Here is a 288,358-nt window from a genome sequence, read left to right as displayed (position 1 = left end):
TATACCAAAAAAAAAAAAAAAAAGACACATTACTTGTGTTATTTAGGACTTGAATAAACTGGAGATAATTTTCTATTGGTTAGGAAGTAAAATAATGCAAGAAAAGTACAAGTCAAAATCAAAAGACAATGCCAGGCATACATAGCACTGGTACAGGACAAGGGGATGAGACCCTTTCTCATTCAGCCTTATACTCTGAGTCAAAGTCTCCCAGATGGTGCCACTGTATCAGTTATTTTTTTTCTCTTTAAAATAGTCATCAAGCCTATCCCACGTGCACCCAACATGTTCACATGTCCATTGTAGCTCATAGATGAACAGGTTTATCAGTATACAATTTCTGAAGACTTTGAAAATGTGAACTGACTGTTTACCAAGACATAAGTGGTGTGCCAAGAGCCTGAAGCATCAGCTCTGAAAGTACAGGCTGCTTCAGTGATCGCATGCAGAGTCCCAGATGTTGTGTCTATGTTACGACGTAGAGCAGCCCTCAGGGTAGCCTCAAGGCCAGCAGGGATGCCCATCTACCTTGTTTGCTTTTTGAATTACCCCAAAGGCTAACTCTGGGGAAAATCTGCTGATATTCCTGGATGGTGATGGGAATTTGCAATATACTGTTGAAGAGGCTGTCAACATAAACAGAACAAATACTTAAAATTTATTTTAAGTAGAATCAATTGGCACTCCAGCAGTCAGGAATAAACAACAGATTCAAATGTCCAGAGAGGGAAGACTATTACTGCACAACCAACTCAAGAAATTCCTAGGATTCAATGACAATACAAAATGTGCAATCACTCACCTAAGAAGTGAGGACTCTCAACCTCAAGGAGTTTCCTTAGGAAGTGTCATTACCCAAGGGGAGAGTCCCCAAACCCAGCTGTGCTGCTCCAGAGGGGACTAGCTCAAAATGGCTCCCCCAGGGGACTCCATTTATAACTGAGACAAATCTGAATTGTGGTCAATATCAGCTCTTATTGGCTGAGGGCCCCAATTACTGTAAAGTCCTGAGAAGAAGGGCGTAAAAATGAATCAGCAGACACTATGTCTCAACAGCCAGGAAGCCCCATCTTCATCGCGTGGGTGCACCTGCCATGTATACGCAATCCATAGGCAACAACATTTGTATGGACCCTTCAGCTATTCTATTTGTCATTTCAGTGACATCAAGTAGGCAAAAAAGAAAATAGTATGGAGATTATTCCTTGAAGGTGCCCTCAGGTCCTCCTGAGGACTCAGAACGTTTACTGTCTTAAGTGCAGTCTTAGCTTAAGTTGCAGACAAAAGATACAGTGGTTGCCAAATGTATACAACATCCTCGCATTCACAGCAAATCTGAAGTCTTCGTATTAGGTACAGTATACAGTTATCCACATAGTAGATGCTACTGCAGTAATTAAATATTTCACTACTGTATAAAAATGTTATATTTTTTAAAAGCCTGGTCACATGATCCAAAGATAGAATTGTTCTCACTCTATTGATCAAGCATGTATTTCTCGCCTGATAAACTATAGTGCATAAGTTAACTTCAACCTTTAACAACTTATGAAACATGATGAGGGTAACCTAAGCTAAACATTTTACTTCACAGGTAGGATAAGATAGGAGCATGCATGGATGACTACTGCAGCTCATGCAGTTCATTAAAGTGTTGTAAATTGTTTGAATAGCTTGCTCACACATGAAGATACCACAGCAAGAAACACACTTGCTGCAGCAGGGCATTCTGCTTTTGGTTTTGCCTCTCTCTACCCTGAAGTGATATGACTGTAGTCACTTTTCTCCCTGTGATAGACAGTAAACTGTTAGTTCATCAAATTCCATTGAAGATACTGGGAGCTCGTGACATGTTATTCCATAAACTATGTTGGCCTAAGCTTAATCTTAACTATTACACTGTGTAACGACTAACTGACTGTAAGTGCTTATCTAAGTTGAAATGCTGAAGCAAGGACTCCTACTAGGCAAAAGACTGAAAAGAGGGAGAAAGGGAAGAAGGACAAAGGGGAGAAAGACAAAGGGGAGAAGAAGAAGAAAAAAAAGGGGGTAGTGTCTATATTCTGTAAGATATAAACAAAGACTTTGTGAGCCACTCTCAGGAAAGTAGGAAATACGAGAAGCTGGTGACGTGAGGAAGACCCGGATGGAGCGACCCCCTAGCTGCAAAGTGCGCAGACGCAGGATACACCTCTCAGAGAGACCCGATAACGGAAGGCGGAGGATATAAAAAAGACGGACCCTCGGGAAGTGAGTGCGCGCCGTTGGTGGAGCAGGGACTCCCCGGCCGCCCAGCGCTGTTTTGCTTATTGCCGCTTGCTAAAATAAATAATTGAAATTTAATTTGTCCTAACTTGCATCATTTTGGCAAGATAGTCTATAACATCCCAGTCTTCCCCTGTATCTTCTCTCACAAGAGAAAAACAACTGAATTACAGTACATTGTTTCCTCTGGAAAGTAGGCATGGGTCAAAAATGCACATGAACTTGAAACAAGAAAACAGGGAGCTGGAAGTGCAGTCTGTGTAGTTATCCTTCATCAGGCAACAGTTTATTTGAAAAACCATGAAGTTGATCACCATACTGGTTCCCTTTTTCCCTCCCCTGTCCTACTTCTCTTTATGCGTCATGGCAGAAGAGGGCTCTGAATTCAAACAAGACATAATTCCAAGAGATAGTCCTTATGTTGAGCCTTTTGGAAAACAAGACTAAAAAATCCAGAGTTCAAAACCAATCATTCATAACACTTCAGAATAAGAAGAAAACTTGTTCTTTCATGAAAGATGATTTTGGAGCACAGGTCTCCATGAATGAGAACATTCCGTAGTGAGTTTGCAGTGTGAGACAGTAAAAAGCTAGTTTGTTTTTTATCTGAGTTCATCACATCTGGAATCCATACTGTTCCACATTAATTCATGTTTGATTATCAACACCACTGGATTTTTCAAGCTTTTTTCCAGATGTAAATCATAGAGGATCAAATAATAAAGACATAGCATTTTAGAAAATATTGAACTTTTTCTTCCTAGACCACAGAAGCCTGTCACAAAGTACTGCACCTTGAAAAAAAGAGTGTGAGGGAACAAGCCCATTAAAATAATTCTAAAATTTAGTGATCCCAGAAAATGTACTCCCAAAAGTCCTAAAATCTTTAACTTGGAAATTATTCAAACAATTTCTATTACTTTTAATGAATCCTGAAAAAATGGAGAATTTCAAAGGATTAGGGCACTAGTAAGATTTTCCAGTGCTGAAAAAATATTGGAAACAACATGAATTAAAGAATGAGGATACCCTAATGTCAAACCCAAGGAATTCCATAGTGTGATTAATTTGGGACTCTGACAAAAAAAATATTTAGAGACTAAAATTACCATTTACTGTACCAATTCTCAAGAGTTTAAATATAATCTAAGGTATTTGCTGTCTATTTTCTAAGCAATATAGGTCTTGTTAATAAAGGCTACTATTGTGGTATAGATTATTTCAGCATCTTTAGGGTATCTGACCTAGCATAAAATGGCACTTGATTTAAATTTACGGTATTTGAAATTAAGAGGCTGTAAATAATATATCTTTAAAATGACTTATTAAAAGATCTAAAGCTGTAGGTATTACAAAGGAGTTATTCATAAGTACTTCCAGTTAAGTGCCCTCTACTATATTCAGTAAATCTTTTTTATAAATAATCTAGACAGTGATACTGAAATCATTATCGTCAAATGCATAGATAACAGATTACAGGTTCAATAAATAATGAGGTGCAACACAGCTACAAAAGTGCTTAAAGCTCTTGAAGAAATTGTTACTCCCCTTTCTATTAAAAAGTGCCCTGTTAGGTTTTATCTGGGAGAAAAAAAAAAAAAAGAGTCTATATTTACACAACTGGATGTTTAGCCTTGAAAAGGAGTGAATCAAAGAAGGATTTAGTGATTATGCTTGGATGATTTTATCATTACGTAACCTTAGTGCAATGATTAACAAAATTTGCCACAGAAAATCCTACAAAAGTGAAATTATCTTCCTCCACCAGTGTCAGTAAGTCTTTTGGTGGAATACCATATACTCTTATGGTATCCACTCCTCAACAAATCATTAGCAAAACTTTAAAGGAGTTTTAAAATGATCCAGAGAGCTGAGAGAAAGCTTAATAAGTAAACACAGTAATTTTTGAGAAAAAAATTTTGAAGAAGTTGGCTGGATCAAAAACTGTGGGTGCTTAAATATGGAGCAAAAGTTGAAATGGAGAGGAAGACTTTCAACATTACTGAGAAAGGAATAAAAATTACTAGTAGTGATGATAATTAATGCTGATATAGCTTAACAGTGAAGATTGTAGCTTCAATATTGCTTGGAAACTCTAAAACAAAACTTGTGTATATTGTTAACGAGATCCTCTGACCAAGGTTTGAGAGGCATTTTTCAGCCCACAAGAGATGACAAAAGCAGAAGCAGTGCTCATTTTAGCTCAAAAGGGCTGCAAATATGAGCATTAATTAATCCTTTTCTGCCTCAGTTGATTTCCATTCTGAGTGACCTGTCCAAGTACATTTAATACTTCTATCACCATACATAAGGCAAATGGCTTTAATCAAATCTCTTGCTTTATGTCTTCCCTGGTTGCGTAATTTGGCTTATGATTTTATGAAGGGTTTTATTTGGGTGGGTTTTAATATTGTTGAGGTGTCTTGATCATAAATGACCAGTCAAGTCTCTATTTGGCTCATTGAATTGCCTCTTTGATGGCCTCACTAATCACACCTAACTACTTTCACAAGCAGTGGTTATGTCCAAGAAGCAACTATTTAATTTATATCTGTGTAATTTCTTTGTCATCATCATATCACTGACATACCAACTGCACAGCTGGTGTTAGCTGGATCTGTTCTGGTCACCTTTCTGCCTTATTTATCTCTGAGCCTAGACACAGGCAAACGGCTTGAGGATTTCATGTCCCTTTCTGGGACGGAAGGTGTTCCATCCCCAATGTTTTATACTGCTGGTTCGTCTACTCCCATATTCAGATTTAAAATCCCATTCACTTTGAACTCAAGGACAGAAATTTATTTCTTCATTTGACCTCATGCAAGTAAAATTCAGAAATATTCTATTAAGCTGTATAACTAGAAGACATGTATCATGTAAGAAAAACCACATTAGAACTTCAGACATTTTAACTAGACATATTTGCAGATGCACTTGCATTTGCAATTGTCCTGACACTTTGCTTATAGTTACCACTCAGACATGGTTTCCCTCAAGGTTTGGAGACTACCAGGGCTTAATTTCAAACCAAAGTATATATGTGGCCCTGATACACAGTATTAATAAAGTGATTATTTTGCTCTGAATGAAACGTATACAGTAGGCAAAGTCCTTTAGCAGCTCCTTAGCTTACTATTTCATTAATATATAATGTGACAAGACCAGTATTCAAATATAAACAAATTAATTATGTATGTAAATTAACTTCTAATTTAGTTATCCTGAAATACAGCAAGGTTAACAGAATTATGCTGAAGCTATTACAACTGAAATGAAAAGATGCATTTTCATGCTGTTGGTTTAGAGACTTAGTATGAACAGTATTCAAATGGCTTTCCAACTTGATTCATTTGCAGACAATATGTTCAAAGTAATACCATAAAATGTGCTTGCTCTCTCTCTAGGCTTCATACATCTGCTTTATGGTTTGCTTTAATAGCAAACATTTTTATTGTTGAGATGTGTAATAAATATGATGGACCACATCCTGCAGCCTGCAAGGTACGAAGAACAGGCTCTGAATGAGCACAGGAGATAGCCTGTATAAGACTAGAACACTGGGGCTCATTTGTCTTCAAATATGGCTTGTTTCCCTGTGGCAATCAATAGATAATTTGCCCTACGGGTGAGTATTCCTTTATGAACAATGTCCAAGCTTGTATCATAGGACTCATCTCACTTGATTCAACATTCCTTTGCCAGTGCCAACAAAATTCTATTACTTTGGTAAGATCAGATAAATTTGTGACCTACATTATGTCAAAAGCTGAATTTCTGCTACAAAGGCATTAGAGGAAGGTGTAAGTTAGGCTAAATATATGACCCATACTATGACAATTATTATTATTATTTTCTTAACTGTAGTGTTTTTGATCTTTAATACAAGCAGGCACCCACTTCTACATAGGGACCTGAATAAACAGAATTTGTTGGGTTTATGTGGCAAGGCTTGGTTAGCAGGACAGGTTGCAGGGGTGGCTTCTGTGAGAAGACACCAGAGCTGCCCCCATGTCAGACAGAGCCAATTCCAGTTGAGCCCATCAGCAAAATTGGGAGTGCCTTTGTGGTAACATATCTAAGAAAGGGTAAGAAATCCTGCACAGCAGCTGGGATAGAGGAATGAGACTATATGAGAGAAACAACTCTGCAGACACCAAGATCAGTGAAGAAGGATGGAGAGGAGGTGCTCCAGGCACCAGAGCAGAGATTCCCCTGCAGCCTGTGGTGAAGACTATGGTGACACATTGTCCCCCTGCAGCCTATGAAAGGCCATGGCAGAGCAGATATCCACACTTCAGACTGTGGAAGACCCCACACCAGAGTAGGTGGACAAGCCCTGAAAAAAGCTGTGATCCCGTGAAGAGCCCATGCTGGAGCATGCTCCTGGCAGGACCAGTGGCCCATGGAGAGGAGCCTACACAGGAGCAGGTTTTCTGACAGGACTTGTGACCCTGTGGGAGGCTCACACTGGAGCAGTCTGTTCCTGAAGGACTGCACCCTGTGGAAGGGATCCATGCTGGAGCAGTTCTTGAAGAAGGATCGATGTTGGAGCAGTTCATGAAGGGCTGTATCCCATGGGAGACATCTCACACCAGAGCAGGGGAAGAGTGTGCAGAGGGAGAAGCAACAGAGACAAAATGTTATGAACTGACTGCAAGTCCCATTCCATACCCTGCTGAACTACTCAAGGGGACAAGGTAGAAGAGTGGGGAATGAAGTTGACCCTGGGAAGAAAGGTGGGGTAGGGGTAAGGTGTTTTCAGTTTTGTTCTAATTTCTCACTATCTTATTCTGTTTACAAGTAATTGGCAATAAATTAAATTAATTTTCCCAAGTCAAGTCGGTTTGGCCCATCTGTTTTGCTCATGACAGTAATTGGCAATCAATTTCCCTGTTCTTATTGCAACCCATGAGCTTTTCATTGTATTTTCTCCCCTTGTCGTGTTGATGGAGAGGGAGTGATAGTGACTTGGTGGACACGTGATGGTCAGCCAAGTTCAACCCACCACACAGAGAAAAGCTCTCTCATGTTCCTTCAGAAAGCCCTAGCGCTTGCATTTCTAGTTAGATGAACTGAATACCCACCTATTTTATCAGTTTACTCTTACAATGGGGCCCCAGAACAGATTTTGGGATTTGCTAAGAGCTGAAACACAAAAGGGAATATACCTCTATAACTCTATAACTGAAGAACTGAACTAGTTTCTGTCTGCAGCATCTTACCTAAAGACATTTGGAGATTAGAACTTAGAGCCCTTTTTCCAAGCTGAAGGCTATATTCCTTGAACTGTTTCAAAAAACACCATTTTGAGGTTCATTTGAGAGATATTTTATCTTTTCTACAGGGAACTTACAGTCTTAGGTTCTGTTCCAGAATACAAGACAGACACTCATCAAATCAGTTGAGCAGAATTTAGGAGTCCTAGTTCAAAGCTGATTTGAGAAAATACCAGCTAACATGCCCTGGAGTCTGAGATACTTTGGATGCCTGAAATGGGATTTAATTGCCTGTATATTTGTATTTAGTGCCATTTTGGATATGCTGGAGTGTCCCAATTGGTTTCTGTTTGCCCTTCTATAAGTGTGCTTCTCCCTTGTAGCTGATATTGCCAGCCCTATGAGAACGTGTTGGACTATAGGACATCTAAAAATGGGAGATGAAAATTTGTCTGGGAAACTAAATCCTACTTTTAGGGCTTGAGAGACAAACTTCTCTGTGTACATTAAGTTGTATTAGTAGGACTCTAAAATCATGTCCTGATCTTTGCTAAGCGATTAATCATTTAGATCACAGTTATCCAAGGATTTAAGCCTCCAAGAACAGATTTACTCAAATCATGCCTACCTCATTGAGACTTAAATAACAGAATGCAAACTTTCAGCAGGCCCTAGGTAAGCCACTAAGTCGTCTTCTTCTTCGAATATTTATCTTTTTATTCTCCTTCAGCAAGTTTGAAAGTCCAGTGTAGGACCACAAAGATAACTAAGGGACTGGAGCACCTTTGATACAAGGGGAGTCTGAAAGAGCTGTGACAGTTCAGCTTGGAGAAGGTTCAAGGGTCTGACAGTGTGAGTGCAGATCTTAGCAATGTAGAAATATCTAATGCAAGGGAATGAAAAAGAGGGAGACAGACTCTTTTCAGTAATGCCCACTGACAGGACAAGAGGCAATGGACACAAATTGCAAACTGGAAAATTTCATATGAATATAAGAGTAAACTGGTCAAACACTGGAAGCCCAGAAAAGTTGTGGAGTTTGCATCTCTGGAGATATTCAAAACCTGACAGGACACAAATCCGGGAAACTTGCTCCAGCTGACCCTGCTCTGAGCAAGGGAGTTGAACTCCATAGTGTTCAGAGGCCCCTTCCAATCTGATCTATTTTGCAATTCTGTGATCTTGTGATTTAGGCACTTAACAGTGGATTTTTAGAACGGAGCCTAACAAAGTCTTAATGGAGAATTAACATTTTCGTATTGCTGGTTGAACGTCACTTGATTCAGGAATGGAGTTTACCTTGCTGTTGATCAAGCATCTATGTTTTAGAACTGTTTCTATGGGAATTAAGAAAATCTTTCAAGAACTTAAGTCATTTAAGTTGGACAGGAAAAAATACACAATTTCCTGTAGAGAACAATCTTTCATTGACAGAATTGGACTTTGTGACCTATGAAATAATTTCTAAGCTTAATTTATTATTGTATCAGCAATGAAATAACATTTGTTCTAGTAATTTGTTATACCATGGAGTGAGTCTCTCTCTTTTTAATACTGAAACATTTTATAAGTAATGAATTTAGCATCTTGCATTAGTACTAAATTTGCATTTATAGTACAATTTCTGTTACTGCTCTTATGTTTTATATTCTAGTTCCCTGTGAAAGTTGGGAGGTGTTAATCAACTGAAGAATGCTAGTTTAGCAGACATGAGATAATAAAAGGACAGAGTGATAACAATCATTAGTTTAGAACTAATAAAATCTATTGTGTGTAATTTACCTATAACACTTAAGGTTCACAGTAATTGGTCTGTCATTTTTTATCACTGCAAATATATGCTCCTATTCTCATTATAAGAGCTGTTGTTACAAGGCAGTTTGTAGGTGCCTTAGCTTGTTTCATTGAATTCTAGTAAAATTATAGGTGTCATCTTCAGGAGAAGAAAAACAGAATGGGCCAAATATGTTCTTTATACAAGTTATTAGTAGAGAGGATATCAGCCCAAAGTTTCTTAGCTGTGAAATAGTTTCAGGTAATTTCATTGCATATAATTAAAGACTGAGTTGAATTGTTAATATCTAAAAGCTTACAAGCTAATTCTTGAGGAACATGTGACAGATGGATATGGTAGGATGAGGGTAATGATGTGAAATATGTCCTTTGACAGATCTTGCATTGTCTTTCATGGCTAACAGATATTACCATTTAGTCTATTTAGTTTTGATTTTTCTCACTTCTGCCTGTGATTTTTGGAAACTAGACTCTTCCTTTATTTCAGTGGCATACTGAATAAAAGAACATGCTTCCAGAAGGATGAAGCGAACGCAAACTATGTGATGGAGGCAGAGTGCCTCCATCAACTAATTAGACGAAATAATGCAAGGTCTACTGCTAATAAAATATTTCTGAGATCAAGACTCACTATTCAATTGGATTACAGATGCACCATGCTCTGATCAGTTAAAGGTATAGTAGTTAAGAAAGCAAGTCACTGTTGCATTAAGATGAAAACACAAGGAAGGAAGTAAAAGAAATTGACCTTGGGTTCAGAAAAGTGATAGAAGGAAATAGGAAAAAAAATGTAACAAGTATTGCAAATGTATTTTTTTATATCCTGAGGTTATTAAACTCCAGCACTGACTGTTTGTGGCACTTCAGTAGCCATCTGAAGGGTTACAGCAATTACAAAAGAGATTTAAATATTCCTACGCACCTATACAAAAATGGCTGAAAGATCAAGAAAGTAACTAGCTGCATGGGTTGGACACTAGATCTCTTATTTTAAAAGCAGAAAAATAAACAATTATCTAGTGCTTGTGCTTTTAATTCAGTCAATGCAAGATATGTTGGTAACTTTTGAAAAGAAACTAAGCATATTTTATATGACTGTTACTATCATCACAGAAAACTGATTATGAAAACTTACTACTTTTGCCTCATTTCTCTTGTTGCTATCATGGGGTAAAGGCATATTCAGGGCATCACTAAATTAATTTCATTCTGAATTATCCTGGCATATCTATAAAATAGTTTCTGGTAGCTTGTAAAATACAACTACCAAAACTGTAGAGCAGTGCAAAGATGTTTTCACTGTGAATAGCATGTCGAATCAATTTTTAGTTTGCAAGTTGTTTGTGTGAATATTGTTGGGGTTTCAATACATTTATTACATATTAATCATAGACTACTGAGAGAAGAGTTCTTATTCAATGCTTTTAACCAGGGTCATTGAAAAGATTCAGTGTCTGTTCTTTTTAGCTGGCATGAAGATCTGATGACACATTTCAGTCCCTGGAACCAATGCTGAGAACTCATAACCACTTTTTGTACAAATGTGTAGTTAACTAATATGCTGTTTCTCTGTATGTGCATGTAGACGTCAAACTATTAACTTACCATCTGCTCACAGAAACGCAAAGTGATTTTAAAAGGTCCTGAAAGGTGCTTCTGAAGACACTTCCATGACAGAATCCTATCATAGCATGTTATATTATCTTGGTTAAACTAAACCTATAGTACCAACTGCTACTAATCCTTATCTGTTGTACCTAAAAAATATGTTAATGACATACTGGTTTTTGTCAACAGAAATGGAAGAGCAGCTTTAAGGTTTGCTTTGCTCTCTTCATATAATTGACTGCAATCTGTAGGAGGACTTAATCATCTGAGAAAGAATTAATAATCACATGTAAAAGAGCATTCAACATTTCTGGATAAGAAATGTGTTTCTTCAAAGAAACCTCAAGTCAATGATGCACATAATAAGGTTATTAGCTCAATGGGCCTTTATCATTAACTTTACTTATGAAGATCATCATGAAGAAAATTATATTTGCTGTTTTCAACCTGACATCCTCAATAAACATTAAAGAAGCAGCGTCACTTTAACTTCAAGCACAGATAGTCACATGCTTGCTATTAAGACCTCAGAATAATGGAAACTGAAAAAGAGTATTATGCATCAATACTTCAAGTAGAGCGGAATTGTGCAATATGAAATTGAACTAAAATTGAGGAGAACAGTCATGCACAAAACAGTACAAGAAAACTTCACATTCACTATTAAATCTTGTGCTTATATGCAGTTGTAAAGATCTTTTAATAAACAAGTAAAATTTCCTATTAAATAATGAGTAGATATTTTAAGAGTCTAGAAAGAAAAATCAAAGCCAAAATGCATTTAATATCTCATCCAAAAACTATAGTAGAAAGTAGAAAATAGTTTATATTGTGAAGCCAAGCACAAAAACATTAAGATTACCTAGAATTAAGACTGTAAAATTCATTCAATTCCTCATATATATGTAATTTGACAGTGATTTTCAATATATGATCAAATATTCTAGTTTCATGTCTGTTATTTCCTAACTTCTCCACACCTGACTTGACAACTATACTAGTGTTTCTATAATAAAATACTTGCATAAAATGCCTGGATTTTTTTTTTTTCCCCTTTGGATCCACAATTAGCAAAGACCCTGCTAGCCCAGAAAAAAAGCTCTGTCTCCTCTGGTATTTTTCTTCCAAATATAGTTAGTTGCATGCCAGGGGTAAGGGCATTGGGAAAAGGTAATGTATAAGATAATTTTACTTCCAAGTTTTTGGTAGCCACCACTTTAGGGATTGCTTTGAGGTTGCACCTGGACAAAACAAATTCTAATATACATTTGTGGTCTGTGGTGGTGCAATTCTCACCCCTCTCTGCCCCTCCTTGCTGGGTTGCTTGGTGCTAGGTGTGATTCCACCCACATCCCCCGAGCTATACACCAATCTGTGGAGATAAGGACTGCTAACGTTAAGACGACCCCTTAATGAGCCTGTCTCCTGCCCCTCCCGATTTCTTAGAAACGTTAAAACAGCCCATCATCTCCTAAGGGCCTGTCACACCTGTGCCTGGGATGTGGTCAAATGGGAACAATAACAGAGTTGCACATTTATCAAGTTCTTGTGCAACTGCTGGAAGGCACCAGAAGGTATCTGACAAAAGTCAATTATCTTGGACCCTATAAATGACAACCACAAGGGAGACCCTTTGAGCTCTCCTGTATTACAGCGGGCCTGTGACCAGCATCTCCCCTGAGTTGGGATGCCTCTCAGGTACCAAAACCCTTAAGGTGTTGTCTGTTGCCAGAGCTGACGGAAGGCCAGGGCGAAGTCCACCTGCTCAAGTCTCAATTATCACCCATTGAGGAATGCCAAGGCATTGTAAGTATTTGCTCTAAACTTGAGAGGGAAAATTTTCTTTGAGCTAGCTTCTCTTTCACCTGTTCTTTCTCTGTTTATTGGTGTGTGGGTACATACTTCATTCTGCTGGATCCAGATACTTTTGTTTCTGTGTGTGTGTTTGTATGTTTTGTGTTCATTCTACTGGATCCAAATACTTTTGTCTCTGTGTGTGTGTTTGTACGTTTTGTGTATGCGCATGTACATATGTATAAATTAAGGTACCGTTAAGTCTGTTAGTGTGAATCTTGTCATTCTAGAATCTGTAAATAAGTCGCTTTTCTTTCCTGCAACATTTCTGAATAATTTTGTAATGATAAATTGCTGTTAGTTATTAATAAATATAGATTTCCTGCTAAACCATCACCGTGTTAATACTTTCATCCGTGACATGGTCCTAATTTGTCTCAACTCTTTTTAATTTTATAAATGTGTTTGAGGTATCTTTCTCAGTAAAGAAATTCTACAGTTTAATTATGAGCTATGAGAAAGCAATTCCTTTTCAGCAAATTAAACCTTTTCTTGATGTTTATATATTACTAGGTTCTTGTGTTCTACAAAATGGTAATTCCCTTCTGTATTCCATTCATGTTATTACGTCTCCGTTGTTCCCCTTTTCCAGTTTTATCCTCTTCAGGCTGAAAACACCAATCCATCTTGTCCCTTTCTAATTGTACTTCATCCTTTTTGAGGTGGTCAGATGAGAACCACATGTGTTTCTCAGAATTCAGGAAAAACATAATATTTATACAGATTTATGCAGTTATAACTATTGTTCTATATTTTGTCTGGGATAAAACACTGACTGGATGGCCAGCCCAAAGAGCTGTGGTGAACAGAGTTAAATCCAGTTGGTGGCTGGTCCAAGTGGTGTTCCTCAGGGCTCAGTATTTGGGCCAGTTCTGTTTAACATCTTTATCAACAGTCTGATAGAGGGGATCGAGTGCACCCTCAGTAATTTTGCAGATAACACCAAGTTGACCAGGAGTATTGAACTGCTTGAGGGAAGGAAGGCTCTATAGAGGGATCTGGACAGGCTGGATCAATGGGCTGAGGCCAACTGTATGAGGTTCAAGAAGGCTAAGTGCTGGGTCTTGCATTTAGACCATAACAAACCTATGCAAAACTATGGACTTGGGGAAATGTGGCTGGAAAGTTGCCCGGTGAAAAAAGGACTTGGGGGTGTTGATCAACAGCTAGCTGAATATGAGCCAGCAGTGTGCCCAAGTGGCCAAGAAGGCCAATAGCATCCTGGCTTGTATTAGAAAAGCTGTGGCTGGCAGGACTAGGGAAGTGACTGTCCCCCTGTACTCATCACTGATGAGGCTGCACCTCGAATACTGTGTTCAGTTTTGGGCCCCTTACTACAAGAAAGACATTGATGTGCTGGAGTGTGTCCAAAGAAGAGCAAGAAAGCTGGTGAAGTGTCTGGAGCACAAGTCTTATGAGGAGCAGCTGAGGGAACTGGGGTTGTTTAGCTTGGAGAAAAGGAGGCTCAGGGGAGACCTTAACGCTCTCTACAACAACCTGAAATGAAGTTGTAGCGAGGCAGGTGTCAATCTCTTTTCCCGAGCAATAAGTGATAGAATGAGAGGAAATGGCCTCAAGTCATGCAAGGGGAGGTTTAGACTGGATATTAGGAAAAATCTCTTCACCAATAGGGGTTTCAAACACTGAAACAGGCTGTCCTGGAAAGCGGTTGAGTCCCCATCCCAGGAGGTACTTAAAAGACATGTAGATCTGACACTTAAGGACATGGTTTAGTGGTGAATTTGGTAGTGTTAGGTTTACAGTTGGACTCAGTGATCTCAGGGGTCTTTTCCAACCTAAATGATTCTATGATTCTGTGATTTACAGTAACACCAAACAGTTTTCCTGCCTTATTGGCTGCTCTCAGGGACTAGGAATATTTTTTTCTCCCATTAAACAATCCCCAACATCATCAAAACATTTCCTACATCAGTTACAGTGAAATTAAATTCTGTCATCATGTATGTACAGCTATGAGCATTTTCTTTTCCACCCTTTCTGCTAAGTCCATGTACAGATTTTCATTTTTGGATTCCCCTAGGATGACTCCATTTCTTTATGGACCTTTGATGGCAAATCTTATTAAAACCCTGGAAATGCGTGTACATTCCAGTGATTGGATCTTTATTATCCTCAAACTCTAAGGATGCATTAATATCAATACATTTAAGGTGCCTACAACTGTTCTCTGGCACTTGAGCTCACTAGCAGGGACCAGTTTATGTTCCTTATTCTCCAAAACATGGCGGCTGCATTTTGAGAATGGTTTGCGGATTGCATTAGCTCCTAAATTATAAGGAGGATAGTGATAGTTGGCATGAGTCAAAAGCCTGCCATAGAGTATTCTAAGAGTTTATTGGTAAATAGAATCAAGTTCCACTGTCTGGGAACATTTCCAAAGTAGCCATTGACTTTTTCACAGTACTGTATTGATTTTGGATGGAAAGTCTGCTCTCTGTAGAAGCTGCATTGATTCTTCCTCCTTTCCCATCTCTCTCTCTGTCTTACCTCCCTACCCTGCCAGTTCCAATCTTTACAGTTTGCCTGAAGTTAATCAGATTTAATAGTTCATTTTCTAGTTCTCTCCTGGACTATTTTTAAAATAGATGTCTCATTTGATCCTTTCCATCCTTCTGATTTTAGTTAGTAGTTAGCAATTTCATATTTGATTACCTTTAGAGTTCCTGGCTGAATATCATAGAATCAGAGAATGGTTTGAGTTGGAAGGGATCTTAAAGATCATGTAGTTCCAACCCCCCTGCCATGGGCAGGGACACCTTCCACTACATCAGGTTGCTCATAGCCCCATCCAACCTGGCCTTGAACACTTCCAGGGAGGGGGCATCCACAGCCTCTCTGGGCAACCTGTTCCAGTGTCTCACCACCCTCACAGTAGAGAATTTCTTCCTTCTATCTAATTGGAATCTACCCTTTTTTATTTTAAAGCCATTACATGCCCTTGTCAAAAGTCCATCTCCATCTTTCTTCTAGGCCCCCTTTAGGTATTGGAAGGCTGTTTATAAAGTGTCCCTGAAGCCTTCTTTTCTTCAGGCTGAACAATCCCAACTCTCTCAGTCTGTCTTCATAGGAGAGGTGCTCATCTCTTCATGTCAATTTCTTATTAATCTCTTTATTGGTTTACCTTAATAGCCATTTACTGACACTTCAATTTGAGACAGTTCCTCAGAATGATCCCTCATAAAAAATATGGCCACCATTACAGAGATACATTAGGAGAACACAAATGCAATACATTTTAAGCTGTTCTATTATGGTCATTTCTTCATTAAGTGTTTCTTTAGCACCCGCATCATCTTTGGACGCTCATCAATTCTTTGGCAGCCTTCCTAACTTCACTGTGTTTAAAAAAGCTCTATTAGAATTTTTAATGTTGTTAGTAAGTCACTCCTAAACACTTTTTCAAACCTGCAATGTTTAACCCCTATATCTCATATAACTCAATGTTTAACAGCTACCCTTTTTTCTCCTACTTTCTTTATTTGGACCCAACTTTTATCTTTGAGTCACTTTTTTTTTTAAAAAAATATAATAATTGCCTATACTCAGCTATTTATTAGCTTGTTTTAACCTTTTAGATAGGTATTATACAAAGACTTTCCCTCACATATAGTTTTTAATTTTCTATACTGCCTGAGAGAATTTAGACATATTAACTCTCTTCAATTTCTTTCAAACTTTCATTGTAAGTATTTTATTAATATATATGTAGTTTTTCTTTGTGAAGTTAAATAATATTGTGGTAGATTTATGTAGCTCTGTTTAGCATGAAAAGTTGTTTAATTCTAATATTTTTCAAAAGTGATCTATTTAGGTGCTTTGCTGGGCGTTTAGCGCTAAGGTGCTGCAACACCTCAGTCTAAGGAACCCAGCAGGTACTTTAGACAGGAATCTAGACTCAGGGTTGAGAATCTGGACTTCCCCCACAATGGATAAAGAACTAAGCATCTCAGAAAACAAGTGTTAAAACTCCCATGATCATAAAAGGTAATTAAAAATAAAACAAAATATGGTGATCAGTCTTCCAGTTTTCTTCCTGCCTGCAGCAGAAACGTGAGGGAGATCTATCAATCAAAGTTCCTCTCAGTTATGTCCTGAAGGCAAGGAAGGACTAATATTCATGGATGGACCTGAGCAGCACCAAACCCTTTGTGGTGAAAATGATGATAAAAACAATGATGTTTTCTATTATTTATAAAGGAACTTGATATTCAGACAGACTTCCGGTCTTGGCCTTCTTTATTTTGTGGGATTTTAAACTTGTATGTCTCCCAAGCCAGCAGAATATCTTCATCATAAAGTTATCATAGTACATTCTACTCTATGTCTCAGAGAGAAGCATTTACAAAACTACTGGGGCTAGACAAGCAAGCAAAAGTATGTGTGTCTGTAGTGAAGACAGTTCACTGGGAGTCAGGGTTCCTGCTTCTTGTTCTATTTATACATTTAGATGATGCAAGGGTTAGGACCCTATCAGGCACTCTTTTTATAGACAAAAATTCTCCCTGCTTCTGACCTATTGCAGGGATTTCTTTCTGAACTACAGAAACAGGTGACAGCAGTAACTGGTTAGCATCTCCTTTTGAAGCAGAAGCATGAGGAAAGGAGGTGCTTTGAAACTAACTGTTGGCAGAAGTAAAAGATCTAGAAAAGAAGCCATAGTGATGAGCATTTGTTTCTATCCTCCACATCCCTACTCCCAGCCCAGTCCTTTCTGGCCTACCCAGCTGAACTATTGTCTCAGTTCTTACTTTCATGCTCATTTCCTCCATAGGAACCTGGCTCTTTACAGATTTATTACAGGACAGTCTTCTGGTAAATATCATCTTGTTCAGTTTCTGATTGTACATTATGTTAGTACAATAATTTCATTATCTATATGCTTGACATAACCCCCTAGATGTCTGTAAAATCAGTGTTTATAAGTAGCAATCAAAATACTTTTTTAAAAGCAAAAACCTTCTGTTTAAGGGAATTTGATTGTACTTGTTAGTTGTTAGTGTTCTCAAGAAGAAGACAATGTAAAATGATTACTCTTACCTTTTCTTGCTTAAACTTCAAGGTTACTTTAGAGTATGAACAAATAAATAAATGTACATGTTTAAATTTAACAACAGTTATTACTTTAGTAACTGTCAAATTTAGATGTAGTCATCAAGCCATTGTTTCAAAAAGTTTTGTGGTAAGGGCATAAGCTCCCTACACAGCTCAGCTTGTTACTACAGCAGTTCAAGACATCTGGCTGTAGAATAGAATCATAGAATCATAGAATTATTTAGGTTGGAAAAGATCTTTAAGATCACTGAGAGGAGAGCGGGCAGCAGAGCTGCCATCCTTGACTTCCCAAAGGCTGACTTGGTCTTGTTTAGGCACCTGCTTGGCAGAATCCCTTGGGAGACGGTCTTGAAGGGGATAGGGGCCCAGGAAGGCTGGACACTCTTTAAGAAGAAAGTCTTAATGGCACAGGAACAGGCTGTCCCCAGGTGCTGTAAGAGAAGCTGGGGGCAGAGAAGACCACCCTGGCTGCAGCTCAGGGAGAAAAGGAGAGTTTACAGCCTTTGGAAGAAGGGGCTAACGATTCACAATGATTACAAAGATGCTGTGAGGCTATGCAGGGTGGAAATCAGGAGGTCTAAAGCCCAGCCCAGAGGGAAGGGCTGTGGATGTTGTCTACCTTAACTTTAGTAAGGCCTTTGACACCGTCTCCCATAGCACACTGCTGGTGAAACTGGCTGCTCGTAGCTTGGATGGGCATACGTTGGGATCCAAACTCGTAGCTTGGATGGGGCCCTCACTACAAAAAGGGCATTGAATTACTCAAAAAAGGGCAATGAAGCTGGTGAAGGGTCTGGAGGACATGTCTTATGAGCAGCGGCTGAGGGAACTGGGGTTGTTTATTCTACAGAAGAGAAGGCTGAGGGGACACCTTATTGCCCTCTACAACTACCTGAAAGAAGGGTGCAGAAAGGTGAGCTGAGTCTCTTTAACCAAGTAACAAGCGATAGGAAAAGAGGGAATGGCCTCAAGTTGCGCCAGGGAAGGTTTAGACTGGATATTAGGAAGTATTTTTTTACAGAACGGGTTGTTAGGTGTTGGAATGGGCTGCCCAGGGAGGTGGTGGAGTCCCCATCCCTGGAGGTGTTTAAGAGTCACATTGACATAGCGCTGAGGGATATGGTGTAGTCGGGAACTGTCAGTGCTAGGTTAACGGTTGGACTAGATGATCTTCAAGGTCTTTTCCAACCTAGATGATTCTGTGATTCTGTGATTGAGTCCAGCCATTAACCTAACACTGCCAAGTCCACCACTAAACCATGTCCCTAAACACCACATCTACATGTCTTTTAAACAGCAACAGGGATGGTGACTCAATCACTTCCCTGGGCAGCCTGTTCCAATGTTTGAAATCCCTATTGGTGAAGAAATTTTTCCTAATATCCAGTCTAAACCTCCCCTTGCGGAACTTGAGGCCATTTCCTCTCATCCTAACACTTGTTACCAGGGAAAAGAGATTGACACCCACCTTGCTACAACCTCCTCTCAGGTAGTTGTAGAGAGCGCTAAGGTCTCCCCTGAGCCACCTTTTCTCCAAGCTAAACAACCCCAGTTCCCTCAGCCACTCTTCATAAGACTTCTGCTCTAGACCCTTCACCAGCTTCGTTGCTCTTCTTTGGACATACTCCAGCACCTCAATGTCTTTCTAAAACCCAGCATTTAGACTGAACAAAGGAATCTCTGTTCTTTTTCAAAACTCTAACTAAAAAGTTAATAAAAACTGAACTTATCATGCCATCATGAAAGATGAAACAGAACTCTTTATTAGATGAGGGGAGAGAAGATCAAGTCTATGATGTCTGCTTGGAGCCTTGTTATATCAATTAGTCTAAATGATGCAATACGTTTTTATATATGAACAATTTTTATGAGCCTTGAGAAACAACAAAGGTTGGGCTCAAAGTACACTAATCATCTCTTAAAATAAAGAGTAAAGCTACAATATATAACATGTTCAGTGTGTTCTTTAAGTGATCATTTCTTGATGATAGCATTCTGAAGCACAGATTGTCTTATTTTTTGTTGCCTCCAAATGCTATTAGGACAAATACTTTTTATTGATGTTTAGGAATAGAAACTGACATTTCAAAATAAAACCTAAGTCTTTAGATTGTTCCTTATTAGATTTCTACATGACTGAAGGCACAACAAAATGTCCTGTAATGAAAGTATTTTTATAGTGGTTGAATGTCAATGTGCAGTATGTTAAAGTTCATTATAATGCTGAGTGTACTAGGATATGTGTCAATTTGTAATGCTTATGGCTGATAATGCCATCAGAATAGGTTCTGGTTTATTGCCACATATACAGCAAGAGGAAGATGACACTTCTAAATAAAATTAAAGTGTTTTCACATTTCTCTTTACTGCTTTTCTGCATGGCAGAAACAAACACTTAAAGTTATGAAGGCTGAACATTAAAATTTAGTGCAATGTTCATGTAAATACTGTAATTCACAGCATATCTGTAATCTAATACAACCTGTGCAGTATGAGTATCTGGAGAATTTCACCTTATTTGCTTTTGTTCGCTCACATATATTTCTGATTGTACTCTATTCCAATGCCTTTATTTGGGACAATAGCATGGCTGTATTTTGAGAATAACTGAGAGAACTTTAAGATCTAAGATGTTCAAAACAGGTATCCCTACTGGGTAGCTACTCAGGAAAACATTATACAATTGACAACGTGCTGGAGTGCAGGAAGTTACTATAATTGATATGTGGGAAAGGAGACAACAAACAACTCTAGCAACAGAAAAAGAGACTCAGCTGCTGACAGAAGAAGCCAAAATCATAGGTCAATGCTATGTTACTTCTGTGGCAGATAGACATAGTTTCTTTTCCAGAGGAGAAAGGAATGTCTTTGTCACCCTTTACTCAAAGGAAACTCAAGCATATCCAGGGTACCTCTTTGCATTTCTTATCACAGAAAAAAACATCTTTGATAGTTTAAGAGTTTTCCAATTGCTATCATAACCAAGCTGCATTTTTAAAAGTAGTTTCAGTGGGTTTCAAGGGCTTTGTTTCTATATCCAAGTTCAAAACCATGGTCCATACTTTGGGACCACATATAGATGATCCTAGGATATAGACCATCCTAAAGTTATGATTCCCATATGAGTCCTTTCTTCCCTGTTCTCAGGTAACAAAAGACAAGAATGATTTGTTAAAACCAAAGTTACTGGGATGTACTTTCTGTGTTACAAAAAGCTTTACAGATCAAAATAGCTAGGCTTGAGATCATGAAAACAGCATTAGTTTTAAAGAATTCTGTAAAGAGGACATCCTTAAATAAGATCATGCCCAAACTACCAGCTTAGGTTTGAGTTTTGTGTCAAGATTCCTGACTGTCATTACCCATTTCAGTTTAGTCAATTCTTTCAGGGTAGTTTATAAAGTTTCTGCTTATGTGCAGAGATGACCTAGCCAGAACAAGTAAGAGCTTATTTCACAGCTCCTACTGTTGCAATTTAAAGTCAGGTTCATATATACTTAACAGAAGAGTCTCCTCTAAGGTACTTGGCATGCAGAAGTTATATAGAGTGTCCACCATTCAGGTACTCCCAGTGTCACTTCTCTAGTGAGAAAGCTGAAGATACCTGTTCTACCTATTACCTGTTTTACTTTCTCAGCTCACCTTACTAAAGAACATAAAGGGAGATGTAGTCATAACCATAAATTTACCAGTGTCACAAAGAGGTGTTTTGAGTGGTTCTATATCTCATAGTGACATATCACAATACAGCCACATGCAGGAATGCTCCCAGGATGCCCTGCTATGCACTGGATAGCTTTGAATCACGGCATACCTTGATCAAAGGACCTCACACAGAAGTACAAGGAGTAAAACAGAGTTTCCAATGATAAGGTTGAGAATTGTGCAAAAGCCCTAATATTGTAGCTGCAGGTCCTGGAGGGTTTTGTTACCTGTTCACAATACTGGGGCAGAGTTGATTTCAGCTCTCTGAAGCTAGAGAAATCACCTCTCTCAGTGCCAGAGTTCCTGTGCTTCCCATTGTATTACAAAGACAGAATGAAAGGATCAAGGTAAATGCTAAAGATTTTTACTGCAGGCTTTTTTTTTCTTTTTTTTTTTTTTCTTTTTTCGGAAGGCAAGACATAGGAAGAAATAGGAACTGGTTCATATGTTAGTGATTAATAACAATTACTGATTTTAATTCTTAAAATGAAGAAAAATCTAAGAAAACACTTCTCTGCAAAACAATACTCCATCAACACATCATGGGATATAGGCTTCTCCATCATCAGGGTCAGAAATGTAATCTGAAAGAATTGGTGAGTTGTTCCTGCCAAAGGAGATGATTTCTGCAGATTTGAAGACTTGGGATATACTTTGTGACATACTGCACATCCTTAAATCCCTGCTAGAGCTAGTACAGGGTCTTTGTGCTGCAGAGAGATACAGGTAACGAGTCCTGAATGATGGGTGTGATGTATACCACTTAAAGGAATAAAGTGAGAAAGAAAATTAATGAAGGATGTAAAGTGCATTTGTCTCTCTGAAGACTAAAAGATAGAAGAGATTCCTCTTCAGGTGAAGTCCTCAGACACTGAAAAACCAACTGCTTGGTGGACAGTGTGTACTATACCTGTTTTATTTACACTCCTTATCAATTTCTTAAGAAACAAGTATTAATGAGAGCTAAAGGGGACAGCTGGCTGCTCCCAAGTCCTCTGAGGCCAGAGAGAAGGCAGATGTTCACTTTTCAGGCTGCAGAAGTGGTACAGGATTGTCTGGTGTGGGTAACAGCTGTCCAAGGGGAGAGGAAGAAGCCTGCATGAGAACCTCTGGTCTACCGGCTCAGGTTGCTTGCCAATACATCTGTGTCCTGGATTACTTGATGGCATATAGTGCTTTGGGGAGAGCTGATCAGTGAAATCTCATGAAATCTGAAATAACCTTGTTCAAAATAAGTATTTTTTGGAAAATCTGTAAAAAAGAAGTCAGAATATGCCTATAACCTCCTTCCTGCCCTGTATTTTAATCTGCTTCAGGTGTCCTACATCACCAGTCCTTCCTCTCAGATCTCATGAGAAGAGATTCGTTGCTGTCTGTGCCTGAGGCAGGGGAGATGTATATACTTTGCTTTTGGCACAGTGTGCTCCTATGCACACAGCAAATATCCCTCAGTGTGTGTTTTGACTAGGATTGGCACTACAAGGCTATCAGTGTTATCCAGAATTTTGTTTTCCTAGCTGAGAAATGTGGGAGCAAGGCAATGTGATTAACCCATCTGCTCAGAGCAAAGGCAATTATTTCCTCTCCAGCTCAGTCCTTCATGGCTGTGAAAATCTATTAAAGTGAACTCTATCTTTGCCCATTGCCACCTGCCCTTCTCCCACAGGAACCCTGTCTTCCTCTGTTTCTCTCTTCAGTATCAGGGAATTATAATATGTTTAGCCACTTGCAGCTGTCTCAAGAAAAGAGGAAAAACATCCCACAAAGACCAGGTGAGGAAGAGGAGGGATTGGATCAGAAAAAGCCAGAAGATTTGCCCAGAAGACCCACTGTTCCCACTCTGTGGTATTTTTGTCAGGACACATCAGCAGCTGTGCAGTTTTGCAATTTCATTTCAGCAACAGTCACGGTTTAAAGCATTGTCAACCATGTCTGGTGAACACATGTGCTCTGGCAAAATTCAACCATCACAATAGCTTCAGCTGTGCACCTTTCCTAGCAAACTGTCCTGTAAATCAAAGTTATTCCTGTGAACAGGAGAAATATTAATTGACTTGAAGGCATCTGCTCAGAGAACTGTGATGGTTATTCTGAGGGCTGTGTCTAATTGTGGTCCATTAACAGCAATGGGAATAGCAGAATTACTACAGAGCTACACAATGTTGACCCTTCTATGGGAATAAATGTCTCTCACAAAGTGTTGGACTTTACAGCAAATACTGGCAGCTGTTGATTCCAGTATCTTAATGTAATTTAATCAGAACTATGCAAAAATTATCACACAAAACTTCATTCTCATAGCTTATTTCAAAACAGTATGTCATGGAAGTTGCTTTTAAGAGAAATCATTTTAATTGTTCTAGACTAGTGACTGTATTAGTTTCTAGTTTTCCCAGCAAAGTCAAGTAATAGAGTTGTGAGGCTTAGTTGGTTAATGTTTTTGCAAAGCAGTTTTGTTTCATGCCACTAACAGGCTCAGCTAAAGGCTGTACACTGTTTATAATACCATAGCCATCAAGCTTCTTTTCTTTTGATGAAGTGTGCTAGTTTAAAATACATCCTCTGCTGAGCTAATTAGGAAGGTGTATTAATCCCTAATAATTCCATGTTGAGCTCACTTCTTCTTAGCTAAAGGGCCTGAATTCCCATTGTTTTTAATCTTTTGAGCTAGTTTAGAATAAAATGGTGAAAATACTAGTAAAAAATTACACTAAAAGTTGCTGTGATTACTAACACAGGTCAATCTATAGAGCTTGACACTTCCTCAAAATCCTCAGTATATGGACCCATATATGATAATGAGTATGTATTAAGTATGTATACACATACATATGGGATGGCTGGGGCAGTGAAGCTCCTGAACAATTCCCTGTGGAAAGCCAAATCACAAATTACTTAGTTTGGATCAGCAATATGTAGTTTATGAGACCTTGAATAAACAATTGCTTCTACATTCACAGGCAACACTGAAGAAATTCTCTCTAGGATAAAGGAAAACTAGAGCACTTCAGTAATATAACCCTTATAAGATATTTCTGTTATATTAGAATACCTCTGTAGTGCGAATAAAAAAAACAATCCGACGCCAGTGTCTACTGTGTGTTCTACTTAACATAGATTTTTTATTAACAGACACCGATATCTTCTCCCAAGGCAGACTGAGAAATAAGGAAGGGGGAAACTTCCTACAAATGCATAATGCCTGAATGTTCTGTCAGTGTGAGAGACTGAAATGTCAAATGACTGCCTCAAATCTTGCTTGTGTCTGTGCAGACCTCAAGGACAAGCTGTGGCCTTTGGATTAGTCTAAGGAATGTCACCCAAGGAAGCGGGAGTGTATCAAAGGATGCCCATTCCCTTGCAGTTGCATTGTCAGACTCCTTAGATAAGCTTCAAAGGGGGAGACATGGATTGAGCTAAACCAAATGTTTATCAGTGGCTCCATCGTGTAGCCATTTGTGACTCTATTGTGTACACCAGCCACCATGCATGCATTGCTAATGAACTGATAAGAGGCGAGCATTTCTGCCCCAGAAGCCAGATGCAGGAAAAACCTGTGGGACCAGAGGAAAAAAAAAATTAAAGGTGGGCAGATATGCTAATCAGCTGATATGATGAACTTAAAAGGCAACAGAAAACTTTGCTTCACCCACCACTGAAGAACTGAAGAGTGAGGACCAACAGGACACTGCTGGATCCATGGTTGTGACTATTCTTACGACTCTATTCCGCATGCTTGCTTGATTTCTGTCCTTTCCTTCCATTCTGTCCTATCACTACCCCTCTTCACTTTTAATAATAAAAACTGTTCTGGGTGTATGGTATTTGACCTCATTTGTGTCTTAATCTCACTCTTGGGATCATATCGTAACTTCCCCTGACATTGGATCGGGACAGTCAGGTAATGTTTGTTTAAATATGAAATGCTAAAGTATTTCCTCATACATCAATTTCCCAGAGAGCCTAACAAGATACAAAACAGCAGCAGGAGTTAAATGCTAAGTTGCATGAAAAAATCTTTATTTCTCCCTCTCCTCAGTGAAGAACCCTGATTTTCATATCAAATTAGAGATGGTTTTCCAACCTCCTGAGGCTAAATAAAACATAGTTCTAACCAAATCAAGCTTTAAAAAGTAATTTTCCAATGTTGTTGAAGTGATTGCTATTAATTACTTCCCTCAGAAAAGCAACTTACTATGTGGAAAGATGACTCTTCTGAAAGCTCCCCACCAGGCTCAGGGCCCTTCTGATTGACCTAGGAGTAGTCTACCACACATGGCTCTGAAAGAAGCAGAGACTCCTGTGTTCGGTATTCCAGCTAATCAAGTCAGATTACTCACAGGGAGAGCCAGTGGCATACACATTTACTGTAGCTCATTCACATGAATTTGTCATCAGCTCAAGTCCCAACAGCTGGTGCCCTCATGGAAGACAGTCCCTTTTTTCATAGGCAGGCTTATGTCAGACACCCCCACTGCCCAACCTTCCAAGAATTCTAAGTACCCAGAATAAAACTACTAATTTAGGACTAAAAAACTACCTTGACCTATCCAACTCTCATTGAATATTCTGAGACTAATATCACCCTCAAAAAACCAGCATGAAGCCAATATATACCAGAAAGTTTACTTGAGCAGAAGCCATAACAAAATATTTTGATGAGTATCTCTGTACTATATTGAGGTCTACAAAGTCAAGGGGACTGTAGAAGAGTGAACAAAGTGCAAAAAAGTAAGGGCATCAAATGATGTTATCAGAAATAATTAAAACATTACAATACAAATTACAATATGCAGTAATGATTTAGAGTGCTTTGCCACTCCAGAAAGACATGAGTTTAAATTAGTTCAAGGATGGACTAGATGTGTTTAAGGAAGAGAACTCCAATGATAAACAGAAGTGACATATAGCTCAGAAAACCTCAAAGAAACAAATGGTTGTGGATTGACTATGCATAAAAACTACAGTACATGCTGAATCTAGTCTCCTGTCTTTGTAATTTTTTAGCTGCTAATACAGACAAGGTACTTGTATCTTTGACCTAAACTAATATAGGTGGTTTTACATGCTCTGTGGCGCTCTCTGCCATTTCTTTTAGTGCTTCTGAAGACTTTCAGAAAAGCCTACAACCTCTTCATCTGCTGTCACCATTCTGTTTGTGCTGCAGCTTTTCAGAACAGATGTTTGCAACTGGGAGATGTCACAGCTAGAAGTGAAGATCCATCTCTAGGCTGGTGCAGTGGAGGACAAATTACGCTAAAATTGCTTTGATTCTACTTTTTTGAAGTTCACACCCTACAATACAGACATTGACAATGATTCCATCAGTTATTGGCAATTATGTGGTTCAAGTACAAGAATCTGTCTAGGATGAAAATAAAATAAGCCAGTTAAAGAACATGCTGGTTTAAACTGATCAGAACACAAACAATATTTTCACTTCAGCAGAATGGGGCTTTGGACTCACGGTCCTATATAGCCCATTTCTTTGTAGAGGGCTATTTCATTAAGCTCTTTTTATTGTAATGTAAAACTGATCATTTCATCCAACACTAGTTAATTTCTCTAATCAGATATTTTAGTGGAAACAAAATATATGCTAACCCATGAATACACAGCTTATTGATAGCATGACTTTTTAATTAGCATGATTTTTTAATAAAATAAGCTCTTTGTAAAATGAGGAATGATTGTATATCTTTTCAGTGTCAGCTGCCCTAAGATGGTATTATTTCTTCCTGTCAAAATAATACATCTAAAAAGAATAAAAATGCAAATAACATAAAACCTATTTGACTGTGGTTGTTTTTCAATGATGTAGTAGAAGGAAAAGGATCTGGAGGTAGCAGTGCATGAAAATATCAGAGATCACTGGTCAAAATTCACTAAAAAAATCAGTTTATGAGAAAAACTGAAATTACAATGTCTTCTGAGTATACATGGTCAGTAGGTACAGCACATAGTAAAATAGTGGGGGAGTGGTATGGCTCTACAAAGTCTTGTTCAGAGAAGAGCCCATGACCTGTTAAAGCTGCCTCCCTTGGAGGAGAAATCAGTACAGCTTGTTCCACATATGACTGTGGAACAGAGTTTGTCATAAGTAGAAATCTGAGCCAGGTGTAGAGCTTCCAGGAAGAAGCTCTGCTTCAAGATTCAAAGACCTGTTGCTGCTTGCAATTTCCCTTCCATGCTCTGATTAGTAGACAAAACTCTTGAACTAAAAATCTCCTCAGCCCTAAAAAAGGTCAGACAATGCCCAAATGCATCAACTAGTGATCCTGCCATGATTCATACCTTTGAAGAGAGATGAAAAATATCTGCATGTGTTTTCATAATGATGTGAAAGTTGGTGTTTTGAAAGAAACACTTAACATTTGCAATACTAGCTGCTTTCACAATAACAATACATATTGTTATGCATGTAAGCAGCTGAAAGACCTGAAGAATTGAACCATTTCAATCTCCAGAACCATATTTCTTGTTCTATCTAGCTGCTGGATCTATGTCAGTAAGCCCACATTACTGCAAGGGCAAGATGAATTACAGATAGTATGTTTAAAATAATGTAAAATTATATTTTAAAACAAACCATTAGAAAATAAGAAATAAAACATACACCTTTTTTTTTTTTTTTTTTTTTTTTTAATATAGAACCGTTTCTTTACTTGTAAGTCATATAAAGTTTTCCGAATATATATTTCATCAAGTGGTGAGACCTGATCATGGTCCTGACTGGTATTTTATATGACTCAAGGATTTTAACTGAACAGATACCTTTGCAACATCATGGTCCTTGTTATTTACAAAAAGGAATAGTGCTAAAATGAGCTGCTTTGTATATTTTTTTCTTCAGCAATTTCTAGAACTGCTTATTCTTTGGCTTTGTAGTGTGTATTCATTTTAAAAATCATAACAAGTCAGGTAAGGTATATGCACATAGTTACAATATCAAAAAATTGTAAAATAGTAATTATCTTCATATTCAAACATTTCCTTATTTTATTGTCTTTGCATGTAAGATTTATAAAACCTGTCATCCTCAATCCCATCCTAAATAAAGGGTGCATTTTTTAAATAACTGAGGAGTACAAATGTGGTCCTTGATCAGACTAAAACAGAACTGAAACACTGTAATTTCATGAGCTGTCTTTTTAAACAAGATTCCAGCCTCTTGATAATGAATGCAGTTCATTCATATTAAAATCAAATGTAATTTTATCACTGCTGATATGACTTGCAAAATGCTCATCAAGATAATGTCAAATATTTTTGAAAGGCATTCTAGCTTCAAAAGAAGTTACTTTCAAAATTCTGTGTTGTCCCTGTCACCATTTTTCCTTTTCTCAGATTTTAATTTTCCACTCCTTAAACTGATGCTTACTTCTTTTTTGTTTTTTCTTCTTTTTCCAAATGGATGCTGTTGAGGAAATCACATCAGAGCTGAGAGAAGCATGTATGGGAGCAGAAGAAGAGGGAGAAGAAAGGACTTGAACTGAAATCAAGGACATTTTTTGTTTCAGGTTGAGTTGAACTGACTGTTTTGGGGTTTTTTGCTTTATTTTTGTTTTTACTCAGGTTATTATACATGATTGGTGAACAATATTTTATTTTACCTGAAATAATTATTTTGCTTTTTCAGAAAAAATTTTATGTGTAAATAGGCCATGCATGTAAATAATCAGGGTTTTGAGCGATGAATAAAATCTGAGAATGCATAGTGCTATTAAACATTGCCAGTTCCATTTCTGGTTGCAACATTTTATTATTATTTGTGTGTTTACAAAATTTGGAGTCACTGAAATCGAAACAGGAAAATGTATTTCTTTAATGTTTTCAATGTTGTTTGTGTCTGCAAAAGTTAAAGGAGCTTTCCTTTCCAAAATACACGCTATGATCATTTGTATTTAACTCAGAAGTTCTAGGCCTCATTTTAAATATCTGTGTTTTCTAGAAATCATATGTAGGTAACAATAACCAGTGAAGTAAATGGCTTTTTATTTAATCTCATTCACTGATCTTGTAACAGTAACAAATATAACAACTACATCCAAGAAAACAATTTTTTTTTTTTTAACAGTCTACCTTACAGGAGTTAACCCATTATTTTTAGGACACTGTCCCCCTTTCCCTTCAGCCCTCATAAATCAGTAATTTGTTCCAGTTTTAATGCTCTTTGCAAATAGGCCTGGCTCCATTTTGAAGACTCAGTCTGCATTTTTTTTAATATATTTGTCTTCTCACTACACTAATCATCACAGATGTGAGTGCTGAAAAGCAGTTAAGATTACTTATTCAAACTGCTACTTGTTATGGTTAAATCTTTCTTATTTTATGCATACACTTTCCTATCATGGAATGACATTTACTCACAGTGCTGCCTATCTTGAGACTTCTAGGAACAAAAAACAGTTCTCAAATGAAGATTCAAAGTTCAAATTGCCAAAATTTTGATCAGATAGGCATGATCATAAGGTAGGGGTTGTCAGATTAAGGTGTGCTTAAGAGGTTATAGCTCTTTTACTAGAAGCTTCAGCCCTTAGCTGAGTGTAAGGAACTGTGTTAAACTTTGTTTGTCTCAACATTGCTGTTGCACCACCACCATTTCCTGGCCTCGGCACTCTGTTGCCATGGAGGAGTACGTTCTAAAGGAGACGAAGGGTCCCAGACAAAACCACAACATCCGCCCGAAGCTAAATCGGGGTGTGGAAGACACGCGGGCCGGCATGACCAGCGCCTGGGCATCGGCGCATGTTGGACCATGGGACCAGGAGCCCCATGATCAGGGTGAGACGTGCAGGCTGGCACGAAATGGGCGGATGCTTTTGGAAAAGGTCGAGGGGACTGGGACAATAAAAGGACTGCGTACTCCTCCCTCGGTGGCACCTTGACACTTGTTACTTGGAGCTGGGACCTCGGTGGAGCTTGGAGCTTGGAGTCACCATCATCTGCACCGAACCTGAGCCAACGGAACATCGCTGGATCCCTGGTGGTAGTGGTAATTAGCTGCATATCTACCGTTTTCTTGCTTAGGGATTCTGACTTTCCCCTTCTTTTCCTCTCTGTCCTATTGTTATTACTAATTGTTACAGTAAATAAAGTAAACAAGGTTGTACGGCATCTGACCTCGTTTGTGTCTTAATTTCACTCCTGGGATCGTTTAAGAACCCTTCCCGATATCGGATTGGGACACTGAGCTGTGTTAAGAGACCTTATATTTGCACCTTCATATATGAATTGAAACAATTGGGTTTTAAACAACTACATTTTGCTTTACGTTTTCAGCAAGCTAAGATTGCTGAGGAGTTGCTGAGGAAAGGGTCTCCAAAGAGGAGGATAGCGGTGGATGACCCCTTCTGAGAGCATTAAAAAACCCATGGCATAACCACAAGCCGAGAAGGCAGAAGCCCAGGGAAGAGGGAGAGCCTCAAATCACCTCCCCCCGAGCGGGAAGAGTGAGCTTCGAATGAGGGCAGCGGGGACTCAGGGTGGGCGGAGACTGGAGTGAGGACACCCAACACCCCTCACATACAAGAGCAGCCCCCAGGGAGCACAAGAGACCAGGAGCGCGGTGCAGCAGTTGGCGCAGGCAGGGGAAGCGGACAGGGCTCAGGCTCTCTCCTGGGTCTAGAGCTCATCTGAGCTAGTTGTCATCTTATCGTCCTCCCTGAGTAGATGGAACTACGGTCTCCACTCACGTCAGAACCACCACCAGGAAGAATGTGGTGACCCAGACAGAGCTGCCATGCAAACATGCAGCAGTCCAGGTCCCAGGCTGCAGGGAGTGCCTGAGCCTGTCAATCCTGTCAGAGGGCAGCAGTGACAACACCTGTGTGCGCCGTGATCAGCTGGATGACCTGCTCAGCCTGGTGGCAGAACTCAAAGAAGAGTTTGAAAGATTAAGAAGTATTAGGGAGTGTGAAAGGGAAATTGATTGGTGGAGCAGCACCTTAGCACCCCAGAAGCAAAAGAAGCAAATGGAGGCTCCAAAAGAGGCAGGTGATCCCTCACCCTCCTGCTACCAGGCAGAAGGAGGGGACCTAAGAGATGGGGGAGACTGGAAACAGGTTCCTGCCCAGGGAGGCAGGAAAATCCTCTCCTAACCGCCCTCACCTACCATGGTGCCCCTTCACAATAAGTATGGGGCCCTGGAACTTTTGAATGAAGTAGAAAAGGATGAAGAGAATGAGACAAACATGGAGGAAGATCAAGGTCTACCAAGGCCCGGTCGCTCTAGAGCAGATATTAAAAACAATTCTAAAAACAACCCCAGAAGAGTCATTGTAGTGGGTAACACCATTCTGAGGGGTGTCGAAGGCCCAATATGCAGATGGGACCCACTTCATAGGGAAGTCTGCTGCCTTCCTGGGGCCGGGGTAAAGGACCTCACGGCTAAACTCCCTGCTCTAGTGAGACCCAAGGACTACTACCCTCTCTTGGTCTTTCAGGTAGGTACCAACGATATTACCAGGAGAAGGCCTAAATCGATGAAGAGAGATTTCAAGGCCTTGGGGAAACTGGTTAAAGGGTCAGGGGTACAAACTGTGTTCTCCGCCATCCCTTCAGTTGTGAGGATGGATGAAGAAGATTACAGGAGAACCCAACAGATGAACTTGTGGCTCCAAGACTGGTGTTACCGTCAGGGCTTCAGATTTTTCAATCATGGGTTAGTATACATGACGCCAGACCTTTTGGCATGTCCCAGAGGGGGAAAAGGATCTTGGGGCAGGAATTAGCTGGGCTCATTGAGAGAGCTTTAAACTAGATTTAAAGGGAACTGGAACTCCCAGACATAAGCCCCATGGTAGGTCACCAGAGTTTGTAGCCTGTTGTGCCAGCGACGACCCTCTCCCTGTTATCCCAGTGGAGGCAAGGGATGGAGACGTGCAGCACAACAAAAATGCAAAGGATACTGATGGATCAGTAACTGTGGTAACACCTGCGAAAGGTCAGGCTGGACTTAGGACCTCTAAATGCAATAAGGTGCTGGGGACATCAGCCCACCTGAAGTGCATGTATACCAATGCACACAGCATGGGTATCGAACAGGAGGAGCTTGAAGCCACGATACAGCAGGAAAATTATGATGTAGTGGCTATTACAGAAACATGGTGGGATGCCATGACTGGAGTGCACCAAGTGAACTCTTTAAGAGGGACAGACAAGGAAGGAGAGGCAGTGGGGTGGCGCTGTATGTTAGGAACTGTTATGATTGCTTTGAGTACAAGTGTAGTGAAGATAGGGTAGAGTGTCTTTGTGTTAGAATCAGGGGGAAGGCCAACAGAGCAGATGCTGTAGTAGGAGTCTACTATAGCCCACCCAACCAGGGCAGAGAGGTGGATGGAATATTCTATAGGCATTTAGGAGATATCTCACGATCGCTTGCCCTTGTTCTTGTGGGAGACTTTAACTTCCCAGACATCCGCTGGGAATACAACACAGCAGAGCGGGACCAGTCCCAGAAATTCCTGGAATGTGTGGGAGATAATTTTCTAACACAGCTGGTGAGTGAAACAACCAGAGAAGGTGCCCTGCTGGACCTCCATTATGTGAACAGAGAAGGACTGGTGGATGATGTGGCGGTTGGAAGCCGACTAGGGCACAGCAGTCACAAAATAATAGAGTTCTCTATTTTTAGAGAGGCCAGGAGAGGGGCAGCAGAACTGACATCCTGGACTTCCGAAGTGCTGACTTTCTCTTGTTTAGGCACCTGCTTGACAGAATCCCTTGGGAGACGGTCCTGAAGGGTATAGGGGTCCAGGAAGGCTGGACACTCTTTAAGAAGAAAATCTTCATGGCACAGGAGCAGGACCACCCTGGCTAAACAGGGAGCTTTGGCTGGAACTCAGGGAGAAAAAGAGAGTTTACGGCCTTTGGAAGAAGGGACTAGCCACTCACAGTGATTACAAAGATGCTGTGAGGCTATGCAGGGAGGAAATCAGGAGGTCTAAAGCCCAGCTGGAAATTAATCTGGCTTCAGCAGTCAAGGGCAACAAGAAATGTTTCTATAAGTATGTCAACAGTAAAAGAAAGACCAGGGACAGCCTCCATCCCCTGCTAGATGCAGAAGGAAACATGGTAAGTGATGAGGAAAAGGCTGAGGTCCTTAATGCCTTCTTTGCCTCAGTCTTTATTAACAAGACTCGTTGTACTGAGGGAATCCAGCCTCCTCAGCCAGAAGACAGAGACTGGGAGAACGACCCCCCCCATATTCCAGGAGGAGATAGTCAGTGGCCTACTGCATCACATAGACACACACAAGTCTATGGGACTGGATGGGATACACCTGAGGGTGCTGAAGGAGCTGGCTGGGGTGTTCGCCAAGCGATGATTCTGTGATTCTGTGAAGACATGCACAAGAGGAGTTACTGCAGCTCAGATGACAGACAGCAATTTTCATGTGTGAGATGGTGACTTCCTGAAGTTTTATGAATATTCCTCTGATCTCTTACATTCTTTTTAACTTTTGTTCTCTGTGATATGTCTAGGCTCCAGTTACATCAAATCAATGTTGTTTTATAAGCATTTTTCTAAGAAGTATGGGACTATGTCCAGTGTATGCACACGAGAGATACAATTCCCAGGTGTGACTGTCCATTTCTACATTAAAAAAAAAATAAGACACCTACTCCAAAGACGCCCATATATTTGAGTGAAGAATACTGGCTCACCACCAAACTACTATTAGTCACCAGACTGGAGATTGAGAGCCACTTCACGTACCTTTTATTACTTCATATAAATACTGTTAAATATTTAAACTTCAGTTTGAGACTTGGATTCCCACTTCAAAGCTCACATTCTTTAATCTTGTTCTTTGAGATAAACAATTTTCTTCATTCGTTAAACCAGCTGATCCCCAAGCTGCCACATCTTCAGACTGGTTGGTAACAGCTTAACATCATCTTCTCTATTAGCAGCAAAACAGCCCTAGGATTGCTTTTTTTCTGTAGTTATATTTTTAGTTTTATCCTTTCCAGATTACTTTTGGCAAGACTCTAACAGTAGCCATTTGAAAATTAAAGGTTTCAGCTTCCTGAGAAATTATTGTTGATTTGTCCTTTAATCACAGTTTTCTACAGAGACTGCAATCTTTCAAGCATTTTGGCATAGCAATCAACGAATGGAAAATGTTTGGAAACAGCCAGCACCATTTATTTTTTCCTTTTCCAGAGTCAGTATTTCAGTAGTTCGTGAAAATCCTCATGGAATTTAAGAAGTCTCATTAACCAAAAGCCAAAGCTGACCTGTGTGAATGAAGTGCCATAAATGTGAGGAAACTGGTATCATCCAAGACCGGTAGAGATTAACTGGACCTGCACTGCCAGTACAGTCCCCAGTGACAACAGAGCACAACAACATAGGGCTTCTTATGATGAGAAAAAAATTAATAGAAATAGTGAGCAAAAAAGGTGCTAGAGAAATAAATGTCACTGTAAAAGCCATTATCTGTTTTGTACAGAGGAAAAATAGCTGCTACTGAAATGGTGACTATACCGAAGCTCTACTTACATTTCATGGCCTGCAGGAAAAGTTTTCTTTTGTATTTTTTTTTGTTTCTGTTTCAGCCTATAACCTTACCTGCTTATACTGAACATCCCAGCATGCTGCCTGGTTACCTGGAAACTACAGTTTTATACGTTTCAGAAGCTGTTAAAAAGCAACAACTTTTTAACTAAAACATCTAGATTTTGCCACATTGCCTGCTGATGGTTACTAAATTGAAATGAGTGGAATAGCTTCTCTCTGCTGAATTTGAAAAAGCTTGTAAAATGTAGAAGAGGAAAAAATTATCAACTCCCACCAAAACTTTCTAAACTGAACATGACAATCTTTGTGAAAGACTCGTTAACTGAGGGGCAAGAATGTCGAAGTTTAGGTTATTTCATTTCATACTGCTACAGATTTTATAATACAAGTTTTAATCTTTAGGTAAAAACTAATCATAAAGTTGAGAAAAAAACCACTCTTCATGTTGTCCTAAAGCTGTTCTACATATCATATCTGAAATACAAACCACAGATGCAGCTTTGTGGTTGAGAGTTTGTTAAAATCCGATATAGTACCAGACCTCTCATTTTGTACTGTAATGCTAGATAAGAAAGTAGAATATAGAATATAGTAATTATCATAGTAATCTCCAGCTGGAAAGGTACATTAATGTGAATAATAAAATCTTGGCCTTTATGAACACTAATATGTTTTATTGAAAACACTTGTTAAATCCATCTGTAGGGTTGGACTTTAAATAATAGTATCTCATAAGCTTCTTCAGACACGGGGTGGAAAGGACTTACTACAGCTCTCTAGAACTATTCATCCAGATGCAACAACACATATATGCATGAGAGATGCGCTTCTCACAGACTTCAATTATACTGTGCAACAGGTGCATTTTGTACTCTTATGAGTACAGCAATGTGATGAGAATGTCAAAAGAGATCATAAATGAATAAAACCTTAAATTCCCCCCAAACTTATCAAATCATACACTGAGACTTCTGCATGAAAATGTGTTAGTCAAGCGAAGAGCTGGGAATGACTGAGACAGAAACTGCAAATCCTCTCATGCAAATCTGTGATCTCTTTGCTGAAGGCTCTTTTTTTCCACTTACCAGATTCTTGATCAGGTCCCTCACACTCAATTTCAAGAAAAATCTTTTAAAAATAAAAATATATAAATGACATGTATCAAATATCTCTAAAATTTCACACAGGAAAAAAATTAGCCATTATTGAAATAAACATACAACTGTGAAATATATTTCCAGAACAGCTGCAATTTGTCTTAAAGCATTTGAGCTAAGTTCATTTTTATGATCACTTATTCAATATTCAGAGATTAATTTTACAGTGTACTAATGAGATACCAGAAAAGATACAGTGACTATAGCCTTTCAATACAATAAACACAGGATGGGAAGCAGAAAATGGATCTGGATCAAGGGTTGCATATAATATCATTTGTGTGCTTCTAGTTAGATGATTGCATCCCACATAGACTGTGCCCTTGACAGTGACTGTGATGGTAGTGTTGCTAAAGGAGGAGGAACTTCCTAGAATAAATAGGGAAATTATTTTACATGGCTCAGTAAAGATAGAAATAAGTATCATAAGCTGTAGTTTATGAAGTAGAAGTTTCTCAGCTACTTATAATGTACTGTCAGATGTAAGACAGCATGTGAATGGATAGGATGATTAAAATAATTCTAGCATAGCTTCTGAGAACAAAATTAATAAAACATTTTGTATTTCCAAGAAATTACCAAAATACAAAAAAAAAGAAAAAGGCAAACTGGTCCCAGAAAAAGGAGGAACAGTGTACTGCAATGTCACCCACAGACTTTCACATGGATCACTTAACAGTGATTTTATGTTCCAAGATTTGCCTGTTGCTGAAATGATACATCTTGACAGGACCGGACTATCCTGTATTACCAACACTGTATAATCTCTTAGCTGAAATGGTCATCTTTTAGACTGAGACTTAGATGAAAAGGACATAATTTTCTCTGTAGTCACTGATGCCTTAAATACGTACAAATATCAAAATGTTTCCAGGTTACTTAATCACCACCCACTTGGAAGTGTAATAGTCCATTCTTTGCTTGATGATTTTCAAGGCAGTAATGAAGCAGCACTGGAACTCTGAAAATATAGAAAGTGTACTACTGTCAAATGATTTAAACATTGACAAAGTGTTATTATTTGTGGATGATAACTCTACTGCTAAATTTAGGAGACATAATTCTACTCACAAATTAATGGGAAATGAGAATAAATACATTTCCAGTTAATTATCTATCTCATATACTGCATAATACTGAGAAGTACGCTTTAGGTGAGCCATAATTTAATCTTGCAGACACAAGTCACTGATCATTATTATTCATTTGCCAAAAAAGTTTTAGAATTATAGGAGATATTTCTTTTGTCAGATGTGAATATATGGAAATGGTCAGGCATGCTTCCATAAGATAACTACCTAGATATTCTCCAGTTGCAAGAATCTTAAAATATTATTTAGCTATAGAAATTACTTTTAGTTACATTAATAGGTATTGCATAATTGTGGTTTTTATGATAAATAGTATGATGAAGTTAGGAACGTTGGAGTCATCCTCATACTTGCGAAATACTAATACTTTTTCACAAAGTGCAAATAGGTTTTCAGGATATAGTCTTTGGTTTACAGCTATCTGATTTTGCATGTGGTGATGTTTGTGACATGGTGCATTAGTGCAGGTTGATATACAAAGAAAGAATTTGCTACAATTCTTGATCATAAAATTGCATCATATCAAGTAGAAGAAGAAAAATGGAATTTTATTCTGTGAAATGCATTAGCTTTCAAATGCCTGAGTTTATATTATAATGTCAGCTAACTGAAAAAACTTAACTTATTGAGTTAGGTTGTCCAAAAAAGGGAAATGGCAACCATTTCCGAAAATAAAAACAGAGGATGTATAAATTCTTAATTGAAACATTGTATACTCAAAGATTTAACAGAATGTACACACGCACTTCAGGAGGCTTGTATTAGGTCTAAAAATATATCTTGAAATCCTAGTTGTCTAAATTTCTTAAAAGTTGTAGAATTTATAATGCTTGTTCAGATCCCAGAAGCAGCAGATATAATATTTTTTTGTGTGTAAACAGATTTGGACAGATTAGAGAAACCTGATACTTACTGATATCAAGTATAATCTTCAAATTAAATTAATTTCAATTTTATATTTAAAAAAATCATAATTGATTTTAAAAATACTGAAATTTATTAGAAATTATTACCCTTTTGAGCAATACATTAAATTTTATGACATCAAAATTTTATATTTGAAGGAAGTGAAATTGCAGACCTGAGAGATGTCTATGTGGTCTATCAAAAGAGATAGCATTATCCTAAAAATGTCCATGATCTAAAAGTCATAACTGAGCAGGCAAAGTTCACATTCTTGCTTTGTAAGAATATGTTCGTCTTTATGATCAGTGAGGAATGAGACAGAACAAAGCTACAGATTCTGTATGGAGAATTCTGCTGAGCAGTTGCCAGTTTATTCAGGAATAAAGTCTAAAGCCTTCATGCAGCTGGTTATTCCATAGAGGTAGACTTGTGTCCTAAGAAGTAGTCTTTGGCTTCACTGAAGCAGGATAGTCTCCCTTTGTTGAGTAACCTGCAATACCAGCAGAATAAAACGCTGATAACAGAATAGCTCTTAACCAACCTTGCAAAATGTGTTAAGCTCTGTTCTGCAAAATAAGCTCACTGTGTCCATGAAGGACTGTATCCCATGTCAGAATCCTCTGTACTGAGTTATTTAGAAATGCCATCTGGGATAGAAATTGTTTACGCTTGAATTTTATATTGGCTGTAAATCTGTTCACATCTTCTATGTGTCTGAAGATATCATTTAGGAAAGAATTTCCATCATCTGGGTAACACTACACAACCAGAACAGGAGGCACTAGTCTACCCCTTATTGTATTCACAGCACTTTGAAAATGTTAGGTGAGAGAACCTTGTTGTACATTACAGAAGACAGAGCAAAACATTAGAGATGGTAAAATGGACATAACCACAAAACCCCACGGTTCATTTCACTGGTATTCTCAGTGAGCCTGGAGCAAGCGGGATGAAGTTTATGTAGTAGAAGCTAAAAATGAAAATGAAAGACAGAAGGAGGATTTGGCTAAAGACTTTTTTCTAGGGACAGGTTCTATTTTATTTTATTTTTTTAAAGAAAGTGCACAAAGTGCCATTGGAACTCTTTGGCTTTTCTGAGTAAGTTTGGTTAGTGAAGCAAATATGAGATTTTTAAAATATTTTAGTTAGCCATGTCTGTTCGTATCTAAAAGCTGATTGATTAGCTGCTCATCATTGAACAGCTGGATTCATTACTGTAGTTTATTTTGTGCACTTGTTTAAAAGATCTAAAACATCAGGATGAAATCCTGTCTGCACCAAATTCAGTAACAAGCTTCTATTGGCTTCACATATCATTTCATCATATTTTCTTACCCTGCACAAACCTACTAAGAATTGCACAAAGTACTCAAGGTGAGGCCACACCAACGCTGAATACAGCGGGATAATCACCTCTCTTGAGGTTATACTGTGTTTGATGCACCCAGGATGCTGTTTCCTCTCTTGGGTAAAAGCAAGAGGGCACGCTGCGGACTCATACAAAGCCTGCTGTTGAACAGCAGCCCCAGATCCCTTTCTGCAGGGCTGCTCTCCAGCCACTCACCTCCCAATTTATACTTGTGCCCAGCATTACTTTGTCCTAGGTGCAGAATCTGGCATTATGACTTGTTAAATTTCATCCCAGTAAACATTGCCCAAATTATGTGTGGTTCTCAACAGAGGCATGATAACAAAGCACAGAATCTGGGCTTAGTATCCCTTGCAGTAAGTACAACAGATATACAATCAACCCTATATTCTTCCTTGTCAACTACCTGCTCTATCAGAATCATGTGAGTCATGAAAGTGAGGGAGCATCATGTCTTACAATTCACTCCTGAGTAAAGTACTGGCTTTCCTGCTCTGTAAACTAGAAATTTGGTCCAAAGCACCTGATTTCAATTACACTGGCTTAGTCATCCTTCAGAGAGTACAGGCAGGCAGGCTGTCAGCATGCATCCTCCAGTCATGTCCACTTGGTAATCTCACACTTCTGCAATGTCTCCGCATTATGGTCCAGCCATAAACCAGCTACTTTCTGCATAAAGCTAAGTCTACCAAACCATTCATGTTTGCAGATTTGATTTCTCAAAGACAAAAAACTGTAGAGCATATGTATTCCTTCTACATGATTCATACCTTATTGAGAAAAAGCTTGGAACTTGCAAAATGCAGAGGACTTTTCAATAGTTTAACTAAGAACTGTGATTTTTCTCTTGGGACTCACTTATGTTTGTTTTCTGCTCTCAGAACATTAAATACTATGTTGTGCAAAAGTTGTACTGGTTTTCAGTGAATTATAATGTCTTTGATGAATACATATCCCCCACAAACAAAAAAAAAAAAAGTAACCCTATGTTTGCCAGCTCACAGAAAATGTCAAGTATAAGCTTCAGAACATGGAGCCTGTGGCCTCTGTTCATTCTGCTTGGTCATACTTCTCTTGTTTATCAACCTAGTGTATAGCTGATTTATTTCATATTCGGTTATATGTAAAGTGCAATCATTTGCAGTGAAGCCAAGTGAATTTTTTCCATTGACAACAACAAGCCAGGATTGATCTTTCTCATGTTAGCTTATTAATTTACAAGACAAGTTAAAAAATATAGCCACTTGTATTGAATATGTAGAATATGAAAAGTTATTTTTTACATATGTCAACTGAAATCTATTGAAAGCTTTCATATGTGGATGACAGCATACATCACATTGCACACTGATTTTGGATATTGCTTTCCATTGTCCTGCTATCATTTAACAGTAGCCTGGAACAATTTGGGGTTGTTATTTTTCAGACAAATGCAATGCAGTGCAGTGCACAGTGCAGTAGAATTACTGCAGCATGAAACTCCTACTGTAAGATAGAATAAAAATCTCATCACCTATCTTTTTTCACACTATGTTATCTACAATATTCATTCTAGCACAAGTACCCATCCATTTCACCAGTTGTCCAGCATGTCAGTTAACCAGACAATTATGATCACATGTTTGTCACTAGTGTTGTGTGCCAAATTATCAAGATGAGATTCAATTCTGCAGGTCTACTGGATGCCTTGGTTCTGCAGCTCATTATAGTACACACATTTTTGGACAGAAGTGAATCATTATATCAGCGGTCAATGTTTTAGAAAGAATAGTTTCTATGGTCTTCAAACATATGCACATAAAAATAGACATCTGTTTAGGGTAATAGTGGTAAAATTAATGATGACATAGACTGCAAAGTTATCTCATACAAGGGAACAAATGCCTTTATTTTCTAAGTAGCTGACCTTTGAGTATTCCATCTGTATTGTACAGAGTTAAAAGAAGTCAGTTGTGGAAAACTTTATCTAACATCTGTGGTGATAACAGAACATCTATATTTCAGCAACTAGGCTGGCAAATTCTATGGCTTCTTTTCATCTTTTTAACTATAAAACTGAATCTCCTCTTCACTGTTTTAGATGAGGGAAGGGAAGGGAAGGGAAGGGAAGGGAAGGGAAGGGAAGGGAAGGGAAGGGAAGGGAAGGGAAGGGAAGGGAAGGGAAGGGAAGGGAAGGGAAGGGAAGGGAAGGGAAGGGAAGGGAAGGGAAGGGAAGGGAAGGGAAGGGAAGGGAAGGGAAGGGAAGGGAAGGGAAGGGAAGGGAAGGGAAGGGAAGGGAAGGGAAGGGAAGGGAAGGGAAGTTGTGATTTTTGGCCATGCCTCCATGTGTGAACCTGGTAAGCAAATAGCTTATTCTTAAAGTCTCTAAATGTATGTGGGTATATCAAGAAATGGTGAGAATATCAGATCTGAATAAACATGTTGTATGCAACTTCTGACCATTATTGTGCCTAGCACTGTTAGGAACATATAAAAGTCTGTCTGATGTGCAACAAGGAATAATCTCTTTGGGTCTTTTTAATAGCTTTTGAGTTTATTATCACTTGATAACAGAGAACTGTAACAATAAAGCATGATCATCATGGTATGAACAATAGTTAGCTATACAGAGAAGTTTGTTTGAAGCTCAACTTTGATAGCAATTGCTTCCTTTGGATACTGCTTCTTTTAATCAGAGCTAATACTATTTAATCTGAAAAACGAGCCCTGATGGCTGTCATCTGATGTACAGCCACACAGAGCAGTACAGAGCTGAATATTTTACATGGAGAACAAAGCTTGAATGTAAGTACTAAGCAGTAATTCTTTAAATCTCTGTGGGAGGAAGTTTAGGGTATATGCATCTGAGAATTCCCTAGAGACTGGTGTGACATTGGTGTCTGCTATGATGTAGAGTCAGAGAAGCTCAGAAAAACCTTTTTGATGGGCTAAAGCTCTTTAATACAGCAAAATTCTCAAAACTATTAACTAAAGAGAGCATAATTAAAGATGCATTCTGTTAATCTAAAATATAACCAGATTTTTTTAGATGCTACAATATGTCAGAGTGTGAACAAGCATATTTTAAAATGACACATTAAAAAAATAACATTCAACTATTGGCCTTATATATTCCAAGCTGAACTGTTGGATTCAACCATTTAAATTCCTTTTGCTACATCATTACCACATTTTAAAATGTAGTTTTCTTTATTTTTCCCACAGAGTTTTCCCTTCAACTCCTCTACTTGAACCACAGGGTTTTATTTGCAAGACCAAAAGGAGTGAGTCTGATCATCTCCTGTTGCTAAGAATAAAGAATACCTTTATTAAAAACAAATGTAAACATAGTCTACATTAGAGGACAAGACAGTACAACATATTATCTCTATCATGATATAGAAATTATCAAGGAGGGCTTTAAATGGAGTACACAGCTTACTGATCACTGTTATTTTGATGGCAAAATACAGAGACTTTTGGAAGAGAAACTGTGTAACCTAGGAGTTAGTTTTCTCCATAATAAAAGGTTTGAATTTCTACTCTTGCATTGAGGATGAACACTTTCCCCAGAGTAAAAGCAGCATGAGAATGGTGGAGGGAGGGGGATTCTTCACCTCTACAATTTAAGCTGTTGTATCATTAGGAAAAAAACCCCACAAACATAAAACGTTGTAATAGGACACTCAGTTAAGAGTGCTAAGGAGAGAAAAAGGCCTTGGTAAGTGGTACCCTCCAGGCATCCCCTTGTTGGTGTTAGGAAGAGATGTCCTGATATTCCCTCACTGATGATAGGGAAAATCACCCCGTGTCCTTCCTGATCATAGAGCTAAGCCAGACATGAGTAGAGTGGAAAGAGCAGTTCCAGTGTCCTGCTCCAAAGAGTAGTGATCAAGCATTGGGCTGGGTGAAATGTATTCCTGATCAGCTCCAATCACATGATTTACTACCCCTTTTACAGGTCTTTTCACAGTCCCATTTCTTCATCTTTACCACCATCATCCCCTCCAAAATAAGCCAGCTAGTACTACTTACTCTTTCCCCAGGGGTTTTAGTTTTGCTGACTTTTTACACTTATTTGTTATTCATGATGTCGTTGCCCTGGAAAATTCCACCTTGATCAGCAGTTCTGTAAGGTAATGCATCTCTTTATACATAGTCTTTCATTTCTGCCATTTCTCATGTTGCTGTTGTCTTAGTTTAGCCACTAGTCAGGGTTGGCCAGCTGAATTTACATTACTACCCCTTTGCTATCTGTAACACCTGTATTTTCTCTTGCTGTTCCCTTCTCAGTGTAGTTCAGGGTGGACCTTCTATCTGAATACTCCAAAACAAGGAGCAGCCCATAAAACACTGCTTGTTTATCTGACCTTTAATCTGCCCTAGATAATATAGGAGGGGGGACCAGAACATACAACATTCTTGTCACAAAAAATGCTACCTACTGGCTTTTGAAAAAGTTTTACAAGAAAAAAAAGTAATTGAAACCAGGAATCTGCAGATGAGGATTTTTGCACTAGCTTCTGATCAGCTTAGTATCTTTCCCTGAGGGTATGAACTTCTTTTGTTACTATACCTAGCCTAAAAAGTCTCAGCGTGTACTGCTCCTAGAGCCACCTCTGAACCCTGGATTTGAATAGCCTTAGAAATCCCAGGTTCTCCTTCAGACCTTGTGTACAGCTCTTTTCCCTTAGGGTGCCACTCTGCTAAAGTGTCAGCATTTTTTACATGGACTACCACATCCTGCAAGGAAAACCCTACCCTCACTTTAGTTTGTAACTTGATCACAGGTTCTCCAGAACAAATTGCTATTCAGTTAGGATCTGGAAACATGCTATTTTCCCTATTTTCACCAGAGAGATGTAGAAAGATGAAAAGAAACTTTTCTAACCTTTATGGTGGGAGAGGTGTTTGTGTTGCAAACTGAAAGGATGAAAAACATCAGTGACCCTAAGAGACAATGTCTTTTATTGATGGGGACAGCTCTGAACTGCCATCCCGTAGCGATAGCGTCTTTTTTTCCTTTTATTTTTAGTCTTTCTAGTTTTTAAGAAAGGGGATGACATTATGCATTGGCATAATGTGGAATGAAGGAGACTGCTGACAGAGCAGAATTGACATAGTCTGTGAGCAAATGGTATCAAGCAATTAGTTTATATTTCTACTTTAAGTGACTGCTAGAGTTTACAAATAAGATAATATTACAAGGCTGGTAGAAAATATATAAGCCTTTCATTTACATCCACTGACGGTCATCAGTGAAAAGGAATAAACAGACGCTCTTTTTTCATGCAGTACTTTCATTAATATCCAAGGCCTTCAATAAAACAGACAGGGCCAAATTCATCTCTGTCTGCTAGTTCTTGACACTCTACTTCTAGATGTTGGACAGAGCTTCAGATAGCTTAAACATGGATTGTTCCTTTGGTTTCAGTAGAAACATAATGATTTATAACCACTGGAATCCAGCATCATGTGTTTGCAAAGGGGATAAATCAGAGCAGAGGCTGATCCATTGATTTTCCTCCCACTTCCTTGTCCATCCATGCCTTTGCAGTCCTTTCCATTCTCTCATCGGTTCTTACAGATATTGTCTGCAGCAATTTTAGTCACTCCTCTTTCAAGGTATAATAATTTCCTTCCAAACAAGTTTATTGTTAAACAATTTATTTCATATTTTCTTTCTAATCAAAGTAAATAATAAATTTTAATCATAAAGAGTCAAAAATTCTGATATGAGCTCATTGTATAAGTTACCTCTATTTTGACTATTACATTTTAGACAGTAATGCTGTAATTTAAATATGTGTAGAAGACATACCATAATCTAAAATGACTTTGATGTTCTAAATAATGATTATGGATTTTATGAGCCCTTGACTGGACTCAGTTTTTATTTCTAATTTGTATGAATGACCTACCATCTCTATATATCAGATGATTAGTGGAGATTTATACAGATAATATGGTGATTTATTATGGTTCTCTAAGATCTCTATAGATGTAGTTTATTCCCTGATTTCAAGCATGAATGGTGTCAATGATTTGCTCGAACTAAATAATTTATCAGTAGAAACAAAACCAAAGATTGACAAACTGGGTGCTGTACTGTGAATAAATTAATTTGCTAGTGGTAGATCAGAAAAAGTGTCTATGAAAAATTCTTTCTACAATAAAAAATGCATTAAGTTCAAAAAGTAATATGGAAGGTGCTACTCAATATACATGAAAATGAATCATGGTTATCAGCAAACTAGTGTTGAGCATGGTTTGTGTATTGTTAATTTAATATTACTAGTAAATCCATAAAATAGTTGATCTGCACTTAAGATTGGATAGATTAATTTCTTCAGTCAGTGCACAGTCATATCTTCAGTGATTTAAGCTTGCATCAGTGTTTAACATCTCTTTAACTTCTCTTTGCATGAAACAGTCAATGAAATGCAGTCCAATCCTATGTTACTTAATCAAACACAATTTCTATGAACATCAAATATTTACACTGTCTGGAAAACGGCTGGAGGTTTGATTCACTGATTTATAAAGAGATTTTATAAGTGCCTTTTTAATGTTGTAAAACCGGTCACTTGCCTCAAGAGGAGAAATTTTGCATATTTATACCTTTGTAGAAATAGCCTTAGTACTGAATGTTTTACAGTAATGCGTTCTTTTAATTACCTCTGAAGAATTTAATTGCTTAAATGTATATATTGCTAATTTAACTTTCAATTTCAGATTAAAAATGCAATGCTCTACAATTCTTGGTCATCCTGTAAATAAGACAAACATTGCACAAATCTGTTTTCTTTTTGTACAAATATTTTTGTAGTTGTTTGATGCCTCCTGTAGTTTGGCACACCTTTCACATAGTGTCACAAAGAGTAAATGCAGTGAAGATGCAGCATCACAGGCTTCACTTTTTATCATAATTAGAGAAAGTACTCATGGTTCTGTGTTGCTTTAATTTGCTGAATTCTTTGATGTCATGTCCTGAGCTACTGTAGCTGCTAGTTAAAGCACCTTGGAGTATGCACTTCCAGGTGCTACACCCGTACCTTCCCTGTAATATACAGAGAGACTGACAGAGCCAAAGCATCCTCAGATGAATATATCACATTTTGGATAAATAATGACCCTGTTCCTGTTCAGGCTTAAATTCCTTTCTTAAGAGTATGAACAAAGGTTGGTATGATTCTAATTCTGAGAGATTAGTTTTGTCAATGCATAATTTTTCATAGCTCTAGGAAAAAACCTGATATCATTTGACAGGTTTGACAATGCTATGTAAATTTAGTCCATATGTAGAGGGCCTGCCCAATGGCTTAGTATTACTTACATCCAAAATAAGCACCATTTTGACTAGGGCAAGTGACATCATTAAATGAAATATCAGATTTTAAAACACTAGTACTGGAAAATCTATCATTCTTTCCTAACTTCCCAGAGCAGTATTTTCCTTGGCCTAATTTTCAATTTATCCTTACACTTATAGATTTTTCTACTATTTAAAGCACTGCTACTTTGTACTCAACCATTTCATGACTGCTGAATGGAATGGTATTAAAGCATAAGTCATCCTGCATAGCTGTCAGTAAGGAACATTTTAAGATAGTGTTGGATACCTTTCCTTTCTATTTCTAGTTGTTTATTTAATCAAGCTAACTACTATAAAAAAAAAAAAGTATAAGGTACAATGGGACACATTATAATCTCACTGTGCTTAAAACAGCTGTATGTTATTTCATTGCAATAAAAGTACATGCTTTGTAATCTCTACATTCTTAACACCCACTGTATAATGGCTAGCATAATGAATAAAGAATACATCGTTTCCTAATAATATCTAAATTTATTTGCAATCCACGTTTGAATAACTATAATGCATATATTGCCTTATCTGCTTTTTATACTAATACCTACATGTGGAAAACATTAGTAATGCAAAAAGAAATGTTTCATTTTAATATTTAATTTTCTGTTGTGTTACTAGTTGTAGCTTTGTTAATAACATTCAAGGTACTTAAGACAATTGTTTTATTATTTTACCAATAAGGTAAAAATCATACATGTGTATGTAATCAGTAATAGAAAAATTCCCTTTGCCTACATTTAACTGCTGAATGTGCAGAATTGTGTACTTCACAAGCCCAGCTCCTGCCTCAGCATCCATGTAAGGTTTCATTTCAATTAAATCTCTTTGAAAAGATGCAGAGCAAAAGCTCAGAACTCTCCCTTGAGTGTTTCAGATGAATCAGGACTGTTATGATATAGTACACACCCACCCACGCACATGCTTCTTAGCTACCTTCACAGGATAGTAGGAATTAAATTAAAAACTCACTTGGGCACCTTACACAATGGGAATACAAGAAAGTTTGGCATTCTCACACTTACTTCCAGAGTGAATTTCACTCTTACACCTTCTCAGTGCTCAAAATATTTTACTAGAGGTTTCTTGCGAAAACTCAACATGATCCTATGAAAAGTGAAATGAAGATCACACTATATTTGCTCCAACATCAGTATAAATTTTCTCTAGAAGTAAAGAAATCTGCTGCAAAACATTTCTTCCTGGGGAATAAAGACTAAAGTTTCCAATTCATGGTTACACTTTTGGGGCAGGTTGGACTTGGCTGGCTACTAGACCCTCATTCAGCCACTCTCTCACTCCCCCTTCTCGATATGTTGGGTGAGAAAATAAGATGGAAAAGCACAAGGGTCAAGATCAAGACAGGGAGATTACTTATCAGTTACTGTCATGGGCAAAACAGACTCATCTCGGGGAAAATTAATTTATTGCCAATTAGAAATAGAGTAGGATGGTGAGCAACCTAAAACTTGAAGAAAACAAAACAATACAAAACCATACAAAACAAAAATGTTTCCCCCACCTCCCCCTTCTTCCCAGGCTCAATTTCACTCCTTTGTTCATGACTTCTTCACCTTCTCCCGTCCCGAGCAGTGTAGGGGGATGGGGAATCGGGGTTGCTGTCAGTTCATTGCCCTTTGACTCTGCCACTCCTTCCTCTTCATGCTGTTGCCCTGGTCCAGTGTGGAGTCCCTTCCATGGCATGCAGTCCTTCAGGAGCAGACTGCTCCAGTGTGGATCCCCCACAGGCCACAGCTGCTGCCAGGATCCTGCTCCTGCATGGTCCTTCATGGGCTGCAGAGGGACAACTGGCTTCACCATGGTCTTCAGCACAGGCTGCAGGGGAGTCTCTGCTCTTGCACCTGGAGCACCTCCTCCCCCTCCACTGACCTGGGTGTCTGCAGGGCTTTCTCACTCCTTTTTGTCCCCCGCTCCTCTCTCTGTCAGGCACTTTTGCCTTTTCTTAAGTCTGCTTTCCCTGAGGCGACACCGTCTTGGCCGAGGGGCTCAGCCGTGCGCTGCGGTGGGTCAGTTGGAGCCGGCTGGAACCGGCCGTGTCCGGCACCGGGCAGCCCCGGCCTCTCCTCTCAGAGGACGCCCTGCAGCTGCCACTGCCAGCACCTCTCCATATAAACCCAATAAAACTTTATAAAAACATGTATCTTTCTGTGAAAATATGTAATGATATAAAGATGTACCAGACACTTTCTTTTAGTTCTTAACTTCCCCATTTTTTTCTGAAATGTGGTCAAAAGAAATAAAATATTTGCATGCTTTTAGTAATGTTTTTGTTCTTAATTTTTTTGTAAATCTTAAGGAAAGTTTTTTTTAGGATGAATAGCCACATTTAATCCACCTTTTAAAACAAATAAGCAAATATTCCAGTCAGGCAAATCATCTGTTTGACTTTAAAGCAAGTACTATTCAAACAAAACTAAACATTTTAGTCTTTGCAAAGTCAGTTTTACAGAAGATTAACTATGAAGTAGAAACCCTTGGGCAATGATGGTTAATATTCAGTAAACTAAATATGTTTAGTCTAAAATCTAAGTAAAATCTAAATAGCACCAATTTTAAGTAGCTAAGTGTTATGAGAAGTCATAACAGAATTGTAAAGTTGCTACTCATACAACACCCTGACCAAAATCTGGACTGAATTAATAATTCAGTCATTTCCTCAGTTCAAGACATTTTTCTTCTCTTTTTCTCTTAGACATGGTTTCAGTATTGCTGAGGTAGAAATACTCATTTTTAATCCATAATTAGCCACATATGCATTGCATATTAATAAACTCAATGAAAAATATAATCTGAAAGTGTCTTCTGAAGATCTTTTGAGGTGGAAGCTGGTTCAGTAGTTTGTTATTTATTGCTGCAACTAACTCAGGGTCATACATTTCAAGTGAGCACAAAATGTTTATGAAAGTTTAAATAAGTTTTGACAGGATTTGTAGGTGTTTACAGTATCTTTATTAACATTTTAGAGGAGATTTATGATTTTGTATTTGATGATCTTTTGTAAATCTGAAAGAGGTACATTGCTATTACAATAGTCCATCCAATTTTTGAGGAAAAAATCCTAAACTGTAGTTTAACAGATGAGTGTTAGTTGATTAACGTGTTCTAGCAATTTTTTACTAGGAACTACAAGTGTTGTTTGTGAAGAATTTCATGAACTACAGTGCCGCACCATAAAATTGATGTTACCCAACAGCCGTATAGGTCTGAGAAAAAATTTGTCCTTTGCCTTCTTAATGTTTAATTCATTGTATCATGATGCATTCAATTCTTCCTGTATTGATGACTATTAAACTATCCATGAGGTAAAGGATTTTGAAGGGATACTGACATGTAGGGTCTATTTTTTTAATGTCAGTCTATTCAAGTTAAAATCACTGTAGAAATTCAAGAAGAGTATGTGTAATAACTTTTCCAATTGAATTAGACCTCAGCTTTCCAGATTATGAGAGACTGGATATATTTTTAAACTCAAATAGGACAAAGTGCTTTAATTTCTTCTGATGTGATTTCAGTTTGTCACCACAACACAGCCTGAACTGTCCTTACTGACCAACTCCTTACTGTTTCTCTATGATTGTGGAAGGACCTTGATCTCCAGTTGATGAAAGTAATTGAACATAAGAATACTATAAGGAACATAGTGGGTCAAATCAAAGGTCAACCTATTCCAACATTTGCTAGTAACAAATACTTAGAAAAGCAAATATGAACAATGCAATACTATAGTCATATGTCCCCAAAACACTCACTTCACTTCCCGTGATTTAATGTGCAGCAGCTCTTTGGGCCGCAGAGGACTTGGTGGTATTTAATCACTGTCAGTAGGGATCTTCTAACATGAATTTACACGGTTCTTTTTGAACTCATGTAATCATTTGGCCTCTGCAGCATCCTGTGGCAAAGAAATTCCAACTTAGCAACACAGAAGGAAGTTTGTGTTTTGTCTGTAACTTGCTAGTTTTGCTGGTGCTCCTTATTCTGTACTGCACAAGACAGCAAACAGTTGAAGCTGATTGCCCCAAATGCCTTCTGTTTCTAAAATCTGCTACCAATGGTCATCTATATTTTCTCTTCTGCAGACTGAAGACTGTTCAGCCCTAATTACAGTTGTCCTTCCTGCTCTTCTCTGTACTTTTTCTATTTCTACTATGCCCTTTTTGTTTTAGACAGAGGGTTCAAGGTACAATCCCTCAATTTATACAGTGACATAGTCATTGTTTTGTCTCATTTCCTTAATCTTTTTCTAGTCATTCCTAGCATTTCACTTGCCCATCATTGTGTACATAACAGTAAAGTTATTTTTTTTTTTTACATATATCACATCTATGTATATTGGAATGTAGCTTAATATTGCTTTTTTATTGTAGCTCATTTTATTGCTTGCGAAACCTTCCCATAACTGTTTACAGTGACTCCTCAGTTATACTATACTGAATATCTTAGTATCATCAGCAGATGCTGTTAGCTCACATTTTAATTGTTTTATAGGTCAGCTATAAATATCTTGGTGAGGGAGGAGTTAGGATTATTTGGGCAGTTTCTTTATGGCACAGGCTGTGTTGTAACACAATAGTTAACATGTTTCAGGAGCTATACTTTCTCTCTCTTCCTGTGAATTGTTTTGTGGTGTCAGAAGCAAAAACTCAATCCTCCATCTTAATTTCAATATCAAAGTCCTTATGACTGAGCAAGGTGCAAATAAGAATCTAGTCATTCAGTTGGCCTGGATGTCAGCTGCACTAAGCATCATGCCTGGGCACAATAAAGACTTCTGCTCACAGAAAACAGAGTGTCTTTGCAGAATTACCCTGCTCATCCTGTAGGGCCTAAGAGATGATCTTTGGGAAGGTTTCCTACACACCATTGCACCTGGGTGGCACAGATCCAAATTAACTATCAGTAAAAAGGTGAGCAAATGATGAGCAATCACTCACCATTTTCCCCTTTGTCAGGAAAGCATTCCTGGTTGCAAGGGAAATGCAGATTTCCTAATATTTTTTAATGTCTCTTAAAGACATCATATAAGGCACATGATGCTATAGATCAGCTGTGGGAAAATAGTATCACCTGGAATGCAAATGTAAAACTTAGACCCTATCTTTTATTGACATATAACCAATCAGCAAGTGTGAAATACAGAGAAGTCATACATCTTATCTCCTCTCTTTATCATATTTCTCAATTTATTTCTTATTGTCAGTTTCTCAAAACTTTCTTTCCATATTTTATATATGTCATTGTTTTCTTTCTCTTTTTTTTTGATTACACCTTTTATTTTCTCTCCTGAAAATGCCTTGCTTCATAATGGTATTGTCATTACATGTCCTACAAACATTTTTATGCCTCAAATAAATGACTGTACATGGTTAAGTAATAAAAAAATCCATTCTATTTCTATGTGTTTACGATATTTCTTCTCACTGATAATCTGTCTTGTCAATTAAAATTAAGTATTTGAACAACACATAGCAATTTTATCTACTCATTTGAGTAGTTGGTAGCACAGTGGCAAAGAGATACTTCTGAATCTCAGAGAAAAAGTGTTGACAGATTAATAATATCCAGCAGTTTTCTTTTTAGCTAACATATACAAAACTCTAATATGCCCTATGAGGCTACAACACACCTACAAGACCTCTGTACATAAAAAATTGCTGGGCTGAGAAGGAACTTAAAGGGGATTGAAATATTTCTGTCCTACCTAGCCAAGAGTCTGCAATCACAGAAAGTCTGTAGCTGTACTGGTAATTACCCAATGACAGTTATATCTTTCACCATTTTCATAGCCTCAAGATAGAGCAGTCCCTCATCTCAAAATAATCACTCAGTCTAGAGGTTTGTGATTATATCTCTGCCTGAGAGACAGTTTGAGAAGAAAATTTGCAAATACTTGAGTTGAATACCACTGGCTGAAATTCTGGCTTAACTGAATCAGTAGTTTCTTGACCAAGACCAGAAATTCACCTGCAGTTACCAACTCAAATCATCTTAGCAAGATTGTTCATTTTTGTTCAACCATTGTTCTCCCACTCCATCAAAGGTCATTTTGCTTTCTCTGCACCTATAGCAACCAATCTTTAATGTACTATAGAGGACACTGTATCTCTTCAGCCTTCACAGCATCATGCCTTTTTTCCTCAAAATCCTTTTTTACTACATTTTGCAAATAAAGTCAATTCTTCAACTTATTTCTTAATATTTTCCTGCTTTACCTGCAATGTAAACAAAATGAGTCGGAAACACTTTCCTGTGTAAAAGTGTTAGATGTCCTCACTGTGGAAGAAAAGGGGAGAGTATGACTTGTCCTAGGTTGTTTTCATAGACAGCATTGACAACATTTCCTTCTGTAGACTAATACCTCATTCTGTATGCAGTTTGTCATTGACGCTTCTTTTATTTCCAGTTACAGATTCAAAATATTGTTTTAAATCTAGAAATAGCTGAGAAATAAAACCAGTATAATATCTGTTTAGCCAACTGTAGTTGATTCTACATCACTAAGGTCAATAGGAATGTGATTTTTACTTTTACTCTAATAGAATTTGCCCTTAGAACTCATGTCTCACCTCTGTTCACTTTTATTTTATGAAAACATATATTCAAAATCTAATCAGTACCCTGTATTTCTTTTTTAAACAAGATCATTTAAAATTAGTTTTGTTGGAATAACAAAGATTAAGACAAAGGATTATGTGACAAAATAGGAGAGAGATATAAAACAATACAAACCAAATTTTTAATTTAAAATTTAGGCCTCAACTTCTCTTTGCACATTTTCATCAAGTTTTTGTGTAGAGACAGTCAGCTTAGTTGCTTCTTCACAGATACTTCAAGAAGTGCATCATCTGGTATTTCTAATCTCTGTGGTATTACAAATTTTCCTTTGGGTAGCAAGAAATTTTTAATTTCTGTTTTACAAACAAGAAATTAATTTTATTCAGAAGAGAACTGCCACCCCTCCCCATTTTGTACAGCCATTTATTTTTTTGTACCCTATTCACTAAGTTACCTGCTCAATATTTCAGGGTCCTTAAAAAAATGTAAAGCATATTTTTTTACAATAAATATGAATAATAAGAACGCTAAGATCTGACATCTTTTTTTAAATGTCAGTGTGCATATTCTTCTTTTAGCTAGCAGGAGTGAATAACAGAAACTCCTAGAAACAAGGAAAAATACTAAGCATGTATCTCAACTGCATAAAGTTTGTGATCTGAATGTCATAAACTCATGCATTTATCCCTATGAAAAGCATTTCATTCACTGCTTTGGCTTCTCTCTAATGCTTGTCGTGGGAATGTCTCTCTTCTATGTCATTACCTAGTTGTCACTTCATAAACTCACCTGTGCAATGCATTGTGGGAAGACTCCATGACTTCTTGGGCATGTAGAACCATGAATTGTTTCTATATTCTGGTTTTCAGAGTAATGATGTCTTCCAGTTTCCACTCAACCACCATGAAGGTTTAAAGGAAGAAAGAACTTTGTTACTGCAGACCCAATATTAACAGCATAGTTAGTAGGCCTAGTGACAAGCAGCTATTTTAAAGTTAATTTTCTCTACAAGGTTTCTCCTTCTACATGCAGAGCTAATATGCAATCAAGGTCCTTGTATATCCTGATGGTTGAAATCCAGTCCTTATGGCAAAACCTTGCACTAAGCATAGCTTTCACTGATGAAAATCTTGTTGTGAAAATAAGGACAATTTTACACAATCATACACAGTTCTCTTAGTACATGACTGCAGTCTTGACACATGTCCCAGAGTGTGTTGTGCAGAATGTAGAAATGGGGAAGGCTCCATCATGATTGGCTGACTTAGTGAATCAACACTTAGATTTTGTAGGGTATTCTGCCATTGTACTCTAATTCTCAAGCTCCCTGATTCTATTTTCCAAATAAAAGTCATATCATAATACAAAGACAAGCTTTGAAATAAACTATATGCGAACTGTTTTGGAAGGTTTCCTTGTAATAATAGCAATTTTGGCAAACTGAGATAAAAATTAAAAGTAGAGGTGTTACAGAACTGTGTGAAATGAAACAGCAATCATTTTCTTGAGATTTTCTTGCCAAAAGGAAAATTGGAAGCTCTATTCTAACCTCAGCCATATGAGCCTAATTACTTAGTTTGCCTCTCTTAAATATTGTATTTCATCATAATATAACGCTAGGATGTTTCCCATCTAATGGACCCTTTGTCCGTAATCCCAGAGGTATTTCAGAAATAGCTTCTCTTGTACTCCCACATACCAGATCGCCACCATAAGTATTTTTCTCACATCTAGAAGCACACTATTTTATCCAGCCCTGTTCATTCCTGCAGTCTTCCTGCTTAATCTTCCCAGGCAGCATTCAGAATGTATTTGCTGCCTTGCTATCATGTTCACTTTATCTGCTTCAAATTCTAATGTATAATTCCAATTTTGAATGCTATATCAGACTATTATCACACTGACATGGCACATGGCACTTGAAGACATTTAACAAGAATATATTTTTATTTACATATGTTCATAATTCTGTAGATGTTGCATCTACATGTTTGAATACAGACAGGACTTCTATTCAAATACAAAATAAAAAGGAAAAAAAATGGTGATGGAAACTAGGACAGGATCCAGGAAACCTAAATCTAATTTAACTTTGTCAGCCCCATCAAAAAGTGTGCTAGCTCTCCAGGATTGCCTGCCTCTGCAGGTACCTATCTTTGCTAGTTAGAGTTCTGGGTCTGCCAGAACTTAAATTTCCCATATATTTTCAGAATGGGGGAGACAGTTTTCCTTCTGATGACAACTTCTTCCCATGAGTGTTGCAATTCAGGTGTAGACAGAAAATCCTAGCTTTTCCCAAGTCCCCAGAGAATTGCTTCCAAAATTATCCATGGTCAGGACTGTATTTATAACATGTATTGTTTGTCTCTATTAACTATATACAGAAACCTCAGTGGTTATTTTGCACAAACCAGACTGTTCCAATGCCCAGCTTTAGCATTTAACCTTTAAAAAGGCATAAAGATTAAGCTTTAAAATGTCAATTTTTAATTCACAACTAAAATCCATTTTGCCTAAATGAACATTACTGTTAATATGGATGCTGCACTCTAAAATGTTTATCATGTCCTTTAGTAGCAGCTATCTAATTTTTTCTAAAACTGAACAGTATAATAAATATTATATGTTCTTATGATAGTCAATGAAATGGTTCACCCTTGTTCATTGCTTCTGTACTGAAAATGTGCTTTACAGTACACATATCACCAGGCACACATGGCCAAAATCTGATCTTCGTACATTCACGTCATTTTAATAACCTTTTAATTAAGTGTATATGTAGAAAATCCTAGTTGAGGAAAAGAAACTAGAAGGTAAGAAGTATATTTAATTCTTGCAAAGAATAAACAAGTAGAAACAGGTAATGGACAGCAGAGAAATAACTGCCAGTGATATCCAGTTGTCCCTCACCTTCATGGTTATCCTCTCCTGTACAGATATCTTTTCACACAAAGACAATATCTTCTTGTTAAGTGGCATTTTCAGAGAAAATTTGCCTATTATTCCTTTGCCTCCTTCTGTGACATGACAATCATCCAAGAAAACATTAAAATAACGATTCAAGAGAAGCCCCTTAAAAACCAGGACCTCCATGCATCCTTGAATGTATGTAACATATGTATATTTTTAAAAGCACAGCTAAGTCTGACAATTTTATAGTGCTACTGGTTTAACAACCTTGACATTCAAACATTCCATTCAGTCAGAAGGTGGATCTGCCAAAAATCACAGTAGTGGAAACATGGACAATAATCAATCTTTGGCTAATATCTTGCAGTTTATGACAGTATAATATATATTCATGGACCTGTTCAGAATAATGTAAATATGCATGTACACTTACAGGACCTTGCATATCATTTGAGCTTTCAGGCTCTATTTTTATATGATATTAAAATGACACTAAAATAGGGAATTTAAACATGCAAAACAAGTCCACAAATTCAGAAAGTTCTGCAGTTCATTGCTAACAGCAACATTAGCTATGACTGGAGAGTTTATTCATTGCTAAACAAATACTCAAGGATAGGACCATATTCCTGTACAGTTTACATTAAGGGATGGGCAGCCACTTCCAGCAGCTCTGGGGCCAGGGGCTACTCCTGACCAGATCCTGGAGCCCAGCCTGGGGCACCCAGAGAGCCAGTATTGCTGCTCAGGCTGAGGCATGTGGCTGCTGTTTTCCAATTTGCAGGTTGAACCCGTAGTGAGGCTGAGCACATATCCCAGACACACACACACAGAGGGAAATACTGGTGCCAGCTACACAGATGGCCACAGATACAGTGCTGCCTTCAACAGTACCTACATACAGGACTCACATCAAACAAACATAGACACAGAGCTGCTTTCAACATCACCTATTTACAGGACTCACATAAATCATAAATACAGACAGACAGGTTCCGTCTTCCTCCTCGGCTGATCAGGACTAGTGAAGGCATACACACAACACTCTCTAGGTTCACATGTGCATGCACATTTGTGGCTTTCCCAAGTAACAGCACATCCCCTCTGTTGGTCTGACACTACCACATGGATCCTGAGCCCTCTCACCTGCATCACAGTTCACCTACTCAGCAGCTAGTCCAGCTTAAATTTTGGTGGTGAATGACACACATACACATGCCCATGCACACATGGTTTGGGGAAGACACAGATACTTGCTCTCTTACATCTGGCAACAGGCACATGGGCTGTGACCTGCGGTCCCACTCCAGCCACTGGTGCTGAGTCCCTCATTCACCTCACTTACGCAATGTGGTTTTTGGGACACACACCAGTCCTGTCTCAGTGTCTGAAGCCAAGAACCTCACATGCTCCAGTAGCTGACACCACAGGCCAGGGGTGCCCACACCCCTCATCTGACTTCAGTTACTGGCATGCAGTTCACTCACATCCATCAACCCCAGTTGCTGGCACCTAGTCCTTGCAGCACTCACACATGGGATAGAGAGTGAGATTACTCAGAGAGTTAAAAGATTTAATAAAATAGGACAGTCAGCAGTGATCAGGAGCAGGGCTCAGTGAGACAAACATACTGACTGGTCCCAACCTGCATGCAGTGGGCCTTTCTATCTATTCCTCCTTTGTTCATCATCCCCAATTACCTTCCCCTGCACATTCCTTCACCAGTTTGCATAGTCCCACTGAACACCACCTTCCAAGCTCCAATATCCCGGACACTCAAGTTTGCAACCTTATTGGTCACAAATCCTCAGTTTGCCTGTGGTTTCTTGATAGACCATCAAGATAGACCATCAATTAGTGTGACTGATGAGGTTTTGATCTTGTCCTTGACTCAGTTATGCTTATCTGTCAGGTCTATATGTCTGTGTGTTTTGTTTGTTGCTTCCCCCCTTTAATTATTATCTGGTTTTGCATTGAAAATGTCATTGATGAGATAACCTTAGCTAAGCAGACACTCTCACCTTCTACATCTGCTTAAAGATCCTGCATACCCTTACAGATCCTACTGGGGAAATCATCAGAGCTGAAAGCATATGACTCTCTGGTGTAAAACCTGAGATAACTTTGATTTAGACAGAAGTGCTTGATCTGGTATTGTTTGATTATGGGTATGGTCTTCAATAAGTAATGCAGTAACAATAAAATAAAACATACTGCAATTATCCAAGGTAACACAGAGATTTGCTTTGTTTTTTTCTTAATACAACTCTGTATAAGTCGGTGAACTGGCCTATCTTTACAGCGATTTAGAAACAGCTAGTACTACCACCAAGGCTTCTGTAACCTACAAAAGCACAAAATTCAACACGTGGGGACTGTAACACCCTCTTATTCCCCCTAAGGCAAACTCTGTCAAAGTTGTTGATCTAAGATATGGGGCAGTTAACAAGCTTGTATCTGAAGATTGCAGAGTAAAATGGGGTTCAGAAGGAATCAATATTTCTTCTAGATAACAAGAGTCAAGGCCAAGTCATACATTAAACCAAACAATTCAAGTATAAATATCAATGTGCTGCCTGACAGGATGCCAATATATGTGCTCTAAAAGCAAAGGTATACAGCTTGGTCATATAATTAGGAATAAAGTACCAATAAACTAAAGGTACTTCTTAAAAGCACTGAAACTGTCTAAAAGCAGTAATTGATAAAAACACTTGGGAGAAACAGCAGTACAGGCAGAACTCCCTCAACTCCAGCTGAAGATCAGACTTTGCAGGATGCCTTCAGAATCTCACAGGATTGGATGCAAAAGCCTTATTATCTCCAGGACAGAAATTGATCAATAGTAGTAACATTTGCAAGATTGAAACAGGTCGCACTTTGGAAAGGAGATGGTATCATTTTAATGAGGAAAGAAAAGATCGCAACCAGGATCCTTAAGAAGGAGGTAGTGAAAAGTCATTCTCAGAGCAACAGATTTAATGGTTTTCTCCTAATGAATGCTTTCAGTTTAAGACAGAGGTTTGGTTTTCCCTGCAACTAAAAGAATATGTGTTTTTTTAGACATTCAGGTTTTCTCTGAGAAGAGACAAAAGAGAAAGATCCAGTGAATTCTAGCAGGTTTTTTTGCTACTATATCTGTATTAAATGAAAACCATATAGGTACAGTTACCAGGGCAGAAGCAGCACAAAACCCTACTACAACTGATTGTCCATCCACTGAATGACATGACTTTGTAGGTCTGATTCACTTTTATCATGTGTCTTTTCTTACTGACGAATCAAGGGAAGAAGTAAGCCCTAGTACAGAGTAAGTCAAGATAGAACAGCCTTCTGCCAGGGTGGGGCAAAAAAGACAGATGACTCATCTGAGACAAATGTATCCACCACTGCTCATTCACAGTGTACCCTGCAGCAGTGCTGGAATTTCTTCTAAGATATAAGGAAAATTCTATGAATCAATGAGTAAAACAAATTATTTTCAAAGCAAAAGGGTTTTTTTCAAAGCTCAAAGGCCTTTAAAAAGAAAAGCAAGCCTGTTTCATTCCTTTGGCTTGGGTTAATGTTTAATTACTTTGATGATGTAAATGCAATTGTTTCTGGTTTATCTTAGCTGTGAGGGAGAGTCAGGACCAGTATTGGTAATGAGAGGGATTCAGATTAATATGGTAATGCTAACAGATTTAGTTGCACAGGGATTTACGTGATTAGTACTCACATCCACTAGGGTGATCATATGACAGGTTTTGATAAAGACTTATTTTTCAATAAATTTCACTGAACTGTCAAATTACAAGTAGGCCCATTCATCATAAAGTTGAAGTCTAAGCAGCAGCAAAAGGGTTAAATTGACTTTTCAGACAGAAGTTGTATTTTAGAATTCTCTTGTTTACCTCTAAGTAAAACATAGTTCAAAATGAATGTACAAATGCTAAGTAGTGTTATAGACATGTGCTCTCAGCAGGTATCTGAGGATCAATAACAGTTCCAAGAAGTTCTAGCAGCTCCCCACCTCCTCCTTGGAGTTTACAAAGTATGGTGAAAAATTCATGAAAATCTCTTTGGATTAGAACTGAAGATACTAAAAGCCCATTTGTCTCTTAAAAAAATTTCAGCTACCACAGGGTAAGAACAAGCTGTGTTGCTGGTAAAACCAATCAATTGTGGCACATCTGAGCCAGTTGGATACTCATCTACCTTTTCATAGAACCATGCTGTTCAGGGGAGTCTTGAGCCCGTGCTTCACTGTCTTTTGCATAATGTCTTCATTGCCCCTGCATTCTGGATCCGGCCGCTTTTTCCACTCTTCAAAGTGGAAGGATTAATATTACTGCTTATAATTGTTTCCTTTTTAGGGAATTAGGATTAAAACAAGGTCATGGCACCATAATATTTTAGTACTTTTCCTCACTGTGCAAAAATTGCTGTGCATATTTGGACTTAGCTCCTCGACTCTAAGATAGAAATAAACACATTTAACATTCTTTGTCAATTGTTAATTGCTGTACAGCAGGAAAGACTGCAATAGTTATAGCTGAAACAGCACAACTCTTTCTGCTTTAAATTAATTTAGCGGTTATAGCACATTCCGAGTTTCATCATTAAAGACCTTGTCTCTGACAAAAATTATTTATTTGCTTTTGAAAATTAATTTAACATAAGCTTAAAAATGGACCATTCTGAAAAAATAATCTGTTTGACAGATTTTAAGCATATAGTATATGCAAGAAATTTCTTGCAGAAAGGTAATGAAAAACATTTTTCCATATTTTAGACAGAAGTGGAGAGAAAAAGAAGAAATTGATATGTAGAAAAATAAATATTTAAAACAAACAAAGCTTTCTTGCTTTCTTGCATTTATTTTTTACATAGAAAGATAATATCTCTCAAAAATGTCCAGAATGCTCTGTTTAAATATCTAGAATACATGTGCTTGTATGAGTTAAATTTGTGGTGAAGATTTCTCTCCACTGGAGAATTGTACAAATGCTTGGAGCCAATGTACTACACTGCAAAAGAATGGGACTTGTATGTGCGTGACTTATCTCAAGTATATTCCAATGAAGGAAATTGGCCCAAGATACCTTTTTTTTAACTTTTTTTTTCCACAGGTATAGTAAATGCATAATGAACAGTATGGTTACATGAGACTACAATTATATGAGGCAATCACAGGGAAGGCTACAGTATACAGTGTGTGGTCTCTGAGCTTTGTAGTGAAACATATAATATGAATTCTCTACTCTACAAAGGCTTTGGGAGAGTTACCATCACACTTTGTTAGGAACTTCAAAGAACGGATCCCTCCTGAGGATCATTCCTCTTAAGGAGCTGCAAAAGCTAGAGAAGCTTCAGACCCTGTGGAGTACAGATCCATCTTTTTATGTTTGGTCTTCTTTTTTTCTATCTTTCAAAAAAACACAGAAAATCCTATGCAACATTTATGGTAAGATAGATGTTAACTTCATGTTAAGCTCTCAAACTTCAGATAGTGCCAGAGATAACAGTTTCTTACTTATTCTTACCTACACTGTTAGGAAGAAAAATGGTCTTATGTTTAGAAACATTTTTATGCCTGTGGGACAGAGCTCAATTTCAGACTTTCTTTATGGCCAAGCACAAATCACCTATGGGTTTGAGTTATGTCACTTAACTTTAGCTTGTCTAAAAGTTAGACATCCCATACAAACTAGAGGGAGCATCCTGGTTTTGCGCACTGTTCAAGAGATGGATAGATGAATGTAAAGCATGATTCATACCTTCTTAAAATAGTCACTTTTCACTGACTTGATGAACATGAAAGTCAGTTCTAACATTACAAATTAAATTTAAAATAAGTATAGTTCAGCGAGCTTGTTGCAGGCTGTAATCTCTCTCTCATTTACTTTACAAAATCAAGTCTGAAGCATTGCCTATCCCTATGCAGAATGCAACTGCTTCAAGTGGATTTTGTTTGAAAGGTTATCTTTAGATCCAACAATGTTCATTCAAGGATTTGAATTTCCAATTTGAAGCTTTTAGTTTGATAGTTAAAAAGCCTTACAGGAAAAAAAAAATCTCTAGAAAGGAAAACAATATTGATACCAATTCCACACTGAGTGAACTCAGTTTATTCTCACTCTTATATTGAATTACAGCTTTTGGAGTTTATGAGTTTCTAAAATTCAGTTTATTTCTAACCATTGAATTCACTGTTGAAAAAGTTTGGACACTTTTGATGGGAACATTTTCAAGGTATTACATTGAACATTTCTTTCAGAGCATTACCAGTGACTTATTCAAATACAAGAGGTAACAAGCTGAGTGATTAATATTATAGGAAAGCTGTCAGTCATAAGGTGCAAAATCCAGTCAGTACCTAGGCTCACTTCTGCTTTATTTTTCTCAGTATCAGGCATTTGGCTGCATGGCTTGAACGTTCTTTGTTATACTATGTCAACAATTCAAAGAAAGCATGGAGTATTTTCCTTCCTATTTTCCCTTCATTTTTAGAGTACCCAAAGAAAATGCTACTGACATTTTTACTGTCAATTTCTGCATAGTTATGAAGTTTAATAGCTGATGTATTGAAGAGCTTTTTCTCATCAGGCATAAGAGAGAGAGCCAGAGAGAGACTGAGTGCAGGAGTGTGAAAGTACACATTGTACAAACATGCTCTTAATTTGTCTGTATCACCCACAGTATGCCTTGTAATAGTGCTGCAGCTGTAATGAGAAAAATAGATGTTCTCAAATTTTATTCTTTTTAGCTTCTGCCCTTTGAAAGGTCGCAATATATAGAGAGTGAAAGACTTGCTCAACACAAAATATAGTTTATTCTGGAGCACCTTTAAATTTCTGGAAACTCAGTCACTTTGTAGCCTGTTTCTAGCACAAAAGCTGCAAAAATTCTTTACTTAGTTCTTTTGTCTTCTTCCTACTGAGCAGAATGTGCCTTTGAGTTGTAATCCTATCTATTCTGGTTCTCAAAGCTGTGAAGATTTGCAGCTTCTTCAGTTACCTTCATACAGCAGAATTACTAATCAGCATCTCAACATGCCCCATCAACATATGTCCCCTTCACTCAGGACACTTCACAGGAATAAATTTTCAATGAACAATTATGTGAAAGCCCCAAATTCTCTACATTACACACTTTCTGTTAGCTGAGGGTCAGTCTCTCAGAAGATAAAAATTATTGATGACACCATTCTGCATTAACTGAGCTCATATGCTTAGTTATCATTTTCCATTAGTTATGAATATTGAGGTTTTAACTCTATTCAGCAAAATGGCAATGTCACAGAGATGGTGCTATAGCTAGTGTAATTTGTAAAGCTACATTCATTTCAATGTCCACTTTGCACCAGCTAAGGATTTAGTCCTTTGGGGTTTAGCATATAGTGATGACAAGAAGAATAATCTAAATAGTACTGAGTGTGAGATTAAATGTGTTTAAAGCCATCTGCTTTCAGCACTGCTAAGGACCTGTGATGGATTGCCCCCCTCACCCCACAACCTGACCTTTATTTCCCACAACCCTGCCCAAGTGATAACCACCAGTGGCAGTGGTAATGGATGCGTCTGGTTGTGACGGCTGCATCTGGCTCAAAGTGGATTCAGGGGAGACAGATAACAACACAATAGCTAAGGGCTAAATTGAGCATGCGCCACCTGAAATACAGCTCGTGTGCAAATATGACTATAAGTCAATCATCTTACTCCATAAATAATGGACAGCCTGTTGAGCTCTCCAGCATGGCAGTGGGCTGAACACCAGGATCTCCCCTGGAGTAGGGACGCCTCTCAAGGTTACTCCTTGAGGTTGAGACAATCCTTGTTGTGTCAGATACTCATTAAGTGAATTGGGAATAAGCGCACTGAAACTTTGAAATCTTAGCTAAGTGATATATAGGATTGATTGTACATATATAATCCTTTAGACATAAACTCTTGACCAAGTCTGGGACTAAATCTGGATCCAGCCACACCTAAATTCCCCTCTGTGAAGGAGTTTAGAACACAATGGGGTCCTTCCTGAACCTCATGACTCAACAAAATGGTGTCCCTGACAGTCTGATCTTGTTCTCTTTGCAGTAAATAAAGTGTACCTTGCACTGAATCTTGTTAAACCACTGACACATTTATTATCAAACTTTGTTAATTTCCTATTTTATATCAATAAACATATTGCTGCTTCTCTCTTGCGAGTGAAGTGCATCGCTCCATCCAGGACAGCACCTCTGGAATAGTGTATGGAGTGACAGCCTCTCACAGTGAAAAGGTAATGATAAAATAGACAAGCAGAAAGAAAAGGAACAAACACAGAGATGAAAGCTGTGAAAAGATTAGAGTTATCTAACAAGTTCATGTACAAAAAGGAAACATTCAGAATCTGAAATTTATCCTTTTGGGAAAAAATTTTAAAAATAATAGTTATATTTAAGAGCAACCAAACATGGGCAAGGGGTTTAGGGCTGAACTAGAGAAAGGCAAAACTAAATTGAAGAGGAGGCTGCTGAAAGCAAAGCAATAAGACAACAAGAAAGCTGCTGTTGAGGTTACATGAGCAGAACAGTTTATGAAAAATTCAGGCAAGTATTTTGAAGCTGAAGTATCTTGCTATGAAGCTATAGATTTTATTAGAAGAGCAAATGAAGAATATAAAGTAACTTTTTATATTCTTGCAAAGTCTGTGTCTTAAAGTATGGAGTACTATTAAAATGTTGAGTTTTGTCAGATCTTGGACTTCAGAAATGCAAATAGAAACCTATCTAATGCAATAGTTCTTATATTTTATTCCTTTCAAAATCTTTTTTAATTCTGCATCATGTCTTGTGGGAAAACCCTCTCTTTTTTTCTCCCCATATGTGCTGGTTTTAGCTGGGATAGAGTTAGTTTTCTTCATAGTAGCTAGCATGGGGCTGTGCTTTGGATTTGTGCCAAGAAGTGTTGATAATACAGGGATGTTTTTGTTATTGCTGAACAATGCTTACACAGAGTCAAGGCCGTTTCTGCATCTCATTCCTCCCCACCAGCGAGTAGGCTGGGGATGTGCAAGGAGTTGGGAAGGGACACAACTGGAACAGCTGACCCCAACTGACCATATGGTATCATATTCAGCAATATAAAACTGGGGGAAGAAGGAAGGGGGGAAGTTTGGAGTGATGGTGTGTGTCTTCCCAAGTAACTGTCATGTATGATGCAGCCCTGCTTTTCCTGGAGATGGCTGAACACCTGCCTGCTGATGGGAAGTGGTGAATTAATTGCTTATTTGCTTTGCTTGTGCGCACAGCTTTTGCTTTCCCTATTAAATTGTTTCTATCTCAACCCATGAGTTTTCTCATGTTACCCTGGAAGTTACCCTTTCAATTCTCTCCCCATTCCATTAATGGGGGAGTGAGCAAGCAGCTGTTGTGGTGCTTAGTTGCTGGCTAGGGTTAAACCACGACACCATACTAGATGAAACTGGAAATTACAGTTGATTGAAATAGGAACATTTCTTGGAAAACTGCTGGTGGTATTGATAGATTCTTTCATCAGGTTTCTGAAGTCAAAGATGAGAGTTCTGGTCAAGAACAAAATCTACTGAAAATAGCTTTTTGATAAGTGCTTTACAGAAAATGCAGGTTTAGATCTCTGTTCCGTATCAGAGAATGCTGCCAGTCAGCAAGACAAGTGATTCCCCAGCTGTGAAGTTATTAGTTACTCTGAGACAGACTTGATCCACCTTCCCATGAAAAATTTAAAAAACTCCAGAAGTCTTTTACTCCAGTGTAAAATGAAAACAAATTCTGAAACCTCATTTTTTTCTATGAACTGCATCTGTTTTGCTTGAGCCCTGCTATGAACATAGAGTCAGTAAGATGTGAAAAAGAAAAAGATTAACAGCTAAGACACCATGACCAGTGGCAGATATGGAGACAAAAACAAGACAAGGGAATTGGTTCAGGCCTGGCTTCCAGCTGGATTCCACAATATCTTTGTTTAGACATAGCTTTTCTAACTGAATTTAACATTTGTAAACAGCTGCAGATCAATAGCCCAGAACAACAAAATTCATTCCTTGGACCAAATCCAAATCCAATTAAAACCAATGAAAAACTTCCATGTGTTCTGATGAGCTCTTTTATCCTTGAACTAGACGAAGTTTTGCCCTGAATGGTATATGAGTACCACGCTTCAATTCCTGAGACTTAATTCAAAGACTTCAATTGTTTCTGAGGAGATAATATAAATTCACTGAGGAGCTTGAGTTTGTTCTTTTGTGCATCTGTGGCTTTTTTCATCTTTGGTTGTATAACTTAGTGATAGTAGCATTAACAATACTTACAAAGTGGCTGTGCTCAAACTCATACCTGATTTGCTTTAGGGCTTGCTAATACATGCTTAGATTGAACTAAGGAAACCCAGATGTTTCCATATCTGAAACAGTCTATATGTATGGGTCATTCAACAGCCTGAGATTGCTGTTCCTTAGAAGTTTTTGTTCTGAATGTTTTTCAAATCCTATTGTTCTGTGGGACAAAGAAGGTTCCTCTCATCTCTGTTTGCTAGAGGTATGGATGCACACACCAAAAGTATAGAAAAGGCAGTCTCCCTGCCTCACTTCACATAATGCTATTGTCACAGGTAGTAACATACTTGACTAATATCCCACAGAACTGCCTCCCTGGGTACACAAGCCCCTGCTGCCTCAGCAGACTCAAATTCTGAATAAGCAACCAATTTGCTAAAGTAGTTTTACACTCATAAATGTAAAACTGTGGGACTGTTTCCTAAGAGACAGTATTAAGATTTTCAGTGTAATAGCAGGCAGAATTTGAAGTGCTATACAGGTTTAATTTTTTCTTCTGTCTTTGTATGTATTTAATATTGTGTGTTTAGCTTAATGGTGTAAAATATTTTTATTCAGGATTTTGGTAGGGCAATGTGGGTGGCTCTGATCATTCTACATAATGAACACAGGCTATTTGGGTCTGACTACATTGTGTTTCACCTGAGCCACTGTGCAAAAGGAGTTTTAAATAAAGTGAGGATAAAGCAATACTTTACTTTAAGTGTGTTATTTGGTGCTTATTTTTCTGACTTTAGATCCTACAGAGTAATCAAGATAATATAAAATTATATTTAGACTCACAGTGTGCTCATTTGTAAACAGTATTAGGCCAGAGCTATGCTAATTTTCTCTTAAAAAAAATTGTAGAGACTATGATACATAGGCTTTTATACAGGTACACCTAGACATACCCAGACATTGGCACTAATCAATTAAGCACTGGGAGAGAATACCACTACCAATTCCGAGGTCAGTTTTCTGCTTTACTGGGGGTTTGATTTGTATTGTTTCCATGCAAGTGTAGACTGTTTCATGGGAAAGAAAACTGTGTGAGAATGCATACTGCAGGTTAATGACTGTCCCTGTCTGCTTGGTATAAATTAAATAGCAGCATTGAAAGCTGCATTTTTTTAAAATGTCAATGTACATTGTTAAAATGCTAATATGATGGAGCAGAAAGTGACAGAGGTATGGAAGGTGGAAGACTGAGGGTTGCAAATACTTCCAAACACAGATGGGAGTTCAAATGTGTGGTGTTCTAAGATGTCCTTTTAAAGCACATAATTTTTCTCTTTACAGAAAAAGAAGTAGACAGAGGCTTAATGTCTCCTATTCTTTTATAAATGCAAACTAAGAAAAAATCTGTCCATCACTGGCACAAAAAGTCTTAACGTAATTGACTTCCATATTGGCTTTTCCAAGGCAAATATGGCCATTCAACCATAAAAAGTCCTTTGAGAGTAAGGATTTTGGTAGCAGTGATGATGGAATGGGATTTGTTTGTCTCCTGAGTTGTGTGGTGGTAACTGAGAGAGCAGCAGGGCACTTCCTGAACATATTCCTGTTCTCCAGCTTAACTTGCCATCTTTTTTCCCATCTATGGCAGGCTGAGATAGTGCAAGCTTGTGTGGCAAAGCACTACAGCTGTATTGTCATAGCCATTTTTCACATACTTCCTTTGGTTTCCCATCCCATATCACCTTCCACTCACCACAACCCTTTCTACATTGTATCCTTATACTTCCTTCTTATTGCCTAACTTGATTGTTTTCCTTTCCATGTTGGACTGTTTCCAGCTTTGCTTTCTTCCTTTCCCAGGTCTATCCTGTTTCTCCCCACCCCATGCACACACATTTACATTTCTATAAACAAGTCTGATATCCTTTTCATACTTCTGATGACATCTGTCACAACTGTGATGCTCCCTTCTTTCCCCATCCTGTGTATCATCCACACACATCTTATTACTTTCTCTCTCCCACCACTCAGAACCTCATCCTCATGTCTCTCCTTCCTCTACTTCTTTCTTGATGTCTCTAAAATGGCCATTACATGCCCAACACCACCAGATTCTGTTTTGCTCCTTCACATCGTGTGGCATCTAAATATTTTGGTACTTTTGCTTGCCTCTTCAGCTGCTGTTGTTTACTGAGTCTGCTCTTTTTCTCATGCTCTATTTCTGGATCATAATTTTGAGTGTAGGTTTTATGATATTTGTCTCCTGTTTCTGCTGTTTTTTTCTGCTTTTAATTTCTGCCCACATATTCCATCTCTGCTGAACAACACTGTGCACAGTTGTTTCTTCTCCCATTTTCTATTACAATCCTCTGTCTCCCGTACAGCTCCTCCCTCTTCCTCTACTGTCTTTCATATTAATCTCCAATGAACTTGACTTCTCTGCATGCTTAGCCAGAAACCACATTATTTCTTTCCCCTTGTCTGTAGCCCTGACTCAATTTTCTTGTTCCTCCAAACCGTTTTTTTCACTAGTTTAGCACAGTTTCATCTTCAAGGCTTTTGCTATGAAGTTCAGCATCTTTTATTTGCAGTCAGAACACCAATGAAGGAAGACAGAACTGATATTATTTAGGCAGGATCAACTGCTCCATTCAGGGAAAAAAAAAAAAAAAAAGGAGTACCTCAAAGGTTATTTTCATGACATTGAATGCTTAATTCTGTAAAGCTTTGGCTCTCAGCAAAAGAACATGATAAAGCATCTGGCTCTCCCTTGTATACTCCACATATTAAGAATTGGAAAGCTGGCTGCTGATTGTGTAATGCCTCTTGTTCAAAGAGATTACTTTGGACAGAGTTATGTTAATCCTTTCTGCCATTTTGGTCTCTTACGTTATATTTTTGTATGATCATGGATGTTTCCACCTCAGATCTCATGAATTCACGTTGCCTGATGTTAAGTCTCAATGCGATTAACTTAGTGAGGGTTTTATTTGCAGAAGTCATCTTCAAACTTCCATCTGTTTCTCTGAACAATAGCTACTGATATTAGCTCTACTGAAGGAAACATGCCAAGAAAGTCTATCGATCCAGTTATCAGTATCTAACACTTTATCAGAAAAAAACAAGTCCCTGTATCACGGACTAAAAGCTTCCATGCTCTTGGTACCCAGACAACTTTCTTTGAGAGGACCATAAATGAACCAAAGCTTTGAGGTGGATATACCTGCCGCTTCTCATTAAAGTGAACACACTAACAAAATCTTGTTCTCAATATCTAAACTTATGCTTTACTAGAACACAAACACAAAAGAAAAAGTAAGTTTTTTAATCCAGAACAATCAGTTCTGTTGAGGAGACAGATTAAAATAAAAGAAAACAAATCTTTCTTGCTAATGACTCTACCGGATCTGGGTACATTTTTTCCTCTGGTGCTGCTATCCAGTGCCTATTCAGCTTGTACCGAAGTGATCACACCCTAGGGAGGTGCAATTTTTCCTTCCTCCTGAGGACTCCAGATTGCAGCAGGCAAAACAAAGCAAATAGGCAGCCTTCCTGTCTGGTGCTCAGTCACAAACTATTTAATACTGCATGATATACAATAGTACAGTTAGTACATGGAAAACAAACATATTCAACAGTTCTTCCATCCACTATGCAGAACAGTGCTGGTTCAGTGCATCTATAGGTCCGTAAATTACTGGGACTTGTTATCTGCAGATATTGTTCTATAATGTACATTCATGTGAAAGCTGTGAGGTGTTCTTGCAGCTACGCTTTCTTCCAAAAGAGATTCAAAGCGAGTCTGTGGTTGTCACAGATCTGTCTATGCAGGGCTGAGATCCATTTCTCCTGCTGGTTTATTCCACCACCAACCAAAACTCCAGATGGAGGGGAGGCTTCACACCTCAAAAGCACAGTTTTGTTTTCTTGATCAAATATGACAGGTATCATGTTCATTTAAAATTGAAGGACATGTTTCAAAAACTAAGTAACTGTGAAAGCATCTTTCCTCTACTTTCTACACATAACCCCAATAAAGCAAAAAGGACAGGGAAGGACATGTCTCCAGTAGGGTGTTCTGGAAGAAAAAAACCCAAACCTCCCTAGCATGCATTAGCTTGTTTATGAGTCTGTCATTATGAGTCATTAGCTGTCTGCCACATGCTCTATCTGCCATTCTGTTGTGTATGAAGCTTGCTTCTGAGGAATAAACAAAAACAGAGCTGAAAATCAAGCAGAGAGTAATTTTCTCATGGACAGAGTGTTCATGGACACTGTGGGGAGAGTCAGTAGAACCTTGCAAATTACTTTTCTGAAATATGGAGGCAGATGAATTAAAAAAACAGGAGTAGTTAATCAAAATCCCAGCTATAGTAGCACATCTGTTAAGAAAAGTCTCTGGTTGTTGGATTTAAAATTTTAATATTGTTATTTTAGTAACCATTTCTTTTTGTTCTTTGTGTTTCATAGAAAAAAATCTGTCCAAAAAAACCCCTAACCCAACCCAAAACCCAAAAAAAAACCCAAAAACATACAGCTTCCCTGAGGTAATAAGAGAATTACAGTATCCAGTGTCAGGATTAGGGGAACGAAAATATAAGTATGGGAAAGACAAAAAGTTTATTTCCAATTTATATTTGAAAAGGAAAGGGAAAATTAAGCTAAAAGGAGTAGAAGGTTCTTCCAGTTCACCAGAGAAGGTGACCCACCTACCAGCAGTGAAACGTTTAGTTGCAATAAGAAAATGAGTAACAAATGAGGATTCTGGAGAGAGAAACTGTTGATTATATAGGATTCATACATGGATATTACTATATTACCAGTTTATCCACAGAAACTGTACAGGATTAAATGAAATTGCAGAAACAAAGAACAGTCTGCTTTTCTCTAATGAAAGAGGTGTTTGTGAAAAACAGTGTCTCATAACCTCTTTTAGTGTAGTATAAGGTGCTAATAAACAAATTTAAATAAAACCTCTGAAATAAAATAAAATGAAGTACTGCAAAACAAACTTAACCAAAGACATATATCCAAAAATCACACTGTGTACAGATTCCGTGCGAAATGATACAGTGACATTAGTCTAACAACCTTCTCTAAGATGAAAAAAATTAATCAATGTATAAAATATTTCCTTCATATTTGCTATTTACTGTTAACACTCATACTTTATTTTATTATACCCAGAGCTATCCTTTTATTCTGTAACTACTTCAAGCACAGGCATAACCACACTGTTACTAAAATGTCTCCCTTTCCACAAAACTGTGGCTTCTTCTCCAGATTCCCCCATCTGTCATGATGTGCTGTGGAACACAAGAGACCTTACAGTGTCCTGCTGGAAACTCATCACTTCTCAGTGTTGTGATGATGGAGCTGGAGTCAGGAGCCCCACACTATGGGGGTAAAGAATGCCTGGGAAATCTATAACTGAGCAAGTGGGGAAGAAATTATAATTATGTGCAAGTCTGCTTTACCTAGTTAAAAAAACAAAATTGGTTTGCTTATAGCTTTGCCAAATGTGCAATTTCGTCTTCAATTTTCCTCTGAAAATTATCTCCATCTGAAAGTTTCAGCTGAAAAAACTATTCCAAAGAATGAGACTTAGCAAAATCTGTTGATTTATTCTTACTGCAATATGGTGGTGATTTTTCTGTGGTCTTCCAGTGTTGTTATTATTTGAAGCAAAGTGGCACTGATTTGCTTTGCTCAAATAACAAAAAATAAACTCTGTTATTAAGTGGAAATCAGGACAGAGGGGACAAGACCATACCTGAAGGACAGAGAGGCAATGACAAAATGGCAGTTGGAAAAGACATGTAAGAAGACCAGAGGTATGCTATAAAAGTACTTGGAGATGGTGCAAATGGCTATGTAGGAAAGAGACTGGGTAAGGAAGTGGAAACTGAGGCTTTGTGACCCCAAGGACCTTATACACAATAAGGTAAATGGGGAATGTGAACATCAGTTGGAGCAGTGACTGACAATAATCAGGTGGGAGTGATGAGAACTGAACAAGATTCGAGAATGAACCCGAATGCAGTAGAGCAGGGGAAAATATAGACATGCAAAGACAGCTCTGAAGACAAATCAGATTGTAGGGGTAGAATGAGCCTGACAGAAAATAAACTGGAATAGACAACCAAGAGAAAAGGAGATAACAAAATGAAGACACCAATAGAACTGAAAGTAAAAGGACCGGGGAGAAAAATGGAAATATATGGGAAAGATGGGTATGTAATACTGGAAAAGAAGCTAGGGAAACAATCAAGGAGTCCTGATATAGGAAAGACCTGGTGATATCTAGACAAGTAAAAGACACGCACAACAAAAGGATCAAGCTTGAAGAGAATATGTAGAAGGCTCTTTGTCCGCAAAATCACATTCATTCAAGAGTCTGGAACAAAACCAATGATTTCTGTCTGTCTTTACTTCCTCCACTAGTAACAACCACCTGTAGAGCCCAAGGAAAGCCTGACTGGTGTAGCAGGTGACATCTTCCTGTTGCTGTTATTACTCATTTAATTGAAGTGGCAGGCATCTGGCAAGGGATCTTCTGCTAACCCCATGTGGATATTTTGCTGCCACTCAAACGTTACAGGGTGTTGTTTCACAGTGTATTTTTTTCACTGATTAACCACAACCAGCCAAACTAAGTTAAAAATACTAGTGAGGATACAGCATGTACAAAATACCAGAATTAATGTTATGTATATAATCTTAATCCCCACCTTCCCTTCATAGCTTCCTTGTTATACTCTATATGAATGTTATGTATAGAATTCATTACTTAATTGTTCTACTATGCCCAGCAATCACCTAATTTATCCTGAGGCTGAATCAGGATTGCAAAGGGAAGGAATCTGTTGGACTCATGTTTCATTTGGAGCAGAAAAATAGACATATATGAGTAAATGGAAAAGAACTGCAGGAACAAAAGGGATGGTTTCTTAGTTAATGCACTCATATGCCATCCTGAGAAAACAGACTGCATTAATATCAGCAAAGACTATTAAATCACTTAAATATTTTTTTTTTTTTTTGTTCCTTCTCCCCACCCTCCCCCAACCCCTCAGGTAACTTCTGGTTATGTGTCATACAATGCTCTCTTCTGCTGTAGCACAATTGGTTAAGATAGTACATGGTAGCATTAGATACCCTGTTCATGTCAACACATACATGATAAATATGGGTATCTTAATCTGAAACTGAATCTCATTCTTCATGTTTTAGCTGCACTTAACTGTTCTTTATTTTCTCTTTGCATTATGCATTTAAAGTGATAAGTAAAATTATTTTTCTCTGTAACTGTGAAAGTCTTGTTAATTTAAGTTCTTTGAACCTTTTGTTTGAGAGCCTGTAACGGCAGTCAATAGGAGATACTTTACAACAGGGACATTATCTTCCCTGACTGCCCGGGAATGGCACCCACCAAGTATATCCACACCTTGAAGTAAAGGGGTCAAGCATCTTCCAGCCAAGTAAGGAAGTCAAAGATGGTTAAGAAAGCAGAAACAGTAGGATATTATATGACAAATCACAATCAAGATAGTGGCAATTTTCAAGATCACACACCCAAAAAGTATTTCCCCAGACATTTGTAAATTATCCTTACATAGACTAAAAAGTCATGTACCATTTTCTTTGGAAACTTAAGTAAAATAGGTTGCCCTTTACATCCAGTTGTGCCAAATACTAGGCTCTGTGAACCAAGAGAATATATGGAAAAATCACTAGCTTCTGACAATAGCTTAAAATAACATCATAAATAAGGAAAAGCAGATTCTTAAGAAACAAAAATGTCACTTTTTTATTTCCAGTCAATGTATTCATATGAACAGTGTGTCCAAAACTAATCATATGGCAAATGATAACTTTTTGGATAGAAGGTAAAATGCAGGAGATGAGATAAAATAATTTGAAGTACTGTTGAAAGTGTATGGTAACAAGATGCACAAAAAGCGCAGTGCAAAGCAGAGGCTGAAAAAGCCATGCTAATCAATATAGTGTATAGAAGGATCAAGGAGGATAAAGTCTGAACAGAATCTGTTCTGGAAAAAGTCTTATTCAAACACATACAGCTGCAAAAATAGAATGGTCTACAGAGAATTATTGGCAACCCCAAATCAATTTGTTGAAAAGTTCCCATTTATTTTAAGGCTGACTCAGTATGGAAACCATTTTAATCCCAGTTCTCCATTCATGGCCATGAAGTGTCACACAAGCAAGATCTATAATATTGCTTTATTTTAACCAAGAGTTTTCTTGAAACTGCTTAAATTCCAAAAAGGTCAGCAAGGTTCCAGTGACCTAGTGTAAACTACCGAATCCTTGCTCTTTACCAAATTGTTTGTATTGATTTATGAGAATGGGATAGGAATTTTCTACAGTTCCTAGTCATTCTTGCCCTTTCCAAATGCAACTGAACTGGTAGAAGTATAATTTAACTAAGCCAGGACAAGTAAAAGTAGGCATTATATAAATAGACCAGCCTCTTGAAATTTCAAGTTTCATGACTTCTCAGGGTCAGAGTCTCTGAGACACTAGGGGTAAAAAATTCTCCTTTTTCTTGGTCAAGGAATCATCTGCATTGGCACAAAAAACAACTGCTAGCTTGTACTGACTATCTTCTGTTCAGCTGATTACTATAAAAATATTGAAAATACTCTTCCTGTTTTAAGGCTATATTCTTTATTTTGTCTCTACTGGTCCGGGGGCTTATTTTAGCTGCCTTCAAAACTGGGAGCTGAAAAGCTATGTTAAATCCAATGAGGTAGCGTAGGCTTCTGCAGTCATCCAGCCATACACAAGTTTGTGGCGTTAGTCAGTGTCTTCTCACAGTACTGTACGTCATTTCTGTGTACCAAACTGTTACGCTCTTATTCATGAATCTAATCTCCATATTCCAATTTGCTATGTCAATCACAGAATCACAGAATGATTCAGGTTGGAAAAGACCCTTGGGATCATCGAATGCAACCATCAGCCCTACTCTTTAAACTTCTCCCCTACACCATATCCCCCAACATCACATCCAAATGACCCTTAAACACATCCAGGGATGGTGACTCCACCACCTCCCTGGGCAGCCTATTCCACTGTCTGACCACTCTTTCTGTGAAAAATTTTTCCCTAATGTCCAGTCTAAACCTCCCCTGTTGCAGTTTAAAACCATTCCCTCTTGTTCTATCGCAAATCACCTGTGAGAAGAGACCAGCACCAACCTCTCTACAATGTCCTTTCAGGTAGTTGTAGAGAGTGATGAGGTCTCCCCTTAGCCTTCTCCTCCTCAAAATAAACAGTCCCAGATCCTTCAATCGCTCCTCATAGGATTTGTTCTCCAGGCCCTTCACCAGCTTCGCTGCCCTCCTCTGCACCCGCTCCAGCACCTCGATATCTCTCTTGTATTGAGGTGCCCAAAACTGGACACAATACTCCAGGTGTGGCCTCACCAGTGCAGAGTACAGGGGGACTATCACCTCCCTACTTCTGCTGGTCACACTATTTCTAATACAAGCCAGGATGCTGTTGGCTTTCTTGGCCACCCGGGCACACTGCCGGCTCACGTTCAGCTGCTTGTCAATTAGAACCCCCAGATCCTTCTCTTCCAGACAGCTCTCCAGCCACACCTCCCCAAGCCTGTAGCGATGCATGGGGTTGTTGTGGCCCAAGTGCAGGACCTGGCACTTGGCCAATTGGCCTTGTTGAAGCTCGTCCCGTTAACATTGGCCCACCGATCCAATCTATCCAAGTCTCTCTGTAGAGCCTCTCTATCTTCATGCAGATCGACACTCCCGCTTAACTTGGTGTCATCTGTGAACTTACTGATGATACACTCTATGTCCTTATCAAGATCACCAATAAAGTTGTTAAACAGAAATGGTCCCGACACCAAGCGCTGAGGAACACCACTTGTGACTGGCCACCAGCTGGATTTACCTCCATTGAGCACCACTGTCTGGGACCGTCCATCCAGCCAGTGCTTGACCCAGCAGACCGTTCGCTCATCCAGGCCATGGGCAGTCAGTTTTTCTATGAGAATCCTATGGGGAACTGTGTCAAATGCTTTTTGAAAATCCAGGTAGACAATATCGACAGCTTTTCCCTCATCCAATAGTCGGGTCATCTTGTCATAGAGGGAGATCAGGTTTGTCAGGCAGGACCTGCCTTTCATAAACCCATGCTGACTGGGCCTGATCCTCTGGTTGTCCATTATATGACTTTTAATGGCACTCAAGATGACCTGATCCATGACCTTCCCTGGCACCGAGGTCAGACTGACAGGTCTATAGTTTCCTGGATACTCCTTCCTGCCTCTCTTGTAGATGGGTGTCACATTTGCCACCCTCCAGTCCAATGGGACCTCCCCAGTTAGCCATGACTTCAGGTAAATCATGGGAAGCGTCTTGGCGAGCGCATCTGCCAACTCCCTCAGCATCCTTGGGTGTAACCCATCCGGTCCCACAGACTTGTGTGCATCCAAGTGGTGTAGCAGGTCTCTGACCACTTCTTCTTTAATTGTGATGACCTCAATCTGCTTTCGCTCCCCATCTCCTAGCTCATGATGCTGGGCATCCAGTGAAGAGCTAGTTTCACTGCTAAAGACTGAGGCAAAGTAGGCATTGAGCACCTCAGCCTTTTCCTTATCCTTAGTTACCATGTTTCCCTCTGCATCCAATAAAGGAGGGAGATTTTCCCTAATCTTCTTTTTGTTGTTAATGAATTTATAGAAACATTTTTTATTATCTTTAACAGTTGTAGCCAGGTTGAGCTCTAACTCAATGTATAACATTGTCTGTTATATTAAATGAGGCCAAGAGATAGACAAAGGCGATACGCAAATCATACTATCCTCAGTAAATGAAAGTGTTCCTTTAACAAAACCCTGTTCTTATGTTGCTTGGGAAATTATGTGCAGAGGTCCATATATATGAATTCAGCCCTGGTCTGTGTGTTGAAGTGCATACAGACAGCAAGAGAAACTAAGGGAAAGTGTGGATATTGCTATTCCTAAGATGTGGCAGCCTGCACCACTCTCAGCCTGCTGAGCTGATCATACTGGATGTAAGCTTAAGTGCTATGCATAGATAATGCAACTTCAGCATTTTATTGACCAGAGACAGACTATAAATAGCCTTTGGATTAGTGTACAATAGTGACTGGAGGAAACCACCTTAAGCATCCAGTTTGAGAAGGCAGCTTTGCTCAATTAAAAATGACAAAATATGTTGTTCTTTTGCTGCTTTTAAATCAGAACTTCCAACTGTTGCAGTTTTCATTAGTCTGGTGACACCTGGCGTTGTATTTATGACCTACGGATTTGTGATCATAATGATGTTTTAACTTTGTTTTCATTTACAAATACCTTTTCAGATTTCAGAGTTTTAGAGGCTGAAGAAAGAAAAGGCAAGCAAGAAAAGCAAAATTATTCCTGCACTATATCTCAAGGGAGCCTCACACTTTTTGGGGGTCTGATATGCTTATGAGCACAAAGCACGTATTTCAGAACTATATTGAAACTAAATCTGTTTCTGAAACAAAGATTACAAGCTGTTGGCCACATAGTATCTGTTTCCTCCTGTGAGGACAAAGTGAGACAAACTGACATAAACTAAAATACTTGTATTGCTTTTCTCCTGGGGAAGAAAACTCTGCTACTGCAATGAAAAGAATGAAGAGACGGAAAAAAATCCCATTTAAATATGTTCTATAGTACTTTATTTGCTATATGTTTGCTTTTTAGCCTTCTAGTTGCCTGTATTTTTGATGATTATTCAGAAAATAATTTCCTCTTAACTTGCTTGAAGGTTATGCCTTCATCTACTTCAAATTTTTTACATTTACTTTATTGTATGTGTGCTCTGTCAATCAGTGAACTGACTTTATGTTGCTTCAAAATACTATCCTCCTGTCAGCAGCTAGTACAATTAAAGTTTTTCAGTACTGTGGAAGTTAAATCTTCCAGTTTTACTTACTTTATACAGACAAAACGTCTTTGCAGGGATTGAAAAATGTCTCACAAGCAAGAATTAAAAAGTTGGTATAGTTTAGTCTGCAGTTTCTTTTTTGTTACTTAAAAGAGCAAAACTGGCAAAAAGACCCTAGTGAACCACAATAAGCTGCTTATCCATGCTTTTCAGTTAAGAAGTATGGAGATAATACTGGAAATTTTTTGCATAGAAAGACTTCTTGTCCAAACTGATATTTTCATGGGAAACTGCTACTAGGAATAAAAACTAATCTCAAAGTCAAAATACTAAATCAACCGAATATGTTCTTTCTATTAAAAATAAACAAAAATTAATACTATATGTCAACATATAATACACATTATTATTTTTATTTGGTCTAATGCCTTCAGAAAGAAAACAGAAAAAATCATCTTCAAAAAACTGCAAAAAAAATTTCAGAAAAATGGTGGATATTTTACTTTAATTAAAAATCTTTGAGTATTCTCATGAACATTGATTTTATTTCATATCTGTGTGGGTTGTATTGTGTCGGTGCAGACTGAGCTGGAAGATACTTTAGGGATAAGTATAAATTAGATTTTGCACTGCAAAGCTAGGGATCCCACTTTTACTAATACTAATTTTTACTAAAATACTAATTTTCAGATCAAGTTGAATTATTTTAACTGAATTTTTACTTGCTTTTTACAAAAAAGCATCATAAAGCCTTATGCAAAGAGTGGAATTTTGACCATTGTATATTTTTTTATTCTTTTCTGTTGTGAATAAAAAAATATTTACATAAAATATTCCTGGTCTGCTTTGTTTATCTGTAAAACTTCTTAAATATAATTACCACTGTTCCTGGAACAGAGCTAAACCCAATGTATTACAATGGAGAATTCAGGTCAGTTTGCAGTTTAGCTCATGGAGCAGACAGGTAACCTCAAGTAGGCTCTGAACTTGGGGATAGATCTGTAGGATCAGATTTGGCAGATGATCTGAAATCAGAGGAATATAATTAAAAGAATCCTATTGAATTTATTTAGACCTTAGGCTAACAATTCTATTTTGCAGCAAAAATAGATACTAAAGAAACACTTGTTAGAATAATTTTTAATAAGATTTCCTTTATCATTTAATACTTCACAAGTTAAGTAGAATATTTTAATTACAAAATTCCTAAAGCAATTAATTTTCATTCTCTTTACTAAAAATCCAGAATGCAAAATTATCAGTGAAACACTGAAAGATATAATTACATAAGTGTTTGGATGATATTCTTAACTAGTTTAAATAGGAGGAGCAAAGAGAGTGTTGAAACTTCCCAGGATAGTCTTGCTAACCCCAGTTAAGAATGAGGTTAATTACTAGAACAGCTGAAGTTCTGGTAAGGAAATTAAATTATTCAAGTTGTTCATGATACATAAACAGAAATACACGCAATTTTTGTTAAAGAGCTATAGCTTTAGGAGCATGTTGCATCAGTATGTACATGACTGCCTGTTTTCCTTCTTTTCAGAGTAAATTTGCAAAATGTATAAGGGGCCAATCTTTCTCAGTACTAAGCCTTACCTGTATCGACCCTTCAGTTCCTCTAGAGCTATCCTGGCTGGCCAACAATTAAAAATAGCTTTGATGGTTTGGGGTATGTAGCCGTGGAAGAAAGTATATAGCTGCGGTGTTGGTATAGATGGCTTCCACCAGCACCTCCTTTCAAGTTAAATGAAAGTTTCACTTTGTACTTCCTTAAAATGAGGGTTAGTACATCTAACAGGAAGTAAAAGAAAACTAATTTTTCTTCTCAGCACACATAGGACCATAATTCTTCTTCATCCAGCTTTCCTACCAAACTGATAGGAAAACAATGGAAAGGGAGGAAATCAGTGAAATACACCCAGACATTATGTTGAAGGGAAAATCTGTCCTAATTTTCTGCCTTCCCTTTTATCCTGTACAAATACACATAAATAAGATGATCTCATTTAGAAAAGAGAAAGCCAGCCCACTTGTTACTTTCTGCCCCAGTTTTCAAGCCAACAGACTGTGTATCCAACCCACAGAATAAACGAAGAGTATGTGTGCGCTGCGGCCCCTGGGTCAGGAGTCTCAACATAGCCGGCAGTGGCAGCAGCGTTGCAACAAAGCTGCTGCGCTGGGAAGGAGGCAGCCCTGATGAATACCAAGTAAAAGGAGAGGTCCTGGCGGAGGCATGGTTCCACAGTAAGGGCAATGTGTATTCCCACAGATGTTTAGTCCTGCACTGCCTGGATTATAGATGTCATGCACTGTGCCCGCTATCCTCTCCCCTCCCCTGAGCAGAATGAACAATGTCCCAGTGAGGCACATCTCAAAAGCAGTCTGATTTGGGGGTGAATTTTCTCATTTTTAGACTTTTTTTCAGAAGAAGAAATACAGACCATGGGAATGCTATTTGTTGAACTCATATTACCAGATAGGTCTCTTGCTTTCACAAAAAACACTCACTGCACAAGGAGTTGACTCTTGCAAGCAGATTACTTAGAAAGATCATGAGATAATGAATAATTGCACTGGTGACTTAAATTAAAAAAATAGTCTATATAAAATTACTTTATCTCCTGCTCTACACTCTAGTCATTAAGAATGTGCAATTTTTCAGAATTTTCCTCACCAAGGACATTGACAGTATGAAACATAAATATTGTTGTAGTGTTTCATGCAATGAAACCTATGTCCCACATCTAAGTGCCACAAAACCACAAAAGGTGCTGATGGGCAATGATTACTGATCCTTTAATACATGCAACATAAGCTAAATAATTTATCAAAAGGAAAAAGGATATGGTTATGTATTCCTGAAATGCACTTTATCTTCATCCAAATAGTAAATGGAATTAAAGACAAGGCTAACAGCACGCATAGCAGCATATATGAATACATTAGTAAACACAGAGGGAGAAGCTATAGAGTACATTCATGTATATAAAATTACAAGTTGACTGATGTGACTGTCAATAATCACATTTATTCTGTGTTAAAATCTTGCTAAACAGAGTGTAGTTAGAGAGATTTTGAAAAGACCACAACGTAGTAGAAAAGGCATTTTGAGATATAAATGTTAAAAAACATAGATCATATTTATATCTGTGCACCATGCATATATATTTCTCATTGAGTATAAGCAATTTTTGAGTACATAAAAGTGAAGAAAATTCTTATCCTTAACAAGATTTCTTCAATTACCCAAAAAGAGTGGGAAGACTTTAATATGTATTTTAGCCTTTTCTCTTTAAATTACTTATTGTTCTTTGTTCTTTACATTAAATTACCATTGGCCTGTCTGTCAGACACCCAGTCCCAAGCTAGTATTTTTCATAAACAATTTGGTCAACAATCTATTTAATATGCTATACTACATGAAAGAAAAATCTAGCACAAGCAACTATCAATCTAAAGAAAAACAAAGCAGGTTTTCTAGTAAAGGCTCTGAAGAGCAAATGTAAATTATTGCAACACCTTTTTCAGAAAATTTTGAAGTGTAAGTGACAATTATTATTTTCTTAATATAACAACATGCTAATGGGACTGTTAGATTTGTCAGATCATGTTTTCAGGACATGAGTAATAATTATATACAATAATAAGTAGACATTTGACCATTAAAACCACAGCCATGATTATCTTCCCAGATACCACCAGAACTGTCCTTAATGTTGCTGTGATTGCAATGCTTGAAAGATAAACGTATGTCTGTATAAATATATATACACTTATTTTTGTGTACAGCTACAAATACATGTATATACACATCTACATATGCATACTTACATACGTACATGTGTATATATGAAAGGTGAGTTTAGAGTGTAAGTTTTACTTATGGATGACTGCAGAATCATTAAGTCTTTCAACTTCAAATCTATCTCCAAAACTTCTGCAGATAAAGTTGCAGCTCTTTAATGAAACAGCTGACCCAAAGTTCAATGTAAGATACATCACAGGCTTTGTTTGAAGAGCCTAGGCAGCCCTTTAACGTGAAATATAAGGAAGCTCCAGGGACAGTTTGCCTACATGACCTACCCTCACTCAATTGACTATTGACACTTTGGCTTATGTTGTTTGTGTATGTGCAAACCCCAGTGTGATTCCTTGTTCAGTCTTGACCAATGGTGTAAGATGAAAGCTTGCAATGTCAGCATTGCTCTTGTAGGCAGTTGGTCTGAAATGACTGAGACTGAATTCAGAAGCAAATTCAGTATTTTGGAAGAAAAATGTCAGAGGGTCAACAGCAGTCTTGAACAATTATTTACCACAGATAAAAGTGAAAAGAATAAGTGATTGGTACAACAATGAAATGCCAGCTATACAGAGATACTCTGCTTATGATGTACAGCTGAGATACCCTTTGAAGCAATGAACAAAGATGATAGTTCTTTTACAGTGAAATTTATAGGGGCTATCTTGGTAAAAGAAGTAGCTTGAAATATTGTAAAAAGAAACTAATTTTTGTCACAAGCTATGCAAAACAACTAAAGGGTTTTGGTGGCAGAAGAAGTTGTTACTGGGATTTTGGGCACCTTTTTCTGATTTTTATTCACCTGCTTTTCAGTAGATGAGGTAGTGAGGGGTAAATGGGGATATTTTTTCCTGATGGTGTTCAGCAGTTTCTTTGTGGTTTATAAAAGTATTTACTTATGTGGTGTGGGTTTTCTATTTGTTTGTTTTTCTGCAGCTTTTCTCCCCACCTCACCCTGAAGTTTCTGTGGAACTCGCTCACTTATTTGTCTGATTTTTTTTTTTCTAGTTTTTGCCTTTATTAAAAACATGAGCTTTCAGTTACTTTTACAGTTTCTAGGGACTGCCACAACTAACAGTCCTTGTTAGCTCTTTCCTCATGGGCAGGTCCTTGTTTAAGAAAGGTCTGCATTCTTGGTCTTTCACTGACAGCTAGTTAGGGAGTAGCAGTCTCCAAACTGTCTGCAATGTCTGGACACCTCTTTTTAGCTGATAAGTGGGAGCATGGCCAGCAAAGGCAATTAATAGACAGAGGGGCTATTTGCTCAGCTGAGGACATGAAAGGGATACAGAAATTGTGCTCCAGGCAGTGAAGTGAATAATTCAGGAAAAACTGGGGCTCTACCCTCAATCTTCTGTATACCAAATCATTGCCTTACAGCCTTGCTTAATTGCTGGGAAATAAGAGTATAACTAGAAAGTACAACTTGCTTGTGAAAACCAAGGTGCAAAAGGGGTCATATATTTGAGCTTTTTCCCTATTGTCTTTTGTTGGAATCATAGAACCATAGAATGGTTTGGGTTGGAAGGGACCTTAAAGATCATCTAGTTTCAACCCCCCTGCCATGGGCAGGGACACCTTCCACTAGACCAGGTTGCTCAGAGCCCCGTCCAACCTGGCCTTGAACACTTCCAGGGAGGGGGCACCCACAACCTCTCTGGGCAACCTGTTCCAGTGTCTCACCAACCTCACAGTAAAGAATTTCTTCCTTATATCGAATCTAAATCTACCCTCTTTCAGTTTAAAACTCTTACCCCTCATCTTATCAGTACACTCCCTGATAAAGAGTCCCTCCCCATCTTTCCTGTAGGCCCCCTTTAAGTACTAGAAGGCCACTATAAGGTCTCCCTGAAGCCTTCTCTTCTCTAGGCTGTATGACTCCTACTTTCTCAGCCTGTCCTCATGAGGGAGATGCTCCAGCTCCCTGATCATCTTTGTGGCCCTCCTCTGGACCAGATTGAGCAGGTCTATGTCCTTCTGAACATAGTACTCCAGGTGGGGTCTCATAAGAGTAGAGTAGAGAGGGACAATCACCTCCTTGACCTGCTAGCCACACTTCTCTTGATGCAGCCCAGGGTACAGTTGGCTTTCTGGGCTGCAAGCACATATTGCTGGCTCAAATTCAGTTTTCCATCCACTATTAACCCCAAGTCCTTCTCTGCAGGGCTACTCTCAATCTACTCATCTCCCAGACTGTATTTGTGCATGGGATTCCCTCAACCCATGTGCAGGACCTTTCACTTGGCCTTGTTGAAGTTCATGAGGTTTGCATGAGCCCACCTCTCAAGCCTGTCAAGGTCCCTCTGGATGGTATCCCTTCCCTCCAGCGTGTTGACTGCACCACACAGCTTGGTGTCATCAGCAAACTTGCTGAGGGTGCACTCAATCCCACTGTCCATGTCACCAACAAAGATATTAAACAGCACCGGTCCCAATACTGACCCCTGAGGAACACCACTCATCATTGCTCTCCACTTGGACATCAATCTGTTGACTGAAGCTCTTTGAGAGCAACCATCCAGCCAATTCCTTATCCACCTAGTGGTCCATCCATCAAATCCTCATCTCTTCAATTTAGGAACAAGGATGTCATTCAGGACAGTGTCAAATGCTTTACACAAGTCCAGGTACATGATATCAGTTGTTTTTCCCTTATCCACCAGTGCTGTAACCCTGTCATAGAAGGTCACCAAATCCATTAGGCACAATTTGCCCTTAGTGAAGCCATGTTGGCTGTCACCAATCACCCCCTTATTTTTCATATCCCCTAGCATACTTTCCAGGAGGACATGCTTCATGATTTTGCCAGGCACAGAGCTGACTCTGACAGGCCTGTAGATCCATGGATCTTCCTTTTTTCCCTTTTTAAAAATGGGGATTATGTTTCCCCTTTTCCAGTCAGCAGGAACTCCATCGGACTGCCACGACTTCTCAAATATGATTGATAGTGGCTCGGCCACTTAATCACAGAATCATCTAGGTTGGAAAAGATCTTGAAGATCATCTAGTCCAACCATTAACCTAACACCGACTGTTCTCAACTACACCATATCTTTCAGCGCTATGTCAACCCGACTCTTAAACACCTCCAGAGACGGGGACTCCACCACTGTCCTGGGCAGCCCATTCCAATGCCTAACAACTCCTGTTAAGAAATGTTTCCTAATATCCAGTCTAAACCTTCCCTGGTGCAACTTGAGGCCATTCCCTCTTGTCCTATCGTTTGTTACTTGGTTAAGGAGACTCATCCCCAGCTCTCTGCAACCTCTTTTCAGGTAGTTGTAGAGGGCGATGAGGTCTCCCCTCAGCATCCTCTTCTCCCGACTAAACAACCCCAGTTCCCTCAGCCACTCCTCATAAGACATGTGCTCCAGACCTTTCACCAGCTTCGTTGCCCTTCTTTGGACACGCTCAAGTAATTCAATGTCCTTTTTGTAGTGAGGGGCCCAAAACTGAACACAGTAATCGAGGTGCAGCCCCACCAGTGCTGAGTACAGGGGTAAGATCACTTCCCTGTCCCTGCTGGCCATACTATTTTTGATGCAAGCCAGGATGCCATTGGCCTTCTTGGCTACCTGGGCACACTGCTGGCTCCTGTTCAGCTGGCTGTCAATCAACACCCTTAGGTCCCTCTCTGACTGGCAGCTCTCCAGCCACTCCTCCCCAAACTTGTAACGTTGCTGGGGGTTGTTGTGGCCGAAGTGCAGCACCCGGCATTTGGTCTTATTGAAACTCCTACAGTTGGCCTTAGCCCATCGCTCCAGCCTGTCCAGGTCTCTCTGCAGAGCCTCCCTACTCTCGAGCAGATCAACCCTTCCACCCAACTTGGTGTCATCTGCAAACTTACTGAGGGTGTACTCGATCCCCTCGTCTAGATCATCAATAAAGATGTTAAACAGGAGTGGTGCCAAAATCAAGCCCTGGGGGACACCACTCGTGACTGGCCTCCAACTGGATTTAACTCCGTTCACCACAACTCTTTGGGCCCGGCCATTCAGCCAGTTTTTTACCCAGTGAAACATATGCCCATCCAAGCCACGAGCAGCCAGTTTTGCCAGGAGAATTCTGCGGGAAATGGCGTCAAAGACCTTACTGAAGTCAAGGTAAACAACATCCACGGCCTTTCCCTCATCCAATAAGCAGGTCGCCCTGTCGTAGAAGGAGATCAGGTTTGTCAAGCAAGACCTGCCTTTCATAAGCTCATGCTGACTGGGCCTGATCATCTGGTGGTCCCGCATGTGTTGTGTGATCCTCCAGTTCTCTCAGGACCCATGGATACATCTCATCAGGTCCCATGGATTTGTGCACCTTCCGGTTCTTTAGATGGTCTTAAACCTGGTATTTTCCTACACTGGGTGGTTATTCCTTCTCCCAATTCCTGCCTTTTCTTCTGCACTTGGGTGGTGTGGCTGGAGCACTTGCCAGTGAGTACCTCAGCTTTCTCCATATCCCGCATAACCAGGTCTCCTGTTTCCTTCCAGAGAGGACATACATCCTCCCTAGTCTTCCTTTTATCACCGACATATCTATACAAACTTTTCCTGTTGCCCTTGACGTCCCTGGGCCTATTTAATTCTATCAGAGCTTTGGCTTTCCTAACCTGATCCCTGGCTGCTTGGACAGTTTTTCTGTATTCCTCCCAGGCTATCTGTGCTTGCTTCCACACTCTGTACACTTCCTTTCTTCTGTTTGGGCTTGTCCAAGAGGTTCATCCATGCAGGCCTCCTGGCAGTTTTACCTGACTACCTCTTTGTCAGGATGTATTGCTCCTGAGCTTGGAGGAGGTGATCCTTGAATATTAACCAGCTTTCTTGGGCTTCTCTTCCCTCCAGAACTTTATCCCATGCTGCTCTACCAAGAAGGCCAAAGTCTACTCTCCTGAAGTCCAGTGTAGCAAGCTTGCTCTGCGCCCTCCTCGCTGCCCTAAGGATCTTGGAAATCCACCATTTCATGGTCACTGCAGCGAAGGCTGCCCTTGAGCTTCACACTCCCCACCAGCCCCTCCTTGCCGGTGAGAAAAAGGTCCAGCATAGCACTTCCCCTTGTGGGCACCTCTATCATTTGTAGAATGAAGTTATCATCAGCACATTCCAGGAACCTCATGGGTTGCCTCTGTCTTACTGTGTTGTCCCTCCCTGAGGACCAGGGCTTGTGAACGTGAGGCTGCTCCTATCTGTCTATATAGGGCCTCATCCGCTTGATCTTTCTGGTTGGGTGGCCTGTAGCAGACCCCCACTATAACATCATCTATCCCTGTCTTCACTTTAATCCTGATCCATAAGCTCTTGGTTGGTTCCTTATCCATCCCCAAGTGAAGCTCCATGCACTCCAGCTGGTCACTGACATAGAGGGTGACACCCCCTCCTTTTCTGCACTGCCTGTCCTTCCTAAAGAGGTTGTATCCTTCCATTGCAACACTCCAGTCATAGGAAACATCCCACCACATCTCTGTGATGCCTATAAGATCGTAGCCCTGCAGGTGTGCACACATCTTTAACTCCTCTTGTTTGTTCCCCATGCTATGTGCATTTGCATAAAGGAATTTAAGTTGGGCCCTGATGAAGCTGACTTACTGGCTGGAACTCCTTTGTGCTGTTCTTCAGGTGCTCTCCTGCTGACCTGTGATCCCTATCCAGGCTCTGGACATCTATTGCTGGCACTGGCATCAAACTGATAGGAGTGGGATGGATTGAGGTTCCCCTTCTTTGGCAACTTTAGTTTAAAGCCCCCTTCACCAGCTTGGAAAGCCTATGACTGAAGATGCTCTTCCCCTTCTCTGACACATGGACCCCATCAGCCCCCAGTAGACCATGTTTCTCAAAGCGAGTCCCATGGTCTAGAGTAGCCAAACAGGGGTTCAGCTGTAGCACCAGTCCGGTAATCAATAGTTGATTTGCCAGATTTGACTGGCCCTTTCAAACCCCTTCCCTTTGACCGAGAGGACTGATGAAAAAACTACCCATACTTCAGAGTCCCTTACTGCCACTCCCAGGGCTCTGTAATCCTTCTTGATACTCCTCAGACTGCTCCTGGCTGTATCATTGGTGCCCACATGAAACAACAACAGCAGATAATAGTCAGTGGACTGTACGAGACTCATCAGTCTCTCAGTGGCATCCCTGATATGAGCTCCTGGTAAGCAGCACAGTTCTCTAGAGTGCATCAGGTCAGCAGATGGGTGCCTCCATACCTCTCAGAAGAGTTGACTACTGCTATCACCTGTTGCCTTTTCTTAGTTGTGCTGGTTGTTATATGGGGAGAGATCAGGCTGCCTTTCTCAGCTCCAGCTTCTCACCTGATGTGATGGTTCTTTCCTCTTCAGTCTGCAGAGCAGTGAAGCGGTTCTGCAAGGGCATCTCAGACTCCCAAGGAAGTATCTTCCTGCTGCAGGTCCTTGTTGTTGCAAGCTTCCATTCTTTTGCATTATTGGCCTTCATTTCTTCCATGTGTGTCGCTAGGGGAGTTTTTGGCTGTTTGGCCATGGGCTGTGGGTCCCCTGCAGACTGTGCTTGGAACCAGTCATCTAACTCATTCTCAGCCTCCCTGATGCTACCAGCCTTCTCACCGCCTCCTGCAGCTCAGCCACCTGCTGCAGGAGGCCCTCCACCTGGGCATACCTTTTGCAGGCAGATCTGCTGCCCGTCCCTGCCCCAGGAGAAAGGTCCAGGCCCTTTCTGCAGCCTCTCCCTTCAGCAGCTCCATCTGGGTGGAGGGATCGGCCACCACTAGGGTAGATGGTGTGGACCCCCCAAACAGATCTGCAGATTTGCTCTCAGATGAGTGCCTGACATTCTACCTTACATTGTCTCCTTTTCCTGGACTACTTTTTGCAACTAACGTATGTGTAGTATCTCTTCTTTTTACCCTTCTTGTCCTTCAAACATCTTAGCTTCAACTGAATTTTGTAGTGATTCTGTCCCTAAATACCGAAGCAATACTTTTATGCTCCTTCCCCTTCTTTAGCTGTTCCTGATTCTACCTTTTGTATGCTCTTTTTTGTTGCAGAGGCTCTCAAAATAAACAGGATAAATACTTAAAAATAAAATTTCTGTACAATCGACACTCCAGAAATCATTAATAAATGTCAATTTGAATGTCCATGAGAGGAAAACTGTTACTGCACAGTCAATTCAAGGAATTCCTAGGATTTAACAACAATCCAAAATGCACACTCACCTAAAAGTGAGGGCTCTCAATGTCCAGGAGTTTTCCTTGGGTGGTGTTACAATCCAAGGGGAGAGTCCTCGACCCCAGCTGTGCTACTCCAAAGAGGACTGGCTCAAAATGGCTCCCCCAGGAGTTTCCTTTTATAGCTGAGCCAAATCTGATCTGTCAATATCAGCTCTTATTGGCTGAGGGCCCCAATTACTGTAAAGACCTGAGAACAAGGGTGCAAAAAAAGAATCAGTAGCCGCTATGTCTCATTAGCTAGGAAGCCCCATCTCCATCAGGGTGGGTGCACCTGCCACACCTTTTTGTGATTCACTTCATCAAGAAAGACCTTCTTTAGTCAACCAGGCTATCTACTGAACTTCCTGGTCTTTTTGTACAATGAAGTGGTTCATTCCTGATACCTCAATATAATTTATTTAAAAACGATCTATGGAAACCTTATGTAACATATGAAGATATAAAATCCTAATGGAAAAAAGAAACAGGGAGGATATTCAGCCTAGCTGGAAATCATTGTGTCAAGCCATCACTGTCAAGAAAGCTGGTGGAAAATGGCAACACAGCAACACTGTGGATCTGTCTGAGGAAGCAGTGGAGGCTCTTCTGTCTAATGGCTGGCTGGCCAGCAAAGACCCTTCAGGTGCTTTAGCAGAAGTGATAAACACACTAATGCTTAGGCTAATAGCTTCTTAAATTTTAGATCTATGTTTTCTGTGACAGCCAGTAAATAATTGTTTTATATTTTCTATGCCATTTAGCAGATGTTTCAAGTCCCTGGGGAATCTCAAATAGCCCTAGATACCCCTATTTAGGAAACTGAACAGAGCCTTTAGAGGTTATTTTGATGGGTTTTATGGTATTAATTTTAAAGATCAGGTTAAGCAATTCCAGCTCAAAACATCACTTTGCTCAGAGGTCTTTCACATATGGCTAGGCTGACTGAAGAGATCCAAGAGGGCAAAATGGTAGTGTTGTAGTAGTTAAGAAAGAACTTGAACTTCTGTTTTTCTTGGTGCCCTAATAATTTGTTTATAAGATCTCTGTGGTCTGAGGGTAATTTAAGATTTTTGCAAATGAAAGTGTCAGTGAGACAGAGAGACATTTACAGTAGCAACTTAATGAAGAAGACCACATCTGATAATATGTCAGGGAAAATTGGTTTGCCTCTCTTGTATTTCCAATGGATACCCCATTATCCATTTTTCTCGAACAGAAGGGGATCCTGGATCCAAAAGTCAATTCCTTTAGTGAAGTTTCGACAAAATAAGTTTCTTTACCCTTCAAAATACAAAAAGATTCCTAAGAATCTTTCCCATTGTAAAAATGTTATATAAAAACTAAAATATAAACTACTATATAAATATGTTACCAACTCTATCATGCATCTGTATACTAAACCATGTGTTAAGGAGAAAAAGAGGAATAAAGGCCCTAGCTCCCTTCCCCTTTGTATATTTGTGCTGTGAATTCAGTGAAATTTAAACGAATTACAGTAAACGTTTTCTTTCAAGTGTGTAATCACCTAAATCATATCCAATAGAATACATGCATCTCTAGAGTAATTCCAGTGATTTTAAAAGGGTTATTTTAAGGTTTAATTTGCCCCAATACATGCAACAGCTCATAACCCTTTATGAAGATTATGCTCACAAGTTTAAACAGTAGAGTGCCCTGAATTTCTTGGGAGGCTACAAACGGTCCCTTAGTGCTCATTAGCAGACAATGGTTCCCCCTAGCATGGGTTTCTGAAGGAAGAGCATTATAGTTTAATTTGCACATAAGCTGCTGAGCTGTATCAGGGTAAACTAATATTCAGCATTAATTTATATATTCAGTAAGATGCGAGGAAGAAATTTTGCAAGACAAGGAAAATAAAAAGGTAATAAACCAGTTTTTGTGTAAACAAAGAAAAAAAATGCCATCACAATACAGAAGTGCTCCCCAAATTGGCAGAAATAGCTGCAACCCTCACTGTCTGAGAAAGTACAAGGCTGAGAGAATGGCAATACTGATGCTGTCAGTTCTGTGATACTGATTAGTCTGAAGTTTATTGTAAGAAATTGTTAAGGTGTGACACTCTCCTGGCTGTTAATGACTTAAAATATGAGCTGTTCATCTGAGACCTAAGTTACAAGAAGAATTAAAAGGTTGAGCATCCTGTCAGTGAGCAAGTGATGAGAGTTTAAAGAAAATGAGGCAGAAACTTTGTGACTTATTTAAGAAAATGATAAAATTGGTTGGAGATGACATTAGAGGGATTTCCAGAACAGGGCCACATTATATGCAGAGTCATACTGTGGTGAGCACACTTGACCTGACCCATCAGAGATGAGCTCAGGAGAGAGCTCTGCTCAGTGGCTCTGTCAACTTGTGCAACAGGTATCTCATGGCAGTTGCACAATGAGAATGCAGTTTTTCACAATGCTTTCCTATTCATACTTCTTACCGAGTGACTCTTTTCATCTATTGTATTTCTTTTAGTATTATCAGAGCCAGCACTATGAAATCTAGTTTCCTGAGAACAAAATGACTGTAATATAGAAGTACATCACAAGACGATCCCTTTAAAGGCAGCTAAACTGAATTCTAGTTGAGAAATCTAGGATTTAGCTATTGTACCACTCTTTGAGGGCCAGGCTGTAAGCGTTAAAATTGCACGGAGACTGCTCACAGAAATAACTGCTTCCTGACATGAATATGACATAAGATCACTATATGGCCCTTAAAGAAAAGAGGGGCATGTCTCTATGGGGTGCTATTATTGGATCCTTTAAATAGCAGATGAGATCTGAGAAAATATTTATGATAATAACATGTTTAAATTTTATGATAGTAAAAATTATGTATATTTCAGTATAATGTTTCTACTACCTTGGACCTGATGTAGAAAGCAGATCAGTAAGTTAGGTCCCTAGTCTTTCTATTTGGCAAACAGAAAGAGTTTAGCAGTTCAGAAAAGTCTTTAAAAACATATGTTGAGCAGACAATCCAGATGGAAATGTTACATAGAAGGGTGTGCCTGAAGTTCTTCCCTCAATCTTAGTCACCTGATTATTTCAACTGCACTTTGAAATGGGAGCTCAGAGATCTGGACTATTTGTCAGAGACCTGAGAATGGCTTAGTGCTTTTCCTTTGAAATATAACTGATGGATGTGTTAGTTGCCTTTCCCACAGTTACTAACAGAGGAGCTGTAACACTGTTTTAGCATCATAGTTAACTATTTGGGTTTTCATCCTCTGTGACCTTTGCAGAAAATCTCAGCTTTGTTTGCTGTGATCAATGTATTTGTGCCTTCATCTTCACAGTGAGCTTCTTTTGCTAAGGTGTGCTAAAAAAACTTTAAGATGACCCAGAAATGCAGACTTCCATTGCAGAATCATAGTGGAACTTTTAATGAACTCGTGTTGAAAAAATGCATGTGTAATAGAACCTCCAGGGAATTCTTAAAAATTTTTGGTTTTTACTGTTCTCATAAAGTTCATTATTTACATTTTCTTCCAGTAAAGGTCTGATATATAGAATGTTCCTGACAGATTATAGTCTACATCAATGCATCACCAAAATGCACACAATTGTCCTTTAGGTACACAAACTATATTTGAAATGTAAAATAATATTGTATGAAGTACTCCATCAGGAAGAAGCAATAAGAACAGAAATAATATGACTATTTTGAATGAGATAGCAAAATGGAATATTCCACTAAAAGAAACAAAACAAAACAAATCAGACAGTATGTTTTAGAAGGAAGTTAAAAGAAGGAAGAAAAATTAATAGTGTAAACTGGTGGTGGTTAGTCGGGTACTTAAATGTAGACCATTTTGTAAATATCAAATATATGAAAGACTCAAAGTATATTAATAAATAATATGGACACAATACCAGCACAAAAGTAGTGTTGCAATATTGTGGTCCTTTGTGTGGCTAGAAAAATCATGCTTAATAAAGTAACTTTGATTAGGAGTGAAAATAATGTATCTCTGGAGGAAGCAAAAACTGTTTGATTTACTGATTGATTTACTGCATATAATAATTTTATATTTTTCTTTGAAACACTGATTCTTATAATTGTATCACTACATAGTTATTTTTTCTTTTATGTATTGGCTGTGAAATTCAGTCAATAAATGAACAGAAAGTTATTTTACTTAGACTATTCGTTATAATGTTTAATTCATGGAATCAGAAAGGTTGGGGTTGAAAGGGACCTCTGGAGGTCATCTGGTCCAAATCCTCTGCTCAAGGAAGGTCACCTAAAGACAGTTGCTCATGATCATGTCTTTAAGAAATGTATAGTTCAGTGTAACACGTTATTTTATAGCATACTGTATTTAATGAATATTTTGGTGGTTTTGTCACTAAAACTAGTCAATAATACATGAAGAAAATAATATTATAATGGACAGCATTATATATCAAATAACTTATACTACAAGTATTTATTATGGGTATTAAACTTTTCTAATTAAGAATGGTTTCCCAGAAGCTATGGTATATACTGGGAAATGGACTCACTGTATAAAAGTGTAGGGTACACCGTAAGCACAGCAGGAGATGAAGAAGACGCTTAGGGAATCGAAAGGCAGGGACTCTATGATATTAATACTGTTGAACTCCTCAGTGAATATATATCTTCAAGATGAACAGCAAACAATATTTCAGACAGGCATCCATTTGTATTAATTTCAGAAATCCTCAGTTTAATAATGTAAAGCATGGCCATTAGGCCAGCCTTATCAGTGCCACAGCCAGGTTACCAGTTTGAGGACTCCCATGCATGCAGGGGTGAAGCCTCTTCCCCCACATCAATTGTCCTCCAGTTGGACAAATGTGATGGCAAACCTTTGACCTGATGGCAAATTTCATCTGAGGTGAAATTAGCTTGAAAGCCTGTTAAGCCCAGTGCTTAATATTATTTTGATAATATTTGTTGTAGTGCTTTTCTTATCTATAGAGGTACATAGATGGCTTACAGCAATGAGGGACAGAAAAAGGAGACACAAAGTGTATTGCGAAGCCCAGGAGCATACTCTAATTTTAGCTCTTTCTCGATAACTGCTGGAGTACTGACTTTCTTTGAAATGTTGGCCAGCTTATCCTACAGCATAGATAACAAGTGTTAAGCTAATCAGAGTTGTAACGTCAACTTCAGATGGTAAATCTGGAGTTACCAGAGAACGACAGCTCTTATCTACCATAAAAAGTCACTAATCCAGATGGCAAATGTTCTAATGTTTACTTTTTTAAGTGAATGCTGCAGCTGTTATGAAATAATTCCACATTTTTTATTAGAGGGAAACACAGAAGTTAAATATAGCCACGTAATTTTTCTTGTTAGAAGATGGCCGGTTTCATATTTAACCACTAAAACAACATCAATAATTTGGTTCCCATAATTGGTGGCACTGAGGTTTTTTTTTAATATGGATGTACTGCATAAAGATATTTCCTTGTAGCTCTGTGTATGTAACAAAAAAAGAAACATATTTGAAGGTTAAGAACAAATATTTCATTTGCAAAGACACTTCCAACTTCATTACAGCCCTACTTTCTTAAAGTTTTTATGAAATGTAAATATGATTTTATTTTTAAATTTAAGAAAAATTCTTACAAGTAAAAATAAAATGTTTATTTTCTTAATATGTTTATGTAAATGACTCTACTCTGTATTTTCATCAGTTCTAACTTTCTTTTTTACATAATCTTATAGTAGCATGTGTTGTGCTATTTTTCTTAAGGTCATTAAGGATGAAATCCTTAGAATTATCATGATAAAAAAAAATTTCCTTTCATATTGCATAATTTTAATAAAATATTTACTGACCACCATATGCAATGGTCAGATTTTCTTCTTTCCATTTTCTTTTGTCCAACAGAATATTCCTCAAGTGTTTAGTAGAACAGCCTGGTATATCCCATATTTGTCTTGCTGATGCCCTGTTGAATCTCAGCCAGAAGCAAAAAGATGTTTTGTATAGAAATAGTGTTAAACACTTGATAAAAACCACAGGTAAGCAATAAGACTTAGGAAATCCAGCTATATTAGAATGTCTCAGAAACTTCTAGCTGTTTTGTGAACTGTTTAGAAGTTTAATAAGAAAAGCCATGGTTTTAGGAGAAAATCATCTGTTATCATCCCTCCCTCTTCTTTTTCGAAAACGCAGTTAAAGGTTGATTTATTATGAAAATACAACTGTCTTATGAAAACAAAACACAACAATAAAACACATGAAGAAATAAATATGAGATAGATTATGCTTTTCTAGGATGGTTCTTGTAACTTTTTTTGAAGTTTTCTGTTCATGGAAAGGGAAAGGTATTCCTCCTATATGCATGACTAAATTTTAGCTTGCATTAACATTAGCATTTCATTAGCTTAATAATACTTTTTAAAAGAATTTTTTAATGTAAGAATATTTTGTTTTATTTATACATCCAGATATATTTTATTAATGTACAAAGATTATAAAACACGAACCTTAACACAAAATTGAGGGGAAGAAATATTAAGATATAGAACAAGTAGAGGAGAACACGATCTAGAATCCACGTAGACCTAGCTGTTCCCCAAGCACCAATCTTTCCCATTCTGTGGAATGTTCCCATCATCTTCAGTCAGCCACCTTACCCTATATCACTTAGTCGTAAAATACAGAATACCCTTAAACTTTGGAGACCATGCCAATACAAGAGAACTGAGGGTGTAAGATTCCCTGTCTACAAGCTATGTCTGTCAAACAAAGGATTAATGTAAGAGTTGGTAGTGGCCCTTCACTGCCTTAATTTTCACTGGTACTGGGCAGAGGAATTCATCATGGGGACAAGCCACTCTTTGCAAGGCCTGTCCTATACTTGGAGGCAATAAATGCTTGTGAGAAGAGGAATTATTCAGTTTAGTAAAGTGTGATACAACTAAATGAAACTGAAGCCACACAGAAGAGCTAAAATTTAGGTTGAATGTCAAGAAACACTTCTAAAAAGTGAGCTTTATTAAGCTGAGGGATTTGCTGTCCTAGCTGTCACAGTTTCTTCACATCACAAGCTCAGTTTCTCTCTGCATTATTTTTCACTTTTCATATAAAGATTAATTTATACAAGGTCTATTTATTAGTTCCAACTATTTGCCAAGATTATTAGAATAACTTTTTGTTTCACATTTGACTTAGTCCTAAGCTCTTCACTGAAACACTTTGCTGGTTTTAGTTATGTGATATTCATAGTTTCACTAGCCTGATCCAACTGGCCAATGTTTTGAAAACATTATGATTAATATCAAGAATAATAAATAGTAATAATCATAAATGATAAGAATGCAAAACATAAAGGAAGCCAACCAAGCTCCACACCCATTACCACTGTATGACATCACTGACACAAGTAAATAGCTAATTCAAATGAAGAGGTCTGATAATGGAAGGCAAATTTTTAATCCCAATTATTAATCAAAGGCTGTCCTTTCAAGACATCTCTGGTATGTCAGTAGAAACAGATACACCAGTTGACCACAGCAACAGTGAGGAGTCACTAAAGATACTTATGTTGTACATCATATTCAACAGCAGAAAACTTTACAATGAAGGATGGCAAAAGCACTTTCAAGAAAATAAAAATCTTGCTAGCATCAAGCGTAAGTGTATTCCAATGTTTTTAGTTTGCATATTTTCCATGTTAGTGCCTAGCAAAACATTTTCAGACAGTTTTACAAAGAGAACTTACTGCTGCTTATGCACAGAAGAACAGAAGAGCGGATGCACACTCAACTTGTTATTAATTTGTCAACATACTACAAGTGTCCGAAGGATATGGAAACAGCTTGCTTCAGCCAGATGAGATCTATGACCAACAATGCATGGATATTTGATGGGCTGGGGAAAAAAAAAAAAAAAAAATCCTATGACTGATTGGCAAGTTTATTGTGTCAATTATTCATTCCTGGGGAGAAAAAAAAAAAAAAAAAAAAAAAAGAAGAGTTTATAACAATGTGCATAAACTACAAGATGACCTATGACCTGATTCTATTTTCATATTGATATAGAGGGAATAAGGAACAACAAGGAATTGCAAGGCAAATTATTTTATAAACACCTCTGTGACTATGTGGAAGAGAGATCCCAGTATTCAGATATAATTTTTCAAGCCAGTGTACTGTTTTTAACTATCAAGGAATGTTCCAAGAGAGCTCTTTTTCATGTCCCCTTTTAATCATTTGTGACTCAGCATTAGTTATCCTTTGAGGAAAAAAAAGTCTCAGCTTCACTGTGCGAACTGTTTTTTTGAGATATCTCCATCTAGATGATTTTAAACTGTATGGAGACTTAACTGAGACCCTGACAAAAAGAGTTAAGAACTTTTCAAATGATATCTGCATGCAGTTTGAGCAAGACATATGAGCTTCTGTACCCATCAGTGAGGACCAGACTGAGAGTGAAAGTTCTGTATTTAACACAAGAAAAAGTCACTGAACTCTTCACTTTTAAGAAAACGTTATTACCTTACAACTTTAGCTCAGTAAGAAATAGAGAAATGAAAAAAAAGTATATTCAGAAAATTTAAAAGTGTCCTTCAACTTCTGATTTCTAGTCAGTGCATGTAAACTCTTCTAAACACACCCTTCCTGTCATGTGTCACCTGTAGCTAATATCAGACTGCAATTTGAAAGAACTGAAACACTTTCCCAAGTTGACCAGCAAAAAATTCACCTGACATTGGACTTTACACCCAGAAACAGAGGTTGACAGATTGAGTGTACTTTGGCAAAAAGAAGGAAGACTACTGAAGAACAATGAAGACCTGTTTAAGGTCTACATAATTTTAGGAACACAGTACACTTTTTATGTATCTCAGGGGAAATATTAAATCAAATTTAAAAACAATAGTAGAAAAGACAATGGCAGAAAAAAGTCATGAAGGACATCCAAATCTTATATGAAGACCAAGGCAAAATACCTATGTGTAAAAAGAATGATATTTCTTAACAGTTTTGGTAAAGTCCCTCACTCTTTTGCTGTGGACTGCATGACTGAAAAATGCAGTTGAATGTTGAAGAGACAGTTCCAGAAAATCTACAGGCAGCAGCTCTTTCATCCTTAGCAACTAGACTAATTTTCAAGGACAGTATATATTGTTATTCACTAATTTAGGAAATGGAAATTAATTTATGTGGCTTTGCTGAAGGAATAGTTGTTCTTGTACTTTAACTTTGTTCTTAAAACTAGTAAGCAAATAACTGAATGTAAGAAATGGATTAATTTATCTCCTGTTCCTTGCCCTGAACTTATCACTGAGAGCAAGCATTCCATCTTCTCTTACAGCTGCTTTTCTCACCACAAGAAGCTGATTCCTGCTTGTAACAAAGAATAGGTGGTTAGGTGGCATGGTATTCCTGTGCACACAAGACTAAGGACGTAAGGACAAAGGTAAGATTAGAACTGAAGTAGAGGAGGCTGCAAATAGAGATATGAGTAGTGGGAGTCCCATCCTCAAAGGATGAGTCCCATTTAGTGCATATACAGGACAGGATTTCTATTAGAAAGGAAGAATTGATGGTGTGGCCTGAAATCAAATGAGAGTTGGTGAACAGGAAATCAAACTGTAATGACAACTGTAGTAAAACACAAGTGCTAAAAACCAGGCAAAGAGTTCAATATTTTAATTGGATACAAATAAATAAGGAATATATTTTCACTTCTCTTAGGATACTGAGATCTGACAGCTTTTTCTTTCTGAAGACAGATATGATATTGAGAGTTTCATTTCAACACTGCGTTGCAGACTGAGGTTGGGATTACCCTTGATACTGATATTCCACATTCAAGAATAAATTGATGGAAAACAACTATACTGTAGCTTCCATATTCATTCAAGCTTTGTAAGGTAAATGTTACCTTTAGTACCAGTGTACTTTGTTACTAAACAATATAATAAAAAAACAACAAGACAAAGTGGACTTCAGAGACACAAATTTTTAGATGGATGTTGTATTTGAACTACCAAGGGTAGGGTAGACTTATCCCAAATATTCTGCCTTTGTTGCATGGCAGTTGGACAGAACTGGTTACTTAGACTCCATTGTTGACCTGTATACTGGTATCCTCAAAAGTACTTGCTTATTCTTATACTGTATTGTTTTGTATCATATCCTTAATGGCTTTATTTAGAAAATTTATTAGTCATGTTCTACAATGTCACAAAATCCAAGAAGTTAAATTATCACTTTTAACTCATATTTCTCAGTAACAAATTATCACTGTATTCATCAGAGAGATTAACACAGAATTAAGAAAAATACTTCTCTAAATTAATTTCACCAAAACAGTGATAAAATATTTTATATTTGACTGGAAGTCTGCCAGAGGCAATCCTAATACAGAACAGGCTTCTGCAGCTGTCATCATTCTTTATATTTGTTGCAACTTGTTTTCTTTCAATTTACTGACTAGGAAGTTGTGAGAAATCAGCACTTTTCCTAAAGAATGACTGGGATCAGATTTTGAATGCATTTTTATGCATTCACAGCTGAGCAGATACATTTGCTTGGATATCATTTATACATACAACTTATGCAGCACAAATAAGATGCCTTAATGACCACATATACTGATTTGTGCTTGTATATTCTCTCTTTAAAATATTCAGGCTTTACTTAAAAAAGCTTTAAGGAACAACAACATGAAGCAAAGGGGACCAAACGATCCTTACTTACAGTGTTGAGGAGACACATTATTTTTATTATCATTAGAAAACCTTAAGATACTCTAAAGGGCCTGCCAGTTTCCCACAGTTTGGTACTCAGCACTTTCTGGGTGCAGTTTCTTTAAGACAATTTGAAAAATGACACACTAAGTATTTTGTTTGGGATTTGGCCCAATGTGTGTATTATATATGCAATTGTCCTCACAAAACCATTATTATATTCTCAAAGAAAGTTAATTTATGGAGACACAATTTTGGTGGATACATTAATTTAATGGAATTAATCAAGTAAAGACCGACTCTGTGGCATAACTGATTGACACAACTTTGTGAATGATTGACACAAGAGCTATTCTCAGTTAATCTACAGTATTTATTACAGTCTTAACAGTTAAGGCAGTTTATAATGAAAGTTGTAATTGTACATGTTGTACATGATAATTAAGTCCAAAGGTAGCATATATCATAAAACTGTTTTAAAAACACTTTATACCCTGGAGTAGCATTTTAATGACTGAGTGAAACATACTGGTTCTTTTCCTAAAAAGGATTTCATTCTTAAGCATTTAAACTACACTCAAACATTTGGAACAATAACAAAAAAAAATATTTTTCTAAAGGAAGCATGTAATGTGAGATTTTTCATAGAATTTTACCTAGAACCAGGAGTGTATATTAGATTTTATCAGTCAGTGGTGATGTCAATAAATTTTTTACCTTGGCTATATATCAAATATGTCTACTGCAAAAACATTTTTCTCGTGTTGTAATTTTAAAGATTTACAAAGAGGTGTATTATTTATTTACTTTTTAAACCAAAGAGGTTGTAGTGTATGTTAGTGCTTGGAGAAGTGAAGGCTTGATATAATAAAATAGAGCTAAGCATACTATGGATAGGTAAAGAATAAACATTTTTGCATTTCTGGGCATTTATTCTTTTTTCTCAAGGTATTATAGTCTGTAATGGTTTAGAAGAAAATCTCAGTTTTGCCTGTCTGAGACTCTTATGTCCTTAAGAAACATTATATAAAGCCCATAGTAAACCTCTTTTGGCCTGTATTCTAAATACAAATTTGAATTAATCTGCAGAAACAGAAAAGCAAATTGGTCAGGATAGTCCTTACAATGTGGGGGATTTTTATTATTTTAGGAGTACTAATCAGCATAGCTGCTATACAATTATGGACTGTTAATAAACAGTTGGTGTCATGCATTCATGGTAATTAAATTTTAATACACTGATGAGCGACAATTTAACTTTTACCTCCAACTAACCTGCCCTTTCACCTATTAAATGTAATTACACTTTTACTTATAGGTTGAGCATAAACTGCATTGTATTTTATAATCTTGTTAGTATTCGTGCTTTGTTAATGGAATTTGATCAGCATATTAAAGATGCTGAGTTTTTGTAGTTAGCTCACATCTGTTGTCAGGAATAATTATATCAGGTGGCAATTGACAGCGCCTTTCCTGACAGATGCTTTAACATTGTGAGTAAGAATGCCCTAAGAGTCCTTCTGAATAATGCTAAGCTTTTCAGACGTTTATTTGCCTTGAAGTTTCAAAGTGGAACTTTTGGAACAGTCTGACATAGTCCCAGACAGGAGTCTGTGTGACTTTCACTTACAATGTTTCAGGAAAAGAGAAACTCCTTTCAAGATGAAATTCAATAAACTTTTGTCTTAGAAATAATGTTATCAAACTATCCCACTATGGATTCCTTTTAGCATATATACACATATTCCTGTTAAAACACAAAAGGCATTACATTACGCATTTAAGCATATCTCAGACAATAAATTACACTTCACTCTAATGATTCCATTATTCAAATAAATGTGGTGACAAATTGAGAAAGAGATTATTTTATGCAGGGTTTTCATCAAACAGCCATGAAATAATGCTGGCTTTTTGGAAATCATGACATTTGCTACATATGCTCTCATTCCTCAGCTTGTGATTCAGAGAACACAATTTTTAGTGAACCTATTGCTTATGTAAGCACTGTAAAATGCACTATAAAAGTATCTGTCATCATTTCTCCACAATGTAGGTAGCACACAGTTAACAGCAGTACCTGCTTTCCAGGTCTGTTTTGGAAAGACACATTCACGCTGCCTGGTCCATATGGTTGTCATACAGCAAGAATTGTAGGAATGCCTTCAAACAATTCTCTGCTGTTTTATGCCTACAAACTATAGTGGAATCATGAGTATTCACCAGATTGACAGTTCCTGCCCATGTGTCATCTAACTACTTGGAAGTAGGGTTCAAATAACATGCTGACAGCCAGCAGGGAGGATTCCCTCTGTCACTAGCACCCAATGCAAAGATGTGAATTTACGCAGGACTTTTAGTGGTAGGAAGAAAGATTGTGCATGCTCAGAGAGAAAGACCAAAGAGTGGTCTTTGTCATGTCTCTGTCAGGTAAATGGCAATGAATGTTTACCTTCTATTTTTTGCCAGACATCTGTCAGAGTACTCTCTGGGTGCATACAGTTAAAAATTACCCTATTAAATTTGATAAAACAAAAAGAAACCTCGTTTAATTATTGTAATTAAACCCTTAATAATCTTATTGATGAGTAGAATGAAAAAGCACCTACATGCATTCATATATCTCCTTCTGACTAAGAAGATATTTCTTACAACTCCTAACTCATCTAGAAAATTTCTCGGCACTCCGGTTTTTTTCATGCTAACATGATTATTGTTTATCTGTTACAGATAATTATCTCTTTACCTTTGAAATTTAGAATGCCACAGTTATGCTCTGGTAACACACTCTGCAGTCAAGAGTGACTATTACACCCATTTGAAAGATGAGTAACTGAGGCATAAAGACACAGTGTAGTTTCTTCACATTAAGGCAGCTGAAATGGAACAACTGAAACTGAGACACATATTCTCAGCAGATTATCTAGGTTTTCTCTATGCTAAGCAGAGGGAAAGGACGTACTTCCAGAGGTTAGAAGTGTGATAAGCACTATAAGCATGTGTCTCTTTCTCCTGAAAGTAGGAGGGATTAAGACAGACCCATTGTTTAGGTAAAATGAAGTCCATCCCATGCAACTTCCTTAAAATTCCACAGGATGTCTTCAGTGGATCACGACTCCAAGGCTTTTGGGTCCAGACTTCTGGATCGGTTCCACCTTCTTTGTGCTTAATTATAACTATTTACGGGAATATGCAAAACAGCAGTCATACAATTTTGGTTCATTTCCTTCTAAGCTGGAAGATTCTGATCAATATAATGTGTAGAAAGAGTCGTATCATATGGAATCATAAAGATGAGAATAACAATCTGAGGATGATACTTACGTGACACCATTCTTCTCTGACTTATTTATCCTCATGTAAGACAGGAATAAACATGAGACTGGGCACTTTTGCAGGTCACAAGCGTCCTCCATGAATGGATATTCACAGTGACAAAAATTTCCTGGTCTGGAAATGGGAGTAATTCTAGTTGCCCTTTAGCATTGCATTATGTCACATTTGGTTACACATATATGATAACACACCCCAACATGACACCTCAGTGCAGCATATTGACTTAATGTGAGGAGATAAAGCATAAATGGAAAGTGACTGGTTGGAAAGTGATGTATCATGCCCCAAAGCAGAACCTGCAAAGAAGAAAAAAGGACAGGATTCAAACCTTATCAGAACAGGCAGAAAGATGGCCAAAACATTTATAGATGCAATTTTGAATGTAAGAAATTAGTAGAAGGAATGTCATTGCTAATTTCCAGCAGCATACAGGAGCACAAACATAGTGCAATAGAGTGTTGTTTATGCATATATGACGGTCTGATGAAACCACAGTTAATGTCTCAACCATCTGGTAAAGAACTTTGGCAAAGGAACCTGTTTCTATGGAAACGCCAGGGCTGTGCAGGTAATCGCAGGGAGGCACGGCAAGAGGAGGGGGGCCTGCGGAGGTGGGCCCATACTTTGTGAAGGCTGAACTTCCCTATCTTGAGTGGCTCTATGAAGAGCCAATAGAGAAACCGTTTTCACGAAAGGTCAACCAATGGTCACACCTTCAGGGAGCGGGGAGTAACTCACCAACGACCCTCAAGCCCACCAACGCATTTCCAGAAGAATCTGAAAGTACAGACTGCACATGTACCAAAAGCAAGGAGAGTTCTAGAAGCATAAACTGTGCATGATGCCTAGTTAGCCCAACGAGTCCAAGTGCCCACCTGAAGGAGAGGCAAGGAATTATAAAAGGACACAAGTCAAATACCCTGGTGGCTGTGCTCCACCAGAACTGGACCCCTAGCCTCTCTGGACCAACGATGGAACCAGGACTGGTAAAATTTTCCTTTTTGTCTTTCTCTCTCTCTTCTCTTTTCCCTTTTCTCTCCCATTCTTATTCTGTATGCCCACACATAGGGCAAAGCTTGTTTGGGCATGCTTAAGGCTTAGTGGGGTATGTTTTAAGATCTGCCACTAGTCGGTGTAAGCTTAACGCCTGTTGCAGGGGATGCAAAGATTACTGACAAAGTTTCATGCCAATTATCTGTTGTGAGCGAACAAAAATTGAGTTGTGTGAATTGGAAGAATCCTTGGTGTCGTTTCACCTTAACTCTGACCTGGGAATTGGAGAACCTGAGTCACTGTCCCGAGAAATTGGGACGTGACAGCATAGATCACTAAAAACATGAGGATATCAGTCCATTGTATTCCACACATCATTCGCCTAATAAGGCCAAAGGGAGAGGAAAGAAGTTCAGTACAGTGTGTGCCTGCAGGGGTCACAGGATCAATCTGTGCTTAAGTATGCTAGGTCCTGTGACAGACTATGTGTTAGGATACTAAACTGCTGGCAGGGAATATGCTGTCTAGCTTCTCCTTAGAATGCAGAGTTTCATGTTGAATTCTCAGTGACATGCCCAGTGCCACTGATGAGCAACACTGCAACCCCTCCATAGCTAAGGATTTATACCAAGAAGAACTAGCCTGATGTACAAGAGACACAGTAGAACTGCCTAAAGAAGATAAAAAATACAGAGCAAATAGACAAGTGTGTGATTTTCCTACTTGCAGCACAAGTGAGAGATCAGGGTACATGCTTCTCCAAAAGCTGCCAATACTTTGTTAGGGAGAGCAATAGTCAAGTCCTGATTACACCAGGAGTATGATCATATTATTATATTTGTAGTGACTGAAAAAACAGTGCAAAAGTTGTGTCATACCAAGTGACAGATCCTTATGCAGACAAAAATCAAAATTTATTACCTCATCTCTGCATTTCTCTTTTGTTATTATTTTGTGGACTAGTTAGTAAGGATCCATGTTTGAAAATATTATCAGAAACTATTTCAGTCTTTTTCTCCAGACTTGCAATACTGGAAGGTTGAAATCTTGGTTTATGGTGACTGAATGATCCTCACAAAGACTTATTGATCTGGGTGTATGAACTTTGTGCGGTTGCTAATCATTTTTCTATAATCAAACACTGCAGTTACTTGATCAGTTTGAAAAGCTTAGAATTTAAAAAAAAAAAAGGTAAACAGAAAGAATCATTCTGGGTATTTCAACCCATATTCAGTTCATATTCTTGCTTATTGAAACAAATAATTTTTCAAAATCTTTTCTATTGCTGTAGTTCTAGCCTTTATTTGGCTTATTGGGGTTATAGCCACTTTCTCTTGCACAGAGCCAATCTTGACCCATAGCCCACATGCTCTTCCTTTTCTTACCATAAATATGCATTATTATAGTAGAATAATGGGATCCGTAAGTTGAAAAATCCTTATTTTATATTATTTACCTTCTAAAAAGTATTCTGTAGGATATTCTCTTCACTGTTGCTCTGTAAAATCTTACTCTCCCATATGCTGTCATTTTTACTCATGAAAAAAGCCACTCCATTTTTTTTTCTTGTTTCAGAAGCATAGCAGAAATCCAGTATACTTCAGGATTATTTTTTTCCAAAGAAGACTAAGTCATTCATTTACTAACTCTTGAATTCAGACAAGTTGTGCAGAAGTACTTTATGCAGTCAGTATGATAAATTTCAGGCTGTACTGGTAGAGGAATATGAATAATGGAAGATTTATTCACGAATATATAATCCCAAAACTATAAAGAAACCATACATATTAAGTTCTCTTAGACACTCCAGAAAAGGAATAAATAATAAATAAATATTTCAGGAGTAATTCAGTCAAATAATTTATTTTAAAATTATCTATGCCCTGATCCAAAGTCTATTGAAATAATTGATCTCACTTCTGCCTTCTCAGCTCCATAATGAAATACACAAGAAGTCCCACTATTTTGTAATCATGCTTTCTTCACTTCTGCCAACTCTTAACCCAGTTTAAAGAGCTCCTGAGGCACTGAATATTCCCTTTCATTTTCAGCTTTCCCATACCTCAGTTTTCCTCCCCTAAATTTGTTACAATTTTAAAAGTGTATAATTACAAATACATGTGACACAACTACTTTTTTAATTATTCTGATGATACTTTATACTTTTTATTTAGCTGAATTGCTAGGCAATTAGAACACAATTGTCTACTTTGTGGCTAGTTTAGTAATTGATTTATGTTGAACATAAATAAGTGAAAGTTTGTCTACTTTGATTTTCCATAACTTTAGAATTAAACTGTCATCATTTAAAAAAAAAAAAAAAAAGTGGGTTGATTTTTTTAAAGTATACAGAGATTCAAATAAGAAATGAAATAGATCTTCAACAGAGCACAACAGCAAAAGGTAGTAAAGTCCCATATAACCCAAAACCTGAGTAGATAAATCTTCATGTAGGATGTGGGAACCTGGATATCCTCTCTGAAAGGAACTGGAGAATGTCTGCCATCTGGTTCGTCACTCTTTAGATCCAGCTGGGTTAGGATACTCTCATTTCCTACACGTAGTTCCATTTTACTTGTAGGTCTATAAAGGGAAGAGAGACATCATATCACTAAGTTCTGCAGCACCTAACTTTTACAACAGCTAGATTAGGCAGTAGCTTCTTTATGAAATACACAAAGAGTTTTGGGAATGGAAGCTGCAAAAGCCATTATATTGCTCAGTACTTTAAGCTAGGGACTAAGAAAAATAGTGTGGTTTTGCACCCCTTTTAGTGTCTTTTTGTCAGGTTTAAATTATTCCTTTTTTATTCAAAATCAAAGAAGGGCTCATTTTTTAGGGAGGAGAAAGTTTAAGTAACTGGCACCTCAAGGACTAGGACATTGATTTAGGATGTAAGGCACCTCCTTTCAGTTCCTTACTCCACCTGAAGCAATTTAAGCATATTCTTTTAGACAAACCAGGATAGTGTATGTATATTTATTCAACAAGCCAAAGAATGAGCATGCATTGTTTTAGCCTAGTTAACAGAGCACTTGCCTAAGAGAGATAAATCAGATTCCCATTCCTGATTCCAAAGGCCTGTATTTTTATCTGAAGTATTTAATGGAGCAGGGGCCAGATGTAGAACCAGAGTATTCCCAAATGATTTCCTTAAATGTAGTCTAAAGTCATGTTCATATTCTCTGGTCCAATGAATGTTGGACTATTGCATGCAATGTGTAGCTATCTTCAGGAAGGTATTCAGAATACCTTAAAGTCCAGTAATAAAAGTATTCACAAAAGAGATGTGATTTCAAATCTTTGCAGTCAGAAGAGGCAGTTATCCTCATTCCTCCTCTCTCTCCTTGCCTTGCCCCTTAACATGAATCTGCTGAAATACACAATTAAAGAAAGGAGAGAGTTTGGATATTTTATCTTGATTAGAGACAACTGTTTCTCCTCAATCTGTCTTAACTTATTGGCAGGGCAGCTCTACTTTACATGTGAAGACATAACTCCATGATGTACTCAGGGCATGTAATTAAGTGAGACTGTTCTGAGCATGCCATGCAACTGAGCAGTACACTGCAGTAAGTCTAGTGCATTGACCTATAGTGCTGCTGAAAAATCTCCTTTTAACTGAGAACTTCATCTCTCTCTTCTTCGCTTCAGGGCTTGGTTTTGGGACCACTCTTGTTTAACATCTTTATTGATGATCTAGACGAGGGGATCGAATGCACCCTCAGTAAGTTTGCAGATGACACCAAGTTGGGTGGGAATGTTGATCTTCTCGAGGGTAGGGAGGCTCTGCAGAGAGACGTGGACAGGCTGGAGCGATGGGCTCAGGCCAACTGTACGAGGTTCAATAAGACCAAATGCCGGGTGCTGCACCTGGGTCACAACAACCCCCAGCAGTGCTACAGGCTTGGGGAGGAGTGGCTGGAGAGCTGCCAGTCAGAGAGGGACCTAAGGGTGTTGATTGACAGCCGGCTGCACAGGAGCCAGCAGTGTGCCCAGGTAGCCAAGAAGGCCAATGGCATCCTGGCTTGTATCAGAAACAGCGTGGCCAGCAGGGACAGGGAAGTGATCTTACCCCTGTACTCAGCACTGGTGAGACCACACGTCGATTCCTGTGTTCAGTTTTGGGCCCCTCACTACAAAAAGGACATTGAATTACTCGAGCGTGTCCAGAGAAGGGCAACGAAGCTGGTGAAGGGTCTGGAGCACATGTCGTACGAGGAGCGGCTGAGGGAACTGGGGTTGTTTAGTCTGGAGAAGAGGAGGCTGAGGGGAGACCTCATCACCCTCTACAGCTACCTGAAAGGAGGTTGCAGAGAGCTGGGGATGAGTCTCTTTAACCAAGTAACAAGCGATAGGACAAGAGGGAATGGCCTCAAGTTGCGCCAGGGAAGGTTTAGACTGGATGTTAGGAAGTATTTCTTTACAGAACGGGTTGTTAGGCAGTGGAATGGATTGCCCAGGGAGGTGGTGGAGTCCCCATCCCTGGAGGTGTTTAAGAGTAGGGTCGACATAGCGCTGAGAGATATGGTGTAGATGGGAACTGGCAGTGTTAGGTTAATGGTTGACGTAGATGATCTTCAAGGTCCTTTCCAACCTAGTTGATTCTGTGATTCTGTGATTCAAGATGGTGTTTCCTTCTCTGCTTTGTAGAGTGAGTCATTTACATCCACAAGAGTGTCAGAGGCTGAGCCAGAGTCCTCCACTTGGCATTTGTTATAATCTGTGTTAGTGGCTATTCATTCAATACTATGTTTGCTGTTAGTTCCTTTATGTGGCTGTCCCCAAATGTTTTATAAAGTGCTCTGTATCTAGCTTAAATACTTGCTGCTTTGCTAAGCACCATGACACTTCTATCCTTCTGTAGCTTTAGCCCCAGGTGTTCCAGTCAATTAAATATTTGATGTAATTTTCAACACACACAAAAATCCATGACTAATTTAAACTTCTCAAATTCTTATTTCATCAAAGATGTAAATCAAATTTCATATGAAATACAATTATGCTGCTTATTTCAGACTACTTTCATTATTGGTTTTTTTCCACTTTAACAAGCTTGGTCTCAAGAGTACTGGTGGAAGAGGTTGCTTAACACATTCAGACCTTAATCGGTGTAAACTCCCTGGAAGAAAGCATGTACCCTACAAGTATTGTTCAAGTTACAAAGAGCCCCGGTCTAGAAACAAAAATGGCAGGATGAATATGTCCAAAGATCCGGCATCCATTCCTTTATTTCTGCTTCAGAAGGTTTTCTAGATTTAATGGCAATTTTAGTTCGGAAAATAGGGCAGGATTCATGGAAGCTTTTTTTTTTTTTTTTTGATTGAACAAAACGGATATTTGTGTGGAAGTATGTTCACATATACATATAAAAGTATACAGACAGATACATAAATCTATGAATAAGTTTTCAGGCCAGAATTTCATCAAAAGTGGGCAAGGCAATGGTGTGATATTCCTCCAGAATGCAAAAGAGCAAAGAACAAGTTTTGTACTCTCTAATTCAGAATCTCCATATTCCACAATCTGAGTGAGCTTCTCATACTATTAGTTATTCCACTGGTGGTGTTTCTCCACATCAAACTCTTCTTTATATACATAAAAATTGATTAGAAAAGGTTTCTGAATCCTGGTTGCTTATCTCTCAGGTGAGCTAAAACTTATGAGGTGGGAATTTTTCCTGTACTTCTGTTCAAATGTTTAAGGGTTTTGCATGATGCCAAAGTACCTCTGCACAGCATGTCCACAAAAAGATTGATCACCCTTAAAAATCAGGCCCTAAATACTTATTTTATAAACTTATACTTGAAATGATGTGCAATACATTTATAAGCAGAAATGTAAGTGCCTTTTATCCGATAAGTACCTCATCTCATTTTTGGTTTCACCTTGGAACCGTTCAGTTTTGCAGTTCTCTCAGATAAGTTGCTCTCTCGATGACATTCTTTTTCAGATAAGAAGGTCTACATAAAAATTATTTAAAAGATTATTATGATAATTCCATTGCCAGATAATTTTTTTTTCATTTCTCTGGGATCCAGTAAAATATAATTTAACATGTTACATGATATGACATGAAGCACAATACTGTGGGTGAGAAAAGTGTCATGGTAATTTTTCACCAAATTGCAATTTGTAAATATTTACAGTTAAGTTAAAATAGAAAAAAAAAATCACCTTTCTCTTACTGAAATAATCAATTAGCATTTAATAACAGTTGTGATTATTTATTCTGTACAGTCAAATAAACTTCCATCATTGTTTTTTCCCTTATACTAAAATTTACTGATTTTCATGGTATGGTTTAGGAAAAAGAAATAGATCATTAAGGTGAGATTCTTGGTTGGATACAGGTTGTACTGGGTCTGGCTGAGTCAGAATTGGTTTTCCCCTGTAGCAGCCCTCATGGTGCTGTGTTTTATGTTGGGAGCTGGCAGGGTGTTGATAGCACCCTGGTGTTGTGGCTACCGCTGAGTAGTGCTTACACAGCACCAAGGCTCTTTCTGACATTTCCCCGCCCCCCCAGTGGGATGGGGTGGGCAAGATCTTGGGAGGGGACACAACCAGGACAGCTGACCCGAACTGACCAAAGGGATATTCCATACCATATGACGTCTGCTCAAGTATAAAGCTGGGAAAAAGGAGGAAGGGGGTGGGGTCACCCCTGGTCCTCCGAGGCAACCAGTACGCATATTGGAGCCCTGCTTCCTGAGAAGGCCCGACATCGCCTGTTAATGGGAATTAGAGAATAAATCTGTTTTCTTTTTTTTGCTTCTGTGCGCGGACCTTTGCTTTGCTTTGCTTATATTAAAACTGCTTTTGTTTTACCCACAAGGGTTGTTTCTTTTTCCTGTCTTATTTTCTTTCCCCTCTTTGCCCTGTTGAGAAAAAAAAGGGGAAGGGGGGGGAAGTGATAGAGCAACTTGGTGGGTACCTGGCATTTAGCCAAGGTCAAACCACCACACAGGTTTTTTAGACTTGTAGCTGAAACATTTTAATTTATAATTTTTTGGGGGGGTACCGAAAGTATTTGTCATGGTGTAGAACATTTCAGTTGCGTTATCAACCCTCACATTCAGAATAAATCTTAGTTTCTCAACACTTTGTTCTTTGGAGATGGTATAAATCAAAATACGTCCATTAAGTACAGTATAATTAAACCAATTATATTAGTTGAAGTTCTGACTACTATGCTGTAAACAAGGAGTTTCATTTAAGTTTTCAGACATCCTCATCATAAATTTTCCCTAAGATTCCCTCTGTGTTTCACAGTTAAAAATCTAGAAGTAGGATTATAGCCCAACATCTATGAGAGGACCTTTTAGATCATGTTTCATGTGTAATAGGTTTTGTAGGCCAAGTCATTCAGTTGTCCAGATGTAGATGTAGATGTCCTATCTGATAGGTGTCAATGGAAAGAAAGTGAAAGTGTAATTACAGCAAAAACAACACTGTTCCAGGTTGGTTGAGGACAGAATTTCATAACAATTTTCCCTACTAAAATTGTGCTAGCTGTCACAAACTGTTCATAAACAAGAAACTGTTTGTAAAGAGGATGTCTCAAACAACTTGAGTGGGACACCCTGTGGGGGTAAAGTGGAGCAAACTCTGCAGAGGTGGGGCGGTGGGGCATTTCTCTCCCCTTCCCCCCTGTTATTGCCCAGAGACAGAACTTGCCTAACTGCACAGGTACAAGCCAGAGAAAATGAGAACCTTCTGGAACAACCTACTTCACATGCATAAGAAAGACTATATGAAGGCAATACCCCATGTGTGCCTTTGTCGACCTACCACCTATGGACCACGCTGGCTACTCTGTGACAATGTGGGATCCATGGGTGGTGATTTCCCCTTTTCCTATCCCCTCCTCCTCTCTTTTTGTTTTCCTCTTTCTGCTCGCTCTCTCTCTCTCTTACATATATGCATGTGTATAAGTTTTGTAGGAACTGAATTGTGATCAGTTGATTATTGATGGGTTATTAGGAAAACAGTCTCATCACCAAAGTGCTTTTATTCATTCTCCGGATGGTTACCAGTTGATTGTTGCCAAATTGTCTCCATTCACTTACTGAAGTGGTCACTTAAAATCATGAGCGTGATTATTCCTCTGAGTCATTGTGGTGACTTGGCCCGCCCTGCAGCTCTGCTGAGGAGAGACTGACTCTTTCACCAGCATGAAGGCTCTCAGGGAATTCAGAAGATTCACCACCCTCGTAACCCACCTCACGGGACTGAGACGCTAGCCCACACATTGATGTTGAGTCCTTTGCATCCAGTAAGGATGGTATCATCTGAAAGAAGGTATAATTGAGTTCACTTAGAGAATTTTTCCATACAGAACTAGCAAATGAATTATCATATGTTAATTTTTCATCTACAGCTTTTAAACTTCCTTAAACCTGAGCATAATTTTCTATGCTACAAAGATATGATACAATATTTCCTTTCAGAAAAGAAGCATCAGGTTAGTAGTTGGATTCTATATCTCCCTCAGCACCTTAAAAATTCTTCTCAGATACAGAGACCTTTGACATGTTTAAATTATAGTATCACAGACGTATGTTTTCATAACCTTAGTTCATGGTTTAGTATTTCTACAATCAATAATTTCTCATTAAAAGTGGTTCTTCAGAACATTTTCCTGAAGAGGCGACAATAACTGTGTCTCAACCGAATGAAAACTCGGATGTGCACAGTGGTGGGATATGAAAGTACGTACAAACTAAATATCCTCTGCTGACTCCATCTCCTCATTCCTCCATGAGGAAAATGACAAGGGAACCAAACACAGTTTTAGAAAAATGTGACGAGCACCTGTTTCATCCTCACAACTTTTGAGTGTAAGATACTAAATTTATGATGCTCTTTTTTGGGAAATGTTACGCATTTTGAGGCAGTAGTTTACAGGTTCAATTATACAGTAATGAAAAATGCGGTGTCCAAAATCTACTTCTGTATGAAGCCTTTTTAAAGCTGAAGTCTATTACACAGTGTGATCTCAGTCCAATTAACATTGAAAAGTGACTCCATTTTAATCAACAGCTTCCATCTGTTGGTCAGAAATTGTAAAATTTTATCTATCAAGCAGATTCATACACTTTGCACCTGCTTTTGTTAAAAAATGCAGTCACAAAATATTACACATTTCATAATAAAGCCAGAACATGGAGAAGAGCCAGAAAGACTGTCAAATAAGACAAAGCTCATTATTTGTGTCAGAACCCAGATGTGACCTCATTTTAATGTTGATTCAGATCCTTCAGTACATACAAAATACACATTAGCACTCTCTCTCCAACCTTCATTTGAAAATAACTTATTTACAAGAAATGAATTAATTCTAAAACATAGAAAACCAAACTGCAGAGCCCAAATAGCCAAACTCATGTTGGCTGGGATTTACTGTATGCCTAATGGTTGCCCTGGGGGCACAGATCAGAGTCAAATATCCATCACATACAAACAAACCACATGAAAAGGCATTACTCTCAACCCTGAGAGGTGTGTAAAAATATACTCCAATTTCAGGCACCACAAATTGTCTTTATTTTCTGTGCTTACTCAGCCTAGTTCATGTTTATTCAACAGAATTAATGGTTTAGGGTCCCTACAGGTAACTGGGGGAAAATGCTGATAAAATGTACCAATTATTTTAAAAATAGTTTTTTCCTGGTGAAAAGAGTCCCCTTTCCATTTGTGACTCTATACCCGGGACAGAGTCTTGTAAGAATCAACATGACTTCAGACTTCCATCAAGTAAGAGACTATTGTAAAGTCAGAAGCAAGTCATAAGAGACATTTTCCAGCATCCCCACAATTGATGCTGAAGTAGAACAAGTTAATTTCAGCATAGGCAGCCTATCAGATGTCTTAATTTTAATAACATGTGAAATACACAGGTTATCATATGAGGAAGCCAATGCTAGCAATGTCTGCTGCAGCAGCAGCAGCACTTGCTGAGAAGAGTCCAAGCTTGTGAGGTCACCAGGGAGCATCTGAGGCAGTTTCTGGCCCCCCATCACCCTTGGGGTGTGTGAATGGAGGGACCAGACAGCAGGCAACAGGTCTGAAAGGGATGGGTGACAGCTGGGTGGTGCCAGAGTTTCCCGTGGCCAGTTACTATGGGAAGCTGCCTATAACCCGTTCCTAGGGAGTGCTGTGACTAGAACTAACAGAGAGCAGAGGCTGAGGGGAACAGCACGACAGTTTGTGCAGGAAGGCGTGAGAAGGGCAGTGCTCTCCACCAGTTGTCGCCCTGCTGCCTGCTCTGTTCACTCACAGGCTTAGGCTGCTGCCCCAGCGGTCACCTCAGCTAGCTGTTGGCTGTGCAAGCCTACCCAGCAGCTTGAGGTCTCTAGGGAATTAAAAGGACTTATTAGGCAGTGCTTTGAGATCGTCAGAAGCACGTGGCAGAGACCAGGTAAGGACTGCGCTCTGCAGCAGCTGGGAACCATCTACCTAGCTAGCCTAGCTTGGGACAAGTGGAGGTGACCACTCAGAGGTGGTCAAAGGTGACCACCTTTCCTATGAGGGAAGCTGCTGTCTTGGTGGAGGGCTTGGTTGTGCCCCACACTTCTGGGTGGAGGAAGGTAGAAGCTCCACCTGAGCAAGGTGTGCTCTGGTGAAGTCACTCAGGCAGTGGGTGGAGGAGAGGAGGAGCTGCAGGAGGAAGTCAGCAAGTTACCCTGTATTAGGGACAGGTAACAGGAACTAGGGTATTATTTGAGGCATTGCAAGAAGAAATATTAGGGCCCTGTGGCACTGACCTCCAAGGACTACCAGACAAAGAGTGTCAACAGCAAACAGACAGCACCTTGGAGAATGAGGCACCATGGTTACCAGTAACTCATGGGAACATGATATTCTTCACCCCATTATGTACTAACCAGCAACAGATACAAAATCTTGACAGTGGATGAAGCCAACGAGCAAGACTCACAGGGAGAAACCAAAGGTGCAAAAGGAAGCACCGAGTGCTACTAGTGAGAGACTCTCGGCTTAGAGGCACCAAGGCACTCTTCTGCCAGCCTGATATACAGTCAAGGGAAGTTTGCTGCTTGCCAGGAGCCAAGATCCAGGATGTCACATAGACACTGCCACAACAGTTAAGAAGCACAGACTATTATCCCCTACTTCTTCTCCATGTGGGCACCAGTGGCATGGTACAGCATAACCTGGCAAGATCAAGCAGGGCTCAGCATCCTGGGGGCACAAGTAAAGGGGACAGGGATCCAAGTGATCTTCTGTCTTGCCAGTCAGAGCCAGGGGTGTGGGCAGAAGTCAATACATCATGCAGATCCACACCTGGCTTCATGGCTGGTGTCATTGCCAGGACTTTGGCTTCTATGGTCATGGGATGTTCTTCGATGAATACAGATTATTGGGAAGAGATGGGATCCACCTGTCTAGAAGAGGAAAGAGAATCTTCTCTGGCAGATTGGATGACTTAGTGACAAGGGATCTGCTGACAGCTGATATGGAGAAGGCTGAGGTACTCAACAAATTTTCGTTTTCACTGGCAATTGCTCTTTCTACATCTCTCAAGTCCCAAGGCAGGAACTGGGGGGAATGAAGTCCCAACCATCATAGGATAAGATCAAGTTTGAGACCATCTGAGGAACTTGAAGATACACAAGTCCATGGCACGTGATGAGATGCATCCCAGGGTCCTGAGGGAACTGGCAGGTGTAGTTGCTAAGCCACTGTCTGTCATATTTAAAAGTCATGGCAGTCAGGCAAAATCCCCAGTGACTGAAAAAAGGGAAACATCACACTTTTTTTCAAATAGGGTAAAAAGGAGGACCCTGGGACTTACCAACAGCCTCCCCTGTTTGTCCAGCAAAATTGTGGAACAGATCCTCCTGGAAGCTATGTCAAGGCATATGGATGACAGGGAGGTGATTAGAGACAGCCAACATGACTTCACTAAGGGCAAATCTTGCTTGACTAATTTGGCGGCCTTCTATGATGGATCGACTTCATTAGTGGATAAGGGAATAGCAACTGATGTCATCTACCTTGACTTCTGTAAGGCCTTTGACACGGTCCCCCACAACATTCTTGTCTCTAAATTGGAGAGATATAGATTGGATGGATGGACTATTCAATGGATAAGGAACTGGCTGGATGGCCACATCCAGAGAGATGCAGTCAATGGCTCTGTGTCCAAGTGGAGATCAGTAAGATGTGGTGTCCCTCAGGTGTCTGTATTGGGATCAGTACTGTTCAATATCTTTATTAATGACATAGACACTGCACTCTCAGCAATTTTGTGGATGACACCGAGCTCAGTGGTGCAGTTGGTTCACAAGAGGGAAGGGATGCCATCTAGAGGGACTTTGACAGGCTTGAGGAGTGGGAACCTCACAAAGTTCAACAAGGCCAAGTGCAAGGTCATGCATTTGGACAATCACCAGTATCAGTACAGACTGCATGATGAGCGGATTGAGAGCAGCCCTGCAGAGAATGACTTGGGGGTATTGTTAGATGAAAAATTAGATAAGAGCTGGCAATCTGCTCTTGCAACCCAGAAAGCCAATCATATCCTGGGCTACATCAAAAACTACAGACAGCTGTGGGGCCCCCAGCACAAGAAAGACATGGACCTGTTAGAGCAGGTCCAGAGGAGACCCACAAAAGTAATCAGAGGGATGGAACACCTCTCCTGTAGAGAGAGGCTGAGAGAGTTGGGGTTGTTCAGCCTAGAGAAGAGAAGAGAAGGCTCTGGGAAGGCCTTATTGTGGCCTTCAATACTTAAAGGGGGCTTATAAGAAAGATGGAGATAACCTTCTTACCAGGGCCTGTAATGGTAGGACAAGGGGTGATGGTTTTAAACTGAAAGAGGGTAGATTTAGGTTAGATATAAGGAAGAAATTTTTTACAATGAGGGTGGTGAGACACTGGAACAGGTTGCTCAGAGTGCCCTCCGTGGAAGTGTTCAAGGCCAGGTTGGATGGGCAACTTGATCTAGTGGAAGTATTGCTGCCCACAGCAGTGGGGTTGGAACTAGACGATCTTTAAGAGTCCCTTCCAACTCAAACCATTCTATGATTCTGTGAAATAACAGAGACATGGAAATATAATAAAAGGTTGAGAGAAAATGAAAGGTGCCATAAAACTGTCTTTTTATTCTCCACAACCCCTCATTGTCTGACATTCATTTACACTCTTCTGACGTAAACTCATTTAAGCTTTAGATTGACAAAAATAGAAAAAGACAAATTTCTCCCCACCCAGAGTCAACGTAATCATTACAGAAAAGAGTACTAATGCACTTTTATATGAATCGATATTAATTCAGATTGAGACAATATTTATTTTCCTGTATAACTTTGCAGTGTTAACATGAAAATTGTACTATCTTGAAATTAATTATAACATTTTTCTTTACTTTGATAATGTTTCTTTTAGTGTTTTCAGTCAGTAAGTGAAGTTGCCTGTTAGAAATAAAGAAAGCAAAGAAAGAATTAACAGAAAATAGTGAAGATTCAGGCTATTTATAGAGTGCTTTAATAAGCTTTGAAAATTGCTCAAATTTCTTCTTGAATTTTTTTCTAAGCAAGATACTCATCATATACATAGCAGCCATATAAACATTCAGAAAAAGTCCATTATTTATCCCATTATATAATTTGATGGTTTACTCATTAATCTATGAATAATTCAAATATGCATAACCTATTTATGTGTCTGAGAAAAAATGAGAAGAAAAATAAAACCTTATCTTTCCTTCTAGATGTGGATTCATGGATCATTGCTGTCAGTACATTTATTTCCACTGCCTTCCATTCATTTACAATGCGAACCTAAAAATAATTATGATGTTTCTAAGCCTTCTCAAGTCAAATATACTGAAACTTGATTATGACACCTGAATACAAGATACATCTCTATTGTACTCCATTACTAAGAAACAAAAGAATGGAATTAAGACTTGGTGGACTTCCGAAGGAAAAACTGAATCCATGAAAATTACTGGTTTTATTCCCAGAACTATTTACAAATTTAGGGTGAATTCACTGTATACCTTTGACAAGGGGAATAACCAGTATAATATTGAAAAGAACCATTGGCAGAACAGGTCATCCATGCTATCTGATACTATGGATGGCATTGCATTATTAAAGGGTCTGTACCTGAAAAGACAATGCAGTCTCGTACTTTCAGGAAATAAGTCTAAAATGTCTGTTATGATGAGAGTGACACTAATTCTTCCATTTTGGGAATGAATGTTCTAACCACTGTGGGACATCAGTAGTTGAGTAAATCAGAGCTTTTATTTAGGTCTTTTTGGTCCACCCTCCCTTAGAGCCTTCCCTGAGACTTTTCCCACTACTGCCCTAGTCCTGGAACCCATTTCAACTCAGTCTGGGGCCATCAGTCCCCATCTGCCCCATGACCAGCTCCTGCATTTCCCAGGACCCAGCCCATGGGGATCCACCAGCCCTCCCTCCACCCTGATACACATTGCCAGTATTTGAGAGACCTGTCTTGCCAGCTTAGGAATTCAAGTGGAAAAAGGTTGCTGTGAATAACATGAAATTAATTAAACCTTGGTCTGGCAGGTTATCTGAAAAACTGGGACAGATATTCTGTTATTTGTTCAGACTGTATTTAGGCTTCTACAATAACAATAAATAGATTTTAAGAGATTATACGGACATGCCAGTTGGAAAATAAGGAGTTTAGAAAGCAAGGGCATTTAGCTTAACGATAGTGAATTTAACTCATAGAAGTATAGACTGCATCGTTTGGAGATATCACTACTACAGAAATAGCAATGCTGTAGATATAGTTAATAATTTTCTGAGGGGAATAATTTCTTTCTTAGAAAGGAAATGGAATAAGAAGTGGGATGAAATCACATTCTCTAGTTTCAAGATTCTGAACACCAGCTGTACACCCCAATTGTTTTTAATTTTACTCTCAACATCTTCCTGTTGTCATCTAGCATTACTTTAAACCAGTTTGAAGTATGTTGGTAAAGATGAATTGCTAATAATGGATTTTTATTTGCATTAAACTTGTTTGATATTATGCAATCCAGGACCAGTAGCACTGAGGTTAGCATTGTTTGAAGAAAGAAAAAATTAGCATAAAAGTTATATAGTCCATCTCATGAAAATATCTTGTGGACAACAATCAGAGGAGGAAAAAGTAAGTGTTATCTCTCATAGTTTGCTAAATCATCTTTGAAAATATCTCACTGCAGTGTCTTAGGCTGATATAAATCAGGTGGTGACTTGATCTGCCTAACATGAACATATTCAGGTGTTTGAGAGAATCTATTCCAAAAAACCAAATCTATTTGGTTTTTATGAAGTCTCAGGAACTATGAAATTATGTTTTTCACTTCCTTGAAGCACCTAAAAAGTACTACAGAGTAAACTTTCAATTACTTAGTCCCGTGACTTTGTAAAGAGAGGCCTTCACATCTCCGTTTTTAAATCATAGCAGCTGAAACCTAATAAAGAGTGTAAGTGACCAATAATATGTGTAGAGTTGACAGCTGACATGTTAATCAGATGTGTAGATGTCACCTGCATATGTCTGTAGATGAACATGCATAAATATATAGTGTACTTCTTTGTTCAAAGAAGCAGAGGCGGAAAGGCTGCATAGCCACAGTTAGGTGGTCTGGACATAAAGAAGACATTTCTAAAGCTTCTGACACTGAAATGCCTATCCATTGTCATCAAGTATAGGAGCACATACAGAAGTATGCTCATGTCTTGGGATGGAATGAACTCAAAACTTCTCAATTATTAAGCAGAGGATGATTTAAATAGCCACTTTCTTTTGGTCTAATCCAGTAGATGTCTTTCTTTTGACTTTGAGTCTGACATGCCAAGTACTGTAGAAAGGCAGGCTTTCTCAGTGACTCTGAAAAACTAGAGCTAGAATTACAGATGGAGAAATAGTTAGACATGCAAATATGACCAGGTTAATCAGCACTAATTTTTAGGGAGTAGCACAGTGATGTGTGCTTTATTGAAAGCTGCATATTGTAATGAGCAAGAGATCTTACTTAAGAGATCTTTGGAGGCTATGTGCGTATGAATCAAATTTTAAAAAGGCAGTATCAGATGAAAACCAGAAAAGTCATCATGAGGTGAAGATGGAAAATATCATAGAAGTCTCGTGAGAAAATACAGTGAAAATGTCAGTAGTATGGACATTTAGACTAAGAGAAAAACTTACCCTGACTATACTGACAGAATAAATGCATAGCCTAGAAAAACAAAATAAATATCTTCTTTCTTTGCCTTATTTTTTAAGAACTATGCTCTACCACATTTTGGGGAACACCTTGTAATCCCAAAATCACAGAAAAGGAAGTCTGAAATGTGTTTGAATAACAAATCAGTTCTTTCAGGAACATCATAAATTTACTCAGAATTGCCAGCCTAATAGATTACAGTGGCACATCAAGCAGCACAGAAGAAAATTTACCTAACACAAAGGCAAATGTTTGTTACAACAGAGTTATTTGTTATGAAAAAGTCTTCTCTACTGACAGATATGAAGTTACACTGTCTCCTAAATCCTAGAAGAAAATATCTTTTTGGTATTGTATTATCATTATTCTTTCTGCTATTACTGTTTGTTTATTATTTATCATAGCACCTATGGACCTTCTTCATAATTAGGTCTTGCAGAGCACTATGCAAGCACAAAACATCCAAAGCTAATGTTCCATAGAACTAGTAGTTTTTCTAACTCATCTAGGCAGAAAGGGAGAAGTTCGCATCCTCTTTGGACAGTAAGACAGGACATGGAAAGATGGCTCCACTTGTTTAGTTGCATAAAAAACTTCCATCCAAAACTGCTGAGCTTCAGCCCCACTTTCCAGCCAAACCCCAGCTCATCCCACTTGCTGCAGTCCAGATTCATGTCTTCCACACCAGGAATCTCATAACCTCGCTGATACAAAGCATTCATAAACTGTAATGAACATGGGTTTTTTGTTATTTAAATATCTCTGTGCCTTTCATTTCTTCATATCTATTACAAACATGCTTGCCATCTTCATGACATGGCTGTTTTCTTTTCAAAAAGACATATATCTAGTATCTAAAATCTTCCTGTATTTTTTACGTACCACTGATAACTGTTATTCTCATCCAGAGACACAATTCACTGGATGGCAGTTAACCAACAAAGCACTTGGCCACATTGTCTGCCACGTCTAGGACCCACAGCTTCTAGGGGCATATTTCAAAGTCAGAAATGCCTGTGATTTTTAGGGTATGCCATCTTTGACAGAGTAGTCACAAAATGCCTGATAGAAGTAGTAGCTAGCTAATTCAATGTGTCGTTATTGTAACAGAATCAGATTGTCTATGAATATAAGCTTTAGACATGTGTATTCGTGTCTTCTAAAGATCATATATGCCTGTGCAAACTTGTGTATGGCAGTTTTGTTCTGCCCTATATCTCTTCCATCCATTTTAGTACATCTCCTCCTCCACTCCTTGACTTTCATATGTCTCCTTTCCACTCATAATATTCATACAAGGAAATTCACTCAGGATATTTTGCTGAATTAAAATTTACTTAACATTTATGTGAATAAAGCTTAAATTAATCATTCATCCTGCAGTATTTACTGACTTACAGCTAACAATCTTGCATTACAACTAACAGGTGAAGGTCAGTTTGCATGATTCACTGTTAATTTGTTTTCATTTAAACTAATTTACTTAGAATTTGTACAGCACTGGTTCCCTAAGGGAATACAGCAACAACTATGACCTGATGACAAGCAGAACCATTAAATTATAACAGAATTATTAATAAAAGAGTCTTTCTGCAATTTGTTAAAAATCTTGGGAGATATTAGCAACTTATTTATGTAAGATATGGAAAGTACATCTGTAATATAATTGCATATAAATTAAAAATTTGCCTAGGGAGACTGTACAGTGGTCATAGTTTTAAAATGATTGACAGCTACATTAACATTGCTTGCCCCAGGAGAAAGACAATTAATTCCATGTTTTGCCTTTTTTTCCCATTTCCAAGGACAATGTTAGTGTGTTCATTTGTTTCAGACGCCTAACATTGTCATAACTAGTTGACTACAAAATGCAGTCACTTACAATACTTGTCATGTTAACAGTTAATTCGGTTATTTTGACTTCCCTGTAGTTTAGGAGACACAGAGCTAGGAAAAAGAAAGGGTAACAGTCTCAAGAAACAGAACAAAATTTGTTTCAAGAATATGCAGAAAACATATTTTAAGTTTCATTCGATCTTTTATTAGTGTTGAGGTTTGAACTCAGCCGGCAGCCAGAAGCCACGTGGCCAGCCTTTCACCTCCCCCTCCCCCCTCTGGTGAAATAGGGGAGGGACAAAAAGAAGAGAATTCGTAGGTTGAATAAAAAGAAAGAATTTACTAAATATAACAAGAGAACAACAGTAACAATAGTGAGTCCAAAAGAACCAGGTAAAATGCAGCAGTGGCTTACCGAGCACAGCGACCGCCCCCACAGCAACAACACAACTCGACGAGCAAACGGCGTGAGCCCAAGCCCGAGCGAGAGCCCGCCCGAGAGAGCCCGCCCACCTAAATCCCTGGGCATGACACCACATGGTATGAAATACTCCAATGAAAGTTAACTCCATCCTGGTTGAAACCAGGACAGTCTCCACCCCTTATTCCATACCATTGACGTCATGCTCAGGTTCCACATACATCCTAAGGAATCACCACCCCTTTTTCCCAGGTCTCACAGATATAATTCCCTTAGCCTATGGACCCTCCTACCACAATGCTGAGTTCATTTAGTCCATAACTTCGAGTTCCATCTGTCATGACAGTCTATAAGGCTGGAGGAATGAGGTGGAGTTGGCTCAGTCGGTGGAGCAGGAGGCTTTGGATGTGGCACGGGAATGTTGCAAGGCACCAATTGCCATAACAGGGTTATTTGACAGTCCGGTTCATTGGCTATTCTCACCTAAAATCAAATATACCTGAGGCACGCATCGGACTTCTCCATCCTTCTGCATTACCCACCAAGTGCACCCAGGTCCTTGGGCAAAAGTAATCCCATGCATGGGATTACCTTTACCCAATGCAGGAGTAACCCAGATGGCCTTCCCCAACATATTCCTAATGAGCACTACGGGGGCTTTATACCCATCCACAGTATGTAGGAGGTTTGATTGAGCAGGGCCAGCTTGCTTGGCAGATCCTCTGGTATTGACTAACCAGGCGACTTTTGCTAAATGCATGTCCCAGTGTTTGAAAGTTCCACCACCCATTGCTCTCAGTGTAGTTTTCAGCAATCCATTGTATCGCTCAATTTTCCCAGAGGCTGGTGCATGGTAGGGAATGTGATATATCCACTCAATGCTATGTCCTTTGGCCCAGGCATCTATGAGGTTGTTTTGGAAATGTGTCCCATTATCTGACTCAATTCTTTCTGGTGTGCCATGCCGCCATAAGACTTTCTCCTCAAGGCCTAAAATGGTGTTCCAGGCAGTGGCATGGGACACGGCATGAGTTTCCAACCAACCAGTGGTTACTTCCACCATTGTAAGCACATAGTGTTTGCCATGCTGAGTTTGTGGGAGCGTGATATAATCAATCTGTCAGGCCTCCCCATATTTATATTTTGACCATCATCCTCCATACCAAATGGGCTTTAACCGTTTGGCTTGCTTGATCGTAGCACTTGTCTCACATTCATGGATTACCTGTGAAATAGCATCCATGGTTAAGTCTACCCCTCGGTCACGAGCCCATCTATATGTTCCATCTCTTCCCTGATGGCCTGAGGAGCCGTGGGCCCAGCGAGCCATGAATTGTTCACCCTTATGTTGCCAGTCCAGATCTACTTGAGCCACCTTGATCTTGGCAGCCTGATCCACCTGTTGGTTGTTCTGATGTTCTTCAGTGGCCCGGCTCTTGGGTACATGAGCATCTACATGGCATATTTTCACAACCAGATTCTCTACTCGAGCAGCAATATCTTGCCATAATTCAGCAACCCAGACAGGTTTGCCTCTGCGCTGGCAGTTGCTCCATTTCCACTGATGTAACCACCCCCACAGCGCATTTGCCACCATCCATGTGTCAGTATAGAGGTAGAGCACTGGCCACTTTTCTCGCTCAGCGATATCCAGGGCCAGCTGGATGGCTTTCACCTCTGCAAACTGACTGGATTCAACTTCTTCAGCAGCTTCAGTGACCTGTTGTGTGGGGCTCCATACAGCTGCTATCCACCTTCGATGTTTTCCCACAATGCAACAGGACCCGTCAGTAAACAGGGCACATCGCTTCTCGTTATCCAGTAGTTTAGTATATGGTGGGGCCTCTTCAGCACGTGCTACCTCTTCCTCTGGCGCCATTCCAAAATCTTTGCCCTCTGGCCAATTTGTGATCACTTCCAATATACCCGGATGGCTGGGGCTCCCTAATCGAGCCTGTTGTGTGATTAATGCAACCCATTTACTCCACGTGGCATCAGTTGCATGGTGTGTAGAGGGGATACTCCCTTTGAACATCCAGCCCAGCACTGGCAGGCAGGGTGCCAGGAGGAGCTGTGCTTCAGTCCCGATCACCTCTGAAGCAGCTCGGTCCCCTTTATATGCTGCCAGTATCTCCTTTTTGGTTGGAGAATAGCGCTCTTCCAATCCTTTTTATCCCCGACTCCAAAACCCCAGGGGTCGACCCCGAGTCTCCCCTGGTGCTCTCTGCCAGAGACTCAAGGTAGGACCATTCTTCCCGGCTGCAGTGTAGAGAACATTTGCCACAGAATCACAGAATTGTCTAGGTTGGAAAAGACCTTGAAGATCATCCAGTCCAACCATCAACCCAACATTAACAGTTCCCAACTACACCATATCCCTCAGCGCTATGTCAAGCCGACTCTTAAACACCTCCAGGAATGGGGACTCCACCACCTCCCTGGGCAGCCCATTCCAATGCCTAACAACCTGTTCTGTAAAGAAATACTTCCTAATATCTAGTCTAAACCTTTCCTGGTGCAACTTGAGGCCATTACCTCTTGTCTTATCGCTTATTACTTGGTTAAAGAGATTCATCCCCAGTTCTCTGAAACCTCCTTTCAGGCAGTTGTAGAGGGTGATGAGGTCTCCCCTCAGCCTCCTCTTCTCCCAACTAAACAACCCCAGTTCCCTCAGCTGCTCCTCATACGACATGTGCTCCAGACCCTTCACCAGCTTCGTTGCCCTTTTCTGGACACGCTCTAGTCATTCAGTGTCCTTTTTGTAGTGACATCTTGTCCTGTCCAAACTAGCCCGAGGGCTACTGCATGAACTATTTCCTGTTTAATTTGTTCAAAAGCTTGTCGTTGCTCCAGGCCCCATAAAAAATCATTCTTTTACCAGGTCATTTGATAGAGAGGGCTTACAATCTGACTGTAATTTGGAATGTCCAGTCTCCAGAGACCCACAACGACTAAGAAAGCTTGCATTTCCTTTCTGTTAGTTGGTGGGGACATAGCTGTTATTTTATTAATCACCTCCATTGGAATCTGACAACGTCCATCTTGCCATTTTACTCCTAAAAACTGGGTCTCTTGTGAAGGTCCCTTGACCTTACTGCACTTTATGGCAAAACCGTCTCTCAGAAGGATTTGGATTATTTTCTCCCTTTTCTCAAAAACTTCTTCTGCTGTATTACCCCATATAATGATGTCATCAGTGTACTGTAAATGTTCTGGGGCTTCACCTTGTTCCAGTGCAGTCTGGATCAGTCCATGGCAAATGGTGGGGCTGTGTTTCCACCCCGGGGGCAGTCGACTCCAGGTGTATTGGACACCTCTCCAGGTAAAAGTAAACTGTGGCCTGCATTCTGCTGCCAGAGGGATGGAGAAAAATGCGTTGGCAATATCAATCGTGGCGTACCACTTGGCCACCTTTGACTCTAGTTCATATTGAAGTTCTAACATGTCTGGCATGGCAGCGCTCAGCGGTGGCGTGACTTCATTCCAGCCACGATAGTCTACTGTCAATCTCCACTCTCCATTAGACTTTTGCACTGGCCATATGGGGCTGTTAAAGGGGGAGCGCATCTTGCTGATGACTTCTTGGCTCTCTAGTTGATGAATCAGTTTATGGATAGGCATTACAGAGTCTCAGTTGGTACAATATTGCTGTCGGTGCACTGTTGTATTGGCAGCTGGCACCCGTTTTTCTTCAACCCTCAGCAATCCCACAACAGAAGGATCCTCTGATAGACCAGGTAACACAGACAGCTGTTTAATTCCTTCTGTTTCCAAGGCAGCTATACCAAAAGCCCACCGATACCCTTTTGGGTCCTTAAAATACCCTCTCGTGAGATAATCTATGCCAAGAATACATGGAGCATCTGGGCCAGTCCCAATGGGGTGTTTTTCCCACTCTTTTCCACTTAGGCTCACCTTGGCCTCCAATACAGTCAGCTGTTGAGACCCGTCTGTCACTCCTGAAATACAAATGGGTTCTGGTCCTTTAAAATTTGATGGTATTAGGGTGCATTGCGCACCAGTGTCCACTAGAGCCTTATACTGCTGAGGTCAGATGTGCCAGGCCGTCAAATCCACACAGTCCAGTAAACTCGGTTGTCCCTGTCCTCCGCCTCGCTGGAGGCAGGGCCCCTCTAATGTTGGTCATAATACCCGCTAATGACAAATGGGTTAGTGTGGTGTGCACCGGTTTCAGCCTCATCTTGATTACTCACTTCTTGTGAATACAAGACAGAAGTTCTTCTCACAGGATCATGAGCAAAGTCAACCTTTCTGCTCCGTTTGTGCACTTGATTACTGGAAACCGTAGCAGCATTTCTCCTGAAAGGACCACGTTCTGTACTTGTTTTTCCTTCCAGCTCACATACCTGCTTTTCTAGAAGGTAGGTAGGTTTTCCATCCCATTTCTTCATGTCTTCTCCACAGTCATGCAGGTAATGCCACAGCTTCCCCCGTGGTGTGTACGGGTTCTCTCGAGTAGAGAAACGATTGCTCCTAATAGCCGAGATTCTGGTCTGTGCAGGTGGGGAGTAGGACATTTTCTCTTTAAGTTGCTGGATATCTTGAGATAATTTGTTCACAGCCGCGATGATGGGGGAAGAGACACTTTCTTCATATTGTCGTAGTCGGTGAGCCAGTTCATTCACTGTTGGTCCCTCTTCGTCTGTCCAGTCCATTAGTGCTAATGCACTGGCATACGATGAGGGTGTGCTCCGTACAAAAGTCCTCCACATGAGCCAGGTGCATCGGACTTCATCTGGATCTGTGGGTAGCTGTGCATTATCTGGGTCATAGTAAACTGTCTCCTGCACAGCTAGCTCCCTCAAGTATTGAATGCCTCTCTCCATAGTGGTCCACTTACTTGGTCGACATGTCAAGTCGTCCTTGAAGGGATACCTCTCTCTCACACTTGACAGAAGTCGCCTCCAGAGACTGAGATTTTGTGTCTCCTTTCCAATGGCTTTGTCAATGCCCCCTTCCCTAGACAGGGATCCCAGCTACCTTGCCTCCCTGCCCTCTAGTTCCATGCCACTGGCCCCGTTATCCCAGCACTGGAGCAGCCAGGTGACAAGTTGCTCATCTGGATGGAGGCTGAAATCTTTTCTTATGTCTCGCAACTCACTCAAGGAAAAGGACTGGGTGACTATCACTGGCTCTGCCTCCTCCTCCTGTTCTTGTGATGGGCCTGGTTCATCATCACCCTGTACACTGAATGGGGATTTTCTTGTGTATTTCTTCTTCTGTATGGGAGCAACTGACACTGTCATGGGTTGGTTCTCTGGTTCATCTGCAGTGCCTGTCCTCGGGCTTGTCGTGACTGCAGTTTCTGTTACTTGGTTACCAGGTGCAGAGCCCTTCTCTTCCTCTTGAGGATACTGAACAGTGTTTAATAGCACTCGGTAAACTGGGCTATGCCCCAGCATGTTGCAGTGAGCTGTGCCTCTCTGGAATTACCCAGGTGACAGAATACTTTTTCCAAATATTCCACTAGTTCTTCAGGATTCTGCACCTGTGCAAGAGTGAAGTTCCAATACACTGGAGGTGCTCACTGTTCTAGGTACTTTCCCATTCTACTCCACACCTCCAGCCACTCATAATTCCCCAACCTTGGGGTAGGTTTCCAAGTGATACTCTTAAATAGTTGCTTAACCATAAACAAAACCAGAATCACATTCAGGAACACACTAGCTCCTAACAGCACAGCAACCATGTTTATGTCAACATTCCAAAGATATTTGAACTCCCCAAATTTCTCAAACACAACTGTAAATAGCCCCAGGGCTGATGACTGCATGCTATTATAGATGAACATCACACAGTACAACAGGAACAAAATCTTAACCCAACTCTCAAGGAAGGTGAGTAACAGCATGGGAAACACATATCGCAAATGAGGTGACAAGGTCTTAAGGAGCCAAGCAATCCACATTTTACCCGTTTTGTCGTTATCTCAAAAAAAAAATCACCTCAGTGCCCCATGTTGGGCACCAAGAACTGTGGAGGTTTGAATTCAGCCGGCAGCCAGACGCCACGTGGCCAGCCGCTCACCTCCCCCCTCCCCAGTGAAATAGGGGAGGGACAAAAAGAAGAGAATCCCTAGGTTTAATAAAAAGAAAGAATTTACTAATTATAACAAGAGAACAACAGTAACTCACTCACAATAGTGAGGCCCAAAAGAAACGGGTAAAATGCAGCAGTGGCTTACCGAGCGCAGTAACCACCCCCACAGCAACAACACTACTCGACGAGCAAACGGTGTGAGCCCAAGCCCGAGTGAGAGCCCGCCCGAGAGAGCCCGCCCACCTAAATCCCTGGGCATGACATCACCTGGTATGAAATAGTCCAATGAAAGTTAACTCCATCCTGGTTGAAACCAGGACAATTAGGATGAAGCGTCTTTGCTTGTGGACTGGAAAACCAGAGACATTCTTTAATATGCTTTTAAATTAGATGTCCCTGTTCTTTGGTCTATTTATTGCAACATGAGCAGGTGGCCAAAAGTAGCCAGAAGTGGTAGCCCAAAACACTCTTATTTTCCATTAACCGAAACTGACATGTTTCCACTCTACTCACCCACTGGTCTATACAGATATTGACTTTGCTATGTTAAAATATATTATTTTTTTGTTAATAAATAGGCATATTAATAGATGTCACATCATATGACAGTGACAGGTTATTTTTATCTCTACTGAAAAATGTATTTAGTGATTAACACTGTTCATAGTAACACAAAACAGTATTCCCTGCAGTATAGTGGAAAGAGCAGGAAACTAACAGTTAGGAGATCAGGCATCTAATTTCTTGGAACTGACACACCTTCAAATATTGCCTAAATCACTTTTTCTTTTTCCTTTTCTGAAAAGTTATCTTAATTCCATCAATAGAACAATACCGTACATAGTAAGTTTATAATAAATTGCTAAAATTTCTCAGAAATGTCAAAGAAGTCAAAAATCATGTACTTGATTTCCTATTTTATCACATGCTTATAGAAACCAGCATGAACTTGTTTTCCAAAGTTCTGATCCAAAGTGTACTGCAAGCAATGAGAAATCTTTAATTCTAGCTTAATAGTCCTTAGACATGCATACCTTGCCCACTTTGTCATATAAACCCATTAGTGATAGATACTAAATTTAATTCTAAAACAACTTAATAGCCAAAGTAATCTACTAACCATTAGAATAATAGCTTGTCAAATCTAAATATTGGTAACATCCCATAAAAGATGGATTATCTAATAAACAGCTAATTAAACATTAGTGGCTGTGAGACCTGGCTGGATGTGTGTCTATTCTTGTCTCATAATGTTAATGGACTTTATGAACCAAATTGTGTTAAATATTAATAATTTTTTATGGAATTTAATTGGTGGAGTGACCTAGCAATACTTTTCAGATACAAGAGAGTTGTTAGCATATTTCAGGTTTTCTCTCTCTAATATAACATACACCAGGAAATTTTATGGTTTTATTTCTCTCTGCAATCATGAAAGGAAGAAGCACTTTTTGTGTGTGTGTGAGTGTACAGAGCTCAGCAATACAAACCTCTTCCCCAGCACACATTCCTATCGCTGGAAAAGCCTGTGAGAACAACTACATGAGTTGAGATCTGGTGGAATTCCACTCTAGATCACTAGCGTCATCTGGGAGTGTGTCATTTTGCAGAACTCTTCAACACCTTAGTTTATTAATTTCAAATTTAAACCACCTTCAATTAATTATTTTGTGCTGGATTACCTACTCTTTGTTTAATTCAATATCTTGTCTCCTTCAAGGGGCAATAGAAAATGTTCAGAAAAACATCCTCCCCCATCATCACCCAAAACCAGTAGGGTACTATGGCAAAATATTTCCCCATGAATTTTTGTCCTAATCCAATTTTGGTTTAATTTAAAGTCTGAAACAGGCATGATATTCTGTGTTATAACTCTGGAAAGTCTCAGTATCATTATAAGCTTTTAATATCCCTTTTAATTTTTCTCACTTTGTGTCTCCCAACACCATCCTGGACAATGAACTCCACAGTCTTAATATATTCATATATAAATTTATATTCTCTTGCTTTTATGTTACTAGATATACAGAGATTCCTGTTTGACTATTTTCAATGTCATTGAGGAGTGACTTTTCCAGAGAGGGAACTTTTTAAAGATGGTAAATAAACAACAAAATTAAACAAGTAGCTTTTCTATGGAGCTACAACGAAGATATTAATTTTCTGTCCAGTGCACAGCTATCTAAAACAGGTAGCTTTATGTCTACAGTAGAGGCCTACAATATACAGTATTTATACTATAAATACTTCAAATTCAGTACTGTAAATTCTGCTTCCTTTGCTATGTTTCAAATGTCTTTGTTATGTATCACCTAACTAGTGATGCATATTTAAAGAAGAAAAAAAAGGTTATGTTTCTCTAAAATTGTTCAAAAAATAGAGACTATATAAGTTCATTTCATAGTTTGTGTTTACAGGACAGTCTTTTTTCATAGTTTTGGGTATCAAACTATTACAGCAATTTCTACTATGTTGCACTCTTCAAATGAATCACTGAAGAGGCATAAATCTTGATCAAAGTAAAAAGAGGGGATGGGGCAAAAGCTATTCAACAGAGGTCAAAACAGAACAGTTTCTGTCATTTTTTTGCACACTGTTAAGAAAACACGTCACCATTGAGAAGCATTTCTTTCCTTGGATTTGTGTGCTTATTTTTAGTCTTACTCTTTCTGTTGATGACTGATGACACTTCCAGCTGTTATAACCCAAAGAGGCTTTTAAGGCAAGACATTCCATCTTTAAGATGTATCTGCCTTAAATGATTCATCTTTCCTTTCATATCTCTGTGTTTTATTCCAAAAAGTGAATAAGTTTTATTTAGAGATGCCTTACAAATCTTATCCTGCTTCACATGTCCTGCTAAAGAAAGTGCAGCCTCGATTCTCGATTTGAGTCTTCTTTACAACAGGACTTCGGAGAACGGACAATACTCCCTTAGGAGTATTGCCATCATAAATATCACAGATAGCTGTCATTTTCTGCACAGTTTCTGGTAAACTGGTAAGGTACACTTAGGTAGGTCAGGTGAGATTGACAAGTGGTTAGACTTGTGGAACTACATAAGTAAAATGAGAAGAGACCTTAACCTCTAATACAGTAATTTTGAGCCATTAGAGTGAATGACAGACAGCTGTCCAGCATTGATCTCATTGACCCAGCTAGGTCCTCAGCTTGCTCATGTGTCATGGACATATGTTACCATCACTCTTTCCAGGAAGTTCTTCTGCATCTCTGTATTTCAGAATTCAGATACTCTCTTTGTTTTTCTTTTTTTTTTAAGCCCGTACAATTACAGACACTTTCATGTTTTAAATCCCTATCTACTTCCAGAATGCTACCACCTTTGATACACGTACCGAATTTGGTAAAGTGAAAGGCATTTGTAAGGGAACCTGGAAGCATAAATGAAATTTAAAAAACAGGCTAAATGAATATAAAGGCTGACAACTTAGCATTTGGTAAGAGCAAGTTTCTTTTAGAGCCCAGGACTTTGACAAAGGTTTTGAGGAGGAAGGGACAAAAACAGTTAGGAAGGGATTTATCAAAGGAAGGCCAAAGAGATATAGGTGAGCTAATTAAGTATTTCAGCTGAACCTAAATTGATTTTCTCATTTACTCTAATGCAATTACTATAAGCTACCACCTAGAATTTGCAGAGTACCAAGTGAATACAGAGGTGAATTTTTACTATACCACCCTGTCTTCACCATTCCTGTTCATAAAATACAGTCCACATATTGTAAGCTTTATTTAGAAAAGCATTATTAATCATTCATTAAATATTTCAGGTTTTTATCAATTAAGCCTCAAGCAGAAAATAATTATAGAAAATTTCTTGTTTGGAGGCAATTTTCAATTTAGAGTTCTATAGGACATTAAAAACCATCGGTAGAGATTTTCAAAGGCTGTGAAGTGAAATCAACTATTATCCCTGTGGAGGTTTGAACTCAGCCGGCAGCCAGATGCCACGTGGCCGGCCGTTCACCTCCCCCTCCCCCCTCTGGTGAACTAGGGGAGGGACAAAAAGACAAGAATTTATAGGTTGAATAAAAAGAAAGAATTTACTAAATATAACAACAAGAGAGCAACAGTAACAATAGTGAGTCCAAAAAGAAAACGGGTAAAATGAGCAGTGGCCTACCCAGCGCGGCGACCACCGCCCCCCAGCAACAACACAACTCGACGAGCAGACTGCGCAAGCCTTGGGTGAAAAGCCAAGAGAGAGCGAGAGAGCCCACCCACCTCAATCCCTGGGCATGACAGCACATGGTATCAAATACTCCAATGAAAATTAACTCCATCCTGGTCAAAACCAGGATAGTCCCTCCATTCACACAACAGCAATGGTGGTGATCTGGCCAAATCCTTCAACTGATTCTGTGAAGTTCAACAAGAAGTCTTTGCTTCTTTAAAAAGTGAAACATACAATACACAAAACATATCTACCTCAGGAATCCTATGGCAAATATAGTGGAGCCTGGAAGAGTATTTAGGGGAAGTATCATATACCTTGATCCTATTCACATTCTTCCCTTGACATTTGCTTACACCACAGACAGAATATCAGGCAGACAGATCTTTGTTGTCGTACTGTTTGATGGTTTTATGATCCTATCATGGGATAAGCTTTTTCTGTCCGCACTTCTTGATCTGTATTGAAGTGTCATATTGTTAAACTGTATTTCTGCAAAGTTCTTTGTAAAGAATTATTATGGTAATATACAATAAACTAGAGTTTATGTTGATGTGGAGATCGTGACTGAAATCAGGTTAAAATGGAAAGAATAATGGAAGAATGACTTCACTTATCTTCATAAGCTTCTACTTAAACAGTGTTGGTTGTTATGGTATGTGGTTTTACTTTTGAATTTGTGGAATTTAAAAATTATTTTGTCCCATCAACTTTCAACATGACTTAGATGCACAGTTCAAAATAGGACAGGAGAGATTCAGAGTATCAGTTTTCATAAATAAACCATATAATGGAAAGTTTAGTTATCTAATTCTGAAATAAATGAAGTAGAATGGCTATAAACTACTAGTGAACTAACTCCAAAGAAATCAGGTTGCTGCAGTAAGTTACAGTACATTCCCACAGATTCCTGTATCAACGCAAAAAACAGTACAAGGACAAAACCATCCAGAGATGGGCAAGATTTTCTGAATGAAATGCATATTTCAATCAGTGAAGATTATATTAAAGCATCTACCTATGCAATATATTTTCAAGGCATACACAGAGGTATTCTATATCTCTATAGTACTTACGAGCTTCAGTAAAAAAAGTATCATCAGAACTTTCTGTCTTGTTTTTTATAGAGTACTTTTTATAAATTATCAAAACAATCCCTTTAGGAGTTGGTGTTTAGGAATGTAATATCATTAGTAGCTATATTTAAGTAAAATAATACTAAAAACCAAAATATGTATCCTTTAGCACACACCAATACCAAGATTCCTCACCTCATGAAAAAGGATGAAGGCTAATGCAATGCTAAGGAAGTCTGTGACACTAATTATAATTGGAGCTGACACCAGACCTCCTGAGTTCTGTTCATTGTTTCATACACAGTATTATGATTGTCATTTGTATTTTCCTGTAGCAAGAAGCTTATGTGACAACTTTGAAAAACTGAATTGCATTCCTGAGTGAGGCTGAAGTTTAAAAAGTGAAGGTATGGCCACAGTGAAGGGTGAGCAGCAGCTCTGCAAAGCGAGGCACCAGGCAGTGCTCACAGAATAGGTCATAGGCTACAATGCTACTGGTTAGAGGGAAAGATCTCTCACCAAAAAAAAATGGGTTGATGGTGTTTTTTGTTCATATTTATTTTTAGCAATGTGTTTACTGTTCTGGATATGCACTAGTTATTATTGTGTCTAATTCTGTAGCAAACAGCCTATAAAATGTAAGGCTTGTTACATAGTCAATTCGTGGATTTTTAAGAATATGATTTTTTAAAGTTCTGCTGTAGCTAAAACCAGAGTCAACTTAATTTTTAAAATTAAAAATTAAAAAAAATATTTGAATATTACCTAAACAAAAAATTAAGACTGCACAAAAACAATCAGAAAGCTGAGAAATCCATTGACACTGGTGAATGGTGCTTGAAAGTTGATCCAAGAGTTAGGAACACCTATCAGCATTGACAAAGTACCCTGGAAAAAACTGTTTAGAACTTTATTATAGCATTTTTAGAGGATCCATAAATGTATTTCCAAATACCTTCCACCATATGCTTGCTTCATGTTAGCTATAAAGCTGAAGTAATTTATAAGTCTGCCACTTTTCTGTAAATTGATGTTATGAGTGGCTTAAATTTGTCTGATGCTGTGGGAAAAAGCCATTGAATTTTATGTTATCTATTTTCTGGATGACCACATCTGACAAAATAGGTTGCTCCAATGAGTTAATAAAGCTTTCAGATAACTGAGGGTTGCCATAGAACACTTTTAATTTTGAGATGGACTTCATTCAAAAATCAAGGCTACTGAAGAGGATATGGGTTAAGTAATTTAAATGTTACTCTGCATACTTCTACATTCTCTGATAAGCATTTTTAAAGTAGTCTATTAAGGGAGAAAAATTGAACACAGCCAAGTGTGTAAAATAAAAATAGAAACAAAAATAATCCTATGTAATTCCACTGAAATCAGGTGGCTCGTGGGCTATGAACTACTCACCAATGTCCAATTAACCGGTCATGAAAAGAGTGCAACATTGGGAGCTGAGTTAAACCAGTTTTGGAGGTAATAGAGAACAAAAAACAAGTATACATCATGTGTAAAACATTATAGGTAGTGAATATAGATGTGTAGTTGGATGTACTGTGGACTTACAATCCAATAAATAAAGTGTAAAGCATGTCAGCAAAAATGATGCAAGGCAGATCCTGGAGTGGGGAGAAAGAAACCATCAATACAACATCACCCACATCCTCATGAAGGACCTGGGATGCCAAAAGTTTGCCATAGCCCTCCCTCCTAGACTGAAGCCATTGATGTTAAGTGCCAGAGGTGCAGTGGAAGGATGACCACAATAGCAGGCTGAGGTTTAGAAATCTTGAGAAGATACATCACCTTACGTGTATAAAATATAAGTCTTAGCATAATGATAACTTGTCTAACAACAATTACTTGATTAGTTTATTAAGACTTAGACTAACAATAAATTCCTCCTTTGCATGTATGATGTACTCCTTTTGGTCATAACAAGAGTCAGACTGTAACAGACTGGTTGGAATTGAGGCAACCCATTCTGTAACTTGGATTCAGCAAATTAAAAATGCATTATTACAATTATTACTTTGAACTAGAAAAAGAACACAATAATAGTTACTTTGTGTCTGTGCACCGAATAATAATTATCTTGTGTGTCAGCCATAAAGCACCATGTGAGAGCTAGAGAAGACCTGAAATAGGTGCCTTGTATTATTAATGTACCACTCCACTTGAGGCAGAGGTAGCGCCAAGCAGTGTGGGCCCAGGCCACGCTACATGACCTGGCCTGTGGGCCAGGACTCATTTCCTGGATGAGTGTTGGGGCAGTGTACTACATTTAGAGATGTTCATGCCATCTAAGATGCCTATATTTGTGTGGTAAGCAAACCTACTTTATTTTCAGATTCACGACTTTGTGAATGAATCCACTCTCTCTTTGTCCTGTCTTTTGACTATTCCAATTTTAAGTTCTTGTGAGAATAGGCTGTACTGCAGTACCTTGGCACTGCAGGATTTTGATGTGGGTTGAGACCTCTGAACACTGCTGACTTGTAAACAAATAATGACAATAAAAATATGACAGTTTGACTGAGCCTTTCCTCTAAAGTGCCACATCATTCCTATTGTTATCCCTTTTCTGTTGCTTCCTTTCTTCTGTTTTTAAAGGGTGCTGCTGAGAGTTTAGCAAATCTTGTGAAGAGAAAATGTCACTTATGAAATCAAAGCAAGCAGGTAACAGTACAAATACCATGGCCACATATGAAAACACAGAAACTGCAGTTCAAATATATTTTTTGAACACAGTATTTTTATTGTAAATCAATAAAGTTATAAGGACACTCATATGGAATATGTGGGAAAAAAAACAAAAACAAAACCAAAACCAAAACCAAACAAAACCAGAAATAAGAGACTTCCATGTTCTCATTCTGCTTGTCAACACCTATGAAATTTTTGTCATAGGAGTGACATGGATTCCACTTTTTTTAAACTCTGACTTTTCAAAGGCTTTAAGGAGTAATTTCTGCAAAACCCAGGGACTTTGTCGGTGTTACTATTTTTTCATGGTATTTTCATATCTTTTTTTTTAATTTGCTGTTTAAAAAATCTTGTAAATCTAAACCTGTCGCTTCCCTCCTTGTGCATTCTGCATCCTATGCATTTTCATTTTATGTTATATCCATTACTGACTGGTTCTTGCTATTTTATGCATCTGAATAATTACCTATACATATAGAGAGTTAACTGTATTACATAGAGTAATTCACTTTCCATTTACATGAGATCCACCTAATGTTAATTTCCATTAACAGTTATGTTATTCCCATTAATTTATAGATAAAATTATAAATTTGTTGTAAGTAAAAGTTATAGGGAATATTTTCTCAAAAACAACTGTTGTCTAGTTAGTTATCATACAGGACAAGTAACAATTTTCACCTTCTTTCAACTTTCTAAGCTTTTTTTGTTTTGTCAGTTGCTTGAAAGAGAGAATTACATTGCTATTACTACCCTGTTGTAATTGGTCCAACTCATCCTCACATGTGGTCAGACCTTGAAGGGAGGAAATCATTATAGATTCTTCTTCAGTGAATTTCTCCATCATTGTTGTTTAGCAGGGAGCTGGATTTACTTCCGCATCTCCTCCATATACTTAATGGATCTGCACTGCAAAAAACTCTATTTTACACAATTTCTATAAGGATCCTAGAGGAAAAAGAAAGAGGAGGGGGGGGGGGGGGGAAAGATAATACAGTTGACTGGAGTAGTTCATGTTTTCTAAAAACTCTGAGATATTTGCAAATATTTGTCAATGAAGAGACCCACTATATACCTTCCCAATCAATGGTTAAAAAGTTAGGAGGAGAACCAGGAAAATATAATTTCATGGAAATTAAGGCAAGCTCTTGGGAGGAAGAGAATAATCATTCATGCTTAAGGTAGAATGGGAGCCCAAAATGGAAGGACTTAATGGAGGGAGGAAAGATTATGAGGGGAAAAGGAGTAATGTTGCTAAAGTATACAAAAGAGCATCTTATTGTATATTGTAGGAATGAAAGGATGAGAAACTTCAGAAGTGATAAGATGAAATATCCAAGACTCAAAACAATTAAAATGTCCCGGAATTGTATACAAAGTATTAAGCTGAGAATTAGTTTTAAAGCTAGAGAACCGTGATATCTTTTGCTGCTGGAAAGCAAAAAATAGAATAAAGATCCTGCTAGTGTTTAGTGATGAGGGCTGCTTCCTCCAGCAGCTCTGGGCTTCTCCTGCCTAGCCACTGAAACCTAGCCTGGGGCACCTGGGGCACCTGGGATCTCCATCCCAGGCCAAGGGATATGTCAGCTGCTTTCCTGTTTAAAGGTTCAACTAGTAGTGAGGCTGAGAGCATATCTCAGACACAAACACACACAGAGGACACTGATGGTGCCAGCTACACATCCAGCCACAGTGTGCTGCCTTAAAGCACTCACACACAGGAATGACGTAAAACATAAGCACAGACAGCCCCTCCTCCTCTTCGGTTTGTCCAGACTGAAGGTCACCAGTGAAGGCACACATATGACACTCTGTAGATTCACAGGTACTTTCATGGATCATCCAAGTACTGGCCTGGCCCTTCTGCCTGTCTTAACATACCTGCCTGGATCCTGGGTCTCTTACCTGCCCCATGGATCCCCTACTCACTGGCTGGTCCAGCTTGATGCTTGCTAGCAAACATGCACACACTCACACACTCATCTCATAGGCAGCCCATAATCACAGGTCTCCCTCAAATACCAGTACAGAGCTCTGCCTGCCCGATACCCCTGCTAGACCCAGGGCATCCTGCTTGTCCTTGGTCCAGCTTGAGGTATTTGAGTGGACTGAACACACACGGATGCACACCAGGTTTGGGGAAGATACAGACAGTTTGCATCCTCACCAGCGTCCGGCACACAGGCTGTGACCCATGGTCCCTCTCCAGCCACCAGCACAGAGCCTCTCACTCCTGTCATCCACCCAGTTCCTCCCAGCAGCTGACACTTGGGACATACCCCATTCCCACCCCAGTGGCTGGGCCAAGGTGCCCACCTGCACCCCACTGCCTCCAACTGTTGATGCCACTGGCCCAGGGAGTCCACACCTTGAATATCCCAAATCCTCACCTTCTTCCTGTTTCCCCCTTCTTATCAGTTACAAAGTCCAGGTCAACCTTCTCCAGAGCTGTGTGTGGAGTTTCCTAGTGGTTCCTCAACTAGTGACTGTGGACATTTGGTCTTTAGCATTGTCTCCGTTATCTTTTAACTATTAGGTTTGTTTCTGTCTGTGTGTTTTGAGGTTTTTTTGTTTCCTCCTTTAATTATTATCCCCTTTGCAGTGAAAAGGTCCTTCCTTGGAAAACCTTAATGAAGCATCTTCCTCTGAGCTTCCAAACAGTCTTACAATTAGTTTTAAAAGGTGACTGGAAATACATAGTTTGTCAAAATTGCATATAAAACATTATGTATATACCACATATAACTGTTATACATGGTAGCTGAAAAAATCATATGTAAAGGAACGTGACAAGTCTTGTTAATAACTTCTTTCCATGTAGGTCTTGGGGCCCTCTGAGCTACTTGCAGAAGGGGGAGGAAAATCTGCAACTTTCTTATCCTTTAAATACCACGGACTGTTAAAACCTATTCAGCTATTACAAATTATCTTCACAAGAGAAAATATTGTTCACAATTTCCTTTTTCTCTGTGCTGTAAGTTAGACAGCAAGAAAGGAGTTAACAATCTTAATAGTGATGCTACTTATAAGGTATCTGAGCCTCTTGCTTCCACAAATGTCATCTGAAATGGAAAGAAAATGACACACAACTTCAGCAACATGCTAAGGGTGAAATACCTTTTATTAAGCTGTCTTCAGAATGAAGCATCAGTGAAATGTTTGACAAGGAAGAATATGTGTTAAGCAATGTCGTCTCACTGATTTTTAAGGAAAAATGGAAATTATGTTTCCAAAAACAGCTGATGGGAAAATGTTCTCATAAACAAAGATCAGGCCATGCCATTTTATTTGTCCTCCTTTTCCTCCTCCACTTCTTTCCATATAGTACAATTATCTTTCTAGAGAGGAATTCTTCAGATTCAGCTTTGTTCTAATTTAAAAGAAATGCTTGCAAAGTAATATATACTGGCAGGACATCTACAGTAAGAGTAGTACAAAGATAACTACTTAGGAGAAAACAGAACATAATTAGACCATGAGATGACAAGATGTAACTAGTCTGTGAAGATGCAAATCGTATACCTAAAATTGCACCCCACATGAAAAAAAATCTCATTCTTCTGATGATGCATCTACTTTTAGCCTCTTTTCTAACAAGCACATTTTTCAATGTTCAGAAAAAGTGATGATGCTTTAATTAACTTATAGTCAAGTTTTAGAATTTGTCATGGTGTAAGGACTTCACTAACATCTTCTTTTAATAATTTATGTCACTCATTTGATTCTGGTGTATTTTCTGTTATTAATCTTTTTGGGTTTTTTGGCTGCAGCCCTCCTGTCAGCCATGGAGAGCAGAATGGCTAGCAAATGTTGAGGAAAATTGTCAAGAACTGCTGCATCCTAGCATAGATATTTCTCTACAACATTGTGGTGTGACCTTTGGAAAGTGACTTCTGAGTGAACCAGCTTCTGTTAGGATGTGCTTTGAGGTTTGCTCCACAATAACATTCATGCAGCTGGATGGGCAGTATGAGCAAATGAATGTAAAGAGGTCAGAGGACATAAAAGAGCTGAAACAATGCAGTGGATACTGTACCTTAGATAAAATATGATATAGTTGCAGCTGCATTGACCCTCTTTTTCTGCACCCTGATTTATGATGCAGCCATTCCTACAACTAATATATGAAGGTTTTCTTTTTTCCTGCTTTAGTCTCCAACCTTGTAGTTACATCAAATTGTGTTCATTTTCCTTGAATCTTTGAAAGTAGTTGTCTCTAAAATCAATGTTCAACCATACTGAATGATTGTGTGAAGGTCAGTATCTGTGAACACTAAGCCCTGATACAGTCAAAGAAATTTTAACAGGATTCCACTTAACAAAGGAGTCCATTTAACTCTTCCAGTCTATTGTTATCTAGTCCATAGGCAATTTTATTCATGCTTTGCCATAGGGTTGTTATCCCAAAGACACTGCGTGGTAATACAAACTATGTGAAAACAAATGCCCTGATGAAAATCAAGAGGAATTACCCATGACCCACAGATGGAAAAGCTCAGTGCATTTCTGTTTGTCATTAGATATACACACAGAAGTCACCAACACTCCAATGTAAGAGCATTAGCCAGAGTTTTTACTTTATTAGAATCTATTCTCAAGTTGCAAAACCATAGGAAACACATCTTCATTTATTTTGCTACTCACAGGGCTATTTTTTACTCTTTCAACAATTTTTAAGATGTAGCTATTTTTAAGTAATTTAATCTTTTGAATATGAAGTAAAAGTTTTACATGTTTTCTTCAGTGTCTAAAACTACTTCCAGTGTCAATAAAGGTGTTATAGAAATAATGGTAAAGAGATGGAGATAATTGGATGGCAGCTAGGAGAAATAAGTACAAGTCATTCATGCTTTTGAGACTCCTTATTAGTCTGTTCCACAAGTCTCACATATTTCTGTGTCCTCACCAGGATACCAAAGAGATTCAGATATTAACAGAAGTTGCAGGTAAGTATTGTGGAAAACAAACTGTGAATAAGTACAAGGATGATGTTATTCTCCTGCCTTCCACTGCTTCTTTTTTTTTGTTGTTGTTTTTGCACCTTGTTTCTTATATAAGTGAAATCCTTAAATGTGTAATTAAACATAAAAATAGGAGATTTTCTGAATGAGGCTTTTGATGGTTAGCATTTGTCTCACCTAACCTATTCTTCTAAAAAGCAAGTGTCTAATCAAAACTATACATTGCAAGGTTACGGGAAGGACATCTCCATGTGACATCTGCCTTATGATGGTATGGATAATTGCCTAAAGATTCACATCTCTTTTTGATGACTATAGAAAGGATCTGTGTGTGTAACTTAAAATCGTCAGAATTTTATTTGGCTGAAGTAAACTCAAATGAATCTAGAAGAAAGCTTTTATTAGCTAATGTAAATTATACTCTCCATTTTAATCTGGGAAGAGACGCATACATTTTATGATTGTTCTTCGTGTCAAGATGAGACCTACACTACTTAAGTAGGGTCTGGGCATGCATTTTCTTTATAGAATAAAACACAGAGAGTACAAAATCTTAGCATATTACAATCATACACAACAGCTTTATTGATTCCCCCTGTTTTGTCTAGACTTTAAATGGGAATGACAGTCATAGATGTCCAATAATAACAATTAAAATATTTGTTATTCCATATACAAAAACTGAGGGAAATTTTCTGGTTTTCTCTTGTTTTTTCTGTTCCATCCTTTTCATTTGTACCAGATAATCATCTTTCAATATCCAGTGAAACTTTATATGGTTGGTGTCATTTTAACATGCAAAAATGCAAAAAATACAGAAAAATAATTATTAAACACATATTATATTGGATTATAGAGCACAGAATTAAAATAGTTTTCAAGTATTTCTCTACTTTGATGAAACGTAGGTGTATATATGACCTTTAAAGCTCTGTTCCATCTTCAAAAACATGATATCTTGCTATCAAACAATAAAGAAAAATAGAGAAAAACAGTAATAGTAACAGTCATGTTTTTTGTATCTGTGTTAGAGATCAATATGATATTGATATTGCAGGTAAGGTCTTCTGTTCAAATTTACTAGGAGCTTGTTCTACCAATAGTTTCTCTGATTAAAATGAATAATAAGGAAGCCAAAACTGAGCTTTTCCTCTTTTCTGGAATTTATCAAGTTAGAAGATGTAAAGACATATCAGTAGTTCATAACAGACTGCAATATTACTGCAATATTATTAGAAATTAAATAGTCTGGCAGTATTATAGCATGAAAAGAATGCTAAGATTCGTACACAGTATCTGAAATTTTTTTCAAATTTGAGGTTATATGTACTAATCTCTATATCTCATATTCGTTAGTAGCTCGTTCAACACTACGTGTTTTGGGGTTTTTTTCTAACTTTCTTTGCAAACTTCTAAGATATTTTCACAGTTAGTGTGCCTATTTTTCTGTTCTCTCAAATAACTTATTCACTTATCTATTCATAAGGCCACACAGGGCAGAAGAAGAAAAATAAATTATTACAAAGTTCTGGAAAAGGACCTGAGAAGGAAAGACTTGTAACCAAATGTATCTGAAACTCTACACATTCTGTTTGCATCTATTTTATGATATGAAATTTTAATGTGGAAGTTCAAGGTGAGTGTTACTTTTAATTCTTATGCTTAACACTGAGAACAGAAATAGAATTCTAAATTGAATTTTATTGAGCTGGGAAATAAATACTGGACCTGCAGATTATGTTAACCTTTTGTATTGCAAAGATCCCTTTCATCTTGTCCATCTATCTGATTTGCAAGTTACACAGTTGCTGTTTATGTTCTGTGATCCTTAGTGCAGCAATATTTGGAGCGAAGAAAAGTTGTTGTGGTTTTAGGTTATGTCAGGTCAGGACAAGGCACGACTAAGTTACAGGTGTGTGATCCTTCCGACCCTGATTATCATCTTTCCAGTTGCCATCTCTGCTTATTGTAAAAAAAAGGTTTTAAGAAATTCTGCTGATGATCTTTCAAAATAATATTACTAATAGAACATTAGTCCACACAATAAGAAATGGAGTTTGATTTAGAGCCTTGGTTCTTTTCATTCATTTTTTGAAGGCAGAATTGGCCATGTTTTTGCTTTTAATATATCTATATTCAGTATCAGTCTTTCATCTTTATTCTTTTAGGTACCCTTTTGAAGTCAGTCTGTTGAGGATTCTTTATTTAGGTGGTTTGTTTCAATATTGCTGGCCAGTAAATGACATGAAGGCCAAAATGAAGTCAGTATTTCTCCAAGAGCAAGGAAACAGGATCAGCTAGATTCTATCCACATTCACAATAAAGAAGAAAAAATATTATTTTTACCAGAACAATATAGAGAAAGGGAAAGGTGACTTCTCTGATACAGCTGCAGTAACTGATAGAAAGTAGGTCAGAAGAGGACAGAAATATATGCTTCCTGATTAAAAATAAAATTAAAGGAAACCTAACTAGTATGTCAGTGTACTGTGGGCTATATATATTGGCATTTAGCCAAAGGCTTGAGTGAAGTATATCATCAAAGAAGGAGAAAAATATAGCTCAGAATCACAATTCTTTTTTGTTCCCACATTGTGAGGATAGAAAAGTACCAGTGAAGTCAAAAGAAAAACAATTTTTTCATGGTAGCTCTGCATTTGATACAGAAAGTTTTCCACCTCAGCCTGAAAAGTAACACCGGTGTCCAATATGAGGAAGACACAAATGGAAAACATTGACTCTGATCTGCTCATCTTGATGACGACATGAAAATAATTATGCTAACACTGGGAATACCCTGTGCAAAGGGCTACATGGTAGCATTTCAAAGGAGAGTAATAAAGAGGGTGAAGAAATTGAATTTACATAGCATATACATTGTTATGCAATGTAACATCATTCCAACAGGGATTATAACTGAGAAATTTTTAAAAGATATCACTGTAAATATATTTATGAGTATAGAAGTAAATGTCCTCTCCCCAGCCTTAAATGCCACTACTACCTCATTCCCTGATTATGGAAAAGAAAGAAACCCAAAGCACATCATCTTGTTACAAGACTTTATTCCTAATTCACAGCAGTATCATCATTTAGAAAAATCACAGCAGTCTAACATTTATAAGCACTAACTTTCCTAGTGACAAAAGTCAGTTGAGGCTTGAGAAGATGTGTTTTAATTTCCCTCATGTTGCATTACTTGCTTCATTCACAAATAACTGTCACGGACAAGTGCATTTGCAAGCCTTTGGGGGCTGATATGATGCAAGACTGCATCAATAGACTCAAACTAGCTTTGATCGTATTTGCTCTAAAATGGGAGAGCCATATTACTTATTGAACTCGTAAACAAGTAGGATAAATAAGCCACAGTAGAACACTTCAAAAAGTGGTTTTGCCATTTCACTCATTTAGCAGGGTACCTTCATTCAAAGCTAACTCTACACAAACCTGTATTTTGCTTTTTAGAAATACCTTGCTTCCTCTCATATTGGTTGGAAAAACTTTCATTCATTTTTCCTGATGTGTTGGGTAAGCTTCTAGACTTCTGCAAAGTCTGTATAAACAAGACATGAGTGAAAGCGTGATACGCTCAAGACAATGTCAACATATTGTCATGGTTTAACCCCAGCCGGCAACTAAACACCACACAGCCACTCACTCACTCTTCCCCCAGTGTTGAGGGAGACAATCAGAAGGGTAAAAGTGAGAAAACTCATGGGTTGAGATAAAAGCAGTTTAATAGGTAAAGCAAAAGCTGCACACATAAGCAAAGCAAAACAAAGAATTCATTCAACACTTCACATCAGCAGGCAGGTGTTCAGCCATCTCCAGGAATACAGGGCTCCATCACATGTAACGGTTACTTGGGAAGACAAACACCATCATTCCAAACTTTCCCCCCTTCCTTCTTCTTCCCCCAGCTTTATATGCTGAGCACGATGCCATACGGTATGGAATGTCCCTTTGGTCAGTTGGGGTCAGCTGTCCCGGCTGTGTCCCCTCCCAACTCCTTGTGCACCCCCAGCCTACTCGCTGGTGAGGTGGGGTGAGAGGCAGAAAAGGCTTTGACTCTGTATAAGTACTACTCAGCAATAGCTAAAACATGTGTTATCTACATGGTTTTGGTCACAAATAAAATCTATAGCCCCATACAGGCTACTGTGAAGTAAATTAACTGCATTCATCCCAAACCAGTACACATATGTAAGTGCTTTAATATGACCGCTTGGAGATTGACGTATTTCCAGAATCACTGTCCAGAGGCTTTCCTACGTGTGCTAGGATCAGTATTTGGTCTCACAGATTAATTACTGTCAGCAAGAACATGGTAAAAAAGTGGCCAGATCCTCAGCCCATGTAAACTGGCATAGTATCATAGAAGTTCGTTACAGTTATACTGGCATTGATAAGCAGATAGCGTAAGCATTAACTATCACCCTTTACTCTAGACAAACAATGTGAAATACACAATAAACTTCATTTTATATGCTAGAAAATAAAAGAAATAAAATCAGGTGAAATCAAGTAATGTAAATCATTCTATTCCAAGTAAAAGGTTTTTTGTTAGTGAAAACAAAATACATAAATCAGACACAATACAAAGGGAACAATTCAAATACAAAATCATATTAATACAAGAAAATACGTGTCAAGAATCCTGATTCAGTTTTCACACTATATTTGTGAGGTAAGGTCCTCAGAGTTAATAAAAGGAATACCACAGCTCTGAGGAAACCTTTCAGGTCTTACACTTTCTCATTGGATCTGAACAAAACAGCTACCTGCTAATGGGAGCATTCCCTTTCTAGTCATGTTATTAGCCGCAGAAAGGCCTCTCCAGCTCTGAGGACTCCCACTTTCTGTTGAATGTTTAGCTCAGAGAGAGACATACTCCTTTATAGGAATTCATCATTGCCTGAGAAATTGTTTTCTTAAAGAAATGCAGACAACCTGTAACAACATTTAGTTCCTAAAAAAAACTCCAGGTTAAAAATAATCTGACATTTTTATGCTCAAAATAGAAGTTTAGGAAAGGGAAAGAGATTTTTTTAAAAAATAAATAATTATGCACCTTATAGCTACACCTACTCTCCCTTGAATTGAAGGTAATCAGTTTCATTCTGGTAGCAAAATCAGCTAATTCCCAGGATGACTGACATAACCTGCAGTCTCAATTCCAGGTCTTCAGACAAGAGCCATTCTTTAACTTGGTTTTCCATAAACAGAATCATAACTTACCTGCCCTTCTCTCAATTTCTGTCATGGAAAAGTACCCCCTTAGGAGCTTTCTGCTACTTTCCAACCTGAGAAATAATTCTGTGCATCCAACTCAATTCAGAACTTCTGTGCTGTTTGCCACAGCTTTGATGTCTATTATATACAGCTGTTTTCGAAACACCCCTAGCTGCTGTGTGGACTCAGCTAGGACTAACATCTACTTGACTACAGACAAATCACTTGTTGAATAGGATTGAAACATGCTAACAGACTCAATATTTGACTGGAGATGGAAAAAAACATTTACCTGCAATGAATAAAGTTCTCTTTGCTTACTAGGAAGACAGTATCTGTTTTCTTCAGTGACAAAAGTGATATGTTATACACTGAAATTCATATCTTCTGCAATCACAGAACAATATCTTCCTCTATGCAAACATACAACAATGCAAATGAGGCAGAACTAGCCTTCAGTAGAAACTAGGTGTTACAACAGTTTGGACTAAGAGTTATTCAGAGTGCATGAATAAAAGCTAGCTGAAATTTGGGGACTCTGAAGCATAAACTTCTCAGCAGGTGAGACACAGGTACACAGTTCTTAACAAAGTTCAGAAAGCTGCTCCCCACCTGGTTTCATATATCTCTAATGATAGCACCTAAATTTTTCACCATGCCTAGTGTCATCAGCCTTGCTACAGCGAATTCCCAGGGGTGATGCCTTCAGATGTTCAGAGAAAACAAAACAAAGCAAAACAAAACAAAACAAAACCAAACCAAACCCAAAAAACCCAGTATGGTGAGATAGTGGGAAGAGGAGGCTCCAGAGGCTCCTGTTAGTGATTGCCTTACGATGATATGAATGTAGATGACACAAATGATCTCTTGACCAGGACCTACCTCCTGGGCCAGGTCTACAAACACTAGGTTATTATGCAAAATCTGGTTACTACTCTTCACTGATGTCCTCAACCACAGGATTTAATTTGGTATCAAAGTCTGAGAAGAAACTAGACTGTGAAGCTGTTTCATGTAGGTTTTAGTTAAGAAGTGACTACATTGATGAGAAAGGCAAGATTTCAGATAATGCCAATGTGGGAGTTTGGCTCAGACATCCTCCTTCCCCTCATTCCTTAATACACTCATGTGATCTCCTTTTTCACTATATAGAGAACTTGCATGCCTACTTCCATTTAGAGACTCTGGGTTAAAAGCTTTTGTCTTGCTGATTTCGGTCAAATGTTTTAGAAGACAGATGTCAGATTAATCTGAAATAACCTTGGTGTAAACGGACATTGCATATTATTCCATTGCCATTCTGGCTATGTGGTAAACCTTCTTTAAGTATGAAACTTGCATTCATTTCATTATACCATAGCCCTGTAAAAAGTTTTCTGGAGGAGAACCCCAGCAAGTCTCACTGAGTTCCAAAAGAGACAGTATCTCCTACACTAGACAAATTATACAACCAAGGCAGCTGTTTACCATTCAGTTCAGAGACATGAATAAACAGCCTTCAGTCCCTCCCTTATATTGCACAAAATGTGTAATTGCTGACACTTACAACTGATTGTCTCCAGTGTACCTTTTAGAGCAGGAGAGTAGTCATCATAGAAATGACATATCATAAGTATGTCATATCATTATACCTAAAAGATGTAGAGAAAGGACAGTACTGTTCTAACATAGACACAGTAACAGTAATTACCAAGTAAATTCCTTTATTAGCTATCCAGGGATTCTTCAATGTAATTATTGTCTCTCTTCTTTTTTTGAAGAATACTGTAATGCAATTCTCTGGTGGTCAGCTCATTAGGCTGTAGCTATTATTTCTCAGAATACAAAGGGTTACACTACACTAATTTAATTATTTATACCAAAATATGTATATAGATGACAATGTGGAACAAGAAATACCAGTTAAGAAATCCTGAGTCCCTCACTTCTTATTCCAAAAGTAATATTTTCCAGAATGTATCATAGGAAATGGAAGGGGAGGTGGTGGAGTGGCCATGTATGTTAGAGAATACTATGAGAGCTCAGAAGTCAAATATAGTGATAACAAGGTTGAGAGTGTTTAGATTAGGTTAAGGACCAATAAAGCAGATCTTGCTGTGGGAGTCTGCTATAGACCTCCCAACCAAAGCAGTGAGGTGGATGAAGCTTTCTATAAACAGTTGAGAGAAATCTTGTGGTCACTTGCCATTGTTCTTGTGGGGGACTTTAACCTCCCGGGTATCTGCTGGGATCACAACACAGCAGAGAGGGAACAATCCAGGAGGTTCCACAGCTGGTGAGTGAGCCGACCAGGGAAGGTGCCCTCCTGGACCTGCTTCTTGTGAACAGGGAAGAGCTTGTGGGGGAAGTGAAGGTTGGAGGCCGTCTAGAGTGCAGTGATCATGAGATGATTGAGTTTTCGATCCTTGGAGAAACAAAGAGAGGGGTTATTAAAACTGCCACCTTAGAGTTCCAGGGGGCAAACTTTGTCCTGTTCAAAAGACTGATTAACAAAATCCCTTGGCAGGCTTCCCTGAAGGATATGGGAGTCCAGGAAGGCTGGACACACTTCAAGAGAGAAGTCTTAAAGGCACAGGAGCAGGCTGTTCCTGTGTGCCAAAAAACAAGCAGGTGGGGAAGGAGACCGGCCTGGCTAAACAGGGACCTTTGGCTGGATCTCAAGAACAAAAGGAGAATCTGTGACCTGTGGAAGAGGGGCCAGGTCTCTCATGAAGACTATAAAGATGTAGTGAAGATATGCAGGGAGAACATTAGGAGAGCCAAAGCTCAGGTAGAGCTCAACCTGGCTACAGCTGTTAAAGATAATAAAAAATGTTTCTATAAATTCATTAACAACAAAAGGAGGATTAAGGGAAATCACCTTCCTTTATTGGATGCAGAAGGAAACTTAGTAACAAAGGATGAGGAAAAGGCTGAGGTGCTCAATGCCTACTTTGCCTCAGTCTTTAGCAGTGGAACTGGCTGTTCCCTGGACACCCAGCCTCATGAGCTGGGAGATGGGGAGGGGAAGCAGATTGAGGTCAGTACAGTTGAAGAGGAAGTGGTCAGAGACCTGCTACACCACTTGGATGCACACAAGTCTGTGGGACTGGATGGGTTACACCCAAGGGTGCTGAGGGAGTTGGCAGATGTGCTCGCCAAGACGCTTCCCATGATTTACCTGAAGTCATGGCTAACTGGGGAGGTCCCGTTGGACTGGAGGGTGGCAAATGTGACACCCATCTACAAGAGAGGCAGGAAGGAGGATCCAGGAAACTATAGACCTGTCAGTCTGACCTCGGTGCCAGGGAAGGTCATGGATCAGGTCATTTGAGTGCCATTAAAAGTCATATAATGGACAACCAGGGGATCAGGCCTAGTCAGCATGAGTTTATGAAAGGCAGGTCCTGCCTGACAAACCTGATCTCCCTCTATGACAAAAAACCCGCTTATTGGATGAGGGAAAAGCTGTCGATATTGTCTACCTGGATTTTCGAAAAGCATTTGACACAGTTCCCCATAGGATTCTCATAGAAAAACTGGCTGCCCATGGCCTGGATGAGCGAACGGCCTGCTGGATCAAGCACTGGCTGGATGGACGGTCCCAGACAGTGGTGGTCATTGGAGCTAAATCCAGCTGGTGGCCGGTCACAAGTGGTGTTCCTCAGGGCTCGGTGTTGGGACCATTTCTGTTTAACAACTTTATTGGTGATCTTGATAAGGACATAGAGTGTATCATCAGTAAGTTCGCAGATTGCACCAAGTTAAGCGGGAGTGTCGATCTGCATGAAGATAGAGAGGCTCTACAGAGAGACTTGGATAGATTGGATTGGTGGGCCAACGTTAACAGGACGAGCTTCAACAAGGCCAAGTGGCCAAGTGGCAGGTCCTGCACTTGGGCCACAACAACCCCATGCATCGCTACAGGCTTGGGGAGGTGTGGCTGGAGAGCTGTCTGGAAGAGAAGGATCTGGGGGTTCTAATTGACAAGCAGCTGAACATGAGCCGGCAGTTTGCCCAAGTGGCCAAGAAAGCCAACGGCATCCTGGCTTGTATTAGAATAGTGTGACCAGCAGAAGTAGGGAGGTGATAGTCCCCCTGTACTCTGCACTGGTGAGGCCACACCTGGAGTATTGTGTCCAGTTTTGGGCACCTCAATACGAGAGAGATATCGAGGTGCTGGAGCGAGTGCAGAGGAGGGCAACGAAGCTGGTGAAGAGCCTGGAGAACTAATCCTATGAGGAGCGATTGAAGGATCTGGGACTGTTTATTTTGAGGAGGAGAAGGCTAAGGGGAGACCTCATCACTCTCTACAACTGCCTGAAAGGACATTGTAGAAAGGTTGGTGCTGGTCTCTTCTCAGAGGTAATTAGTGACAGAACAAGAGGGAATGGCTTTAAACTCCAACAGGGGAGGTTTAGACTGGACATTAGGAAAAAAAAATTCACAGAAAGAGTGGTCAGACAGTGGAATAGGCTGCCCAGGGAGGTGGTGGAGTCACCATCCCTGGATGTGTTTAAGGGTCGTTTAGATGAGATGTTGGGGGATATGTTGTAGGGTAGAAATTTCTAGAGTAGGGCTGATGGTTGGACTCGATGATCCCGAGGGTCTTTTCCAATCTGAATGATTTTGTGATTCTGTGATTCTGTATTTTTCCCCAGTAGTACCTAGAAGCTGTGCTGTGGTTTTTGTCTTTGTGTCAGAAGCAGGAGGACCCAAGAGGGGCAGTTTTGTCAGAGTTAACCTATTGCCTGTTGCAGCAGCAGAGTTCACATCTCTCCCTGTTCCATATATAAGACCACTTACTTACTGTATGGCTAAGGAGATGTCACAGGGTTGCATATGTTATATCTTCAAAGACCTGGTTTGTATTAGTCTCCAAATAAAAAAAACTTAAAAAAAAAAAAAAACTAAAAAAAGTATTCCAAAAGGAGCATTGCACTTCTGCAGTTTTGTGTGCTCCATGTGAATTTGCCACAGCAATGTAGTGAATTTTCAGGAAAGTTAATCCTACAGCACCTTATCAAAATGAACAGAGTATCAAATAAGTTTAAAAGATCTTTATCTGCTTAACAAGAAGTAGACAGCAGTCTGAAAATGCAATCCAGCTTTCTGAAGTAGGGATCATGACAGGAGAAGTGCTGCTGAATTACATTCATAGTGAAAATTTTCTGTAAACTACAGTGCATTGCTTACATCCTCTTCCCACCCACAGAAGAGGGAAATCTTAACGAAGCAATAAGGAAGAAAATGAGATTTCTAGGGCTAAACCCAGTTCTGCTATCTATTAATTTCTGCAGGGGAGGGTTATAACAAATGCTGTCCTATCTTCTATCAGACCTGAAACAAGTAATGTTTCTGATCAGTGTAATTTAAAGACTTTCTATGACAACTTTTGCCAAGCAGTGAGGTAGTTCCCAGTATCTAAAATGAGGAACATTGTAAGAAATATGTGACATCCTTTAAGCTTACACAGACTTTAGAAGGAAATCAGTAGATGATATTGTGCTCTGGTCCCAGGTCCAGCAGTGGCTATTGTTGGACCATAATGGAAAATCTCAGTTTTCTCCTTTATTTGACCCAGTGTATCACTAGTTTCCTTCAGATCTTAATGAAACAGTCCAGGCAACAGTGTAAGAATGGAAGGGTGAATGTTCAGGAAGAATATTATTAAGAAACCTTGTGGAGATAAATGGTGTCCCAAAGAATAACCCTTATAAGTCTACTTGTAAGGAGGCAGGGAGCAAAGGGTAAGGAGTGATCCCATTGTGTGAATTTCTTCTATTCAGTAATAGTCACAGATGCATGGTGTCAAACTCTGTTTTTAGCTATTTTAATACCAAATCCAAATCCCTAAATAGGGAATTGAAAGGCAGCCTTCTTTGCACAGGAATGTACTGAAAAATCATGCTTGCCATAGAATAGTAATGTTAATGTGAGTTCAGCCAAATTTGAATAGATATTTCCTCTCCAAGGATCTAGGGAATTTTTATCACTAACTGAGCACATAGACTTTCAAAAATAGGATTAGTATCACAGCGAATATTAGCATCAAAAATGACCACAACTTTATTATGTAAATCATTTTTAGAGCTACAAAGCTAAAACTGAAAGAAATACCATGTGTGATGTTGGTATTACTTTTTAGCATTTTAACAGTGCCATTCAGTCAACTTCTACAAGTGCTTAAGATGAAAATGACTTCTCATTGGTTTCTCAGATAAATGCATGCAAATTTCATAGCTCATCCTAGAATGTTAATCAATATATATTCTAAATATTCAGATTTATTATTTCCAGAACACAGGAATAAACATTATTGACTCATTTCCTCCATGTTAAGGTCCTTAGGTAATGTTGAGAATTGTTGGTTTTTTCCTTTTTCCCCATCTTGCACAAGAGCTGTGCTTTTTGCTTCATAAAATCTTTGGGATTAGATTATAGTAAGAAAACAACATACCTCTTAGTGTGCTGTGTAGTTTTAGTATACTAACTACAATAGAAATTGAATAATATGTATTAATTTTAAAAATGCACATCAAAATAATCTATTCAAATCATTAATTTATGTGTTCATCTAAAGCTGAAGTATAATAGAAAATGGGGGAAAAAATGGGAAATTGTAAAGATGTGTTTTTCATCTGAGATTAACATTCAGAGGGTGAAATAATTGACAAAGATTCAAGTTGAGCACTGAGGAAAGGGTTTATAGATAGGGACGATACAGTATTTTGTGATTCCACAAAAGCTCCCATCTGAAAGAAATTAATATTTTTTCTTAAATTTACATATTCATTGAGTGTTTCAATACACTGAATAAGTATTTCAAGTAATTCGAGTTTAGCACAAAGGTGTTGATAAATGGTATTTTTCATTTTCATTATAAAAGCCCATTTCTCTGTATTTCCTTCAGTCTCTCGAAGAAATTATTAATGTCGTTGTGGTTAAAAACATGTTAAAAAACTTAACATGATGTGAAGTATACCTTTAGTCCAATATCAGTTTTAATAGAAACCCTCTGTAATTTATAACCTTGAAAAACATCTAATAGCTATTACTTGGTTTTCATCTCATTTATTTAGTAGTGCTTTAATTGAATGTTTTCTTGGTCTACAATGAAATTAACATTATTCTGAGATACCAAATGTCTTGGCAAAGAAAATATAGTATCCTTTTACTATCATTTAGTTGGAGTTGCTTTCTCTAAGGATTCAATAACAAGGTGTTTTAAAAAGTGATTTTTTTTACTGAAATTGCATTGCGGGAAAGGTCACATTGCCATTTTGAAATGCTTAGGATGTAAAAATCAGATATTATTTTTCATTAAAGCACAGGTGTGAAATTGTCTGAATTCCAGCATACATGTAGGAGAGAGATTTAGACTGGTACGTTGCATAACAGTGTTATATTGAAATAAATACAATCATTAAAATATGCCAATCCTATTTCTACTATATATAAACCTGCTCACAATGGAAATCTCTGTTACATAGAAATACAGACTTACGAATAAAGCCTACTTAAAATATTTTTAATTGCCCTTCCACAATTTTCTTTAGGTGAAATTTTCTTAGAAGAAACAACACACTTGATGATTAAGGAGATAATGCTACGTATCTTCTACAAAAGCAATGTTTTACATAAGAAGACTTCTAAAAGTCTTATATAGGTTGGATGAAGGAATTCGCACCTGCTTTGTGGACATCCAACAATCATTACTGATGCTGCCACAGCCTATGAACTGCTGTAGCTCTATTTGTCCTCTATATAACCATACATACAGTAAGTTAATGTTGCAGACTTACTTTGCAGAGGAAGTGGGTATTATAGAGGAAACAGTGCATGGGCAATGATCAACTGTGATGAAAAGCTGAAATGGTGAAAAATGCTTATGGACTTCATGCTGTTTATTGCAGTGGGCAGAGTTATCCTGCTGCATGGACAGCCTTATGATTTGTATGGCAGCATTGTCATTCAGTTAGATTTTAAGGTTTAGAAAGATCCTTATTAAGTGTTTAAACCAAGCCTATGAATATGTTAGCCTTATTCATAAAGGAGCTGCAAATTTCCAGTATGCTGTATTATCCAGGGGAGAAAGAGGAAGGAGAAGCAAGGAGACCCCATTGGAGAAAATGCCAGAGAACTGAGAAACATGCATGGAGGAGGTTAGGCAGATAGACTAATCAAGTTTAAGTGCAACCTCCAGCAGTAGGTATTGCACAAATGATGCACATCTTCCCTATTGTGCCCCAAAATCTCAGTCCAGTCTCACTTTCCTCTGATATAATGAAAAGTTAACTGTGAAGCCTGCATGAGAGCAAAAGGATTTTCATTTAAAAATTTTTTTCTTTGAGCCTTCCTTATATCAGAATCAAAATTAGAAGTAACTGCATGATTCTTTTTTTTCATTACACTCCTTTTAAAATTTCCCACTCATTTTAAAATGTCTCATTATTAATTATTTCTTTAAGAAATTGAAAGTCCCTTGATTTTCAAAAAACATTTAGTGTAATGTGTATGGTGTGTGTTTATGTGTTAACAGAGAGAGCCTGGTAGCAAAGACGCCCACTGTCAATACCTCTTGTCCTGACTCTACTTTCCCTTACCACTTTCAAGATTATGAGACTCAGAAAGATCTGCTGCTAAAACAGCATCAGTCTGTTTTCCTACCTGCCCAACAGCAGGTCAAATCCTGCTTCTCAAAATCACCCTGGCTGGAACTTTGCAACACTCAAGAGTCTCATTCATTTCTGTAGGCTGCTCATAGTGGTGCATTCTCCATCTCTGTATGGAGAAAACAGAGCTCATACACAATTCATCTTCAGGAACTTGTTCCCAAACTACTTTTCAGTACTCAAGGAATTAAATAATTCATTGATATTTGGAGATTCCCCTCATACTTACTAATATACCAATCCTCATATCAATAATAAAACCAAGAACAATGATAATAATGGGTTACTGTGGCTTTCTATATTATTAGTAGATTGTGCAACATGAGAAATTAAGCATATTGGTGGTTTCAATTTTAGTGGTATGTTTTCAGTTAAACATAAAGTCTGGTCGATATCTGAAGATAAATATCAGAACACACCAAGGGTACAAACAACCTTGCTGAAAGCTGTGTGCTAGACCTTAATGACCTTTTGTTCTGCGTCTGTTTCTGATATTGATAACTAATTATGTATGAAGTCTGAATATATTTTGGTTGGTAACTTCAAAACAAACTAACAAACAAAAAATGTCAAGATAATACAAGTTTTCTAGAGAAAGCATCTGCAGATTACAGAGAAGCATGCAATCAATTATCTGGATTGTCAGGATTTTAACTTGTACCTTTGCTGAAATATTATCCATGTTTAGGTGTTTAGATTTGTAAGTCAGCTTCTTCTCACTCTTTTTTCACTAGAGGTTTGTTACAACTATTTTCACAGTTAATGTTATTCTTCTTGTAAATAAAATTGTAAATGTTCTGTCTACTTAGCATATGTCAATAAAAATAGAAAACTGAGGCATGAGTCTGGATTTTAGGGCATCAAACATCATACATGTGTGTAGTTAATTCTAACTATTGAGCAACTTTTCAGGAATGTTATATCAAGGCAGAAATTAAAGAAGTTATTCTAAAATGAAAACCAGCCAAAGACTAAGTAAGGTTCAAGTATGGTAAAGTGTGTTTTGCAGAGGATTTCACAATTAAAGACAGGACCTACATCTGTACAAGTGAGTTAAAAAGGGCCAGGGCCCAGGACCAGGGCCTACAGCTCAACTGACCAGCTTGTTATATTGTTGATTAAGTACTATGTCCTGGGTTTGGCCTGGGCCAAGGAGTGTTTTCACAAAAAATGTTGAGGCGTCATCTGGGGCTTAGCATGAACTGGTGACTATTCCCCAATAGACTAGCCTGTTCCAGGGAATGAGGGTATTTAATAGGATAGCCTTGACATGGCTATGACAGCTGGCTTTGGGATAAAAGAATGGACCCTGGCACTCCTTAATTTACAGGCATATATGTAGTCACAGGGTTACAGCTGCCCCTGGACTGCATTTGCTTCTCTTCTGGTGTCATAAATCTCCCCTAGACTTGGGAGGAGAAAGTCGGTTGACTTAAAAATGATCAAATGTAATTGAAACCTGTGTATATACCTTTATATTTTGCATCTACTACTTCCTATCTGTCTCTCACTAATGTAACTTCTTTATGTTTATTTATCCAAAGTAATCTCTTATTACTTCTTCATCATATGCTATTTTACCTTTCCTATTTATTTTCCTATTTCTTTTCTTTCTCCTTTTAACAGAATCACAGAATCATCTAGGTTGAAAAAGACCTTGAAGATCATCCAGTCCAACCATTAACCTAACACTGACAGTTCTCAACTCCACCATATCCCTCAGCGCTATGTCAACCCGCCTCTTAAACACCTCCAGGGATGGGGACTCCACCACCTCCCTGGGCAGCCCATTCCACTGCCTAACAACCCGTTCTGTAAAGAAATACTTCCTAATATCCAGTCTAAACCTTCCCTGGCGCAACTTGAGGCCATTACCTCTTGTTCTATCGCTTGTTACTTGGTTAAAGAGACTCATCCCCAGCTCTCTGCAACCTCCTTTCAGGTAGCTGTAGAGGGCGATGAGGTCTCCCCTCAGCCTCCTCTTCTCTAGAATAAACAACCTCAGTTCCCTCAGCCGCTCCTCGTATGACATGTGCTCCAGACCCTTCACCAGCTTCATTGCCCTTCTGTAGTAAGTAATTCAATGTCCTTTTTGTAGCGAGGGGCCCAAAACTGAACACAGTAATCGAGGTTCGGCCTCACCAGTGCCGAGTACAGGGGTAAGATCACTTCCCTGTCCCTGCTGGCCACGCTATTTCTGATACAAGCCAGGATGCCATTGGCCTTCTTGGCCACCTGGGCACACTGCTGGCACATGTTCATCCAGCTGTCAATCAACACCCCCAGGTCTCTCTCTGACTGGCAGCTCTCCAGCCACTCCTCCCCAAGCCTGTAGGACTGCTGGGGGTTGTTGTGGCCCAAGTGCAGCACCCGGCATTTGACCTTATTGAAACTCCTACAGTTGGCCTGAGCCCATCGCTCCAGCCTGTCCAGGTCTCTCTGCAGAGCCTCCCTACCCTCGAGCACATCAACACTCCCACCCAAGCAGGTGCCTAAACAAGAGAAAGTCAGCCCTCTGGAAGTCCAGGATGTTAGTTCTGCTGCTCCCTCTCCTGGCCTCTATAAGAATAGAGAACTCTATTATTTTGTGATTGCTGTGCCAAAATCGGCTTCCAGCCACCACATCATCCACCAGTCCTTCTCTGTTCACAAAGAGGAGGTCCAGCAGGACATCTTCTCTCGTCAGTTCGCTTACCAGCTGCATCAGGAAGTTGTCTCCCACACATTCCAGGAATCTCCAGGACTGGTCCCACTCTGCTGTGTTGTATTCCCAGCAGATGTCTGGGAAGTTAAAGTCTCCCACAAGAACAAGGGCAAGCGATGGTGAGATTTCTCTTAAGTGCCTATAGAATATTTCATCCACCTCTCTGTCCTGGTTGGGTGGCCTATCATAGACTCCTACTACAATATCTGCCCTGTTGGCCTTCCTCCTGATTCTAACACAGAGACACTCCACCCTGTCTTCATTACACTTGTACTCAAAGCAATCATAAGAGTCCCTAACATACAGCGCCACCCCACCACCTCTCCTTCCTTGTCTATCCCTCCTAAAGAGCTTGTAGCCATCACTTGGCACACTCCAGTCATGGGAGACATCCCACCATGTTTCTGTAATAGCCACTACATGGTAATTTCCTGTTGTATCATGGCTTCAAGCTCCTGTTTTTTACCCATGCTGTGTGCATTGGTATACATGCAGTTCAGATGGGCTGATGTTTTGCCCCCTTCCTCCTTCAAATCTAGTTTAACGCTCTCTCAGTGAGTCCAGCTAACTCCTGCCCCAATATCCTTTTCCCCTCTGGAACAGGTGCGTCCCATCTGTTGCCAAAAGTTCTGGCATCCTGTATACTAACCCATGATTGAAAAATCTGAAGCCCTGACGGTAACGCCAGTCTTGGAGCCACAGGTTCATCTGCTGAGTTCTCCTGTAATCTTCTTCATCCGTCCCTGCAACTGAAGGGATGGAGGAGAACACAGCTTGTGCCCCCAACCCCTTAACCAGTTTCCCCAAGGCCCTGAAATCTCTCTTCGTCGATTTAGGACTTCTCCTGGTAATATCATCAGTACTTACCTGAAAAACCAAGAGAGGGTAGTAGTCCTTGGGTCTCACTAGAGCAGGGAGTTTTGCCGTGAGGTCCTTGACCCGGGCATCAGGGAGGCAGCAGACTTCCCTATGAAGCAGTTCTGGTCTGCATATTGGGCCTTCGACACCCCTCAGAATGGTGTCACCCACTACAATGACTGTGCTGGGGTTCTTTTTAGAACTGCTTTTAATACATGGTCTAGAGCAACCTTTATTCCTTTATTAGTTTCTCATTATACTTTATAATACTATTGGAGGATACATACTGCATCATTGAAGCATATCAAAACACTAACTCTAAAAAGACTGGCTAACATACTGGTAAACTGAAATTTTTACAGTGCCAAAACTATAATGTGCTTTACACACCTGGTATTCCAAATATATTCTGTGAAATTAGCCAGTTTTGGAGACTGAATGGTCAGTTGATTTTTTATTATCAAGTCCTTGAGAACATTTTCCATTCTTCCCACATACACACATTCTTTACTTTTATAATTATATGCATACATCATCAAGTACCCAACATTCAGAATTCATATCATTAATAGTTGTATATCACTGGAATTTGGATTAAAATATACACCACTTATACTGAATCCAGCAGTTCACTTTCTATACCCAGTTTTTAATATATGTTATCTATGGTTTCTAGAGTAAAAAATTAAATTTGTCAATTGGATATATTTAGTTCAAGAACTAACTGAAGAGTCAGAGTAGAATGCTTTTAAGTACTGCATTTACACTTTGATATTTAATACATAGAAAAGATAGGATTACAGGTTTGCCTAGGAAAGCAATTAACACATTGCTGGATATCTTTGAAGGAATACTTCAGAAGGCATATAACTACTCATACTCTGTATGACTTTTCCACCCTATATTGTAGCTTTCTGAGAATCTTGATTTTACAAAGTCTGGGGCCTAGTATAAGGATCCAGATTTCTCTCCCAGTCACAGTGACTGTTATTCTGCTATTCTCGGAGGAGACCCTCCAAATGTACATGTTTGAAACTAAGAAGACAAGCTAGACTTACAAGTTATAATTCCTTGGAACATCACAGTTTCCTTGATTTATTTCAGTATTCTGAGATTATTTCTTCCATTAGGATGAAAATTTCTGTCCCACATTACTGAAAGCCAATGCAATAAATACCCTACCTTGTCAGTGCTCACTTTACCATTGGCTACTCCAATACTAGGCAGTCTAGGTAGTCAGTTTCCACTATCTGCTGGCACATCTCCCTGCTCTATATGTTTCTGCCACTGGAGAAAGAGCAGAGATAGCTGACATCTATCACACGTACTGCTACTCTTCATTGTTAATGCTGTAAGTAACATTTCTCTAGATTTCTTACTCGACTTACTTAGAAAAGAAGGTAACTGGAAGCTTAGTCTTTTGTTTTTAATTACTCTTCCTCTATCTTGCCAATTCGCTTCCACATGGACTTGTTTTCGCATACATTGGACAGTATTTCTAATACTACATGGCTTGGTGATTTTACAGCACCACAACATTGTACACTGCAACTGATTTCACCCACTATAACCAAACCTATATGACATTTTTGTGCTGGTGTGGCTCAGATGTTTGTATTTGGTGGGCTGGTCAAAGCTGCTAAAACCTATAGAGGGCAGTGAACATTGCAAAGTTGCAGCTTGAGCAGAGCATCCAGTTTACAAGGTATGGAAGGGATCATGAAAATGGCTGTAGAGAGAGTAAGTCAAAGGATTGGAAGTGACTTACAAGAAGAAGGGCAAAATAAAATTAAATACTAGAGTATGAACAAAATTCGGTGGTCTGTAGTCCTATAACAAAATTCAATGCCATAAATATTTTCATTTCAAATTTATGCTTGAATATAAACTTGAAGAATTCCTTTTAAGATGCTGAATCATTTCTAATTAATGTTCTCCAGGTTCATTTGTACCACCAATTTCAGTAAGAAGTTGTCTGACAAAGAACTACAGCACTGAACCTCTGACCTTAGTAGAATTATAATTAAATCAGCTCTTATTAGTCATAACATTCATTCTATTTACAGTAAATCTATAGTAAGAATTTGGCTCTTGTCCCGTAACATATAAACAATTAGTAGAAGCAGTGTAATTTTTTTTTTTTTTTTTTTTTTGAGCTGGTGTGAGATACAATACAATAGACAAACATCAGACTGCACCAGGATACTGGAAGCCTTGCAGAAGACCTTGTATTCAAGGAGTTAGTAACCTTGAACAGGCCATGTGTGCTCTGTTGAATCTTGTACATAGAGCTTGAGAAACCTCTGTTATTTACGTAACATACAATTATAATATCTTTGGAAAGGTAAACTGTATGTGAGTGAAGGTGTGGGATGCAGTGATTCTGACCGGGAGACAACTGTACATTGTGCTGCGTGGCGCTGTGTCCAGCGTGGCCTTCAGGCTGCCTTGTGCAGCACAAATACATGGCCACAGGATCAGCTCAGCCAGCTCACGGTAAGGGAGGAGCCTGAAAGCAGCTCCCCCTTGGTACCAGCATTTATGCCACTTGTGTGGGCCTTGCCATAGTAACAGTGCATCAAGAAGCTCTCATGTGAACTTTGTTTTTATTTGCCAGAAATTATTAATAGAAATGTTTTCTTGTAAGAAAATCATGTAATATCTCAAATAACCAAAAAAGAGGAACTTTCCTCCATGGACAGGTTTGCTATGGGAAGGTCCATCCAGGGTCCATCCGATGCTGTATGAAAGCAAGGTTCCTGACATCTGAAGGTATGCAAGATTTACTTATTAACTATGTTACTCTTTTTATTCTAACTTACTACAAAAACTATTTCATTAAGCCATTTGTTGGCCTTTTCTTATTCAGATCCAGAAAGAAATTTGCACCATCTCTCTCTCTCTCCCCTTCTCATCCCCCACCCCAATGAAAAACAACCTTCAAATATATTGTCCTGGTTTAACCAGGATAGGGTTAAGTTTCCCCAGCAGTGGGGGGGAGCTCTAGCCGGGTTATTCAGATACCACTCAGACGTCACATCCTGGCAGGTCACATTTTCCTGGCACAGGAGCGCGGTGCACTCGTGGTTTTGTACATCGCTTCAAACTGCTGTATTTGGTAGCTATTTTGCTCTGTTCATTGCTATCACTATTACTGTTATTGTTATTGCTGTTTGTTGTGTTGCTATTGCACTGTTGTATTAAACCTTTCCTTATTTCAGTCTTGGGGCTTTGTATTTCACTCCCTTTGTGGGGGAGGGGCAGCGGCCGCGTGGTCTCAGACCCCGTCAGGGGCTAAACCACCACATATATAAAATCATGTGTGAAAAAGAGTTTGATATACTGGAATTGATCTATGCACAATATAGTATAAATGTTACTGTTACTGCTTTTTTGATAACAAGGTAAGACAGGAGTAACGATGTATTTACATCAAATATTTATGAACTTCATGGCATGTTTTTCTATTTTCACTCAGTTACTTCTATATAGGATAAATTATTTGTCTGTCAAATATTCCCACTCAAATATTTTCAGTGAGTTCCCCCATACCTGCACTGATAGTTCTAGTACTCCTCCTAAAATGAATTTTTTACTACATCTTCTACAACTTTCATTTCATATTTGCAATTTACAGGCATTAATAAAAATATGTGTATTAAATGATACAACAGCTCATTACAGTAAAGGAGTAGACAACAGGTGGAACTTGAAGTCACAGGTAGTGAAAAAAGGAATACGATGCATAACAAAAATATGTTTCTGAACTGACCAAAAGAATTGGTGAAAATCAGCAGCTTCCTCTTCAAAATCATTAAAAATATCTCATAGTTCCTTCATGCAATTACATGGTAGAAACTATAGTAGCAGAATACTTACATGACAAGATCAATTAGTGGTAAGAGTCATGGGAAATAGGATAACATCCTGAAGAAAAGGGTCTGTTTTAACTCAAACTTACTACATATTTTCTTAGTTTGATAGTCAGAAAAGCTGGAGATAACTCAGCAAGACTCAAATTTATACAAAGATACACAGCTTGGAAGCTCTGTCTCCAGTGAGATAAATTACTAACACTCAAAAAAAACCTCAACCCTTGATAATCAGATAAGAACACAGCCGACATGGTTTAGGCCTGAGCACCTTAATAGTGGAAATAAGCCGGGATAGTGATAGTCTTGCCAATGACACAAAATATCAGACAAGAAAACGGAGATCAAGTAAAAACTGATGTCATGCTCCCTGAAAGATATCTATGGCATTATGGGAGATCTGTCTAGAAACAGAAAGCTCTGGATATAACAAGATAATGTCAAAAAAAAAAAAAATAGAGAAAGAAAAAGGCTGTGCCAACCTCCATCTAATATATGGTACATATCACAGAAAAAGTATGTTGTCATTTTTATTCCTGTGAAATGCTGACAGATTTGACAATAGTGTTTCCTGAAAAAAATATCAGTCAGATCTACATGGTTGCATTGGTAAGGCTTAAACATGGAACTAACTTCTTTCTGACCTTCAGTGTGTCTCATTACCATGGTTTTTACAGCATGATATAGAAATATGCAAGTCCTTGAATAAATGGGGGACAAAGGAGCTACTGTGAGCGTTTCAGAGTTCTGAAATGGTGGCAGTATGGAAAGCATTTGTTTTATTTGTCAGTGCTTGTTTTTGTGTCATTGAATCTTCTAACTTGTTACTAAGCTTTAAATAGCAAAGGAGTACAGCATGTCAATGTATCAACTCAATAAAATAATTTTTATGTGTTATTCTAATTGAACATACTGAGTTATGGGTTTCTAAACAAGAATTCTCTTTATATGATAGGGAGATAAGGAAAAAACAAGTTTGCACTGTCTAAAACATTATGCATTTATTGACAAAATCGTATCACTACAGGCTCAATATTATACCTGTCAAAACTACTCATAGGAAAACCCACAGAACTGGTTACAGGCTAGAAGTTTGTAAGCACTTTTGTTGTTGTATCTCAAGACAAATATTTTATCATTGTAAAATTCAATTTATGGATCACCACACTTTGTCAATAAATTACAGTTCTTGAATAGCAGCTATAAAGTCTCTAAATAGATGTTGTTCCAGATGAAGTATATCTAAGCACACAGTTGAACCTGCCTGAGGAAAGAGTTCTTAAATCCTATCCTAGTCTTAATTTTAGTAAGTTCAAAACCATGAATATACTGTCTGCTTTGCATGACTTCACAAAATAGAGGGCCATTAATACCAGTTTAACCAAAAGCCTGAATGCACTTGCTACTCAGATTCTGCATTGCCATTGCCATTACTGCAGCTTCTGAATCATTTCTGCACTAGCAGAAAATGGATGAAGATGAGATGTTTAAGGTTAGTCTATATACTAGAAATATGATCTAAAACACAGCTGAGCTGAAAATTATCTGCTTTGTCTGTATCCAACCCCATGCTTTGTGCCAGACTCTAAGCAAAGGAGTCCTTGAGCATGCACAGCCCAAAGTCCAGCTCTCTGACGAGAGCAGCTCCGATGCTGGCACAACCTGCAGCGGAGCCTCCAGCGCATGCACAGAGGGGATTCCCCAAACCAGGGGAACCTCAAGGGGAGCCAAGAGGCGCCAGGAGCCCACAGCTCACGCCACAGCAGCTGGTGGGGCCTGGACAGGGCCAAGAGCAATGACAGCCAAGCCCCCTCCCCAAATAAACCAAGCCCTGAGGGAGCGCTAGCCACTGGGAGGGTCACAAACAGGGCGGGCAAACAGGGCGTGGCACGGCAGCAAGGGCGTGGCACGGCAGTTTGCGAGGGAGTTTGCACAGGAGGGGCGTGGAAGCTCTGACAGCTTCACCAGGGAGCAATGGTATCCACCCAGCAGAAAGCCATGGCCGCTCTAAGCTCTGCACCCACCACGGCTGACAGAGCTGCCCAGGCAGGGCTCCGGTGGGAACACGCTGCCGCCCCGGTGCCAGGCTGAATATGAGCCGACAGTGTGCCCAAGTGGCCAAGAAGGCCAATGGTATCCTGGCTTGTATTAGAAATAGCGTGGCTGGCAGGACTAGGGAAGTGATTGTCCCCCTGTACTCTGCACTGGTGAGGCCACACTTCAAATACTGTATTCAGTTTTGGGCCCCTCACTACAAGAAAGACATTGAGGTGCTGGAGTATGTCCAAAGAAGAGCAAGAAAGCTGGTGAAGGGTCTGGAGCACAAGTCTTATGAGGAGCAGCTGAGGGAACTGGGGTTGTTTAGCCTGGAGAAAAGGAGGCTCAGGGGAGACCTTAGCACTCTTTACAACTACCTGAAAGGAGGTTGTAGCGAGGTGGGTGTTGGTCTCTTTTCCCAAGTAACAAGTGATAGGACAAGAGGAAATCGCCTCAAGTTGCACCAGGGTAGGTTTAGATTGAATATTAAGAAAAATTTCTCCACCAATAGGGTTGTCAAGCATTGGAACAGGCTGTCCAGGGAAGTAGTGGAGTCACCATCCCTGGAGGTATTTAAAAGACGTGGTGTCTAGGGACATGGGTTAGTGGTGGACTTAGCAGTGCTAGGTTAATGGTTGAACTCAATGATTTTGAAGGTCTTTTCCAGCCTAAACGATTCTATGATTCTGTGCTGCTGCCAAAACACATCAGTTAACTCTTCTACTTTAGATGCATCCATTTGAGTTTCTTCCCAGAGGGACCCAGTGTATTATGCAGAAAGGTGTTAGGAGATTTGCAGGCTCCTAGGCTTTTTATCTGTCAGGGGGCAGCACTGGAGGCATATAGGTGAGGAGGCACATCTCGTGTCTTAACACAACAGTAGGGCTGCGCTCTGCTGTGCTGTCTACCTGTAGCCTAAGCACACTGACCTCTTCAATTCCGAATGGTCACAATATGGAAAGCTGGTCTCTCTTATGTAAGGGTCAGGCTGTGATAGGTGATGGAATGATTTGGCCCCAGGAAAAATAGTCCTGATAAAGAAGAAACCAGAGTGACTGGACAACAATTTCACATTTTCTCCTCTGATAATCTGGAAATACCACAGAGGAACCTTTTAGCTATATTTAAATATACATTTATTTCCCTAAAGAGGCTTTGAGATTCCTTTCATTCACACAGATCTCTGATAGAAACAGACTTTACATGGACAGTGGAAATGCCTCTGGTTACCTGCAAATATAGCTTTTTTAAGTAAGACAATGGCAATATAAGTAACTATCGTAGCCAGTCAAGAGGTGGCATTTCTTTGTTTACACAATAATTCCTGACTAGAACATTTATCTATTTAGTACAGTCTTCTTTAATCAAAAGCTAGCAGTTAACTTGTCAGTTTCTTATAAACTGCTAAAGGTAAAAATGTTTATATATATTCATAATTTCCAAATCTTGAAAAATGGAGAACGGAGACATTGTTTTAGAAATCTTCAATTTGTACATCTCACACATTCTTCCTGAAAGTATATAACACTATTTGCCAAAATATAAATGCATTTTTTTTCAAAACACACATGCGTAAATACAAATTCATGTCACATCTATCTTCTTCAGCTTTTTGAAGATCACGTTTTCTCCTGTTTTAAAACAATAATATACATATTTTGTATAAAATAATAACCAACTTAGAAATTACATCGCATTTTGTGCAGTGTCCAGCTATAAATTTGGTGTGTGGGCCATAAAAATCCAATTTAGAGGGTGTTTGCCAACTAATGAGGAATATGAGTTACTATTTGAGTTTCAGAACTACTTAAAACATGTCATTCCTTGGGTGAAAATGTTCATTGGTAAATTGTGGTATAGAGGTCTTCTGGCTACAGAGATAAGGCATGGGTGAATACAGAATTTATTTTAAGATGAAGTCACATTCTTAATCTTTGAATTTCACAGGTTCTACAGATTAATATTTCTTTTTAAAGTTTTGCTACTATATTGAAGAATTTCTTTAGAAAAGCAAATCATGGAACTTTCTTTGGAGCCTATAGTAAACTTCATGTATTTAAGAATACATTTATAATCACTGAAAACCAGAGCTCAGATTTCTAGTTCCTGCATGGCTATTTTGTGAAGTTGATTGTAGACTTATAAAGTGGCAATTCCAAACATAAATGCTACCTCTCCTAGGACCTGTCAACCTCAAAAATGAAAATGTAGTTCTTCTGAAGCAAGAAGTATGCTTTATTTTGAAGGTCATGTAAATTAAATGCTTACGATCATGAAACACATATTACAGTCACTGAATATCTAGGAGATTAATAAAAGAATGACTTACTTTCCTGTTTGATTCCATTTTTTAGCACAGCTACTTGGTATCTTCGGAGTACTAGCTAGGCCTGTATTTTAGTGCTTTCCATGCTAGAGCCAAAGTCAGCAATTACAGAAAGCTGCTATTGAGAAAATTTCCATGTGCAAAGGAAATTTGCACATTTCCAGAAGCAAAGCAGTACAGAAATGTGATCTGTATGCATAAAAGTTGCTTGGTATATGAAAATAAATCAATGTTTCCTTTTTTTTTTTAAAGTATCCCATATTTATTCAAGAAGGATCTGCACATAGTTGGAAATGTTGCTAATTACACATTAAGGTTGAAAACATGGAAATTACAGGACTAGCTGGTGGTGTATGTTTGCTAGGTTTACAAGGGCACCCCATATATAAAAACAGGATTTCTTTGTGTTCTCTAATCTACATAGTTTGATCTTTGCTTCTCATAATGTCTCTTTTTCAGTATTGGACAATCTGCCAATCCATGGTCTCATTATGTGCATGAACAAGACTTTATGAAGTACACAAACAAGTTCTGTATGCGGTTATAGAAACAAGTCAAACCATACATGGTAATCCGATATATTTTAGTTAGCTTAAATCAGTTGTACATCATATTATCCCACAATGATTCCACTTAAAGGATCTGAAATTTGATCTCCAAATATAGGAGTATGCTATGTACATATCACATAATCATCAAGGTTGGAAAAGACCTTGACGATCATCCAGTCCAACCATTAACCTAACACTGACAGTTCCCAACTACACCATATCCCTCAGCACTATGTCAACCCGACTCTTAAACACCTCCAGGGATGGGGACTCCACCACCTCCCTGGGCAGCACATTCCAACGCCTAACAACCCGTTCTGTAAAAAAATGTTTCCTAATATCCAGTCTAAACCTTCCCTGGCACAATTTGAAGCCATTCCCTCTTGTCCTATCACTTATTACTTGGTTAAAGAGACTCATCCCCAGCTCTCTGCACCCTCCTTTCAGGTAGTTGTAGAGGGCGATGAGGTCTCCCTCAGTCTCCTCTTCTCCAGACTAAACAACCCCAGTTCCCTCAGCCACTCCTCGTACGACATGTGCTCCAGACCCTTCACCAGCTTCGTTGCCCTTCTCTGGACACGCTTGAGTAATTCAATGTCCTTTTTGTAATGAGGGGCCCAAAACTGAACACAGTATTCGAGGTGTGGCCTCACCAGTGCCGAGTACAGGGGTAAGATCACTTCCCTGTCCCTGCTGGCCATGCTATTTTTGATGCAAGCCAGGATGCCATTGGCCTTCATGGCCACCTGGGCACATTGCTGGCTCCTGTTCAGCCAGCTGTCAATCAACACCCCCAGGTGCCTCTCTGACTGGCAGCTCTCCAGCCACTCCTCCCCCAGCCTGTAGCACTTCTGGGGGTTGTTGTGGCCCAAGTGCAGCACCCGGCATTTGGCCTTATTGAAACTCCTCCAGCTGGCCTGAGCCCATCGCTCCAGCCTGTCCAGATCTCTCTGCAGAGCCTCCCTACCCTCGAGCAGATCAACACTCCCACCCAACTTGGTGTCATCTGCAAACTTACTGAGGGTGCACTCAATCCCCTTGTCTAAATCATCAATAAAGATGTTAAACAGGAGTGGCCCCAAAACTGAGCCCTGGGGGACACCACTCATGACCGGCCGCCAAGCGGATTTAACTCTGTTCAACACAACTCTTTGGTCCCGGCCATCCAGCCAGTTCCTTATCCAGGAAAGCTTGTGCCCATCCAAGACGCAAGCAGCCAGTTTTGCCAGGAGAATGTTGTGGGAAACGGTGTCAAAGGCCTTACTAAAGTCAAAGTAAACAATATCCGCAGCCTTTCCCTCATCCAATAAGCGGGTCGCCCTGTCGTAGAAGGAGATCAGGTTTGTCAGGCAGGACCTGCCTTTCATAAACCCATGCTGACTAGGCCTGATCCCCTGGTTGTCCATTATATGACTTTTAATGGCACTCAAGATGACCTGCTCCATGACCTTCCCTAGCACCGAGGTCAGACTGACAGGTCTATAGTTTCCTGGATCCTCCTTTCTGCCTCTCTTGTAGTTGGGTGTCACATTTGCCACCCTCCAGTCCAATGGGACCTCCCCAGTTAACCATGACTTCAGGTAAATCATGGGAAGCGTCTTGGCGAGCACATCTGCCAACTCCCTCAGCACCCTTGGGTGTAACCCATCCAGTCCCACAGACTTGTGTGCATCCAAGTGGTGTAGCAGGTCTCTGACCACCTCCTCTTCAACTGTACTGACCTCAATCTGCTTCCCTTCCCCATCTTCCAGCTCATGAGGCTGGGTGTCCAGGGAACAGCCAGTTCCACTGCTAAAGACTGAGGCAAAGTAGGCATTGAGCACCTCAGCCTTTTCCTCATCCTTTGTTACTAGGTTTCCTTCTGCATCCAATAAAGGAAGGTGATTTCCCTTAATCCTCCTTTTGTTGTTAATGAATTTATAGAAACATTTTTTATTATCTTTAACAGCTGTAGCCAGGTTGAGCTTTACCTGAGCTTTGGCTCTCCTAATGTTCTCCCTACATAGCTTCACTACATCTTTATAGTTTTCATGAGAGGCCTGGCCCCTCTTCCACAGGTCATAGATTCTCCTTTTGTTCTTGAGATCCAGCCAAAGGTCCCTGTTTAGCCAGGCCGGTCTCCTTCCCCACCTGCTTGTTTTTTGGCACACAGGAACAGCCTGCTCCTGTGCCTTTAAGACTTTGCTCTTGAAGTGTGTCCAGCCTTCCTGGACTCCCATATCCTTCAATGCAGCCTGCCAAGGGATTTTGTTAATCAATCTTTTGAACAGGTCAAAGTTTGCCCCCTGGAAGTCTAAGGTGGCAGTTTTACTAACCCCTCTCTTTGTTTCTCCAAGGATCGAAAACTCAATCATCTCATGATCACTGCACTCTAGACGGCCTCCAACCCTCACTTCCCCCACAAGCTCTTCCCTGTTCACAAGAAGCAGGTCCAGGAGGGCACCTTCCCTGGTCGCCTCACTCACCAGCTGTGTGAGGAAGTTATCCTCCATACATTCCAGGAACCTCCTGGATTGTTCCCTCTCTGCTGTGTTGTGATCCCAGCAGATATCCGGGAGGTTAAATTCCCCCACAAGAACAACAGCAAGTGACTGCAAGATTTCTCCCAACTGTTTATAGAAAGCTTCATCCACCTCACTGCTTTGGTTGGGAGGTCTATAGCAGACTCCCACAGCAAGGTCCGCTTTATTGGTCCTTAACCTAATCTAAACACTCTCAACCTCGTTATCACTATATTTGACTTCCGAGCTATCATAGCATTCTCTTACATATAGGGCTATTCCGCCACCTCTACTTCCCTGTCTATCCCTCCTGAAGAGCTTGTAGCCATTGATTGTGGCACTCCAGTTGTGTGAGGCATCTCACCACGTTTCTGTTATAGCTACTATTTCATAGTTCTCGTGCTGCATCATGGCTTCAAGCTCCCCCTGTTTGTTGCTCATACTGCATGCATTGGTGTAGATGCACTTGAGATGAGCTAATGAATCCAACACCTTTTTGTGACTGTGGGCCCCATTCCCTACCAGACCCTTCTCAGGTGCTCCACGGTTCCTAAATATCTTTCCCTTCTCTCAAATGAAGTGGCAGAGGGAGAGCCCTCACCAGTCCACCATCCTTTCAGCTTTGGCCTGCTTCCCTTGAGCTTGTTCCTAACAGGCCCAGTTATCTCCCCGTCCCCCCTCATATCTAGTTTAAAGCCCTGTTAATAAGCCCTGCTAACTCCTGACCCAGAATCCTTTTCCCCCTCTGAGACAGCTGCATCCCACCTGTCTCATCTGTCACCATCAGACCAGGTGCCTTATAAACCTCACCATGATCAAAGAACCCAAAATTCCGACGGTTGCAAATGACCCAAAATATGAAACAGTCTTCCTATTACATCTTCACCAGACTTCCTTTTCTTCTTGACAGTTATCCAGCCTTAACAAACCTCTTTGTCTATTTCTCCTACAAGTGTTGAATGTTCTCTTTTGCCTTTTTCAATGAACATGCATTGCCCAAATTAACACAGAAAGTAAACACTTTCTCTTTTCAATGCCTTGGAATACCCCAGTCTTCTATCACATCTGTGGGTTTTTTTAATGGTTAGGCTGGAAGGTAAGTTGAGAAAATGGCATTTACAAGATTGCAGAAGAGAAATCAAATTGAAATAAAAGAGGTCACTCATAAGCTGCTTACATACCTGCAGGTACATACCTGCTTATGTACCTTCCCCAGATATGTTTATACGTCTAAAGAAAATCACAAAGACATAAGACTTATGTTTGTATTTCACTGTATATAACACTCCTCACAACCTTCATTTCTTTCAGAGATTTCTTATTAACTAAATTGAGAGTCCATTGTATACCTGTATGTTTGCTCAATGACTCATTCAGTGGCATGCTAAGTCTAAACAGAGCATTATATACATCTATCTGATACTTAATCAAAACACTCAATTTAATCCAACACAAGTATGTGACAGTGCATAGGCATTCCCCTCAGTACTTACTGGAAAACCTCAACTGAAAAATATGATATTAAATATAGTAAATAAAAAGGAAGACTATTTACTGCAAAAACATTTTTTTTTCATCCTTGCAGAGGGCTATTGCTTAGTTATTACACTTCAGCCAAATTAGAGATGTCAAAGAAAAGACTTGTGTTCCCTAGATCCTTTCTTTCTTATTGGATGTTTCATGACTCTCGTCGCTTCTAGTTGAGTCAACTTGTAGTTGACTTCAGTACAATCACTTCAGGGAAGACTTCAGTAGAAACACTAAGAGGAAGAATATTCCTACCCCCATTAGGGGCAGGAATGTCAGATTATTACAATATGATTACATTAAATATAGATTAAAAATATTCTGTGAGCAGTTTGCTCAGTGCTCTTGGTTTTTGGAATTTTTTTTCCTGCTTTGTTTCTCAGTTCCTTAAAAAGGCTTTTTGTGGTGGTTTGACCTTGGTTAAATGCCAGGTACCCACCAAATCGCTCTATCACTTCCCCCCCTTCCCCTTTTTTCTCAACAGAGCAAAGAGGGGAAAGAAAATAAGATAGGAAAAAAACCCAACCCTTGTGGGTAAAACAAAAGCAGTTTTAATATAAGCAAAGCGAAGCAAAGGTCTGCGCACGGAAGCAAAAAAAAAACCAAAACAGATTTATTCTCTAATTCCCATTAACAGGCAATGTCGGGCCTTCTCATGAAACAGGGCTCCAATATGCGTAGTGGTTGCCTCAGAGGACCAAGGGTGACCCCACCCCCTTCCTCCTTTTTCCCAGCTTTATACTTGAGCAGACGTCATGTGGTATGGAATATCCCTTTGGTCAGTTCGGGTCAGCTGTCCTGGTTGTGTCCCCTCCCAAGATCTTGCCCACCCCGTCCCTCTGGGGGGGGGGGTGTGGGAATGTCAGAAAGATCCTTGGTGTTGTGTAAGCACTCAGCAGTAGCCACAACACCAGGGTGCTATCAACACCCTTCCAGCTCCCAACATAAAACACAGCACCATGAGGGCTGCTATAGGGGAAAACCAACTCTGGCTCAGCCAGACCCAGTACACTTTTACAGATGAATCGAAAACACAGAACTCATCTCTCTTTTCCTTGAAATGTTTTGCCCTGGTGATGTTTTTTCACTTGCTTCCATGGTTACATCAGATAGACAATCAAGATCATAGGCTTTATTGAGTTGCAGTACACTGACAGATTGTCTAAACATGAAAGTTGCATCTTTAAAGAGATGGTTCTATCAATTGCAAAGTCTAGTTCTGCAAAGGCACAGAGTAATGACTAGAACGAAAATGAGTGCATTCAAGGCTATGAAGGCCATCTACTTTCCCAAGGAGTTATAGAAAATTTGATGGGTACATTTTCTCTTTTTAATCTTCCCAGTATACTTGGCCTAATCAATATTTTCCTCTTCTCTCTGTTTACCACAGTGCTACTGTGAGGGAACAGGAATGCAGAGTAGCTTTATAATGTCAAGATATTAAAGGCAAACAGCTTAGGCAATGTTTTCACTTGCACATCTATTAACATAGATATATTGCTGTTCTACTTCTTAGTACTCGGCAACAGTCCCTGTGAAGTCATAAATGTTATTTTCCCTGTAAGACCTTCACAGATCCCTCAGATAACTGACTAACAAAATGCAATGTAATCCAATTTTATAACAAAATGACAGAAATTGTTTTCCTAACCCTTTAACTTATTTCTATTAGTAACCAACTAGAAAATTTGAAAATTTGAGAAGTTTACTACCAAGATGCAATTATCTTTCCAAAGGTCAAAAGTAGGATTTAAACAGAGGAACTGCAACATCATGATATACTTCCAGAATTAGAGGAACATACCCCTTCTCTTGGTAGACAAGCAGACTTGCAGATCATCTACTAGAAGGATTCAAAACCTAACTTTTCAATAGTTCAGTAAAAGGGTGAGCAAAATGTCCATCTGTAACACCCTCCAGTAATGGTGCACAACACTGTAATCAAATGTCTTTCCTTATTGCAGTGCCCATGAAAAAGGGATAAGGGCTGTTTCACAAGTCTAACTCCTATTTTAGGAAGATTAAAGGGATTCAGGCACAGGAGTGGTCTAAACCACATTTCCGGGGCCATTTCAGAATCTAGACCTATGCTTGTGACAGACTGAGCAGATGGGTGATCCCTGGCTGAGGAAAAAGTACATGTAGTTGGATATAACCAAAAGCCTAGAAAACAAAAGAAGGCAAAATACCAGAATCACAGATAATTCAAGGAATATCCTGTTACAGCATGTGTTGATAATTGCTGTACAATAAATATAGCAACATTCAGAAAATCACAAATATACTAAACATTACTAGTGAAACACAACTAATAAAAGTTGGTCTTTAGACTAACTTTTCAAAAGACAGCCTAAATGAAGTATTTAAGCTCCATGAGCTATGTACTTCTCTTCAGAGTTCAAAATTCACCAGTATCACTCAGTCTTCTGTATGTTAAAGTATCAGTTAAAAGTTGTATGTGTGAAGGCCTGTTCTGGTGGTTCAGTTAACATTCATGAGTTTGGATTTAGGACATTAAAGTAAGCATCAGGCAGTACAGATGCTTAAACTTCTTTATCTTGCCATGTAACTATTCTGTCCAGTGTGTTAGAGACATGCCTTTATAACAATTTAATTATATGCAATTTACAACACAGTTTAGCCCTCCTATAAATATGGTACTTGTAGCTTTCTCTGTATATTGAACACAATCAAGTGAGAGTGACAACAGCTGTCTAGAACCCAAAGTTTGTACTATAAGATGCAAACTGAGTCAACTTGTATAGAATTAATCAGTGTTCCCCACTGTTTAGACCCACTAAAGTCAAAAGCGAATAGACATGCATGTATGTATGTATCCTGGTTGTGGGCTATGTAACTGTTTCAAAAATATTTCTTCTGCAATTTTCTGAAAATTTTCAGAAACAATGAAAATGTTTGTATTTATGAAGCACTGCTCCATGGCTGCTAGATATATTATTATCAGCCCAAACTTTATTCCCCATACTCATTAACATTTGAAATAAATATACTCATTAAGTTTTCATAAATTCCATCCTCTGTCTATTGTTTTCCTGATCCTAGCTTTTTTATCCAATCAGCTTTGAAGGCTGCATTTGATTTCTTCTTCAGAAGATGGAGATTTTCAAGTATTTTCACAGCATATTCCCTGATCAGAGACTAGCTCCAGCTGAAATGTATGTCTTTATTTATCCAGTCAGGTTCGTATTATATCTGTCTGAAAATTGACAGAGCCACTTAACAGAGGCTGCAGCTGCCACAATATCAAATGTGAAGAATGAACAAAAGATGCATATTTAGTTTCTTTTGCCAATGAACAAGAATAGAGATGTGATCCAAGACATTCACAGCAATCATTGTGCCATTAGATAACAACTAGGTAACAAGCTGTGGAACAATGAACAATTAAAGTGTGTGTATCAATCAGCTCTGTGTACAAAGATGTACTGAAAATCACAATAACTGTAGGCTCAGTAGAAAATCTACCGCTTAGTAAAAATCTCAAATATGTGCATTGTATACTGGTGGGTTCCAGAAAACCTCATTAATTTTTCTAATTTTCATCTAATTTAGTCATCCCTTAGTACATGTATCACACTTTACTAATCACCTTTGTGTTTAATATGGGCTATTCACAAAGGGCTGGTTAGCATTTCATGGGCACAGCAAGGATAAGAACGGAGGGCTCCACAGAACAGATAGAACTATTTACTAGTCTCTATGAAGAGGGACATGACTACGGGCTTTCTTTTGGACCTAACGTAGCCACGCAAAGTGAGTTCATCTAACTACATGGTGGTTTAACAGTAAATTAGTAAAATATTCAGATTTTTCTTAGAACCTTTGACCTTTCTCTTATTTCAACAGTTAAGTGAAACTGTACAAACAAGTGCTGAAATTTGCAGCAATATACTACTTTTTTTGCCTTCAGGAGAATCAGGAAAAAACTGCTGCAAAATCATCCAGGGGCTCTTCTTTATATGGTTGTATTTTTTTGGTTTGGGATCTATTAATACCTCTGATACACCTCTTATAACACTGCGTAGATTTTTGAACAGGATGATATTTCTACCTCTTGTGCTAACTTTATTCTATTGAATTTAGGGTGGATGGCTAATGGATTTACTTGGTACTACTCTGGTGTATTCTGCCAAAAAAGCAGGGAGATGGAGACTAAACCAGTTCAAAGCCATTTCTGTGCTGCCCCATTAATGGTCCTCACCTATGTTCTTTATGTTAGGAAAGAGATAGAAACTGCAACTAAACCAGAAAAATAATACCTACTGAACATTAGTTTTCATAGTCTCTGTAAGCAACACAGTAATACTGTAAAAATACTGTTTGTATCTAATTGCTTCACTGCCTGAGGTTGCCTCATTTCTGCACAGAGTTTCATTGCGATCTTTGAAGGCCTGTTTAGAAACAAGTTTTGCTTTTTCTTCCTGGTTTAGGAAGTAGTTTCACCTGAGTTTTGACCGATGATATAGCTAAAGATTTCAAATTGACTGGATCCCCTACAACATTTAAAGAAAATCTGAGAAGTCTCAAGTCAACAGAAAGTCACAACTCTAAAACTGTAAGGGATATTTTGGGGGAATTTTTGGAAACTTATACAGTGGCTCTGTGGAACAGCGCTAAACAGTGACATAAACTATCTTATACAAACCTTTAAGCTTTAGAAATTTTTCTCCAGTAAGTCTAAACCTGAGTATAGGGGAAAGGGAAATCTTTTGAAGCTGCAATAAATCTGTCAGATTTTATAAACTGGAAAGTGTCAGACCTGGCCAGTATTTGAATGAGACTCCTTGAAAGAGCATATAGATGTTTCAGGGAAGTGCTACTTATAATTCAGTAGGTGACTTTCTTTTTCTGACATAAGATTAAATCAAACCACTTGTTCTCTGGGGTTCTACAGCGTACCTAGGATGCAATTAAACAGTAAGGGTGACATTCATCTCACCTGCTTTAACATCTACGGTACAGATGTATCAGGCTAAGTAAATCACCAGAGGTTCCCTTAATAGAAAATAGGGAAAAATACTTTTAGTATGAGGTTCATCTAGTGTGTTTTAGATACATTAGGACCAGCTTAATCAATCTATTATATTTTGACTAAGTGTATTGTTCTAAAGAAACTTTTGATAAGATCAGGAATGCTGAATTTCAGAGCCTGGACAACTTCTCAAATTCAGCTTTATATGGTAGAGATATTTTTTCTTTATCATGTTCAGTGATGTCACTTAATAGCCGCTACCAGTTTTCATGGAAACTCCCATTTAAACTCAAAATAAACTGGTTTGTATCTTATTTAAACAAATATTTGTAAATGAAAACTCAGATGTAATTACTACAGAACATTCAGCTCTTTGCTCATTGGTATGTTCTACTTTCATTTCTTCAGCTTGTGGGCAGGGGGGATAATAACTCCTATCAAGTGCTTAAGGGTACCTCTGACCTCTTATTGGAGAGCAGTTTAATGAGACCTGAAGCCAGAACCTTCTAAGCTGAGGAACATCTAACTTTGCATGTGCTACAGTTTTTTGATGGAGAAATTGATTTTTTTACCCTCTCTTCTCTTGGAAGTCCTGTGTTTGCTTCAACTACATCTATCATATTTTTCTGTATACACTTTTAATTTGGGGTTTTGTTTTGGTTTGCCTTTTGGCTTGGTTTTTGTTTTCTTTCAGAAAAGGGAGATAGTAACTGGGAATCTTAGACCTGTTTCGTTTTTTCCTGAGAAATTCAGAAAAACCTGGTTCTTTACATCTTAATCCAAAGAATCTTGGAGAATCATTTGGAACTATAGAAACTGTTATGAGAAAACTTACTAACCTTAATTTCTCTATTATTGTACAACCTGAGATATGGATCATTTTCCAAACTACAGCACATATCTTTGGCTATCTTTATACACATAAGTGTATAAAATTTATGGGCTTGATATTCTTTTCATTTATGACTGACATATAATTTGGCACTTCCTTTCTTTTGCAGAGCTACATGATTTCCATCAAAACTTGTTTTTGCAAAAGAGGAAGGGAAATAATAGATAAGAAAACTTCTAAAGTGTTCTGTTCACGTAGTCAGATAAATACTCCCTTCTCCACAATTATCCTGCATAAGGTTGAACAGAAGTTCACAGTTCTGCATTCAAGTGTTTTCTCAAAATGCTAAACATTTTAATTTTTTCCAAGTAGAGATAAATAACTTCTTTTTTTCTTTTTGAACAATGCTGATTCAGGGGTGTGAGAGACTGAAGTGTCCTATGACTGCCGCAAAGCTTGCTTGTGTCTGTGCAAACCTCCAAGAGAAGCTGCTGCGGCCTGTGAATTGGTCTGGGGAGTGTCTCCCAGGGAAGCGGAAGTGTATTCAAGGATGCACCCCCCCACTTCTTTGCGGTTGCATTGTCGGACTCTTTAGGCAAGCCTCAAAGGGGCAGAGGTGTGCTGAGCTGGCCCCATCCTGTAGCCGTTTGTGGCTCTACTGTGTAGGCCAGACCCCATGCATGCCTTGCTAATGAACTGACAAGAGGCAAACGTTCCTGCCCTGAAGCCAGATGCAACAAAAACCTGTGGGACCAGAGAAAAAAAACTAAAGGTGAGCAGATATGCTAATCAGCAGATACGATGCACTTAAAAAGGCAGCAGAAAATTTTTCCTAGTGTACACCCACCATCGAAGCCAGATCCATGTGCACCCACCACTGAAGAACTGAAGACTGAGGACCAACGGGACGTCGCTGGATCCGTAGTGATGACTATTCTTGCAGCCCTATCCTGCATCCCTGCTTTATTTCTGTCTTTTCCTTCCATTCTGTCCTATCACTACCCCTCTTCACTTTTTTAATAATAAAAACCTGTTTTGGGTATACGGCATTTGACCTTATTTGTGTCTTAATCTCACTCTTGGGATCGTATCGAAACTTCCCCTGACATTGGATTGGGACAAGGGGTACAGAAAGAAGGGTTGTCTTGTAACCAAAAAGGAAAATGGAAAGCTGGAAGCTGAAAAAGCTGCTCATGGGCAAAGCTGAACTTCAGATGGGAAGTATTTCCTCTAAGCTAATTAATGGTATGCTGGACACTGTTATTTACTTAAATCAGTGATACTATAAAGAATGTAAGAGGGATCAAAAGCATTAAAGAATAAGGAAGGCTGTTCACACTTTAGTTTTGATATAAGAAAGTTCACATACTGATTATGGATTACTCTTAGGCAGGTATGGCTGCTTAGATAAAGAGCATGGCCAAAGCCTAAATTTTCAGGCCTTATTCCTTCTCAGAAGTGGCGTGATCAGTTTAAACATAAGGCAGACATAGAAGTTTCCCTACTTCTGCATAATAAAGAGCTAATTTATCTTACTGGCTAGATATTGTGTAAAGAAATTAAATTAACCACAATTAAACCAGTGTTCATAAGTTTGTGGGAGACACACAGGAGAGTCAACCAAGCATTATTTCCATCACTTTTCTGAAAGTCTCAAGAAATCTTACATGTAAATGCTATGTAACAGGCAGCTCTGAGCAGACTTGAGCACAGTCACTGTCTGGACAGATGGAGCTCTACACACAGCCTCCCTTGGCAGACTGAACAAATTTCCTGCTGAAGTTAATATTACTCCCTCATCCTTACATATGGCAGATGCAATGGTAAATAGCAATATCCAGAATAGTGGTTAACCAGTGTCCGTGGACCGTGACTCTATGAGAGGCTTGTGACTCACCTGATCAGATAGTCCCCACTCTGTCTTCTGTTCCTTGCACAGAAGAATGATGCATGCAGCCCATCCCTGCTCTGATCAGTGTGAACCTGTGGATGGGTATGCTCACATATCTATATGACTGAACTGGCATCTGCAAGGTGCTCAGATTTCTCCTGTGCAATCTGTCCTGACCATTCTCCCACCTTCTCCTAAGAATAGCTTTGCATAAACTTCTTTGGCAGCAGCAGATCAAAATTTAACACCAGCAGTTGGAGAAAGGACAGGAAATGACTGGGTCCAAATGAGCCATTTATTTGTAAGCGTTCTTTAAGTGTGACTTTTCTGAAGGAGTTGATTTAGCTCTATGCAATTATTTGGGGAATGTCAAAGACACTGGTGGGATTATATATACATGTGGGTCTAATAGTACATTGTAACAATATATGGCTATCCAAAGGATTGGTTCCTGTGTATGGGCTAGGTGTTCAGTTCTCAGTTACAAAATTAAAACATTATGTCCAGAGATTCATCTCCTAGTAAATAACTTTTTATTAGCCAGTTACTCAAAGGAATTTACACTTAAAATTAGCTAAATGTGATAAGCAGAAGTAAAATATCACTGAGGTACCAGGTAGCTATATTCCCACTCCTCTAGGAAATTCCTCAGGTAAATTTGGTCTGGGAGTACCAGTATTAATCCAAGTACTTCTTACTTTGCTAGAAGTGACCAAGAAAAAGGGAAAAGCACGGAAACCATTATGAAGATTCCATTTTCTACATACATTGAAAGTATGGTAATTAAGATGTTTTCTTAGTTGTTAATCCTTTGAAAATAGTCTTCCTAGAAACACCTTTTCCCTATCTAACCTTGTACAGTTTGATTTAAAGTGGGAGAACCTTAGTGGTAAATACTGACTAACAAGGTCTGAACCATTCTTAAGGATGGTACCACCACCATCCAATCCAGGTGCTGAAGGAGAATGTCCCCAGTTCCTACTACCCCTCTTACATGAATACAAGACTGGGTCTTCTGGAGCAAGTGCAGTAGGCTACAACAAAGCATTCTATGATCAAGAGCTGGCTTGCAAAATGTATATACAGTTTACTTTCCTGCTTTTATTTCTGTTTTTCAGCTCTGTAATTGGACCGTTCTGTATCGTTCTTTATATTACACATTACTTTCTCTCATTTTGGAAATAGGCTTTAATATAAGGGGATATTTCATGAATCCTGGTTCTGAAGATGTTTGAAGGACATCATCCTTACATAACTATTTTCTTAATAAGAAACATTTGATAAATTTCACATTTGCATACAGTTCTCCTGGTACACAAGTCTGTCATTCCAGAGCTGGAAAACAACTGATGCTACTTTCTTTGATATGTACTATAAAAATCAGACAATTCTTGCCAAGAAATATTCTAAGCTAACTTCAGTCACTTGCCTTTATCAGTTTCAGATCACAACATAGTTCAGTTCAGCAATTTGTTGCTTTTCTAGATATCATATTTGAGTTCCACTGCCAATAGTTAAACACTCAGCTCTGATAACCATCCTTACCCCATTTTTCTGTCCTTCACCCTTAGTTGATTTGATTGACCTTGATTTATCTGAGGAAGATGATGACAGTGCAGAGAGAGGCTGTAAGAATACATAAGCTAAAAAATTTACAGAGTGTTCTGTTTTTATAGACAAAGCAACTGGGATCCTTCTAACAGTGGTTCACATCAAAAAGCCAGATGCCAAAAGACCAATATCTCCTCCACCTGATGATCCTGACAGTCCTGTTCCTGCCTCTGTTCTTTAAAGCATATAAACTGTGCTTATGTTTTCAGATTGGGTGTATTTGTCAGATCTCTGAAAAAAAAAACCCACTCCCTCCATCTTCACCCCACCGCATTATGTTGATTCTTACAGGAAAAATTTCTGCTGTTGAATTGCTAACTGTCACATTTGTCATGAACATGATGGATAGCTGAGTATGGCTGTACTAAAAATTACTGTTTTCATATACTGAAAGAGGTAAAGAAACCATATTGCCCAGTAGGTTACTGAGGGTATGAACAGACACTTTTTTTATGTTACATCTCTCTAGGTGCATTTTGTACTGTGATACTTTTATGGATGAATATATGAAAACTTTGGTCTCCATAAAGTGTCCAGTCTAGTTGTATTCAGCTGCTTTCCACTGCAGCAATCCAGTTGCAGCCCATTCATTTTCATTGCTGGTGCTGCTGTGGCACCAAGATGACTAAGGATTTGCTTTCCTTTAGCTGGCTTTCAGCATGCATAAACGTACTTAGAGACAGAATAAAACCCTCGGCCATGAAACACGGAGTTTTTTCTGTACTGAAATAATAATAAAGGACAACTATATAGAATGCACACCAAATGCATGCTGGATGATTATTGATTGAATATTTTCTATGAGAAGGGTGTCAGGTGCTGAGAAGTCAAGCCAAACACACTGTTTTCCTGAAATACTTTGTCTGTGGAAATCTTCTGAAAAAATACTGTAGAATATTTGCTTTTTAATGTATTTTTGGTGAAAAAATACTATTGACCAACACAATAGACCTACACAAATTACCAGCTAGTTTTTTAAACTGAACAGAAGGAAACCATCTTCACTCCATTAACAGTTTCAATTATTTACCCATCTCTCTCCTCCATATTTTTCTCTTTTCAACAGATAATAGGTACCAATAAACCAGGAAAATAGGTAGAAAGGAGGAAAAAGAAAGAAATCTTCAGTTCAGACCTTTGCATTCTCATCATCCCATTTCACACCCATTTCCCACAGCATATACCAACCACATTGTATAATCACACCTAAGTCTTTCTTTTACCAGAATCTTCTGCAAGCTATGGTACATCCCACAGTACTGGAAGCTGATTGTAAGAGAGGAGTAATAGTGTCATTGGGTGCTAAAGTGGGGTTGGTGATCTCATTAGGAAGGCTCAGAGATGACTTATCTTGTTGCTATCTAAAGCAATTTTTGATGTCAGTAAAACACAAATACAGGTTATTTAGAAGTAAGTGATCTCAGTGCAAACTACGTACCAGCAATCTGATAACTATGCTAGATTTCTTAAAAAAATCTTGTACACTTAAGAGTCACTGAAGTCTGCATAACACCAGTGTAAGTCACTCTGCTTTTCAGAATGTACTTGGTATACTGAATTGCTAAAACACCAAATAAAGGCCATTTTGGCCCATCATGTGTTGCCTGCAAATGAATAGAAAATGACCTACCAACACTATTGTTAAATACAGTTATATAACAAGACCCCCTTGCATCCTCAATTATTTGTTTCAGATCCTATTGTGATTTCCTTTTCTCTTGACAGGCAAGAAAAAAATTACAGGCTGGAGAAGAAACAAATACAAACTGAATAATATTCAAAGAGAAATTTGACAAATGTTGGTTTTTTCATTAATTTGAGAAACATCTATGAGGCATACAGATTGGCTGTGAACATACTTAGAATTCACAAGCGTTTTCTGAATGCTCTGAATGTGTTATGCAGAGATGACAGATTGTTTACATTGGCTGTTCAGTTCAAATGATCTTATGGTATTTCTGTTCCTTTACTGCCTGACAAATTTATTAGAGGGAGAATAGTGAGTGAAAAAACAGTAAATAATACACTAAGGAAATATCTGGATTCACAAAATATATACTGAAAGTGTAATGAGCCTTAGCTCAGTTACCCAGTATTCACAAGTACAATATCTAGCCCTCTGGATTAAAAAAAAAAAAAAAAAAGAACAGAATTCAAACAGTATCCTCTCATCACTGAAACACCTTAACTTTTAAGCAAATCCTATGACTCAACAAAATATAGTTTAGTGCCCTATACAGAAAATCTAGATGTGTATTTGCATGTATCCTAACCCATTTTTGCATTAACCGTGATAGCTTCTTGAATGTTCTGGTTCATCAGAGAGGCACACTTTGGATAAATATTTTCCTTGACAACATTCTGTATTGTATAAAACAAATAGGTGTAAGCACTAAATTATCTTGGAAGATTTTTTTTTTTTTTTCCCTCAGAATTGAATAAAAAGACTGCACAGACAGAGTAACAGAATTCCTGGAACAAAGTGGGTGGTTTAGGCACTTCGTTACTAGGCATGCTATTTATCCTCAATTCTTTTCTGTAGCTCATCATTAATGGCTGAAAACAGAGGCAAGCACAGCTACTGAATCTCTACATGAATCCTGAAAAGCTGGTACTATAATTGAAGTGAATTATAATTTATCTCAAGAGAAAGAGTAATAGAAGCAACTCACACACAAAAGTTTTCACAGTTAAGAGAGATACAGAAAGTACAAAATATCAGAGGTTCTGCACAAGAGAGTGATTTAATCAATGTCAGTCTAACGAAGCATCTATATTGACAGCTGGCATAAGTACAAGGAAATATTATCTGTATGGCAATTTTTTTTCTTTGTTCTTCTTACTTAGGAAACACCAGCTGTGCTGTTTGCATTTTATACATCTGAACTACAGTTAAAAATAGGAGTAGACATGTTGGGACTTTGTCCTTAAAGCTTTCTGTAATGAAGTCTAGGTTAAATATATACCAGACTCTCTACTGATTTCTTAACTGGCAAACCTACTCCTGCAGTTCAATTTGCATGAGAACATGCAGAATGATATCTTTTTCCTTGAAGAATTCTTCTGGCAGTACAGATACACCAAATACCTTGTAGAAAATTTTAGGACTCAATGAAATTTCATGAGGCTACAAAGAAACAGCTAGAGTTTTGTTCCCCGAAGTTACTTCCACAGAATTATCAACCTCTTTGCTTCAAGGAACAATTTTTATTAGAATACTTTCTTACCTACTTGTACCAATCACTTTTCTCTATATTCCCCATGTCTAGATATAAATATTATAATTGCAACCACAGCCTTCAGTGTTATCATAATTGTTATTCTCCAAGCCCCAAGAAAGAGGGCAGGCTTGCTGCACTTCTTCCAGTTCCAGAGGTTGCTTCATCTACAGCCACTGCTTCCCTCACTGCTTTAGTGGTCTATTCCTGCAGAAAATTGCTGAATTGCTGATCTGTTGACTAAGACTGCTGATAGCTCCATTTCAGCAGAATGGGTTTAAGTCAAATACAAAAGAAGACCAACCTAAATTGGAGCCACTAGGGTCCCATTCTTCCTCTTGCACTATGACCACACAGGTGTTCTTTGTCCTTTGGGTTGGTACTCACCATTGTGCAATATAATTTTCCTATATTTTTAAGTTTTGTCAAATCAAACTGGTTCAGAATAAGTGCAGAGTAGAATCAGTGCTAACACCAGGGCGGACAACTGTATGGTGGGGTCCAGAATAGGGTCACAAGCAAGGTTGATTTAGGATGACTCAGACTGCCATGGCCCAGCACTGACCCATCTGATTTTGACTGAAATGGAGGGACTCACTGCAGGAGAAACTCCTCCAGCAGATCTGTGGCAATCAGCTGCACCTGGATTGGGGGTAATAAACTGCTAAAGAAGCTGTAGTCAGGGAAGGGTAGCCATATATTATTTAATCACACCTAAAGAAGAAGAGTGAAAAACAGCTGTAAGAGTTAAGCTCTTCTAAAAGAGCACATCTGTTGACAGACTTAGGCTTCAGTATTTATTTCCTGGCTCATTGTCTCTTTCATTTTGTTACAGAAGCTCTCAAATAAACAATCAACCACCAATAATTAAAAATTTATTGTCAACACAACTAACTAGCTCTCCACAAATTACAGATTCAAATGTCTGTGAGAGGAGAACAGAACAACTTCCTAGGGTTTATCAACAACCCAAAACACAGAACAAAGCACCACTCCCTAGGGTTTAATGACAACCCAAAACACTTCATCACTCACCTAACAAGTGAGGTCTCTCAACCTCACAGACCTGCTCAGGGCAGCATTCCAACCCAAGTCACCTCAAGGAATTTCCTTGGGCGGCATCCCAACCCAAGGGGAGAGTCCTCAACCACAGCATGCTGCTCCAGGGAACAAACACAAAATGGCTCCCCCAGGGGACTCCATTTATACCCAGGCTGAATGTGACCTGTAGTCAATAGTTGCTCCTATTGGCCAAAGGCCCCAACTACCATGAGACCCCAAGAGCAAAGGCAATCAGTAGCTGCTACACTTCAGCAGTCAAGAAGTCCTGTTTTCATTGGGCAGGTGCACCTGCCACACACATTTCTTCTCTGCTTTGGATGAAATAAGCCAAAGCTTCTGATATGTTGTAGAAAACAGAACAAGTTGGGAAATTCTGTTATTTTCTAAACAGCCATGAATGCCACAAACTTTTATTGGTTAGTGCACGCTCTGAATTTGATGAAGTGTTTCTGTATGTATGATTTGGTTAATTGGCTGTGTTCTGAGAACCAAAAGTTTGAAGTTCACTCTGTGTGCCTAGAGTGCAGTTCTTACGTGCCTGTGTAATATATTATAAAAGTACTAAATCATAAGGCCTCTGCAGAAAATTCTCTTTTAGACATCAAAACACTTTTGTTTTCTTTGTTAAGGTTTTACTTTGTATCTTTAGGACCAAATCTGTTTTTCATCCTTCTCTTCTAAACAAATGGACTTGCTAAGAGTTGGGAATATGCTCAGAAATGTCACAAACACAACATGGAGAACAGGAAGTTGTCTGTGAAACAGAAAGAAGAATTGATGCTCTTGAAATGAGCAAATCCATCTAACCCAAATGACTACCAAAGGTTAGACAGATCTTTTTGGCAGATCTAAATCTGCAAGTTTGAAAAAAAACCCCACAAAAGTAAGGAAATTAAAAAAAAAAAAAAAAAGCCCAAATAAAAATATCTCATAACTTTGCTTTACAACCACTGTAACTGATTGTATCTGTTATCCAAAAGTCCCAATACCAATAAGCCAATAATAAGGATGTAGCTCGAATATTGGGAATTCTAACTATTGTGAAGAACAATAAAATGTCCTGAACTTTCTCGAGAAAGTGGTGGTCAGATTAGTATGAAGCTTTAGTTTGTTTACAATGGGGTTTAACACTTGCATAGGCAGACTCTCCTGTGCTAACTCCCCTCAGCAAGTGGCACTTCATGTCCGTATCTAAAGTAAGAAATGTTGCATTTGAAGAGGATTATCTCCTCCCTCTCCTCTTCTGCTTTGCCTGAACAAAGCAGGAGGTGGAGAGAAGGAGGGGGAGATAATCCCTTCAGCATGCAACACTTCACACCTGCCAGGTAAGTAATAAATGCTGTATTCCAGGGGGATTAGCCCAGTAGTTCTTGTTTGCAGTGGAATAAAACATTTTCAGACACTGGACCAAGCCTTGGGACTGAAGTCCAGCTAGGGTTCTGCCATTTAATTATTTCTTATATACCTGCTGCATTTGTATGTTTTCTGAGTAAATTGATACAAGTGTAGAACAGAAATAACAAAAACTGAGTTTCTGGGTTGGTCTGTGCATGTGTCATAAGAAATACTGAGCATGTTCATAGGAACCAGTGATAATGAAATAACATTTCATGATTTTAAAGATATACATTCCATAAGAGGAAAGTGAGAGGCAGAGGAATCTTCATGAAGCCCACATCCCGTACAATGAATGGTCCCTGCACTCAATATATCTTGAAGGAAATTCATGCTAGTCAGTGTGATGGTATCTTCACAGTGCAACTCAGCAGCATGTGACATGCTCTGTCTGCAAGTGACTCTTATAGTCATGCTTGCATTTTTCTGATCTTCCCATTGTATTTTATTGCATAGAATAAAATATCATATTTTTATATTTTATATAGTATGAAAGATGGTGTATATTTTATTATGATATTTTAGTCATTCTGTCCAGAATTGCTTTTTTGGGAATTGCAGAAGAGGGTCTAATCTGAAAAAAGGGAGAAGAGATCCTGGAAGCTCCAAACAGGGGGAGGAACATAGTCTCTTATTCTGTACTCTTCTTTTTTCAGATTTTCTGTTACCTTGTTCCATGTAACTTGAAGATAGCATTAGAGCTAGATAATATTACCCATGCCTTTCTGTATATCTGTCTGTGCTGCTTGAACACAGACATCAGGTATATGCCAGGCAGGAAACCACAGGGTATCTCAAGTCATACCAGATGCTTGTGTTTATCTACCTGAATAATGCTCTACATTGGTTATATGTAGTAGGTTTCAGATTAAATTCCTGTTTTTCTGCAGGCTTCTAATATGGGCAAATAAAGAGCACATCCCTTCTCTTCAAGACAGCCACAGCTAAAACAGGTAATATATTACCTTCTGCCCAGGATGAATAGTTTCCCCCTCCTTAGTCACAGAAGTAGTGTGAAAACCTATAATTTCCTCAGGCTTGGCAACAGTATTGGACACAGGTGAGAGATTCCCCTCCCTGGAGAGGTCTCAGGTAGCCTCTGTATGAATCCAGTACAAAGCTACCTCTGGAGCTCATAAATATCACAATAGTAACTAGGTTTTTGAAGTAACTAGGTTTTACTCTTAGAATCAGAATCACAGAATGGTTTGGGTTGGAAGGGACCTTTAAAGATTATCTAGTCCAACTCCCCTGCAATGATCAGGGACATATTTAACTAGATCATGTTGCTCAGAGCCTCATCCTACCTGACCTTGACTGTTTCCAGGGATGGGACATCTACCACCTCTGGCCAACCTGTTCCAGTGTTTCACTACCCTCATAGAAAAACTGTCTTTCTTATATCTAGTTTGAATCTACCACTTTTCATTTAAAACCATTAGCCCTTGTCCTATCACTACAGGCACTATTAAATAGTCTGTCCCCATCATTCTTATAAGCCCCCTTTAAGTATTGAAAGGCCACAATAAGGTCTTCCTGGAGCCTTCTGTTCTCCAGGCTAAGCAACCCCAACTCTCTCTACTCTCTTTTTTACTCTTTGGAGACAGTCAAACAGTTGTTTCTGTCCAGACATTATAAAGTGCTATGGCTCTGTTAAACTCTGCTACAATTCAGTAAACCTGAAATCTTAATAGGTAAGTTATGTAAAAGGATTTTTCATGTCACTTTGTAAAGGGGTAGGAGGGAATGAGACCCTTTTTCATGAAATTCTAGACACAGTATGCTGAAGCCCAACTTAATCAGTTTTTTTTTTTTTTTTTCATTTTAGTGACTCCTTCCACAAGATTAGAAAAGAGAGATGTACAACAAAGTCAAAACAGTTAATAGTAAAACTTTTTGTTGTCCTTAACTCCCACCTTTTAATTAGTTACACAGGGAAGTTATACCCTGTTATCTAGTATGCCTACTATTGGAGAATTTCAGCAGAGAATATCACTATGTGAAGTCCATCTACCCTTAAGTTTGCTGAATGTTAGATTCTGGATCACTTAACATGAGCCACAATAAACAAGTAACAATTTTATGATGTCATCATGCCTGCAGAAATGTATGAAGGACCCTACAACCCTTCCAGTTTCTAATAGTCTTGTCATACTGACTGTGCAGTCTTTAACTAGTGAGAGGAGTCATTATTTCTAATTGATACATATGTATTTTTAATTCCATAATTCTTGATGAGTAGAGGTGTAATTCTACCTACTATGGCAGAATTAGTGGAGATAAGAGTATCATAAAATAATATATTGTTGCTGTGATTTCCCTACTCACAATCATTATATCTGGGAGACAGAAAGCATCCCAGTGGCCAGTTCAAATATTATTGTCAGTTATTAACATTTTACTTTCTTTTACAAAATAATGCTCCCACAACATTCTCCTGGCAAAACTGGCTGCTTGAGGCTTGGATGAGCGCAAGCTTAGCTGGGTAAAAAACTGGCTGGATGGCCGGGACCAAAGAGTTGTGGTGAATGGAGTTAAATCCAGTTGGGGGCCGGTCACGAGTGGTGTCCCCCAGGGCTCGGTTTTGGGGCCACTCCTGTTTAACATCTTTATTGATGATCTAGACGAGGGGATCGAGTGCACCCTCAGTAAGTTTGCAGATGACACCAAGTTGGGTGGCAGTGTTGATCTGCTCGAGGGTAGGGAGGCTCTGCAGAGAGATCTGGACAGGCTGGAGTGATGGGGTCAGGCCAACTGTAGGAATTTCAATAAGGCCAAATGCCGGGTGCTGCACTTGGGCCACAACAACCCCCAGCAGCGCTACGGGCTTGGGGAGGAGTGGCTGGAGAGCTGCCAGTCAGAGAGGGACCTGGGGGTGTTGATTGACAGCCGGCTGAATATGTGCCAGCAGTGTGCCGAGGTGGCCAAGAAGGCCAATGGCATCCTGGTTTACATCAGAAATAGCGTGGCCAGCAGGGACAGGGAAGTGATCTTACCCCTGTACTCGGCACTGGTGAGGCCGCACCTCAATTACTCTGTTCAGTTTTGGGCCCCTCACTACAAAAAGGACATTGAATTACTCGAGCGTGTCCAAAGAAGGGCAACGAAGCTGGTGAAGGGTCTGGAGCACATGTCGTACGAGGAGCAGCTGAGGGAACTGGGGTTGTTTAGTCTGGAGAAGAGGAGGCTGAGGGAGACCTCATCGCCCTCTACAACTACCTGAAAGGAGGGTGCAGAGAGCTGGGATGAGTCTCTTTAACCAAGTAATGAGTGATAAGACAAGAGGGAATGGCCTCAAGTTGCACCAGGGAAGGTTTAGACTAGATATTAGGAAGTATTTCTTTACAGAATGGGTTGTTAGGCATTGGAACGGGCTGCCCAGGGAGGTGGTGGAGTCCCCATCCCTGGAGGTGTTTAAGAGTCGGGTCGACATAGAGCTGAGGGATATGGTGTAGTTGGAAACTGCCAATGCTAGGTTAATGGTTGGACTAGATGATCTTCAAGGTCCTTTCCAACCTAGATGATTCTGTGATTCTGTAAAATAAATAAACACCAAACAGTAGATAGCCTACTATGAAAACACAGAATAATAAATACCCTAAGAAAATTTTTAATGCTACTTGTCTTGTCTCCTCCCTTCCGAAAAATCTCAAGGAAGTCTAGCTAGATCATATTTTCAAAGCCCATAGTATAGGCAAGCATGTCCAAATTTCATTATTAATTGCTGGTACTGTGTTGTCACTGTACAGGACATGAATAGAAAGACAATCAAGAAACAAACTCAGAAAATATAAAAGGTCCTGTGAGATCCAGAGGAGAGTGGGAACACACAAAGCTTGTGTTTCCTTTGCTTTTGGTGCTCATTTTGTTCTCTAAATTCAGTGTTGGGGAACGAGATATGCAACACGGGTTGCTGTTTGTATTAATCGCTGTAAATGAGAGTGAATGAAAAGGAAAGCTGGCTATTGCATCATAAAGTTTGTGAAACTACTCATTCCAAAAAGTGGTTATGGGTGAAAGTACAGCATCTAAGCAGACGAAGACAGGTCTCTACTGGCTCCTTTAGCTAAAATGGAGTTTGTAAGGAAACAAGTCTGCATTGGGGGTTTGATCACTGAAGTAATGTGGGCAGATGTTTAAGATATTTTAAACTGCATGCTAGAAGGTCCAGAAAAGTATACTTTAACACCAGTAAATAAAAGGTAAATAAATTTTGTGACCACAGCACAGCTGGATGGTAAGACATCAGAACGTTAAGAAGTAATAACATGGAGGAAGAAGAGATGGTTTATGATAGCTTGTATGTATTCTAAGTATCTTTCAAAGATGAGAAGAGCTGCTAATGATAAATCTATAATAAAGACCTTCAAGCACTGCATGAGATCTTAAAGAGGTCCCTAAAACTGAAGACTTTTTAAATTTATCTGTTTCTCAATCAAATTGATGCAGTAAATCCTACATGCTGCCAGATTTGATAAACGTATAAATTCCACTATTTATACTTATTAAGTATAAATTGACTTGATATTAGTGAGAGATGATAGAATAAAAATCCAGTCAAGGTGTCATAGAAAAAGTTGGAAGTCAATTTGCAATCTAATTCATCCAAATCAAAGGATCTGACAGAAGTTCCCCTTAAGTACAAGGCTCACCTAACTGATTTTTTTTTTTAAATGAAACTAAACATTTCCCAGTGGCAGAATCATCAGACTCATACTTAGAAATGCAAGAGCATGTGGGTGGAATTTAAAATGTAGTAAGTGCCTAATGTACAAGCCACTGTTGCAGACAGTGATAAATTATAAAAAAACCCTAACAATACCAAAATAAACAACCCCTCCCCCCCACCACCAAAAAAAAAAAGGAAGAAAATACATTTTAAATCTAGATGATAAAAAAAAGTGAACAAATTACAAAGAGCAATGAATTTGGGATAAAAATTGTTTTCATTTCTTTGCAGAACTTTTAATTAGTTCATTTTCTTTAGTGCCTCTCAGGCTGTTGTCATATCTTTATTTCTCCTCTTTTTCTGAAAGATTCTATAATAAAAATCCCTATTGTGACTAAATGACAGAAATCACAAAGTTTTGATAATTTTCTGTTTGCCAGCAGAGTTACATTAAACCATATTATATCTTACCATCTCACAAAAAAAAAAAAAAAAAAAAAAAAATTGGTGCTTTATCCATTTTGAAGAGCTTTAGAAATAGCATAGAAATTATAAATGGGAAATATATATATATATATGAATGGAAATACCTATAATAAGGCATGCATATATACATAAATACATACATACATACATATAAATGCAAACACACACATTTTGTCATTTCTTCTGCTATTTTTTCCTAAAAGTGTTTACCATGACTTTGTCCAATCTAAGTTTAAACAACTCAAGTCAGATGTCTCCTGCTTTTTAACTAGGGAGACAACCAGCATCCACATAAATAAGTGATTTTTTTTTTAAATCTTGTCCATAATTTTTAGTAATTTTGTATATAGGAGGAACTTTGTATTTGGAACTGCCACTCTTAGTCTATATTTGTGAAGTAGTTGTTATTATGTAGGGTACATGTACAGGGATGAATTATTATCTTCTATGGTAGCAGGTGGTGAAGATTTCTGAAGTCCATATCAGTCACTCATTGCTGTGTTAATTAATTAATCTCCTGACTGAGTGCAAAGCAAACTTTATTTGTTGAATGTGAGCTTGCAATGTTTGCTCGCGAAGACCACAATGAAACGTCCTTAATAGGCCAATTTGACTTAGTTTCATCCCATTACTTTCTAGTTTTATCCTCACCACCATCAGAAATACATCCTTTCACATAATTATGTTTTCTTCCTCTTTATGTAACCAAAGTCTTACAGTGATAAAATGGTACATTATATCTTCTTGAATTCACATACTGTTAATTCTCCATTAAAAAAAAAAAATTAACAGAAATTTTTGGTGTATTGTCTCAGAACAAAATTGATTTTATTATTATTACATATTAACTTCAATGAATGTAATGCACCTGTGTAGAGAAGTAATGAGTTGTACACTGGGAAACAAAAGACCTGCTCTTCCAATTTAGTAGTCCAGCATAACCACTAAGAGAACTAACAGAGCTGTTTACAAAAACCTCTGTGGTCTCAAAGCATTTTTGGAGCCACATTAAGGTCTGAGTGCAAGATAGATAAGAATGCCTGAAGGGAATTTAATCCATTTTTTCAGGCTGATAATACAGACCAGAGAAATGAAAACCCAACTAGGAAAAATACAGTGGGATTTGGAACATAGTATCTTTGGGGAGAAGTGGCAAAGCTACCAAGAAAAGAAGATTTAACTGAACATGGAGAATACATTGAATTAAAAGGAAATCAGCCTAGTTACTAGAAAAAATGTAATCTCTTATGAAATAAAAAAGCAGAATTAGAGAAAGAACAAAACCAAGATAAGAGGGACTAATGAGATTAGAGGTTGAAGTGTTGTGAATACTGGAAAAAATTTGAGCTCAAGGTGGGGAGAAAAGAGTTCCAGCAGTGGGGAGAACAAGGTGTTGAGAAGGTGAGATGGGCAGGGACACAGGGCAAGGCAGGGCTGCTAGTGGCAGCGTGGTGGGGAGAGGAGGAGGCACAGGAGGAATGCTGCCTGCTGCCTGCTGGGCAGAAGAGAAATTAACCGCGATCTCAGCAGAGACAACCGAAAGTATGACACTGTAGGTGAACGTGGAAAATAAGTAATTGGGCCAAACAGAATGAATGATGGAAGTAAATGAAAGCAGTATGTTTTGGACAGTCATCAGCAAAGACCATAAATCATCAGGGATGGGAATGGAAGATGGTAGTGCAGTGAGTAGGGAACTTGAAAGATGAAGAGGGAAAATTACAGTATGCTTTGTTATCAATGCTCATTATTTGCCTCTGTTCAGTCTATCTTTTACCAACAAAATGATTTTGTTGTCCTTCATACTCAAAAGGCATTTTTTCCCAGGTTCTTCTACCTCTTGGAAATCCTGAAGAAGCTAGAGAGCCTCAGAGACAGAAATCCTGTGATTTTATATGATTAGGAAAGATGATTAACCAGATCTTCTACTATACTAGAACCTTAAAGCTAGCACCATTCAGGAGTATGTGATTTGTATATGAACTACTCTATACTTCTCAGTTCTACTTTGCTTTCTAGTGAGCACATCCTTGTCATGTGATCTTGCTATTAAATACTGATATAAATATGCAGCAATGCTTCTTGTAATATTTATATGATGACCCAGAACCATTGTAATTATGGTCTTCACCTTCTCAAATGATTTATTATCTTAGCAGGAGGGAATCGAACTTAAAGTAACATTTAAACAGAAAAAATATGTTTAAATTTCCACTTTACATGTAAGACAATGTTATCATTCAAAGCATAAAATCTGAAATAAAAATTAAAGGCAAAGAGAGTCTAGATACACTCATAGATTGGTTCTGTTTGTGTTAAAATTCAAACAACTTTCTCTGATTCTTGAAATAGAGTAATATTAAAAAAAAGTTTAGACTGAATGGAAACATTCTATGTAAACATTTGAATATTTCTTATATTGTGGCAATGTTTTCAAGTAGTTTCATTTTTATTGTTATGACAGTGAATACAGAGGAAATGAGTGTTATGAAGAAGCTCTGCCTTTCTGAACACTTCCAATATCTTTGATGCATTTAAGGGTATTTATTATTTGCAAAAGTTCTCAAGATGACAGCATTTGCAATTTCATACAAAACAATGCTGTTTATTATTGTTTAAAGAAAATTAATAATTTTGAAAATAATTCAAGCTCAGATTCACCAGTTTTATCTTACACAGCTTTTTTGGGTTTTGGCATGGACAAAAATCACAGTTTTACAGTGATACATTCTGCCTGTAAGTAATCAGGAAGCTTGCAGTTAGGCAACTAAATCCTCATTTTCATCTTTCTTTCTTTTTAGAAGAAATTAAACATTGTTACTAAAAGTAACAGCTGAGTGCAAGATAAATAAGCCTATTAAATTATATTTTGCTTTACTGTATGTAAGTCTCTATTATTTGGGATATTTTGTGGCAGTAATTAATTTTGCTTATACAGTGCCTTAGATGTTACTTTGGTTGACCCTGTGCACTTTCATTTGTGTGGAATAACAGTCCTGACTGACATGTTACTAAATGCAAAATACTTGGACCTCTTTTCAGTTTTGCACAGAATTGCCAATGTTACCCTTGGAGTTCAACTGGATTCATTATTCTTCTGTATTATTCAACATTTGCTAAATTGTTTTGCAAGCTGTCAGAACAATACAGCAGAATTCTTCAGCTAATCAAAAATATTGCAATTCTTTTCTATTCAACTGAAATGAAATGAATGAATGAATGAATGAATGAATGAATGAAGAAATAAATAATCCCCAAATATCATTCAGCTTTTCTGCTGCCTAGCCAAAATCAGCACCTGTGTATAGAATAGCTTGAAGCCCTAATGCAATAGTAATAAAAAATGAAGCAGCAGCTTAAATACTTACTCTGTAACATGACTTTCAATGAAGGTCACTGATTATCAAATTATGTGAACTCCAGCTTGAACTCCTGTAGTGTTTTGGAGTACCAAAAAGACTATGTCAACAAAATATTTCCTTCCATCTGAAAGTGACCAGAAGACTGCAGTTGAAGTACCTGTTATGGCAAAATGAAGTTTTCTGGCATCTTGTTTTAATAGCTACAATTTATTTCATTCTGCATTAAAGCTACAATAGTCTCTTTCTTAATGTGATGAATCTAATTCAGAAGGTGTCAGTGAAAACCTACTAGCTCTATTCTTGAGGCAGAGCTGTTAGTTATTTCTTCACCTTTGAGTATCACCGTAGGCAGTTAATGCTTTCCTTGAGCTGACCCCTGCTTATCTGCATTTTTTTGTCTTGATATTCAAGGTCCATTATGGGACTAGCCCACATACCAGATCAGTCACTTTCCTTTCATGTTATTATTTTCCATTACAGAGATTTATCCATGTCATTGGAACAATGAAACTGTCACTAATTAGAAGGCTTCTTGCAGACAGAACTTAAATTAACTGGGCCTGAACTACTGGATTTGCTTTTAGTAAGAAATAACCACAGGCTCCAGTGTCCAGAAAAAAAAAAAAAAAAAAAGGTCATAACTCATCTTGCCAGTTATTTTCCTTTCTGAGTAATGTTTTGTGAAGCAATCAAATATCTCCCTATGTTTAAAGTGCAAATAATGATTTAAAAGCCTCTATTACCTTTGTACAGAATCTGTCTTTGAGTGCCATACACTGCTTGCGGTGGAACGATAAGAGCTTCATCACAGAGAGCCCACATTAGTGCTCTGATTAAAAGTCTCCCTTTTGTCTCCATTTCAGGACCTTTTCTCCACAATAAACTGCTATTCTAAGAAATAGCCCTCTGCTGCAAGCTGGTGTAGAATTGTGAGGACTGTATAATGTCATCCATCAGCCAATTGTCTGAGTAAAGTAAAATCTGTAACAATAGTCATTAGTAGATGATGTAGAGTCTTTCTCCTCTCGCTTTTGAAACTTGAATTCCTTTGAAAGCAACTGTTCATTGTGCTTTATGTTGGGACTAGGGGAATGTGTTTAGCTGGATTACTGTAAATCACTGTTTTCAAAGCCCAAAATGAAAACAATGCATACCCTTCTCATGATACAGTGTTTGTGTCTACTCTGCCCTTCTCTTCTTTCAGCTTCACAGCATTCACCCTGTCTCATTTACTGGTGCAAGAAGTTCAGTCTGCCTACTGAATGTTAACAGTTTAGTAAGAGTTTCTGTGTTAGGTAATGGAGTGGTTCAAGGGGTATAAATAAAGTGTGGGGATGTCCTAGAAAGACCTTGACAAGGGTGTGGTGAAGACATTTCAGAATAGGCTGAGTTTTACACAGTGTAGATATACTTGTGGGAATCTGCAGATGGCAAGGAGCTAGTTCTTTCACTGCAAATTACAGCCTAGGCTACCTGTATTCTCCACAAGTTGTTGAATCTGTATTTTAACAGCCAGTCCACAGATCTGGGCTCAAGAGCAAACATGGCATGCAGTTTAGCTGGACTAAAGAAACACACCTTATATATGTAGCTAAGAATTTATTCCAGTTAAAAGTCTTGATGATCTAATCAATGAATTATTATTAGTGCAGTGAAACTGCGCTCATAATAATAACACTCATAATCCACATTATCCAATTATTGCAACTCATTCCCTGTACTGATAAAAACTGATACACACAAATCTCACTCTTTCACTGCTCCTTTGAGTCCTAAAGTCCTCACAAAGTCATGTTTCCTACTGTAGGGAAAGGTGAGGCATAAATTATAGCATCCAAATATCTTTTCTGGGAGAAGTATACTGCTGATGTTGAAAGGAGGGTCATGTTGCTGGGAGTGGTGCAGGGAAAAACAAGAGGTGGACCTGTACCAAGGTATCTAGGAGAGGGAAAGAACTGGTTCATATGAGACAGAAAGGTGCTTAGTGCAGAGGGTAAATGCAAGACTTTGTTATGCTACTATTCTCTGCCTTGGTCTGTATCTGAAGCCTGCCTTGCAGGAAGAAACAATTAAGTTTTGTTTCATTATTCTGTCCCTGGTTGTGAGTTCTCTTTTCCTTTTATATCTGCAGTTAGAGCAACCACTGTCAAACTGGGGGCATGATATGTGAACCAAAGAACTTGTCAGAAAGTGGTGAGAACTGTTGAGTGAATTTCCTGAAAGTAGGTGACTGCAGTGCTGCCATGAGCTCTTGTGAGCCTATGGCTCAAGAAGGTTGAGGATGAGAAGAATCCACAGAGGGGATTTTTCTTGTGGAGAATAAGAACAGGCTTGTCTCACCAGGATAGGACCCCATAAGCACAATGAATGCAGTTCTGCCAAATTTATTGTTTATAGAAGTCCATAGCGCATCTGAATGCCAGGGAAGCCAGGGGAGGTTTAGACTGGATATTAGGAAGCATTTCTTTACAGAACAGGTTGTTAGGCGTTGGAATGGGGTGCCCAGGGAGGTGGTGGAGTCCCCATCCCTGCAGGTGTTTAAGAGTTGTGTTGACATAATGCTTAGGGATATGGTGTAGTTGGGAATTGTCAGTGTTAGGTTAATGGTTGGACTAGATGATCTTCAAGGTCTTTTCCAACCCAGATGACTCTGTGATTCTGAATTCAGGCCATATCTAGATGCTACTATTGCATCACCTGCTCTAAGTGGTGTGGCAGAAGAGTGGGAGTCATGAATCAACTGTGGAAGGTTATAGATGTCTAAGTCACATGGAAAGTAGTGTGCAGTGAGGTCATGGTGGATGATACAACCTTATGGTGGTTCCAATAGCGACCCAGTTCTTTCATTACCTCGCTGTTCTGCAGGAAATGCCTGGCTGGACAAATGTTGTTTATCAAACAAAGCAAATGTTTGTCATGTTTGAAAGTTTGGCAGGCCCTTCGTTCTGCTAAGGATGGGGGTCAATATCTATGTCAAAAGGAGGAACAGAAGAAGAGTTTTTTCTGGAGTATTCTTTTCACTCTTGACACTTTTATGCTGGCAGAGACCATTCACTGGTTTAGGTAAGTTTTAAACTAGCTTATGTGTTTAGAAGACATATGCATTTGACCCCTCTGTCTTTTCCTTTACTGTTTCCAGCAACACAAGTACCTATTTGATAGACTGTTAAATAATCATTCACACAAAAAGTGTATGGTTTGCTAGATAACTTTGAAACACTCCAGGCAAATAGAGTGAGGTCTGTCAAAGTTATATCCACATTACCAACATTTATACAGGTTACACTACATCTACACATTATCCGTGCAGGTATAGAACTGGAGTGTTAGTCTCTTCACTACATGTAAGTGTTCTCATTCATCAAGACAGCTGGAAAACACCAATGCAAAATCCAAATGTGCTCAAGCATGTAGAGGGTGTTGATGATGGGATGGAGGCAAAGGGACAAGATGTAAATGCAGAATTGGGAGTAGAATACATGACAACATAAATATACTCTGTATGAATAGAGTCTCCTTCCAACTGACAGTAAAGGAACATGTTCCTTTACTTTAAAAGTCACCAGGAAAACTGCCATTTCATTTCATTGTGATATGTGACAACAGGAATTTTTCAAAGGCTTGTGATCCTATTCAGGCTGTCCAATTTCAGCATCTGGTTGCTGGTGAGATCAGAAGACTGATTCTTGGATGTACAGAGCACTCAGAAAAGACTGCATAAAGCACTCCTCACTTACAAGTTTTCTTTTCTCTTCACTTTGTGGGAAGGGCTATGGCTATATATTGCATCAGTTAAAGTTTTGACTAGACTAAGCTGATATTATTCCTTCTTACAGCAACTGTTCTGTGAAATTAATCTAAAGGTAAAATCACTTGTTAAGATGTCTCCATGTTTAAAGTCACTTTTGGTGTTTATTATTTGACATTTTGGGGGGCCTTTCACATTCCTTTTTTTGCCACAGGAGCCACTGATTGAACAGAGGATGGATTCACTTCCACCTCCCACAATTTTTAGTTACAGAAATCATGGTAAAGGTCTTTTGCTCTAAGCAACAGTGCAGGGTTAAAGTTGTTGTGTTCTAGACAAGTTGCAGCTTCACTTCCTTCACAAAAGCATGCAAAGTCTGAGAAAATTTGGAAAAGTTTAGACATCTAAGGAGCTTATAGCCTGGCTGAAGAAAACAGTAATTAAAATGTTTAACATTTAGTCTTAAAGACTAGTTTAAGTGCCCATAAAGTCATTGCTGAGAGTTAAACTGTGTTTCCAAGGTAGAACACTGATTAAGTTCTGCCTTTTGTGTGTGATCTACATCAGTGGTCTTTATCCATATTCGTGTGGAAGGCGGCTGATGGAGTTGGTCCCTCTGCTCCCTGAGGAGTCAAACCAGACCCCACTGAGGCTCATCCATATGAAAATTCCATATTTCTGTAACAAAATGTAGGCTGTTTGCAGTTCTGTGTGGGGAAAAACATCTTACAAATCTAACTTATTGCACCTTCCCTGAACCCTATAAGATGTAGTAAAGCAGGAAGCAAACTTGTCTAGAGCGTTAATGTTTGATTTTCATCACGGCAAAATGTTACCAGAAGTATGTTAGTAAGTTCTTCAATGAAGGATTTGTTGGTTTGTGTATTTATTAGATATCACAGAATCACAGAAACATCTAGGTTGGAAAAGACCTTGAAGATCATCTAGTCCGACCATTAACCTAACATTGACAGTTCCCAACAAAACCATATTCCTAAATGCTATGTCGACCCACCTCTTAAACACCTGCAGGGATGGGGACTCCACCACCTCCCTGGGCAGCACATTCCAATGCATAACAACTCGTTCTGTAAAGAAATGCTTCCTAATATCCAGTCTAAACCTTCCCTGGTGCAACTTGAGGTCATTACCTATTGTCCTATGAATCATTACTTGGTTAAAGAGACTCATCCCAGCTCTCTGCAACCTCCTTTCAGGTAGTTGTAGAGGGCGATGAGGTCTCCCCTCAGCCTCCTCTTCTCCAGACTAAACAACCCCAGTTCCCTCAGCCACTCCTCATACGACATGTGCTCCAGACCCTTCACCAGCTTTGTTGCCCTTCTCTGGAAACGCTCGAGTAATTCAATGTCCTTTTTGTAGTGAGGGGCCCAAAACTGAACACAGTAATCGAGGTGCGGCCTCACCAGTGCCGAGTACAGGGGTAAGATCACTTCCCTGTCCCTGCTGGCCATGCTATTTTTGATGCAAGCCAGGATGCCATTGGCCTTCTTGGCCACCTGGGCACACTGCTGGCTTCTGTTCAGCCAACTGTCAATCAACACCCCCAGGTCCCTCTCTGACTGGCAGCTCTCCAGCCACTCCTCCCCAAGCCCGTAGCGCTGCTGGGGGTTGTTGTGGCCCAAGTGCAGCACCCGGCATTTGGCCTTATTGAAACTCCTCCAGCTGGCCTGAGCCCATCGCTCCAGCCTGTCCAGATCTCTCTGCAGAGCCTCCCTACCCTCGAGCAGATCAACCCTCCGACCCAACTTGGTGGCATCTGCAAACTTACTGAGGGTGCACTTGATCCCCTCATCTAGATCATCAATAAAGATATTAAACAGGAGTGGCCCCAAAACCGAGCCCTGGGGGACACCACTCATGACCGGCCGCCAACCACATTTAAGTCCATTCACCACAACTCTTTGGTCCCGGCCATCCAGCCATTTTTTTACCCAGCAAAGCATGTGCCCATCCAAACCATGAGCAGTCAGTTTTGCCAGGAGAATGATGTGGGAAATGGTGTCAAAGGCCTTACTAAAGTCAAGTTAGACAATATCCACAGCTTTTCCCTCATCCAATAAGCAGGTCGCCCTGTCGTAGAAGGAGATCAGGTTTGTCAAGCAGGACCTGCCTTTCATAAGCCCATGCTGACTGGGCCTGATCATCTGATTGTCCCGCACGTGTTGTATGATGGTACTCTGGATGATCTGTTCCATCATCTTCCTGGGCACCGAAGTCAAGCTGACAGGCCTGTAATTTCCCGGATCATCCTTCTGACCCTTCTTATATACGAGCGTCATGTTGGCCAATTTCCAATCTGTCATTACCTCCCTGGTCAGCCAGGACTGCTGGTAAATGATGGAAAGCAGCTTGGCGAGCACACCAGCCAGCTCCTTCATCACCCTCGGGTGTATCCCATCCGGTCCCATAGACTTGTGTGTGTCTATGTGGTGCAGTAGGTCACTGACTGTCTCCTCCTGGATTGCGGGGGGGTCGTTCTCCCAGTCTCTGTCTTCTGGCTGAGGAGGCTGGATTCCATCCATACAACTAGTCTTGTCACTAAAGACTGAGGCAAAGAAGGCATTAAACACCTCAGCCTTTCCCTCATCACTCGTTGCCATGTTTCCTCCTGCATCTAGCAGGGGATGGAGGCTCTCCCTGGTCTTTGTTTTGCTGTTGACATACTTATAGAAACATTTCTTGTTGTCCTTGACTGCTGAAGCCAGATTAATTTCCAGATGGGCTATAGACCTGCTGATTTCCGCCCTGCATAGCCTCACAGCATCTTTGTAACCATTGTGAGTTGCTAGCCCCTTCTTCCAAAGGCCGTAAACTCTCCTTTTCTCCCTGAGTTGCAGCCAAAGCTCCCTGTTTAGCCAGGGTTGTCTTCTCTGTCGCCGGCTTCTCTTACAGCACCTGGGGACCGCCTGCTCCTGTGCCATTAAGAATTTCTTCTTAAAGAGTGTCCGGCCTTCCTGGACCCCTATCCCCTTCAAGACCATCTCCCAAGGGATCCTGTCAAGTGGGTGCCCAAACAAGACAAAGTCAGCCCTTTAGAAGTCCAGGATGTCAGTTCTGCTGCCCCCTCTCCTGGCCTCTCTAAGAATAGAGAACTCTATTGTTTCATGTTTGCTGTGCCCTAGTCGCCCTCCAGCCACCACATCATCCACCAGTCCTTCTCTGTTCACATAATGGAGGTCCAGCAGGGCACCTTCTCTGGTTGGTTCACTCACCAGTTGTGTCAGGAAGTTATCTCCCACACATTCCAGGAATCTCTGGGACTGGTCCCGCTCTTAAAATGGAAATGACTAGAGAAGTAGAGACAATTGCAGAGCAATGAATGTGACCTGGATTAGTCTGGAACCAGAGACAACCAGGGAATCTTAGAGATCTACATAAGAGATGTGCAAAGATAACAAGATAACAATGAGATTTAGTAGCAATGAATTCTAAGTATCTTTCACTGCAGGAAAAAAAAATAAAGGGTTTGTATGCTTTAGAAAGTGATATTATCTGTCACTTTTCAAAAGGGATCTGGGAGAATGCAGAAATCTCACTTCTGCTCAATGTGCAACTGGTAGGAAAAATGTAAACAAATTCGTGTTAAGAATGCTATCAGAAATCAACTGCCTTGTTTGTATTACAATTGTTTACTGAGTACTCATAAGAAATATGTCTGTATGAAATAAATGGTTCTGAGAATGGAGACAAGGTCATGAAAAAACTTTCATATAAGTGGCTATAGCAAGTCTGGTTCCTTTTTGTTCCTTTAGAAAAGAGACAAGTAAAAGAATGCATGAAAATTTTTTTAAACACTGTAACAAATGCTATAATAAAATACAGCCTAGTTAGCTCAGAAGCATTAGTTCTTGCATTTCCTGCAGAAAGCTCTATCTGTCTCCTCTGCGATACCCATGCCCATGTTCCTTGTCCTGTCATGTACTAGAGGCTATTCCAGGTGAGGTTCCATGATTCACATACCTTAAAATCAAGACAATTTCAATTTTTCTCTTCACAAATTTATTGAACAAGTCAAACGCCTCACACTATTTAATTGAACAGTGAAATGTATTGTTATATAGAGTGGCTGAGATCAAGAGTTTAGATTCAAAGAAGGCGAGATAAAATCAGTGTTTAAAGTTGCCATTAATAATAATGTCTTATGGAAGGGATATATTAAAATTCATGGTTTAAGGTGTAAACCAGGATCTGTAGAGTACCCAGATGAAACCTATGGGTAGATGCACACTTGATGCAGCAATCTTCTTTCTTATTTGAACATATATGTTATCGTTGATCCCACTGGATACAGTTTTATGCTGTTGCTATTGGTGTTGAGAGGTTACAGGACTAACGTGAATTCAAATCTGATTTCAAGTGACACTGCAATATTTTTGGTTTTTGTTTTACCTATATTCATTCTTCTCTACCAATGAGGTATTTCAGGGAGATGGAAATCCCTGATATAATGAGTAAAACCCATTCAGTTTCCTGGAATCAAAGTGATTTTTTACAACTGAGCAAGGTCAAGACACGTAGTCATACTTGTGGGTGAAAAATATTGTAGATATTGTATGAAAATTTCATCTCCTAAAATTCCCAACAAGCCTGTCATTAAAATTACCAGAATTTCTCATGACAATTAATTTTTGTTACAAGAAAGAATAAAAATCTTAATTAATTGTTTCCTTGGACTGGAACTAATTTTGATTTGTAAGCTGGACAGTAACTTCACACCAATGACCAATATGAATTTTATTTGTTTCTCCACTAAGAAACAGGACAGACTGTGTCTACATCACAGACTAAATTCGACATTTGAAAACTTCAATAGAAGCTGGCTTACTGTAGACACACCGGATTGCACTTTAAGACACAACTGAAAGGATAGAAAGAAGGAAAGATCCCTCTCAGCAGAGGCACATTTTGCTTAGAGTGTTACAACAGCAGAAATTTTCTGGCACCCTTATCTGCCCTCCCCCAGTCAGACTGATAATATTGACGTATAAATATACACAGAGATGCCACAGTGCAACAAAAAGTCCACTTTGGGGTTGAAATGGAGCCACCTACCAGTACCTACGAATACTGTGGCTATTTATTTATAGGCTTCTCACTTAAAAATTTAAAAACTGAAAATCTAAATTTAAGGTAAAAATACTTAGATAGAAAAAATTCTATTTTATATAATCAAAGGGCAAACCAGGGCTAGCTTTGCAAGCAAATTCTTAGGTTTAAAAAATGTTTATTTTGGTTGGTAGTTCTCAGTGACTTTGGTGATGTATGGAGTAATTTTTTCTTATTTGCTGAGACATTTTAGCATTTTGTTTGGTAAACTTGCAAAGGTATGAAATTGGCTGTGTTTTTGTTTTGCTTATGCTAAAGCCAAGAAGTTTTCTCATTAAAATTATCTTTTTCTTCAGCTTCTCATTTTATTTTAGCTCCCACAGTAACTAAGCTTGTTAGGGAGTTTCAGCCAAACCAGCCAGATGCTCCTAACTCCCATAACATTTTGTAAAGTCCTCTTGTGGAGCCTTGAACAATGGGCTGTATTCCAATACAACCAAACTGAACCTGACACACCAAACAGACGATAAACAAACGACAGACAGAGGAAGGGAGGGAATACTTGGCACCTGAGAAATGAAAATCCACATTCTTATTGCTCACATTTTTGTTTCTACTACTGGAAACCAAATGTTGGTTTGATTACATAAGAGGTTTTATGTAATATTTAATTCTGTGAACTCATATGGTTAAGGCAGAATTTTTTAGCCTACAGTTAATGGTATTCAAATGCCTTTGAAAAAAAAAAAAAAATCTTCAACAGGAGTCTGAAACAAGAATTTTTCCTTAGGAAGGTGATATAGGAATTGCTCTTAATATAGGAGAACTATCTACCCACCAGTGGACCCAGATGTGTCCCAGCCCATCTGCAGCAAGTACAGAGTATCATCTTCATCCATGAAGTGGAACAGTTTAGAGAGTGAGCACAGCTGAAAAACCAAGAAGCACAGATACAGGTCAGGGAGAGTCATATCTCTGGTGAGTCAGGTTCACTCATGAGTCAGATGGGAACTTTGTAGATGTGTGCTGTACCAGATACATTTTGATGACCACCTATTGATCAGATTAAGGAAACACAGTGAAAAATGTTAAAGGTAATATGCTAAATAGGTGAATACATAGGTCTGGTTGCCAAATTCATGTTTTCTGTTTCATTTCCATCCACAAAGGTGAATGGGAAGTGCTGCCATCTGTCAAAGTGATTAGAATTATTTTTTAATACTTTGACTGGCTTGTGCCAACATCCTTAGGATTGGCATCTAATATGATTTTATGTTGATTTAAATTGTTTCATAATGAAATGGAAGGGGGAATTGCCCATACTCATGTTCAGCTTTCTGAAGACGTGCAAACAAGATACTAAGGACCATTAATAAGTACCTTACTGACATGCGATGTGACTGTGTAGCCCCAAATACAGTATTGCCATTGCTAGTAACAGGCCATAAGCACTTTGCTAAGCTGGGAAGGCCTCAGGACTGAGATTTGTCAGGTTTGCTCTGTCTGAAATTTTCTTGACCTGTAACTTGTTTTAGCTGTGATGGTAGTTTCTCTAATTGACCAGGTGTCTATGGCTAATTTGTTTTACTTTTGTTTACCTCTATGTAGTACAATGTTAGTTTTATATATTTAATGGGAACTAGCAGTTACTTTAGGCAGAATGAGGTATTTATGACTCTTACCACAATGACAACATAGAGAAATACAGGTCCGGTAGTACAGCAGTGACCTTGAAAAGCAGAGATGTAGGATGCAGTGCAGAGGAGTACAGGCATGGGGTGACAAGAGATGGGGTCCCAGCTTTGCACTGCAGACCCCACAGCTATAAACAGCTCACCTGCAGTCAGAGAAATGCTGACCTGCAGCTGGACAAAAGTGATTTTAAGAGTAGCAAAGGAAAGAAGTAATATCTCACACAAGTAAAAGGTAACAAATACAGCAAATTGTTACCTGGAGCTGCAGACCAGGGAGCTAGCAGGCATGGAAAAATGACACCAAGTGGATTGTAGAGTGAGGAAGAATCAATATCAATATCACATTCCTCCCAGTGAGGTATGCCAGGTGCTGACACCCTTGTCACCACAGCCACTGGCCGTGAAGGCAGAGACCTTAGGAGCCAGGGCAGCCTGGAAAGGTTGAGCATAACACTGGGAAAAGGGCTAATAACTACATGTGTGTAAAGCAATTTTAACTGTATTCTTCTTCTTTTTCTGTAACAATTTAGATATGAACTAATAATGATTAGATATTAAGATTTCAGTTATATTAACAATAAATTCTTGTTTTTACTTATATATAAGGTGTGCTTCCACTTTGCCCATAAATAAGGTTTGAATGTAACAGTGTTAATGTATTACTTTATATCACAGATTTGGAAAAAAAAATCCAAGCATTACATAGATAGGAAAATAACTGCTAAATCTAAAACTGAAAAAGCAAACAAGACTGTGAGAAGAACCACGAGAAATAGGCAACTGTTCCACACTGATCAGCTATCCTACAGTATGTATAAAAGATTTACTTGCATGAATCACATAGAATCTGCCTCTTATCCATTCCAAGGTTGTCTGCTCACACATTTCTTTCCCCCAGTATACTGTATCTGTTAAAGATTTGTTTAGCTCCTAAAGGACTAGACTGTTTAAGAGGCTGGCAGATGTGGAGATGCTAAAATATTTGCCTATACATACACTCCAGTTTTCAGGAAAACTCATTTTAATACTTAATACTTTGGCTCTTTCTGCAAAACTGTCTGTGTTTTCCTGTAATGTTTATTACATTCAAATATTTGAATATGAGGATGTTTGTGTGCAAAATAAACATTGAAAATAAATATACAAAAATTCAGATATGTCTCCCTAAAAATTATCTCAACCAACCAGAAAACCAGACTAAATGGAAGGAAGAAACTTTTTCAGTCTTTTTCAACTAATTCTATATTGCACAACATGAGAACATGGATATATTTGGTTTTGTATTGTGTGCCTGCATAGGAAGCATGTGATGATAAGTACAATTCTGAAACGTCAGCACTGTGAAAAAGCATCTGAAACCTGAAAATTAGAAATTAATGAGGGTTAAAAATTTAATGAAATTTAGATGATGCTATTTAAATAGTTCATAACTCTATCAAAAGTGTTTTACTAAGTTGGGTATGTTTAGACATGATTAATTGATTAAATTAACTTACGTGCAACAAAGTATCCTTTAATAAAATACAGTAATTTAAGATCTCAGATTGAAAGAACAGTTCCAAATTGCCTTTTCTCTTTCAAACTCTGTAGAAGAAAATGAAAATCAAATCACAGTCTTTGATTTAAGACATAGGTTTGTACCCTAAATAGATTTTATTTGGGGGATTCAGGGTGCCACCATTGTCACAGTTGCAAATTTTCTCTTTTTTTTTTTTTTTTTTTTTTTTAATTAATTTGTTCTTGCAATATACCTGGGGAATTTGGGGATTTTGGGAAAAAAAAAAAAAAATCAAACAGAATGTGAATGGCCAGCTCTTTGAGAAATGCAGATCAGCATGAAGACCTGGATTCATTCCATATGCTTTAAATACTTAAACTGAGACAAGGAAGTGAGGAGTCCTAGTTGGTTTTTTTACACTCTGGCTAATTACAGTAGTTGTCATAAACATAATGTAACCTTGTAACCATGTAGTGCAGTATTGCCATGACTAGTAACAGGCCACAGTCTCAATACTGGGTTTGCAAGGACTCAGGATCGAGACTTGGTGAGTTTGTTGCCTCTGTACTGCTCTTGACTTACTTAGAGATTTGCTTTACTTGCTTTAGCTTTGGCATCTACTTTTCTAGTCAGCAAGTGGCCATGGCTGTTGTTTTCTTTTTCTTTTGGTACAAATGGTAGCACCATGGTTTTAAGACCCCAATATAACCTAGTGACCATAAGACACAGGTGAGGAGGAGAAGGGAGAGCATAACATCAGAAAAAGGGGTAGAAACTAAGTGTGCCTAACAATTTTAACGATATTGTTCTTAATTTTTATTATTGAAGCTGTTCTGCATAGACATATTCTTTCCTTTCCTCTAATAAAAATTCTTTAGTTAGACTGTTAAGATTTCAACAATACTAACAATAATTCCTGTTTCCTCATTGTCCATAAACAAGATTGTGAACATAACAGTAATAATATAGTGTAATAAAATAGTTATACAGATTAATTTACTGCATGTATTTTGAAGATGAAATATGATGGATAAAGATGTGCCCCACATACTTCTGGTACCTGCAAAATGCAATGTTATTTTTCATGTTATATTTGGTAAATAGTAAGCGTTATATAAGATATGGTTATAGAAAGTCAAAGTTGCATCCAACCATTATGGTTTAACTTAAAACTATAAGCTAAAACTCATACTGAAATTAAGAACTCTCAGACTTAGAAATGTTAAGGGACCTAGTTACTAAAGTCAACTGGACTTAAAAGTTCTGACTTTTTTGTATGTGAAAAATGTATGCACACCAGTAAAGGAAGAAAATGCGTAGAAGGCTACAGGAACAAAAAGAATTTATAAACCCCTTGAGAAATAAAAAATTACTTGTAAAAGCTGTAGGAGGTAAAGAGTGTTTTAAAGAACTGATCATTGAAAAAAGACATCTATATGAGGAAGCATGCAAAAGAGATCAGAAATGTTAGGTGTAAATCTATGGTAGACCATTAGAGAAAATTAAATCTCAAAGTTTCTTCACTCCTAAAAGTAGAGAAAAGAAATAAAATAAAGATGGTACAGAGAATATGGGATCATGACTAAAGATAATCTAAACGTGACTAATATTGGACAAATTCTTTGTCTCTGTTTTAGGAAATGAGGTTCAGTATGGAGAGAAACACATGGCAGTAGTTGTTAGACTGCTCAAAACAAAGTCAAATTAAAACTTGAGATACTTATTACACTGTAGCTAGATACTAGGTAACCACAGTCTCTGAAGTCATTCAACCTGAAAGTTTGGCATGAATATTTTCCTTTTTCTACAGCAATGACATCACACCATTGAACAATATTTAGCAAAGTACCTCTACAAAACAAGAAAAGAAAAAGTGATCCAGGCAACTATCAAACTGACACATTTTTCTCCAATAGAATTAAAGTTTTAAAAGAATATTTAAAGAAAAATATAATTAAATGCATGTAGGTAAAATAAAATATAATCTAACAATAGATCAGTGATGGTGTGTCATGCTAGATTAATTTTGAAGGCTTTTTTGTTAAAATTATAGTGTATATATAGGAAAAAAGTACTGTAAATTTTTTGGGATTTCAGAAGAACAAGTAACCTGGTCTCTGTGAAAAATTATTTGTTAGGTTGGGGTACATGCAACATAGTAAAAGACATGCAGAGAGAAAAACATCACTAAAATAGCGTTAAAAAGGAAACTATCAGACTAGGGGAAGATTAGTAACAGAGTTCCTCAAGGACTACTCCAGCAGTGGATCTTTAACATTTTCATTAATGAATGAAATTCATTATGAAATGAATGAAAGCCTTGATGAAAATTGTTTATGACACAAAGTTAAGAGGCAAGTAAATATAAAGGACAATTGGCATATCATGCAGAAAATATATGATGATCCTGAGGACTACAGTAATAGAAATGGGATTGAATTTAACTGAAACATGAAGCCCTAAGAAGAGGACCTAATAATAATATTTTCCACCTTTAACTGGAAATTTATCAATTGGCAGTGGCTTAGAAATAGAAAAGTCTGACACAGTAGCAGTTTCCTGTGTTATTAAAAGCTGACAATATGATGGGCTTATGAAAAAGTAGATGTGAATTTAGGTGGTTTATGTGGCAAACTGTGTGCTATTGGACAAACCACTGTTTAGAGAATTTTGCCTACAATATCTTGTATAGTCTTGGTTACCTGTGTTAAACAAAAATGGACTTAAAGTGAAAAAGTTGCAAAATAAAATGGGCAGGATAATCCAGGTAATGAAGAGGTGTTGAGAAAACACTTAAAAGGTCTTTTTGCACTAAACAAACCAAGTCCTAAGGATATAGCCAGAAGAAGGAGGAAAGAATCAAAGAGAGGGGGAAAAAGCATTTAAATAAAATGGGTATGTGCTGGTCAGGAACAGAAAGTATTTCCATGTTAGAAAGTTTTTTAAGTATCAGGGAAGCGAGGTCCTGGTCTACATTCCTGTAATTCAAACCTGTAATCTTTGCACTGCAGTTGAACTCAGACTAGAATCAATTCCTTCTAAGTATTTTATGTGGGACTTTTTCATTCTTTAAATTATGCCTCCAGAAAGTGTTTGGAATACCTCCTAGTACTATTGCTCACGTTGCAGGCACAATTAGTCAGCTCAGTACTTTCTTATTATAGTGAAGAAGAATAATGTGAAAGTTAATGGATGATTAAGGAATATTCTTAGATCTAATGACCTTGATTTAATGTGTCCTTGGGAGTTGCAATTTGCTTTAGCTTGCAAGTTGTACCTACTCTGTCAACCATATCTTCTTTTTCATGCCTATGGGGTCCATAAGACTGCTTCCTTCTGTTATTCTATCAACAAACTGAGGGTTAATATAAATAAAATCCTTTTAGAACCCATGCATTTTTCACATATATTAAAGAGATTCACTGTCAGATAGAAAGCTTGATATAAACTTCCTCTTCCTGCACCTCTCAAGCTCTAAAGTCAACATACGTATTGCCTCACAAGCAAGTTTGCTCATTTTAAATCCTTTGTCTTGGTTTCAGGAGAACTGCTCCTATCAGGGAGACTCATCTTACCCTATCTAGAAACAATTGCCCAGTCCTCTGTCAGAAAAGGCAGACACTGCTATGAATACTAAGACCTGTTAATGCTCACATTAAAATTGAGGCAAGCTACCAGCAGTTTGAAAGTGTGATCAGTCAAGGCCTATGCAGAAGAAAATACCTGTTCTCAGAACTATTAAAATGTCATGGTCAGAACATCAGCTTAGTAACCTCTTGAAAATTTTTTGCTTCACTGCAATTAATAGATTTTTTTCCGATTTATGTCAAACAAGGACTTGGTTTAGGTTGGTGGTTGTTGTTATTCATTTCTAGAGGTTATTAATAATAATGGGTTTAGACATTTGGGATACTGGAAATAAATATTTAACATAATTTTCATTCATAAAAGACAGTATTGTTCAACTTCATTACTTTTCACTGGGCACATTCTAAACATTTAAATTAAGTAGCTTTTTGATGAGGTGTTTACAGTTTTCCTTTGGAAAAACTTTCTCTTTCTTGTAGAATCCTCTTAAGTAGTTGTGCTCTTGAACAAATCCAAAGGCCGCTCTAAGGGCAGGCAAATTAACGAGTTAGGATACAAGTCAGATTTGTTTCCACTGGTCAATAAAGGAAACTGAAGGCACAAAATATGTACAAACTTCAATATTCCTTTCCTTCGACATACGAGGTACTGGCTGCAGGAATTAAGATCATTTAGTGTTTTCTATCTGTGTTGGTAACTCAGATGAACCTAAGCCTCACCCTTCTCAAATTACTTGAAAAGTCCTTTCCCAGAAGTATTTTAACTTATAATTTGTACCTAAAACCTGCTGTTGCTTTACCAAGTAGGAATTAATTTTATTGTGCCTTTCAGGCTTAAGTCTAACTATAGGACTACATAAAAACTGGCTGTAGAAGGGCAGGAAGCCAAAATATCGTGTGACACATCTGCTGACTTCTTATCTTTAAGACCTTTATAATGCATGGGTGAATGATTTGAAGCCTAGCTTGGGAGATGTGAATGTAAACCTACTTGATCCTAATTCACTTTCCATATAGTTTCCTCCTATTTTCTGTTGCCTTCCAGTTGCTGAGTGAATTCTGTGGCTTGGGGAGTGGCATTAAGGCAATGGAATTCCAAGTCTGAAGTTTAGATGTAGCTTAAAAAAGGTTGGCCTAATTATTTTTTTAAAAAAGTACTAATTCTATTAACTGTGGCTTTTTATTGCTATCCTGAGTTTTATTGAAAAAGAAGATCTGTAGTTGGAAAAGTATGGTAAAGGTTGTTCCTACCTTTCATTCTTTTCTTAACATGATCATTCTCTAATCCATTTTTTTCTGAACCTTTCAACCTGACACATTTTTGTGTTGTTCTTATTGATTTGGTCATGTATTACTTGAGCTGCTGAGTTACTGCATTTAGAATGGATTATGGTTTGGCTCTAACTTATTTACTTCATGTAAAATGTGTTGGATAACAGATAGATCAATTTCCAATTTGCTGTGTAAGATTCAGATCACATCATGAAAGTACTTTCTGTTACATACATATACAAAGACATGTACTGTCTCAAAGTAGAAAAACTTTAAAAGATTAATGAGATCAACAAAGAAATTAATAAGATCAACATGGAATTTTTTAAATTCCTCTTACAGATTGATGGTAATTAGTGATGGGTAAACTAGCATGAGTAAGAAGGAAACTAAGACTTTATGCAACATACGGCAGCAAAAGTGCATTTCTGAGGGGAACAGTTATTTTAAGAATACCCAAGAACTATTCACCATCTGTTTTTATAGAAAAAACATAAAATTCTGAGGCTAGAGAAGTTAATGGAAGTCCCAATCTCTTCCAAAGAATAAGATTTCATCCAAAGGCTCACCAGACCTTCATCCAGATAAGCAGACCCGTGTAAACCCATTTAAGTCAACGCAGAGCACTGAGCACATATATCAGCTAAAAAACAGGTTAAGAACATAATAACACTATGCTGCTTCTGTAATCAGTAAAGACACGAAGGGAGAGAGAGACATGTCTTCAGAGAATAATTAATATTTTTTCCTGTGGAGTATCTGTCTCCATTTCCAGCAGAAATTGAAAGTAACTATTTTATTAATACAAAATAGGTATTTCAGTTGGGTACCTAAAGATAGAATAATCTACACTTTCTGACCACAAATCACATGTTCCCATTTCACTTTGTCTATAGGCTACTACAAAGATCTCTCTAATCAGATTTCTAAGTTGAAGTACACTTAACCTGTCCAGGAAGTAGGACCCCATGTTATGCAACTAAGGAATTGTTGGTCTCGGTCCAGCCAGGATTGGGGTAACATGCAGAAGAAAGACAAACTCACACCAGTTTGTGGAAGGGGTGCATTGCCAAGAGCAAATGCTGCCGCGTTGTGTACCAGCTCCCAATTTATTCCCACTTGTTTACATAGGTTTGTTTTTACCTCTACTGACCTTCAGGTTTTGTTTACTGCTCACACGCTCACCATGCATTCTGCAGGTGGTCCAGCCTGCTGTTTCTGACGCTCGCAACACGGTATTCCGAATGTTGCCTCAGTTTCCCACAATCATTCTTCTAACCTCAAGGTCAGTTTACATTTTGCTAACCACCAGTTCTTAATTCCCACAGAAATCTAAATGTTTCAAAGGACCTCAGCTTGAATTTGAAAAGGCTTTCAAAAATCTTTATGATCTTAATGGAGATCTATATTCATGGATACTATCATGGAAAGATACTGAACATATTGCTTCATTTTACATCAAATGGCTCAAGTTATAACAACTGTGGTTTTAGTTCTGGGATTTTGGTACAACTGCTGCCTGGAATAAATGTGAAATTAGTCATGGCAGATGGTCTCTGCCTATCTCCTGGTGGGTGGATTTCTCCCTCATATACTTTCCAGAAAAATAACTGTAGAAAAGAAACAGGTCATAACAACCAACAGCTGTCAAGTGGGAGCAAAATAGCTGCTACACTGCACTCCAGGGTGGCTGTGTTTCAGTGGTGTCACACTGGCAAAGTTGTGTTGTATTTGTAAAGCACTGTGAGAGTCTGGAACGAAAGGCCCTAATAAATGTCAGATTTCAATATACCTAGTCATAGTAGTAAAATATTCATTGTGGGCTGGTAGTTACCATTTAATTTCATTCTGGTCTCCTATTTTAAAAATAATGCTTCTTTATCGGGCAGGATAACTAGAACACTGTTGTTATATAATTCTAGAATGGAGAAATGGATTATGTGAGGAATGGATCCATAGTAACAGCACAGACTGGAAAAGAAAAGTGATTTCTCAATAAAATGGGCAGAATTCATCTCTGGCAATCAGTATGCATTCATCATCTCAATTTAATTATGGATTTTTTTTCAGAAAAGCCTTAGTCATACAAATGACTTCTGCTTTTGTGTTCAAAATGCATGATTGCTCATTTCAAAGTCAAAATGTGCCAATAATAGATGATATTGTTGGGTAATGTGTTTAGCAAAACATACTCGGACTTTGCGTAGTATGTTGCTGCAGTTCTGATCTATTTGTCACAAACATTTGTTTCCAGTTTGGGTTGTGGAAAACATGCTAATTTGGATAAACTTCTACCACTGCAATTTAAACTAATCCCTAAAAGATTATTGGTTTGGTGTTTATGAATTAGTCATGCAGTTTTTGTTGGAAAGGCATCATCGGCCTTTAAATATATTTTACCTAAACAGATTGTGAGAATGTAGAATAGTTTATATCCTTTTATTTTGGATAAGATTAATAAAAAAAAAATGGAATTTAACGGGACAAGTGCAAAGTAAGAAGGACTAATCAGCTGCACATTAAGAGACAGAGAATGATTAGTTCAACAGTACCACAGGCAGAGAGCACAGAACCCAAATTAAACGTGAGATGGTAGTTCCTCCTTTGAATTTTGATTCAGACATTGTGAAGATGAAAGAAAAGAATGAATCAAGCCCAAACATTATTTATTACCTGTTGAAAAAATGTCTAACAGAGGTCAGCAGCATCAGACAGGTCTGTCGTCCCAGAGCACCCCTAAGCCCTGGAACTTCAGGAGTGCTTTCTGCAGCTGACACCAAAACATCACAGTTGTATAAATACATTGTACTGATTCAATGAGAAAATCCTTCACTTTTCCACAAAGCTTCTGACATTCAGATTTTCAACAGTGAAATAAGAGGAAGCATTTTGATTGAATAGTACTCTCTAACATAATTTCCCTCTTGCCTATTCTGTGGCACGTTGGCTAAAAGGAGTAAGAATTTTTGAGATATCATATACTATATTTACTATATCAGGATGGCTCACCTGCACAACTGTGGGAGGTGGAAAAATCACTGTGTGCCCAACTATATGCTTACATTTAGAGGCAGGACTAACCTGACTGACTTCAGTTGCCTAAGTGTAATCTAAGAATGTATTTTAGATACAATCTAAGCAAGTATTCTAAGATAATCACCAGTCTTCTCTACAGTCAATGAGAAAGAGAAAATTTCCACAGGGCCATTCATTCTGTCTGGTTGTACAAGTTATGAAAATACCTTGTGGAAAAAAGTTGGCTAAAGCAGATTAAATTCTTACTGGAGATGCCTTTATTACTTCCTCTTTGGTAGGGAGACCCTAGATGACCATTTGAGAAACCTGCATTTTAGATAAGTAAAGCTAGTTGAGGTGAATACCATTCATACTAGTAACATAAAAATAAGGCAACAGAGACATAAACAGTAAACTGGTCTACAGATCACCGGGTGTCTGTGGTCTTATACTAAGGAGGTCCTGAAAGATAACCAAGTGAATCTACTGTCAGTTTACTTACATTTCTACAAGGTGCTGTAACACAAATTTTAATTTTTCATCTATAAGCATCTGTTTATAAGATGACATACTGCTGTGTGACTATTTCTGTTCTATTAGAACTACTGCATATAAAGTCGATAAAATTTCTTCATTAACAGAACATTGTTGTGGTAAACAGAATGGTACTACACTAAATAATGGTGCTACAGACTCATGCTAAATGCATGAGGCTTCAGCCACATGAAGAAAAAGAGCATACCCCCCACACCAAAGGCGTGAAGAATAACTATTGGTATTTTTGGAATTCAATTAAATTTAACATCACAAGTGTGTTTGATTCAGAATTAAGTGTATGTACATTAAGAAGAAATGATCCCCCAATATTTGCACTGTTTTTATTGAAACTACAGTAACATTCCATTGTATGTCACACAGTCCTGGTTCACTAGTTGACCATCCTGATTGGAGATCTTTACATTTCCTAATCTACAGTGGTGGGAAATGTGGACATCAGTACCTGATCCTCACATGAAGTTTGGATGCAGCTAGTCCTCATTCAGGATGCAGGAAGTCTTGCAGTTATGACAGTCAAGATGTAATCTCTGAAACCTAAATTCCACTGCATATAATAGCATTCATCTGAAACTTTCAAAATATACTTACCTGTCCAGAAGGAAGAGGATTTTTCTTTAAAAATTAAATCTAAAATTTAGCCACAAGATACATAAAAGACAGCAAGAAAAGTTTCTAGATATGTGAAACAAGCAGAAGGAAAACAAAGAAAAGCATATATCCAATGTTTTAAGAAGGAGAGAAAAATCATCAGTGGTAAACTGAAGGCTGAAGTATCTTTTTTACTTCTGTTTTCAGAATCAGTTAATAATGAACAGGTATATAAATATCAGTTTCAGCAAGGAGGATAAGCATATGCACCAGAATGGAACAGGAGTAGGTTAAACAATATTTAGATAAGATAGATATATTGAAGTCAGTAGGGTCTGATGAAACTGATCTTGGGATACTTAAAGCACTAGCCAAGGAATGAATCAGCCAAGGAAAGAACCATTAACAATTATCATTGAGATTTCAAAGATGACAGGGAAGATCCCAGAGGACTGGGGAAGGGCAAACATACTATCCATTCCTATAGTGAAAGAAAGGAAGATTTTGAAGGAGTAATGTCAGCTTTGATCTCACAGGACATTCCGAGGAAAAAGCTTATTAAACGATCAATTTACAAGCACCCAGAAGATTTATAAGGTAATTAAAAAGACAACCAATTTGGATTTGTCAAGAAAAACTGCTGAAGCAGACTACCACCTTTTCCTAAAACAGCTCATCCAGCAGATAAGGAGAAAAGCTTCGTTTTCATTTCAGGAAGTCCTTTGAATACCCTGACATTGTCATAGCGTGTGACTAGGAAAGTATAGTTGAGATGAATGCATGGTAAAATGGGACTGTGTTACTTGAAAGATTGTTCTCCAACACTAGCTAACTATGCTTTACTATCTGTCTGCAAGGATATTTAAACTGACGCTCCAAAGAGCATGTCTTAGGCTTGGTTCTGGGTATTTTCTCAACTCAGTATTTTCATGAAGAATGTGGGCAATGCACAAGCAAGTTTCTTGTAACTTGTGGCTTAAAACCTGAAAGAGTATGAATTTCCCTGGTACCTGGTGTTGGTGAACAGAAAGAGCAGCCCAGCATTGTCTTGTAAAGTGGCCCTGCCTACAGCCCTGGGGAACAGGTATCCCTCAGCCAGCACCTACTGCTGAGCAAGGATGACAGACAGAATAAGCCAGACCTTGCAGCCAGGAAGTGTTTTGGGACATGTTTTAAAAGTTCTCTTTTTTTTTACAAGTTTGGCAGTGCTATGCTATTGCTACTTTTGCATGATAATAGCTGGAAGGGAATTATGTTAAATGTGCCAGGGGAATCGTAATTCGACTTTGCAGTAGTGAGGTAAAGGAGAAAAACAAAAGGAAAAGGAAAGAGCTGAGTTATTACTGAAGTAGAATTGAAATGGAGATGATGTAGAGATTCATATGTGATGGTGAAGAGTAAACTAAGTTAAGCACTTCACTGGGGACTTTTCTGCCACACACTAAATTCGTACTTCAGTGGAGATGACTGCACAACCCAAAAGAAAAAGAGCTGAATCTGCCAAATTTGAGTTCTTCTAAATTGGTTGATGACCTGTGTGTAATGCAGTTACATTATTGCTCTTCAGATAAGGTAATGGCCATTCAGGATGAGATGAAAAGGATGATACTAGGGGTTTTGATTTAAAAAAAAATGTTCAAGAGACAGTGCTTTCACTGTTTTATTAACCTGTTTTTCCTAAGGATATATTCCATTTTCATTCCTTTCTCTTTCCCTCCTCCCTATACATATATGCTATGAGATAACATTCGGTTCACTTTCAGTCTCTAGCTTCATTGATTATGAGTACATGAGTATCTCTTATGAGTATATATTATCCATTAATTTTTGCATATTATGTAATCTGGGTATATAATTTAACTCCTCAAGCTTCCAGGTAGAAATTAGCAGTTCTATTAGCATTTTGTTTCAGGAGAAACTGCTAGATATTTAGCCACATTCCAACTGTACCTGACAGAAGGGTAACACATGTCTTGCAGAAAATTTTGAGATGGAAAGTATTGCAAGTACTGCTGAAGACCTGCATAGAACTGAAAATGGCTTCAAAAACATGCACAGTCCACAAATCACTAAAATTATATTAAATAAAGGACAAACCTAGACTTAGGAAAGTGAAATCCACTAGATGACACAAATGGAAGATTACTAGCTGGGTAACAGGTATGGCTGGTATGACAGGAAAGAATCTGACACTAGAGGGGATCATAAAGTAAATAGGACACAATAAAAAAAAAAAAAAATAAAAAAAAAAAGGCAAGTGTCCTCCTACAATGTAATGCCAGGATGTTGAATGCAAAATACAGATACTTCTGCTTGGTAGTGAAACAACCTGAGCTGGCATCCTGGATTCACTGGTAACTGATGCAGAACAAATGGAAGGAATCTTGAAGTCAGCAACAAGAACAGTATCTTAAAGGTTGTCCACTTTACCAACATGGGGAAGAGTATGGAGAAAATAAGATTAATTTGCTGCTAGGTTTTAAATCAGATGTTAAGAGAAATCTTCTAAGCAAAGGTTCAATAAATGTTGTGATAGGGAGACATGCAATCCCTCCTCTGGCAGTTTTAATAATAGCTTAGTCAGCACAGAGCTTTTAAAATAGTCATTTCTAGTGACTGATGATAAACTTTCCTTTTCTAGTTTTCTTTCTATATCTCTGTCAACACACATTGCTAAAACACTTTAGGCAAAGATCAGGCATGAATGATCTAGGCAAAGCTAGGAAGGAATCTGGACTAAGTGATCACCTGTGGTGTCACTTTTCTCTCATTTTCTTCTAGATCACAATGCGATGGTCATTAGAAGGTATGAATGCTGAATCTTCTATGACAGCTGCAAACATTGCTTATGTTCTTTTAGATACTAGAAAAGTTAACATTTATAATAGGTTTTGGTGAGTCTGAATAAAGATAAATCAGGCTTTTGTGTATATTTTCTTTCCCTATGTACACGTTGATTTTCTTTCCACCCAGTTCTATCATCCTGTTTAGTGAAAAAGTCATGAATACTCATAACAATGATGCTTTAAATAGTCCTAAAAAGTGTAAAGTATGAAACCTCTCTAAAGACTGATATAATATCCAAGATAAATGTTTCCATTTCATTTAGTGAATATTAAGTAAGCTGGTTTTGGTGGTACTTTCATCAGTTTATTTCATTAACTGAATATTTTAATAATATTTTCATTAAATATTTATATTTAAAATCACACACTGAAAATGAAACACATATCCCTTGATAGCCAAGATGGTTTCCAGGCTCATATCAGTGTTTTCTAATACTCCTAGAGCTCATTTGCAGTAACTTAGAATTTCTATTATGTGTAGAAATCTTAAATCTGACCTTACATTGTTTTATTCAGGGTGCCTTTTGCTTTTTATGTGATTTTTTTTTTCTCTTAATGAGTATTTAGACACTACATTGACTACAGAATATCAAATGTGATTAAACTTCCCCTTTTCTAAAACCTAGTCTAATGTGCTTTGGGTAAGACAGCACAAATGTGTTAAGAAGATGAGTACCTGCGAGTCAGATCATAAATTTTAAAAAATGATCAAATTTAGCTAGTCACTGGGAAAATCTGTTACTCGAAAACAGCTTTAGTTAGATTATACTTTTTAAAAGTTTGCTGTTTGATAGGTTAAAAGATGGTGCTCAGTAGAATATTAAAGTGCAATAGATCAGGTTAAACCATATTAAATGAATAATTTACGTAATTTGGTACTCATCAGTTCATAAGAATTTATCAATTATTTACATGTTTGCCACTCAAAATATGTGAATCATTTTTTCTGATCAAATTTGTCAGTATTTGACAACCATTTTCTTCAGTTTATATGAAGGGTTTTTTTGTTATCACTGGCAGTCATTTAGGTTTGGGGATGGATCTGGCTTTTTTAAAATTTATCCATAAATATATGTATATACAGTTATAGATAGGAAATATATATATATATGTCTGCATATATCCATAATAAGTTTAATCGTTTGACCTGTGACTGTGTCATAGATTAAACCCAACTGGCAACCAAACACCACGCAGCCACTCATTCACCCTCCCCTGCCCCGGGGGATGGGGGAGAGAATTAAAGGGGTAAAGGTAAGGAGACTTGTAGATTAAGATAAAAATAATTTAATAATTGACACAGAATAAAATAAATTAATTAATAATAACAATAGTGATAATAGAATATAAAAATGAGTAGTGCACAGTGTGATTGCTCACTGCCTGCCGACCAATGCCCAGCCCATTCCTGGCTAGTGATCCCAGAGGAGAGAAAATCCCAAAACTGCAATCCCAGAACAGCAAAAGAGAGCTTTCCGGCCAACCCTCATCTATATACTGAGCATAACGTTGTATGATATGGAATATTCCATTGGCCAATTTGGGTCTGTTGCTCTGTCTCTGCTCTTGTGTACCTGCATACAGGCAGGACATGGGAGGTTGAAAAGTCCTTGATCTCTTAGCAACAACTGAAAACATCAGTGTATTATCAACATTCTTCTCATACCAAATCCCATACTGAATCCAAAACATAGCATTATTCTAGCTACTAAGAAAAAAATTAGCTCTGTCCCAGCTGAAACCAGGACAGAATGTCAGCCAAAATATCACACCATATATGGTACTGATTACCCTCTGTTGATTCTGATACTTTAATGAAATGTACCTAATGCCTCCAAAGTTCTCTTTACTTTCACTGTGATTCAAAGACCTCAAATTATGCTATTTTATTATTAGCTGACTATGCCAGTTGTATGACTATTTACATTCTTTTGCAGCATATGTAAATATATTTTGAATATTTAACTTATCTAATGATTTAAAGACAAGTTTTCACATTGTTCAAAAAATATTTTACAAGATCTAAACAGAAATCTAATCTTTCATCACTTGAGTCAATGAGATAATTGACTGTAGCCATTCATTAATCTCAAACTGTGTTTGGGGAATTATTAAGTTTTTATATCCAGCTCATTTTGGCACACATATCTCTGTGTGTATCAGCTGATCAATTTGAATTTGACTGTCGGTTCCCTGGGGCAAGAACTCTTTTTTGTTTCCAAAGTAGTAAATGAACTGTTGACAATCCACAGTAGTCATCCACATACCACTTGACCTCCTGTTTACATATATTTAAAGATTACTTTTAGAGGCTATTTGACTCTTCCACATAGTTGCTCGTCACAAATATGTAGAATTTATTGAGCTTTCACTTGTAAATTTTCAGTTTAATTAGACATATTTTTTATTAGATATTAGTGATTTGTGTTGACAATACTGAGTAATCCTTACGGTAATATTTTATTAATGGTAAAGGTTAACAAGCACTTAAAGACTTTAGAATTTGAGATTCATAGCTCACATTTTCTAATGCTCAAGTACAGTTAGATAGGGTAGTGGGTATAAAATGATAGCTTAGTCAAAGGTATAGATGATTTGAAGCCACTAACCCTGAAGACATTGACAGTAGTTCTAAGGCAGTTTCTGTCTGCTGCACAGCTGTGTGAAAATAGCAAAGATAATAATATCAGTATGTAGGGAATAAACACAGACAGCACATGACAGGCAATATAACTCACTGTTGCATGAGGGGAAAAAATCACACTGTGAACTGTAACAGTAATCACAAAACTTGAAATATTTCAAAACAACTGTCAGTCGTTGTGCAAGAAGGCTGTATGACTCCAGGGATAGGGTTAATGTAGACTAGGGCAAGAGTTCATAAACAAACAATACTAGTCATCTATACCAGATTTTTACTACTTCTTTAACATCTTATAGTTTTCCATATCATTAAACTCATTTTAAGAAATTAGTTTTGGGTTTTTTTGAGAGCAAAGCACTCAGGCTTTCTCTTACAATGTTACAATGCTCGTCAGGGAATCAAAGCAACATTCAATTTTTATAATTCCCACATTATTTTGGCTTTTCATTTTTCATTTGGGAGAGTATGTTGTCCAGAAATACCAGTTAACTTTCTACACTAATATTTTTATCTTCTTTCCCGCAGTCATTTATCATTTTTAGTTTTATAAATTATCCTGGCAGCATACCAAAACTTTTGGTTTTGATAGGGAGCAAAGTTGAAGCAAAGTCCACTTAATAACTTAAATTTTAAGTATTGAGTATTACACTGTTTCACAGTTCCAAAGTCACAGTAATAATTAATAGTAGTGCAGAAAAATGTCCAAAATATCAGTCAAATGAATATTTGATTAATCTTTTTCTAACCTAGTTAAGGTTTACACAGATACACAGTCATAAACTCATGTTCTGTTGCAAGATACCACTTTTCTGTGTTTCCTGAATTAAATTTTTTATGACATGAAGACCTTTAATATATACTTATCTGGTTTGCTACAAAGCCCACTTTCTCCTCAGTTTATTGCAGATAAAAACATTTCTCATCACCATTGTCCCAAGAAAGTTAGGTAAAAGTAAACACAGCCATTCTGGCACAGCTGATTTCTTCCGCTTTTTACACTGACTTAATAATAGCTTTTTTCAGATTTCCCTGAGCACCAAAACAGCATGCTTTTTTTCACTTGTACCTATTTTAGGTGAACAAGATATATGGTTTTCAAGCTCAACTGACTAGGCTTTTACTGATCACTGTCCAGAATCTCATCATTCATGAGGTCTTTGATCCAACAAAACACTGAAGTGTAAGCTCATTATTAACTAAGAATACTGTTTTATTTATGGCATCCACTCCAGCACTTAACTGCTGCTGTCTGTAGCGTTACTTTTCTGAAATTCTGATTTGTATACATGTCATTTAAAAGCCAGGGGAAAAACTCAGATTTCATAACATGCTCTGCTGTTAGTTTTAGCCTGGCAAGGAGACCTTACAAGCATTCAGTTGATACAGAGTTCTGCTATTTATGACAGAAAACAATTCCCTGTTTTTCATTAGCTGTACGATGTAAGGTGCTACAACATCTCCACAGGCCTGGATAAACAAGAGGAGCTAATCAGGGCTCCTGTGCCATACTCACAAAGCCACACTTTTACTGGTATAGCATCTGGGTGAGTCCAGGAAGGAAAATTTATAAATAATAGCTTTGTTTTACTTTACTGTAGCTTTTAGGTATTCCAACAAATTAAAAAAATGCCATATGGCATGATTTAAAAAAAACAGAAACAAAAATAAAACCACCAAAACCCACAACTCTGAATAACTTATAAGAGAAAAATATATTATGAACTTTACTGAAATTATTCTTAAATTATTATTCAAGTAGCTTTAATTTCAAATGCAAATGTTTTAATGGCTACCAGAGACAGACTTGTGGACACTTCAAGTGGAATCAGACATCCTTTTACCAATGTGCCTGTGAAGCCTTTCAAGACATCACTTTGATCAATAAAGTGATACTTTTTAGGAAGTATATTTTTGTCTTTTGTGTTTGAAAAGGGCTTACATCCTGGGTGAAAGCTGCTATAGACTGTAGTCTAAATGATGCTTGTTGCTCAGCCCCACTTCTTTACATTTTGTAGTGTACCTGTTTCTTTCTTCAGATTGCTTTCTGCTTATTCTGATCAGCTAAACCAACACACAAATGTCAGCCTTGTGCACTCCAGCTGGCTCAGTCCCATCAGTGTTCAATGCTAAAGAATAAGAAGGCCCATCTTTAAGAAGCTACCAGTTTAATTCCAAGCAAATCTTGTTCTCATAGCTTTGAAGCCACAGATGCTTCTTATTCTGGTTGTTATAGAACAAACCCACTTTTTTGCCCCATCCTGGGGCTTGTGTTGTGCGTCTTTTCTTTCACCTGCAAGTAGAAAAAATGTAGTATAACAAAGTAGACTATTTTTCCATGTGGTTACATTTTACTGGCATTTGAAAATTCAAAATAATACAATGTTTAGTTGATCTTTTACATGTGACAGCTTCCATCTGATGCTCATAAGTTCACTGCCAGCTCCATTATCTTTGTGCTGTATGCCTTTTAGTAGCCAGAAGATAGAATTTATTATGGTATTCTATGACTCAAACAAATAAAAATAACAATTATCACAACTGTGAGAACAGCTTCAGCTACCCGCCTTTTTCTGCTTCGTAAACTGCATATGCAATCACTCCCATTTCGATTTCAGTTTAGGCACCAACCAGACACTTAAGTACTCAAATAACCAGCTAATTTCCCTCAAACAGGTGCAGAAACAAAACCGTACCCCAAACTATGTGTGGCCACAATTTTTTTCAGGAAAAAACAAAAAATGAGAAGAAGGTTTTAGAAAATTTGCCTGGTGCCACATGTGCATGAATATTCAGAACCAAGGATAATGCATCCCTTACATTTTGTCTATGATTACAGTTAATAAGCAGGCACTTTATCTATAGCACAAACATTCTGGTATCACCTATCTTTTGAATTTGAAAATAAATGCACATTTTTAAAAATCAGGTTTAGTTTGTGAGCAGTTTGCTATCAGAAGAACATGTTTCATTGGTTAAATTGCTTGAAATAAAGAGCTCGAGCACCTGAATTTTTAGCATCACCAATGTTTTCAAGCTGTTTCAATTTCTTTTTCTTTTACTTTTTTTTTTTACTTATTTGTTTTCATTTAAGGCAGACTTTGTATAGATATTTTATTTCACCCTGGAATATTGAAAGGAAGTGTGTTATTATGAAATATTTTTTCAATTGGAAGTTTCCATACAAACAAGTGGAATTTAAAGAGGAGTACACATTGTAAATATACATTAAAATAAACTTGTCAGTAAGATACCAATATTTCAAACATCAAAATACAATTTTGGCTGGAGCAAGATTTCCAAGGGTGGTTATGAGTATATATGCTTTGGTCTTTAACTGTTATTTTTACTCCCTTGACACAAAATGGAACTCTTAGGTAAGGGTGTGTTTTGTGCATTGTGTGCAAAAAACCTGTGTGTTGTATGTACAAAAAGCAAGAATGGAATACAATCATTAAAGCTATTTCAGGTAAACTTCAAATAGCAAGAATATGAAGGAGAAAGAGTAAGTGAAAACTTCAGGACATTGTAGCTTTTAAAAGGTGGGTTTTTTTAGAAATCTAACCTGGTGTCTTCAATGGTTTTGTTTTCCCTTGCAGATAGCAGAGTATATTGGTGTAGTCTCAATCCTGCTGCAGTACATTTCAGTCTGGCTGTACATAAGATACATTTGTTTTGGTGTCTGTTTCTATTCCTACCCCATAATGCAGCACATAAAAACAACAAAGCTTTATTTCTCAAACAGAAAAAAAAAAATCTCTTTTATCATTTCTCTCTGAAGTGTACACACATAACAGCCATCTCAGTAGGATGGAAATACATGGAGAACTACAATAAAAGAAAACAAAATCAGCAGTCTGCAATAGCTTATGTGACTAGATCAAATTGGTTTGCTCTTAGCTTCTTTCTTTGCTTTTGTTTCTGTTTGCAATCAATGCTTTTCAACAAAGTCTGTGTATCAATGTTACTATAAGGTTATTTTTTTGTAGATTTCAAACATTGTTATACCTGAATGACTTGCTGCAAAACACACCAAAGTAATTGTTTGTACTTCCAAAATGACACTTCTTTTTCATTCCTTGTACAATTCCTTTCCAGTGTAATGATATGACAGTGTTGACCAGAGCTCTCTCCTGATATCTTTTGACTATGAAACATCTCTGAACAAATGCTTCATCATGTACACGTACAGTGCATAATTTTCTAGCAGTACTACATCCCAGGGGAGAGACTGCCTGTAGAGGCTGTTCTAACTAAATTGGATCCTGCTTGAGAGGATTTTTTATTTCACTGTTAAGTGTAATGTGAAGTAATTTGTTGTTAAGAGATGTTCTTGGAAAGGCTGTGTATTTCTCCACAGCCAAAACTGTCGCCCTGCAGACAGAGCATGGGTGTGCAGAGTCAAAGGAAAGACCACAGAAGGAGGCTGCCTTGGCACCCATGAGGTGAGCGAAGGCTAAAAAACCTGGAAATGTGCCTGACAGCCTCCCACGGACAAGCTCTGCAAGGTGGCATGCCAAGACTACAGCAGAATCGAGTTTATGATAATTTGTTTGCCAGACACTCACACCGACACACAAATCCTTTTCATCTTGTTAAGAAGACCTTGCAAGTTTCTCAACATGCCCTCTCAAACATGTTTTCTACAAACATCTTTTGGGGGGTGTTTTCATTTTAGGGCAGGTCATCTGGCTAAGGCACAGCAACTCCTGACAGAAAATTATGTCTGCTTCTTATCTTCATTCAATAAATCATCCCCGCAAAAGCAAGTGAAGCTTTATGCAAACTTGAGAATTTAGTACATCAATGTCCAGACCAAGAGAAATCTGTAGGCATTGAACTGTTAAACATAAAGTGAGTTATATTTACTTTGAAGGTGCTGAATCATGTTTTAAAACTAGAATACTGATTCTAAAAATATAGAATATTGTCTCCACTCAAGGTCTTTTCATAGACACTTTTCCACACTGCTTCTGGATGACAAAGGTAAATCCCCATACACTGTTCTTGCCAGACTACTATCAGTACCCAATTAAGCTATTTTTCAGTATGTTCAGGAGTGTCTCCATTATAATTGCATCATTTTTATAACTGTGCCATAAGAATATATGTAATTTTTTCCAGCTTTCCCTGCTACATATGAATATATACATGTGGATATATACATGTCTATACATGTATATATTTAAGTATATATATGTTTATATATATGTAGACTTTTTTTCCTGTGTATTTATAACCTAACTCTGCCATCAACGGAAATTTTGACAGTGATCTCAAATGAATCAGAACACCATTCTTACTTTCAGCTTCTGCTGCTCCTTTTGTGCAATTCTTGCTTTTTTCTAATACCATAATGACTGGACATCCTCTGCTTTCTCTCTGTAGCTTGCTTAATATTTGCTTGTCTGCAGTTCTGCTGTACTATATCTCAATCTACTCTTTTGTTCATGTTCTACATTTCCTTAGCCTTCTTTTCTGTCCTTGCCTTTCTCTATTTACATCTTCTGACTTTAATCTCATTTTGTGTTTCCTTCAGACATTTTAAAAATGTTACACTGATTTACCAGAAAATCCCTGCAGGATTTCATTTTCTCACATCTTGGTAAACAGTGTTCATGCTGAACTCATGTCACTTGAGAATTTCTTGCTAAATAGACAAGATGTTGAAGGACTGAATGTGGAACGATTGAAGGTAATAGGTAATTTTAATCTAATTCTGTCAGATATTGTCTAATTGTACAGTAATGGATAAGGGAAGAAACCCTGGCATAAAACCCCCAACATCTTTCAGGTAAATGGGGAAACTCTGGTTGCAGTTAGCTCACATATCTAAATGACTAAAACTGACATGAAGAGATCTTCATCTCCCAGTATTATTTCCCACAGAAAATTCAGAAGACTGACATTGTAACAGCCAGCTTCACTGAGACTGATTGTGCATTGGTCCATCAGGAATACAAGGAACATCACATTGAATTACACACAGAGAGTGGCCAGGTGAAAGTTCTTCACTCCTGCAATGACAAACTCTTGTGTTTCTTCAGAGCTCCAAGTTTTCCTCTCAGAGTGTTCTGTTTCATGGTGTATCAGAAGGTTGCTCCTCAGAAAATATCTAGAAAGATCTATACATTTAAGAATACATATCTCTAAGTATAAGAAATTAAGAATCTAATTTTCTTTTGGAGCCACCCTATGATTAGATTTAAAAATACTGCTGAAAATAGGAGGAAATAGTCTTCTAGACAAGGCAGGTAATTCAGAGATAAAGGACACCATGCTTTTGCACATTACCATGAAAAAAAAAAAAAGTAATTTTCTTTATTCATCCTCACAAAAATTTATGCTTACTTAGTACCTTCAGATATTTGAAATCTCAAATCAATGATCTCATTATGTCAAAAGAGTCAGGAGTTCTGGTGAGAAGCATTTTTCTCACCTGGAAGTGAAATCCGAAAACAGTTAGAATATGATCATCAGGTTGAATATTCAGAACATTGTCTCCTCAGCTGCTAAAGGCAATGGGAATGAGAAATCAAAGGCACTTTTTAATCAGAAACAATACTGTACACAAATACTATTCTGTGACTTGCATGTCAAATATGAACACCTTATATGCTGAATGAAAGTGAGCCTGGCAACCAGGAAAAAGATGGGACTGCTGTCAAATTGCAGAGAAGAATCTCTCTAAGATTATTTAACAAATTAAAATTCTCATAAGACTGGGAATACACCTATAGTTTGGAATGGAAGACCTTAACAAGAAGTGACCAAGAAGTTCATCTGCTTTCTTTTCTCAATTTGTTCTAGGAAGGAAGGTAATTGTGACTTACATCTCTCTTAATTTCTCTTCCTCTGTTTTGTAACAGTCAGGAAAGACATGCTACCTTATGGTCCTGACTCCGCACTATGCTTTTATCTTCTGAATTTGGTGATGTTGTGGAGTCATGTAATGGGATCCTGCTGGTGAAATAAAGAATGACTGATATAGCTCACTTGCTTGAGCAACTCTTACAGGTTTCTTATTTCAGCATATAATTTAAATATTCCCTTGATCTCCCAGAATGCTAAGCTAGTCTCTAGTTTGGTGTCTGAAAGGGATTTTTATTCTGTAGCGAATCTAGAAAACTTCCTGGAGAGATTTTTAATGTCTATGCAACATGGGAGCATTTTCAATTACACTTTGCAGAGTCTGATTGTCTTTTTTACTGGGATCATAATGAACCAGCACATCCCAATGCAAAACACAAGTCAATCTCCTTTCTTACGTATAGATATTAAAAAAATTATTCTTCTTCAGGTAGTTATTACCATCTCTGAGCGACAGACTTATGAAAACTACTTTTTGCTGGATCTGTGCTAGTTCATTTGGAACTCTGGGATGACATGGCTGTGGATCCACTGTTCCCAGTGTATAAAATATACCTGAAATTACACTGTCTGTCTCATTGTCCTACACATCTGCTTCAGTGAAAAAACTTCTAGAGCAAACAGGAAGTCTCTGTGGCATAGATACCTTCTTGGTCCTCTTCTGTCTTACACCAGTTTTCTGGCTTACCTTGTAAATCTGAAAACCTTTGGTGAATGATTGAGTTTAATGTGCTCAGTGCCTAGTTAAATAAAAGCATTTTAAAACTTATGACTCATTTTCCTAGTATCATGGAATGAAACATGACACTAAAATTAAATACTCAGAAACTGAGGCAAGATCAGACAGCTTCAGGTATCCTTCCACTAATATGGAAGAAAAGTCATATCTGAACGCAGTTCATTCGCTGTTCTTGTGGCCAACAACCTCTCAGTTTTATTTATCTTGGTTATGCTGCAGTACCTTGTTGCGCATCTTTATATGACAATAAAGATATTCAATTAATTATTTAAACACTTCCCAGCCCTGCACAAGGGAGACTTGGCACTTCTTTATGTAAAGAGTGTTGAGTCTGCCAGGAACTAGTATTCCAGTCTCACAGGGGAAAAATGTGTTATAAATTTTTCTAGTTTCAAGTGAATGAATAACTGCTTCCAGAAAAAAGCATTGTTAAGAAAAGTATAAAACCTATATGGAATGTGCAAGATGTCCCTCTAATCTTGTTGAGATAACAAACACACTGTGATATATCAAGCACAGTGGGAAGACGGGTATTCGGAATGCATACTGTTTGGAAGAGATTAATTTGAAGGTAAAGGTGGCAATGTAGCCTTAGGAGAACCCCATGATTAAATAGAAAGTACTTTTAAATTGTTAGCATTGGGAAAACATTTCTGTGATTTGCTCTATGTTTCTTTTCTAAAATGAGCAACAAGACTAAATCCTGCAAGTTTGTCCAACTCTCACTGAAGCCACTAGGAATTTTTCATGTTTATAAAAGAGCAAAATTCTTTCCACTGGAGAAAATTAACCCACGTTTAATAGCATACAGAGATTTGTTTTGAAATATAGCACTTAGAACAACAGGTAATCACTATTAGATCTTTCTGTCATGAATGGTCAATAAGTGTCATTCATTGAACTCCCATGATATGATGCTTCTTGAATACCTTTTTTCTGACATCTAAGTGCTGATTTATTTCATTGACAAGTAAGGTGACAAGTACAGTTATGTGCATATATTCTCACTTTTTATTATAGCTTTTTCTTAGCGCTAACAATATAGTTAAAATTTTCATGATAACTTCTGGGTTTGTATTTTATTAAGCTTACGAAACTTTGGGTCTGAATCTTCCTAAACTTTGCTTCAGTCTAGGGGTGTATTTTTTGAAAAAATTTTTCAGGAAATTCATTCAGATTTTTCTGAATAATAGAAGAATAAAAGTGCATAACCATTAGCATTTTAAAATACTGATCAGCAGTAGTAAGTGAAAAGCAACTGAGGTGAAAAGAGATTACACATTTTGCATACAAAAAGTTATTACTTTTACTGAAGTGACCTGATCTAAGTTATAGGTTTGTTATCATATAGGCAATATGCAAGGATTTGAGGAAAAAATGAATCTATTTTAAAGCTATTAAAAGGACTGTTAAGAAGATACATTGAAATAGTTTCTAAAAGCTATAGGCTTTGCAAGAATAACAGCAGTTAAAGGGATGAAAACTGAAAGGGTCTTGCCACTTCTTTTGACTCTAAGCCAAGTAGATTGAAAACATCATCATTCTGATAACAGATCTGAATATGAACTTCATTGTAAATACTTTGCTTGCATGCACACTGTGCGGATGCAAGTCAACATTAAGGTTCCAGCCTGAGATGACATTCAGAGAAGAAATGGGTGTGAGGGACTCAGCCAGGACAAAAAGTGCCCTTTTTAGATGAGTGGCACGCCATTCCTGGCACACCCATCTCGTGGGACCAGCTGCCTTTGCCGCAACATCACACAGTTACCCCATCTATCCTGATAATTGTATCACTAAGGTAATTTGAATTGTAGGTAACAGAATTTCATCTGACTGCCTAACAATGCTGCTACATCCATCCTCCAGCAGGAAATGTATGTGTGGGGAACAGGGTTAAGAAACAGTATGAGTGTGATCCAGCTCCAGTATCTTACTGCTTGACATATGTGTAGTCAGATTAAAGTATTCTGAGGTGCAGTTTCTTGGTAGTATGCTACAGCTAGCTGTAGGTGGTCTTATACATGGGGAAGCACTGTGCACTCTGAACTTAACCAGTCTTTCAGCAAATGGATCTATGGGATTCCACACAGTTGTATATGGGATTCATCTGAGAAATGCAGGCACCTATTGCTGGTAATCATCTACACTGAAAGAGTCATCCTACACTCCCTTCATACCTAGAGAGAAATAACCACTTTCAGGTCACAATGGTTCTCACCCTAAGGTGGATGTCTAAAAGAGGTCTTATGAATCAGTCTTGAAAAATGCTCAGTCCTCTCCACCAACTGTGAAAAGAGCTCAGCTTGGTTATAAAACTCTGCATTGCAGACCTCTAAAGTTAAGTACAATGTATCCTAACTCTGGTGTCCAATTTATTGTGGTCTTTATTTATGGGAAATGGTAATATTACAGAATATTACAGCATCCTACCTAAGGGATTTTTTTTTATTACTGTACATATTTTATGTATACCTCTTAGCAGAGAACAAGTCTATTATTACTTTTAACAAAAGAACATGACAGGCCTTTTCTCATCAGCAGCAAAGAGCAAAAGCCTTTAAAAATGCCTAGTAGATGCTAGCTAGTATATTCAAACAGGTGAAAACCTGCTTGTAGATATAAGCCACAGCCATAAGTTATAGTAATTTTTATTTTTATAAAGTAACATAAAAACAGTTTTTACATTATCCTTCATATTATCTTTCCCTCAGCTAGATGCATTCCAAGTTTTTGGCTTACACACACAGCCATAAAAAGAACTGAGGGTAAGAGCAAACAAACGTATTGTGCATGACTTAATTGAAAGGTCACAAAATTATTCTGAGCTCTCTTGTCTACAGAAAACTTACATTCACTAATATTTATACTTTGACTCTTGACATCTGAGAAATTTCCTGGCAGACACTTCTGCTTGCATAGAGACAGAACTATTGTCACAGGAATCAGAATAGAAGGTTAGAATTAGTTTTCTGCATAAACTTTCTCTTCAGAAATAAAAGGTTTAGGTTTTATTTTAAGTCTGTAGCAACAGAGAGGTTAGTGATTCAAATGCCAAAAAAAAAGAGAGCCTCAAGAGAAGACCTAGGGTTTATTTATTTCAACATTTTAATTAATTCTCCTCAGAAAGAACAAATCACAAAGCAAAACAGATGAGAACTCTGGCTTATTCTGCAAGAATAAAATCTCCTTTTATAAAACCAGGAATCTGTTTATTGTATTCAAAGCTTATCCATAACAATGACCTGAATCTGAGACAACTTTCTACTACTACTTAAAGTACAATGTTAGACCCAGTGACTGCATCCCTGTCTTTTAAGACAAAAAAAACCACTGGGAGGTTTGGAACAAGATCCTGACCATTGAGGGGTTTCCATCCCAGCAGGTGACTTTTTAGATGGCATGGTTACAGATAAAGAGTAGAATGTACAGTAGTCAGTTACTGTACCTGGCCTACTAGGGTTGCAAATGTTTCTCCTATACTTTTCATTTTCTATAAATCTAGATTCCATTTTCTTTTTTAAGACGGGAATGTCAATAACCAAAATAATATTAATTTAAAAAAAAAATTCTACCAACAGTTTTAAAAATCTTTTTCTGATTAGCTTTAAAATAGGATGACTTAGTAGCAGATCAAGCTGAGATTTTCCAACTCCCAGTGACTGTATCAGAGTTTCTGCAGCTAAACAATGCTTTTAAAGGTCTCATTGGTTTTATAGGTTAAGAATATATTTCTGTTTTCTAAAGAGTCCTGCTTATAAAAAAGAAGTAAAATATTTCCTCTTTAGCTCTAATAAATTGATGTTAACTGATGAAATACACTAAAATATGTCCAGTGTCTGGTCCAAAATGTAGCTCACAATAACTAAATTGCTGCAGTTTCTATACATATAGGTTACTTCAAGAAATCTCCATAAACCTATTCAGAGCTGACTAATGTTCTATTATTATATGCCCTATAAAGGAAAACTGTTCACAAATTCAATACATTTTGCTTTTAAATGCTTGAAGTAGCATTCATGTCCCTTTTGCAGAAAATACTCTTTCTATATTTATATTGATATCTTTTGCATGTTCTCACTGTCATCATGGAGACATGGTGGGATGACTCCCATGGCTGGAGTGTTGGAACAGAAGGATACAGGCTCTTTAGGAAGGACAGGCAGAGGAGATGAGGAGGGGGCATCACCCTCTATGTCAGTCACCAGCTGGAGTGCATGGAGTTCCACTTGGGGATGACCGAGAGTTTATGGGTCAGAATTAAAGGGAGGGCAGGGACAGGAGATGTTAAAGTGAGGGTCTGCTACAGGCCACCCAACCAGAAAGACCAAGCAGATGAGGCCCTCTATAGTCAGATAGGAGCAGCCTCATGTTCACAAGCCCTGGTCCTCATGGGGGTCTTCAACCACCCCAATATCTCTTGGCAGGACAACACAGCAGGGCATATGCAATCCAGGACGTTCCTGGAACACATTGATGATAACTTTCTTTCCCCAAGTGACAGAGGCACCAATGAAGAGAGGTGCTATGCTGGACCTTGTTCGCACCAACGAGGAGGGGCTGGTGGAGAATATGAAGCTCAAGGGCAGCCTTGGCTGCAGTGACCATGAAATGGTGAAGTTCCAAGATCCTTAGAGCAGTGAGGAGGGCACAGAGCAAGCTTACTACCCTGGACTTCAGGAGAGCAGGACTTGGTCCTCTTCAGGGGTCTGTTTGGCAGAGTAGCATGAGATAAAGCCGTGGAGGGAAGAGGGGTCCAAGAAAGCTGGTTAATATTCAAGGATTGCTTCCTCCAAGCTCCAGAGCGATCATCCCAACAAAGAGGAAGTCAGGCAAGAACTCCAGGAAGTCTGAATGGATGAACAACGAGTTCCTGGATAAACTCAAACACAAAAAGGAAGCCTACAGAGGGTGGAAGCAATGACAGATAGCCTGAGAGGAATACAGAGAAATTGTCTGACCAGCCATGGATCAGGTTAGGAAAGCTAAAGAATTAAATCTGGCCAGGGACATCAAGAGCAACAAGAAAAGTTTCTATAGGTATGTGAGTGATAAAAGGAAGACTAGGGAAAATGTGGGCCCTCTCCAGAAGGGAGTGGGAGACCTGGTCACCTGAGATATGGAGAAGGCTGAGGTATTTAATGACTTTTTGCCTCAGTCTTCACTGCCAAGGGCTCCAGCCATACCACCCAAGTTGCAGAAGGCAAAGGCAGGGACTGGGATAATGAAGAACCATCCACTGTAGGAGATCAGGTTCAAGAGCTAAGGAACCTGAAGGTACACAAGTCCATGGGACCTGATGAGATGCATCCACAGATCCTGAGGGAAATGGTGGATGAAGTGGTTAAGCCACTATTCATCATGTTTGAGAAGTTGTGCAATCCAGTGAAGTTCCCTATGACTGGAAAAGGAGAAGCATACTCCCCATTTTTAAAAAAGGGAAAAAGGAAGATCCAGGGAACTACAGGCCAGTCAGTCTCGCCTCTGTGCCCAGCAAGATCATGCAGAGGATCCTCCTGGAAACTATGCAAGGGCACATGGAATATCAGGAGGTGATTGGTAACAGTCAACAAGGATTCACTAAGGGCAAATCATGCCTGAAAAATTTGGTGGTCTTCTATGGTGGGGTTACAGTGCTGGTGGATAAGGCAAGCTGATGTCATCTACCTGGATTTGTGCAAGGCATTTGACACTGTCCTGCACAACATCTTTGTCACTAAATTGAAGAGACATAGATTTGACCAATGGAGCACTCAGTGGATAAAGAATGGGCTAGATGGTCGCACTCATCAAGAGTTGTGGTCAACAGCTTGATGTCCAAGTGGAGAGGAGTGACAAGTGGCATTCCTCAGGGGTCGGTATTGGGACCTGTGCTGTTTAACATCTTTGACAACATGGAAAGTAGGATTAGTGCACCCTCAGCAAGATTGATGACAACAACAAGCTGTGTGGTGCAGTCAACACGCTGGAGGGAAGGGATGCCATCCAGAGGGACCTTAACAGGCTTGAGAAGTGGGCCTGTGCAAAACGTTCAACAAGGCCAAATGCAAGGTCCTGCACATGGGTCAGGGCAATACCAGGCACAGATAGAGGCTTGGCGATGAGTGGATTAAGTGCAGCCCTGTGGAGAAGGACTTGGGGGTATTGGTAGATGAAAAACTGAATATGAGCCAGCAACATATGCTTGCAGGCCAGAAAGCCAACCGTATCCTGGACTGCATCAAGAGAAGTGTGTTCAGCAGGTCGAGGGAGGTGTTCCCCCCCTCTACTCTGCTCTTGTGAGACCGTACCTGGAGTACTGTGTCCAGCTCTGGGGCCCCCAGAATAAGAAGGACATGGACCTGCTCAATCCAGTCTAGAGGAGGCCACGAAGATGATCAGGGGGCTGGAGCACCTCCCTTATAAGGACAGGCTGAGAGAGTTGGGGTTGTTCAGCCTAGAGAAGAGAAGGCTCTGGGGCAACCTTATAGCAGCCTTCCAGTACTTAAAGAGGGCCTACAGAAAAGATGGGGAGGGACTCTTTGTCAGGGAGTGTAGTGATAGGATGAGGGATGACAGTTTTAAACTGAAAGGGGGTAGATTTAGATTAGCTATAAGGAAGAAATTTTTTACTATGAGGGTGGTGAGACACTGGAACCAGTTGCCCAGAGAAGCTGTAGATGTTCCCTCCCTGGAAGTTGTCTGTGATTCTGTATTGCAGATACACTTATTTCTCAAATGTTAAGAAATACAGTCAAACTCATGGCAAAGCTTTCAATAATCCTCATTTATGCATTTCCATGTACTGTGTAATGTCATCATGCTGATAAAATCTGTTTCAAGGACTTGTAGGTCCTTTGACATTGACATCCTTTTGAACATGGATCTCACAGTGTCTTTGTGGAGGCAGTAGGGTGCATTTATAGAGATCTCTGTAAGGTGCAGAGTCTGTGTGTTGTGAAATAGGGATGGACTGGTAACATAAGTATGAGAAAATGGATTCCAAGAAATCCTTACTTTAAAGAGGTGTCAAGAGTAGCTTTTGAAATTGGTAGTGAAAATGAAAGTGTTTTCTAGAAATCTCTATGTTTTGTGGAAGAGTTTTTATTTTGTTTATAAATTACTGGAGTGATCTGGGCAAAGATATTCTATATCTTCTTCTCTTTCAGCAATAATCTCCAAGACTTTTCCCAGTCTATCTGTTCTTCAGTGCCTTTTCTCATAAAATATTTTAAGGCTTTCTAAAACAAGACAATTAGGAAAAAAACCCACAGGTTTCTGTGGCTGAAATTAATAAATGAAAAGATAGGGAGATTGATACATCAGTAGTCAGCAGAGATTCTGTTACTGTTCTAGACACAGGGAAGAAATGTGAGAAAAGTTAGAAGAAGAGCTTTTCATTAGGTATTTTATTATTATATAGGTTAAAATACAGGCAAGCTTTAGGTACACAGTTCCTAAACTGGACAATTATCAATTGTTCCTACATTATCTTTAATGGCATAAACAGAATTGTGTTCATTGAAATACTCTACTATTTGCATGTTAAAAGGACTGTTGGAATGAAATAAGCTGTTCACTACACTTGATTCATTTCTTACTAAAATGGGAAATACAGTCTTTGAATGGCTGTCTGATTTCAAAAGAGCATGCAATTATTTTAGATAATAAGAGTCCATAGAGTGTAGTAGCACAGTCCAGCCAAACAGGACAATGTGCTGTTGATTTTTGACCTTCTAATGTTCCAGACTGTCAGAAATTTTCAAAGTGACCTTTTATGCTGCAATATATTTGCCATTTTGTGTCAGCCTCTGATTTTCCTGGCTATGCGAGCTGGCACAACTGCTGCTAATGTAAGCTTTTCACCTGAGCAAATGATTTATGCACGTGCCTGCACACACACACACACAAAGAATAGCAATGCTTTGCCAACATTCAGAGAATGAATTTTGTGCTGTGCTACAGATTATATCTCTCTGCTCCTCTTCCTCATTCAAATGCTCTTTTTGTTTAATAAAAATCTTTTGATGTTTGAAAAATATCTTGCAAGGAGTTGAAGAATGTTTTTCAGACAAAAAGAGAAAACATACCTCAAAGTTCAGGAAGAATAACAACTAATATTTCCCTACTATAATTTTTTATGTACTTAGAAGAAAGGCATTTCCTTTCCAAAGTGAAAAAAATCTATCAGTAAATGTACAGTAGTCTCTAAAAATATGTATTTTTACCTTGACTTCTTCACTATATACATAAAAAATTCAGCCTTTCTACTTCTGGCCTCTAGAGACTTTTCAGTCATTAATGAATTGCTTTCAGAGGCCTATCACATTAATTCTCTGCGGCAAAAGAGGCTGGAGGAGTGTGGGATAATGAATTTAAAACCACGCCTCTGACAGATTTGTGGAGGCAATTTAAAATTGAATGGTGGGACTCCTGACACCCCTAGCCCCTCTCATAGAGGACAGCTTCCCCCATCCACTCCTGGGAGAGGTATTTAATCCAGTTGTGAACCAGACTGAAAGGAACTGGCATACAGGAGGATCAGAAGTCCCTGGAACCTCTGTCAGTGAGGCAGGCAGACAGAAGGGGTCAGTAACTTGGATTTTAATTTTTCTCCAGAAACCAGGCAGATCATTTGATTGCAGAGCCAAACAAAAATCATGAGCAATATTTGCTTTTATGTGGGTAGTTTCACAGGAGAACTCCACCACTGTAAGAAGTCAGGTTGACTTCCAGAGTACTAAACAAGAAATTTTATTTTCCTGGATATTGATCACATTTCAGATAAGTGACATTCCAGACAATTTTGCTCCTTCATTGTAAAATACATCAAATAACTAAGAGACTATTCAGAAAACCAAAATGAGTTTACTACTACTAATAGCCCAAGACTTTCCCCAGAGAGAATCTGAAAAACACAGGCATATTTTATTCACCATGCTTCCAATTTATTATTTCACAGACCAAAATGGAGCCATCTTTAGTGGGTTTTGATTCCAAATTCATAGAATTCCTTTGTTATGTAAGAGGCTAGAAGCTCACTCTAACCCCTTCTCCCTGTAACCTTTCCCCCTCCACAGAGGTTTAGATGTCCAAATTGATATGGCTCAGTTGTATAACTTTGTCCTGGACTGCTGAGAAAATTGAAAGGTTGTGAGAAGTTGCTGCCAAAAGATCTCAGGAGCCACACAAGACCAGAAAAACACAATTATAAAAAGATTCACATCAAAGAGAACTTTATTTTTGTTACCTGTTTCAGTGTCAGTGTTGTCACTGCTATTATTCAGGAAAAAAAAAGTCAGACCTTTGCAGAGATGGGTGGAAAGCAAGAAGTTAGGTAAAGGTTGCATTAATTCCAAATAAATACTTAAAAGTTGTGAAGAACTGCTATTCATGAATATGTTAAGTGCTACACAACATCTTACCTGCTGGGCTGAACACCAGGATCCCAGTCCTTTTCTAATGTAAATATGGTCCTTTTTGGAAAACACCAGCTGTCCTTCATGACAGATATAATCTCCATGGAAACATGTTCACTGAGGAAGAAATTTGTTGGGAACGGGAGGAGTGGGACTGGTGCACTTCTCAGTCTTGCCCCTAGACTGAAGCCAGAACATAGCTGGGACATACAGAAGTGGAACTACAAAGGGTTCCCAGATTCCCAAGTGCATAATGATAGTGGTCAGGGACAGAAGAGCTATTACTGAGGAAAAGAATACTGGCCCCATCCTGGATGACACAACTGGGAGAACACATCTCTTTAGACAATTTAGCTGGCTGTGGCAGAAGTCAGGGCAGACAGCTAACAGGGACAAAAATTAATCCGAACTGGGCAGGCTTCACATGACAGGACCTGCATAGGTACAACTGAAAGGATTGGAAAAAAATAAGGCAAAAGGTCAGAATAAATCAAGGAAGTAGTGACATTTGATTGAAGAAATACCGAATCATTGATTAGAGAGATCATGGATATGCTAACATACCACACTGGGCTTCCATACACTGGTCAAATCATATACGATCCCTTAATCCTTTAAAAAGCTTTCTTTGCACCTCTGAGGCATAATGGGAAGGTCTATGCAATTAGCATTCAGTCCTGATATGAGTAAAGGTCTATAATGTTTCAGGCTGAGAGCCTGAGAGAACCTCTGTCTCACACAAGCACAAGCATTCACCAAACACAACATTAACAGCTAATCAGAAAAATTACAAAAGAAAGAAGCAGTATAAATTAACTATATTCCACTAAAAAGTTCATTTTCAAAATTGTGACCAAAAAAAAGGTCTTTTCATTTGTCAATCAGAAATTATAGAGAAAAAGAACAGCAACATGAAGGGCTCATTATATCAACACTTGTATTTCCTGAAGAGGGTTCATAGGTCAAGGGTAGTGTCTGGGGAGTATATATATTATATGACACTGGAACTGAAGAGAAAAAAAAGACATGAATAACAGAGTTACATAAAAGCCCTGAGGATTTGATTTTAATTATGCATTATTACTAGCTCTGCTGACAGAAGTGTTTGTGCATATGTCACTGTACAAAGTGGAAAAAAAAAATGTTTCAAAGGGTGGTTTTAATATATGTCCACTCCCACAAGAACTTAAGTTATCTATTTATTTTGTCCATGCTTGCAGTACAGATATTTAGGTCTAGTAGACAGTGCCATTAACTATCATTGACATGAGACCCATCTGGAAATTTGTAATTAATATCTGCAGCTGTGTAACCCAAAACTTATTTTTCCTTAAAGCTGCATTGCATGAGATGCCTGTGATCAGTTTCTAAATTAGAAACATAGCTCAGAATTCATATAATTTTTTTTGTTGCATTGGCAAAATGTGCAGTAAGCCCATCGATGTTAAGAGTGTTGTCAATTCACTGCAAGGAATGCCACACAATCTGCAAGGAAACTTCTAAATTTACAATTATGAAAGAAAGGAAGGAAACATCACCATTTTGCACATACACATTGATAAATACTAATGAGGAGAAACTACATAGTACCTCCTTGCAGATACTAGTTTCTGCTTTTGGAGGCAGAGGAAAGAAAATTTTCCACAGACTTATCTAAAACTAGCAAAACGCTTAACATTTATTTCTTTATTATTTCTAGTTTTGCTAAACACTTTTTGTCTCGAAAAAGTTTGCAAACACTCAGGCCTCTATATCACTGGCAGTTTGAATTCATACAAAACCTTTCATTATAGAGTCTGAAATTAATCTATGCCTGATGAATTCAAGTTCGTCCTCATGCATTAATTTACCTACAAATCATTTTGACTCTGTTGCTGGAATCTTGGCATACTTCACTTCAGTACGTTTGTTTATTTAAAGAGGCCTGTAGTTTTCACAAGTGTTGCTCCTCCATTTTGAATGACTAACAGACTCGTTACTCACAGTGCAAGAAGGCTTGTCTTGCTGTGCAGCTGAAAGAGCTGAGGTTGTGACACCACCTTTTTTACCCATTCCAGCTATCTGGCTGAAGAGGTTCCAGATCTATCTGCACTCTGTCTCTCAACAACACCTCCTTCTCTCTAGTAATGGCAGAATATTTTTGAAATCTCTCCCTAATCCACTCTCACAAAAATAAATCAGGTGATATTAAAAGATTGAAATATAATATCTCACCTAATCTCAGGATCTCTTGAATGCAAACAGCATTTAAGTCCAATAAACAATGAGCAGCTGCGTTTAGGAAACTCATCAGCTAATGCAGTTGCTTTAAGGGACCGTGTGTCCTCCAGCTTGGGATAAAGCCACACTTCAATCACTATATAGAAATAAAATCTATTAGTCTTGTGATGTTATGACTGGGTTGATTCCTGAGATTATTTTTTTAAACTTATATACATCTATAAAAAAAGGATGCTTGGATATATTTGCCAGGTTTAAATGATTAGGCTCAAAAGTCAGAACAGAAATTTGAACTGTTTACCCACTAAACTGTTTTAACATCATCACAAGTAGAATAAACAAAGCCCAGATCATTTATTTGTGCACTGGGAGACAACTGTACATAAGAGTCTATGGCCTCCTGTGCTGTTTACAATACTAGGCTGAAGAACTCAGGCCGCAAAGGAATATTTGTTTCCAGGATAAAATGTGGGGATCCAAGTGCCAGAAAATCATCCTTCTCTTTAAATACTGAGTATAGAACACCCTGGGATCAACATTTGCCTCCCATCAGCCACAAATCCATGTTATAACACTTAATCAAAAAAATAAATTAAGATTTCTTCGCAGAACTTGAAGTAGGAACAGGAAATCTCTGTACCATTTTTTTCAGTAACCTGCTGGTTAGCTACACTGTTCTTTAAATGATTTAACATCATGCTTATTCTAGAAGCTTATCACCTTGCAGCTCTCTACTCTATGGCACTTCAAAGCTCCACAAGAATCTGGCTCTGTTGACTCTAACATAAATTTTTCTAACAAGTGTGTCCACTTTTTAGTCTTTCTAAACAAGTAGAGGTTTCTCAAGAATGGCTGATTTAGAGAGACTTCTAAAGAACATAGCTCTGGCTTTTCTAAAAGCATTCTTATAGCTGGAAATGAAACTGAAATATTTGTTTTGTCATATTTTTGTACTGCAGCAGGATGTCCTTAAATGTTGAATTCTTAAATGCTGAAGCAAGGGGGAGAGGGAACAAAATGTCTTAGAAATTGTCAATATCATTGTAGGCTTAATTTTCATACCTAGCTTTTTTTTCTGGATTTATGCCATTTACTAAACAAGTAAGCTAAACTGTCCAGTGAAATATGTAGGAAAAAATTATTGAAGTTTCCAATCTCTTGTCACAATGTCAGAGTTAACTTGCCTAGTTTACCGCTAACTTTCAAAATAATTATCCTGTAGTTTGGGGACACTTCCGCTCCATATTAAGGACTAACTGAAGCGAAGATGAAGTGGAAGATAAGAAGAATTTTGTATAGAAATAAGGCCTCAACTTTACTTTTTCAGGAAGTACTAAGCATACGCTAAAATAATTTGTAGAGTAGGTATATAGAGAATTCAAACATCAGTGTGCAGTGGAACATGGTACTCAGGGGAGCAGTGAAGCCCGGAGTTCATTAATAGCAGCATCCTCAATAAGATAACAGAGAAAACCACCAATGAGCAAATGGAAGAATGAAAGCAAGAGGATAGAACACATTTTGAGTCAGAATTTCTTCTCTGTCGAGAATAGCAGGATTTATACAGTGAACTTAATTTGAACCACAATTTTACACCACAATAGGAAAAGAACAGTGATCACAAATTAAAAGGGAGCACATGAGTTGAAAGCAACAGAGCATATATGAGTCCCTTGGCTACTTAGGTCCTTGTAACACCATTGCATTGTGTGGAAGGACCTCTAACATTCCTTCTGCACTGAGCAAATGCATCTATTGGATTAAATTGAAGATGTGTAATGTCTTTTGCAGTTCTTAATATTTTCCAGAAAATTTCCTACTATTGTCTAAGAAAATTGTAATAATTGATGTTGGTTTTGCATTAAATAATTCCCCCCATCAAAAAGGAGTAAAAGTGGTTGTCTCAAAAGCTTACAGAAAAATATCATTTCTGAATACAAAGTGATCCCAATCAAAATATATAAAATTTTCACGTAAACCTTAATGAATAAAACATTATTCTTTTCCTTATGTTCCAAAGTTACCCATTTCATGAATTGTGACTTTTTAACAGAAATAGTAATTATATGGTAGTTTAAAAAGTATTAATTAAAATAATGTTATATTTGTTAATAAATCTGAAGGCTATTTTGGCATTAGATGTAGTTTACTGCCACAAATGTGTTTTATACCTGCTTTCACGAACATTTGTTGATGCTGTAGTTTATATGCAGCCCGTGGTGAGACAGCAGGGCCACCCCCCTGCCACCCATGGAGGTCACCAATGAAGCAGATGCCAACATGCAGCCCATGGAGGACCCTACACTGGAGCAGGTAACTGCACTTAAAGGAGGCTGGGACTCTGTGGGAAGAAGCCCCCACTGTTGTAGTTTGGCACTAGGAGGATTGCAATACGCAGGGGTAACCCACACCGGAACAGCTTGGGAAATGCTGCAGCCCATCGGAAGGAGTCATGTCAGACAAAGTTCATGAAGGACTGTCTCCTGTGAGAGGGAGATGGAGCAGTAGAAGAACGACACACACACCCCCACACACCCCCCCAAGAGAAAGAAGTGGTGGGACTGACTGCACCCCCATTCCCTGCACCCTGTACCACTGTAGGGGAAGAGGTAGAGAAACAGGGAACAAAGCTGAGCCCAGGAAGAAGGGAGGGGTAGGGAGAGGGTGTTTTTAAGATTCGGTAATGCTTCTCACTGACCTACTCTGTCTGTTAAGTGTTGTTGTTAGTGTCTGAATTAAATTTATGTTCTTTTTCTTCTTTCCCTAACAAGTCTGTCTTTTGCCCATGACCGTAACGGGTGAGACATCCCTCTCTGTCCTCTTCTAGATTCCCAAGCCTTTGCTTTATTTTCTTCTTCTCAGCGTTGGGGGAGGAGGGGGGAGTGAGTGGCTGTGTGGTGCTCAGTTGCTCTCTGAGCTCAAACCAAGGCAGAGACTGGGTACAGAGCTTTTTACAATAGGAAATATCTTTTGACAGAAAAATAACTCCTTTGTGATGTTGTTAGTTTTCTTCCTTTTTTTCTTTAGGCCATGTTTTAGCTGTTGTAAATATAAGATAAGGAAATTAAAGTTTTTTGATAGAAGATGAAAAAATGGAATTTCTATTAAGTGAGATATCCACAATCTTTTCTGAGTAAACTTCTGAAATTTCATACGGAGAAAAATTCCAAAGCTTTTTTACTCAGAAGCAATGAAACAGCTTGAGATTTTGTTTCAGAATGTATGATTGGAATAGTATAAGATTAATCCATTCTCCTCTCTGTCAAATAATTATGTAAATGGAAATACTGTAATGCAACTGCAGAGAAAAAATTGGTTGAGTTGTTGTTTTTTTAATTTTTCTTTTGCTTAAGTTCATAAATGATAGAAATGACAGATTAAGGCAGGACCATTCATCAGTTAAGAAAGGAAACATTACAATTATCATACTGTAAATACTCATGTTTGCCAAACTGTCTTAAGACATTTTCACACAGACCTTTTCATACCGCTCCACAATTTTCTATTTTAAATTATTTGTATCAGAAGTTTGACATATAGCTAAAAGCAAGTTACTCTTGATGAGGCTTGCCATTGAAAATGCATATCATATTATACAGCAAATATTCCAGTTGTAATAAAACTACTTTAACATTTTCCCATCTTTTCAGAACAGTGAGAAAATACTGTAACTATGATAGTTAGTATGAAACTGATGAGCAGCTACTTCCAGCTTCATTCACCTCATCTATGTAAAGTGATAAAAAATGTGTATAATGATAAATTTTGAAATGCAAGATGAAGCTCTCAGGCATAGCAAAAGATATTTTTTTCATTTTTATGCAATAAATATAATTGTATTTCTGTGAAGGAAGGCATGGGCAAGTGATAATGTATAAGTGATTTAAGACTGTATAATCATTAATTATTTTATTATAAATTTCTTTCTGTATATTGTAGCATCATCATTGCTACAGATAGAGATGATACATAATTGTATCCAAACACTTTATAAGATTGTTCTGAATATTTTCTATTCTGAAACATTGATCATGCCCGTTGCTAAAGCAGAGATCCTGTTAGGCACTTTTCCCCCCATTCCTTCAGCTTTTAAAGTATTAATTATTTTCATTTTTAAGCTATCTAAAAGTCTATATTTTAACTGGGGAAAAAAAAAAATATGCTCAGTAAAGTAAGACTATTGGATACAATCACAGAGTGAGAAGCTGGGAGAACTTCTGGGCTGATCTGGTTCATCTTCTAGACAAAGGTGGGATCAGTGTTCCGTAAGCCATTTCTGACAGGAGTTAATCAAAGTTGCTCCTAAAAATTTCTGTTTCCACATTTCCCAGCATTCATAATATTCCATTCCAGAAAGTTTTCCTGGTGTGTGCTATAAACATCACTTGCTACAGATGAAACTCTTTTCTTTCAGAGATGGATTTTCCCTTTCCCCACACAGCTCTTTTTCACATAGTTGAAACTGTAGTCACTAGACTCTCCTCCCTAAACTGCAACTTCTTCAGTCTCTCTTATAGGTCAGATCAGTGTTGGTCCTTCTTGTCTTCTCAAGGCTCTCTCAGTGGCCTATTTCTTACTTAGACCACAGCACTAAAATCTGAATTATTCTAACTGAAGCCTTATCAATAATGCCTTGAGCAGAAAGACTGCTCGACACGTTGACAATACCCCTATGCCTGTTTACCACACTGTAACACTACCCAATCTTGATCAGTTTGGATCCATCTTCATCTCCAGACCTGTTTTTGCAGCTTGGTTGCCCAGATGTATAATTCCCATTCTGTATTTTTGGACCTGATTGTCCCTACATGTATGTAAAAGCCTGATGTTTCTCCTTAGTGAATCAAAATTTTTCCTAATAACTTATTCAGTTTCTCAAGATTGTTATGTCTTTTAATTCTCTCCTCAAGCATGTTTGTAGTTCCTCCCAGCTTGATGCTAGCTGAGATTTAAGAAGTAATACTTTCTCTTTTTTTTTAAATAAGTATAGTATATTTATATAGTATATATAGTATATAGTAAATATTTTAAATAAGTAAAATAAGATTTTACTTATCTGCATAATACTCTATCAGTTATCTGCACATTTATCTTAATTATCTATAGAATACCAACTAATATTTAATGCATTACTTGGGAATCAAATCAAGCAGTCTGTCTATCACAACACAAAGAACACAACTGAAAAGTAATAAAGTGTACATTATGTATTAGTGACTAATCCAGCAAAATTTAAATGAAACTGTTTGTATGAGTAAGGACTACCTAAACAACAAGTCTGGCAAATTAGGACATTGGTTTTCCTACCAGTCAATTTCAAATTCCTCAAAATGCTTTCACCACATTTTAGAGGGCAGAGGCAAGATATTGCATACATATTTTTTTATATACTATTTTCCCAAGATTTTTCCATCTTATTTAGGATTAAACTACTCATGCATTTCAAAACATAAGAGCGTACAAAGTATCAGAATGTTTCAGCTGTAACAAATGAAAGAAAATTTATTTATGGTTATGGATTAACATTGATTTTTAAATTAGTCAGGAGTTGGCAATGAACATGTGATACTGAGAGAACAGAATCATTCTTTATCATATATCTGCTAAACATGGAAGGAATTATTTCATTCTTTCTCTTCAGCTACAAGACTAGCATGCATTGCCAGATAAGAACTCCTTGCTATATTTGCAAATTAGGACATGAATAATTGTATTTGGAAGTGACTCTGTTCACTGGGAAATGGTATAGAACTTATTCAATCATCTGCGGTGAAATGTAAGTATATTTCCTTCATGTGCTGCATAAATATTTGATTAACCACTGTGCAAAGCATTAGTAAAGCATCTGCTCAGCATGAGACTGAAATCTGGTCAACACCAGTAAATAGAAGGAATAAGCTCTGCCCAGTAGGAAATGTCAAATTCAAGTTTGAAAATTTCAGTCTTTGATATTCTGATCTATTGAGCTGAAAAGAATAAGAAAATAAGCATTTAAGACGATGGAACTGAAACAAAAATATGTAGGCACTTACATTCACATGTTATGATGATGTATGAACTCTAGTGTTTTGTCATTGTATGGTTAATCTGGAATTCATATTTCCTTGTCAGCTTTCTGAATCACCAGTTTACAAACAAACAAACAAAAAAAATATTTACTTTCTGAAAAAATATGTTCCCCACTTGGTGAGGTATGATTTATAATTAAAGTTCCATCGATAACTTGTCCTTGATTAGAGGGTTACATAGCTTGAACCAAATAAGTTGTGCAAACTGCTATCTACCAGCCCTGTTTTCTTGTAGAGGACATGTGGGTAGTCTCTATTAACAGTTGTTGTTCATAAGAGCATTTAAGAAGTAGTAATTTCATCGGTACATAGGAAAAAAATCATCAAACATTTAGTAATTTCTAAAACTGAAGTAAAAAGTTCAATTTTTTGTAAAAGTTCATAAGTGTTTGACTCCAGCTTTTTCAGCTTAATTTCTGGAAATAAATGCTAAGAATAGTTTTGAAAAACATACTTCAATGTTATCTGTAAAAAGAAGTGATAGTGGCAGGAACTAAAATGGAAAAAAATGACAAAACTGTTTCTTAGAGGTTTTCACTCTGGTAATACAGATTAAAGATTCTGAAAGGTGAAGTGACTCTGGAAAATCAGAAACATCTGAAAAACCAAAGCAATCCTGTGAGCATATTGACATTTCCTGCTGATCATTGCTACATGTTTGAGAGTCCTGTCATCTCCATGGTGTTCCACTATAAAGCTAGGAGATTAAGTTCATATATTTGTCAAAATGGAGCTCCTGACTTGTAGATACAGGAGAACAAAGAGGAGCAATTATTCTGCTAAAAGTAATTCTTTAAGAAATGGACAATATTCACATTAGTGCCATTAGGATTTTGACCATTAACAGATATAGTGAGATTATGGCACTATATATGTGCCTGTGGGACATCATATATCGAAACATTCCTTTTTATTGCTCTCTCCAGCTCAAATCAATCTGTAAGACTCATGTAAAAGATATCTTTAAATGTCTTTGCCTCCCTATATTAAACTGACAATTCAAAAAAGGCAATTTTGCCTAATACAAACTATGTTCCCTGTCATATGAATTTTCACCTCTTCATGAAATTGGCAAAGTAAAAGCTTTCCAATATTTGTCTTTATTCTGTCATGTTATTATTGAGTAATGTTCACTTAATTGATCTAATGGAGCATAATCCAGTTGAATGCAGTGTTTCATGTACTTTGTTATATTACCAAAAAAATTTGAATGTATGAAACAAATTAACCCACCTGAATTACCTCATTTGTTTTAAGAGGTTATATGTTTGAATATGGTCTTCTGTTTAATTTATTACACTGAATTCTTCACTCATGAATTAGATCACAGTAAAAGAAGAAAAAAAAGTCAAAGGGTGAGGGAAGACTGAATTATTTTCACAAGTTTCTCCAGTGTTTACAGAGTCACAGGTAAGAGCTAAGAATGAAGAATTATTGCTGAAGCATAGAAACTTTCTTTTCCAATTTTTGCTCACCTACAGTGAAGCTATTCAGAAAGTCTATTCCAGCTGTATTTTGTTTATTTTTGTTCTCCCAAATGGTCCTAGTGCTTCTATATAATGTACAATTGCAACTGTAACTTGATGTAATATGAATAAATGATAAAATATCTGAGATGGTAAAAATTTAAATCCCTTAATACTATTTTCAACTCAGGAAATCTCTCTGGATTTTTAATATGATGTTCTGATCCAATGTTATTTATGGGATTTATTGAAAAAGAAATAGATTTCTACAGCTTCCAGCCCATGAAACGTTCATGAGAACAATGCATGATATAATGAAAGAGGGGAAAAAAAAAATTAAAATTTCTGTTTGGCAGTCAGAAGCTAAGGAACACCATCATAGAAATTCTGCACCATAGCCTCCTTGACTGGATGTCTTTCAGTTTCCAGAAAATATGCTACCAGGTATGACATATTCAACAACTTCCAGACGTACCCACAGGTGTATCTGCACACACTTGCTCTGAACGTAGGCTGTTATTGTACCTGACATACTAAAATAGCTGGTCTTGCACTGTTTATCCTTGAATACCTCCACTTCTCAGCCACATCCACTTTGTCTCAACCATTGTGTGGCATCTTCACATGTCCCCCCAGGAAACGAGAATCTGAAGAAAAGAAGTAACAAAAAAGAAGCCTAAATTCCATGCCTATCTCACTTTAATAATTTAAAATGAATGAAAACTTTGTTATTTTTATAAAGATTCTGAGCACTTGTCTAATTTTCTTCTTCAGTATATTTCATTGTAATATCAAACAAGAGACACTTTAAAAAAAAAACTAAGATAAATTAACATTACAAAAGCTGATATTTAGACTAAAAAAACCCCAGTTTTAACCACTGCAAAATGAAAAATAAAATAGAAACAATGCAAATACAACTTTTTTGTAGCAAGATAAATATGTAATGGAAACAAAACTATATTAAGATAAAGTTATTTTAAAAACATTATTTTGAAGAAAAATGAAGATTCAGTGGTTTTAAATGCAGTCATTTCACAATCTATTTCGAAAGGGTTTCTTAAATCAACATTAAATATTAGAATTTTCTACTAAAAACATTTAGATTTTAGTCCCAAACCATATTTTTAAATACCTCTCCTATATGAGAGTTCAAGATTTCTACTTCTTACTACAAAATAGAAGGAAAAAAATAACATTTTTAGTGGAAGAAAAATTCTGAATTTGAACTATCTTGAGTGGTATATAAATCCATGTTGTCTTTTTGGTAGTATTTTGGCTGCATAATTTAATTCACTGGTTTATTCAATCGTTTTTCTGCTCTCTTGGTTTTATTTCTGGTTGTTTCTTTTGTTTCAGTTTCTTTCAGTACATTATTTTCTACGTCTTCTCTTCCACACATTTCAGATCTCCCTATGTTCTCACTTATGACAATCCTTCTTCCCTTCCTGTCCAATGGCACTGCAATACTAAAAAATAAGGTTCCCAACGTGACAAATTTAGGTTCCATATCAGAGAATAAAACTGCCACTGGCCCATACATATCAATGCTGCATGTGTCTGGGAAATGTAAAATGGCAGGTAAAGGATGCTGCAAGCAAAACTGTGATGTTTATGAGCACCGAGTTCCTGAACAGTTAGACAAAGCATGTGTGGGTTTCCTGGTAGCAGGTAAGCATCGCTGGCAAAGTGTCTGACCCTTTTCGTGGATTTCCCTGCCTGCCTCATCGTTTCCTTCCCTCCCCAGGTTCTCCCTGTTCCTATGGTTGAGTCTTTCTGGTCCACTGCTCCCCAGGCTCACTTCTCTCCTTGTATCTCCAGCCATGATCTATTGCAGTCTACCTAAGACTGTGTAATGCACCCATTAGGGTTTCTGTAATTGCTCTCCTTAGAAAGCACCTCTTTCCTCTTTGTTCTTAGCCTTCAAAACTTTCATTTCAGTAATTTCCATTCCTAGCCCCTCAGCGATCATGATGTAACTTTCCCACCTGTTCACACATCATTCAGCATCCTCTTTAATTTCATCTCATTTTGCCATGTTAATTTATCTATATGCCAGGACTTCAGCTGACCCAAGTGCATAGCATTTCTGCTTTCCTTCAATACTGTTCTTCTGATACACATTCTAACAATAATAATATTGTTACAAACTTTACAGATGTATTGGAAAACACATAAACAAATAAACAATATTCACTCTACCTCAAATAGAGGCTTCTCTAAAGATAAAAGAATAAATCATATCCTTGTAAAACCACCCAAAGAAGCCATATTAAATATTATATTTTGCACTGATAGGTCTTCTATTAATATTTACAGAAGCAGGTTAAAAACCAACCCAACAACCCTTGATTACAGTATAGCAAGTAGAGCACTTGTAAAAGTATTACCAGAAAGTGGAACATTGTACAGATGCACAAAACAGAGCTCAAAGTCCATATTTTTTGAATGTGCACTATAAAAAGTACCATATCTAATGATTCAATCCTCTGCTGTGCAGAGTGCCTCCTGGAGGGTGCCAAGTGCCTTCAGCTCCTAAGTCTTTCTGTCTCTCTCCAGAAGCATTGGAAAATTGAGCTATAAAGCAGTAAGGTACTTCTTTAGAAAATAATGCTTTCCATCTGACTTGAAGAGAAATCTTTCAAAGAAGGAATGAAAGCTACTGCTGAGACATTCTTGACAGAAAAGCAAGTTGATTCAAGCGGCCAGTTCTTATGTTTTTGTGATAACAATTCATCAAATCTTTGTAATCAAAAATAATGGAAAAGGAAATAAAAGGGAAAAATACATGGCAGCTAAATGGAGCTTTGAACCAACCCCATACTTTGTGAAGTTTGACAAGATATGAAAGTTTGATATTTTATAGATCTTAAAAAATACTTCTTTATATACTGAAAGCCATTGTTTCCATAATGTTGATTTTGCAGAAGACCATTTCATTTCTTGGTTTTCAAATAACATCTTATGGTGATCTATCACTCCCAATTTCAACTTTTATGTCATTTCATGTTACCTTCCAAATTTCACAATAGAAATGGTTGAACAGGAAATAACTTCAAACAAAAATCTTCAGGTATGTGTGGGACTGGGCTCACTGGCATGGTACAGACACATGCTACCCAGCTCCTGGCAGCCCCTACACTGGCATACTGTGCTTGAATATCTAAAGCACTGGAAAGAAAGGCCTAGTTTGAAAGGAAAACTGTACTAACATCCACCACTACATCAAATCTGTGTATAGGAGATAGGAACTGAGGAGAAAGGGAATTAGCAGGTAGAATGTATCCCTTAGGATAGGCCAATATGCCCAAAGTCCTGAGTACCATAGCTCCCTTTTAGGACATTATGCACATTACTTCACAGATACCAGAATCTTAGCCTCAAAGCCTTACTCTTGGAAACTGAGTCATTTATCTTTAATTTGTACATGCCATGTCCACCCAAGCACTTGCAACCCAGAGAACAGAGAAGGAGGAATTTATCATCAAGAAACTTGGAAAAAAAAATCCCAAACCCCCAAAACAAACAAAATTTTTCTTGTATGCTTTGGAATTTATCAAATTGTAAATGCCAGTTATTTGCTACAGGCATCTAATTTTAAAAATACGGAAAGTGGAAAGCCCAACCCTGATCTGTTCTTGGCTAATTTCCTTTGCTGGATCTAGCTCTGCTTGACTTCTGTGACTTCTGGCAACTCTTATCTTATTTGAATACTTTCTGACTTCTAAAACATTACTTTCTTTGTTGAGTAGAGGATTTTTCCCATTCCTTTTTAGTGTATTGCTTAATCCTAACACCATTTTAACATGAATAATCATCAGAATGCTTCTGTGTGATTTCTGTCACCTTCCCACCTGGGTCTGGGCATAGGTTCCATATAATATTGTATCTTCAGCTTCACAGGTATTTGGAAAGTTAAGATAGCTCATGATTTCCCACTATTACCAGGAATATTTGGTTTTAATAATTTTAATAAGATTTTTATCTATACTAAATGCATTGCATATAATGAGTGAGTCTGTTATAATTTCCGCAATTTTGAAGTAGAATATCCATAATTCTTGTCCAATGTGATATTTAATGTAATAAATTTCTTCTTATCCAGGATATCACTTATCTTTCTAGCATAATCCAAAGTGGAAATCACACTACAAGATGATTAAAATGGAGGTTATGATCCAAGGCAGAAGATACAAAAAGACAATTCACAGTTAGGTACAGTTATATTCCAACTATCAAAACAAAAAAACAAAAAAACAAAACAAAACAAAAAAAAGGTTTGACCTTAACTGATAGGCATCTAATTCTGCATAAATATAACATCTACAGGAAAAAATTTTCTGTTTTCCTTAGAAATATTCACCCTCTTCCTTCTCATATAGAGATCAGCAAAACTTTGAGTATGACACCTCACTTGTAAGCACTCTTTTCCCAGAGCCCCTTCTGGCCAACAGGCTATATTCTGTATTAAACTTCAATCATTTCTCTAGACTCAGCTTTCTTGTACATATATTTTCTAAATAGTCACCAGAAGGTACTTTTTTAGTCTCAACAGGAGCCTGAAAATCCCAAGAAACTAGTGGTAGGGTAAGCACAAATTCTGAGCTAACAAAAATTTCTGTGTGAAAAAGTTGGCTAATGTTTTAACAAACTTTTATTTAAAACATGTATAGTTTTGAATAAGGAGAAGAATATAATACTGAGTGGTTTTCATTCTCATGGAGGGAAAGGCACAAGGGGATTCCTTATCACCTTGCACAAGATTTCATGCTATAGTTCCATATTTGGGGAATAAAAATGTTCACATTTTATGTTTTCACTGAATGAAATATAGGTCTATTTTTTCACACCAGAGTGAATGTGGGCATTAATTTAAATGGAAGCTTCTTATTGGCATACTCAATGTGCAACTAGCTTCTTAGAAAGTACACATATTAGAGATTTAGTATTTTCAGCCTGTCAATCTTTAGTTCACAAGCAATTGAAATTAAATAATAAGTCACTTAAAGAGTCACAGGAAAAACTCATAATAAAAGACTTTCAATATATTATTGGCTAAGATAATTTTGTCTTTCAAAAATCAGAAAATATACCACCCACAGCTGCTTTCTCCACCAGTGTTTGGGAATGTTTAGCTTGATAAATTACATCACACCCTTTATTAGGTTTGAAAAAAGCAAAACCATTATTATAAGTTAGCTTTGAAGATAAATAAATTCTAATGATTTTCCAATATATGTCACTTCTATGTTTCTAATAGAGAAAAATAACACACTAATATGTGCTAGATTTTTGTTTTGCATTTGTAATTAGCATGATAAAGTAATATGTAATATACCATGATTGTCTAAGGATTTATAGATCAAAAAATACTCTAGAGGTAATTGTTGAGTGCTGACAACTACTGACTAAATAAATAATTTATAATCCAAGGACTCTGAAGAATTTATGTCTAAAAAAGAAGAGAATATGAACTAAACATAGTACATACTACTACAGATCATCATTTGAGAGTTCTCTTTCTCATTTAACCACAGGCAGATCTTGTGTGTTTCTCTGCACTCAAACAAAACTTTGGATTATAAAAAAAGAAATCTTAATAAGGGACTTAAAAGTAATATAGCAAAAGACATAAAAAGATGAGGCAATCATCACAAGTCAAAATATAGGAATTCCACATTTTATTGATAGGTGTGTCACCTCTGTAGAAGGAATGACTAGGATTGTTCAGCCTAGGATGAAGGTGATGGAAAGAAGGTATGATAGAGAACAATAAAATCACTGTCCCTTTCATTTCTGGCCCAGGGGCTTTCTGAGTTACACATCACAGAAGGCTCAGAGAAAATTCTGGGGGAGAAAACCACTCTTTGCCATCTGATGTTGTCTGAGCATATCTGCTGGCCACTGTGAGCAATTAGAGGCTGGTGTTGACCATCAGGCCCATAGGTATGTGCACTATTCTACAGATGTTTATTTAAAGACATGCAAGCATCAGTACATTGTGTATTAAAAATCACAGCATGAATATAACCTCTAAATTATGAATCTCAGCTGTGGAGGAATAACATGGGAAGAGAGGCAATGCATCATATAACTCTAATCCTACATCTTCAGTGAATTTGCCAATAAAATTTTTTTACTCTTATCCTCAGATCCCTCTTAACATTTTCTGTACAAAACCCTTTATAACCAATACTTCTGTGAATTTAAAAATGTCTAGTTTTCCTCTGATGAATCTCTGAATAATAAATATGTAACATTATTTACTACGAATTCATCATTAATTATACCCTATTCATTCCTGTCTCCCTCATAATGACTGGATGAAATAAAGTATTTGGTATATCATAAAGACAGTCCATCCCAAAATAATCTGCTCAAACCCAGCAAGAACAGACGGGTGTAAAGAGTTATTACTGGTTGCACACAGCTTTGTGTGAAATTAACTGACAAGATTAGTATTGCTCATAATGACTAGAGATGCTCCTGAATTGCTTGCTCATCACCTATAATATACATATATATTGCCTCATGTAGGCAACAAATCCAAGAAGTCACCATTGATCATCACTGGTGAAGCTTCCCTCCCCAAATCAAATAGTAATTCTTTTTTTTTTTTTTACTGACATCTCTTCTTAATTGGTTCAGGATGATTTCAGATCAATTGCTGAGGAGAGGGGCTCCGCAGAGGAGGATAGTGGCAGGGGGACCCTTCTGAAAGCACCAAAAACCCACAACAAAACAGCAAACCAAGAAGGCAGAAGCCCAGGAAAGAGGGAGAGCCTCAAGTCGCCTCCCCCCTGAGCGGAAAGAGTGAGCTGTGAACGAGGGCAGCGGGGACTCAGAGTGGGCAGAGACTGGAGTGACGACACCCCACACTCCTCATATACAAGAGCAGCCCCCAGGGATCACGAGTGACCAGGAGCGCGGCGAACAGGGTGGGCAAACAGGGCGTGGCGCATCAGAAGGGTGAGGCGTGGCAGTTTGAGCAGACAGGGCGCAGTCCATCTCTGGGGTCTAGATCTTATCTGAGCTAGCTGTCATCTTATCATCCTCCACGAGTAGACTGAGCCATGGTATCCACTCGCATTAAAACCACCACCAGAAAGAACGTGGTGACCCAGACGGAGCTGCCATGCAAACATGCAGCAGTCCAGGTTCCAGGCTGCAGGGAGTGCCTTGAGCCCATCAATCCTGCTGGAGGGCAGCAGTGACAACACCCATGTGTGCTGTGATCAGCTGGATGACCTGCTCAGCCTGGTGGCGGAACTCAAAGAAGAGGTCACAAGATTAAGAAGTATTAGGGAGTGTGAAAGGGAGATTGATTGGTGGAGTAGCACCTTGGCACCTGTGAAGCAACAGGAGCAAATGGAGGCTCCAAACAAGGCAGGCGATCCCTCACCCTCTTGCTACCAGGTAGAAGGAGGGGACCTAAGAGATGGGGGAGGCTGGAAACAGGTCCCTGCTCAAGGAGGCAGGAAAATCCTCTCCCAACTTCCCTCACCCTCCATGGCGTCCCTTCACAATAGATTTGGGGCCCTGGAACTTTTGAATGGAGAAGGAGGAAGAAAATGAGACAAACAAGGAGGAAGACCAAGGTCCACCAAGGCCGGGTAGTTCTTTCTAAAAAGAACCCCAGAAGAGTCATTGTAGTGGGTGACTCCATTCTGACGGGTACCGAAGGCCCAATGTGCAGACCAGACCCGCTTCATAAGGAAGTCTGCTGCCTCCCTGATGCCCGGGTCAAGGACCTCACGGCAAAACTCCCCGCTCTAGTGAGACCCAAGGACTACTACCCTCTCTTGGTTTTTCAGGTAGATAGTGATGACATTACCAGGAGAAGGCCTAAAGCAATGAAGAGAGATTTCAGGGCCTTGGGGAAAGTGATTAAGGGGTTAGGGGCACAAATTCTGTTCTCCTCCATCCCTTCAGTGGGGGGATGGATGAAAAAGAATACCGGAGAACTCAACAGATGAACTTGTGGCTCCAAGACTGGTGTTACCAGCAGGGCTTTGGATTTTTCAATCATGGGTTGGTATACAAGACCCCAGACCTTTTGGCATTCGATGGGAATCACCTGTCCTAGAGGGGGAAAAGGATCTTGGGGCAGTAGTTAGCTGGGCTCATTGACAGAGCTTTAAACTAGATTTGAAGGAGGAAGGGGGCAAAACATCAGCCCATCTGCACTGCATGTATACCAATGCACAGAGCATGGGTAACAAAGAGGAGGAGCTTGAAGCCATGATAAAACAGGAAAATTATGATGTAGTGGCTCTCACAGAAACATGGTGGGATGTCTCCCATGACTGGAGTGCGCCTGTTGATGGCTACAAGCTCTTTAGGAGGGACAGACAAGGAAGGAGAGGTGGTGGGGTGGCGCTGTATGTTAGGGACTGTTATGATTGCTTTGAGCACAAGTGTAGAGAAGACAGGGTGGAGTGTCTTTGCGTTAGAATCGGGGAAGGCCAACAGGGCAGATGTTGTAGTAGGAGTCTACTATAGGCCACCCAACCAGGACAGAGAGGTGGATGAAATATTCTATAGGCACTTAAGAGAAATCTCACGATCGCTTGCTCTTGTTCTTGTGGGAGACTTTAACTTCCCAGACATCTGCTGGGAATACAACACAGCAGAGCGGGACAGGTCCCGGAGATTCCTGGAATGTGTGGGAGACAACATCCTGACGCAGCTGATGAGAGAACCGACCAGAGAATGTGCCCTGCTAGATTTCCTCTTTGTGAACAGAGAAGGACTGGTAGATGATGTGGCAGTTGGAGGCCGACTAGGGCACAGCAAACACGACACAATAGAGTTCTCTATTCTTAGAGAGGCCAGGAGAGGCCTAAGCAGAACTGACATCCTGGACTTCCAGAGGGCTGACTTTGTCTTTTTTGGGCACCTGCTTGACAGGATCCCTTGGGAGATGGTCCTGAAGGCTATAGGGGTCCAGGAAGGCTGGACACTCCTTAAGAAGAAAGTCTTAATGGCACAGGAACAGGCGGTCCCCAGGTGCTGTAAGAGAAGCCGGCAACAGAGAAGACCACCCTGGCTAAATAGGGAGCTTTGTCTAGAACTAAGGGAGAAAAGGAGAGTTTACGGCCTTTGGAAGAAGGGGCTAGTCACTCACAATGATTACAAAGATGCTGTGAGGCTATGCAGGGCAGAAATCAGGAGGTCTAAAGCCCATCTGGAAATTAATCTGGCTTCAGCAGTCAAGGGCAACAAGAAATGTTTCTATAAGTATGTGAGCAGCAAAAGAAAGACCAGGGAGAGACTCCATCCCCTGCTAGACGCAGGAGGAAACATGGTAACAAGTGATGAGGAAAAGGCCGAGGTGCTTAATGCCTTCTTTGCCTCAGTCTTTAATAGCAAGACTAGTTGTGTTGAGGGAATCTAGCCTCCTCAGCCAGAAGACAGAGACTTGGAGAACGATCCCCCAGCATCCCAGGAGGAGACAGTCAGTGACCTACTGCATCACATAGACACACACAAGTCTATGGGACCGGATGGGATACACCTGAGGGTGCTGAAGGAGCTGGCTGGTGTGCTCGCCAAGACACTTTCCATTATTTACTAGCAGTCCTGGCTGACCGGGGAGGTCCCAACAGATTGGAAATTGGCCAATGTGACACCCATATTTAAAAAGGGTCGGAAGGATGATCTGGGAAATTACAGGCCTGTCGAATTAACTTTGGTGCCAGGCAAGCTGATGGAACAGATCATCCAGAGTACCAGCATACAACACGTGCGGGACAATCAGATGATCAGGCCCAGTCAGCATGGGCTTATGAAAAGCAGGTCCTGCTTGACAAACCTGATCTCCTTCCACAACAGGGCAACCCGCTTATTGGATGAGGGAAAGGCTGTGGATGTTGTTTACCTTGACTTCAGTAAGGCCTTTGACACCATTTCCCACAGAATTCTCCCGGCGAAACTGGCTGCTCGTGGCTTGGATGTGCATACGCTTTGCTGGGTAAAAAACTGGCTGGATGGCCGGGACCAAAGAATTGTGGTGAACGGAGTTAAATCCAGTTGGTGGCCAGTCATGAGTGGTGTCCCCCAGGGCTCAGTTTTGGGGCCACTCCTGTTTAACATGTTTATTGATGATCTAGACGAGGGGATCGAGTGCACCCTCAGTAAGTTTGCAGATGACACCAGGTTGGGTGGGAGTGTTGATCTGCTCGAGAGTAGGGAGGCTCTGCAGAGAGACCTGGACAGGCTGGAGTGATGGGCTAAGGCCAACTGTAGGAGTTTCAATAAGGCCAAATGCCGGGTGCTGCACTTCGGCCACAACAACCCCCAGCAGAGCTACAGGCTTGGGGAGGAGTGGCTGGAGAGCTGCCAGTCAGAGAGGGACCTGGGGGTGTTGACTAACAGCTGGCTGAACATGTGCCAGCAGTGTGCCCAGGTGGCCAAGAAGGCCAATGGCATCCTGGCTTGTATCAGAAATAGCGTGGCCAGCAGGGACAGGGAAGTGATCTTACCCCTGTACTCAGCACTGGTGAGGCCGCACCTCGATTACTGTGTTCAGTTTTGGGCCCCTCACTACAAAAAGGACATTGAATTACTCGAGCGTGTCCAAAGAAGGGCAGTGAAGCTGGTGAAGGGTCTGGAGCACATGTCGTAGGAGGAGCGGCTGAGGGAACTGGGGTTGTTTAGTTTGGAGAAGAGGAGGCTGAGGGGAGACCTCATCGCCCTCTACAGCTACGTGAAAGGAGGTTGCAGAGAGCTGGGGATGAGTCTCTTTAACCAAGTAATAAGAGACAAGACGAGATGTAATGGCCTCAAGTTGCGCCAGGGAAGATTTAGACTAGATATTAGGAAGTATTTCTTTACAGAACGGGTTGTTAGGTGTTGGAATGGGCTGCCCAGGGAGGTGGTGGAGTCCCCATCCCTGGAGGTGTTTGAAAGTAGAGTCGACATAGCGCTGAGGGATATGGTGTAGTTGACAACTGTTAATGTTGGGTTGATGGTTAGACTGGATGATTTTCAAGGTCTTTTCCAGCCTAGACAATTCTGTGATTCTGTGATTCCTGGGATCGCGAAAGACTCTCAAATGCACTGTGTCACCAGTTCCAGACTGTCAGGGAAAATATGTGAACAAGTGGTATTACAGTATTATTATCTGACCACCTTTCTTCCCAATTGTGTTTAAGATTTTTTTAAAATTAATTATGAAGTGGCAGAATGTAGATTATGTAGAGAAATCCCTTTCTTATACCAAAATCTGTTTTGAAAAGAGACAGTAAAAGTGCATGTTGTCTTATATCTGACAATACTATAATACCTGGAAAAATGGTTTGCAGATGGAGTTAAAAAATAAGAGTAATTTGTTTCCACAGCAGGCAGACATACTTTTTATTCAGAGCTTTAGAATTCCTAGTAAGTAGATGTTGTACAAAAAGAAAATAGAAGCAATCACAGAAAGGTTAGCTTGAAATGTATGCAGTTTTCTTTTTCAATCATCTGTGTTTAAAGTCAACCTCCATGAAGTTCTTCAGTCCAAAAATCAACATGACTTGTGGGGCAGTGAGGGTAAAAGAAATATGAAAATAACGTGCTCCTAGAGATGACTGCATAATATAAGAGATTTCACTTCTAAGAAGTTTGTCTCAATATTCAAACAAAATTTCCTTATCGTTAGTTTCATCCTGTTACTCTTATTAAGAGTTCAACTTCTATAACTACAGATTTTATTTCTGGTAATAAAGTTATTCATCCCTGTAAAAATGTTTTCCCAATATGTCTTCAAGAAGCAATAGTGGATGGTCAAATATTGTTTTAAGATTCTAATTATTAGCAATTTTTTAGGTCATTATTAGTCATTAGTTTGTGGGTATGAAAGCTGGCATCTTTTTTCTAAACAAATATTTTATATTTCTTTTCAAGTGGTTCATCTTCAATTACATCAGTCAGCTTTGACAGCATTTTATAATGAATTGTAGTTTTGGTGGGGAAAGAAAAATGGAGAAAATATTAGAAAGAAATAATTAAATGAATCCATGCTGTTAATAAATTATTAATCAAAAACTGATGAAGTGGCTGTCTGATATAAATCTCTACAATAGTGCTTTCGTTGAGTAAAGAGCAACTTTGCCTTTTATTACTTTAGGTCTATAAATCTAGTGATGTCTCTATAGTTAGCATAAATCTCTAATGAAGATGGCAAAGTCTCAGGTAATAAGCTCATTTTGCTTCAACAGTCACCTACTAGTCATTTTCCTTATTAGCTATTGCCAATATTCATGATGGTGCAAGATATCAACACTGGGGGCAGTTAAGATGAACGTCCCTTATCTGGTCAAGACATTTTCCATCAGCTCAGGTTAAGGCTCACTTTCAAAGGTGAGCAAACAAAGGTACAGCTTTCTGGCACAGCTGAAACCTAGAGCAGAACTCCCATGTTCATCTCCACCCTCAGGCAGCCACCTCCTCTTGGGACATAGGTCTACCCCATTGCTCACTTTGAAACAAAGGTTCTGGTTTCTATTTCTAGTATCTTCTCACTGCCAGTATGTCCTTGACTCATGCAGACATGCTGCATTTTGCTGATTTTTCTTTAAAACAAACTGAATATCACTTCCTTTTTGTGAGACTGACTACTCTATGCATCCTAGCGTATTAGAAATGTTTTCCCATTACACTAAAATAAATCATTAACTACTGAGTCACTTCAAAAAGGAAAATCTGATTGAAACCTCTATTTCCAAAGCTTATCCCATTTCCTACATTGTCATATTATATTATGCAATAGTTGATTATAGATTAGTTAATATCTGCAGAGCCCATGAATATGAAGAAAAAGCTCTAGGTATTACTGTAACAGTGTTATAGTTCCAGAGCTTTTTTGCTGGTAAATGCAAAACATTCTGTAATGCCACTGAATAAATTCTGGTACATCATTGTAGCAGGTGTCTTTTGTTAATTACCTATACGAGTTGGCATTTTGCTTCATTGCCTCATAGCTGATCATTAAATATTGTGAGATTTAATACATTTGGTTGCACAGTACTTATAACACCAGAGAAATTCCGCTTTGTCCTTTTTATAAGACAGCTTAGGATGGAAGCATTTTATAGAAAATATAAGTACTAGATCATAAAGTTAAGTACTATAACTTCAGCATTTAAATTCCTAATTGTATTCCAAAACCTCACGCTAAGGTTTAAGGTAACTAAAGTCCACTGGGATGTAAATTTCCAACATTAAATTTCCTTAGGTGCCTAGAGACTTTCTGATCATGTCTAAAACTGTTTCAGACCTGTCTGCCTTGAGTGCTTTGTCAAGACAAGTATGCTAAGCACTTACCTACAGAGCTTGAGCAAAACATTGTTTTGCTGATTAAGGTTATCAGTTAAACTCGGACACCAGAGTGAAAAGAGTAGGTGTATTTTACTGGGCATAACTAAATAATGTAACAGAGTAATACCGAAAACATACAGTAAGAAAAGACAGAATAGTGCACTTAAAGCAAATAGGAAAATACAAGGTAACGCATCAAATCATTACTACATAAGAGAGAAAACAGTGATTAAGAAAGATACATCACCACTTGCATACTTTACCCTCATCCAGATCCGCAGTCGCTGGGGAGCCCCGGTTACAGCGAGGATTTGGAGAGCCTGTCCTGGCAAGTGGGAAATCCTACGCGGTGCGTCCACCTGTAGGTGAGGCATCCAAAGTTACTGCAAGCAGGTCCAGCCTTATATACTAAAAATCAGCAAGCCAGAATAACTGGCACCTTTGTTTTGAGCCGAAACATCTGGTTTTCACTCTCCAATCAGATTCCCCCAGAGCCTGGCCAGGGCTCAAGGAAGAAGCTAAGGGAGTTTCCCTGCTTATCTAATTTATTTATGATCAAGGTCACACATCTGGTCACAAGGCCAGAGAGCTGGGTCCATGGCCCTGTCAACTTGCCCCTACACAAAGAAGGACAAAGGTATATTCAGGATAGACATGCTTTATGGTATCTAAGCTACATCTGTCATTAACGAGCATACATATTTCACTAATGACTACATACTAAGTTAGCAGCTTTGGCTCAGGGCCTGTTGTTCAGGATTCAATACTTCAACACTTTAGCACTTTTTACATCTGCATAGGTGGTTTGTTATATCTTAGTATGATACCTACTAGCACAATGGTTATCAGTTACAAAACATATATAGGATTCATCTATAGGTCAACTCTGGCTTGGGCCTGTTGTCCAAGCCCTAGCACTTCAAACATTCACCAAGAACACTTTGCAGATTAGGTCACATAGAGAGCAAAATTAAACAACTGATGACAGTGCCTGGAAAGCCTTTCAGCTAACAAGTAAACAGACAGTGTTTGCAGGGTACAGAATATCTTGTTCTTTTCCATCCTCCATCTGTGGAGCTTTAGACTTGATTTTTAATTGAAAAACTCCAAATGCTAAGTAGTTGTAGCTGCTAGTAACTGCTAATAACTAGGGTGCTCCCATTTTTCTTTTTCTGTTGAAATTATTCCACTTACAGAGAGTAATTAAATATTGACTTAACCAAAGACCATGAGAAACTGATTATATAACTGGTCACTTCACATGCAGAGTGGAGGGAAACATAGCCTTCTCTTTCCAACATAAGTGAAAGAAGGAACTGCAACCCTGATTCTTTTCTTGAGGATGAGTGCTCTAATATGAGCAATAAAATAAATCTCTTTGGAAGATACTTATTTTCTTATTCAAAGTGGAACAATATCAAGAAGACAGATTGAGGGTCCCTTAGCTCATCTTCCTGATGGAGCCTAATGATTAAAATACTCTTTTGGGAGATATGGCTTCCAATCTGCTTGGAGGGATGAAACATTTAACATAGGTCTCCCTGGGCTGAAAGGAATGACATTAGGTATTTAATTACAAATTTGTGTTTAGACCTAGAGTCTTGAAGGTGGGTTAGTACTTAAGCTGTAAGGAAGTGAAAGTTTTATTCCCCTGTCCTCAGCAACATAAACGATCCTTTAGCCAGTACACTTGATTTTGTGAACTTAACTTCTTTCTTCTCTTTATAGATAATCAGTTCAACATAAAATCTGATTTTTAGACTTGGTCATAAAAGGTTTACCCAAGTTCACAGAGCCATTAAAAGATCAAGTACTCATGGTCCACTCTGATGACTCTCAGGTTACTGTCCTTACATCAAGGCTATCTTTCTGTTTGCCCTTTCCAAGAAAGAGGATGGAAGTAACATAGATATGACAGTCTAAGTAGAAAACTTCTAGAAATTTAAGGAAAAAGGATTGAGTTCATGATCCATTGTTATTTGATTTTGAATAATACAAAGTAATTTTATTCGAACACAGCATGTGTCATATTTTCAGCAGTATGAAACTGAAATCCACTTAAAATTATCCTTACTAGTGCAGAATGAGTGAGGAGAAGCAAGGATGTAGTGCCAATGTTTTCTCAGACAGCATACCACTCAATTTATGGTATGACTGAGTTCTTTCATTTAGAAATGAAACTACTGTCTCTTGTAAATAAAGTGTTAGGAAGCCTCTCTGTTATTTCCTACATATCTCTCATTGGTTTGACAAGATGATAAGCTGTTTCTGTTGGGTAGCCAAGCATAATGCACGACATCTTTTTATTTTTCTTCTATATACAAACTAATTTCCTTCTCTCTAAAAACTACCTCTTTATATTGCCTGGGACACAAATCTACAGCCACTGAAGAAGTTTGCTTCATTGGTCTGAAGAGTCATGTATTTAAGACAAAGGTTTTTAAGTTATATTTCCTTGCTTTCCTTAATTCATTCCGGACTTCAAAAATATCCTGATAAGATTGGGCTAAATACAGATTATTGTAAAACAACCCATTCTGCGTTGCCTACTGTGAGAGTGGATATTATATTGAATCATTAGGTACAATAGTTACTTTTATCAGAAAACTTAATGATCATGAAGCTATAGAAATTAATAGGTAGGATTATTGCAAATAGTAAGCTGGGCATGGAGAAAAAAGCAAGGAACATCTATTTTCAAAGTGTTCTTGTCCTTTGCCTTTACTTCCCTCTGCCCATCCCATATAGAAGCCCATTTTTTTCCCAACTACAAGCACATTGCACAACATAAAGTTTATATGTGAGCAATGAACTTTTGGGAAGTACAAAACTCTTGGATAGCCCAAACAGGACTTTTAAAGTATTTTATCTGAGTTCCCTCATACTATATTATGTCTAAAAACAGTTATAAAAATGTCTGGTGTTTTAAACAAAAAATAACTTTGATAAGATTTATATCTAAATAATACAGAATCCTCTTCTACAGAATAAATATTCTAGAAGTTAAAAATAGTTTTCTTTTTGACTGAGTTTGTCAGTTTGTTTTAATTTTGGATTTAAACATATTAATGCAAAGTACATTAGAGCTGCTGTACTTCAAGATTAGGTTGACACTAAAATTAGTTGAAAGCCTCCTTTCAGGCTAAGGTAAACACTAATCAAAAATATTTTTAAATAGTCTTAATGGTAATGGTGCATGTTTTTAAGATTGACTATTTCATGGCTCAAATAACAAAGGAGTAAGAGGCTGAGAAAGATAAAATATCAAAGAAACATGCAAATGGGAGTATGACCACCAGTAAAATGGGAGCATGATGAAGACTATGACCCATAAATGTTATTGATCCTATGTGAGAGACTGAAATGTCCTATGGCTGCCTCAAAGCTTGCTTGTGTCTGTGCAAACCTCCAAGAGAAGCTGCTGTGGCCTGTGAATTGGTCTGAGGAGTGTCTCCCAGAGAAGCGGGAGTGTATTGAAGCATGCACCCCCCCACTTCTTTGCGGTTGCATTGTCGGACTCTTTAGACAAGCCTCAAAGGGGCAGAGGTGTGCTGAGCTGGCCCCATCCTGTAGCCGTTTGTGGCTCTACTGTGTAGGCCAGACCCCATGCATGCATTGCTAATGAACTGACAAGAGGCAAACGTTCCTGCCCTGAAGCCAGATGCAACAAAAACCTGTGGGACCAGAGAAAAAAAAAAAAACTAAAGGTGAGCAGGTATGCTAATCAGCGGATATGATGAACTTAAAAAGGCAGCAGAAAATTTTGCTCAGTGTGCACCCACCATCAAAGCCAGATCCGTGTGCACCCACCACCGAAGAACTGAAGACTGAGGACCAACGGGACGTCACTGGATCCATGGTGGTGACTATTCTTGCAGCCCTATCCCGCCTCCTTGCTTTATTTCTGTCTTTTCCTTCCATTCTGTCCAATCACTACCCCTCTTCACTTTTTTAATAATAAAAACCTGTTTTGGGTATACGGCATTTTACCTCGTTTGTGTCTTAATCTCACTCTTGGGATCGTATCGAAACCTCCCCCGACGTTGGATCGGGACATCCTATGACCTCAATAAATCAATATTATTTGAAATACAAAGAATACAGCTCAAAGAAGAAGCTACACTATACGTACATCTTGTGATCTCTCACTGTATAATTTTCTACTGTAATTCAGAATATTCTTCTTTTAGTCAGCTTCTGAATCTATCAGTCTGCACTCAAATTGTGTGCTGGTGTAAGAGAGATGAGATACTGGATGAAGGCAAGTATTTTGGGGAAATGAAATATGATACCTGTAGCAATTGTAATCACAGTAAGTAAGACTACCTTACTTCTGGTAAGGATTTTTGCCTACTTGCTTGCTTGAATCTTGTTTTATTCCCTTTAAATATTGCTAAATTTGTTTCAGTAGAGGAAGAAAATAAATGGTGCCAAATATTGTCACGGTATAGTTCTCTCAAAATTAAGAATTTTTGTTCCATTGGTATTTTGAAATATAATGATGGCCCAAATTAGCATACAGTTGTATAACCTTAATATTTGAAATTTCTAAATATATTTTAAAAGAAGTAATTCAGATCAACAGAAGTATTTGGTTTCAAATTTAAAATTATTCATTAATGATGTATTAAATATAGAGAGGAATAGTTGTTTTGAAAAAAAAATTGAACAGAATTTGTTCCTCAGTAGAATTTCTATTGTGTTGTCATATTCCTGATTTTTATGAACTTATTCCAGATAGTTGGCCTGAAACATTTTTAGTAAGTCTTTAAATATTTAGTGTCTTTTTCAAGAGGGAGAAAAGAGAAAGGAGCAAAAGTATTTCCTGTTGAGTTCATTGAGTCAGGTGTGGTGTGTGAAGGGTGTTCCTGTTAATCTGATCTGCAGAGCCCTCACTTCGGGAAACTGCAAGAGGAAAGGGGAGTTGTGAAAATCTTTAAGGTCATTTGAGTTTGGACCTGCCTGATGTAAAGAAGCTAAAATTTTGTGAGTTGTGTCACTGCAGGAGGTATGTTCAGACAGTGTAGTTTTTATCCATGATGAATTTCTTATACAAGAATCCTTAAAGCTGCCTTGAACTTGAAATTAGGCTTCTTTTAAAGTTTTATATGTTGAATTCAAAAATATTTCAGTATGAAATAAAATAAATATTCAATATTATAGGTCTGCTATTTTAAAAACAAATTATTGATAATGAAACTGAATCTGAATGGTGACAAACTTAACTGCTCTGTTTTCTAGATGCATCCGCTAAATGTAGCTATTATACTTTAAAATTATTATACTTTAAAATTATTTTCTTCCCTTGACAATGATGTTTACATCTGTATTATCTATAACAAAAGCTTAAAACTTACAGTTACATTATTTTTTCTTTTGTATATAAAGAAATAGTAAGTAGCAAAAAAAAATCGGAGTTTAAAAAGCATTTTAAAACACTTTACAGAATGACAGTGTGAGGTACTTAAAGCATCAGCTGAATCTGCAGGGGGTAAATTGTCCTTGAAAGACACAAAGGCAGCTTAAAGGAGAATTTATAATATCTCTCTTGGGTTTGACAATATTAATTTGTCTCAACTATTTTAGAAGTGCCCTGGCCATAGTGACACTTTCCTAGGTGCATTCTAATAAGATGATACTGTCTCATTAAATGAGATGGCATTCAGCAGAGAACCAGACAATAACTCAAAAGCAATTGTCATGGAATATAAGGTTATCTGATATTAATAAATGACAGTTGCATGTAGTTTATGAGATCAGAATAATTATTCTGTAAACAAACCACAACATATTGTGTGTAGAGGCAATGCTGTATTTCAAACCGATATATAGAACTGTGCAGCATTGTTTTCTCAACTAGGTTAGTGTTTTTCCACTATCTATGAAATACTGAGAGGGCATGTCAGTCATCAAATTTCCTATGTCGTAGGTGTTACGGTGTCATTCTCACCTCTAGGCAAGTATTACCAGGCTGGCTGTTGTCATATTCTTAGAAGCAATCATTTTAGGAAGCATTGCCATTTTTTTCAAAAGGTGTATATCACCTAAACAGATCTTGGCAGCAAGCAGATTTAATTCTTTCCTTGGGATGCTGGAGGAGACTGATACGTAGATAGGCTGAAGGTTTGACATATTAAGCAGAAAGAAGATCAAGAAATTGCAGTTTATTATCTCTCCACATGGTAGAAAGAAACAAAAGCAACCAACAGCCACACTTTGCATCAACGTGAAAGGAGAGCTGAGCAGAGTAATTTGGTGAAAGTTATCTTTGTCCAGCTGTAAGGAGAGTAGCTGTCACATACTGAGAAGAACTTTTTTTCTTTTGTTGGCTGCCATAACGCCAGTGTACAACTCTTCATTTATTAAGGTTTTCTCAAGACCATTTCTGTGGGGTCATTTTAGTCCTAGGATAACTGACACCATTTGATTCCACAGAAAATCATTCATTAAAAATATCCAAGCTGCTGGTTACATAGATAATCCACGTATTTCTTTTAGGAACCCAACAGTGCTTTCATTGGACTGGCTCAAGACCAATATAATTCTGGGAAGATTTTTGTATTTATTATGCCACTTTTACTCTAGCATAAAATTACCAAGTTCAGTGGCAGTAATTCTGACTTAGAGTGCGGTACTGCAAGGAAGAAGAGAATTGCTCCCAGGTGGATGAAAGAAGTTTTAGAACAGTATTTGAGACAGTAATCATTTTAAATGTTTTAAACTACTAAGGTAATTCAGGGACAATACTTTTTTTCTGGTTTTCTGCACTAGATCCTATTGACCAGGTACAAGTGCTATTGACCATGTACAGGTGCTTTATGTATCACTGAAGCAGACCTGTCCTCTCCAAGAGCTGCAAAGCATCCTGTGTGCTACATTACTGACTGCCATCATCCCAGGTAGCAGAAGGCTTTGCATGCACGGTGCTTGAAAGATGCCAAACACATATAAATTATGGTAATGATATATTTCAGTTCATTGTGACCCAAGCTATTAAGCCTCTTATTTTACTGGGAAAAGCTGACAATGACCAATGTTAGTGAATGACAGTAGATTGACTAGAACAGTATTAGAACTGATCTACCAATGTCAAGGTGATTCATTCTATTTCAAGTACAGATTCTGGATGGAAGTTCATTCAGGGAATAAAATAATTTGTATCTGCTGTATAGTTGCAGGAAGTTCAGGACAGCTGCAGCAGGCAGAGATACAGATACGGAGTTCACAGACATGTCCTTACTTCACTTTAAAGGAACAAATCAGTATCAACTACCATTTTGGTCTCTTCTCCCCCCAGTCACTTCTTTTCAAATGCTCCTACTTGAAAACTGCCAGTGATCTGAATTATGGCAGTACAGTCTGTGAAGAAAGAATTTCTTTTAGGAAATCAAAATCACTTTAGCACTTCTGGGTCAAAAGCCAAGTGTTATATGCTATTGGAAAAGTTACCAGAAGTTCACACACTGCTTGCAATATCAGTGCTATCAGTGTCAGAGACCTCTCACCAAGAAGCCAGATTCACTCTGCACTAATATTTTGGAATTTGGAAATTCCAAAAAATGTCAATATTTATGTTATAAACACAATTTACTTCTGTATAAGAGATGAATAAATTTCAAATTTTAAGGGAAAACATGATTTTTATAAAGCACTATGCCATAGTAACTTCTATTTTAATATTAATAGCTTTGATTGAATTAAAACCCTCCTTTCAAAACACATTTTCTTTCCATTTCAGATTTTTTTCTAACAGAGTCTGCTTGATATACTTTGAGAAAGTTATTCCTCCTTTACAGTCTGAATGTGTCTTTTATCTTGATAGGATGCATTCATGATGAGTGCTGAGGGAGATGGCCAATGTCATTGCTAGGCCACTCTTGATTATCTTTGAAAGTTCATGGGAGTTGAAGGAGGTTCCTGAGAACTCAAAGAATTCTGTCTTCAAGAAGGGAAAGAAAGAGGATCCAGGGAACTACAAGCTGGTCAGCCTCACCTCAATCCCTTGGAAGGTGATGGCACAAATAATCCTGGAAGATATTTCCAAACCTATTAAGAAGTCACCAAGTCACCAAGAAAGTGACTGTGAGTAGTCAGAATGGACTGACTGGGAAGTCAGGCCTGACCAACCTGATAAGTCAGTCACTCATGGTGTATCCCATGGGCTCATACTGGGGCAAGTACTGTTTAAGTTCTTCATTAATGACCTGGACAATGGGACAGACTGCACTCTCAGCAAGTGTGATGACACAAACTTGGGAGAAATGGCTGATAGACCAGATAGTTGTGCTGCCTTTCAGAGGGACTTCAACAGGCTGGAGAGATGGGCTGACAGGAATCTGATGAAGGTCAACAAAGCAAAAGGCCAAGTCCTGCACCACAGTAGGAATAGCCTTGTGCATCAGTACACACAACAGAGGCCAACCATCTGGAAAGCAGCTTTACAGAAAAGAACCTGGGAGTCCTTGTGGACAACAAGCTGACCAGAAGCCTGCAATGTATCCTCGCAGAAAAGAACACCTCCTGGGCTGCATTAGCGAGAGTATCACCAGTGGTCAAACACTGGCACAGGATGCCCAGAGAGGTTGTGGAGTCTCCAGCCTTGGAGATATTCAAAATCTCACTGGAAACTTCCCTTAGCAATCTGCTCTAGCTGGCCCTGCTGTGAGCAGGGGAGCTGAACTAGATGATCTCCAGAGGTGCCTTCCAGCCTCAGCAATTCTATGATTCTGAGATTCACCCACTTTTAACCAGTCATTGTTATAGCTTTGTCTACTAGATTTTAGTCAGGCTTCAAGTTTCTACTTTTCAAATTCTAATAAAGTCATCCTCATTATTTTTCAAAGGAAGTCTGACTAAAATTATTTTTTTCCATATAGGTAGCAAAGTGCAACCTCACTGTCCAGTAATGGGGGTATAAGTTCTGTTGCTGTTCATAAGCAGTAAAAATATATTAGGAAGAATAAGGAAAATATTTGAAAATTAAAACCATGAACAACAAATTTCTTTTGCTTCTATTTCTAAATTATCTCAGCTAATTTTTATTTAAATCAGCTAGAATCATAGAATGGAAATAAAAGCAATATTTGTTGTGGTTGAAAAAATTATATATTTATGCCACCAGTACGTGATGCTGGAACTGGCAGGCAATTAGCAACTAGTGAGACTCCATTCTTACATATCAAACATGACATTGTCATTGATTTTTCAAATTTATTTTTGTTAATTATAGTATTGATTTTTGTGAATAGAAAAAATTACACTAAATATAAAATACCTTGCTTGTTGATATGGTTAGAAATTACTAATGACAGAGTAAAAAAAAGGGAGAAATAGAGATATGGAAAAGAAACTAAATGTATTTCTTTTCTCTAAAGAGACTGTTGCCACAGGTTACCTCCAGTCATTTCTGGCTTTTAGCTCTGGAACCTCAAGATCTCCAGAATGTGCGTTTTCCACTTGTTCCTAGTAGGTTCCCACATAATACAAGTCTTTAAAATACGCCTATATGACTGTGTGCTACCATTTATTTGATCCTTTTCAGACTGAGTACTTGTTTTTCAGTATGTCTGGGTGACAGGATGCAAACCAGCTATAAGTCATCATCTAGAAGCAGATGTGTTTGTGGCCATATAAAGTAAGACACAATAATACAGTAATGCAGCTGTATGGCTTCTGATTCAAGACCTGTCAGCTGAGGTCCTGCTGTATAGCTGACTCAAAACTGGCCATCTAGGTACATCTTGCTGCAAAAGACCAAGTAGATCTACTGCTCCCTAGGCATGTATAGGCAGTAAATGACAAATGAGTGATGAGCTATGGCATACAATTGATGCGCAGCAGCAATATCTAGGGAAACAAGACTTGATTGTGTTTGCAAAATCCAGTGAACTTTAATACATCCAGAAGCACTCACATGGAAACACCAAAGAGCTGCTGCAAAATAGCGCCATTTATTTTTGTATCTTTCAGATTGTGCCCACCTGCAATATAGCTAGGATGGGAGACGAAACTCCCAGCAGTAGTTTGTTTATGTCAAGCAGATCTCTTACTATGCCTTGTGGATAGCAGTAGGTGAGAGAGGGCAGAGTCTTTGGTCCAGGAGAGGATGGCTGTATTGTAAGTCAGTTAAGGAAAGAATTTCAGCCAATGCGTGTTCCCTGTGAGCACGAGTCCCTGAGGAAAACAAGCAGATCAGATTAAAGCTGGCAGCCATAGGAAAGGAGCTGGTGCATGAAGTGATAAGAGATCCCCTTTCCCACCACAAAAAATTACAGTAAGAGAGCTGAGGAAAGAAAGGTAAATTTAGACAAATAAGTCACTGCAAAACCCTTCCCCAAAGCATACGGCTTGGCTCAAGTCACAGTGAGCCTGTGTTGCTCCTACGAACACATGGTTACAACCAGTGGTCAGGCTGTTCAGAAAGCATGGAAGCTACAGTGCTACAAACGCACTTTTCAAAATAAAGTGGGAATCACTGATTAAACAATCTCTACAGAAAAGTAGTAATTAAACTAGTAAATTAATCATTCAGAAAAGTTGACATTTAAATGCAAAGATTTGTATCTTTTTGTGTGCTTTTTTTCAGTTTATTCAAATATCAATGCTCTGGTGGTCTGGAGAAATTTTAAATGACCCACACAGTCTGTAAATGTCATATTAGTACATTTATGTCACAGATGATTGTTGTGGTTCAAGCTGAAATACATCTCTCTGGAAACTCCAGAAACCTTCCAGTTTTAATTCTTTTATTATTACTAGTCTATTACCCAAAATAGTTTTACCACTCTCCTGGGAGCACAAAGAAATTGAAAACAATATGCATGATTTATTTAGTAAGTAAATTGTCATAAACTCTAAGCACCATGATAAATCAGTAGATAATGGGTTTCTGTATTAACACGATAAAATAGACTAACATATCCTCTCTAAATGGCCACGTAATTTCGTGAAATTCAGTACAACTGCTCTGTACATAATATTACAACTGAACAATGATAAACATGCCTAATTCACAAATTGTCTGTGAATGTTGGGGATGATAGAACCCCAAATGTTTCAGAAGTTTGTTTCCAGAGCTAGAAGCCAAACCTGTTTTTAAAAACTCCCATAGCTCTAAGTCTTGAATTTACATGTGTATTGCCCTGATTTAATCTGGGAACCCATCTGAATTTTCTGCTACTGAGCAAGAGGACTGTATTTTTGCTGTTTTGGGACAGCAAAGAGCATTAACATTTCTGGCTTCTCCTGAACTTTCGGCACTTCTGGAAAAAAAGTGAGAAACACTACTGAGGTGTGACCATTCAATCCCAGCCTATGTTAGCTTCAATTTGATCCCTTCTGGCTGATCAAGAATGGCAGAGAACTCCTGCCTCCACAACTAACTCTACATTACAGAGTCAGAAATATGTTTGTAGTCAGGGACTGTTATATTTTAGAGAGAGAGTCATGCAAACATTAACAGATGTGCATGCACTTTCAGTGCACACCCATCTCTCAGGCTTCCTCTATTCCCTTTCCCTCAATTGCTCAAACATCCCTTGACTAGAATTCATGTTTAGTTGGAATGAGAAGAACTTGAAAGAGGTGAAGGACAGATAGCAGGCCAGATGAGGCAGGATGCCAAGAAACAGGGTCAAAATATTACAGGTTATTTCATCATTTGTGAGAACACTTTACTATTGAAGAAAGTATATGTAAATACTGGATCGATTTTCTGATTGTACAGAACAGACCTGACTTTAGCCTCGTTAAAAAACAGAAAAATACCTTAAATATGGCTGTGGAACAATTGATGTTTATTACCTGACAGCACAAAAAGCAGTTTGAAAAATGCATATGAAACTGAGTGGCATCATCACGTACAATGATGAGATACATGTTTAGACAAGCCTCTCAGAAACCATTGGTTTTTGCAAAGTATTTCCTCTCTATTAGTGATACCAGAGGAAAACATTCTGCTCACGGACTCTTATTTCAGTTCATGGGAAGTGTTTCCATTTTAAGCAGGGTGAGTATATTTTTTTGAAGACTAAATAATTTGGCCAGCACCTAGATACTAGATTGGTTGATAAATTAAAAAAAAAACATTTGAAAGAACATTAAGGTATAATGAGGAATGTTCTTGAGGTATTATCTAAAGGAAATAAATGTTCCAAAAATAGAAGAATGCTTATTTAAGCTCACCACTCATCAGCATTAACCAATAGGTACAACAAAATGGTATTTAACACTATCCATTTATTCTCTTTGGGTAAGGAATCACCCCATCTGAGGGAACTATCTGTAGTCACTGCTCTTTAACAGAAGTCATTATATAAAAAGAGGCTTTGTATGTAACAGCATGAGTTGCACAGGGAGAAAAGAGTACCAGCATAAGAAAATAGCAGGAGATAGCCATGCCCTCAGATGAAGGATCCATCTGTTCTATTTTTCTGCCTCTGACAGTGTTCTACCTCTGCCAGTGAACACCTGGAAAAGAGGTTAAAGAAAGGATAAGTGTGCAGTGACGTGGGATTTGGTACAGTGACAGTGGTCACAGAGGTGATGGAGAGCTGGCCAGAGGATGATAAGGAAGACTGAAATACATTAGATGGCACTTAGACACAGCTGTCTTATATTAATGAAGACCAGTCATCCTCAAAATCCTCATTTACCTTTTGCTTAACCTCATAGGCATACAGCCCTACTTTCTAGTCATACAGCCCAGTGGTTCTAGTGACCAGTTACAGATGTAGAACTAATAGGACTGTAAAAAAATACAGTTTCCAGAAACACATACCACTTGTGTCCCACTGAGGCACTGCTCTGTCATGAGGAGTCATAGGCCATTTAGTCCTGAAATGCTGTAGGCAGTGCTAACAGACTAGTCTTATCACTGTGAAATTTTATTCCATTAAACCTACCTGCATTTGCTTGAAAGCAGAGAAAACAGGAATTCAAACCAAATACTGTAAACTTGCATACTTCCCCAGTGTATGGATGTTATTACTTAATTTTGTCTGTAATTCATTTATTGAGAAAAAAAATAAAGAAGAAATGTTCCTATTAGGTTATTTTGAGGTATTTTCTTCCTGTGAACAAGTGATTTTGTTGGGTCTCATATTTATTGCCACAACTGAGTTCACCAGAACACACTGAATTGATCCTTCCTCAAATGAAACTGTCTGCATCATTAGCAGTGATATCTTAAACTGAGACACCCTAAGCTGCGTGGGTCCTTAACTAAATGTCTTGCCACAAGAGGCTTTCATTAGTATTCTCTATTTCAAAAGCTCTTAATGAGGCCTTTTTGGCAGAAGGTGTCCTTAAAATTGTGTCTTTGACAAACACCTTCTTAATGTTAATTACATTAGGAGAGAGAGTAGGAGAATGAAAACAAAATGTCTAAAATGGCAAGGATGAAAATTATGTACTAAGCATGTTCCAAATCATGTAAAACAATTAATGTTTACTGAGCATTTATGACCAACATTAAGTCTTCAACCTAGTCATTAAAGACAACATTTCCGATGAAAAAATGTGCTGTGTTTCAGCCCAGCAGATCCAGTAGTACTATTGAAATGTAGGCATGAAGTTTCTACCTTAGATGCATTTGAACACTAAATGATTCTTCCATTTCATGAGTTCGAAAAGTATCATTTCATGCGTCAGAACACCTGCCTTCCAAATAATTTGACTTAAGAATTTAAACAGAGCTCTAGTAAAAATAGAAAAGTTTATTATAGTCAACAAAACAGGTTTTTATGGAGGAAAAGAGTTAAGTATTAAAACTAGTTGAATTTTGCAATGTTTATGGTTTGCATTTTACTGTCTAGGTTTGTAATACCCTATTCAACACATAAGAGAAGCATTTAAACTTAAGGGACCGAAGCAAGAATATAAACCACAACTGCAACACAAGTCTAAAATGTCCTTTGAAAGACTAGAAGGAAAATATTATGGTTTGAACAGAATATACAGAAATGTAAAATGCATGAACACCATAATAAATGGCTGGAAAGGGAATATATGAATTAGACTGCTCTGAAGATAATGCATTTACAGTGTCATTACTGAGCGTAGCTGCTTAAATTGGCACTGAGGTGATGCCTAGATGTGTAATTCATTTTGTGGTTTTAGGCACCTCAATTTAAGTTTACCATGCATGAAGATAAAATTTTATCTTTTTGCTGCCAATAAAGTTCATCTGGAATGAATACTTGACTGACAGTAGGCATCATTCTATCTCCAGTCTCTTTAAAGTATTATTCTAGGAAGCAGCAGCTTTGATTTCATCCAGAACACTTGATAAATCCCTACCAGTGGCTACTATGCAGAATAAAATAACCAATGTCTCATTTACCCATATTTATTCTGACCCTTCTATGCAGTTTTAGGACAGATAACTTCCTGATTTGAGGACAAAAATACTCTCTTGTACAGTTGTAGTGAGTACAGACATTCAGTGAGCAGGCTTTTCTTTTATGTTAGAAGTTGCTCTAAAAGATGTTCAATGTGAGATCAGGCAGAGGAATGAGGTTATCACTGAACTCCAATAATTTTTCTTTAGCTTCAGAATCCTCCTTCAGAAAGAGTGAACACTTTATGTATGCTTTGAGACTGGAAACCTGGGCTAAACATCGGGTTGGGAATAGATTTATTGCTAAGTAACAAGCAAATAAAATGAACTATGGAAGAGGTGATTGTAATAAGCAAAAGGAGAGATAAAACTATGGTGTGTCATGCAAGCCAAAAGGTTTTTCTAGAGTTGTGGCAAACAGCTCACCAGTGCTCTAAATAGCATTGCTTGTTTCTGATGAGAGAAAAAGAACAAAAGAGAAGGGAGTAATAATAGCTTTATTTCACTTTCATTACCATTATGTCGCAAGTGGTGTTCCTGTCAGTTCCATAATATGCCTCAGTTAGTAATTCAGTGGAGAATAAAAAAAAAAAAGCTAGGAATTTTTATGCAATCACCAAATAATGCATGTGACCCATTTTTTTAAAGAAAAACTGTACTGTACTAATGCCATCAAAAAAATGGAAAAGCAAGCACGTTAGTTATCCAGTTCTTTTTACAAGGCTCTGTGAATTTCTCAGAAACAAACAAAAGTGCTATTTATGCATATTTCTTTGCTGAGATTCCTTCTTTTCCCAAATCTTGTGGTCTTGTAATGCCACTTACAGTTACTGTAAGAGGACACATACGTTTACACATGTATAAACATGTTTATTTATGCCTGAATATGCCTAAAGCATAAATATTTCTTTTTAAGCAATACACCAGGAAAAGAAAGTAACAGGCAATAAAAATATCTTGGATTTTAATGTAATTGTGTCCTTATTTCTGTGATATCAATATGCATATATTTTCAATTTGCAGTTGGCAATTGCAAGGATGCAAAAGCTATCTGAAAACCAGCAGGAAGTAGAATTATGAAAAGAAGAATAAGGTGATGGTAAATAACATGTTTCATTCTGTAATGTAATATATGCTGACAATTCAACTTTATGTATATATTTTAAGATGGTTTCTGTGACATAAACAATTATCCCACATGGATTTTGAAATTTATTAATTGTAAAATACTTCAAGAAAATCTAGTATTATGAAGATGTTGGAGCAGATTATACTACTTGTAGGTGGAATGTGCTCAACAGTCTTAAAAAAGGATAAGGCATATACGAACACTCGGCAGAAATTTTGATGCTTTTTTCAGCTAGCAATAACAGAGATGAGGAGCAGGATATGAAGTATTTGGTGTTTTGTGGGCATTTTAGGCCACCAATAGGCTTGCAGCATCATCCAGCCCCAGAGTACTCTCATCTTTGACAATTTTGATGTCGCAATTTCTTTTCAGGAAAAGCCCACCCAAAGGTGACCAGATAAAGTATGGGCAAGATACATCCATACCTAAGGCTCCTGGTATATTAAGAGCTCAAATCTTTAGTTTAAGAAAAAATACTGCTTTACAGATTTTGAAGTAAAGTATGAAAATTCAGTCCAGCTGTATCTCGTGCAACACAATCTGAATTTGCACAGTATAATTAGTACTGATCAGTATCAGCAGCACCAGCTGTTTCTCATAAGGTGCCACTGCAAAGGTTCAAAGCTTTGAGAGGCTCCTCAGTGTCACAGTAACAACACATGCCTGACTATAGAAGAGTGTCTGAAAGAATTGTTGCAGATCCACTTGACTCTATTTAAGTAATAGTTTTAAGTATAGGGAGGCCTTGCTGACATTCCTGTCTCTCTGAGGAGCGCTTACTGATACTTAAAATAAGAAACTAAAGGCATTTTTACTGTTCTTCACCTCTCAACGAAGGGTGAGAGGGGGATGTAGCTACCACTGAGTCCAAGCTGAGAGTGTGAGCCTCAGAGGAAATACACACAGTGTCATGTTTACGGTCAACTACTGAACTAACTATCCTCCCCTCTCCTGATTACTTTTGGAAAGAAACTCTGGAGACATTCACAGAAAAAAAAGTTTGTAAAAGAGAAGCTGATGGGTCAGGTGTCTCTAACCCCTCACTGCCTTTCTGCTGTCCCTCAGCATCACCTATTCAATACCATTTACTGTCACACAATGATTTAAATGATCAGATGGTTGCCTTTGCTTTGTTTCCTATAGATGAAGTTGCAATAGAGTGACAATGTAAGTCCATTGATTTTACAATCATCTCAGTAGCAGATACTGTTGAAGTAATTCAAACACTGCATTCATAACAGTGATACACAAGAGTTACCTTCAATTCTTTAAGACATGGCTAATGTATACATTGTATTTTGGGAGTCAACACAAGCACTCATTTGCTTTTTGAGGTTCATATTTGTGAATGGACAAAGGGTCACTATCTGAAAACTGCCTACATTTTTGGGTGAGTTTTGCTGAGGTTCAGTCTGTAAGGAAGAGACAAAGTGCAAGTACTGAACTGTAGGAGAATTTGGCAGTACAACTGGGTCAGACCAATTGATACCACAGCAGCTGTGCAAGAAGTCTCTTACTCTCAGTATATGAATCAAGAAAGCCATTTAATCTACCAATCATTTTATATAACAACTTGAAAGCCTTCAAAAAAATTGTAAATCTTTTTAAATACTGCCAAGTCTGCCTCTTTGCTGCTGAAGTAAATATAGGCTGAGCAGTTACAAGTTTGGGGTTTTTTTTATGAGATCTGGAAATAAAAACAAAATGCTTTATTGGGGATAGATTTAAGTGTTTCAGGTATAAATTAAAGAAATGAAAATTTGTTACCAGCACATAAGACAAAAATGTCTGGAAAGATATTTCAGGGACTTTGAATCCTAGGTTCCATTTTCTAGATTCATAGTTGAAGTTCTAAGAGAAACACAAGCCTGTGTAATGTTCATATGCATGACTGTGTACAAACAAGCACTAATTATACGTAGAAAGCTGAACAGAATGCATGTTAAGCCTTTTACTAGTTTTTCTATCCTTCTATGGCCATGAGAATTCAGTTCTCTAAAGACATACTATCTAGTTTTTTATGAGATGGGAGTTAAGAGATAGGATCCCTTTGCCTCAGCACAGGTGGCTAGAGCCATTAGGTACATGTGGAACATCTACAGGGGGCTGACAGCTAGGGGCTAGACTTAGGGAGTTCTGCATGGCTGGTGTGGTAGCTGTAGGCCAGCAACATCTGAAATTATGTTATATACATATGTTTAAAACATTGACACCCTGCCTCTTGACCAACATTGACATGTAGGCAGGGTGCCACCCACATCATGCAAAATTACATGTAGGGCATGCTACTGCCATGTAAGGTATGATTCTTTCACATTACAGTACCATTGGTGGAACCAAGGGGTGGCACAAACCTTACCTGCATTCAAACGGCATTTGCACAATTGGCTGTGGCTGTCAGATGACCCTGACATTAAGTGTCCTTGACAGTCCACCAGAGTCATGACATTACTTACAATCCTGTGTTTGCTATCAGTGATCGAGTGAGTCATTGTGTGGGTGCATTGTCGTCCATCTTTCTTACTGCTTTAATAAAATTTGACTTATAATGTGTTGTCAGACTACATTACCATTTGAATCGCATCACCCTACCTATGGTATTGCTCATGAACACACACATGACCTGAATATGATGAATGTTCTTCCAGTATGACCAAACAAGAAGCTAAGGCATGACCCAACTGTGCAACTGGTCAGATGGGGAGAACAGTCAAGAGGGGTTTAGAATTTTCATGTAAGAGGAATTTGAGCACAAAAAACCTCTCTTGCTGTCTGAAGACTGCAGGAATTCTGACCAGCTCTACAGGGTCAAGCACCCAAGCTACAATTCTCAGAACAGGATCTTTAAATCCCTCAGCCTGCTATCTTAACTTTGCTCCCTAGCATTAAATGTTTCAGGGAGATTTTTTTTAAAAAGTGTTTGATATCCACCTTTACAAAATCTTAGCTGGGTATTCCCCCATTCATGGATTGTGCCATCCATTGATTTATAATGACAAAACAGGAATTTGAATTACTTTGAATTACTTCCTAAAGACTCCTTCCTCTGTTTACAGAAGAAATATAAGAAAATTAGCCAGTGAATTCATTCTTAAAGATCAGCCAAATCTGGAACCATACAGGCCTAGAAATTTTGTCTCCACAAGTATTATAAGAACCCTGAACTATTAACTTCCTGGAGTTTACTTTAGATGTAACAGTAAGTTACCTGATCAAAACCTTTCTTCTGGTTCAGAAACACATGCAATGTCTTTTTGTCCCTGGTCTCTAATTTAATGTGTACCCTCATGCCTCGAGCCAAGTATAGCATACAGTCAGTTCTGAAGCCTCAGTGAGTTTCCAGCCAATCTGATGCAGAAAGAGCTCCAAAATTCATGGGGTATTAGTCTCATAAAATGACACTGCAATATTAAAGTTTCTTAGCTTTTTTCTCCTAGGCTCCTGAGAACTGAAGTGTTACTGTATGAACTTGCAGAGTACTAAAAAGTCACAGCTGTAACTGGATTTTATTAAGAAGCTTTATATTTGCAAAATGAGTAATTCTTGTAAGTGCCATATTTTCATGTGACTAACCTACAAGTTATCTGTCCAAAAAAAATCAGTTTGGCAATATTAAAAGTTATACATACAGATGGGTAACGCAAGGCAAATTTTGTTGAACAGAATATTTTCCCTGATATAAAGCAGAGTTCATTCCTCTCTCCTTCCCTGGCACAGAGCAGCGTCCCTTGTCTCTCTGCAGCACAGGTGAAGCTAATGGCAATGGACACTTTTTCACTCAGTGTGGGTACTTGAGAATATGGTTCATCAGTGCTCTTTTCAAGGACCACTACTTGTAAAGGGGATGAGGCTACATGATGGATGGATTCTGTGTGTGAAAATATGGTTTAACCTTAACATTTTATTTCTGATATTTCCTGAATAATGCTCTACTCTTTAGTGAATCACTCACTTCCTGAGTTTCAGAAGATCTACCCTGTTCCATTGTTAGAAATGGTCTATCAATTCAATTTAGTTTAGACAGTTCCTTTCCCAAGATGATTACAATCTAAAATATGGGTACATGAAATGCAGGGCAAAGTGGCTGAAAGTGATCAAGTTAGCATACTTTTTTTGCCAATATTTATGTTGGAATCTAGACAAATATTCAGCTCATTTGGCTGTGTGAATCATATAAATGTCCTCACGTTTAAAATTTCAGTATCTGGGTGGTGACTAATAAACCCACAGCGTCATCAGTTCTTTGATCCATCAACAGAACAAGCATTTAAAAATGTATTTTGAACCATAGTTTTTCTCCCTGCATTCTTCCTCATATTCTACTTATATAAAGTTGGGCTATGTTTATGCAAACTTAGTTTTCTTGCATGAAATATAGTGACTGAATTTCCTCTTGGCATTCTGGAGCATAAATTTTCTTTGAATTAATTATTTTAATTCAGTCACTATAATCAAATTCAACTGACTATCATAATTTATTTTAAGGATTATTCTGGTTAATGTATTCCTTACCACAGCAAGGAACCCTGGTGGATAGGTCTTAAAAGTTTCAAATGTCAGAATACTTTTAAATGTTCTAATATACTACTTTGAAAGTTTGACAACAATCCACAAATTCCCTCTGTGCTTATTCAGTCTTCTAAATGCCAGAGAGGGATTTTTTTTTTTAAGATTCTCCAAATGTTTTGCCACGGAATTGCCTAATTAACTTTCAGACTTATTGCTCAGATACTTTCCTACCAGAAAATATTTTATTTAAATAAAATGAACAAACATGTTATGTTTGTCCTTCAGTTCTTTCAAAATGTCTACTGAGATCTCTCTTTAAAGAGAAATATTATTAGAGAAGTATTCTCTAATGAATCATTTCAGAAACAACAAAAACCCACCCTAACAAAATTATATTGCAACCTTTGTTTTAATTATAGTTAGTATGACTAATTTTTAAATACACTGATTAGGGGAAAGATTGTCAATAGCTAGGAAGAGAATATTACTATATTTAGCAGGACAGAACATTGGGACAATAATTGTCAGATAATTATTCTCAACAGGTAAAATTAGAAATCATATTTTGTCTAACTGTATGGTATTAAGCCTCCTTAACAAATTCATATCCAAACAAAAGTAGTTCAAATCTGTATTTGAATCTCTGCACTTTTAGGAACAGTTGAACTTGCTTCTAGTCATTTAGAAAATCTATTCCACATATTGGCAAATTCTCATATGTGGAAGCACTGAACAGGAGAGATTTACTGCAGCTTCTGTGAGTCTGGAGCTACTTTTCCAATTTCTAGCCTTCAAAGACTCAAGATTCTTCTAAACTGTACAGTTTAGAAGAGTCACATCAGCCAAGTGAATGAAATACCAGGTGAATAACTTTAGGGAACTGAGCTTCAAAATGTCTCATTTATATAAAGGACATTATATAAGAGTGGAGAATCTTATAAATGAATCCTGGCCTGTACATATTGAAGACAACATTAACTCTCTTTGCCCTACAAAGCATAACAGGGGAGACTAGGGACCAAGATCTTTCCAACAGTTTCTTGCAGGATAATCACAAATGGCTGCAAGACAACATGCTGGACAGACTCCCTTCTGTCAACAAACAAAGGAGACTGGGGTGGAAAAACTAAGGAAAGACTAAAATGATGTGCTGGAAGAAGTGAGTACAAGCTGGACAGCCTGAGAGAGTTCAGTCTACTACCTTTAAGATTTGTATTTTTCTTCAAATATGTTCAAGAACCTAGAATTCCTGCAATCCATCAATGTCCTGCTGTCAGTAAACACTTCTGAAACTTTTTATTCCACCACCCCCTTCTGCTGGCTGGTCTTTGTGGAAGGTAGCAAACCATTAAAGAGATTAGCTTTACATAGTTTATCCTTGTCATTGAACTGTGTAAGGAACCACTATGATCACAAACACATATATTGTTTCAATTTTGTTTAAAAATTCCAACCTCAGAAATTGTATATATTAAGCTATATTTTTGAAAAAGCATTACTGTTATAAAGTCAAATGCTCATCAGACACTCATCAATCAAGCAATTCCAAATTCAATGGCCAGAGGTGAATATTTTGAGAGTCATTATCCTCTTTTCTGGCAAAATTTACTCCTCACATGCCAGAAGATTACAATTACGATTGGGGAGCAGTGGCTGGAGAGCTGCCAGTCAGAGACGGACCTGGGGGGTGTTCATTGACAGCCGGCTGAACATGAGCCAGCAGTGTGCCCAGGTGGCCAAGAAGGCCAATGGCATCCTGGTTTGTATCAGAAATAGCGTGGCCAGCAGGGACAGGGAGGCGATCTTGCCCCTGTACTTGGCACTGCTAAGGCCACACCTCGATTACTGTGTTCAGTTTTGGGCCCCTCACTACAAAAAGGACATTGAATTACTCGAGCGTGTCCAGAGAAGGGCAACGAAGCTGGTGAAGGGTCTGGAGCACATGTCGTAGGAGGAGCGGCTGAGGGAACTGGGATTGTTTAGTCTGGAGAAGAGGAGGCTGAGGGGAGACCTCATCGCCCTCTACAGCTATGTGAAAGGAGGTTGCAGAGAGCTGGGGATGAGTCTCTTTAACCAAGTAACAAGTGATAGAACAAGAGGTAATGGCCTCAAGTTGCACCAGGGAAGGTTTAGACTGGATATTAGGAAGCCTTTCTTTACAGAACGGGTTGTTAGGCGTTGGAATGGGCTGCCCAGGGAGGTGGTGGAGTCCCCATCCCTGGAGGTGTTCAAGAGTCGGGTTGACATAGCGCTGAGGGATATGGTGTAGTTGGGAACTGTCAATGTTAGGTTAATGGTTGGACTAGATGATCTTCAAGGTCCTTTCCAACCTAGATGATTCTGTGATTTCTGATAAATTCTTAAGAAACATCTTAGAACATGAAGATAGTGTGGGATGGGACAGTATGCCTGTTTTCAAAGGAACAGCATCTTTAAATCAAGTATAGTGGATGAGAGATATTTCTGTCTGGCCTTATTCTCAAATGCTGAAACTTCTTGTACACGGTGTACACCATCTCAGGCTAGTAGTTAAATGTTACTTTTTCTTGCCTCTGTCAGAAAATTTTCTTTTGAAATACTATTTTCACAAGTTCCACAGTAAACCCCAAAGGCCTGTGAGCTCTCTGCTGTGAATTTGCATGTTGGGATGCAAATTTGTACTAATACAAAAATACAGAAATTATGTATACTCCTTTTAAAAAATTTATGATACCTTTATAATAAGATTTAAGTTACTTGTGCCTCTCTGGAAGGCTGTAACTGCTACAGTGAAAGCATTTAGGATGTAGATAGACAAATCATGGCATTCAAATTTCAGAGCAATGCAAAATAATGTCATATAATTTAAAATTTCCATATGCCATTTATTTTAGTATCACTTTCACTGAAGTATCCTCAATATTTCCAACTGGCATTGTGTCAAAGCCACAGTAAAGTGAGTCAAGGTTGTCCCTGAAAAGTTTATCAGATACTAAAAATCCTGACTGATTTTTCATATTATGAAAAACTTTATTTTCAGGTGAGAACTTGGAAAATTTAAAAAAAAAAAAACGTTGAAATGTAGCAAGTAATTGAGAGTAAGAGAAGAATTTAATTAATATTTGTAAGCCCTAAACCATGGTGAAAATAAGTGGTGGGTAGTTGTTTTTCAGCTCATTTTCTCAGGGACAAGCAGTTTAGGTGACCAAGTTCTGTCTTCCCACCTGCATTTTCCTCTTGATTTCTTTAGAAACTTTGCCAGTCTCTGTCTAGCTCACCAGAGGAACAGAGGTTTCAAGAAATGTTATGTTCCTACAAATTTCACCACTTTCAGTAAAACAGAGCCCTCTATAGCATAGACAAAAGTTGTAGGGCAAGTTCCCATCTGTTTAGACAGCAGAGAATCTACACCAGCTAGAGTTCTTCTCCCAAATGTAGCAATAGTTTCAATAAGCACAGGTAGGAAATGAAGTCTCACTGTTTCTGCTGTTCCCTGTCTTATTAACCCACCTCTTGTAGAGCAAAGGCAGACAAATTAAATGGAAGGAATCAGCAGAGATTTTTGAATCCCCAGATCACAGATCTATATCAAATGTAGAGAAGAAAAGAAAGAAGCTACTCGTGAAGATAATCGTAATTACCTTCCCTACAGGGTTCTTGTAAGGATAACGGATGTATGAAGATAGCATAGGGAATTCATTTGTGGTGTTCTCTGCTGAATCTGTACAGTAGATGTAGCCAAAATAAGCCACATGTGAATCATTCTGCTGATCCCCCACCACTGGAACAGCTTAACGAAAGATTGGTCGGGGGAGGCAGCGGGTCTGCCACCAGCCTGATTTTGGTCCATGCTCCAGCTGATTCCAAACAAAAGAAAAACTAAAGCAACTGGCTTCTGTTGCTGACTGACCCTGTACTAAACATCATTTAACTAGAATGAAAAATCCAACCCAGTGAATCCAGAAGAGATTTAAATAGTCATTAATTCACTCTCTGAGGCAGACCACTTTTTGACTTGTAGAACATTTCCTATCAAAGATGGGATTTTTGTTTAAGTCCTTAAATACTCTATTTAACATTTGTAAGAAGTATTGCTTCAGATCTGATATTAATTTTTACATTTGCTATAAAGATATCAAATACTGATTTGTCAATTGGCATATGCAGTAAATGATAAATTACCAGTTCAGTATATCACTGAAATCTGTAACAACGTATTGGAAACACAACTAAAGCATTTCTACAGCATTTGATTGAAATTAATTCTGAGTCCACTAACAGTATAATAACATTTAGTGTCAATCATTTTAAAAGTATTCTGTGTCATATGGGAAGAAAAATATTATCAAGTCTAGGAATTAGCGGAACCGTCAAGCAAAAAAATAGCCTGTCATACTGCTGCTAATACTGATTAAGATCTAAGATGCCTTCCCCTTTCACATACAACTTAACAGAAGATAGGAGCTGAAGTGTGTGCGTTTGGGACCAATGAAAGCTGCAGTCTTTGATGCTGAAGGATCATGTAATTGGATACTGCAATTGTATCCTTTCATTTGGTCCCATTCTTTCCCTTATGTCTCCTAATTATATTGCTGTGTACCCTTTTCTTTCTTCACTGTAATAAGTTCATACACTTAGTTCTTCTGTTTCATGTCCCAGATTCAGGGAAGCTCTAAAGACACAAATATCTCAGCCTGTGGCATGTCCTCCAAGCCAGTCTCCCCTCCACTTTACTAACACCTCATCAAGGCATTGTTAAACTGAATATTTTCTATCTACTGTTCCTTTCTCCTTTGCCTGTGCAGAATCTGAGCCAGTTTCCTTACATTCAATGCTTTTCTCTTCGCCATGACATCTGTGTTGCAGCAGTGTCTGGCTGCTGGGACAATAAAACACTGAGTTTTGGCATGCCAGAGTACTGGCAGCCTTCCAAAACAATCTCAAATGCATTTTAAAATAATCATTTGATATTTCATGAGAGGCTTTTGAAGACAATGGGCAATTACTGAAATAAATTTCTGTGAATCTTGTGAGGAATACAGTTGTTCATATGGTTCCTAGTCATCTATCAAAATTCAGCCATGATAATATTATGTAATATTTTTTTCCCCATACACCATTGCCCCCTCTCTCCCACATGCCTTACTTGAGATCTATCATAAAGAAAACATCTTTAGAGATTTTTCTTGCTTACTCACACTAGATTCATTCTTATTACTTAACATCAAATGTTATTTTGTTAAAGAGGAACATTAAAAATATCATCACTTTTTGAATTGACTATTGCTGCTAGACAGATTTTAAAGGGTACTACAAATTGCACTAGAGAAATCTAACACAGCATATCTCATATAACAAACTTACATTTTAACCTCTTATTACAGTTTGTGGAAGGTATCATAGAAAGTGGGAGACTATGTAGCTATTGACTGTTTAAAACCTTATCGATATACAACATCTTTGTCAGTTATGAAAAGTCAGAAAATTTCAAGGATGTATTGTTAACCTTTGTTTTCATTCTTTACTTTTTAATGTCTTACACTGCATATTCATCCCAATAAACTAATTCCATTCCTTTATGCTATTTCTCTTTTAATCTTAGTTTAGTCCTGCTCACTTTCAGGATCTGTTTTATCTTGTGGAGTGTGGGATGGGTTTGGGTTTTTTTCACTCTTAAGTTGGTTTTCACTCTTAAATTGGTTTTCATTTATTTCTTGGGAGGTTTGTTGTTATTTTGTGCATGTGTGTACATATGTGTGTTCAGCACAGAGAAAATGATGACATTTCTTATCATAATGAAATTGCATATACAAGATGACATACAACACAAATATACCTCAGAATAAATGAATGAAGTTCTTGTATTAGTAATGATGTTCTGTCATCACTTCCTTCTTCTCTATGGAAACTGAGATGCTAGGGAGAAAATTTCAGGAGAAATTTTTGAAGCAGACAGAGTAACGTTATAG

Source organism: Strix aluco, chromosome 5 (assembly GCF_031877795.1).
Source record: "Strix aluco isolate bStrAlu1 chromosome 5, bStrAlu1.hap1, whole genome shotgun sequence".
NCBI classification, from domain to species: Eukaryota; Metazoa; Chordata; class Aves; order Strigiformes; family Strigidae; genus Strix; species Strix aluco.
The sequence above is the reverse complement of the archived record's forward strand: the minus strand, read 5'-3'. Positions refer to the sequence as shown.